Source organism: Malaclemys terrapin, chromosome 8 (assembly GCF_027887155.1).
Source record: "Malaclemys terrapin pileata isolate rMalTer1 chromosome 8, rMalTer1.hap1, whole genome shotgun sequence".
Lineage (NCBI taxonomy): Eukaryota > Metazoa > Chordata > Testudines > Emydidae > Malaclemys > Malaclemys terrapin.
The window spans coordinates 14,463,477-14,751,834 of NC_071512.1; the positions used below are offsets into that span (position 1 = coordinate 14,463,477).

Sequence of the window (288,358 nt, forward strand, 5' to 3'; positions counted from 1 at the left end):
GCTTAAGTGCTTTATTAGATCAGGGGCTTCCTGTAGCAAAAAGGCACAGTACTATGCAATGGAAATGTCTACTTTCAGGATGAAAAAGTCACAAAAATTCAAAGGCTTCACACAAAAATAATGAAAATGTTTAAAATCATAACTAGAGACTGTCATCAATCTACCTATGTATTTTTCAAAGATTTTAGGTCTCCCATATACAATTATTTCCTAAAGATAATGGAAGCATAGGAGTTTATTGTGTTGTACGGTTTTTTGTATTTCTTATTTTAAAAATGAAAGTGACAAGTCTATGTTAACTGGAGTAAGCTCGGGCCCAAATCCGGAGGTTCTTACTCAAGCAACGCATCCACTGATGTCAATTCAGACAAAGGCAAAATCCAGGCCAAGCCACACCATGATAAGCATATTGTAAGATTTCAATACAGCTACGCCAATTGACACAATGGGCTCAGTCTGGTTTCACTAGGAGGTGTGGGGGCTCAGCACCTTGTGTGATCGAGCTCTGAAGTTCTAGTCCAAATCTGATCATAAACATTTCTAAATGAAACAAATGGCCCAGACTCACAGATAAGCTATGATACAGCATTAGACACGAGCTCACAGTAGAGGACATTTTTTTTTTTTTTTTTTTTTTTTGAAACAGCATTTATTTGTTAAAACTTGCAATCCATAGAAATACAATAAATTTAACATGTACACAAAACTTTGGTTCAATGAAATATTTAACATCTAAAACATCTGAGGAATGAAAGGCACAAGACCAGGCGCTCAAATGCAGTGAATCACCAAAAGTGCTGTTTGCACTGCTATGACAGAAGAAAGAAACTGGGAGGGTGTGGTGAGAAGGTGAAACTGGGGGAGGGATGGGGAAAATAACAGTTACCAAGTACTGCCAAGTCATTAGAGCCTTTTGCTTCTTTCACTTATAGATGTGACATTCTTTTTAAAAAGTGCCAGAGCTCTTTCATAATAGAAGATGGATCATTTCTTAGAAATGAACTGAAAGAGAAAGAGAAGGAAAGGGACAAAAGGAAGAGCTGGTAGCAGGCTGGATTTCAGTCAACCTCTGTTGATCCACAAGGTCTTAAGAACTCATTCCCTCTTTCGTGGAACCATTTGTTTGAAACTGTGGAACAAAGAGATAAATTAGTTAGAACTGTACATGGAGCCTGCATGTAACCTTCAAAGTTTGGTTTCTAGGGATGAAATTTTGTTTGGATTAACAAAATAAGGTGGTTGAACTGGATGGTTGTGTTCCTCCTTCTCCCACACAAGAGCTAAAGAGACTCAGGGGAAGGGGTGCAAGGTACCTTTCCAATTCCGGGGCCAGTCTTAACTTACAGCAATGGTGGCAACATTCCCCTTTGCATTATTCTGCCAATTTGGGATCACCCCGCAGTGTGGGGTGCTCTGGTAATTCTCCCTCTGCAATGCCCTTTATGCTGGAGTGGGAGAATGGGTGGTGTAGACCTCTGTGCAGCCTGGTATATTCCCATAAATATTCTCAGCTAATGAATCCACCTTCTATATTCTAGAACAAAGCAGCCGGATAGAGGATTGAGGATGTGGACTTTTGTTCACAGGCTGTGGAGGTGAACATCTGAGGCCCAAAGGTAGAATTCACTTTCCATTGGCCTGACAATGTTAGAATCTATTTACTTCCAGAACCTGTTGTAAAACTGTCTATTTTGAATAGGTGATGATGAAAAAGATATTCCAGTGCAAGGTTAGAATTAGCTGGGGGACACACACATGCCAACTGCTTTACTTAGGGTGATCTGAAAGTAACCAGTTCCTAAGTACACTGCAGAAAAAGCTCTTCTCTTTGGGTTCCATTTGATCTTCTCTTAATTGCGTTATTTCTCGTAAGTGCTCTGGAAGTGTCAGTGCAGTAGAAGTTGTTCAGACATTATTTAGTCAAAACTACATTGTCACTTTCCAGACCACCAGTTCAGCTAATGAGTCCACCTTCTATATTCCAGGCAGAGTATGTCACCTGGGGATATGACCACAAAGGGACCTCTGTAATTACTTAGGTCCCTATCCTGCAAACGCTTATACATGTGTTTAACTTTTAAGCAGGTAAGTAGTCACACCGACCTCAGTGGGACTACTTGCACATTTAAAGTTAAGTCCATCTATATGTTTTCGTAGGATCAGTGCCTTGAACCCCAATCATCCTTGATTTTCACGACATCTGTATCTAGAGATGTACCATATTGAATCAGCAGCCTTATAAGTGTTTTCAACATGAAAAAAAAAGGACATTCACAACATTGACCAGAGAATGCAATAACTGGGTGTCATGTGTGATTTTTATTTGATGCAACACTGGTGGAGTGATGTATATTTATGACTCAAAATGGCAAAAGTGAAAATGGCAATGCCAAAACTACAGAATCCTTTTTGAAGGAAGTTCAGATAATATTCTCTTTTCACTGAAAGGGGAATTTATTAGTCAGCTTGCAATTTTTGTTACTAAAGGCAAGTAGAGGACAATGACTTACCCCATTTGCACCCTACTAATACTGGGCAAGCTGCATGCCTTGTTCGATAATCACCCTCGCCACTTCTGAAAAGATTGTACCAAAACACTGCTGTCCCCTGAAAACGGAAGTCTGGATTAAACAAAGTTCAACGCAACTATTCAGAATGTGTATATGTGAGAGTGGGTATGAGAGAAAGAGAAAGTAAAAACACCAAGTACCTGGCTCTTAGTAACTTCACGCTTGTGGCTCACTGCTGACAGTATATCAAAATTAAATAATTTAAACTCCAAGCATTCATTTATCTCACCTTTCTCTTTGCTCTTTTGAGCTTCACATCTGTTAAATAAAAAGCCTCCCATTCCATCCCTGCCATAGTGCACTCTGGGTTTATGGGACTGTCTATATCTTTATTTAAATTGATCCAAGGTTTCCCTGGTTTATTCCTATGACAGGATGTCAGGAGCTACAACTCTGCATAGGAGAGCCACAGCTGCTGTGCTAATTCACTTGGGCAGCTCAAGTCTTAGCTCAAACGCATGCATATAAATTGTTTGGGACTCTTTTTCAGTAGGAGGGACAGGGACCAGGGAGTCCTGAAAGGAGAAAACCTAAGTACTGCCACGCAAAAGGGGAAGCTCAAGATGACGTTGCTTTTTCTTCTTATTTAAGATAACAAAGGAAAACCCTAAGGAACGGGCAGATGATGTGTTTAATATCTAGTATGGGTGTACTGTGTCTGGAGCAGGGAGTAATCTTACCTCCATGCAATTCCTTTCCTATTAAAAGCTGCCCTTTGTAGAAATTGTTCAGATTGTGGACAGATTGACATTCTACAGCCACCCAGAACCAGGTTTCATTGCTTTCTGTAATGGCAATATGTAGGCCCATAATCTAGTGCAGCCCTAAGTAAGTCACTACTATCACTCGTACCATATAAGTGTATGAAAGCAACAATGTTTTCACTAACTTTTGTGTGCATGTGGGGAAAGGGGAGAGGGAGTATACACAAATAAAGCAATTGTTACCTTTTGGGGCCAAATTGCAGCCCCAAAATCAGGGAAAACTGTAGCACCTCCAGCTTCTACATCACTCATCTGGGAAAATAAGTTAACGAAGTCACCATAACACAAACATTTTATGATGCAATGTCAGAGCATGCAAATCACAACCACTGAACCGTTATAAAAGTCCCCAAAGCACCAGTGGTAACACAGAGTTATAACTCATATACTGTATAAACAGACAATTAATGACATGGAGGATGCTGAATTTGAAGTGTGAACAGAACACACAAAACTTGTGTGACAATCAGGGTCCAGACCCCCAAAGGGAGAAGAGGGGGTCTGAACCCCAAAGAATGAGCAGTTGTTGTATACGTTATTGTGTATAAAAATATGCCAATTAAGGTTGATGGGCATTATGAGATATGTATACAGGCTATGGTTATGAATCTACGTATTCATGTATGTACAATAACATGCTCCTGACTATGGATATGATTTTGTTACGGTAAAATTAAGCAAAATTCATAGAACAGTCTTGGTAGAAAGGACAAAGTCAGCGTATGGTCACGGCAGAGCTGAAGCCAAAGTCTGGGGCTGACAGCCTGAGCCCCACCATCCGGGGCTGAAGCTGAAGCCGAAGCTGAAGCCAAAAGTCATGGAGATGTGTTAAAATCACGGAATCAGTGACCTCCCTGACCAAATCATATCATTGCTCATGACTAGTACTACAATTTCATGTATACCTTCCAAGCTAGTTGTTTACACAAAACTAACTTCAAGTACCCATCCATTGTCCAGCCAGGCAAAGATAAGTTAATGGGAAAACACTGAAACAACTTGAAATTGAAAAGAAAACCCCCTGTCTTGCCAAACTGAAAAAGGAGGGAATTTCCCTCACCATAAATGAACACAGTCTGAGGACAGCTCTACACTTAAAACGCTACAGCTTGTGCCACTGTAGCATTTTAATGAAGATACTCTATCCCAATGGGAGAGAGCTCTCCTCTCGGCATAGTTAATCCACCTCCCCGAGAAGCGGTAGCTATGTTGGTGGGAGAGGTTCTCCAACATGGTGCCATCTACACAGGGGTTAGGTCGATATAACTACGTTGCTCAGGACTGTGGCTTTTCATATCCCTGAGCAATGTAGTTCTCCCGGTCCCGGTATAGGTCTGTAGAGTAGACCAGATCTGAGAGAAAGAACCCCTACCCCAGCAAACCGTTAAAAGGAAAAGGGTTTGAAGTGAAAGGATCCAGAACTGAGGGACAGTCTTGAAGTCATGGGGCTGTTTGTGAACACTGGATTCCCCCCTTAGAGGTAGGGGGCATGCTAGGAAACTGAGCAAAGACAATAGGCAGTTGTATTAGAAAAGGGATTTTTATCTGATGTATAAATGTAAAGACCTGAGGCTGGGTCTTTATGTTTATTTTCTGTGTAACTTGTACGTGTTTGTCTTCCTTACTATTTCATCTTTGAATCTGTGGTTTTTCTATTAAATAAACCTTTTATTTTTACCCCCAAACAAGTTGTGCAAACTGTGTGGAGTGTGTCCCACAAAGTTAGCTGATAACGGGGGAACAGGTTTCACTCCTTCAGGGGTGACGAACCACAGGGGAAGAGTCTTAGCCCTGGTCTATACTGGGGGGAGCAGGGGTCGACCTAAGATACGCAACTTCAGCTACGCGAATAGCTATTCGCGTAGCTGAAGTTGCGTATCTTAGGTCGACCTACCTGGCCGTGAGGACGGCAGCGAGTCGACCACTGCCGCTCCCCCGTCGACTCCGCTTCCACCTCTCGCGAGCTGGAGTTCCAGAGTTGACAGGGAGTGCGTTCGGGGATCGATTTATCCGCATCTAGACAAGACGCGATAAATCTATCCCTGATAGAGCGATCTCTACCCGCCAATCCAGTGAGTAGTGAAGACCTGCCCTTAGTGTCTGGTAGTTAAGAACTTGGAGTGGATGGATTTGGGGACTCAGAATGGGAAGGGTTGCTGAGAGTAAGTAGGCTGGTGGTAGGCAGGGTGAGACCTTTAAGCATGCTGTTGGTGTCAGGGCTTTGAGCTACAGCAGCATAGCAGTAAGGCACCTGAAGTTATAAGGCAGGAAAGTGAGAGAACACCTTACTGGTCTGGGAGATCCTCAGAACGTCTCAGCTTGGTCCATTCTTTAAGGCTCTCAAAGCAGCCAAAGATTTTTGTTCACTTCACATGCATATGTTATATAGAGAGATAAGGTGGGTGAGGTAGTATCTTTTATTGGACCAACTGCTGTTGGTGAGAGAGACAAGTTTTCGAGCCACACAGAGCTCTTCCTCAGGTCTGGGAAAGGTACTGTGAGCATCACAGTTAAACCCAAGGTGGAATAGACAGTTTAGCATAAGTTGAACAGCACAAGAGTGGCCTGTTAACACCTCTGCAATCATAGGACAAAAAGAGGGCATTAGTGCGTTTCAGGTTGTTGTAATAAGCCATAAACTCAGTGTCTCTGTTCAGTCCATCTGTTCAGGCTCATCTTTTGAAAGGTTGTGCAGGTTTCCTTTGTGGACGAAGACTGATAGGTCAGAAATGTCTCTATGTATTTCCACTGATTTCAATGGGCTTTAGATCAGGCCCCCGGTGAAGAGGTATAAAACCGGGTTTGACTTCAAAGAGAGCAGAATCAACAGCCAAACCACTACTGCCATCAATGGGAGCAGGATTGGATCTTGTGTTTTGTAAATATTACCGCCCCAAATACCATCACACTTTCTCATTTTGATTTGATCATTATGATACTTTGGTGTCCAGCTTGGTACCTACAATAAAAGGGCACAGGATGCCATGGCATTAGGGGCCAATTCCCTCTCTCCCCAATCTAGAAAGCATAGTGCATGCAGCTTGGCCAATTAAAAACCTACATTTCAGCAACAAAACAATCTTTTATAATAGGCACCTTGGACATACTGACATGCTGTAGACGTCATATACTAAGGGAAATTTGCTGTTGTACATGTAGAACTGACAATGTATTTCATTATTATTATTTTTAATCTCAATCAAGGCTGTTCAGAAAATGTGAAAAGCCCAATATGAGCTACGGCCACTGAAATTTCATCCTAACTAACAGACCCATTTGGGACCACGGTTTCAGACAACTGTTTCATTGTTTCAGTCAAGTTGTTTCTGGTTGTTTTTACAAGCTGCACTAGACATTTGAAATGCCAACTCATTCAAAACATTTTGCAAATGGGGTGACACCTGCCCTGCATCACCCACAAACTATATTATGTAACAGGACTGAAGACCCAAACTATTGAGATAGTTATCAGATAACCTCTATGTCACTGTCAGAATAAAACAGCCACGCAAACATAGCCAGGGTAATATACAGCTTGGAATCTGCTTGCAGAACGCTCATTAATTTCAGTGGGGATGATTCAGGGAAATCTAGCGTATATGGCCCTTAGGTTCCATGCTGGAAATGCCCCATGCTAACATTACTTTATTTTCAGTACTTGCATTTGTAGCAGAGTTTCTTAACTGAAGTAGCGTTTTGTTAGTCATGTCTCCATTTGCAAAGGTAATAACTACACTACAGTATACTAGCTTTGAGCGGAGAGTTACAAAGAGGAAACTGCCAGAAAATCCACAACATCAAGTGCTATCAGACACCGGTGAAAAAGATGGAAGTCTCCTTGACAAACATCTGATGGCTAGGATGCTGAGTGAAAGGTTATGCTTGAAATCACTCAGCCTCTTTCAAAGTTTCACTTTGAAACTTCTGAGTCAAATTCTCCTCTCACACCCGTGCAAATCCAGTGAAGTCAATGGATTTGTTCCAGTGTAAACAAGAGAAACATTTAGTCTCTATTCAAATTATGTTTTCCACATTGGGGTTAAACAATACTGAACAGTGATAGCAACAGATGGCGTGAGAACAAGGAAATACTCATTTTCAGATGCTATAGCTTTTTAGTGAGTCTGTACTACAGCTTGTGCAACTGGTTATTTGTAAAAGTGATGCTTCGGAAAGCATCACTCGACACGTACAGGATTATCATACTTACATAGTTTAAAAAAGTGGCCACACGATTTCCAGTCCCTAAACGCTTGAAAGCATCAGGTTCATCTTTCTATAAAATTAAATGAGAATCAACTGCAAACTTCAGGAGCACAAACAACAAGGACGCAGAGGTACTTACATAGTTAAGAAACGTTGCTAGCCTATTTCCTTCCGTTTTGAGTGTGCTGTCAAAGGGTCGCTGTAATAGATAACAACTTTAACCCAAGTTCCAAACAGGCTCACACTAATGTTACATGCGTGTAACTCTCTGCAGAAACAATTCCAGTAGTTTGACACAAAATGTGGACACTTTATATGGAGTCGCATATAAAGGCATTACGCCTTGCAGCCAAACTACGTTTTGAAAAAGCATGCAATGTGCACGTTGAGAAAGTATACGTAGAATTGAATCAATGCAGTTCTTCAGCAATCAGAAGCGTCTGAATGGAAATATTAGGGCATAGAGCGCAAACATTCTGCAAATAAATATTATAACCCTTATGAAATTTTCAGTGTGAATGGCAGCTGTATTGGTTTTACTGGGCCTGATCCAAAGCCTACTGAAGTCAATGGAAAGATCCCCATTCACTTCGGCAGGCTTTGTATCAGACCCCTGGTTCTCCTAAATGTCTGATACAGCAGCAACAGTACAGGTCTAACCAACTGTTCCCATATATAAGATACTCTGCTCCGGGAAAAGGAGCAGAGTATTTTTAACTAACTGTGACAGGTTGTAATAGCAATAATGACACCAGCCAGACACTGCCAACTGTCTGGGATTAATGAATGGAACAAGAATCCCAATTTATCATTAATCCCCAGAAAATGCTTGGAGGCCTCACTCATTATTGTTTAGGATCACATACTGAAGTCAGTTTAGGAGTGGCATCCATCACCTCCCATCGCACGATGCAAGTGACAATTTATTTGAACGTCTCAAGTGCCAAAAGCAATAAGGAACTTCAGCCAGGAGATGTTAAGATGCATTGTTACGAAGGAACAACAAGAAAGTCCTGAAGATTAGACAGGTAATGGAGGAAATCAGGATTAAAAAAAAAAAAGCCACTCAAAAATATAAATTATTTCAAATCAATTTTGGATGCAAGAACACATGTCTGTCCTGAAATGGGTTCACAAAAGGCACTGTGATTTAAAACATACATAACCAAATTGAAACCAACAATGTTTAAAATTTGGACCATCACAGGCTTCCAGCATTTCTGCCAAATGCAGCCTATGTGAAGATTTTGGAGTTTTGGTTCCTAAAAACAGGTCTGAAAGTTTTGAGTGATTGACATTAGTGTTCAAAGTGGGACATACTTTTATATTAAAAAATAATAAAAATCACTGTACAAAGTTCTGTGAGGAAACAAAGAGCTGCAAACTTGCGTGGAGATTGCAAAATATGGAAATCTGCAATGCACGTAGGGTGGAGATTCATAGATTATAGGACTGGAAGGGACCTCGAGAGGTCATCGAGTCCAGTCCCCTGCCCGCATGGCAGGACCAAATACTGCCTAGACCATCCCTAATAGACATTTATCTAACCTACTCTTAAATATCTCCAGAGACGGAGATTCCACAACCTCCCTAGGCAATTTGTTCCAGTGTTTAACCACCCTGACAGTTAGGAACTTTTTCCTAATGTCCAACCTAGACCTCCCTTGCTGCAGTTTAAAACCATTGTTTCTGGTTCTATCCTTAGAGGCTAAGGTGAACAAGTTCTCTCCCTCCTCCTTATGACACCCTTTTAGATACCTGAAAAAGAGGACCAGTCCAAACCCATACTGAGTCTAATTGTTGCCTTGCCTTAACTTTGGCAGCAATTACTAGCTAAATTCCAAGTGCAGCTCCTTCCTAAGTGCCTAATCCAAGAGTAAAGATTATACTGGCCAATTTGATGGATAATTTGCGTTCTTTATTGAGATTCTATCAACTTCCTTTAGTTCAAAGTCTTTAAAGAGAATATAAATGTATTTATTTGCATCAAGAGATTACACAGACTCCAAGTTAACAGGAAAGTGATGTTCAGTAAAGCTAACAAGCCAAAACTTGTTTATGAGCAGTAAAAGTTTGGTAATGAACATGAGCCGTCAGTGTTAAAGTTTTGTTTTAATGCTGACGAAGGCCCCGATCCTGTATTCAGAAACATTACTGTGGAACTATGTGCTCATAAAATCAGTGGGATTCGATGGGTGCAGGGAGTCCATGCTAGTGGGTCCAAATACAGGACCAAAATCTGAATTCGGATTTAACCGTAACACACTAACAAAACATTGGTTTAAACCAAGCAGTTATAAATGGAATACATCCAAAAAGGACAGCGATCCATAGCTCCCCAGTAGGGTTGGCATGGTCATTGACTGTGTTTAGGTGGCACTCGTGGACTCCTACTGTCTCTTTCTGCCTGGTACTCAGAGACCCAATCCTGCAAGTTTCCAAATACCTCCTGCAAGCTGTTAAATACCCAAGCGAACAGGAGCAGAGGTCACTGGCCACCTTGCATGGTCAGGCCCTAGGTTAATATTAAAATCATTTTTCATGAAAACAAACATTATAACATCTCTCAAAATGAACCTTATTTTAAAGTACTATTTGCATTTAGCATTAATGTAGAATGAATTTGACACTGTGATCTTACCCTTGAGAAATCAAAATGTGGTTCATACTGTCCTCCCATTCCATAATTAGCAACCTAGGTTGTGGGGGGAAACAAACACATTTAATTGCAAATTAGATAGTTGGGAGGACAAATATTTTCTTCTTGAAGGCAAAGATCCAAACCATATCCACATGTAGAGGACGTGGCTCTTGACAGGACTGCATTGCACTCTGATGTTGTCACATGTTATGTTTAATCCACCCTTTTTCTATCCCAAAATAAACACATGAATACATAAATAAATACAAAGTGTAAGAGGGAAAAATGTTTATTACATTGAAGGGATATCTAATTAATTGAATGTGGTCACTATAACCGTCTTCTCTTGCTGGATAATTCAGAAACTATTTTAAAATATTAAGCAGAAACTATTTAAAAAAATAATAATAAAGCTGGAAGTGCTGGTCCTGTGGCAATGTTCTGTTAGAATGTTTGACTATTATAGCAAGAGGCTAACGAATGAAAGAATAGAAACAATGATTTTTCACATGTTTGTCCACCACCTCTTTCCACTTCAATATAACACATATACTGGCCAGGGTGTATTACGTGCTCCTCTATGTGCCTGATCCACAGAGGTTGTGAGTCTGTTAAAGCTCCATCTAGAGAGCCTGGCTTTAGAAGGTGCATGGCCAGTTTCATTCATGGACCTGTAGAGGGACAGGGAATACCAAAGGTGGATTTAAACCGCCCTTTGCCTCCTGACATGATTTAGTGCAGCCTCAGGGCTGTTCTATACTCTACCCAGCTGCCACAGCCGCTAAGCGGCTATCTGGCACCTGAGAATAGCCAGAGAGCAGCAGTGCTCCAGCCATGTTCTGACACTCCTCCAAAACTGCAGTCTACAAGAGGGAGGTAGAGCTGTTCTAGCACCTCTGTGCCACTTATGGAACCCCTTACTGCAGGGCCATTCCCTAGGCACAAGATGCAGACAATTCACATTCCCTCTGTATCATCAGAATAGTACAAAAGGGCTGGAGCAGGGCTCACAGTCTTCATAGCCTTCTCTAGAGGGTCCTAAAGGCAACAGCAATAAGGACGTTATTTTCCTCCCAACCAGGAATCTTCACTTAAAGACTTTTTATTTTGGCCAAATCTTGGATCCCTGCCCAAAGCCCAAGTACAGAGAACTCTTTAAATCAGTGGTTCCCAAACTAGGGGAGCAGCTTGTTCAGGGTAAGCCCCTGGCAGGCCGTGCCAGTTTGTTTACCTGCCGCATCCGCAGGTTCGGCTGATCGCAGCTCCCAGTGGCTGCGGTTTGCCGTTCTCGGCCAGTGGGAGCTGCAGGAAGCGGTGCGGGCCGAGGCGGGTCTGGAGCGGCGAACCGCGGCCACTGGGAGCTGCGATCGGCCGAACCTGCGGACGCGGCAGGTAAACAAACCGGCCCGGCCTGCCAGGGAACCATTGCTTTCAATGGATCTACATCGCTGCTGAACTAAGAAAAAGAATCCTCCCCTTGGGGTGGGGCTGCTGCACCTCCCTCTAAATGGCAGTACTGGCTAATGGATTGCCAGTGATGAAGATTCTCTGGCTCCATGTCTTATTCCTTGGCTGCCCTCTGTCCTTCCACGTTTGCTATCCACAGGGAGAACAAACTGCCCCATTGCACGGCTCTGTAGCAGGAAGTGGAATGCCTACACTGACACTCTCATGGGGTCCCTGCCCACCCACACCATGGGAATGTGCTCTGAGTTGCTTAGGCCTTCTGATAGCTGTTGAGTGAGATGGTTGGGAAAATATCCCCTTCCTATACTCACTTCCATGTAAGGCCAAATCCTGACCCACCCGACTGGCTGGCGCGCGTGGAAGCTGCTTACAGAACATTGCGATGTTAACCCAGGTAAGAAATATCAGAACCAACCTGCAATAGTTCAGCTGTTTTTACTGTTAATCCCGTGATATGCTGCATTCGGTGATTCACTCTGGCAACAACAGGGTCATCGTGTTCCTCCAACCATGAACTGGGTACAGAGGCGAGGGGAAAAGAGCAAAAAATAAATGAGAAATCCAATGTTAGACTCACAACAGCCCTACTTCATTATTTTACCTCACCCACCTTGTCTTTCTAATATCCTGGGACCAACGCGGCTCCCACTACACTGCATACTCCTTCACTCTGCCAGACACAGCTTTACCACATGTGACTGTATACCAGAACCTTTGGTGGTTTCTGCAAGGTTTTGCCACCTGCGAAGTACTTCAAATTTAGTTTCGTTCACAGACAGCAAAAGCAGGTGTGAAAGCTTTGGTTTTGGTTTTTGCACAGATATAGTAAAACTTTTATTAAAACTAATAAAAACTGCAAAAAGTGGGTGCTCTTTCTCGAAACTAGAAGGTGAGAATACAGTAAAGAGCTTCCAGGCCTAACAAAGGGCCATCAACATTCTTATTCACACACGTAAGCCAAAACTTTCTCATTTTCTCTGAGTTTAGTTCCCCAATTTGAGACATTTTAGGCTTCATTGTCTGAGGTGCTGGCCACTTGCTGACACTATTTATTTGTTGAAAAGTGTGACAGAGCATATATGCAAAGAACAGTCAAAGGCAGTAACTTCTGAAAAGCTGGAGCAACGCCAGCTTATGTGGCTTAAGCAAATCAGCGGCAAAAGTGCTCCCTTATATAAAAGCTTGATAGGTGAAAAAGCTGAGCGATTTGCAGGTTTTCAAGAGCTAGAGTGATTTCAAAGATTCTGATAGGTTTTTATGGTGCATCCAGAACCACCGTGGCAGTTATGGAGTTAGCTGTAATGAGGAACCAGCTACAGATCTTGTGATCATCTAAAAAAAACAACAACCCACAAACTTGGGAGAATGCAGTTTTGCAGGCTTGTGATGCTGACGAAGTTGGTTTGTTTTGAAAAATGTTACTCTCATATACACTGAAGAGACTGCAACCACGGGGTACAGACGGTAAAGACAAGCACATGTATTTTTTGGGCCAGTGCAACCCATCACCATCAGCTGAAGCTGTACTGACCTGGCTGCTATGCAAACCTTTGTTGTGTTAAGCACATAAACATGTCTGCTGTTCCTGAAATGTGCAGTTATTCTGCCAACTGCTAGATAACAGGAACCCATTCTACTCACTAGTTTTAAAAAAAAAAAAATGTGCCGTCCGTTAAAACCTGTCCTGCAACCACAGACTGCCCTGTCCATCAGATATCCCTGCCCAAGATAACACAAGATGGAGACATCACCGTGATTCCCTCCTCCCCTTATCAAATCACTATAGTCTGTTTTTAGCACGACTCAGTTTGTGATCTCGGCCTTTAAGCAAAACTTCCAGAGAACATTTCCACCTTGAGATTTAGCATTGGAAATCTAGGTGCATGTTTCTGGTTGTCTAGGTGCAAAATCTGATTGATTTTTGGATTTCAAAAAAGACTTTCCCTCAGAAGATGCTGTGTGACAGTGTTGCAGGATGCTGGATACTCTCTATACAGGTCTGATTTTCCTGAACAAGAAAAATGAAAACACAGCCAGCAAAGGAGGTGGAAAACATCATGCAAGGAAGTAGGGTAGAGGTAATAATCAGAAGACTAGGAGGTTGAAAATGTGCATGCTGCAGTTGAAACGTAGCACAACCAGCCTTTAAGCCTGAGGAAACCCACAGTCCTGGCCCTCCTGATATTGGGGGAAGGGAACGGGAAGTAACAAACGTCCTTTTCCTTGAGAAGATGAACTTAACATGTGAACTGATGCAATAGAGAGAAGCAACTGGACTCGTTGGACCTGACATAAAGCCCACTGAAGTCAATGGAAATCTTGCCTTGAAATGCTGGAAGATTTTCCTGCCCTTCCCCATCACGTTTACAATCTACTGGCTTACTCCGGCAGCAACCAGCCTTAGTGTAGCACAGATTAGTGCCTAATACTCATCCAGAAACTGAGCAAATGCTCTGCAGGAACTTGACGAGGGAGGAACAGGACTGATTAACCTTAAAAAGGAAATATAATATGCATAGGTGTGCACACAGGGTGTGCCCAGGCCGGAGCGCCGGGCCGAGCACAGCAAGTTGTCGGCCTCTCCCGCTCCCCTGGAGCCATGCCGCCGCGCGCGCAGCACTCTAGGTGCTGGGGCTGCGTGCTCCCGCGGGGCAGTGTTTGGCTCTGCGCGGAGGCAGATACGCTCCCCACTCATCTGGAGCCATGCCGCCACGCGTGCAGCATTCTGAGGGGCGGGGCAGCCCACTCCCACTGGGCAGCATGTCTGGCTCTGCGCAGAGCCAAACATGTTGCTAGAAGCCTCATGTTAAGGGGGCTGAGGGGGGAGGGGTTGAATAAGGGGTGGGGGCAGTCAGGGAACAGGGAGGATTGGATAGGGGGGGTGGGATCCCGGGGGGGGGGGGTTAAGGATGGGGGGGTCTCTGGAGGGGGCAGTCAGGGAGCAGGGGGGGTTGGATGGGGCATGGGAGTCCTGGGGTCTGTCAGGGGGCAGGGGGTGGATAGGGGTCAGGGCAGTCAGGGGACAGGGAGCAAGGAGGGTCCTGGGGGAGCAGCTAGGGTGGGGGGGTCTCTGGAGGGGGTGGTCAGGGGACAAGGAGCTGGGGGGCAGGGTTGGATGAGTCAGGAGTTCTGGGCGGGGGGGCCTGTCAGGAGGCACGGGTGTGGAGAGGGGGCCCAAAAATCGTGACTGTCCCTATAAAATAAGGACATTTGGTCACCCTAAGTGTAGACCCTCAAACTTGATACAGGAGAGTGAAGGCAATGGAGGGATTTAAAAGGGTGTTGACGTGGTTACATTGTATAGTCTCCAAACCTCTCTATTCACCATTAGAAGTTTTTCTAAAAAGATATGCTCTCGTTCAGGGGTTCTCAAACTTCATTGCACCGCGACCCCCTTCTGACAATAAAAATTACTACACGACCCCAGAAGTGGGGACCGAAGCCTGAGCCTGCCCAAGCCCCTCTGCCCTAGGTGGGGGACAAAGCCAAAGCCCCAGTGCCTTTGGCGGGAAGGGGGGTTAAAGCCCAAGCGCTTCAGCCCCAGGCAGGGGACCTATAAGTTGAGCCCTGCCATCCACGTTTGAAGTCCTTGGGCTTTGGCTTCAGCCCTGGGCGGTGGAGCTCGGGCTTTGCCTTCGGCTTCGGCCCTGGGCCCCAGTCTAAGCCAGCCCTGGTGACCCCATTAAAATGGGGTCACCATCCACAGTTTGAGAACCGCTGCTCTAGTTCAACTACAGGTATTGGACTTAAAGAAGTAATTAATTCAGGGAAGTTCTATAGCCTGGCTTATGCAAAAGATCAGATGAGATGACCACATGGACCCTTTTGATCTTAAAAATATATTAATCTATGAAAGTTTAACCTTTCTAGAGGCATAACTGTTATAACAATTTTCAATGTCAGCAAGGTGTTGTGAGACTTTATGTGCAAAGTATTATAATACAGCTCGATATTCCAAACTGTATATTTTGAGTTTTGTTTGAAAACCATTTGGTACAGGTCTTCTTGTCGCCAAAAGGAAAGGGACAAAAATATTTGTGTTTTTAGATCAGTAAAGCTGGACAGATGCTCCACACACAAAAATCCTGCATATTAAATTTCTATTATATTATTCTAAATTGTACATTAACATAAGGATTCATAAATCCTTAAGTTCAGAATTAAAGTAAAGTATCTTTAGAGTTAATATTAGTGTTATTGCTATTTAAAGTAATAGAGACTCTTGTCTATATGAGTCTCGTAAAGCACCAGAATTTGCACACATTCAACCTCCAGAATACAAAAACAAAAAGCATTAATTAAAGGCCATAAAACTCACTGCCTAATCTTAGATGTAGTATAAAACACAGTACATGCAATTAAAGCGATCTAATCAGATAGATAGCATTCTTCATTCTACATTGTCAATTAAAGCAGGCAGACAAGGGAAGAATGTTAAGAAGAGCATATGGACTAGTGACAGCTACAGTACTGCCTTCAGGGTGAGTGGAGTTCGAAGACAAAACAGTAGGATGCAAGCTCTCTCACAGTCATCTTACCTTTTTGATACCCTGTAGTTGGCCACTGTGAGGACACCTGTTTTGGGGTCACGTACTGTGGCTCGTGCCAACTGTGTCAAAAGAAATGCCAGGGACAAAATTATCAAAGAATAAATAGTTAAAAAAAAAAAACCTGTTTCAAAATTCTACCAATTGTCTATTTCCCTCCCCAACTGCCAGACTCCGAATTCCTGGATTAGATATATTTCTGGGTGAAATTCTTAGCTCCAATCTGGAGCTTATTCTGATTTCACACTAGAACAGTCTATGATGCAAAGTGTATGGGATAGAGCGGTCATCCTCCTGATTAGAATCTGGCTAAGGGGCTGCATAAACCATGGTATCCGTTAAAGCTATAATTTGACGTTGCTTGACGAATAGGTTTGGAAAGTCCTGTTGTCTGGAGTATGGCTTGGGTCAGTATCAGCAAGAAGAAAGAACAGAAAATTAATGACCCATGAAGTTTGCATCCTTACTGACAGAGAAGAAAGAAAGTTAACTCTTGGATAGTCTATGGATTCAGCCGGACTACTGGAAAGGTGGGCTGGGATAGATCACAAGAATTGCATTCAGTATTCTCAAGGAGCAGGTGAGAAAAACAATGACTTTGTTATGAAGTAGGTTAGGCATTACAGTGCAGGCAGCTGAGGAATTCACAGGATCCGGCTCACTGACATCACAAGGGAGCATGCTCATCAGAGCAAGAAAGTCCTCAACCTGTGTACTTGATGGATATTACCTCGCTGGAAGTGCACAGGCTCATTTCCAGCTCTTATTTCTCTTAGTGTTGGGTTTACTAGGCACAAGTGCTGGGAACAAGTGTATTGGGCTGGGGCTGTATCTGCTGTTGGATCAGGTGAGAATGTTCCGCACTGTGGCCTAGCAGAATGAACACTGAACTCCTGAGTTCTAATCACAGCTCTAACATGGTCTTATTGTGTGACCTTGGGCAAGTCACTTCACTGTGCCTCAGTTTCTCCATCTGTAAGATGCATCATTTTTGCCTACACTACAGGGATGCTGTTGGGATGAACAAGTTACATCACTTTGAAGGTGAAGAGTGCCAAACCCACTTACTTACATGTCACCCTCCCATTCAATCACAATCTTTCTACACGTTTGTATCTTTTTCCAATCCATAATCACATTTTCCTTCATATTTCCCCAAATGCGTCATTCTCCTGTTTCCCTTCCAATCTGCTTGTTAGGTTTCTTGTCTCTACCCGCAGCTCTTGGCACAATTTTCCCCATAATTCTGACTAATTTGGTATTTTGTTCCAGAATCCTGCTCCATAATTCACAGCAGGGAAGTCAGGCTGACAATGTTTTTCTTTATTTGGACAATGAAGTGTTGCTTTCTGTAATATAATTTAGCTTGCCAAACTCCTCATTACCCTCCATTTCCTTTGGGTTCCCCATATGGTTTCTTTCTATGGTCACCAGTTGACCTGAACAAGAAGAGAAGCTAAAATATGCCTGGCTACAAACTTATTAATTGGCATCTCATTTGTGTGGTGCTAGAATACTCCATTTCTCTGTAAAAGCTTGTCTTCTTGACTTTAAACTGTTTATTCAGCTCACAGTAGACCTGACAACAACATATAATTAATAATAGCGGATTAAAAACAAAACAAAAACACCCCAGATTTCATTCCTAAACCAATACACAAACAATGTGTGCAATATATGGTTTCTGGGCTTTATAGCATCTTTATTAAAATTCTGCTCTACTATAAATTTCATTCTTTCCTACTTAACAGCACAACAGCTTTTCTTTTCACGCAGAAGTCTCAGTTCACTTTCAGTTTTCTCTCTCTCCAGCCCCACCGCAGGCTGCTTCTTCAGTATTTCAACGGCACAGCTTTTCCTAGAACCCAGCCTGACTGTGCATTATAAATCTGAGTTCAGTAAGGCTCTATACATTCCTCTCTATGATGCACCTTTGTCTAATCTGGTACATCTGTATTATGAAGAAGCCATTATGAAAATTTAAGATTACATTCTATATGCTTCCATGCTACACCTGTCCCAGTGCAATCCTGGCCTGTACAATTAACAGTTTTATTGATGCTTCCAGTGGTTCACAGCTGATCGTTAGGAACAGATTCATTTAGTTTAGAAGGCAATTTTAACATTTGACTAAAAAATGACTGTATTTTGCAAATTGAGCGTGAAAAACACCTCGTCACTCTGAACAGCTATCCTGTCTCAAACACGCATGTTGCTTTTCTTCAAAGACAAAGTCTTGGAACATTTAAACCTGCAGATGATGTTTGGAACTGGGAGGAGAGATTTCTTGAGGAGATATTCTAGAATATTAGGGATAACATGGGAGCTCCCAACCTTTCCAAATCCAAGACAGTAACACACTACCTCACAGAGCTCTGCCTGTAAAACTTTAATGATTACTGAATAAAGTTTCCTGGCTGAAATTACAATAATTTTATTTAGGAATTATCCCATCATAATGTTATATTTTCCACCCTTCTGGGCATAACACCATGGGTTTCAAAGTAAGTCCAGCAGTTAGGTTTGAGACAGATGCTGAAAAATTAAGTTTGTGAATAACTATGCGGGAATATTTATAAACTCATCTAATATGATTACATTTACGTACACACACTGGGCCTGATCCTGATCTCACATATACTGGTGAGGAATGGGGAGTAGTTTCACTGAAGTTAATGGAGCTACACTGATGTAAAATTGGTGAGAGAGACCTAGAAGTGATTTCATAAATGAAATCCTGAACAGCGCAAACACTAAATTAAGTCAATTGTTAATTATTGTCTTATTATATTTATAGCCCATTTGCTTTGCCAGACTAGAAAAAACTTCCAGTGGTAGAGGCTAGTTTGAATTTTTGTTTTATCTGAAGCTTTTGAAGTCTCAAGGACAGTTTTACAGCATGTCGTCATGGTGAAGCATCAGGAAAAAGATTTAAGTTAATGGAGGTGCGAGTCTTCAAAGAGAAATAACATTTTCTGCCACGGCACTTGGCTGATACACACAGAAATCTAGCTTCAGAAACTTACTAAATATAATTCATGTTCCTAAAAGGTATCGATTTCTCACTCCATTTCCAATTATATCTTAAAATATTTCATTCAGAAATACACGCAGAAAGGTTATCCTGACTGGTATTTTAATTGCATAGTTTACAGCAATAGCTAGAAGAAACGATTAACATGAATAATTCATTATATAACAATCAATATAAATGCTTTTTAGTGTCTTGCCAGACTTTGCAAAGCAGAATGAATCAAGCTTAACATCTATAATTGGTCTTGAACTGCCATTATTTTCCCTTTTGCAGTTTAGCAAGTAAAGGAAGACAATTGCAGCACCGGAAGGCTAAAGAAACGTTAGGTTCATATTAGCTGTACAACACAGTATATCATCGTTTATGATATATGGTGTCACTACAACTTAAAAGTGTCTGGGTAAAAAGGCACCACACCAAGACTTGAGCCCATAATCAACGCTGGCACTGCATTTGATATGCACCTAAGGGCAGAGAAGGGGGTGCTGAAGAACCAAGCCCTCTTCTTCCCAGCTGTCCAGGTAGAAGTTAGAGATCCTAAAGCACCTTTGGAAATGAAGGAGGTCAAGCCCTCACCTTGACCAATACTCCTCTTTCATAACAGGTTCCAGCATTCAGGACTGTAAGCTGTTGTTGGGCACACAAAAGCATGCTCTATTTGTTATATTTTATGCAATGCAATAATTCTGTACCAATAACTTCAGAAGAACACTGCAGCTCCATTCATCAATGGAAACAGCCTAGATCAGACTGAGATCCTGGTTAACATACTTTGTTTTAGGGTGGAAAACATTGCTTTTACAACCAAAAAAACAAACAAACCATCAAATAAACCCAATAAAAATATACCTCCAAAGAAACAAAAGAGGAAGCGTTTAACAACCGAAGCAACGTTATCATATATGTTTGATATGCCCTAGAGTAAAATCTTCAAAAGCATCATATTCAAAAAGTGATTTAGGAGCCTAAGTCTCCATTGAAAATTAATGGGACTTAAGGCTCTTTATGAGTCCCTTTTGAAAACGAAACTTAGGCCCCCGCAACACTGAGCAAAGCAACGCCTAAAAACCTTTACAAATCTGGGCCTTGGGCTCCTAAATCACTTAGGTTGCTTTTGAAAGTTTTACCCTTAAGTTCATCGCACATAGTTTAGCTGCACTGTATAGTCCAGGATGTGAAATTAGACATTTTGAATCCACTTGCTCAGTTTTCCTTGTTAGAGATAAAGGGCTGAAACAGCAAGCACTGGTGAGATGGAAACAGTAGAAGAGGGGACACCTACTTTTGGTTTAGCCAGCTCCTTAATTTTCTCTATTTCTTCATCAGACATGACATCATAGTATCGGACAATATGGGGGCTGTCCCATTCATCTTCTTCCTTAAAGGGAGCTATGAGCAGATGGGGATTTCTGTTTCCATTGTGGTACCTGCAGAACAGCCTCTTCTGTCGCCGAGGTGTCTGAAATATAAGTCCCCAAACACACACACACATATTTGTTTTCTTTAAATGTTTAAGACCAAAACCAAAGTGCCCTCTATACTGTGTAACCGAAGATATTGGGAAACTGAAGGTCCACACTATCTGGCTTAGAAAATGTAAAGGCCCAGATTGTTATTTTACAATCTTCTGTGAGTAAAGAGTAGCGAATAGTCTTTTCTCCCCTATGTTACCAAGTAACAGCTGTGACATTCTACCCTCTATAAATCATAATAAATTACTGGTTATGGAAACCAAATGACAAAGCAAGTAGCCAACTGGCTAGAATTCTGTATTTTATATGTAAGGCTTTGCAGCAAGACTGCTGAAACAAAGAAAAGAAAGGTTTCAGAGTAGCAGCCGTGTTAGTCTGTATCCGCAAAAAGAACAGGAGTACTTGTGGCACCTTAGAGACTAACACATATATTTGAGCATAAGCTTTCGTGGGCTACAGCCCACTTCATTGGATGCATAGAATGGAACATACAGTAGGAGATATATATACATACAGAGAAGATGAAAAGGTGGGAGTTACCTTACCAAATCTAAGAGGCTAATTAAATAAGATGAGTTGTTATCAGCAGGAGAAAAAAAACTTTTGTAGTGATAATCAAGATAGCCCATTTCAGACTGTTTGACAAGAAGGTGGGAGGATACTTAACTTGGGAAAACAGATTCAATGTGTGTAATGGCTCAGCCATTCCCAGTCTCTATTTAAGCCTAAGTTGATGGTATCTAGTTTGCATATTAATTCAAGTTCAGCAGTTTCCCGTTGAAGTCTGTTTTTGAAGCTTTTCTGTTGCAAAATTGCCACCTTTAAGTCTGTTACTGAGTGACCAGAGAGGTTGAAGTGTTCTCCTACTGGTCTTTGAATGTTATGATTCCGGATGTCAGATTTGTGTCCATTAATTCTTTTGCGTAGAGACTGTCCGGTTTGGCCAATGTACATGGCAGAGGGGCATTGCTGGCACATGATGGCATATATCACATTGGTAGATGTGTGGGTGAATGAACCCCTGATGGCGTGGCTGATGTGATTAGGTCCTATGATGGTGTCACTTGAATAGATATGTGGATAGAATTGGCATCGGGCTTTGTTGCAAGGATAGGTTCCTGGGTTTGTGTTTTTGTTCTGTGGTGTGTGGTTGCTGGTGAGTATTTGCTTCAGGTTGGGGGGTTGTCTGTAAGCAAGGACAGGTCTGTTTCCCAAGGTTTGTGAGAGTGAGGGATCATCTTTCAGGATAGGTTGTAGATCTTTGATGATGCGCTGGAGAGATTTAGTTGGGGGCTGAAGGTGACAGCTAGTGGTGTTCTGTTATTAACCTCTCCAGCGCATCATCAAAAGCCCACGAAAGCTTATGCTCAAATAAATTTGTTAGTCTCTAAGGTGCCACAAGTACTCCTGTTCTTTTTAAAGAAAAGAAAAGTCTAGAAGACCCCAAAGCAGTGTCCAACCTAGGAATTACAGCCACGTTGGAAGACAGGTATCCGAGACTACTCCTCTTCTGCCCTCTATAATGGCGATTAAAATGCTTGCCCCATAGAAACAACTGATTTCAACAATAGTTAAAGCATGATAGACCCTTGATAGAAAAAAAGCTTCTAGCACACCCAGCTACAATGAGTGTTCAGAATGGCTGACCGGACACACTGGAAGGACAATCGTTTGCAACACCCTGTGAATGAGCAGTGGAGAGCACTTTTTTCTATGTAGGTTTATATTATGACTTCTGAACGCTTAGTTGTTAAACAGCTGGAAGTTCCAGTGTGGACTTAATTAAGAAACACGCTCTCAACTCTTCCAAGTGCAATATCTAAATGACTCCGCATTAGGAAGAACCTAAGCCCTGCATCAGTGAGCCTACTTATACATACAGAAACCCAGCTCAGTCAGAAAGGGCTGTCACTACCTAAGGGGGACAAGAAACCACAGCCTACAGGCTTCCTATGTACAGCAGAAGCAGAGTCATCAAAACTATGTTCCTTTCACCATCTACCGGCAGAGAAAAGTAAACATCTGGGCTAGTCTATGGGAGAATGATGGGGATAGGGAAAGAGGAGAATTTTTTAAAAATTGATACTATGCAGATTGCTTAAATAATAGTAATTTAAAAAAGAATAATGACTTCCATTTACTCAGGGGCCGACACGAGATGGAACAGCTAGTAAGTTAATAGATTCTGTTTCTATATAAAGGCCACCATTAACAGGTCAACATTCACCAGCAGATACCACTTAGGGATAATCACAGAGTTCCCACTATTCTGAATCCCAAATGCAGAGTTAGAGAAACTCCAATAATATCATGGTAAAGAGATTCCAGTGAGTCACCTAAATTCTACCACAACCACTATGGGTGATTCAATTTACCGACTGCATCTTTCCCCTCCCAGGCAGACATTTTCTATTCCTTTATTAATTTTCCCCCAGAATATTTCTGAATAGAAAGGGATGATTTTTGAAAACAGACCCTTTGCTGATGGCACAGTTACATACTTGCTGGGGCAGTGGCATCTGGCAGGGAGCATGTGTCCTGAAAAGTAGCTTTGGAAGGGAACACTACAAATCAAACTGCAAACTTTATTATAAGCCATAGGAACTACCAGAACACAGCCCTTGGCGGTCTATACAGCAACATGTACTGTAGGAAGAACGTCCCAAGTCAGCACTTTGTACTTCTCTCACCATTTTCACACCTTCGCCTCTGCAGAGAGCCTCATAGGTATCACGCTCTGGCAGGTAGTCAGCAGGTCTCTCATAAACCCCACCTTGTATTGCCGATTCTTTTATAGTTGATGTCTTATTTAATAGCTTTGCCACTCTCTCTTTCTCCAGCAACTTCTCAAAATATCGCAGGTTGCTGCCTGCCCTCTCGTGAGCAGAATCTTGGTTGGGGGGAATGAAAAGAAAAAAAAAATGGAATTCATTCATCCTAACTCAGTAACCTAGTCAGAGAAAGCCTTGAGCCCATCAACACTGCACCAGCAATCCTGCCTGTGCTAGCCTCCCCCAGATATAGATTGGTTTAGACCAGAGGCACAAACATACGCAATGGGTTCCCCTCTCTGAAATCCATGAGAACTGAAAGCCAGATCGGCTGCATAAATCGGAGGGAGAGCTCAAGGTGTTTCTTCACCTCTTTTGTCCTCTTGCAGAGGTGGCTGTAATCCTTTTAATTTTATTTGTATGTTTTCATATAAAATATAAACACAACAAAAACAAAATATATGTAAGTATACGGACAAGATGGAAGTAGCATATAAATAAAAGAATTCATCGTTCTTGACTTGCAGAACCTGAAGAACCACCCCCCTGCAAAACCCTGAACCCATAAGAAGTCATTCCAGGCATCAACTAAACTGCAAAAGGATGCAAAAGTTTCACGTGTGACAAAGCCACCTCATATTTTTTTCCCAACCATTTCTATTAAACAGACTAATTTTTTCCATTAATGCAATAGTAGGGAGCTCACTAAGCCAGTCTGTGTATGGGGGAGGAACTGCAGATTACCATTTTCTTAAAATCACTCTTTTGCCCATTAGTTACTGTAATCCATTTCTTAATGTTAACTGGCAATACCAACTCATCCAGCACCCCTAAAATGCACAAGCTTGGAGCAGGAAAGATAGTGACATGAAAGTTTTTGAGAGAGCACTGAACGTGGTGTTGCAGACCACATGCATTGTTTGACAGGTATAGGATATAGTTGGCATGCGGCTGTTTGAATCTCCAATATGTGCTGTACATTGCAATCCAGCTTTAAACTAACGTTCTGGAGTCCAGTTGTACCTGTTTAATATCTTGTTCTGGACGAATCATAAGGAAGAAGAACCTGAAGTATCTTTCACGTTAAGCCAGATATCCTCCTAGGTTTCTGTTGAAATGGTAAGGCTAAATTCTTTTTCCCATTTCAATTTGAGACTGAGATTAAGAAGGTACTGCAAAGTATTAAGCCACCTAAAAGTGATTCCTACAAAGTGACTTTTGCTTACATATTTCTGAACATGTTCTTCTCGAGGTGAGAGAGTTGAAACAGACTAATTGTCCCCTATCCTGACGTGAATCCTTGCGCACAGCCACTGAAAGAAGGAACTGTGAGAATTGGCTGTTATCCTGTTGGAGAACACGGTCCCCACCAGCACCCACACAGGCACTGCAAGTTTCAAAGGGTACGTCTACACTTACCGGAGGGTCCGGCAGCAGGCAATCGATGTTCTGGGATCGATTTATCGCGTCTGGTTAAGACGCGATAAATCGATCCCGGTTCGATCCCGGAAGTGCTCGCCGTCGACGCCGGTACTCCAGCTCGGCGAGAGGAGTACGCGGCATCGACGGGGGAGCCTCCCTGCCGCGTCTGGACCCGCGGTAAGTTCGGACTAAGGTACTTCGAATTCAGCTACGTTATTAACATAGCTGAATTTGCGTACCTTAGTCCGAAGTGGGGGCTTAGTGGGGACCAGGCCAAAGAGAATGGGAATGTCTGGGGTAAGGTCCAAGCCCTGACCTTCACTCCCACTTTGCTCCAGCCAGGCCAAGTTGGCAATATGCTGCATCCTCTCCACAGACAACACCTCTGAGGTGGCTGCATGCTGAAGGTACGAGGAGGAGATCTGGCTGAGTTAGTCCAGTTACTGCACAGCCCCTTTCCCCCGCCCCTCCCATGCTCCATGTGCAAGGCACAATCTTGCCTTGAGTGAAGGCTAAAGATGGATCAGAGCTGCAAAGTTCAAATCTGGACAAGAATATCTCCAGAAGTTTGCGGATGGTCAACAATGGGGTTTTGGTAAGAGACAATCTCTAGCAAAAATTTCAGGACTGTGCCATGTAGTAGGTTTATTAAAGGAGTTATCTTGCACTACTAACAGCATTAGACCTCTTCCATCTTGTGAGGATTTAGGTTAAATCAATTTTGATGCGTCTACAGGCATCATCAATAGATTTTAACTGTCCGAACCAAGAAAGAAATAATTCCCTGGTCCTCATTAATAGCTTAAGGCAGTTTTGAGACAGACACGAAGAACAATTCCCCCTCTGCCCAGTTTTTATTTTATAATGTAAATAATTCTGAGCTTTCCTGGGAGCACTTATTTATAGAGTTCTGCTTGGATACAAACATGGTCTGCAGATGCGGATATCCACGGTTGCAGATATTCGTGGATATCAAGCGGATATCCAAAATTTGCAGGGCTCTAGATATAAAATTTGGATCTGCATCTGCAGATATCCGTACATTTGTAGGGCTCTACTTATTTAACCACACTGGATAGCATCAAAGAGTGCAAGTAAGTATTGGCCAAGCCTCCTTATACTGATAACACCACTGAGCCTCTCTGAGCAGCCACTGCCAAATCTGTCCCATTGTGTGATGGGGATAAGGATGATTTATTTGTGCTTTGCAGAAGTTGCCCAAGCCCTGGCACAGAAAATGGTATTTATATTTAACAGTAATACACATTCACATTTATATAGGGATTTTGATCCCCAAGATCTTTCCAAAGTTAAGCTGGGGATTGGGGGGGGGTGTAAGTAAAGATCACTTTACCCCTATTGTGGTGCAGCCAACATTGGGGTAAAAGACAGCAACTGTTTACCAGTGTATAGCCACATAACACAGCTGATTAGGGCAGGACCTGGAGAAGAATATATACCTTGCAATTCAGATTGACTAGGTCACACAACCAGGTACAATCATTCCTTCCCATATGACTTAACCTGTAGCTCACTCTCTTACTAAGAAGGAAGAAATGAAAGTTGATCTGCTATGAGCTAAAGACAGTGGTTTTTAAAAGCCTAATTAACCAAGTTCATTTAAGAATTTGAAAAATCCAGTCCCTTGAAAACCTGTGGGCAAAAGCCTTTTCTTTTGGCATAAAGAAGCATTAAAAACAATGAAGGAACCTCGTAACGAAGCAGAGAATTTGGTAAGATTTAGTAGAGAAAACAGCATCCTGAGAGAGTCAGTTGAATATGGAGAGAAAGGCCTCAGACAATACAAACTTCCACCACTAACAACAAAAAGCCTCTTTCCATGAGGGTCAGTACACACAATTGATGCTGCACCACGTCAGACGTGTGTTTGCTTTTGGGGTCAGCTTAGAGTGAACTGAAGAGGGCTTTCTATACAAACAGGCTGTAGTACCCAATATTAATGTTATTGTGTGTCACAGGGTAGGACATTTCTCCGTAAATCTTATTGTGCTGACTGGAGCATGGGTGTTCTTGGCACTGCCACCTACGGTACATCCCATTCCTCCCTGGCTTTAGAAAAATGAATCATTTGTACTTCTCACCGAGAGAAATCAGGCGCCTGGTGAGCTCCACGGCCCTGTGTAAGTCACCGAGCTGGAAGACAGCATAGCTGAGATAGTCCAGGATCTCCACTTTGGTGATGGTTGCATCTTCCCCTTCATCGTGCTGCTTCAATGTCTGCTGCATCCACAGCACCGTATGATAGTAATCTCCTTCATTGTAAGCAGTCTTCCCCATGCCAAAGCAGTCGTCCACTGTCAAAGACGACCTGTATTTTGTTCCTAAATGTATCAATAAAACAAACTATAAGTGCTCTTTGCAAATCATGAGTGAAAATATTTTTGGCTGGGCGATATTTATAAATACTGATCTCGTTTGAAAAGGTTTTTAAAAGGGGGACACTCTGCCAAGATTTCAGATCCTCTACCACTCTCCAAAATCCATTTACCTTCAAGAGTTAAGAGCCATATCCTGACATAGCTCCATGTGATTATTTCCTGTGGAAGTCAATGGGAGTTTTGCATAAAAATAGAATTGTGAGCTCTAGCCTACATTCCATCTATGATACTTACCTGACTCCCAAATAGCATATCTGAGCACCTCATAATCATTAATGTGTTTCTCCTCACCACACCCATGTAAGGTAGGGAAGTGCTATTATTCCCATTTCACAGATGGGGAACTGCAGCACAGAGAGACTATGAGCTTGTCTACACTTACCTGGGGTTCAACACGCAGCGATCGATGCATCAGTGGTCGATTTAGCAGGTCTAGTGAAGACCCGCTAAATCAACCGCCGTTTGCTCTCCCATCGACTCCTGTACTCCACCTGAACAAGAAACGAAAGGGGAGTCGATGGGAGAGTGTCTCCAGTTGACATTGCGTACTGTGGACCCCGCGGTACGTAGATCCAAGAACGTCGACTTCAGCTACGTTATTCACGTAGCTGAAGTTGCATAACTTAGATCGATCTCCTCCCCTCCCCCCCGTAGCGTAGACAAGACCTAAGGGTACTACTACACAGCAAGCAGCAGTGAGACTCAGAGCTGAGAGACTTGGGTTGGTCTAAAAAGCACTAAAAACAGCTGTGTAGATGTTTGGGCCTAGGCTGGAGCTTGGGCTCTGAACCCCAGGATGAAGGGTGGGCTTCAGGGTCTGCGCTCCAGCCCCAGTTGCAATGTCTACACGTTTATTTTTAGCACCACAGCACAAGCCTGCAGACCTGGGCTCTGAGACTTGCTGTCGTGGGTTTTAAAACACAGTGTAGACATACCCTAGGTCAGTGGTTCTCAAACTAGGGCCACCACTTGTTCAGGGAAAGTCCTTGGCAGGCCAGGCCTGTTTGTTTAACTGCCACGTCCACAGGGTCAGCCGACCGCAGCTCCCACTGGGTGCGGTTCGCCGCTCCAGGCCAATGGGGGCTGCAGGAAGGGAGGCCAGCACATCCCCTGGCCCGGCGCACCACGGGCTTTCCCTGAACAAGCGGCGGTCCTACTTTGAGAACCACTGCCCTAGGTGACCTGCTCGTTGTCATACAGAAAGTCTGTAGCAGAGCACGGAATTTAACCCAGGTTTCCCAAGTCCCAGCCTAACACCCTGCCCACCAAGCCATCCTTCCTCTCACTGTGAGCTCTCCGGGGTATGGGCTATCTCTGTGTATTTGCTTGCACAGCGACTACAATATCAATGAGAACCTAACCCCTGTTTCTGGTCCTTACCTACTACAATAATAATTATGGCATGATGGGGCTCTAATTACTGTAATTAGCATTTTCTTTTGAAAGTAAAGCAAGAGTTTGTTCCCGCACAAATCTATTTCTACTAGTCACTGAAGACATTAGTTAAAAGACATAACACACAAGCCATCTTGTCTGACCTACGTATGCACAAATCTGACACCACAAGAAGGGTCGTTCACATTCTCAGCCCCACATGTGTGTAGTCAGCACAAGAAGGCATATTTATGCTACTGCTGTAATATACTATGCTCTCAAAATAAGCTGGAAAAGATTACTTTGTTTTGGTGGAGATGCCTGCTCTGGGAATGCATACAGAAACTAGGGACAGTAGCTACACTTGCACTCCTAGGCTTAGTGAAAATAATTTCTTTGCAAAATGTTATGGATGTGACTGGATGGCGGCCTGACGCCTTCATGGCAACAAAATTCACGACCTTCCACCAGGATTTCTCAATCACTTTCACAGTATAGATCTTATCTTAATTGTGGGAGTGTCATCTCCTCCCACTGTCAAGCACATAACATCCCTATGGCAGTAGCTGCTTACAGGGAAAGGTAATATTAGGAAATTATATAGGATAATTTTAGCTGCTCTTAATTTGATTTAGCAGCTGGATGCAAGAAGGAGCAAGTGCTCAGACATTTAGGAAACCTCCATTTTGAACTGTGTGATGGCCTTAAAGGCCCTCTCCGTTTCTCTCTCAGCAAGCCCTTTAAGTTCCACCCGTCCAGCTTCAGCAGGGCTGACCATAGAAGTCTTTCAAAAAACAGAGCTCTCAAACAAAAGAGCCTTGACAGCAAAAGTCCTTCCACCCTGTGTCTCCTGGGTGGTGGGGTTCCATTCCCCTTGCACTGCCTGGAAAGGAGATGCTGGGTCATCCCTTGTCCTCCTGGGACTCAACAGTGCACTGGCAAACAGACTGCCTCTATTTCTTCCCTCTGCCCAGGGACCCTTTTGTTTCTGCCCAGGGTGTCAGGTTGCCAGTTTGGTGACCGACTGAGGGGACGAGGGGGGAGCCTACGCTCACCGTATACCACAAGGCTCCCAGTCCTGGGTCTATAAAGAAACGGTAACCTAGTTTTGCCCCAGATACTAACTACTCCTTCTCAGGGCCATTTCCTGTCTCCCAATACCTGTTCTCTACCATTTCCAGGCTCTTGTTTGCTTCAGAATTCCTGGAATGGGGTAGCCCGGTCTTAAAGGGCTAGTACTCACAAACTTGTCTTTTTTTTTTTTTTTTTTTAATAGAATATCAGGGTTGGAGGGGACCTCAGAAGGTCATCTAGTCCAACCCCCTGCTCAAAGCAGGCTCAATCCCCAGACAGATTTTTGCCCCAATCCCTAAGTGACCCCCTCAAGGATTGAACTCACAACCCTGGGTTTAGCAGGCCAATGCTCAAACCACTGAGCTATCCCTCCCCCAAATGCACGTGTCTGTGTTCACAGATGTTAAGGCCAGCTACATATTAAGGTCTGCAGCGGATTAGACCCAATTTCAACTTGCAACCAGTAGTACACAATGCACGACACTTTCCATTGCTCTTCTAAGCTTCTGTGTATAATTTTCACTTCTGTCTCCAGGGTCCCCAGAAAACTTAAACTTGGGACATCTGACACTGTGCAGAAGGAGACATACCTTAAAACACTCTGCTAACTATCTGATGTGTTAATATAGAAATTATATTAGATGAAAGGAGGGATTATCAATAGTGCTCAGAATTGGCCAGACTGTGCTCCCACTGCAGTCAACAGCAAAAGTCACAGCACAGCAGAGCTAGGCTAATGCTGAGCACAACTGAAAAAGGTTAGAATTAATAACTAAAGATCTTTAAAAAGTGGAAAGGCAGTAAGAAGCCCTGATTCCCAAAGTTTTCATTTTATTCTCAGAGCCTGACACTCAATGACTGACTGATAATAATAAGAACTATAAACAGAAGCGATAGGAGACTGTTTAACCATTTTCTGGAGGGATTCCTGTCATGTCTGCTGATGAGCTGCTCAATGAAAACTCCATTTAAACCACTTTATTATTTGTTTAGTTTGTTCAGAATGTGCTAACTGGTGCAGAATTTTATTCCATTGGAGACAAATACAACACAAAGTTTCATAACACTACCCATCCTTTTCTGAATAGGGGACAAGCTAATGAGGAAAATTTTCAAGAGCAGTAAATAACTTAAGAGCCTAAATCCCACTGACTTTCAATGAGATTCAGGCTTGCAAGTGCTTCTAAGGGATGTTTGAAAAAGGACTTCTCAGTTGCTTTTGAAATTTTTGCCCAGTCTCCTGGAACGCTGCCATCATGAACATGTCAATAAAATCACTTCTTTAATACAAGCTGAATCTTCAAGCAGAGGAGACTGCTGTACCATTACCTGGTAGTTTTCCCTTAGACATGGTCTCAGGGTCCAGTCTGTATGTGTCCTGTAGACGCATTAGAGCCTTAGCAGCGCCTGTCTCATCTTCCTCAGTTGGGAAGAACTGGCGTTGAACTGTGAGGTTTGCGATAAAACCTTTAAAAGAAGTTAAAATAGAAACAGTTAATATGACTCCACAACTCAGTTGCATATAATCAATACCAGGCTGGTCCAGGATTGGGAACATGTGTTTTGTTTTGCAACACATCCTCAATGGGAATCAAACAGTGGAGATTTAAACATAAACAACCCTCTTGTCAGACTCTTCAGTTATATGCATATCTTGGTTTAAAAGTAAAGCTTATGAGCTCAAATCAGAGGCATTAACAGAAGATGCTCAGTTCTTGTGTGATCCGCCATTAACCAAGTAGGGCGATGGATATTATAGCCTCAACCTAATAATTTTCATTTTCCTTTAATGCCTTTTCCTAACTTCCCTCCCGCTCCCACAATATCCTCCCTCATGTCTTCTTTGGCAACACTCCACCAAGGCAGACGTAGGATCTCAACATTCTCTGCTGAACCTTTGCAGGCCTCCAAACTTTGTGAACTTCAAGCATGTGCCAATCCATAGGAGCTCTGTGAGATGTGAAGACCTCAGATGACCCAAGAGAGGCTCCCAGACCTTCCCAGATCCCATTGATGACATTTCAAAGGGGCTGTTTGGGGAGAGACTGAGTACTTATCTCACTTTAGTTTGGTACGTGGGCTGAGGTTCAGGCCTGATTATGTATTTTCAAACTGCTTCAACCCATCTCTAACAAAGAGTGAAAATGTCAGAAAGTAAAGAAACTTAGGTCAAGTTAAGTGTTCATTTGGGGTCATCTTAATAGCAAAAAATGAAACAGAGAAGGCTGGACCAACATTATACAAGGTGATAAGAGAAGAGCCACAGTGCATTCATTTTAAAGGGATACTCTCAATAGTCTTTCTGTTCTTCTTTCAACACAGTAACTAACAAAACAGGTTGCATAAAGGAAGAACTTCAAGTGCATTATGCAAAATAATTTAAGTGTTGAGCTATCCAAAATTATATGAAAGGTTGTAAAATAAATAAATAAATAAATACATAAAAAATAACGGAAGAAAACGAAAGTTCTGACTTCTATTTTAAGTGTTATGTCAATCACAATAGTATTGGTTTTACAAAATATTAGAGAGAAATCTTCCAGAGCAAAATTAAAGACAGGGGTAAGTGCTCAGTGGAATCAGTGATCTAGTCGTTAGAAAAGTTCACAATTTTATTTCTTCCAGGACAGCTATAAAACTCTTGGCTGAACAGACAGACTTCAAAGCATCTAAACTTTTAGTATAAGCAGAATGGAAAGAGAAAACATGCAGTGGAGTTCAAAGAAAAATATTTCCTCTTTTTCTTCTTTCACTTTCAGAAAGTTCAATAAAAATAAACTGACATTAAAAATGTTTAAGTTTAAGGAAGCAAGATTAAGACAGGCTCTCTGTGAAGAATATGCAGTAAGAGACAGGGTTAGCTAAGGAACAGTTTTAGAAGGATAAACTCATGAATAATAGAGGAATATATAGACATTAACTCTATAATGTTTGCCAGCTGTTTATGTTGGAGCAGATCAGAAGCCCCTGGAGATCCAGCCTGGGCAGCAGAGTTTGACTCTTAAGTCTTTCTATCTTCTGATCCAAAGGCCAAGACAGGCCAAAGACTAGAGGCACTATTGCTAGGGAGGGAAAGAAGAATAAAAACAGATTGGGAAGACTGAGTGGAATAAGATCTCTCTTATAAAGCCAAAGTCTCAAGACAAAAAACACTTTAAATAAAAATTGTCCTAATAGTTGGACCTTTTGGTATATCATATTCTTCTTCCCTCTGCTTGATGTTCTAAAACAGCATGAAGGGCTTCTGCCATAATCAAACTAATGGCACTGCTTCTGGGACAGATCAGGGTATTGCCCAAAGGAAAATGTCTAATGGTGGCTGGGGAGTGGTGAATGGTAGCCAGTAAACAAGAAGTTATTTCTTAGTTTATAAGTTTCACACAACTCAGGCAACAGTATTTGAAATCACAACAATTAAGTTTGCAGATTTCCAGTATATGAGCAAGGGAAGGAAAAAGCAGACTTGCAGCAAAGTTACAGAAACTATTTTCTTCCCTTTAACACCTTACCACTTGTTGAGTCCTGAAGAACTAGATTCTCTAATTCCAGCCAATCAGTATTTAAACGCTTCACCAATTTATATGCATTTACTGGGTGTGCAAGATAACCTTCTGGGTCGGAAGCTGATTTCATGGTCAGTGCATCCATTTTTTCAGCCCAGCTGGAAAAAGAATAGCATGTCTCAATCCGAGATCATTTTATGAATGCATGTCTTCCTTATTATCATCACATCTAAAAACAAATTGCTCCTTCTGCTATATATAGCCAGCCACTTACTTTTAACTCTATAAGGGTGAATCATGGCACAATTGATTTTTTTAACTGAAATAAAATATAAATATTTCCTACCTTTAAGGCCACTGGGCACAAATCTTATTTGCATTAATGTCTCAGCCAACAATTTATATCATGTTGAATTTTGAAAAAGATACATAGTGCAAGATGAACTACACTGTAATTCTTAAAAGGTCGCTCTCATTTACATCTCACTAACACCACAAAATCTGTTTGCTTTTCCAAAAGCTGTTTAGGCTCTTATGGGAGTCGTCCGTGCACACCGATGGGAAGACAGACCACTTAATTTTTCAAGTTATTAGGATTCTTTTCTTCTAATAGGTTAATGACCATAGTTCCATCATACGCTCATGCAGAAGTAAGTTGGCAAATTCAAAAATGATAGTGATGAGTCCTAATATTCTTTTGAGTGTCATAGATGGGACTAAAATAAGAGTTCACTTATGGTACTTCACTAATGATACAGTCGTGCCCTCATCCCTCTCTTTATTTGATCTCTTAGCTGAACCATTGCACATGTACCAGAGCTTCACATTTCTCTCTCCAATATGCAGTGGGAATTGAGCAGGCTATCGAGGCAAAACTAACAAGTGGACAATAAAAGAGCTTTGCTCAAAGCAAGATCCTTGAGCACAGTCCATAAGCTTCCACTTGCAAGCTTGCAGTTTCATAATCACTGGGTCATGAATGTAATAATGGTTCCAACTGAAGTAGGGATAATTGAGTATAAACTTTTGCAATTATCCCCAAGTTGCTCATGTATTTTCTGTGTCTTATAATGTTCCAGCTCAAAATGGAATCCAAAGCTACTAATTCTTCAGAGATACTTTAAAGAGATCCTGTCAGATTAAAACCCACGTACTCGTCAAAGCAGATTACTTTACCCCGGCTCCTAGTAACATTCTTTAGATTTTTCATATTCTTTCAATTTTAGTAATTTAATTTTCTCTATTTACGTTGTTTGGGGTTTTTTTGCTGTACAAAAAAAGGTTGGCCAAATTTTCATACTCTTAATCACGTTGAGTAGTATCTTACTTCATAAACAGCCCCAGTGAAACCAATGAGACCAACCGAATAGTAAAGTAACACTTTAAGTGAGTAAAGGCGGCAGAATCTGGCCCTTATTTTATCACAATATGGCAGTTTCATTTTTGCCTATAATTCGTATCTAATGAGCTCTGGTTTCTTGTTCTCGTATATTAGTAGAATGCTGCAACATTTAGGGTGCAAACACTGTGGGTTTTTTTTTTTTTTTTTAAATTCACTATTTCTATTGAAATTAAATTTCAGCTGAAATTTTAAAACATACACAAAAGACATTTCTGCTGACATTCATGCAAAAGCTGTTGTAACAAAAACCTACATCTGAAATCTAAACGGACCTGCCCATCTCCCTTTAAAGGAAAATATATTGACTGGATTTCAAAACGGGTAAGGGATGTAGATTACTTTTCCCCTAATGGCCAGATTTTCAAGAGAGCTCAATAGCCATTGGAGCACTTAAATGAAGTGGCAAGATTTTCATAAATTCTCAGCACCCAGAAGTTCCCATTGAGAATAAGCTCCGAGCACTTTAGAAAATCTGGCCCCAATTATAGGTGAATAGCACTTCTAAAATCTAGCCCTGAAAAAATGGCTTTAAATCTTGTACAGAACTATCTGAGTGTTGTTCCTCTATCTGTGATGCTGTAATCCCTATTCACAAAACACATGCCAACACTCAGTGCTCTGGGTGAACTTAACTTTTTTCTTTTTTAAATAGATGAATAGTAACAAATTCATACAATCTGCTTTCAGGGACATTTAAACAGGGATGATCGGCAGGAACATCTCAGCTGTCATGTACAAGGAGACAAGTGGCTTCTGAGGCAGCCAGGGCCCAGAATATATAAGAATTTATAGATCAGAAGCTACCTTGATCTGCATTGGAAGTAAATATAAGGTCAGTGCAGCATGGAACACATGGGGTGCAAAGTGCTCATTGTGGGCCTGCTAAACAGCAGCCTGCCATGTTCTGCCTTAAGGTTACTGCTTCTGAGTGGTCTACAAGGGTAGCTCAACCATAACATGTTGACACAGTCCAGCTGAGAGGGGCATAGATAACTAGGGCAAAGTCTTCTTGGGCCTGGTCCCCACTCAGTCCCCACTTCGGACTAAGGTACGCAAATTCAGCTACGTTAATAACGTAGCTGAATTCGAAGTACCTTAGTCCGAACTTACCGCGGGTCCAGACGCGGCAGGGAGGCTCCCCCGTCGATGCCGCGTACTCCTCTCGCCGAGCTGGAGTACCAGCGTCGACGGCGAGCACTTCCGGGATCGATCCGGGATCGATTTATTGCGTCTTAACCAGAGGCGATAAATCGATCCCAGAACATCGATTGCCTGCCGCCGGACCCTCCGGTAAGTGAAGACATACCCTTGCAAGAGGAAAAGTTCCAACATCTCAACTCATGGCAAATGCACTCCTGGCCATTGCCAGTACTTGAGAGTATAACAAAGGTCCAAAAGAACACCTAAAGCGGGGAGCTCTCTCACCCCTGCTTTTGCTGGAATAAGCCTCAGCCTGCTCGCTCTTATTTATCCCTCTGCCTTGGTCAGGCACTGGGGAAAGCAGGGGCAGTACTATCCAGGCCAGCAAAAGAGAGATGGAGAAAAGACGATATTGTACAGTCAACGTATAAAATATGGAGAAGTGCAGATTTGTTATGCAATCCTTCCCCTTACCTTTTAATCTTAGAGAGTTTAGATTCTTCTGCTTGAATATATTCCTTTAAAGACTGCACCAGATCTTTCTCTGCATAAATCAGGTCTGTCATCTGACCTACAATGGAAGGAGAAACTTTATTACACAAGTAAAACAAGGGACTACTCTTTCCCACGGGCACAGAGGGGAAACATCCCAGACACTCTACAGCTAGTAGAACTGCTTGAAGAATCAACATATTGCAGGCTCAAGCAATTTACTACCTTGAGGCTAAAACGAGAAAAGCCTAGAGACTGGGACACAGAACTCCTGTTAAAACCAGGTGTCCAAATCCTCTAGGTGGCTTTGAAACTGTCAGCCTTAGTGTCTTCTGGAGGAACTTTGCTGTGACCCCTTCATTGCCTTTGAATGATTTTAATATTAGTTACTTGCACCTGTGTGCAGTCAAAAGAGATTTGGCATAATTACAGCTAGAAGCAACACAGTTAGTGGTCAAAATAATTGCCATGGCATCTGCTCTGCATGTGGACACAGATTAGGTCCTAGTGCGAGTTTATTAGTCAATGCCACATGCACTCGTTAGAACTGCAGTTCCTTGGTATGTGGCTTGCCAATGGTAACTGTGGAAACAACAAATGTAAAAGACTTACCGTCTGACGCTCTCAGTCTAACCGACGTGCAGACAGTCTCCTAATGGAGATTGCTAGTATACAAATCTTACTTCATTTTGCGTTTTACACATGAGAAGCCCTTGATTCTTTGGCAACCAAAGCTGAACACACACATAGATGATTTGATTGGACTGACAAACATAGCAGCAGATTTCTTTTCAGCATTACTAAGTAATTATGACTGATGCATAATTAAGCAGCAGTCCTAGGTAAAATCCAGAAATGAGTTCTGTTCAGCCTGGGTCAGACTGGCAAAGGGGGAAATATAAGGCAAGGAGAAGGTCGTTCACAACAACTGCATATCAAAAGTTAGCTTTAACTGCCAAGAAAAAAAAAAAGACTACCAAACAATCAGTTTCTATCTATTTTCATCACAGATATTTAAATGCAGCTTAGAGCAATCTGTTTTGTATGAGACTCAATAGGTTTTCTTCTGAGGAATTTTACAAAATAAAGCAGAAGTCTAATCAAGGCATGACGTCCATCCAGTGTAACTCCAGTGATTTAAATGGGGCATAAATCTTTCTGAAGCCATTAAAATCACAATTGAATATTGAGCACTATTCACAGTACAGCATTATAGATACAGAAGCATAAGTCCCACTGAAAGTTAATAGGACCTTGTCCTTCTCAATCTCTGAGGTGCTTTTGAACAATCTACCTGCATAAGCAACAGTGTTCTGAGGTCTGTATACTGAGACAGTGCTATTAAACAGAAGAAACTAATGAAGCCTGGGCTAGAATCATTAGTCTGATTGTTTTCAAAGTTTCCAGCTATTCTATGTGACATTTTTGATTAATTTACTGTACAATTTATAGGAGGACTTGAAAAGACTTGTTTTAAAGTAGGGGGTGGGGGTGGGGGGGAAACCACATGATTTTATTTTTGCCCTCTTTTTGCACCCAGCATGTGCAGTAACTGACATCTGTTGCAAAACAGCTTAAAGTAATTCTCACTGCAGAATGTTGTTTGTTTGTTTTTTAAAATCGGTCACACTGAAGAGAGGGAAGCAGAAACAATTCAGCCATAGTATACAAATTCCACTTTAATCATACAAGTAAAATACATTCTGTAACTTTTCATCTGTGTGCAGTTCAAATGAGGGAATACAGATTTACTAGAAGCAATTATCAATCCTGTCTGTGGTTCATCTTCATCTGTCCATAAATGGAACTTTTCAAAAACTATCTATTTAAGTTGGGCAATGTGTAAGCCTAGTCATTGTGTCCAAGGTCAGAGAGAAACAGTCATAATGATATTGGCAAGAAATGCTAGTGAATTTACCCTGAAGCTTTGTTACATGTTGTTAAATTTCATGTGAAGTAGTGTGAAAAGGATACAAGTCATCACTCTTTGTGTATTCAAAACTACCATATTAGGCTCCCAAATTCTAAGAAGTTCTTACACGTAAAAAGATTTTTTTTTTTTTTATTAAAAAGGTTTCCTAGCTACTCAGTGATTTAGCATTAAACCTTCCGGGGTAAGGTTTAAGTGCCATCTTCAAGCCAGAATAGGTACGCAATGCCAATTAACAGCAAAGAATGAGTCATCTTTTCCCTTTGCATGGTTTATTCAAAACTGAGGCCCTGTCTGTAGGAGAGAAATCTGCACCAGTTTGCTCATCACTGGTGAGGCTTAAAGGGAGTAAGTGGCCCCGGCACAAAACCTGCTCTACACTATTGCATTAGGCTTGCAATGGTGTAACATTCTCTAACGTAAACCCTGTCTGATGCGGTTACAGTTTGAGGCTTACCAAAAGAGAACCTTCTTTGTGTGCACTAACGAATTTTATACACTGTGCTCCAACATCAGGTTATTTTGTAGCGACTCTTTCCTTACCGATAGAGGTGAAAAATTCAGCTTGCGTGTGCCATGTGCAGCTAATGCAGGTCAAGAGCAGTGATAGTACCCAGGACTTCATCTTCAATCAGGCTGGGATCTGCAGGATATTAGGAGAGGGAAAAAATCAATACCCTGTGTACAAATAACTCTCAGATACCCTAATGAGGATGAGTCAAAAATCCCGAATTATAACAGAAACAGGATCTAGGTGAGTGGTGGGCAACCTGCGGCCTGTCAGGGAAATCCACTGGTGGGCCGTGAGAACATATTTACATTGACTGTCCACAGGCACAGCCGCCCGCAGCTCCCAATGGCTGTGGTTCACCGTTCCCAGGCAATGGGAGCTGCGGGAAGTGGTGGCCAGCACATCTCTGAGGCCCGCGCCGCTTCCCACAGCTCCCATTCCTTAAAAATCCCTTCCTCAAATGTAGAGGCTCTGTTATTCAAAAATACAGCCAACAGGATGATAGCTGGCACCCCCCTCATGATCACTGTTGGAAACTCTACAGTAGCACTGTTCTGCACTGCCCCATGCAAGGCCTGGTTTGGTCTATATAGTGACAGAGATAAGGCAGGACACAGAAGAGATGCACCTGTCTGAAGGGAAATGAGATCAAGTGTCACACAGATTCCAGACCTGGAGGAAGTTTTTATTTTTTTAAACAAGAACAGGATTAAAAGGGTGGGGGGTTAGCAATAGGAGAGGTGCATTTCAAGAAGAATGGTATCCTGGGAAGAAGTGTCGCTCTCACCCCTATTCCAGTGCACGGGGACTCAAGACCGCAAAAGCATCATTAAAAAAAAAAAAAGTACTAGTGAAGTATTTAAAATCAGAATGTTTTATTTTTATGCACCTGAAGCTAATTTTAGCTCTGATGAAAGCAAAAGCAAATTTTTTGACTTCAGTGATGCAGTCTAATGGCCTCTGCATGAGATTAAGGATCTGATATTTCTCCCACTAAAGTAAATGGTAAAACTCCCTTTGATTTCAGTGTATGATTTTGAGCATTGGCTTTGCCTTTGATTCACTGGTGAACTTCTTAACCTCTGCATGTCTGTTTTTCCCACTCACGTAAAGCATGCACCTCTCAGGCTTGTGGAGAGAATTAGCTCTGCCCCTCTTCACCTATCCCTCTACTATGAGCCTGTCTTCTTGCTCCAGCCGCATGGCCGCTTTCCAGCCTCTCCCCACCCAACAATCAGGAGCTCGCTCCCATGCAGAGTTGGGCTGAGGGCTAGTAGGGGGGTAAGGCTGGCTGCATAGGGTGTGCCACCACTTAACGTTGGAAAACAGGGCAGAACTCACTGCAGGCAAAAGCCCAACCTTCCCTTACGCTCTTCCAGAGAGTGCATGACAGAGGATATGGGAGGGAACCAGGACGCAACCAAAGCAGGCTGAAAGGCCAATGGCAGCGGGCAAGTGAGTTAGGAGGACCAAGTACCCTGCAGGAGGGCACTCTAGGAGCTGCAGTTAAATTGGTGTTGAATCCCGGCCACTGAACACGGTGGAAGTCTGTACTATATGTGCTAGGGTTACCATACGTCCTCTTTTTCCCGGACATGTCCGGCTTTTCGGCAGTCAAACCCCCGTCCGGGGGGAACTGCCAAAAAGCCGAACATGTCCGGGAAAATGGCGGCTCTGCTCCTCCCCGACTCTTCGGCTCTGTTTAAGAGCCGGGCTGCCCAAGCGCTACTGGCTTCGGGCAGCCCCGTGCCTCCAGACCCTGTGCTGCCGGAGCCCGGGAGGGGAAGTGCCCGGCTGGGGGCGCAGGGTCCGGAGGCATAGGGGCTGCCCAAAGCCCGAGCGCTACCGGCTTCACGGTTTGCTGGGCTCCAGCTGCGCTGGGGAAGCGCCGGCTGGGGGCGCAGGGTCTGGGGCTGCCCGGCAAACCCTGAAGCCAGTAGCACTGGGGCAGCCCTTTCCCCCTGGCTGGGAGTGGAAGGGAGGGGAGGGCGGAGTTAGGGTGGGGAAGGGGCGGAGTTGGGGCGGGGCTAGGGTGGGGAAATGGGCGGGGCCAGGGCCCGTGGAGGGTCCTTTTTTTTTATTTATGAGATATGGTAACCCTAATATGTGCAAGCTGGAGGTCATCCTGCAGGAAGGTCTTTCTGGGAACTGACTGTTGTCAGAGTGTTGCTGATGCCTATCCCAGACAGCATGCTCATTGCAAAGACTCTGAGGCTCAACAAACCTCAACATTACCTTAAAAAAGGGGGTTACTTTAGACTCATCATAAGCTATGGACTATCCTGTTTGCGACTGTTCCTTTTTGTGCCCCATCTGATATGAAATAATTTGCAAATACAACCTGCTTTGAAAATACAATACCCCTTCAACGATATAGAAAAACAATGACTAAGACAAAGAGTCACTTAAGTTTGCACGCTTACTGCAAAAACCCAGGACAAAGTGCCACTGCACTGCTCTCAGGCTAAGAAACGAGCAAACAGCAAAGTACGATGATTCAATGCCAAATGGTTGAGTTAATACCACAGTAATACCATGCAGAGAACCAATTAAATGCCAGCTCCGTTTTCTGCTGTTTATATTATTATATTCATAAACTATTGTTCAGTTTTTAAAACAAACCTCCCCCCATCCCCTTTGCAAATCCATTGGAAGAATCTGAAATATTTACTGCAATATGTATATCGGGTGCATACATGTGCAAGTGTGAGAACATCGTCTCAATTGCGTCATATTGAATATTTTTTCAATGCCATGTGTTTTAGAGCTGTTATGTTTCAGACGCATGTTTTACTGCAAAGCTATTACACAGGTAATCTGAGCACTAAGCAAAGCTGAATGAATAGTGCCATGAAGAGGTCTGCCAATACTAAGGCCACAGTAAGTGAAATAGCAGAACAGAAGAGTGAGTCAAGAGCACTCAGAAGATACATGCACTTGGATATATTAAACCCTGGCTGTCCAGCTGCATAGCTTGTTCTTGTTTCCCAGAGCGTTTTTCTGGATTCATCACACACAGTTTGGCCAAGTGACTATGAACGAATTTTCCACTTAAAACAGCATAACCCTCCATTCCCTACTCCCAACATTCTCTTGTTGTTCAGGACATCTGCCAAGAACAATAAAATTTACCAAATCTAGCAGCTTTGCCATCACAGGCAGAGAAAGAATCAGTAAACAGGAACACTCAATAAACACAGAAATCAATTCTTGCTTGAACAAGAGGAAGATACCTGTCTGTAGGGGGTTAAATATTGTTTACAGGCATTCTTTGCACAGCTGCTACATCTCAAACACCAGAGCCAACACCTCCTCACTGCAGCCTGAAAACAATTCTTGCAAATATGTTTTTGGAGAGAAGACTGTACACCCACACACATGACAGCTCAAACATCTTAGGGATTCAGAAACCCTGTAACCGAGACCAAGACACTTGGAAATAAAACTAACCTGTGCGTTCAAGCCGAGAGAGAAACGCAAAACTATGGTTTTCAATAAATGCTTCGAATTCAGCAATAAGAAGAAAGCTATTTAGGGCAACTATTTCCCATATACACCCTTTCTCTTAGGCTGGCTTTGTATCAAAATTATCTTTGAAAGCGGAAAATGTCATAGAATCATAGAATATCAGAGTTGGAAGGGACCTCAAGAGGTCATCTAGTCCAACCCCCTGCTCAAAGCATGTCACATTCGTTGAGGCAACATTTAGGATTTCCTTTTATTTGCTTAAACCTTCTCACCTTCATCTGTAACAGACTTGGGAAAGACTTCAAAAGCATGCTCTTATTGGCCCCAGTTCATCCATAGGCCTGTGCAAAGCCCAGTGCAATAAGAAGAGGAGAGGCATCTTGTATCGCCTCTGTGCTGGGGCTACTGAATGACAGTTTGATCCTGGGTGCGGTTTAGGGCAATTGTACCCAAGCTGCCATGGGTCTTGTGGCAGCTGGGAAAATGGCCAAGCTGTCATGGCAAGTGTTGCTGGCAGAGGGACTCTGGGAGGCATGTTCACCCAACAACTGATGCCTATTCCCCTACCTCATTTGAGGTACGGTTCTTATTTCACACTGGTGAGAATCAGAAGTAACTCCATTGAAGTCAATGGAGCTGCACCACCGTAACACCAGTGTATGGGCAATCAGAGTCAGGCCTTAGTATCTTGAATTTTTCCTTCCACCCCAAACACCCCTGGATAACTGCACTCAACAGTCAAACCTAAAGGATGTTGCGCAAACACTTGGCTTCTCTGTAACTGCTAAATCTCAGTGAATCACTGCTCCTGCTGAGAAGAATGCTCTGTTGTACTTCTGAAACTGCTGGCAGAAAGAAAGAGGCTTTCATATACAGTCAGGATAGGAAGGCCACAGAGGAGGCAGGAATAGAATTCTCTACCCAAGTTACAGAATTGAATTCTCCCCATAATGTTACTTTGAAATGCTACTGAAATTAGGGATGTAAATATCATTTAAAAAGTTAACCATTTAAATGATTAAAATTATATCGTTTAACCGATTAGCTGATTAAAGGGAGAGGGGCTAGCACTACTCCAGCCGGCGTGACCCGGGGCTGCTCCAACCAGCGCAGCGGGGGCTGGGGTTGACTGGCCCGGGGCAGCTGGGGGTTAGCGGTTAGGGTGGGTTAATGGTAAGACTAATGCTTACCAGTTAACCGGTTAACTGTTTAATATTTTACATCCCTAATTGAAATGTGGATCTGACCTGCAAAGGGCACGTCACTTTCGTGTCCAGGAGGGCTATGCACACTGAATTCTTCCTGACTTTCAGGGTCAATAACCACAAGCGGCTCAATCCAACTCCCATTCATCCTAATGGAAGGACTCCCATTGCTCAGCTGGGCTCAAGAAAATCACATGGCTGCTAAGTATTCTGCTCCTTTGGGTCCTGTGCCTGCCTGCAACTCAAACGTACTCTCCCCCCTTCTCAGGCAGTAGAACCAGACAGGGAAGCCACAACTCAATCACCAGAGACCCTCGCCCTCGTAAGGAAGCAGCAGCTCAGAGCACAAATATCCCTCGCTCTTCCTTGGAGCACTGCAACACTTTCAGCTCCCGAGTTAAAACAGTTTAAGTAGCTTTAGGATGAATTTCACAAGTGCATTTGAAGTAAGACACACAGGAGAAAGTTGTTAAAAAAAATGATTTTTTCCCCTTGATACATCAGCAATCTTTCATTTCGTTGTTACAATGATTCATCTTCAGATGGTTTGCATTATACTCTGTATTTACTTTACTTTTTGAAACCGCATTATAAAACAAGCTGCAACGGGATCCTTATGGTGCCGCTAGTATCCTGGACTTTCAAATTAATTATCTTTTGGCTGATGATTCAGGCTCCTTGGTGTCAATTTTCTCTTTCCAGTCAGAGAGAATGTCGTGCACAGATGAACAAGATGTAAGTCGGAGAAAATCTCCCCCTTCCCTGAGAAGTTAGCATCATCTTAGTGCTTAGCCAAATGTTAATTCCTTCAACCAGCCTCAGAATTTACGTGGCTTTCACATGGAGGCCAACCAATTTATCAGATTACATGAAGATATATTGAAATTGGGTCATAATGAGGTCAGTTTATGTAAAATTTAAAATCACAATCTCACTTCATGCCACAAACCAAAAGGTAACACCAGAATAACAACTTCTGCGGTTTGAAATGCTCCCCATAATCACACAGGCCAGAAGATTCTTTGATTCTTAATGTGAGCAGAGAGTAGAAAGTAATTCACCCGGCATATATCAAGTGTTGCTCCCTGACTCTGTTCATGAGCAAGACTCTTTAAAAAGACCATACATTTTCTCATCTTATCTGCTGAAACCTATAGAAACACAGATGTCCACATGCACTCCGTATATGTCCTCCCTTTATATATATATATTTAAAACACATTTGGTTTTACCTGTGGCTCAATTTTCAGCACCAATTTTGGGCACCCAGAACTGCACCACCTGAAATTATTGGGAGTAGGTGTGTGAAGCCATTCTGAAAACCAGGCCCCAGAACTTTATTCCTTCGTGGCAGAAAACTTTTTTCAGTTACCTCCTTTGTCTCAGGAACATGACTGTCCTACTTAAATCATGGCACAAGAATCGGGAGGTGGGCCTTCGAGAATTCAAAAGCCGGCTACCAACAGATTTGGGAGGCCAGGGTTCAATTCCCTGCTCCACCATAGACTTCCTGTGTGACTTTGGGCAAGTCACTTAATCTCTGTGCCTCAGTTTGCCATCTGTGAAATAGAGATAATAGCACTTCCCTCCCTCACAGAGAGTTGGGAAGATACATACCGAAGATTGTGAGGCTCTCAGATAGTATGGCAATGGAGGCGGTCTAAGTACCTAAAATAGATAGAAGAGCCAGACAGATGTGGGCAAGAGAGTACTACATATGTAACAAATCTATGGCCAATAAGGAACTTTACAACTGTCAGGAACTGTGCATCAACACCACTCATCAGGAATAGAACTCAGATTCTCCTGCTTCAAAAAGCACAGATGTCTAGAAGAGAATCTGTGTTAGCTCTTAGCAGTACAGGGCCTAAGTCACAGAGTTGAGTAGTTCCAATTGTATCCAGCAGAGGGCTACAGTGCATATACATCCCAACTAAGTAACGGCACATACTTGGTTAAAGTAGTTTTCATAATAAAATCACGTCACGTACACAACATATGATCTATTCATTTCTTCCACATTTATTTTAGAGCACAGATTTTTTCTGTAATGATATAAAATTAACTATGCTACAAAAGAGACTGCAGTTCTCTTGCTATTAGTTAGGTCCCAATCTTGCACTCCCAGCATACGCAATGTACAAAGGTAGAGGGCACTGCAAGATAGATTGTTTCTTGTTATATGGTATCCTAAGCATGGCTTTGGAGCTGTGCTCTGGCTCCGATCCAGCTCCAGGCAAAAACCAGCAGCTCCACTGCTCTGGAGCGCCGTGCTCTGCTCCAAAGCCCTGATCCTAAGTCCCATTAATACCCCGGATCAGCAGGCAGCGATCGATCTATCGGGGATCGATTTATCGCATGTAGTGTAGACGTGATAAATCGATCCCCGATCGCTCTCCCGTCGACTGCTGAACTCCACGGGGGAGCCATGGCCATCGATCCAGTGCCGCGAGGACACGAAGTAAGTAATTTTAATTTGATCTAAGATACGTCGACTTCAGCTACGCTATTCTCGTAGCTGAAGTTGCGTATCTTAGATCGATCCCGATCCCTCCCCCTCCCCGCCCCCAAGTGTAGACCAGGCCTTACTTTACTCACCCAACTGCAGTAAGCCAGCACTGAACAGCAAGTAAAGGTTGAAGTTTGGGCTCTATTCTGTACTTACTCAACAGACTTGAAATTTACCTCAAAACCAAAGCCAAAATAAATGTTACTTCCAACGTGTATCTAAATTTAAACTATCATGGTGCACTCTAACCAGCCTGACAAACAAAGAACTAACTGTTTCAAAGGCATACATGGCTACAGACTGCCTGCTGGTATTTACTTCAGAGGCGTGGCCCAAATACAAAGCCATGAAGAGAGGTCAACACTTGTACAAATAGCAATTTAAGGTTGAACTGTTGTCTGAGCCAACTCTGCACACTTTCCCCACATGCCATTTCTGCATCCGATGCATCAGCATTCTCGCTTACAGGAGCAGAAAGGACAAACAGTGAAGTACTAAATTAGGGTCACCATCCATCCGTATTTCCCCAGACACGTCCGGCTTTTGAGTCTCTAAATAGCTGTCTGGGAGGAACTGGTAACAAGGTTAAAACATCCGGGTTTTTTTTCTCCCTCGCCTCCCTCCCTCCCTCCCATGCAGAGTGCGGCTGCTGATTGGGCAGCTGGGCCGATTAAGTCGCTCCCATTGGCCTCCAGCAGCCAGTGCCCTACCCTGCTCCCCCCTCCCTCTGTCTGCAGCCCTGTGTAACACACAAACCGACCCACCGGGCAGCGTGTTTTGCCTACACGTGGAGCCAGAATGGTAAGGGGAGTCCGGGGCAGTAAGGGAGCGAGGGAGTGTTGGATGGGTCCCCGGCCTCCACCTGCCACCCCCCCTCCATGCGTTCCCCCCCCCCACATGGACCTCCCCCCCTTCCTGCCTCTCCCTTGCCTGCTTGTACTGCCAGAGCCAGCAGCAACTGCTTTCTCCTGCCCCCGGGTCCTAGTGTTCCCCATCCACTAATGGGAAGACAGGCTGCCCTTACCCCGCCCTTCCACCCTAGCCCCAAGCCTCTCCAACGCCCCAAACCCCTCAGCCCGAGCCCTCATCCCCCCACACCCTAATCCTCTGCTCCATCCCTGAGCCTCCTCCTGCATCATGAACCCCTCATCCCCAGCCCCAGCCAGAGCCCTCATCCCCCCACACCCTAATCCTCTGCTCCATCCCTGAGCCCTCTCCTGCATCATGAACCCCTCATCCTCAGACCCACAGCCCTCACCCCTGCATCCCCTCCTGCCCTCAAACTCCCTCCCAAAGCCTGCACCCCCTCCCTTTGCACCGCCTCCCACCCCCAAACTCCATCCCAGAGCCTGCACCCCTCACGCCCTCCTGCACACCCACCCCTTGCCCCAGCCCGGAGCCTGCACCCAGCACCCAAACTCTATCCCAGAGCCTGCACCCTGCACCCCTCCTGCACCCTAATCCCCAGCCCAGACCCTGCACCCCAGACCTTCTCCCCCCACCTAACCCCCCTCCCAGAGCCTTAGGCGGGGGGGGGTGTTCTGGGCACCACCAAAATTTCTACAACCCTGCCACCCATGCGAGTGGATAAGGGTCGGGGCAGTCAGGGGACAAGAAGCAGGGGGGGTTGGGAAGTGGGAGGGAGTGGATGGGGGTGGGGCGGGGCTAGGGCGGGACTTCCTCCCCCCAGTGTCCTCTTTTTTGATTGTGGAAATATTGTAACCCTAACTAAACCCACCATGTAATTTCATTTTTCCTCCATCAACAGACAATAGACTTTCTCTGCTTCGAAAGCAGATGCCATCAAATGCCAACCTGCTGTCAATCTGGGTGGATTCCGCTACAAGACTAATGATTTTTAAACGGATAATACAGACAAAATATAAATGTCCCGCACACAGCCAAATGCCAAGGGCTGTGCTGAATCGTAGTTAGGATTTTAGGATGTTGGGAGGTGAGTATACTATGCTTAGAAAGCTCAAAAAGCAAAGCCATCACAAAATACTCCACTTAGCAGGATTTTAATGAGGTCAGCTGAAAAGCATTTGCAAACTAGAGCAAATCATATTAAGCATCTTCTTTAAGTTACAACTTTGCTATCATATGCACTAATTGCCAATAGATTAGATAGCACAGAAGCCCTCATTATTATTATGATCTCTATCCAGGGGGTGGTCCCTAAGGCTATAAGGTGAGCCTAGGACAAATTCATTACTGCTGTAATTCAGATGTACTCATGAGACCTACACTTGCCTGGGCCAACTGTAAATTTGCCCACAGCAATGGAAACGGAGTCTGGATTTATCACACCGCAGTGCAGAACTCTAGCCACCAGACTGTACTTTAGAACCCTCTATTGAGGCAGTTCATAGCATGAGATCATCCAGCTGCATGCAGGCAGCTCTCGTTAACAAAAATGGGGTCTTGTTGGCTCTTGATGTCATCTGCCTCTGCACCGATGAGCCTTCCCCCACCCAACCCCTAGATAACCATTTTCTGGCTGACACGTCCTTTGCATCCAAGGCATCACACTCGTCTCCACATGCCTGCATCACCAGCTTCCTTGCCAAAGCCTCTAATGTGCATCTGCAAATAATTAAAAACTACATGCCCAACAACCAATAAAGTAACTTGTTTGCCTTTGTTTTTCAAAACAGACCGAAGAAAAATGCTGTTTGTTTGCATGCACTGATATTGACAGTGTCTTTATTCAAATTTGCATGGGCTTCCTTCAGTGTAAAACAGATCTTGTGATATCCCTAGTTATGTAACCTTAAGAAATAGCAACATCTGGATTAACTTCTGATCGCTCCTTTAAATCATAGGTGAAAAAATATTTAATTCTTGGCAGTAAAAAAAAAAAGAGAGAGAGAGAAGTCACACCAATCTTAGGAGCAGGAGTCCTGCCCATCATTTCCCCTTTGATAACAGCAAGCTCATCTCATATTCAACACAATCATCTGTAGAGTGTTAAATGCCCCCAAACAAGCTGTACCATAAGCGGAGAGGTTGTTGACCAAACTACATGTTGTTAACCCCTGTTGCAGCTTGCCAAGTCTTTTCAATCCTGAAGTGCAACTGAGTTCCTGCACATAGCCCATAATTTTAATGGATCAAAATCTCTCAGATAAACTTACAAATTCTCTGGGAACGTTCAAAATAAAAGCTCATTTGAAAATGCATTAAGTGTTCAGTAAAGGTTAATTTAAAACATATCAGGAAGCATTTATTTTTCTTTCTACGTTATCAGGAGGACAAAGCAAAATAAAGAAACAGACACCTTTAGGACAGCACAGAGTCTGAGTCTATTCCGGCATGGCAGCATCCTACTTCCCCACAAATATAAAATCCTATACACAGAACCAGTCACAGAAAATAAAACCTATCTACATGTTTATATTTTACTCCTTAGAAATCTGCCATCACGAACAGTGTGGCAAATATAAATGTACCAGTTGTCTTATGTAAACAAGTCTAGAAATGGAAAATTCTTTGGACTAATAGCCCATATATTACCCTTGACTATTAACTCCTTTAATATTTGTGGGAAATAAAGGCCCAAATATTCAATGATGCATGAATTTGAGTCAGGGCTGCAGCAAAATAAAGTTAAAGAAGTTAAGAAGTAAGCAAAAGGCCAGACCTTCATCCATTAAACTTCAGTGCTATGCTGATTTACAGCAGTCCAGGACTTCTGCCTGTCAAGTACTAGCTATGGCCAGCAGTCACCGTGTACACAAGAGGGATTGTTTCCTGGGTTGCACAATGTCACACAGCTGCAGGAATTGGTGCCTGTGGGGTCCTTTTCAGCTTACTTCTATCCTCCCAGTGCATCTATAAAGTGAAGCTATCAGGAGTTTTATTATGGGAAACGCTTTGTGTCAAAGTCTATTTGGAGTACTGAACCTTCAGGTCTGATAATGTGGGGGATTAACTGGCAACGATATGAAACCCAAGTAAAAGGTGTCCTGAACTGACAGACTCGCCACTGCATACAGAAATCCAAATATTCAGGCTATCTGATTTGCCTCTTACTGATACCATTGCTCATAGCAGCAGCTGGGGGAGCACATCATTGTTTCTAGGCCTGGACGGCAGACAGCTCTTCGTCTTCCACTGCTCAAACATTTTCTACACACTATTCCAAACAGAAGATAGCCTACTACTGCAACCAGAGTTAGCAGAGTTACTCCTTTAACTCACGTTGCAGAGATCTTTGCCGTGGTTCAGTGTTCAGAATGGGTGTGATACTCCTCTCTTCCCTCCCCCCTTTGGAATGTGGGGGTATTTGGGTGGACAGTTCCCCCTATGGCCAGATGCTGAGCTGGCAACTAACTTCCATTTGGAGGGTGACACCTTCCATTTGGAGGGTGCACTCTAAAAAAATCTCAGCACCCGCAGTTATACAATTTAGGTGTAGACCCTCCTAGCACATTTCAATAATACAGGACTACAAGTAAACTATTCCAGGGGCTCCCTCCACCCAATTACTAACATATATAATAAACATTTTTCAGCTGCTGGGTTATCTTTATCAACTCCTACCAGAGTGCTCTCAAACGCTCTCAGGCCTGGGAAACGAATGGGCCTCACAACCCTGGAGGTTGATAAAGGAGGACCGTTTCAGAGCAGGTTCCAAAACTGAGGGGCCCTCACAGAGAAGGCTCTGCCAACTGCCCCTGCTTTCTTACACAGACAAGAGAGTGAGCTGGACCCTTGGGCTGGCTTCCAAACCAGGCAGAAAGAGAAGTGAAGAAGAAACTAATGGCAGATGTCACAAACAGGAGGGCTCAGAAGGGATAGAAAAGGAGAGTGAAAGAGAGAGAGAACAGAGCAGGGAGAGGTAAGGAGAAGAGAATAAAACCATTGAAGGCAAAAATAAATAGGGAGAGGACAAATCTGATGTCTTGTCTACACACACAATTTGAACCAGTTTAACTTAAACAGATTTAGTTAAAGCAAGTGCAAACCCCTGTATGGACACTTATTTTTGTTCAAGCCAGATTTATTTCTATTTAACTTATAACTAGGAACTGGTTTAGGCTAAACCAAAATAAGAGTGCCCACACAGGGGCTTGCACCAGTTTAACTAAGCTAGTGCACGCTTGTATGTGGACATAACCTAAGAAAGAAAGGACGTCTCGGATTGACACTGCCTGCCACTTTGTGTCAATGATACTTGTGCAAAGTGCTACTCTTCTGACCTGGAAATGTCTCCCACTGTTTTTGCACAGGTGTAAGCGGTGACACAGAGTGCCAACCATGGGAGAATCAGGCCCCGCACTTTATGGTGGTGGGGGTGTTTTACAGGACATTTGTTTTGAATGACATTTTGAATCTGTGATTTAACAGTAGTTTGTCTGTTTCTAGCTAACCTGAAAATCATCCTGCTTAGGGCATACGGGGGTGACAGACTTTAAAGACCAGAAGGTACTATTATGACCATCCTATATAACACTGCTCAGACATTAACCCACCAGTTCCTTAGTGAGACGAACAGCTGGTAGATGAACTAGAGTATACCTTTCAGAAAGACAGGCAGTCATGATTTAAAGACTCCAAGTGATGGAGAATTTACCACATCCTTTATGAAGCTGTTTCAATGATTAATAACTCACTGGAAAAATATGTAATTTTTTAAAATTCCAGACATTGCTTCATGCTATCCCTTCATGTTATCCCCTTCGCTAGACTGAATGTCAGACAACAGGACTCTTCAACACACTGAGGGATTTACAGGTCACCCTAATTTTTTTTTTTTTTTTTTTTTTTTTTTTTTTTTTACAGAAAGTTGGCAGCAATGCAGCTGGCTCCCCATCTTTTTTCTTTGGACACCTGTTTCTACCCCATCCATAAGAAATCCTTCAAGGAAGCAACTGCAGGCCACTGCCCCCTGGGCCCAGACATGAGACTGGCTCCAAACTGCCTGTTGTAGGACAGGCTCTGGAAAATTCCATCCATCAACCCCAGAGAAAACTCCTAAGGCATAAGGACGGGGATGGAGAATAATACACAAATGTGATCACAGAATCATAGAACTGGAAAGGACTTCAAGAGGTCATCCAGTCCAGTCCCCTGCACTTGTAGCAGTATTATCTTGACCATTCCTAGATCATGCCATTATGAAATGTATATATACAAAGTGCAACCTCATCTGGAATATGGCATGCAGTAGTGGGCACCCCATCTCAAAAAAGGTATTACAGAGAGAAAGGATGCAAGTAAAAGCAATAATAACTCTTCTATGAAGAGAAATTGAAGAGATTTGGATGGTTACCTTTTAGAAAGACAATAGATAAGAGGGGACATGATCTAAGTATACAAAATAATGAATGGTCTAGAGAAGGGAGATTGGGACCTCTTGTTCATCTAGCTGCTACCTCACAAGAGCCAGGGGACTGCCAATGAAATTAAAAGGTATCAATTTGGAATTTGCTAAGAGGAAATACTTCTTCACTTAACCCATAATTATACTGTGGAATTCACTGCCACAGGACGTCACCGAAGCCATGAACTTACTAACAATCAAAGAGAGCCTGGACAGCTACAAGGATAACAAGAATAGCCAGAAATACACAAAATTTAGGAAGGAATACAAAACTGCAGGCTTCAAGGCTTAACCTCAATCTCTAATTATTAGGGGCTACTTCTTTTGAAGCATCTGGTTCTGGCCACTGTCAGAGGCAGGATAGTGGACTAGACAGACCCTGGTCTAAGCCGGTGTGATAATTCCTATGTCCCAACATGCCTCAAGCGCAGTGCAGACGTGCTGACTGCTCGCTGGTGTGTCAGTCCCATCCACAGGAGCTGGCACAAGTCTCCTTTCCTGAATTTTCCCTAGGAGGAGGAAAGGAACCAGGCCTAATTGGGGAAGGCGGGGGGGGGGGGGGGTTTCAGACTGGGGATTACAAGGATACAAGGAGACACTTCTCGTCTACCCTCCTCACCCTGACACCTCCATGGGGCAGGTACCCTGAGAGGGGTCTCTGGTTTTCATCTCCCACCCCAGCCTGCCCCTGGGGGTCCTGCCCAGGGAGTTCCACTCTTCCCACTCCGCCCCGTAACACTCCCCCCCCCCACACACACACATCCCCCTTCCTGGGCAAGGGTCAACACCCAGCGAGCTGGGCGACAGGGCCAGGGGTCTCCACCCTTCAAGTCCTCCACCCCTCTTGGTCTCCCCCACTCCACCCCACGGGGCGAACGGATTTACCTGCTGGAGGCTGCTAGCGGGGGTGTCTCCTCTCGGGTCACTGCGCGGCCAATGCCCCTACAAACACAAAGCAGAGAGGAGTTTGCACGGGGCAGCCCCGTCCCCGTGCGAGGCCGGATTGTCCCCCCCACCGGCTCCCTAGGGGCTCCCCCCCCTTGCGCCGCTTTCCCACCGGATCTCGCCGGTGGCTCCACGTTCCTCCTGCTACGCCGGGAGGGCGCCCCGCAGCGCAGCGGCCCCGCACCCCGAAAGTTAGCAACAGCCCCGGCCTCCCCTTCTGCCTGGAGCCCGGTGCCCAGCGCCCCCGGCTCACCAGCCACACGCCGCCCGCGCCCTGCCTTCCAGAACAGCCGCGGCACCTCCGGAGGCAGCCCCCGCTCCGCCTCCTGCCCAGACACTGGCTGCTCCCCTCAGCTCCCTGCACAGCCTCCAGACGGGACCGTAATGCTTGGAATAGCTGCAGCCCCGCAACCGCGAGGAGACGCGAGCCGGCTGGTGGGGGCCGGCGGGGGAGGAGTTCTTGTCCTACTTTCAGGGGACATGGCGAACAATTGCTCACCATGGTCTTAGTAACACCCTTTAACATATTTGAAGGCTATTATCAGGTCCCCCTTCCTTTTTCTTTTCACAAAACTGGGTTTTCTCTTCCAAACTTCAAGTATCAGAGGGGTAGCCGTGTTAGTCTGAATCTGAAAAAAGCAACAGAGGGTCCTGTGGCACCTTTAAGACTAACAGAAGTATTGGGAGCATAAGCTTTCGTGAGTAATAGGGTTACCATACGTCCGGATTTTCCCAGACATGTCCGGCTTTTGGGGGTTCAAATCCCCGTCCGGGGGGAAATCCCCAAAAGCCGGGCATGTCCGGGAAAATCGGGAGGGAGGGATGGAGGGCTCGGGCGGGGCCTCTTTGGCCGGGCCGGTGCGGGGCTGGGCCGGGGTCGCGGGGCCGGGGGCATGGTGCCGGGCCAGGCGCGGGGCCGGGCGGGGAGCCGGGGGCGCGGTGCCGGGCCGGGAGCCGGGCGGTGCGCCGGGCCGCGGGCCGGGGTAGCGGGGGGGGTGCGCGGGGCCGCGAGCCGGGCCGGGGTAGCGGGGGGGTGCGCGGGGCCGCGAGCCGGGCCGGGGTAGCGGGGGGGGGTGCGCCGGGCCACGGGGCCGGGCGGGGAGCCGGTCCGGGGTAGCGGGGGGGTGCGCCTGGCCGCGGGGCCGGGCGGGGAGCCGGTCCAGGGTAGCGGGGGGGTGCGCCGGGCCGCGGGCCGGTCCGGGGTAGCGGGGGGGGTGCGTGGGGCCGCGAGCCGGTCCGGGGTAGCGGGGGGGGTGCGCCAGGCCGCGGGGCCGGGCGGGGAGCCGGTCCGGGGTAGCGGGGGGGGTGCGCCGGGCCGCGGGGCCGGGCGGGGAGCCGGTCCGGGGTAGCGGGGGGGTGCGCCTGGCTGCGGGGCCGGGCGGGGAGCCGGTCCGGGGTAGCGGGGGGGTGCGCCGGGCCGCGGGCCGGTCCGGGGTAGCGGGGGGGGGTGCGCCGGGCCGCGGGGCCGGGCGGGGAGCCGGTCCGGGGTAGCGGGGGGGGTGCGCCGGGCCGCGGGGCCGGGCGGGGAGCCGGTCCGGGGTAGCGGGGGGGTGCGCCGGGCCGCGGGGCCGGGCGGGGAGCCGGTCCGGGGTAGCGGGGGGGTGCGCCTGGCCGCGGGGCCGGGCGGGGAGCCGGTCCGGGGTAGCGGGGGGCTGCGCCGGGCCGCGGGGCTGGGCGGGGAGCCGGGGGTGCGCGGGGCCGCGGGCCGGTCCGGGGTTGCGGGGCCGGGCCGCCGGGGGGTGCGCTGGGCCGCGGGGCCGGGAGCCGGTCCGGGATAGCGGGGGGGGGGTGCGCTGGGCCGCCGGGGGCTGGCAGTGCTGGGCGGGCTGGGGGTGGTCGGCCGGGGCTGGCACCCCAGGGCCCGAGCCGACCCAGGCTGGCGCCGCCGGGGGGCCAGCCTGGGCCGCGCCTGCTCCCCCCACACCCCCCCTTACCAGCTTCAGGCTTCCCGCGAATTTAATATTCGCGGGAAGCAGGGGAGGGGGCGGAGACTTTGGGGAGGGGGCGGAGTTGGGGAGGGGGCGTGGGCGGGGCTGGGGGCGGGGCCGGGGCCCCGTGGAGTGTCCTCCATTTGGAGGCACAAAATATGGTAACCCTAGTGAGTAAGCACCTCACTTCTTGCATCTGAAGAAGTGAGGTGCTTACCCACGAAAGCTTATGCTCCCAATACTTCTGTTAGTCTTAAAGGTGTCACAGGCCCCTCTGCTCCTCTTTCAAACTTGGTTTGGTTTTTTTAACCTTTCCTCATAGATCATATTTTCTGATCAGTTTATCTTTTTTGTTGCTCTGCTTTGGTCTTTCTCCAATTTGTCCACATCTGAGTTGTTATCTTGGCCTTATTGTGACAGACATTGCAACCCCATGCACTATCTTTGAGGACCATTATATTAAAATTTATGAATGATTTATCATAGACTTTAAGGTCAGAAGGGACCATTATGATCATCTAGTCTGACCTCCTGCACAATGCAGGCCACAGAATCTCACCCACCCACACCTGTAACAAACCTATGTCTGAGCCATTGAAGTCCTCAAATCATGGTTTAAAGACTTCAAGATGCAGAGAATCTTCTAGCTAATGACCCATGTGCCCAGGGCCGGCTTTAGGCCGATTCCCCCGATTCCCTGGAATCGGGCCCCACGGGTAAGAGGGCCCCGCGCCTTAGGCTCACCTGGTGGCGGTCTGCTCCGGTGGCATTTCGGCTGCGGGGGGGGGGGGGCGCTCCAGGGTCTTCGGCAGCATTTTGGCGGGGGGGCCGCACTGGGGTCTTCGGCGGCATTACGGCGGCAGGGAGTCCTTCAGTGCCGCGGAAGATGCGGAGCGGACCCCCTGCCGCCAAAGTGCCACCAAATACCCGGACCGCAGAATCGGGCCCCGCAGGTCCTAAAGCCGGCCCTGCATGCCCCACGCTGCAGAGGAAGGCGAAAAACCCCCAGGGCCTCTGCCAATCTGCCGTGGAGGAAAATTCCTTCCCGACCCCAAATATGGCGATCAGCTAAACCCTGAGCATGTGGGCAAGACTCACCAGCCAGCACCCAGGAAAGAATTCTCTGTAGTAACTCAGGTCCCACCCCACCTAACATCCCATCACAAGCCATTGGGCATATTTACCGCTAATAGTCAAAGATCAATTAATTGCCAAAATTAGGCTATCCCATTATACCACCCCTCCATAAACTTATCAAGCTTAGTCTTGAAGCCAGATATGTCTTTTGCCCCCACTGCTCCCCTTGGAAGGCTGTTCCAGAACTTCACTCCTCTGATGGTTAGAAACCTTCGTCTAATTTCAAGTCTAAACTTCTTGATGGACAGTTTATATCCATTTGTTCTTGTGTCCACATTGGTACTGAGCTTAAATAATTCCTCTCCCTCCCTGGTATTTATCCCTCTGATATATTTATAGAGGGCAATCGTATCTCCCCTCAGCCTTCTTTTGGTTAGGCTAAACAAGCCAAGCTCTTTGAGTCTCCTTTCATAAGACAGGTTTTCCATTCCTCAGATCATCCTAGTAGCCCTTCTCTGAATGTATGTATGTATGATTGTGTTCTGCTTCTGGGGAAGAGTGACTACAGCTGTTCCAGGAATTAAAAACTGTGTGTGTAGGGGATGATTAAGGCAAGTCAAAGAAACTGTAAATCACCCTGAAGAGGTACCACTACTTGGGGTGGTTCACATAGACTGGTTCAAACTAGGTGTTACAGAGACCAACAGACAAAAACAGGGATTTTGGTATGAAATACTGAGTTTAAGCAGACTGATGGTGGTTTTCCTTTTGATTCAGCAAACTGGCAGAACTGCAGATCTGAGGAGGATCCCAACTCTTGCTGAAGAGCTGGAAAGACCGACACCTACCAGAGCCCTATGTTGGTGTTAGAAGTGACCTCTGGTAAGCTTTTAGCAAGCATGAGGGAACTTTTTTTTAAAATGTTTTCTCTATAATGCCTTTGCCCTATGAATAAGTGTGCTTCGAAATAGCTGTGTGGTAATGTGTAACTGCTGATAATATACTGTTCATAGTCTTCAGAGAGAAAGCAATGCACAGGAGCTGACCTATAACTGGCTTGCAGGGGATATTCCATTGTAAGGCAAGGGGCTATGCAGCCTTAAAACACCCAATCAGAAAGAAGTGGGGCAAGGGTCCCTACCCAGAGACAAGTCTCGCAAGACCTGACTGAGCACTCTGGGAGTAGACTTCAGAGGGGAAATACAAGTGCAGTTCCCCTGAAAGCGTGACAATGATATTTTATTTCATTTTTTCTAAAGGCCCTAATTCAGCAGAGTATTAAACATGTGCTTAACTCCAAGCACTTGAGCAGTTACATTGATTTCAATGGGACTACTCACATGCTTATAATTAAGCATATGGTTAAGAGTTTGATGGATTGGGGCCTTAATGTCTGAATATATTATAATAATAATTAAGAACTGGAGAGTCACACTATTAAACTTTGTAATGTTAATAGAAAAAAAATGGGTCAGGTGTGAAGCTTTGATCCAAGTTCCTGAACTTCAGATCCAAACCCAAGCCCTCTTCACAAGAGTATTGGGATTCGGAGTTCCAAACTGGCCCATCATAAAAGTAAATCTGAGCAGTGAAGTTGAAATCTGGACCTAGATCTCATCTTCCTCATGTTTGTGAGTGGTTTGGATTCTGTGTCCTAGTTTTGGATCAACCTCTAGTTAAAAGTGAACTGTAAAGAGAAAATGGAATTGTAGGCAAGCATGAGATTTCTGGTACTTGTGATGCCCAGGAGAGCCAATGTCTCCGTGTAAACCCAGAAGAGAGAGCAGATTCAAATGGAGAAGGGAAAATAATTTTATAAGGTAAATTAGATCTGATTCCTGACATAATTATTGGGTGCTGCTATTATCACAAAAGCTCTAAAAGATCATATCAAAGGATTTGGCTTGCAAATATCTCTGTTCTTCAAATTGATCTAATACACCAGTACAATCCAGAGCTTCCCTAGCAAGACTGCTGCCAGGGGTATAATTGCTGTGGTGGTTTTTGTTGTAGGAACAATGTCCAGTGGGAACTAGACTGAACTCATCAGTACATTTCAGAATGCTCACTACATAGCTGGGTAGGTGGTCTCCAGCCACCTACACCCCACTCAGCCTAGACCCAGCACGACCACAACCTTCAAATGTGTTTACCCAGAGCCAGTTTGGCCCTCTTTAGTTTGGGGTTTCCCCTCGCTCATGCCCCCTGCATCCTCACAGTCTATTCACTTTGGACGTAAAGCCATTGTTAGCCAGCATTTAAGCCATTACTTTCTCTAAGAGCTGAGCTGTCCATCAAAACACATCACAGAGATAACTCTGTTGCTAACTCCACAGACAGAAGTATTTTTGGGTCGCCTCTGTTAAGCTTTTGCCTGGAAGCTTAACAGAAGAAATATTAAAACCATCCAATAATACATAATATTATCCTAATATCATTATCATGGTATTTATCATAAAACAATACCATAGGTGACTGAAAGCTAAAGAGATGGGGGAATGCTGGTCCCATCCAAGTCAATAGCAAAACTCCTACTGATTTCAATGGAACCAGGATTACACCAGTTTATAATTTACATCCATAAAGTGTCTCCTGTGCAAAATGTATTTCTGTGTTTAACTGCATGTCTATGGCTCTTCTCTTGTTTCTTGTGAATGGAAGGGGGGAAAAAAAAATCACACACACACACATCTGAGAAGATCATCAGAAACTGAAGCCAAAAAGCAAAGCATGCCCAACATAATCTTTGTGCAGTTCAGAGGCTCAGACAAAAACCTGGCCAGATTCTTTACAACAAATACTGTAGCTAAAAGATTGTACTGTACTGCACTGCATCTGGGAAGACGATGTCTGTTGAGGTGACGTCTAATTAATATTAATCCTTTAGGATCTTGTAGGTGGATTTACAAGGGGGAGATTTGGCCATGCTACAGGGAATATGATTCATTTCTCGATGAATGGAATAACTGGGAAATTTCCAGAGGTGAGGGTGGGTGCTGATGGAGCATTAAAAGTTAATCTCCTGCTCTAAGCACACAACCAGCCTGGATGCTCTGGCTGTAGCTTTGTACGCAGCCACTGGTGTTTTTCAGAAGCCCGACATCACTGGAGGCTATGGCACCCAGCGGCTATTGTAGCCCCTTCTTGCCAAATGCCAGCATCCCTCTGCTGCTCCGATCCTTGAGTGCTCCTCAGGAAGCCGTGCAGAGTCTATCTGATGACCACTGAGCAATAGGAAGAACTCACAGACACCCAGGAAACATAAGACATCAAATGAAAAGTGTTCTTGGCTGGGTAAGGCCAAACCTTCATTTCATCCTCATTCCAGCTGTGGTGAGGCACAAGAGGAAATGTTTTCACCCCTCAGTTCACAGAGAGCCGAGAAGTGATGCACCCTGGATAACAACCTACTGCAGCATACACACACCCTTACATGAAATATTACCTATAAAACCAGAAGGGCCCATCAGGAAAGTTCATTTTCCTGGGGCAGACCTGAGGACTGAAAACCACTCTAGCCCAGGGAATACGGTAATCCCCAGTACAGGAGGTTCAGCTCTGTGATCTGTAAATGGGGGAACACAGAGGATGCTGTCTGTGTCACAGGCAGCGGGTGAGAACACTCCGCTCTAGTTACAGAGGCACAGGAAAGCACCACAACGAGCAGGGAGGCCACCTGCAGGGAGCTCTGCTCAACACTCCCACTACAACTGCAAATACCATTGTAGGGTCAATGCACATCATGTCTATGCAGTCTGTGCTTCCTATTTCTGTCAGCTCCAGGAGCCCTCAGAGTCATATGTATCCCATTAGGTATTCCTGTCATGGAAGGGAAGTGCTTTCCTTGAGGTCCTACATTATTGCTAACAGCTTGTTTCAGTCCATGTCCAGAGAGATATATTGAGCCCTCTCTGCTGTGCTGAGGAAGCCCTCAAGGCAATAGGAGGCAGTAGATTGGCTTATTCAAATGCCGTCCCCTTTGGTCCTCTGAAAGGACACAGCGGCTAAATAACCATGGCAGTAGGGACTCTGTCTGACACAATTCCTGTCGGACAGGTCCCTCTTCAGCTCCTCACAGAGATGAGTGATGGATTCCAGGCCAAGTCTCTGCCTTCGGATTTCCTGTACCTCTGTGAGATCAAGGAAGTTCCTGCTTGGTTCCTAGATCCTGTTTGGATGGCGTGTCTTCTCCATCTCTGAACAAGGGCCAGACTTTCTCTCTGGCTCCTCTGATGCCTCATTGTATACCACTCTATGGTCTGATATTGTGCTGCAGCAAGTGGCTGCATAGCTCCTCTATGAATTGCCAAACCCAAGATGCATCCTACTCCCCCCAACCCTCCCACCTACACTTATCCCAGGACCTCCTTTGGCTGTGCCCTGTCTCACAAGCCTCTTAACAACTACTTGATCTTTGCTACATCTCCTGGGTGTTTGCATTATTAGTAAATTAATCCAGAGTCATGTTCTCAGATGTGGTGTGCAGCACAACCATTGATTGGCTAATGCCTGAATGGCTTAATTTGTGCCTCCTTAATTGGTCATGTATCTGCTATGACCACAATATGTTAAGCCAGGAGCAGCTGGCTGAGCAGGGGGTGGGGGTGGGGAGGAAGAATCTCTGAGTGTTTTTGAAAACAATGATTGATCATATATCCCACTAATCACATCAGGGCTCTGCCCTCTTGGAGCATCTGGGCTACTCTGAGAACTTGGCTCGAAGTAAACAGGTGCTCTGAAAATCACTCGGCCATGCACGGAGCCCATGTGGGAGCAGGCAAGAAGCCGCTTGGGCCTACACAGGCTTTGGAAAATTTTGGCTTCAGGGCCCAATCCTGCAAGGTGCTGAGCCAATCGGTGTTGAAGGTGCTGAGTCCCTCACAGGAGGTGTTCAGCATCTCACAAGATTGGGCCCTCTGAAGACACTAAAAAAAGCCAAGTGCAATAAAGTACAATGGAAGGAGGGATTGCATTAGTTAAATTCTGAAGCTGACTAGTGGAATAAGAAGGTAGCTGACAATGATCAGATGGGAAAGGTCTAGTAACTTCTGCTGCCTCTGGGACAGGTTTAAGAAATTAAATATGGGATTAATAGGAAAAACAGTAAAACAAGCCAAGAGAAAAATTTTGATGGCTCATATTCCTATTTACTGTAATTATGGTACAAGGAGGTTCCTGCAGCTCTCTGAACCGTGCCCAACTGCACGTTTACAAGGCCAGCTAAACTCCTGGAAATGTAGAAACCTCCAGAAATTGCCAGTGTAGTTTATTTAAAGTGTCTAAAATGCACCCTTCCAGACACAGGGCTGTCTGCCTGCCCTATATGAGAGGAAAGAGCTATTCTTTCTCCATGCTTATAAGTTATTTAAAGGATTATTTCATGTATTTTAAATATGGTTTTGAAATCTGATAACTCCTACAGGCTGATCTTTTCTAAAGCAGAGCTTTACAGGATCCTTTTGTAAATGTTATGGCCTGTTGTGACCCAGTAAATAGGAAACAAAAATGACCCAGAGTTACACAGGCTGTGCGATAGCACCTCCCCGCCCAGGATCACAAACAGTGTATTTAGACCCACAATATCTCTGTAAGGTAGGAGAGTAGTGTAACCCCCATTTTATAGATGGGGAAACTGAGGCACAGAGCCGTGAAGTGATTTTTGACAGGCCACATGGGAAATCTGTGGCAGAGCCAAGAACAGAACACAGCGTTCTTAACTCCCATCACTGTGTCACAGACCATCCTTCCTCACTGTTTGAACCATATCTCAACACAGATCTCATGCATGACTGTGCAGTTAATATAAGACATGCCCTATGTGTCATTCGTCACAGACTCCAAAATAAATCAACTCCAGAAATAGGTAAGACCTGTGAGTCTGATTATTCCTTTTAGGTGCAGGGAATGATATAGTTAAGAGATGTGACTAGATGGCATTACGAGAGCCTTTTAAAAAACTGTGTTTTATTTACATTGCCAACTGATGAAGGAAAAGAAACCCCAAGCCTTGGCAGATACATTTTGAACCAGACTTGTCTCAGGAGATAAATGGGGAACTCTTCTCTCCAACATGAAGGGAAATGTGCAATCATTGGTACTGTATATGGACAACATTCTTTAAGGCTGGAATCCAGAGGCACTTTTGTATTCAAGGGACTGTACTGTAGGTTTTTTTCATACTAATGGGACTATCACAATTAAGCAACACTGCTGGGATCTGTTATGTTACTGCTGACTAGCCACAACTCTGACTATTAAGTCTACATTCCTATTCATAACGCATCATCCTAAACTGCTCTGCCAAGTCCATTTTTTGTGTGTAAGATATTTCACAGCAGCCTCAAATGGAAAACCAGCCAAACAGAAATGTGCTCAGTTTAAAGGCTCCAATTCCTGATTCTGAGCCCTTCCTAAATCCAGCAGATTGTGGATAGCACATCTGTACTGACAGAGAAAGGTTCACACTATCACCTCTGGACCAGCCCTGGATGAATGAAGAAAGCTACAGTGACAGTTTGCTCATGGAAGTTTGCTTTCTCCATCAACACAGTATTTAACCCTTCAGCTTTTTCTTGAGCACGCCTATGTCTTTTCATTTTTGCTTCAGCTCATTTACAATCCTTGAGCAGAATTCCAGCCAGCGATACCCTAGACTAACTTTCGCTTTTAATATTCCACCCCCCAAATCAGTACCTGCCACTGGTAGATATCTTTTCAGCATCCCCATTTCAGTATTTTGGATACAAAACCAGGGATCATTCTTCGAAAGCAATCCAAGTTTTAAAGTGTGAGCCTTGATCCACCACCTGACCAGTTCTACCGGCAGCACAGAAAAATGAGGAAGCAGATTCCTTTGGAGACTTATTAACTTTTAGAATTCCAAGAGCACTTTCTGGTTTGTCACTGGATTTAAAGAATATTTGTCTGAGTTAGACAGTAGTTTTTAATTCTTTACTGGGTAGTAGAAGACTGTGTGCACTGTATACTCAGCATAAATAAACAGTGAATGGCTGGGCGAATTTATACAGGGATCTATTAAGTAAGGTAGTGAATGCATTTCAGTTGAGCTGCTAGAAGGGGACATATTTTGTATGGCCATATCTGAATTTCATATCTAAATTTATACTTGCCTTTACACTATGTACTTGTTGGGATTATTTCCAGGGAAATATTTTTTCTTGGTCTGCCTGTCATAGGATATACGAGCCAAATTCATTCCTGGTGTAATAAAGTGGAAGTAACAGCTTCCAAGTCTAAGTCTGTCCCATCTTATAATAACTGGTTATGCAAGATGTGGTGAAAACAAATCAATCAACTTCTCCTTTTCAAAGCAAACTGAAAAAATTTAAAGCGGAGTGGAGGTGGATTCCATTCCTTAATTACGCAGCAGAACATCCTCAAGAAGAGAGAGAGAAAGAGACAGGCACACTTTTTAATCTGAAATGGCAAGAAGTTTTGTTCAATATTTTGAAAAGAGTAAAGAATTTATTAGTTTTATATGACACAGGAACAGAGGATTATTGATCAGTTCTATGGTTGTTTCCTAACATACATGCTGGGGATTATGATATGGGATATGCTATTTCATTTCTCAGGCTCCGGGCTTTGTTAAATGATGTTCTGAGTTTTATTTCAGCTCTTTTTGGAAGATATAGAGCTGATGCATTATGACAAAAGAAAAACTAAACATTCACAATTAATGCACTTAAGGAATATGTGTGTTAGTAGCGCTGCACAACATTTTTCTGATTTTTGATAAAATTTCGGAGTAAAAACAAATTGAGAAAAACAGGGACAACATTTATGTAAAAATTGCCCCATTTTTGACCACCAAAAGAGCTGGTTGAAATAAATAAGGAAATAAATCACTTTTTAATACTTCACATTTTTAAAAACCTTCAAAAGTTGTGAAGATTTCCCCCTTCCCCCTCCCCAATCAGTTCAGTCTGGTTTGTATTAGATGTATGGCTAGGACTTCAGTAAAACTACATTATGGAAAAGCTGGGGCAAACTGTCATAACCTTATTGACATCAATGAAGCTATACTGAATTACACCAGCAGAGGATCTTGATTATACATTTAGCTGTACAGTAAGTGTCCCCGTTGAGTTCAGTGTGCTTGGCTCAGACGCTAATACTTTGGTCTGGCATGTTAGCCTTATAAAAGTGTTGAGGATCCATGAATTCAATTAATTGTTCTGGACAAAGCCAATGTTCACTTTCAGCTTCTTTGTGAATGTAGCAAGTGGTGCAGTATTAGTAACAGTGCTAGAGTTTTTCCCTTTATTGCTCAGGTTGCCAAAGAATGCCGAGATCCAAAGGTAGCCTGTGGAATACGGCCATGGCTGCTTAGTTCAAGACAGAAAACTTCATGTTGGGACCTGTAGCGTCTACAGCTGCACCTCCATGCTGCTGTTGAGGTGGTTGCAACAGCACTCTCCTCCATTTTAGGAAAATTAGATGCAGCCTGGCAAGTTCCCAAGGTGGCATTTGCCTGGGCAAAGTTTGGCTGCTCCTCTGTTATCATGACAATGCTGCCTGTTTATTATATAGTATCAAAAATTCCTTGGCATGGAGGCCCCTCAAGGTAGGCTTTGCCTGTCCTGTTCTGAATCAAGGTCAGCACAAATGGGACCCAATGCTGTGAGCTGGCTCTCCACATGACCACTGGGCACTCAATGTCACCAGCCTCAGAAAGGCATCTAGCTGCATTTCCTTCCATGCAGCATACAAGCAGTACAAGCGACACAGCGTTGTGCCTATACTTTCCCCACACTCTCTGCCCTGGCTTCTGGTCAGCACAACCAACCAACCCACCCTTCCTCTGTCCTCATGAGAGTAGCCTCCCCTCTTTTTAAGGTGTAGAATTAAATAGGTTTCATAATTAGCTCCTCATTGGTATTGGCTCCCTGAACTGCCTCTGAACCCCAACTGTGAATGAACCCCTAAGTCTCCAGGCTGCTGGCTGGCTCAGCAGTGCCTCCTTCTTGTGGAAGGGATTCAGGATGCTCCTCCAGTGGATATATACCAAATACCCCCATCCACCCTGTCCGTGCACTTTGACTGGAAGAAAACTGCATATTAGTCTTTTCCAGCCCCCACGAACCATTCCCCCCACTCCTCTCACCAAACAATGGGGGCAAGCCCTGTAATTAATTTTTAAAACAGAGGTCATAATTAAAGTGCTCTTTCTTCTGATACCAATAATGGTCTTTGCGTAACATTAATATAGCATTTTGTATCTCAGATTGCTGCTTCTCAGCCTGAGCTGTAAAGTTTAGGTCCAGATCCAAAATATCCTAAAGTTCAAGGTGTGTTTGGCTCCAGGGTTTTGGCGTGGCCCTTTTTAGAAAGAGGGGTCAGGGTCAGGTCAGACATGTCACCTAGTCTGGTGTGATTGGAGAAAGGTTTAGAGTAAGGTCCATCACCGCTTTATTCCTCCCGCCATCTTCAGAGGTGATGAATGGTAGTTAGATATACAGCACAATGGGGATGGGAAAAGTAAATTCTGGCCAGAACAGTGTAAACTCCTACTTTTAATAGGAATGCTATGTAATGGTTACTGTCCATGCTGAGCAGACAGGTCTTTGCTTGTTAAGGTCCCATACAAAAGACACTCTTCTCCTCGCAATAAATTGCATTCATCTTAGTTTATCTGACACAGAAGATGTTAGATCTTAATATTCTAGTATTGCCAGCTGGGTGTTTAAACCCCTATGCCATCCTCTCCACTAGAGAGGCTTAAGCCAGCTCCCATAGAAATCCCATGCAAAATTGGGATGTAATAGTTTGCATCATAGCCACAAGAGGGTGTACTGAGATCATCTAATGTTTGGTGTGATGACAAGTTCATCCTTAATAGGCCATTTAAAGTACTCACTTCTGTTCATTGGAGAAGAGGAGCACAAGTAGGGTGACCAGATGTCCCAATTTTATAGGGACAGTCCCTATTTTTTGGGTCTTTTTCTTATATAGGCTCCTATTACCCCCTATCCCCTGTACCAATTTTTCACATTTGCTGTCTGGTCACCTTAAGCACAAGAGATGTTGTCTTATGATTACATAGCAATGAATGATGGTGCAGTACCCGCTGTTGAAAATGATCTCACAAATCAGCTGTAACAGGCATGTCACAAGCTCCACTGAAAGCCCGCATCTCTTTCAAAATATAGACACACTTTCAGCGAGGCCCTGTGCAAGTGAAAATGCTGTATGCTGCTAAATACACATTGGTAGCATGCTCTCTCTTTTTAAATGTTTATTAGAACTCTCTCTCTGTCAGACAGTGCTTGGAGTTGAGATTTCACAAAACTTCATGCAGGAAATCCCAACTTCAGTACTATAAAGGGGGATGGTTTTGGTTTACTGGCCCGCTGACTGCACAAACATCGTATTTGTTCAGTTTACAGATAAAAAGATGGCTTTTCTAAATGTCAACAGTGCACACTCTGTCTAGGATCTGAAAATCAATTTGGATTTTTATTTTATTTTTTTGTCTCGGGCATTACTTCCAGTAAAAAAAAAAGACAAACTAGAACTTAGTTAACAGTTCTATTCAGAACACAGGAGCTGGAAATGAATCTATCTTCCTCTCCAATAGCTGTGTTGGCTCAGCACAACTAGTTGGGGTGAAATTATTATTGTCAGTATAGAGAAGAGACAGGGAGCAGAACTATTGAGTAAAAAGGTGCCATTATTAGGTTGCATTAAATCTAAAACATAATTCAGATTTATTTGTATTTTGCTCACACTGTGTGTCACCATAGCTATGTAGTATATTTCACAGAGGATAATATTAACATGGTACCAGACTATTCATGAAAATTAGCATTTAAGAACTTTTTATTTAGCTACAGTATATTACCACTAATACTAGAATCAGAGTAATAATGGATTGCTGATAAGGCATCCAGGATGGAAAAAATGCATGACAGTTAAAAGGTAGACTTAATGGCTCCTATGGAGCCATTATGGCTAATCTCATAAATAATGTTCATTCCTAAAATTAGTATGAATACTCAAATCCGTATTTATCTTGTGAATCATAAAAGTCATGAACATTTACAGTTTAAACTTAAGTCGATTTTTTAAAATATAAAATGTGCCAAAACACAGGTTGCTGACTGGCTCAGAATACAAAGTTAGTGGGACAAATTATGCTCTCGATTACTCCAGTGTAGGTAAGTCCAGGGTAACTCTACTGAGCTCAGTGTAATTATCTTGGATTTATACCAGGTAACAAAGGGAAATCTGTCCCTTTTACTTCTAGATTGTCAGTTCAAACACAGCTCAGGTTGGCTGCAAATGAAAGTTAGAATCTGATGGCCTCTGAAATGTTGGTGATTAGAAGCGAAATGTCTCCATTACAAGAACCACCACCAAAGTTAGTGCTAAATGGAGCCTTTGTTACAATCCTAGCAGAAAGGCCACAAAATGAATGGGTAGGAAGAATGAGCTACCCCTTTGCACTTCGGCCCGGACCTCACGCAGAAATGGCACTGATTTAACTACATCAGTTTCTAAACTGATGTACTTAAATTGATACATCCACTGTATGTAGGCACTCGGAATCAGCAATTTAGTTTTAACACCGAATTAAACTAAATTGATATTATCCACTCCTAATCCAATATATATATACCCCCCGCCCCCCAATTTAACGACATTGATTTAAACACTGATTTAATTATATCAGTGCCATTTCTGTGTGTAGACTGGGCCCTAAAGGAGCTCCCTCAAGGGAAGTGTGGAGGTGCATTGACCATGAAGATTGGCTATTACAGCCTTTGCTGAACTGTGAGCACTTTGAACTGTGAAAGGATACATCTGCTCTATGGCCAGATCCTGGCCCCTGTTGTGTCTTTTGCTCAGCCTCAATAATACGAAGAAACTACATGGGCCCAGTTGGTTTTCACAAAAGCCGGTGTGCAGTTAGTAAACACAGTATCTCCATAACCAGCTCCCGCTGATTTCGAAACGCAGAACACACTAAGCACCACTAGAGGGCTCACAATCCCCATACAAAACTAATGTATGGGGTTCTGAGGGGAGGTGAGAAAGAGATAAGCAAGAGCTGAGGTGATGGAATCATCTTCAAAAACCCAGGGTGGGGAGGAGTTAAGCACCTGTGCAGTCTAGGCACAGCCGCAATTCCACACATACACAGGGTGAATTCACATAGCTCACTGACCCACCGGTCAAGGCCGCCCCACCAGCGGTCCCACAGAGAGAACCATCATCAGGTAAGTCCCCTATGTGGTCTCTTTGCACAGTGGGAATGCAACACTTTTTCTTTCCACTGCATTTTGAGCTTTTCACAACTTGGCAGGAGGCCACAGGATCTGATCCTAAAGTCATTCCCCTTATTTAAAAAAATTAGCAGAGTCCAGACGACCTGAAAGATGCACAGTTTACAGAAACAATTAACATGTTTTAAAATGGCCCTACAGTGTATGGATTTTGCCAGTCCTCAATATGCATTCACACCAGCCAATCCGTTTTCTTCCCTAAACACAGTACGTTTGATAAACTCTCCAAAAAAAAAAAAAAAATAGGGGGAGGGGGAAAGGGACATTTTTAAAGCTGTTGTACAACTCAGCCCAAAGCTGTGACATGAACTAACAAAGCCAGGTCATTTAGAGGTGGATCTGATAGCCCACCTGCAACCCACGCCATTGTGCCTCTCCTTCCTTTTGTACAGCCCCCTCAGATATAGATTGAGTCACATTTTTGAATTCTTGCACAGGGCTGCAGTCAGGAAACTCTCTTTAAAGTCAGTGGGAGTCAGGGAGCTACAGCCCCACCCAAGGCTGTGAAAATTATTTCTCAACGTCAGCCTGAGCTTTTCATTCCTTCCCTGCCCTTGATAAGACGTTGGGCTGAGAGTTTCAAAGCTTCCTAAGGGATCTAGATATCCATTTCCCGTAGGAGTCCAAATCCCCTAGGCAGCTTTGAAAATCCTAAACTCTGAATATTCATCATGGGCCCAATCCTCAGGTCTCCCTGTGGCATCATTTACACCTGTGAAAAGAGCGTGAAAAAGCACTACCAAACAAGAATGGTGAGCTCCTAGACTCACCTTATCTTTTCTTTGCATGGGTGGATATGACCCAACAGGCAAGTGATGGAGATTTAGCCCCTCCCTCTTTACTCAGTCCAAATCCCGTATAAGTCCCATTTAGCACATTGATTTCGATCACCCTTAGTTCAGTTATACACCAGTGTAAATTAACACCTAATAGAAACTGGTGTGAGAGGAGGGGCAGGACTGTTGGAACTGAGCAAATTGGGAGTAAGGACTTCAGGATGTGACTCTATAGCCATAATTTAGATGGAGCAAGCCTAATTCTGACCTCACATCTACCAGTATAAATCACAAGTAACCCCTTTAAGTCAATGGATTGGGATGGCCCTGAACCTGCACTCCTTTCCCATGCGGGACTCCAAAGGAAGGCATTAGAACATAGGAACTGCCAGACTGGAGCAGACCCATGATCCTCAAGTCCACTATCCTGTCTCCCACAGTGGCCAGCACCAGATTCTTTGGAGGAAGGTATAAGAAATTCTAGCAGGCAGATGGGGGAAATCCAACTCTTATGAAAGCTTCACCCTAATCCCTAATAGTTAAGAGATTTGCCCAAGCCCAGAAACATGAGTTTTTAATCTCTCTTCCAATACTTGGTTAGCATTAACTTTAATAACTGGATATTCTGGTTGGCCATTTAAATGTTCAGCCCTTTTTGCTAAATTCTAGGTTTATTACAAAGTCTGAAAGGAGAAAACTGCTCTTCTGCCATTATATTAGCAATGGGAGTTATGTATGTAGACTGAAGGAGAATAGAATCCTTGTAGTTTTAAGACCAAAGGACTGTTAGCAATTTTTTTTTGGTGAAATGTTTTACTTATAACAACTAACTTGACAAATGGAGAAAAGGAGAGAAGATAACAGCGACACATCATCCAATTTATTAATGTATGAAGCTGCATACACAATACAAGGCCACATTACGCAAGATGATCGTGAGAAGGACAATTTATATTCAAAGGTCAGAAAGAACTACCAGACAAACCTCCAACTCAGCACAGCCATTTACCATTCAGATTTAATTCCTTACTTGTGCCATTGCTCAAGAACAAAACCCAGTATGTGTCCTCCATGAGATGCCAACCTTCCTCAATGTGACTGAGTATTTTTGGTGTGAACTATAGTTCCTATGGAAACAAAACTTAGCAGCATTATTGGTATTTTCCATATGATCATGCAATCTCCACTCTGCTCAGGAATAGAAACCCATGTGATCTCTGAGCAAATCCAAGCATGCGGGCAGGGAAACATTTCCAGTTGTGCGATCCACGGGTGGAGCAAATAGAGTAACAAATTAGAGGCTCAATTTTAGAAAATCCAGAATGATGATGATGATGAGCCAGATACTGAGTTGGTGTAAATTGGTAGAGCTCATAGAGTTCCATCAATTTACACCATTTGAAAATCTGGCCCGAAAACTCTAACGCTAAAATCCAACCTGGATTCCTTGGGCCTGATCCTATTCTTACTTACACCAGCATAAATTAATAGCAACAGCACTGAAGTCAATGGAGTTAATTCAGTGTTAAAGTGGTGTAAATGATCAGGGCCCTGCTTGAATTTTACAACTCTGTTCTACCCCAGGTCAGGAGCAGAATCAGAGATTCTCCAAATGCACAGGGACTCATTAGAATTAGCTCTCCGATCCAATTTCAACGGCTCGGAGTGCTAATTCTAATGAGTTCCTGTGCAATGAATGAAAACTCCCCTTGACAAACTTTGGGAATAGATTTTTACACAACACGCAACATGAATGCCCTAAAAGAGGCTCTAAAGATTCAATGTATTCACAGGGACAGTCTGATCAGGGCCTGATCCAAAGTCTTGGAATGGAGTAAATTGGAGTCATTGTCTTTCTCCTGATTTCACTGGGCTTTGGCAGGAGGCAGAGTTGAATGTCATTGAAGGAACACACATTTGGGATGGTAAACACTAATTTTTGCTTATTAAAAAAAAGAAAGAAAGAAAAAAAAACTATAAAAAAATTTAAATAAATCCCAGATATAATAACTACCATCCACAAATAAGGGTGAGACAGCGAAAAGCGCCATAAATACTCAATTCTCAAAAGACTTGTCAGCAAATCTTAAACAGATTCCAAATATTGATAAATGCAGGAGAAGCTGCTATTCCAGTGTCAAAGGGGGGGAGGTTTGAGCTCAGTGGTTTGAGCATTGGCCTGCTAAACCCAGGGTTGTGAGTTCAATCCTTGAGGGGGCCACTTAGGGATCTGGGGCAAAATCAGTACTTAGTCCTGTAGTGAAGGCAGGGGACTGGATTCGATGACCTTTCAAGGTCCCTTCCAGTTCTAGGAGATAGGCTATCTCCATAAAAAATAAAGCAAAAACAGAAGCACTGCTACCTAGGGCAGGGGCACTACAGGGTGCAGAGGGTCTGTTTCCCTCTCTTTCACAAGGGACAGTGCTAATGCTGTTCCCTGGGTGCCTGGAGTACAATGAAGGAGATGGATGAAGCTGCAGGACTTGAAGAGGTAGGCCTGTCCTGCCTTCACACAGCTGAGCCACTGGTGCCTGGAGGCCAGTAGAGGGTATGTGACACTTCCCAAAGGTGTGACAAGCTGCTTTGGACATTTACTGCATTATACTGCCAGCCTCCATTGTCCTATATATCTCCTATCCCCCAGAACACCTATTTCTCTGTCCATACGTTTAGCTAAAGTCAGCCACTGTAGTGCAGTATTAAAGTACAAAGCAGTCAGCTGAGAAGGGATTAGGTGACACAAATAAAGCTGGTGATCTAACACCTATTTTAATCAGAAAGGATGTATGTTGGGTTTTTTGTTATTTTTTGCCGGGGATTTCAGACTGGATGAGTCATTCTTCCTTTAAACCTCAGTACCGCTAATACATGTATCTATATATCTATCATTTTGGTTACAGCTGGGGGTAATTCAGAGGTCAACGGATAATGTAGTAGAGAGATTTTTATGGAAATCACTTCTGGAGCCAGGAAATGAAAAAAAAAAAAATCACAGAAAATATATCAAATTGCATGCTTGTCTAATTAGGACATTATTGTGAAAAAATGCCCGGCGTTGGTTTTTTTTTTCTTTTCTCCCCTTTCTAAATAACTGTGGAATAGAATTTGCAGGGTGAACATTTTTCCAAGCTGCCCTAACTATGTGCCAAATAGTTTAGAGCAGCTGAAGCCATATTTTGTCAACCTATTAAATAAACTAAAAGCCAAAACAGCTAGCGATAAACAAGCACAGGATTTTATGGTTGTTTTGACGTCATAATCAGATTTGATTCCATGCTGATATGTTTTCATTGGTTTGAAAGCATTTGTTGGGATGATCTGGCATGGTGAACGGTTTGGCTTATGCCCAAATCTGGCACTGGTAAGTGAATGAAAAACATGATAATGGTGTGATCAGAAGAGGTGACAGCCTCTGGCACATCTGGTACCCACCTTGGAGACCAGTGAAGTATCTGCACTGTTCCCAGTCTTCTATGGCATCTGCACGTAGGGTGAAGGCTTCTTCCTTTGCTAATAAAATCAGAATATTTACAAACAGCCCTTCTGAAAAGAAGCGCCTAACTGCTCCTTTGGGCATCAGCAGGGAAAACCAGCCCTCATGGAGCATCTAAGAACTCCCCTGTCACAGATTTATTGGGGGGATGTAGAGCTGGGACACTAACCTGCTTCACCCATCCACATAGGGTATGGAGGGGCATGTATGGGGCAGATGGAGGGTGCATTGTGCACAGTAATCTGCCTGATTCATAGCTAGCACAGCAGTCCCTGTGCAGCCCCACTACAGTTGGCATAATTTAAGAGCAGCCTTTGAGCTGCTGTAAGTTATGTTGGAGACCATTTTGGCCCGAGGTCAGCCCAAGATTGGCTTAGAGCCACCTTCGGCTCCCCAACTTCTCAGCTTCATCAAGTATAAATTCTGCACAGTTGAGGATTGAGCCCTGTATCTTCGTGTCACAATGCCAACATGACAGTCCTGATCTGGACCCATACCTGCTTAATCAATCACTGAGCCAGCCCTTCTGCTATAGTGGTGGGGGTAGGTCCTTCTATTGGAGAGTTACTATGTTAAAATATTCTCTCTCTCCATGCTGTTGAATAGAAAAGCCACCATCAACATTTTGCTAATGGCTTGTCTGGTGCAATTTCACTGCTCCAATACTAGTGCTAACCAGATAGCCACGGGTCTTACTAGACTTTTAAAGTGACAGTGGCCTATGTTGTAGTTTTTCATGTGGACACATGCATTTACATGTGGCCTATATACAAAATTTCTAAGGTGCTGTCTTCATTCCTAAGTACTCCTAAATCACCAGGAGTGTGAGGCCAGAATATTCACTGCTTCCCCTCTATGTTTTGTAGATGAAAATGGGTGTTTGTTTTCTTTACATTCAAAAACACACACACACACACACACAGAGGGAAGAACCTGTTCCCCAGCTGTTGTAAATCAAAATAGCTAATTGAATTCAAAAGAGCTGTACTGATTTGGATCTGGACCCCATCCTATCCTTTTTAGAAATACCAGGCAGATAAAGGCACAGGCCAAGCCTGACATGGCAATCAATGGTAATCTCAGAGAGAGATGAGCGTGAAATTGGACATTAGGAAGTTTAGACTTGAAATTAGACGAAGGTTTCTAACCATCAGAGGAGTGAAGTTCTGGAACAGCCTTTCAAGGGGAGTAGTGGGGGCAAAAGACATATCTGGCTTCAAGACTAAGCTTGATAAATTTATGGAGGGGATGGTATGATGGGATAGCCTAATTTTGGCAATTAATTGATCTTTGATTATTAGCAGGTAAATATGCCCAGTGGTCTGTGATGGGATGCTAGATGGGGTGGGATCTGAGTTACTACAGAGAATTCTTTCCTGGGTGCTGGCTGGTGAGTCTTGCCCACATGCTCAGGGTTTAACTGATCGCCATATTTGGGATCGGGAAGGAATTTTCCTCCAGGGCAGATTGGCAGAGGCCCTGGAGGTTTTTCGCCTTCCTCTGCAGCGTGGGGCACGGGTCACTTGCTGGAGGATTCTCTGCACCTGGAGATCTTTAAACCACAATTTGAGGACTTCAGTAGCTCAGACATAGGTTAGGGGTTTGTTACAGGAGTGGGTGGGTGAGATTCTGTGGCCTGCGTTGTGCAGGACGTCAGACTAGATGATCGTAATGGTCCCTTCTGACCTTAAAGTCTATGAGTCTCTTAATTGGCCTCTCAGAGTTGGTAAGACAACTCCCACCTGTTTATGCTCTCTGTATGTGTGTATATATATCTCCTCAATATTTATTCCACTCTGTATGCATCCGAAGAAGTGGGCTGTAGTCCACGAAAGCTTATGCTCTAATAAATTTGTTAGTCTCTAAGGTGCCACAAGTACTCCTGTTCTTTTTATGAGTCTCTGAGGTTTGTTATACTTCGAAGACATACTCACCCTTCTCTTATGTCTCAGTCCATATTAAACTTGGGACAATTGTTGGTAAACCAGCCTATTAAGTCTGAAAGTCAGTGTAAATAAGAGATGTGTTGACAGGATGATCAGTTGCAAACACGTTCCAGCTGTTTTAAAGACTAAGGAACCACTTTATAAGCAACCTGATTTTCCTGGTAAGAAGTACAGTGGATTTTACTCTGTTTTCATGCATAAGCAGAACTCCCAGGCATTCTAATAGGAGTTACATACACATACATCAAGAGAGAATAACCTTTGGTCAGCAATGAGGACAGTTCAAACCTGTGGTACAGAACTTTTACTCGCAGTGCACCGTCAGACTTCTATTGTGGTTCCTTATTTGTGCACCCTATTCCAGATACATCTCTATTGTCCTCCTTTATCTAGCATTTCCTTACTTAGGTCTTCTTAGTAATACAAAACTTGTCCTAAGATGACTTACAGGTGCATTTCACATGCGATAAATTTTCTGTAAATAGAGACTCAGGGAGCAAATAATTATGTAAACAAAGTTGGAAGAGTTTCTGATAAAACTCTGTTTATTAAATGTGAGCCAATCCTCAGAGGTGCTTAGTACCTGAATCTCTCTTTCAAGTAGGTTTCAGAGTAGCAGCCATGTTAGTCTGTATCCGCAAAAAGAACAGGAGTACTTCTAGCACCTTAGAGACTAACAAATTTATTTGAGCATAAGCTTTCGTGGGCTACATGCATCCGAAGAAGTGGGCTGTAGCCCACGAAAGCTTATGCTCAAAGAAATTTGTTAGTCTCTAAGGTGCCACAAGTACTCCTGTTCTTTTTTCCTTCAAGTAGGGTGACCAGACAGCAAGTGTGAAAAATTGGGATGGGGGTAGGGGGTAATAGGAGCCTATATAAGAAAAAGACCCCAAAATCTGGACTGTCCCTATAAAATCGGGACATCTGGTCCACCCTACCGTGGAGTCAGTGGGAGTTCTGGGTGTTCAGCCTCTCTCAGGATTTGGCCCTGTAGATTTGACCATCATTGTTGATCATTTGCAGCATATCCAAACACTAATGGAATAGGCATGGGGAGGACACTGCACGTGTCTAAAGGGGGCAGGGGAAAATGAAGCAGGGGTGGAAAGTTCAAACAGGTTCATGGAACAAATACTTAGGAAGTTTTGAGGGGAAGTCAGGGATACAAATGAAAATTCCTGGGGAAGCTTTAACTGGTAGGAATGGGGCTTATGTGGCAGTTACACTAGTCACATAATGATTCTAGTTCCTTACACTGTGACCACAGCTTGACTGCTGGTGTGCTGAAACCACTCCCTATCATGCTGGCCAATAATGTCTCATTGTTTCCTTGTACTCCCCTATCTGACTGTCTTTATTAATCTATTGTCTCTTGTCTTATAGGTAGATTGTAAGCTCCTTGAGGCAGAGACGTCTCTTTTTTCTGTGTTTATACAGCACCTAGCACAATGTGGTTCTGGGTCATGACTGGGGCTCCTAGCCAGTGGCGTAGCCAGGTGGAGGGACAAGGGGGAGCAATAAAAGAAAAAAAGGCACCACCCGCTGCGGCGCTTTTACTCACCCGGCAGCGCTCCGGGTCTTTGGCAGCAGGCCCTTCACTCGCTCCGAGTTTCTTCAGCGGCACTGAAGGTCCCGCCACCGAAGACCCGGAGGGTCTGGGAGGCAGGAGCTGTGGGGGGCACTTTTGGGGGCCCGCAGGCCCAGAATGGCCCAGGGGATTAGCGGGAGACGTGGAGCAGCTTGCTCAGCTTCCAAGGCCGGCTCCAGGCACCAGCGAAGCAAGCTCGTGCTTGGGGCGGCAGATTCTAAGGGGTGGCATTCCGTCCAATCCTAGGGCAGCACGGCTGCCCTATTTTTTTTTTTTTTTTGCTTTGCCTCCGGGTCCGGCCATCCTGCACCCTGGGGTTTATTATTAATTATTATTATTATTATTTTTTTTTTGCTTTGCCTCCGGGTCCGGCCATCCTGCACCCTGGGGTTTATTATTATTATTATTATTATTTTGCTTTGCCTCTGGGTCCGGCCGCCCTGTGCCCTGGGGTTTATTATTATTATTTTTTTTTTTGGCTTTGCCTCTGGGTCCGGCCGCCTTCTGCCCTGGGGTTTTTTTGTTTTTTTGTTTTGGCTTGGGGCAGCAAAAAAGTCAGAGTCGGCCCTGTCCGCTTCCCTTGCCCCAGCCCCAGTCGTGTCGCTCAGGGGAGGGGGCTTGCGGGAAGGAATTCCCTGCCCTGCACTCACTGGCAGCGGCAGAAGCGGAGCAGCCTGGCCCCAGCCAGCTCTACTCCGCCAGCTCTCAGCCGCGGCCCTCTGCTTCCCACTACCGGTGAGTGCAGGGGAGGGGGGACCTTTCCCCCCAAGCAACACAGCTGGGGTATGGGTAGGGGCAAGGGAAGCGGAGCGGACTGGGGCCGCGTCGCTCTGCTTCCCGCCGCCGGTGAGTGCAGGGTGGCATCCTTTCCCCAACCTCCCCGCACTCACTGGCGGCGGGAAGCGGAGCGACGCGGCTGGGAGCTGGCAGAGTGGAGCGAGCTGGGGCCACATTGCTCCACTTCCCACGCTGCTGCCAGTGAGTGCCCCAGCCCCAGCCATCTTTCCGGGCTCCGCCACGCCCGGCAGCTTCACCCCCTTCCCGGTCACCGCACTCGTGATCCTGCCCTGCTCTCCACGTGGCTCCGGCCCTGCGCTGACCTTGCCCCGCTCTTGCCACCGGCCGCTAGGATCTACAATCCAAACCGCCCACCGCCAGGCACCATGGGAACACTCCCTCCCATCTGGTTTAAAGGGACAAGCGCGCCTACTGCGCCATGAACAAGGAGGCACTTCCAGAACACAAGGTCTCAGCCCACAACGTCGTCCCCGCGTGAGTGTAAAAATTAAAAAGGCGATACTTTTGGGGAATGTGCTCCCCCTGCTCCATCCCTAGCTACGCTACTGCTCCTAGCTGCTATTACAATACAAATAATAATAATAGTGCTGCAAGAGGCTCTCTCCTCAGACTTGCATCTCTTTTTACTAAATCTACCTTTTCCTAAATAAACATGTTTTGTGCTTAGTGGAAGGGAAGTTCCACTCTCTACTTGTGTCCGAGTTCCATTATTTCTCACCAACAATGATGGTGTAGAGTCTAGAGTTCCATGAGAGGTCTTGTTTGTACAGTTCCTTTTCAGGACTCCACAGCCAAAAAAATCTAGTTAAAACTTTTCACCTGTAGTTCTTTCCTTTAATAAATGGGAGTGGGGCCTGAACATACTGCTGGTGTCATTAAGGGCATATAGGAGGTGAGCAATTGAGCTATGAATCAACATTGGCTTGTAGAATGGTCAGAAATGCATTATAGTGCCCAATACAGAAACTGCAGGAAACAGGAGCCCAGTGGTGACTGGCTGGGTGAGCATCCTACCCTCAGGGAATCCAAATGAGAGAGTCTATTGTGTAAGCTTAAAGAGCTTCAAGAGATCCACATAGTCCACCAAAGCAATAATGAAGCCCAGAGCACACCCCTCCTGAGGCCTACCCTGCCTGAAATTTTGTATACATGGATCAAAATATTTTAATAAATGCATTGCCACATAGCAACATCACAGCTGTAATCTGCACACCAGGACCATTCAGAACTTTGTGGCCACAAACAGGATACAGTTCAGTACCTCCTGCTACAAAAATACAGGCCTCTACCACTTGAGCTGAAGGAGACTCTATCAGCTGCTGGCAATGTAGGGTCTAAAACCATAATTGTCCAACTCCAATTACATCCAGTTCAAGGCAATGGGCCTCATTCCACTAGCCAGCTAATAAATAACAAAGAAAAATACTTAGCTGTCATACAGCACAGTTCCTCATTAGATCTCAACATGCTCTAAAAGGATGTCAGTCTCATTATTCCCATTTTACAGAAGGCAAAACTGATGCACAGGAAAGTGCCTGAGGTTATCCAGCAGACCAGGGCAGAGCTTGGAACAGAAGCCAAGTCTCCTGACTCCTTTGCCAGTGCTCTAATAACCACTAGGTAACAGTGCATCCCATGGCAGAAGTTGCTACAGCTTAAACTGAAGAGGTACGCTCTCAACAGATGTCGACAAGAAGATTAACTTAATGCTGTGACTGGCACATAAGTGCTTGTATAAGAACAAGTATCTTGGTCAGCACTGGAGATTGAACCTGGAACCTCCACAACTTAAAGCATAAGTCTGCACAGCTTGAGCCGAAGGACTGAGCTGATTATAGAATATAATATTCTGTTTCATAGGAAGTCTGAGGAACCTATTTTTTCTCTATCAAATGAGCATTCTGTTTAGCAATGAGTATTTGCCAGCTACTGTTCCATATGCCGATGCCAGGTTCCCAGGTAAAATGGCCATCATGCCTCAGAAATCTAGATTCCTGTACTGTTTTTCACAAGTTAGGTCCACATTTAGAAATAAGCCAGTTAGGACTAACAAATAGATGATCAATACTGCACAACAATTAGTACACAGGGCCAGAAATTCAGCTGGGTAAATTGGCGCAGCTCCAGTTAGGTCAATAGAGCTATATAGTAGACCAGTTTACACCAGCAGAGGGTCTGACACATAGTGAATAGGGAACTGAATGCTATTTACTTTTACAGTAGATGAGGCAGTGACTAATTTGGATGACAGCTTCCAAATGCAGCAAGAAGCATTTAAGAGGCTATTCCTGGCCCTAATCCTTGTGGGGACTGGGCACATCTTTGGATAACAGTTGAAAAGGACCAAAGCCAGATCTCACAGCTGCAGCGACCGTGACAGCACATACTGGAACTCCAGATTTTCCATTTGAAAGGCCTACTCTTATTTAGTTCTGCGGCAGAGCTAAATTAACCTGGAAGCCAAGACAGCAGGCCAGAAGGACTGAACAGCTGGAGAAGAACTAGAGCGTAGCAGCTGAAAATAAACTGTGTGAATATAGCTTAATAACAATGAAGTGATGTTTTCCTGAAGCATATCTTCAGTGATGAATACAATTTGATATAAACAACTCTGATAGCAACTCTATGCCATATTTTGCTATAAAAATCAGACACTAACTCACAAAAAGAGGCTATCCAAGATCTGTAATGGCTTTCTTAGCCACATGGACATAGACAAATGGTGGAAAACTGCAAGTTGTGCTTGAATAGTAAATAAATAATAATAATAAATAAAAAGAAGAACAGGAGTACTTGTGGCACCTTAGAGACTAACAAATTTATTAGAGCATAAGCTTTCGTGGACTACAGCCCAGTCCACGAAAGCTTATGCTCTAATAAATTTGTTAGTCTCTAAGGTGCCACAAGTACTCCTGTTCTTTTTGCGGATACAGACTAACACGGCTGCTACTCTGAAACCAATAATAAATAAGGGTCCTGAAAAATCTCAAGATGTAAAAACAAAGACAAAGCTTACCTAGTAACCTACGCTACCAGATAGAGTTTCTAAATGAGCTAGTAATTCTGAATATCACTGATATTTTGGGTGAAGAAATTCAGAAAGCAAGCAGTATCTCAGAGAGTGTGTTTATGCCACCAGGCAATAATGTTATATAGTGTTTTACACTAGTAGATCTGCAAGCACTTTACAGAGGAAGTAAGTATCATTATCCCCATTTTACAGCTGTGGAAACTGAGAAGCAGGGAGATGAAATTACTTAAAATCATAGAATATCAGGGTTGGAAGGGACCTCAGGAGGTCATCTAGTCCAACCCCCTACTCAAAGCAGGACCGATCCCCAAACAGATTTTTGCCCCAGATCCCTAAATGGCCCCCTCAAAGATTGAACTCAAAACCCTGGGGTTAGCAGGCTAATGCTCAAGTCACTAAGCTATCCCTCCCTCACAAGCAGGCCACTGACAAAGCCAGGAATGGAATCCAAGTCCCACACCAGTGCTCTATCCACTGGGAAACACTGCCTCCCATACCACAATCTACCTAGATACTGGAAGATTGATTCAGAACTTTGAGTTTCCGTAGTTTTAGTACTTCAAGGACTGAGAGTTTCCTATGTTATTCAGGGATAGGGGAATTTGATTTTTTCCCCACATTGGCAATGGATCAGTTCCAAATACAGTATATAGGAAATTTGCATTTATTAGAAATCCCTAATCCCTGGTTTTGACCTCTGGACTGCATTCATTAGAAAGGCTTTGTAACGGATTGCAGTGGAATCATCCAAAGCAATCTCACACTCATTAGAAATAACCCCTTGGAATTAATTGCTAAAATATGTTGGATTTCAACAGATTTTTCTTCAGCTACATTGAAAATTGACAAGCATTGTATTGCAGAGGAGTTGTAATACACGGAGAGGTCATCACCATTCATTTTAATGAAGCATTTGTTGGAATCTGGATTCATTAGAAATGCAGATTCTGCAAAGCATTACTAACAAACCTAGGTCTCAATGAGCAAAGCACTTTGTTTCAGTGTTTCCAATGAATCCAAGTGTCAGGTCCATTGACTTCCCACTAAACCTGGTCTACACTAGGCGTTTATGTCGAAGTTAGCGCCGTTACATCGAATTAACCCTGCACCCGTCCACACCGCAAAGGTATTTAGTTCGACATAGAGGTCTCTTTAATTCGACTTCTGTACTCCTCCCCGACGAGGGGAGTAGCGCTAAATTCGACATGGCCATGTCGAATTACGCTAGGTGTGGATGGAAATCGACGCTAATAGCTCCGGGAGCTATCCCACAGTGCACCACTCTGTTGACGCTCTGGACAGCAGTACGAGCTCGGATGCTCTGAACTGCCACACAGGAAAAGCCCCGGGAAAATTTGAATTTGAATTCCTTTTCCTGTCTGGCCAGTTTGAATCTCATTTCCTGTCTGGACATCGTGGCGAGCTCAGCAGCACTGGCAACGATGCAGAGCTCTCCAGCAGTGATGGCCGTGCAATCTCAGAATAGAAAGAGGGCCCCAGCATGGACTGATCGGGAAGTCTTGGATCTCATCGCTGTGTGGGGCGATGAGTCCGTGCTTTCCGAGCTGCGATCCAAAAGACGGAATGCAAAGATCTACGAGAAGATCTCTAAAGACATGGCAGAGAGAGGATACAGCCGGGATGTAACGCAGTGCCGCGTGAAAATCAAGGAGCTGAGACAAGGCTACCAGAAGACCAAAGAGGCAAACGGACGCTCCAGATCCCATCCCCAGACATCCCGTTTCTACGAGGCACTGCATTCCATCCTCGGTGCGGCCGCCACCACTACCCCACCAGTGACCGTGGACTCTGAGGATGGGATAGTGTCCACGGCTGGATCCTCGGACATGTTAGCGGACGGGGAAGATGAGGAAGGAGATGAGGAGGACGAGGCAGTCGACAGCGCTCACAACGCTGATTTCCCCGACAGCCAGGATCTCTTCATCACCCTTACAGAGATCCCCTACCAACCCTCCCCAGCCGTTACCCCGGACACAGAATCTGGGGAAGGATCAGCCAGTAAGTGTTGTAAAAATCTAAACATTTATTTGTAACAGAACAGGAATATTAACAATTTAAAAAATGGGTTTCTCATGATTAGTTTGATTAGCTTAACGGTTCAGTCATGGGCAGTGCAACTATTGAAAAAAAATCTAGCAATGTCCGGTTTTGCATGATTGTCCTGCCCAAGCCGCTCTACTGGTTAGTCACTGCTACAGCAGCTACAGTAAAATGCGGTCTATATGTCCGGGGATGGAGCAGAAATCCTCCTGTGACATCTCGAGGAAGCTCTCCTGGAGGTAATTGGAAATCCGCTGCATTAGGTTCTTGGGGAGAGCGGCCTTATTGGGTCCTCCGTAGTAGGACACGTTGCCACGCCACGAGACTATCAAGTACTCTGGAATCATTGCTCTGCACAGCATGGCGGCATACGGCCCTGGTCTTTGCAGGCTTTCCCGGAGCATTCTCTCTTTCTCGCTGTCAGAGATCCTCATGAGGGTGATGTCGCTCATGATGACCTGCTTTGAATGAGGTAGGGGAATGTTAGTGTTGGGACTGCTTTGCCGTTCCTTTACAGAACTGTAACCGCTGGTTTGCAGCCACGCGGTGGAGGCGGGAGAGGGGCAGCCGAAAGGGATCGTTCCCGGGGACAGCCGCGAGGGTGTGGGACAGGAGCAGACTTCCTGCTTGCCGAATTGCTGGCAGCAGGGACTGACATTGATTTCAATGTGAAATGAGGCCATTGCTAATATTAAAGTTTTAAGCTGCCACAAGTCTACGGCTTACCATGTCTGCCTGCAACAGAAATTCCGTTGTCCTGACACGGTTCTCAAATGTGCTGTGCAAGACCCCAGGCACTGAATGCGAAGGCCGAGAATTCGACCTTGTGCTGAGTGCGCATGTGAGAGGTGCTGTGCATGGTCTTGTTAACAGAGAAAGACTATGTTCTTTGTTCACAACTACATTTATCTTTCTGAGGAATTCACTCCCTTTTTCCCATTCCCACAGCCCCATCTGCGACTGTCTCACAACCTAGCCTGTCATCACACTCCCAGAGGCTAGCGCGGATTAGGCATAAGAAGAAGAGGACACGGGAGGACATGTTCTCGGAGCTTATAGCCTGCTCCAGAGCCCAGGCAGCACAGCAGACCCAGTGGCGGGAGAACTTGACCCGAATGCACCAAGCCAACATGGATCGGGAGGAGAGGTGGCGTCAGGAAGACCAGCAGGCGACTCAAACCCTGCTTGGACTAATGAGGGAGCAAACGGACACGCTCCGGCGCCTTGTGGATGTTCTGCAGGAACGGAGGCAGGAGGACAGAGCCCCGCTGCAGTCCATCTCTAACCGCCCTCCCCCACCACCAAGTCCCATACTCCCCTCACCCAAAGTGCACAGAAGGAGAGGCGGCAGAGTCCCTGCTAACTCTCACTCCACCCCTGCAGAGAGCTCGAGCAGCAGAAGGCTCTCATTCCCCAAAATTTGACAAGTTCTTTCCTTCCCGCCTGACACAAGCCCCCGTCCAAGTTTCACTTTCCCAGTTCCATGTTTGGTTGATAATAAAAAATACGTTTCTGTTAACTACTGTTTCCATCATGTTCTTTTGCAGGAGGGGGGGATAGGGGGTTGGTAATTCGACAGGACAGTCACCTTTGGCAGGGTATATAGTCGGGGGCAGGCACAGCAGCAGGGCACATACATAGTGCAGTGATGCAGTGACTAGTTACCCTGGTTAGTCTGGGAGGTTGTTTTCATGTTATGTGGTGGGGGGTGGGTTGCTCTGTGACTTTGTGGCAGGGGAGGGCAGTTACAGATCTTAAGCGGCGGTCCTTAGGCAGGATCACAGAGCCACACAGCAGGGGATCTGTAACCGTCCTCCCCCTGCCACAAAGTCACATAGACCCCCCCATACACACAGTCCCTATCAGGAGGGGTGACAGGCTCCGTTGAAACAACCATCCCACCGCAGCGGAGCCTGTCAATCCTTGAGTTTAGAAGCTGCATTCGCGCCACTACAGTACACCCGCTCCGCACCACAGTCTGCGTCCCAGTTTTAAAAAATTCCCGCGAATACAGTATTAAAGAAAACGGTGTGCTTTAACAAAGTAGAACTATTTTTATTTTGAAATGTGTGTTGGAAGTGGGGTGAAGGGGGTATGTAACTGGATAGGATAGTCAACATTAACTGGGCAAAGAAATGGGGGCAGGTTTAGCTTCTCAATACACAAACTTTAAAGTCACAGGTTACCCTGCTCACTCAGGAACTTTGCTTTCAAAGCCTCCCGGATGCACAGCGCTTCCCGCTGGTCTCTTCTAATCGCCCGGCTGTCTGGCTGTGAGTAATCAGCAGCCAGGCTATTTTCCTCAACCTCCCACCCCGCCATAAAGGTCTCCCCCTTGCTCTCACAGAGATTGTGGAGCACACAGCAAGCTGCAATAACAATGGGGATATTGGTTTCGCTGAGATCACAGCGAGTCAGTAAGCTTCTCCATCTCCCCTTGAGACGGCCAAAAGCACACTCCACCACCATTCTGCACTTGCTCAGCCGGTAGTTGAAGAGTTCTTTTTCAGTGTCCAGGGCGCCAGTATAGGGCTTCATGAGCCAGGGCATTAGCGGGTAGGCTGGGTCCCCGAGGATGACTATAGGCATCTCCACATCCCCAAGAGTTATTTTGTGGTCCGGGAAGTAAATACCTTGCTGCAGCCGTCTAAACAGACCAGAGTTCCTGAAAACACGAGCGTCATGAACCTTGCCCGGCCATCCCACGTAGATGTTGGTAAAACGTCCCCTGTGGTCCACCAGTGCTTGCAGCACCATGGAAAAGTAGCCCTTTCTGTTAATGTACTGGCTGGCCTGGTGTTCCGGTGCCAGGATAGGGATGTGAGTTCCATCTATGGCCCCACCGCAGTTTGGGAATCCCATCGCTGCGAAGCCATCTATGATCGCCTCCACGTTTCCCAGGGTCACTACCTTTGGCAGCAGTACATCAACGATTGCCTTGGCTACTTGCATCACAACAACCCCCACGGTAGATTTGCCCACCCCAAACTGGTTCGCGACTGACCGGTAGCTGTCTGGCGTTGCAAGCTTCCACAGGGCTATGGCCACTCGCTTCTGGACAGTCAGGGCTGCTCGCATCCGGGTGTCATTGCGCTTCAGGGCAGGGGACAGCAACTCACAAAGTTCCAGGAAAGTTCCCTTCCGCATGCGAAAGTTTCGCAGCCACTGGGATTCATCCCAGACCTGCAGCACTATGCGGTCCCACCACTCAGTGCTTGTTTCCCGTGCCCAGAATCTCCTTTCCACGGCATCAACATGACCCATTGCCACCGTGATGTTCTCGGCGCTGGGTCCCCTGCTTTCTGAGAGGTCTGTGCTACTCTCAGACTTCAGGCCATCACCGCGTTGACGTAGCCTCCTCGCCTGACTTTTCTGCATCTGCCTCAGGGAAAGGTGTATGATAAGTTGCGAGGCGTTGAGAGCGGCCACAACTGCAGTGATGGTTGCAGCAGGCTCCATGCTCGCAGTGCTGTGGCGTCCGCGCTGTCACTGACTAGAAAAGTGCGCGAACTGATTTCCCGCCGGCGCTTTCAGGGAGGGAGGGCGGGAGTGATGGACGGATGACGACAGTTACCCAAAAGCACCCTGGACACCTTTTTTTTACCCAGAAGGCATTTGCGGCTCCACCCAGAATTCCAATGGGCAGCGGGGACTCCGGGAACTGTGGGATAGCTGACCACAGTGCACCACTTCCAATGTCGACGCTTTCCCCGTTAGTGTGGACTCACAAAGTCGAATTACTGTCCTTAGTGTGGACACACACGTTCGACTTTGCAATATCGATTCCAAAAATTCGATTTAAGTAAAATCGAACTACTCTCGTAGTGTAGACAAGGCCTCAGATATATTAAAAGCTGTAGAACTTTATTAACTGTTAAAGGAATCAAATTCTTCTTTCAAGTACAACTGTATAAATTTTAGGATTACTCTGGATTTACACTAGTGTAACTGTGGACAGACTTTGACTATATATATCTTTTGAAACACTGGTTTCCCTTATGTGAACATACATTTGTTCAAATATTAACATGTACCAGGTCATGTTAAGGACTAGCCTTCAGAATATGGGGCCAGGTCCTAAACTGGTATAAAATGAACATAGCTGCAGTGACTTAATTGAAGTGCTGTGATTTACACCAGCTGAGTAGCTGGCCCTGAAGCTATGATGGTCCTCTGTATATTTCTTTCTTAGATCTAGCAACAGGAGGAACACATGTTTTCCTTCACATTTTAGAAAAAAACAGGATCCTCAAATTTCATCCTGAAGTGAACTCTGAAATTCATACAGGGCCCAATCAAGCTATATTGAAGTTATTGGGCATCTTTTCACTGACTTCAGTGGGAGTCGGATCAGGTCCTTACATGGGGCTTGCAAACATAATATTGGCACATCGTTATCTACTGCATTCTAAGCATCCCAGGTTATTGTACTGAAATCTTGATGGAATATATTTTTCCTTAAATGCAACACAAATATAGAGCCACACATTTTTTTATACCCCAGAAAGTGAAGCGAGTGTTACTAACATGACTTCCACGGGACAAAAGGAAACACAGACTCAGCACCCTACCCTAGCTCTGACAAGTAGGCATCAAGTGGAAAGGATTCAATAGCAGAACGCTTGAGTCTCCAAGTATATTTTAAATAAACTATAGAGAACCCATCATTGCCAAAAAGATACATACATAATTAAAGTCCTTCCTGAGAACAGCTTATGCTACTCTGTCTTCTGCTATTTTCCTACAGACATTCTTTGGAGATCTTTCAAAAAGAGCATCAAATTCCCTAATGATTGGAACAGAGCTTAATATTATTTTAGGGAGGACACAGAAAGGATTGTTTCATAGTTCAGTCACAGGATTGGAATTCAGAACTCCCTGTTCTGCAGTGACCTTGGTCAAATCACTTGAATGTCTCTGTACCTGTAAAAAGGGGTTTGTATTTACTTATTTCACAGTGCTCCAAGGATAAATTTTTTAGCATTTGTGAAGCACTTTCAGATCATCAGACGGACAGTGTTATAGAAGTGTGATTAATTGCCATGAAATATTTCTTTACACCAGAAGGCGGCCAAACCACATTATTGTATAGACATCCACTTTTATGTGGTAACATCATATTTTGCCCACAGGGTTTTGAAGGAAGTATTAAATTCTCTAACAACAACAACAAAAATCTACCTTGTAATGCTTTTGGCATATGTTTAAACCTGGCAATGTTAAATGTATTATTGCTCTAATCTCACTTCAAGGTGAGGAACTGATGAGATCTGTCTGAAAAAATATTAAACAAACAAACACAGGAGAGTCCAAAGGAAGCCTGTGACATAACAGTGAAGTTCTAATGAGAGTGATGTGATACTGTGATACTACATTTTAGGAAGTCCAGGCTACATTTACACACTGGAGAAAGTTCCAGGGTGAGCGTGTGTAAAAGTACTGCACACCACCCACAGGGTAACACACTGCTATAATATAAACCATTCCAGATGCCCAGTGAACCCAGGATGTGTGAATAAGGAGGGCTGAATTCCTTGTTCATATCTGCCCTACGGTGGTCTAATAAGAGAATTTTTTTTAAAGGCAAGGGACAACAAGGAGGTGGCTTTTATAAGTCATGTTATGGATTATTATTAAATCCACGTACCTTTTACTAGCAAAACAAAAACATTTACATTCATTTTCACTATATTTAAAAACCTTCAATAGGGACCCAGCTATTTTTTCACTGCAGTGTTTGCAATGTAAGTATCTAGGACATAACATAGTCTCACTTTCTGTGAGCCTGACCCAAAACCCTCCAAGTGGGAAGACACATATTGACTTCAATGGGCTTTGGATGGGCCCTGTGGGTAACGGTCTCACAAGCTCCTAAGGCTACATTGACACAGGGATAAAAGATCCACACCACAGCCACGGCTGGCCTGGTTTAGCTGACTTGGGCTCAGGCTCTGGGGCTAAAAATTGGGGTAGACGTTTGGGCTCAGGCTGGATCCCCAGCTCTGGGACCCTCCCAGGAGCGCCACAGAGGCGGCGGAAGGTCCCGCCGCCGAAATACCGCTGCAGTCACCACCCCCCAAATTGTAGTGCCCTAGGCGACCGCTTTTAGGTCGCCTAATGGGTTGCGCCGGCACTGGACCCTCCACCCTTGCAGGGTTCCACAGCTCAGGCTCCAGCCTAAGGTCTAGTCTGCACAGAGATCTTTCAGCCCCATAACTCGAGCCCTGTGAGCTGGAGTCAGCTGACTCAGTCCAGCTGCAGGTTTTTATTCCTGTGTAGACATAACATAAGTGACTTAGGATACTAAACAGATTCAAGATACTAGAGGAAGTAAATGGGAAGAATAATTGCGTAGACCCAGATTTCTTTGCAAGCCTCACAAGTAACAAGTTCGTGTACAGGGGAGGGTTCACTTTAGTTTACTACATAAAAACGTTCAGGGTATGTAATGGGGTGTCCCCTCCACTCCTGTCTTCCTCTATGCACAAGACTGGTTAGAGACTCTCTGCCTGTAAACATCCTGGGTGGTTTTTTTACGGCGTCCAGCACGGCGTGGCATCTGAGCTACAACAACATATTATTCTTCAGCCCGTTAGGTCTGACTCTCAAAGCCAGCCAGTCTGCCTGCCTGCTTCTACTCCCTGAGTTAACAGGCTAATTAGTGCTTTAACTCTCCCCAGCCCATTCTAATCCATCAATTAGGCAGTTTTGAACCCTGAGTTTACTCCAGGGTGATGTAATCGATAGAGTGATCAGAGTGCTGGTAGAGCACTCTGTCACAGGATAATGTCCCTTTGCTCCTTTCTGAGAGAAAAACCAGGAGGGAAACTAGTAGGTGTTTAAAAATTGTACTGCAGAGTATATTTATAACCGATTTAACTAACAGAACATATTTCTTTAGGGCCAAATCCTGGGAGCAGCACAGGCTGTGCGCTGGTTAGCTCCAGAGAAGAGGAGTTAGGGTGACCAGACAGCAAATGTGAAAAATCAGACGGGGGTGGGGGGTAATAGGAACCAATACAAGAAAAAGACCCAAAAATCAGGACTGTCCCTATAAAATCAGGACATCTGGTCACCCTAAGAGGAGTGTGGTTAGTGAGGGAAGATTGCTCCTCCACACTGACTCCCTCTACACTCTGCAGTTAGTTTTACTTCTTACCCTGCCTGCTGAGATTGTCCCCAAGAGTGTCAATTCCAGTGATGTGATGTGGTCCTGTAAGAAATGAGAACACCACCTCATTTAACCTAGATCAAAGATAATAGTACAACCTCTGCTCCTATATAGCACTTTTCACCAGTAGATTTCAAAGCACTTTACACAGAAGTCAGTGTCACCATCCCCACTTTACAGTGGGGGAAACTGAGGTACTGGGAGAGGAACAGACTTGCCCAAAGTCATCCAATAGGCCAGTGGCAGAGGTAGGAGTAGAATCCAGCCTCCCAAGTCTGAAGCCAGTGCTCTATCCACTGGGCATCTCTGTCTCCCATACCCAGTACCGGCTTTACCATGGAGCCACTGGCTCCGTGGAGCCGGGCCCACACTCCAGGGGGGTCCCGACCAGGCCCACTCTTCTCCGCCCTCCGCTCTCTCCTGTGGGGGCAGAAACTTGGTGCTCCTGGCACTGAGGCTCCTGCTGCAGTAGGGCAGCCAAGCTCCCCCTCCCCTGCCTCTTCTCACAGCTTGCTCCCTTCCCGCCCTCCCCCTCCCTGCCACCGATCAGCTGTTTGCTGGCAGGAGGGTGGGGGAGGAGCACAGCCACAGCATGCTCACCTGGGGAGAGGAGGCAGAGAAGAGGTGGGGTGAGGTGTTGGGGAGGGGTATGGAACGGGCATACCTACTCTGACTGCAGAGCTGCACAGCCAGGCTGAAAAAAGAAGGTGCTGTTCAGCTCCCCAGATGTTGCAGCTGGACACCACCTTCCGGGTCCTAGTGCTGGTTGAGCTCCCTTCTGTGTTATAATGTTATAACCCCTAAGGATAGTTAAAGTAGAAGAAAAATGTCATTTTGCTAGGAGTAGAATAAGATTCCCCCTCCCCATACTCCCTTAATCAATTGGCATGTTGAATGAATGAGGTGTGAATGACCAAGGCGTGGAAGGCAAGCACCTCCAGACAGCTAGTTGGAGAGGGGATGGAAGCCAGACCCAAGGACAATCAAACTTGTCAAGTGGGCTCACTAAAGAAGAGCAGATATATTGAGGCCTCAGGGGGTGGTGGTGGTGGTTTAGAATCAAGCACCTTCTTTCGGAAACACCCTCTTTGAACAGTATTGGGACAACACCCAGAAGAAAGCAGCACAAAGGACCAATGGACACAGATTTTGAATCTGGTATAGATTTGCATGAGAGGGAAGCTGCTATAAATGTGAGGTGTCTTGCAGAGGACCCTGGGTCTTGTCAACATCGGAGCATTGATCCAGATCGGCAGAAGCCTGGCTCCACCCCTCCCCTATCTAACTCACCTGGCCAGTGAAGTTAAGGGGAGCAACTAGTTGGTAACAACAAGACGGAGTGTGTTTATGTCTATGTATGTGAGTGCATGAGTGTAATATAGATCATATGCATATGATACAGTGTTGATTGATGCATGTATTACCAATGAATGTGGCGTTTGCCTTATTCCCCCTTAAAAGATCCTGTAACCCCACCTCCCCTGCACCCAGACTCCTCCCCCACCCCATGAGCTCCAACCACTTTCGCTTGGTCCCCCCTGCAGACTCCCATTGCCCCTGCACCTGGCACCTCCCTGTGCATCCAGATTCCTCACTGAGCTGCCTGCACCCAGACTGCCCCACACAGAACTCTCTTCCCCCCATCTGGCCCCCCCACGCTAAGTCCCTCTGCACTTGGATCCTGCTGCCGGGCTGAGCCTCCCTGCCCACATGTGGTGAGCCTGGCCCAAAAGGGGCAGGGCCCCAGGGTGTTTCTGTGACAGGCATGGCCCTTGTGCTGTGTCAGGGTCAGGTTCAGTCTCACTGCCAAGTCCGTGTCCCAGGGGGCTGGGGAAGGATGCAGGGTGATCTACCCCCTCCATGTAGCCAGTGGCCTGTGCTCCCCACTGCCATAGTGGAGCTTCCACATTTATTTATTTATTATAAAAAAAAAATCAGAATTTTAAAATATTATGCACAGAATTTGATGCAGAATTCCCTCCGGAATATGGGGCGCTGTACAGCTGTGATGGTGGGAGTGTGAAGGGGGTGCTGGACAGTAGGGGATCTGTGGGTGGGGGAGCTGGGCAGGGGGTATGGTGTGCAGGGTGCTGAGTAGTTGTGGTGGGATGTCAGCGGGAGGGGTCTCTAGGCGAGGGGGCGTTGGGCATAGGGATCTGTGGGGGAAGTCTCTGGGTGAGGGGCATTGGCATAAGGGCAGGGCACTGGGCAGGGGGCAGTGTGGAAGGGGTATGCTGGCAGCGCAGGGCTGGGCGGGCCACTCTGGGTCTAGCAGTTTGGGGTTTGTAAACAGTGCCCTTGTGCTGGGCTGAGTGGGGCCACTCCTGCTGCGCTGCGTCTCATTGCCCCTCGCTCTGCGGACTGCCCCCCATCACCTGCCCTATTTCCCCAATGGGGGCCCACAAATATGTTTGGCGCTGGGCCCACAAAAAGTTAATTCGGCCCTGCCCATACCACAAGATACCTAAATGCTGGAACGTTGATCCAGAACTTTATTTTTCCATAGTTTTAATAGTTCAAGGAGTGTGAATTTCCTTTGTTATTCAAGAGCCTTTAGATGGGAGTGACTTTCCAGTTACCGCTGACCTCGACCAGAGTTAAACTGGCCACAGTCTCTGTATCCCACTGCCAAAACCCCAAGCCATCCAGTCCTCTAAGGCATGCGTGTGTCTCTGAAATCAAAGCACTTCTTTATCATCTTAAGAATTTCACAACTTTGCTTTCAGAAAGGGAGTGAACGTCGGCATTAAAACAAAAATGTTTCAAGTTTTCCTAGTACAACATTAAAAACATTTGGGGCCAGATTCTCAGCTGGCATAAACCAGCCCAGCTCTACAGATGTCAGACGTCTACATTGACTTACACCAGCTGAGGATCTCGCCCTTTGATTATTCTCCCAGCAGGAAGGTTACATAAAAAGCTTTTAAAACTCACAACAACAAAAAACCCCTCCCCCCACACACACAATAAGCTCACCGCTTGGGGGTAATTTTTGGTTTAAAATGGATTTTGTTACTTGTTTAAATCATCTTAAATATTTTGTCTCCACTGAAGCAGCCAAAAAGTAATGCAATATTCAGCCTGACAGAAAATAACTCCATAAATGGAGATAAATTAACCAGGGTTCAATATAGACCAGAATCAGGCTTTGACAGTTCGTCCGGGCTTCTGTGTCCGGACTGCTGCAGAGCTTGGGTGTGATTCAGCAGCAGAACGCCTCGCTCCACAACGCTCCTTGGGACTTGTGCTCAGACCTTTGGCATCCCCCCTCCAATAGCGCTGCGCACGCAGTCGTGTCTTTTTCATGCCAAATTAGGGATGGCGACTCATTCTGATGAGCTAGAGAGAAACCTGGACAGTTGTGTTAATTGGCTAATACCATCCTATGCATGATTGTCCTTACAAAAACCTATGTCTCCCTGAATGTATTGTAAATATTCACTTGGAAGCAGGCCATAAGTTCTGATCGCTCCTTAGGTCTATATTCATACAGTCATAGAAAAGACTGAAGTCACCGAGCCCAATCCACCATCAATGAAGGATTTCCCCCTATATTATATTCTCCAGTTCTTTGCCCACATCAGTTTTGTATGGTTAAGCAGTGGGGCTTCTATCACTTCCCTTGTAAATTTACTTCACAGTACCATAGACCATGAGATTTTTTCCCCCTGATACTATTCCGTTTTATCTACTGTTGGCCGATTGTCTTTGTGCTGTAGGGCGAAGGATGAACTTAGCACGTATATTGATTGTGTGTAAAGAGGCTAGCAGCCTAGGGGTCCAGGCAGCTTTGGGACACCAGTAGCAGCTGTGTTCTCTGTGCCTCTCAGGCGTGAGATATTAGGTAAGATCACCGCAGCCTGTGGAAAATAGTGCCAATACTCAGTGCCATTGCCCTGCCCTCTCACCCATGGAATAGGGACTGAAATGTTAGAGCTTAATGCAATATAAAATCCTTCCCCCCTTGTCCCTGGCGGGCCATTCTCACCACGGCTGAGGCCAGAGAGCAACGCTGTGCTGAGGCACTCCACAGGTGAAGTGTCAATAAGCATGTTGTATTGAAAGTGTTTATGGGAATAATGGAAAGGAATTTTGATACTTATCTTTCCCTTGTGACTGTAAGTCCAAGGGCACATCTGTCTGTTTTTAATCAGCATCTTCTGGAGCGGCAGCCTTGAGGGATCCCCCCTCCATACTACTCGAACACCTGACCCTAACGAGGAGGAGAAAGAAGAGGAGGAGGTAAGATGTGTTCAGTGGTGAGTAGAATTCATTTCTTACCGGTACGCTGTACTGATGGGAGACACAAATGGGTGGCACCAGCTAAAGTGGGGGGGGGGGCACGTGACCTCCTCACATGACTCTTCCCCACCCCGCTCCCAGCCCGGGGCCCCCACGCTCTCTCCATTGTCCCACGACAGTTCAGGAACCCCATTGCTGCAAATCTATCCACTATGTCCTACACATTGCTGAGATTCACAGTCCTGTGTAGAAGGAGACAATTAATGGCCTTACACACTTGCATCACAATGCCCCCCCTCTTTCCCCCCCCCTGTGGATTTTCTAACTCCAAAATGATTTCCCACTGACTGGTAGCCATCCAGCATTGCAAGCTTCCAGAGTGTGATCCCTGCAGCTCTCCTTCTGGTGTCCCTGTGTTGGAGTGCGTTCAGCACATGGATCCGAGAATGTGGCCTTTTACAACCAAAAGTTCTGCAGCCGCTGCTCATCCTCCCCAAACCTGCATTAGGATGTGACCCCCCCCCCCAAGTCAGTGCACTTTTCTCATACCCAAAAGCAGAGTTCCACCCCTTGCAGCTACTCTGTGAACACCACAAACAACCTTTGTTTTTTGCTATGTCCCTCACCAAACTGTCCTCAAAGAAATCCTCATGTTCCCCATTGTTGCGGAACTTCCGGCAGGTCTGCAAATACAGGAGAATCATGCATCCTAAATTTGCAACATTCCTGAGAATAATGCAGAGCTCTGAGCCTCCATGCTTCCATCAGAGAGGGCAGAGACCTAAAGTGCTGGAAAGTTTTAAGGGAATTTTTTTTAAAAAAAGCACAAAAATTATGGGATATGGATTGCATTATGGGATGGAGAAAGTCACATGCTGGGGATTTGACTCTTAGCTTCCGGAGATCCCTGGGTGACTCATTTCTATCTCAAACCACATGGTGAAAATTTCCCCAAAGGCATTGCCCAGACACCAGAGACCCATCCGTGGCGCACTGCACTTAATGTTGACACAAGTACTCCTTGGTGAGTATGCACAGTGCTGATGCAAGCAGCCAAGTATGCATGTACCTGAGCGATATACAGACTTTGATGGCGTACAGAGACTTAACTTGTATCACCCACAGTTTGTAGTGTAGACATGGCCTATGTTGTCATCAGAGAGGCACAGAGTCCCTTAAACCCACAGTGCTTGGAGAGCACTGGCTCTGCTCCATGTTCCCCTGCCCCTTAAGCCTGTCTTGACTAGGATTTAAAGGTGTTGTTAGCCTGTTCGATAACATGTTCTAAAAGTCTAGTGTAGACAAGGCAGTATAGATCTAGCACATGGCAGCAAGGGAGACTAGACTTGAACTCCACCAGCTGAGTATGTGCTAGGTCTATACTGCTTGTCTACACTAGACTTTTAGAATGTATTAGCAAACACATGTTAATACCAACCATGGGTGGCTGGTATCATAGGCTGGGGGAGGCTGTGCCTCCCCAAACAGGCTGGTGTGGCCCCACACATGATAGACTCCCAGGCCCCCTCCTGCAGTTCCCGGCGCTCTGCCCTGGCCCAGGCTGGCTGGGGCTGGCTTGCCTGCCTCCTGCAGGGACTGGCTGGCACTGGGGCTGAGGGCTCTGCCGCCCATGGCACCAGGGCTGGAGGCCATGGTGGGGGAGCTCTGGGCTCCCCTGGGGGAGGGAGGGCAGATGGGGAGGTGGAGGGGCGGAGACTCGGGCACAGGGGGAGGGGTCGGAGGCTAGCCTCTCCCAATGACCGGGTCATCAGCGCCCATGATACCAACCCTTTAAATCCTAGTCTAGACAAGCCTCAAAGTCCAGGCTGTAGAGGGAAGAGGAGTGGCAGAAGAGAGTAGCCACTCACAGACATGGGTGAATCTCTAAGCATAAATCCACCAGGAGGTTATTGCAAGTCCTCACTTGCTACGTGGCTGAAAATCCACGCTCGGGAGGGGGATTTGGTGTACCTGCCAGTGGGGGACTGTATAGTGTGGAGTTGATGAGGCCTCCATATGGAACTTCTCTCCCTTGAGAGTGCCCCAGAGTCACATGGAACAGTGGGTTTAGGGGCCAAACTATGCCTCCCTACAGGACGATTGGGGAAGAACTCTGCAGCAGAGTTTAAGCTCTTATGCTGAAAAACCCAAGTAGGGCTGGCATGTGAGCTTTATACTACCCTTGATTCACATGCATAACTCCCATCGATTCATATTCTTTGCAAATTACAATCTAAAAGATATATACGGTATCGATTATTTTTTCCATTTCTTTTAAAGCAACACTATTATTTCTATTTATGACGTTCTATAAAAGCTTAGAAACGTATCTTGGGATCAATAAACTGAAAAGCTTCCTTGAACATGCATGTTTAAGCTATTAATTCTTCTCCTGAGACATTCTGAAGAGGCACAATCTCCTGCAAGTCATTAAAGCAAAGAAGTAAACGTGAACCCATGCTAAATATTTGCATTCTCTTTCTGTGCAGCAACACCGATTACTATGAAAACAGTCATGAAACTAAAGCTGCTGAGAGAAATAAAGGTAGTTTACTGGGGTGACAAAAAAAAAAAAAAAACGCAAGCAGATTTCTGGGCCTCCAGAAAAATAGGAAATTGCAAAGCAATTTGATGCTGCAATGCAACACAGGCACTAAAGTAATATTTTAGGGTCAATTAACCCGAGCAACACTTCCATGACAATAATCAGAGAAGCCAGTGATACGCTGACATGAATGTTCTTGAGACTCTTTAGAACAACGTTAATATTTAAAGCCAAGCCGAAACGTTAAATCTTCAAAGCATCAGATAGGAATTAAAAATCGGAATAACTCATTCTTGCTTGGCGTTTTATGAGATCAATTTACTATTATTTCTTGATCTTTTAACACTTTACCTTGCATTCCTAAACCACCATAAAAACCACCATATTCCTTGGCAATCAAATGCTACCATATCATATTTTAGAAATATGAAATGCATTTGTTTCAGTGAAATCCCTTTAGTGTCTTTTCCAAGTTAGTGTCATCAAGTACAGTATTTTCCTAGTACAATGCTTTCTATTTTAAACTAGTGTTAAGAAGTGTTCTATACATTTCTATGAGTAATGGAAAATCTTTAAGCACATTTAAACTTTTTGTTTCGGGTTCAATTTTTCAAGTCTTAACAACTATACATTTGGAACCAGAGAAAGAGAGAACAGACTTCATATTTGTGCTGAACACGTTCATTCAAGGGGTATGTTATATTGGGCATTGTAGAGCAATGAAACAGAGCAAGACAGGAGGGCCAAATGCTGTGCACTGACAAAGTCTGTAGATTATATTATTATTGTAGGCAATAAGAACTGGATGGTGTTCTAGGAATGAATACGGATGCATATGAACTAATCGGAATAGGAATGTAGTTCATATTTCTATAGCTTCATAAATGTGCCTAGCACTTTACAACAGGGCGGGGAAGGCAGTATGCAGTCCAAACAGGAAGATACTGTAAAGGATCAGGTGCTAGAGGGGAAGCATTCAATGCTAGAATGGAAACCAATAACTAAATGCAGAGACCATCAATGGAGTGTTGTAGCAACAATCTCCACAAAGACAGAAAAGGAAACAAAAGAAACAGGACATGTCTGTTTAAGGAAGTTGATCTATTAAATTCCAGCAAGCCTTTATGAAATTATGCTCATATGTTGCTTGGGAGAGTATTAAGTATGAGCATAGCTAATGGCTTTATAATGCTGTGATCAACAAAAAATACTGCTTATATTTTAGGGTTCCTGGATTTACAGTGTTGTTCTAAAAACGTTAAATTTGGTGTTCCAGTTCTAGAAAACCTGCATTCACAAACACAAAATAGAAAATGTTTAAAAAATTAGGACTTGTATAGAACACCAGGGAATACAACTACAGCTGAATAAACGCAAGCTTTTCCTCTGTTGCCTCCAATGAGAAATTATATAAACATCTTAGACAACTCTCCAAAGCTTAGGTTGCCCATTTGGAGTTATATGGAGAGAACTCTATGTTCTAACATGCCTACAAATTTGAACAATTCTCACCTTGCCTAGGTTAACCACATTGTTGTTTTCGGGATCCATTTGTGCCTTATGAGATTTCTTCAGGTTCAAAATTAAGTCAGGGAAGACTAACAGAGATATATGCCAGGAAGTTAAACCATGGATATATTAATACACTACATTAAAGATAATTGCTTTGCTTTCATGCCAACCTGAAAAATTACATTGCTGTGATTTGGCTGCCCAAGAGACAACTCCTCTATTTATGCACAGAACCAATACAAGCTGGGTACCAAGCGTGTCTCAGCTCTGAATTGGGACTATCAATGAGCGGATAGTTTGATCTCCCTGACCAAGTCACCTTTCTGAGACATTTCACCTATGTTGATGTAAATGGCTGGCCTGTCTACCCGAGCCCAAGAAGGATTAATGCTACATCCAGATCTCTTTCTAATCCTTCCCTTAGACTACGATTTAATTCAAACACAAAACTCACCCAAAAAACCACCACCAACAACTTCTTCCACCCCAAACCAAAAGAGAATGCACAGGAGAACACACCACCTACTTCCCACAGCTCCTCCCCTGAGGCCTTCAAGGCCTTTATAGGGATCACCTGACCCCTTCCCAGCTGGGTCTGATGTTCAAACAAGGTTGTCTGGCTCCAGGCTTCCTGACCCTTAAAGAGACAAGCAACCCTGTTACAATGGGTTTATCCCGTTTAATACATGTAGTCCTTCCCTCCCGTAGAACCAGATCTATTGACTATCAGATATTTTTAAAATCTGCCACTTGAAAATCCAGGTATCTATGTCTACATCAGCATTTTTGCCCCATTAACTACTTCTGTATATTTCAGCTACTGTGTGCAGGGGTTCTCAAACTTTTGTACTGGTGACCCCTTTCACATAGCAAGCCTCTGAGTGCGACCCTCCTTATACATTAAAAACACATTTTTATATGTTTAACACCATTATAAATGCTGGAGGCAAAGCGGGGCTTGGGGTGGAGGCTGACAGCTCACGATCCCCAGGTAATAACCTCACGACTCCCTGAGGGGTCCTAACCCCCACTTTGAGAACCCCTGGTGTACAGAGAGCCTGTTCATTTGGTCATAAAAGGTTACAAGTTCTGACTGGGAATTGACATTTGATGTGGTGTTCAACAATGCAGAGACCTGAGCACAGGGAGCGCTGGAACTGCTTGGCTTTATGGAACAGAATTGTGTACAAGTATAATACTGATGTCTTCTAGAGCTGCAAAAGCAGGACAAAGCTACTGGACTTGATCCTGTGCTCTGTTGACATGGGAATATTGTAACAAGGGAGTATCCTGCAGAAGAACTCAAATATAAATACAGAGTGGGGACTACTGGAGCAAAAAGACCTGAATGACTTACGGTATATTGAAGGAAATCCTGTGTGTACCTGATATATCAGAAAGATTTTTCAAGCACAGTTCATCCTTTCATATGCACAAAATACCTGTGGCTGGCAAGTTCGGAGAGACTTTGTTACCGAAGATTGAAGCCACAAAAATTAAAGCTGTGCTCAGGCAGTTTTATACCGTGTACTTAGCTTTGTAAATATGTTGCAAGTCTGGAACTCAGATCCCGGACAGGGCTGGCAGTTACAAAAGCCATCTCTTTAACTTTAAAGGGAGTAGATTTGATATAGAAATCATTAAACATGCGGTCATTTTTCAGATGAAAAAGGACCCTCTGTTTCATTTTTCAGAGTACATCCAATAGTAGATAGGACACCGGTTTGAAGGGGACTGGCCCTGCTTTGCTTACTTAGCTAAAACTCCTATTCCTTTCCATGGGAGCTTTGCCTCTGCAAGGATGGCAAAACCAAGTTATACATCCTTTTATTGTATCTGGAATCAAATAGGCAATGGTTTGAAAACTTTTTCTTTGTCTGAGCCTTGATTCTTTCTTCTTACCAATCATCAGCTAAGTTTATATTTTATAATCCACAGTTACTCACTCTTAATGGCTATACCATTAATAAAAATACTACTCACTCTACAATAGTAAACATAAGCCTTTCATAGTATTTTACACTGATGAAGCTCTCATAAGAGATTTTTTTAAATTCTCATAGAACCTATACATTTTCACTAGGGCTCAAAAATTCTGTTTGACAAAGTGTGATAGAAGGAGTATTGCAGAAAGGGATCTGGGGGCCATAGTGGATCACAAGCTAAATATGAATGAATAGTATAACACTATTTGCGAAAAAGCAAACATCATTCTGGAATGTATTAGCAGGAGTGTGGTAAGCAAGACAACAGAAGTAATTCTTCCGCTCTACTCTGTGCTGATTAGGCCTCAGTTGGAGTATTGTGTCCAGTTCTGAGTATTTCAGGAAAGATGTGGACAAATTGGAGAAAGTCCAGAGAAGAGCAACAAAAATGATTAAAGGTCTAGAAAATATGACCTATGAGGGAAGATTGAAAAAAAATGGGTTTGTTTAGTCTGGAGAGGAGAAGACTGAGAGGGGACATGATCACAGTTTTCAAGTACACAAAAGATTGTTACAAGGGAGGGAGAAAAATTATTCTCCTTAACCTCTGAGGACAGGACGAGAAGCAATGGGCTTAAATTGCAGCCAGGGCGGTTTAGGTTAGACATTAGGAAAAAATTTCCTAACTGTCAGGCTGGTTAAGCCCTGGAATAAATTGCCCAGGAAAGTTGTGGAATCTCCATCATTAAAGACTTTTAAGAGCAGGTTAAACAAACACCTGAGGGGGACGGTCTAGATAATATTTAGTCCTGCCATGAGTCCAGGGGACTGGACTAGATGACCTCTCAAAGTCCTTTCCAGTCCTAAGATTCTATGATTTTACCGGGCTTAGCCCTACCCCCCAGGGGTGGCTCCAGGCACCAGCGCACCAAGCGTTGCTGTGGGGGCGGCAGTGAGGCAGCTTTCGGCGGCATGCCTGTGGGAGGTCTGCTGGTCCCGTGGTTTCGGCGGCAATTTGGCAGCAGGTACGCCGAAGCCACGGGACCGGCGGACCTCCCGCAGGCAAGCCGCTGAATCCACATTACCAGCCAGACCTCCCGCAGGCGTGCCGCTGAAAGTCGCCTGACTGCCGTGCTTGGGGCAGCAAAATACATAGAGCCGCCCCTGCCACCCCCATCACTTGCAAGGCTAGCAAATGCACACAATTAGTCGTGCTTTGCACCTGAGGAGGTGAGCACCTGGGAATTGGCTCCGGGCTTCAAGGGTGAAAGCTAGGCCATAATAAGTAGACTGAAGAAGTTGGGGAGTGAGACTGTAGAGAAGATGGAATATACTGACAACAGCCATGGATCTCAAAAGGAAAAAATATCAGCAAACAAGACCAGAGTTTAATAATTCAGTAGTCTACAAACAAATGACTCATATCAGGCAGAGGGGTGAGGAGGTAGGGACATTACTTTGTTCTCCCTGTTGCTGCTTTTGACAGGAAACTGAACATTTAAATCCCATAATGAGAACAACTAGCATTACAGGAAAAAACAGATCATTGGTATAATCACATCTTCTGCTTTCAGTATTGTGCCAATATTCTCCTTGGTATTTTCCAGCAATGGTTCATCAATCACACAGGCAGCTGTAACAGTGCATTCCAAGAAAATTATTTTTTCTATAAAAAATGCTAATTTTAGTGTTGCTCTTCACACCATAACCATTCAAATTGCTTTTAGTACAAAGTCATCAATCACCGGATACAATGGGCCCAGTCCTTGCATCTGGCCAAGCTACGTTGGACACAGAACCTGGTGGGGCAGGTCAAAGGTGACAAGGCCACCTGCTTGTTTGCACTAGCTGGTCGGTGATGTAGGGTTGGCGATGGTGGCTCTAAAGTAGCTGGAGAATCTCCTTCACCAAGGAAATCCCAAGCTGGCCACTTTGGCTAGCTTTCTGGCTACTTGTGCCAGATTCTTGGACTCCCATTATGCCTGTTTGTGCTGCTTCGGTGCCATTTGGCTCATTTACCATTTGGCCCTCCTCCCTTTATTCTAGAAGTTTTAGCTCTCCTTCTCTCTCGTGACACTATATACAGAGAGGGCTGCTAAGGACTATTACAGCAGCAAAGGATTGCTCAAGAACAGAAACCCTATGGCTGTTCTCCTTTTTCCCTGGCCACACCATCTGTAATGGTGGGGTAGTGAAGGAGCTGGTATGCAGGATGCACACTTTGGAAGATCCCTCTCCTGCTGGGATGGAGCTCTTGTGATGGGTTATGCTGGCTGTTGGCCTGCTTTGCACCAGTGGTGAATACAAAGTAGCCCACATCGTAACCCAGGATCTGGACTATTGGCTTCAATACATGTTCTACCCCGATTCCTTTAAAGTCACTGGAAGTTTTGCTATGGAATAAAACAAGAGCAGGATCTGATCCATTCATTCATCTTTCATTCATCTGAGTAAGGAAAGTAGGTTTTATCCCATGTAGTAGAATTTGGCTAATAATCTATATCAGCTAATCCACATGCTGTATAATTCGAGATGGGTGGGATAGAGAAATGGGGAGAATGTGGCTGCATCTCACACGTCAGCAAAGATTGAATAGTAGAGGGCTGAAAGGAGGCTTCAAAATTTAAAAAAAACTACTTATTTTTACAAAAAAGACTACAGTACATTTTCTGGGACATTATAAAAAGTTAAAACAGAATTTATAATAGTCAAAATGAACAAAGTTCATCTTGTTCTGTACTAAGCCTTGTTCTGGTCACGTATTGACAACATTCACAATGCACAATGAGTTTCCTAGTCATTAGTGTGAATTATCTGGTTTCTGCAACATTGTCTATATCGGAATCTAAGCTAAAGCTGAACACAAGCTTTCACTAATATAATAATTATACTACAAAGTCTCCCTTGGCACTCAAATTTAGTAACCAGTTTGACCACCTGTAGATGACTGTTTACAGTGCAAGAAATGCTAATTGGCCAGCTAGCACTTTTTGATTGATTTAATGTTTTGTACTGTAGCTTGGCTTTTGCTGTGTGATGCTTGAATGCCTTATGATAAGCATTTCATACACTACTTAGACAAAGAAATGAATTAAATAAAATTTACAGTGATGACTTCCAACAGGGGGGGATGTTCCAAAGACCTTTCAAAAGCCAAAATAACTCAGGACCTAGGCACTGCAAAACCTATACATTATGTAAACTTTTTCAAATCTGTAGTTAAATCTGCCACAGGGTTCAGATATGCCTGGACTTAATCAAAATAATGAGACTAAAAACTGAACCTACGATTTTTTAAATACACTATTAGTTAAAGAATTAAAGTCAGGTCATTGTAACAAAGCATGGGAAAGATCCCAGTGGGATTAGGGAGCTACCAAGAGTGGCTGGTGTGGTCAGTGGAAGCAGAAACAAAATTGAAACTGTCAAGGAGTTATGATTAATCTAAGAAAGGAGCAGAGGCTATCCTCTGAGAACTCTGACTACTGGAAGGGCAAGGACAACGTAAATGTTAGCACTACAGCTGTACAAATGTCTCCAAAAAGGTCCTGTGAACATCTCAAACAGAAAATTTGAATTCACTTCCATCTCTTCAATATTTACTTTCTGTGAAAATTTTCAATCAAACGTTAATGGAAACAACCAATTATAAACAGTTATCAAAGAACATTAATTGAAAATGAATTTCAAACTGAGACTGGTTTCAAACCTATTTCTAAGAGTTGTATTCATTCTATTAGGTAGGATAAATAATACCTTATCTATGCAGCTGATTAAAACTAGCCAACACATTTTGAATATCAATGTGCACAATAAGCTATTCACATATGGTCTGTAGATGATCATTCACCAAAATTATGTGGTGAATTTCCATTAAAAAATTATTAAGCTTTTCATAGATAATTTGTGACTAGCTAAAAAGGCAACATTAATCAAATAAACTCTTTGATGTGAGTTATTTACTCCACTTTAGTCAGTAAACTGACACTAAATAATGGACAAAGAAGAAAAACAAAACCATCTCAGTACTTATACCTGGCTGGAGGGCTGAGCTACAAGAAACCATTTTACTTATGTCCAATTTTAAAAGAATTGCAGCCTTTTAGTTGATGATCTCCCAGGCTTGAAATATCATCAGAAGTACAAAAAGCAAAAGATGAGTACAAGCAACATACAGTATGTCCAATCGTGGCTAAAAAATGCCAAGGAATTGTAACAGAAATCTGTTTCAAATGTAACAAAGGAACATCAGCTCTGAAGTCAACAGTATTCAATAATATAAACAGAGCTGTACAAAACAGAAGTTTTGTTTCACACACCCAGAGTTTCATTTGGCAATTCAGGTAGCTGTATTAGACTCCAGACTCCTAAAGGTGAAACATTTACATTTTTGAGAGCTGGTCCTATGTTAAACACCATGTCTTTTTTGCACAATAACTTAAAATGCATCAAGAAACTCTTGCCCTGGAAGAGAATAATCACATACTTACACCAAGGATCAGGAGTAAGTAGGGGGCTGTACAAATAATTTCCTCCTGTGATGCATGACCAGAAAGGGTTAAGCATCCTGAAGGATAAATGACTCAAATTCAACCCTTAAAAACATATGGGTAGATAATGTTTGTGTTTTTGTGTATTTACATATATATTGGTAGTGGTCTACAATGTAATCAAACAATCCCTGTCTATGCTATATTCTGTTAATTCAGAGATCAAAAGGACATTTAAATTACTGTAAACATAGGATGACTTAACATTTAAATGAACTGTAAACATAGGATATCGCTGTATTCATCTCTCTGAAATGTATAGCAAATCATCTGCGAATGGTGGAAAAACAGGCAATTGCCTTATGTGGATCTGTATGAATAATTATTGGCGACGCTTAGGAAATGAGTGTCTAATGTTCACTGAGAGACTCTGAGCTATCACAAGAGAGCCTGAAACTGAATTAAAAATGGCTTGGGTCCTGATCCTGTCATCTCAGATCTGTTTGAGGCTTCATCCAGGGGAAGCCTAAGCCACAAGGACTGAGATCCCAGTTCTGACTGGACTGCCCTGAATACAAACATTCAACTATAACCTATGGACCATCTCTGAAAGAACACTTTGCATCTACAAAGCTCACCATCTCTGCTGTGAATCTGAAGTTCAAGATTGTATCTATGTCTGTATGCATACTGATCTTTTAACCTATACTCCCCTTCTTTTCTTTTTAAATAAATTTTAGTTTAGGTAATAAGAATTGCCTGTAAGCATGTATTTGGGTAAGATCTGAAATATTCATTAACCTGGGAGGTAATGTGTCTGATCCTTTGGGATTAGTAGAACTTTTTTATATGATGAAAATGATTTTCGGTAATCCTCATCGTATTTGACTTGGATGTCTATCTAGGTGGAGGCCTGAGGCTGGGTTACTTTAAGGGAACTGTGTTGATGACTTCTGAGTAACCAGTGAGGTATAATAGAAGCTGTTTTGTGCAGGCTTGGTAAAGCTAAGTATTGGAATATCCACCAGCTTTGGGGATTGCCTGCCCCATTCTTTGCAGTTCACCCTAATTGAGTGACCTCGGTTGGCTCCCACTGGGACTCCAGTCACACCTCCCAACTAGTTAATGATAAGAATGTTTTAACTCTCAAGTGATAAAATGAAATGGAGTTTAGTGTTTCTTGTTTACTACATTAGATATAAGGGCAATAAAAACTCTTTCAGAGATACCATTCATCTGGAACATTTGGGTAAAGTAAGTAACTATAAGTGACAATGGGACTTTTCATCGTATAGGATTTTTCTACTTATGTGGGAAAATAGAGACCCTTTCATTTTCTAGCCTGCAATTATTAAAAAGATAACATGACACACCGGGGTGAAAGTGAGGTGGTATGGGCCGGTACGGCGTACCAGTAAGACGCCAGTACCAGCCTGTATTCAGCCCATGTTAAAGTGCCATTTAAAATCACCGCCTGGCAGTGCGGATGGGCTGGCTAACCCCCCAGCCCCACCCCTTCCACCTAAGGCCCCGCCCCTTCCAGGGGCCAGAGCTGGCCCTCATTCCAGTAAGAATTTATTATTACTTTCACCCCTGATGACACAGAACAGATTTCAGGCCCAGTTGTTTTTTTCTTGCATACCCTTTGCAACTTGTCTCATTGTTCAGAAATAAAACAGCCTGATTCTGATGTCACCTGCTTTACCCTAGTGTAACTCCCTTGACTTCAGTGGAGCTACTCCTGACTTATATTGGTGTAAGATCTAGGTCAGGGCCAAAGGATTTGTAAATTTCCAACAGAAACATTACCTGACCCAAACTTCGGTCTTTATAAGATGTTACCTTTGAGACAACTTAGTATACTGAAAGTGTAGTGTACTTTATTATAAAAATTATCTGTTCCAGGAATATTCTCTTAAAGAGATGATGATCATTTATCCCGATAAAAGAAATGCCTCTTTACATAGGGTTACCATATTTCAGCAAGCAAAAAAGAGGACGGGAGGAGCCCGCCCTAGCCCCGCCCCCGTCCTGCCCTAGCCCCGCCCCCATCCTGCCCTAGCCCCACCCCTGCCCCTCCCACTCCCCCCCTCAGAACCCCCAACCCTCCCCCTGCTCCTTCTCCCCTGACTGCCCCCTCCTGGGACCCCTGCCCCTAACTGCCCCCCAGGACTCCACCCCCTACCTAAGCCTCCCTGCCTCTTGTCCCCTGACTGCCCCCTCCTGAGACCCTCCTCCCATCCTAACTGGCCTCCTAGGACCCTACCCCCTACCTGTACCCTGACTGCGCCAACCCTTATCCACACCCCCACCCCCAGACAGACCCCTGGGACTCCCACGCCCCATCCAACCACTCTCCACCCCGACAGCTCCCCCAGAACTCCCGACCCATCGAACCCCCCCTGCTCCCTGTCCCCTGACTGCTCCGATCCCTCTCCCCACTCCTGTCCCCTGACAGCCCCCCCCCAGAACTCCCAACCCCGCCCCCGCTCCTTGTCCCCTGACTGCCCCCTCCTGGGACCCCTACTCCTAACTGCCCTCCAGGACCCCACCCCCTACCTAAGCCTCCCTGTTCCTTGTCCCCTAACTGCCCCCTCCTAAGACCCCCCCAACTACCCCCAGGACCCTACCCCCTACCTGTACCCTGACTGCCCAAAACCTTATCCACACCCCCTCCAAAAAGCCCCCCCCCAAGCTCCCAACCCCCCCCGTCTCTTGACTGCCCCCTCCAAAACCTCCCTGCCCCTTCTCCGACCTCCTGGCCCCCTTGTTGTTGGCCTTCGCCTAATGTCTCTGTGAGCTTGCTCAGGAACCGCCGGAGCCATTTGTCCCGGCACGCTGGGCAGCAGTGGAGGAGGAGCGGGGGAGGAGCTCCAGACTGCCGGAAGCAATCTGTGAATGCAGGGAGGGAAGGAAGGAGGGAGTGATCTCTGCTGCAGGGGAGAGGAGGAGGGGCTCTCTCTGGCTGTTGGAGCCCCATGTAAGTGGCACCATCCGGCCGGCTGCCCTGTTAGCCGCGCTCGCTCTGCATGGGGGGAGGGTGGAAGTCCGGACATTTACAAATTCCCCCTGGATGCTATTTTTAGCTCAAAAAGCCGGACATGTCCGGGGGAATCCGGACGAATGGTAACCCTACTTTACATTACAAATATAAACAAGCCATACGCTACACTCATGTCATACAGAGCTCCCATTGAAAACATTGAGGAGTTCTGCCACAGATCAAGGGTATATGACCCTATATAATGCACAAAGTAAAACCAGATTCATTATTTAGGTAACTGTTCTGTCACTTTCCATAAAGTGGTGTTAAGATCTAGCTTGCTGTTTTACATTTCAATTAACTAGCTGCCAGGTGGGACTTTCAAAAGCACCTAAGTGGCTTAGGAGCACAGATACCCTTGAAATTCACCCATGTTACATGTTCACAGTTATTTACACCTCTGACATAAAAATATCTGCCAGATCATACTGCCTATGCAAAAACCCTTGGGTGGGGGCTGAGAGGGAGGAAATCATGACAAGGACTGCCTTTCTGAGATCCCACCACATCATTCCATTGGAGGGTTGTAATGCACGAGGCCAGATGATGTGCATTCCCCTTTCCCTCCATCCCATCCATTCCTCATCTTATTCCCACTCCAGACAGCACAAAGACTCCCCACCGCAGTGTAGAGAGGGAGGGAGAAATGATACCAGAAAGATGGCCAAACTCCTGTTCTATGAGTAACTTGGAGAGGTCCATGCATAGATCCCTTGTGCAAATCTAGGGAGCACAATTTGGCTCACCCACGTCACCAAAGGTGCACATATTGGAAGAAAGAATAGAAAATGGCACTAGGTATGCTTATATTCCCTCTTGCAAAGCTGTGTTTTCAAACACGTCCTCTCTACCTGCTATATAAATACTATTACAGGAATGTTTGCAGTAAATAGAAATCACAATCCTCACTTCTTCCAAAAGGTGCATGGTTTTAGTGGAGCAATGCATAGAGTAATTTACACAAAGCATATCATTCAGGTAAGCCTTTCTTCACTGGACATATAGCCCCTCTGCACAGACAGCAAGCCATTTGATGAATCCTTTCCCAAAACTCCTTGCAGCTTATCAACATGGTTACCAGAGAATCTGGTAGTACCAAAAAAATAGCTTCCTGTGTTTCAACTGCCCTGCTTTTTAAAGTTAAGCTCACTCTTTAATTAACCAGAAAGGTCTGATAGGTAGCTTCAGCTTCCTTAGATGCTGCTCCATCAGTGCACTGCATAGGCATTTTGAGACATGCTGTCTCCGGAAGGCAAATGAAGAATGGTTGGCAGATGAGAGAGGATTCTAAAGCAGCCTTAGTATATTCCCAGTTAAAAGTGACATGCTCCTGTTGGGTAATTAGTTGTGCTGTGAAGCGAACACTAGCCTGACCAAGGATAAGCAGGCAGTGAAGAATCCAAACTTTTTTCATGCACTGTATAGCTGCAAAATTACTCTTCATGTTTAGCAAATGTCTGAGGCCCACAGAGCAAATATCAACCTACTGAGTGGCCTAATTCTATCTTAGTCTCTGAAACACAAACAAACTTTAACTAAGTAAACCTTTGGAGATTTCTCTGGTGTAATAAAAATGATTTGTTACAGTTAGGGCTTTTTGGCTATTTTTTCATTACTCCAGTAATAAAATCCAGTATATAGAAGAGGAAAAAATATGGTCAACAATCAAAATTTCTACTATAATATTAGGAAGAAACACCATGAAGTTTAAATAGTCTAGAACAGCTACCACATGATGTATCAAGTGACACCAATACAGCCACCCTCAAATGTTACAAAAATCAGGAAGTCTTACTTTATCTTCCTCTGAGCTAGGGTTACCATATTTAAAAAATAAAAAAAGAGGACACTCCATGGGCCCTGGCCCCACCCCTTTCCCACCCCCAGCCCCAACTCCGCCCCTTCCCCGCCCCTTCCCCAAAGTCCCCGCCCTAACTCCCCCTCCTCTCTCCCAGCCATGCGAAAAGGGCTGCCCGAGTGCTACTGGCTTCACGGTTTGCCGGGCAGCCTCCAGACCCTGGGCGCTTCCCCAGCGCAGCTGGAGCCCGGGAGGGGAAGCGCCCAGCTGGGGGCGCAGGGTCTGGAGGCTGCCCGGCAAACCATGAAGCCGGTAGCACTCGGGCTTCGGGCAGCCCCTATGCCTCCGGACCCTGCGCCCCTGGCCGGGCACTTCCCCTCCCGGGCTCCAGCTGCTCTGCTCCTCCCCTGACTCAGACTTCTGCTCTGTTTAAGAGCCTAGCTGCTCGAGCCAGCGCTACCGGCTTAGGGCAGCCCCCTTGCCTCCAGACCCTGCGCCGCCGGAGCAGAGCAGCTGGAGCCCAGGAAGGGAAGAGCCTGGCCAGCGGCACAGGGTTCGGAGGCATGGGGGCTGCCCGAAGCCAGTAGCGCTGGCTCAGGCAGCTTGGCTCTTAAACAGAGCCGAAGTCTGAGTCAGGGGAGGAGCAGAGCAGCTGGAGCCAGGGAGGAGAAGTGCCCAGCCGGCGGCTGGGGTCCGGAGGCAAGGGGGCAGCCCGAAGCCGGTAGTGCTGGCTCGGGCAGCTTGGCTCTTAAACAGAGCCGAAGTCTGAGTCAGGGGAGGAGCAGAGCAGCCGCGGGAGACGAAGTGCCCGTCTGGTATTTTTCCCGGACATGTTCGGGCTTTTTGGCAATTCCCCCTGGACGGGGGTTTGATTGCCGAAAAGCCGGATATGTCCGGGAAAAACCGGACGTATGGTAACCCTATCTGAGCCCACTCAGTTGCTACAAGCTTCATGGCTAACTTCCAAACCTGCTGAGATAACCCTGATGAAGAAACAATGTCAGTCCACAGGAAGGTCATTTGTTGAGCAGTGAATTCCCCCTATTTTGATAACGGCTGTCAACTCTGGCTGCTATCCTAAAACATTCTCAACGAGACAACTGGTTGAAAATGCTGGTGAAGAACCATTCTTGAGCTTCACATCTGCGAACAAGAAAACATCTACCTCAGCATGTGGGTGGCAAATGGAAAACAGTTATCCTGAATGCTTGTTAAAAATAGAACATAAAGCTGGGTATCCTATATTTCAACCATGAGACCTTTGCCAACATAGATAGGAAAAAACGAGCATAACCGGTGAATAATGAAAGGCAAAATGGAATATTCAAATAAAGCATTATATAGGTGATAATACTTTGGCAAGGGGGGGAGGAGGACGAGAAAGAAAAACTGAACAAAATATTAGAAAAAGGAAAGTAAAATAGACGGAGTGAGGAGATATTAGTTAGAATTGCTAGGATATATTCTGGTGTTGCTTTCTATAGAAAATCATGGGCATGAGCATTCATAGAGCTTGCTGTGCAGTCTACCACACACATTACACAACAGGAAGAATAAAAAATGTTCAGGAATACTAACTTAACATTAATGCACACTTAAACTGTTTGCCCCTACATCTGAGGGAGTTCATTAAGCTGCAGCAGATGTATATTTAATCCTCTGTTGATTGCTACTCAAGAAGTGGAAAGAGACCCAGTCATCTTTTAAAAAGGATTTAATTCTTCATTAGATTAGATTCTAAACTTTTAGGGGCAGAAACTGTCGTTTCATTGTGTATTGTTGTGACGAACTGGGACTGTTCTTGCTGGGGTGTGTGAATGCTGACAGGGGAGTGTGACTAGGATGGTCTGCATCGGAGGATGGGATCTGCCTGAGGGAACATACCTGAGCTTGTAACATGAGAACCCAGGAAGGGGTTGGAGGCCAGGTGACTCCGGGCCCGGGAAACTGAACAAAGGCTGTGGGAGGGGTCGCTGAAGGAGAGTGCTGGAAGCAGGCTGGAGAGATGGCTGGGAGGCAGAGATGGCTCTGACCCCCCAAAGGGGGGTGGGCTGGGATGTCCTGGGACCCCAAGCTGGACCTAACTGAGGGGGGCCCTGTTGTCGGTGCCTGCAAGACCTGTCTTGGACTGTATTCCTGTCATCCAAATAAACCTTCTGCTTTACTGGCTGGCTGAGAGTCATGGTGAATCGCAGGAAGCCGGGGGTGCAGGGCCCTGAGTTCCCCAATACTCCGTGACAACTGGTGGCAGCGGCGGGATCTACTGCACCCCGTGGACGGCGCTTCCTGCAGTAAGTGACTGGGGAGCAGTAAAACGAAGGGGGATTGACGGGGACCAGGCGTGCTGAAGAGTGAGAGAGAGACAGTTATTACCCCTGGGAGTGTGTGACCAGCGAGAAGGACTTTTGCAGTAACAGGGTCCCCCGGGGGGATCGCAGCGAGTGGTCCCAGGGACGGAGGAGTCTGCAGTTCGACCCTGGCAGAGAGGCGGTGACCTCGAGAAGGGCTGGCACACTAGGGGTCTCCCTGGGAACTGTGGGGAGCTGTGAGCACACAGGCCGGTGAGTGGCCAGCAGGAAGATGTATGCCAAGCAGCTTAAGAGCGACCTGGTGAAGCTGTGCAAGCAGAGGGGGCTGTGCATTGGGAGGCTCACCAAAGAACAGCTCATTGCCTGGCTGGAGGCGGAAGATCGCGCGAATGAACTGATCCCTGTGTCTCAGGGAAGCAGCCTGGCAAATGCAGCGCAGGCACCAGTGTCTGTCCCAGCTGGGAGTGGTCAGCCGGCTGCTGAGGGCTTCCCGAGACCCCTCCTTCCTATGCCTAGGGGAAGGGTGGGGAGGAGCCCAGCAAATACCGAAGGCGCCGTGGCCCCCCCGGCCAGCAGGGGACCCTCCCAGCGAAGCTCACCGGCCAGCAGAGGATCCTCCCGGCGACGTTCGGCATCCGGGGAGCGGAATTGGCTGGAATGGGAGAAAGAGCTAAAACTGAGAGAGCTGGAGGATCGTGAACAACAGAGACAGCATGAAGAGAGACAGCATCAGCGTGAAGAGAGACAGCGTCAGCATGAACGGGAGGAGAAAGAGAGACAGCATCAGCGTGAACGGGAGGAGAATGAGAGACAGAGACAGGAGAATGAGAGACAGCGTCAGCATGAACTGGAACTGGCGAGATTGAAGGGCAGCGAACCCCCGGCTGCGGTGAGTGAGGGGGGACCCAGGACTGCACGGAGCTTTGATAAGTGCATCCTGGCCCCACACCAGGAGGGGGAGGACATGGATGACTTCCTGGAGGCCTTTGAGATGGCCTGCGAGCTGCACCGGGTTGATCCCGCGGACAGACTCCGGGTCCTTACCCCCTTACTGGACCCCAAAGCCGTGGCATTGTACCGCCAACTGGGAGAGGCAGAGAAAGGGGACTACGAACTATTCAAAAAGGCCCTGCTACGTGAGTTTGGGCTGACTCCTGAGATGTACCGGGAAAGGTTCCGGAGTCAAGATAAAACCCCTGAGATCTCATATCTGCAACTAGCCGTCCGCATGGAAAGATACGCCAGCAAGTGGGCTGGTGGGGCCCAGACGAAGGAGGACCTGATTAAACTGCTGGTACTGGAGCAACTGTATGAGCGGTGCCCATCCGACCTGAGGCTGTGGTTGGTGGACAGAAAGCCAGAGAACCCGCGACACGCAGGGCAGCTGGCTGATGAGTTTGTAAAGAGCCGGTCAGGGGGTGGCAGGGAGGAGCCCCAAAGGAACAGGCCTGCCGCGATGCAGAGAGAGAGTCACCCTGGGACCTCCCAAAGGGGGAATATGGGGAATCCCCTCCCACGGGGAATGCCCAGCATCAGGGACAACCGACCGGCTCGAGGGGACCCACGGGACATGAGCTGCTATTACTGCAGCCGAAGAGGCCACGTTCGGGCCCAGTGCCCCAAGCTCAAAGACAGACTGAGCAGACCGAACCCGCACCGGGTTAACTTGGTAGAGGCCCAGACGGACGAGGGGCAGGCTTTTCACGCAAGAGGGGCTGGCAGCTTATCAACTGCTCAAGAGAGAGAAGGGCCCCAGGCCAGCTCCTCTAGGGGGCTGGATGCCCCAGACTCAGGGTTTTTGGTTTATACGGTGGGCGTGGGGCTGTCCCTCCGGAGAGAGTACCTTGTTCCCCTGGAGGTGGATGGGAGGAAGGTCAATGGATACTGGGATACGGGCGCAGAGGTGACGCTGGCCCGGCCCGAGGTGGTGCCCCCAGATCAGGTGGTGCCCAACACCTACCTGACCCTGACGGGGGTGGGCGGAACACCAGTCAAAGTGCCCATGGCAAGGGTACACCTGAAGTGGGGGGCCAAGGAGGGCCCCAAGGATGTGGGGGTACACCCGTATTTGCCCACTGAGGTATTGATGGGGGGGACCTGGAGAACTGGCCAGGCAACCCCCAAAAGGCACTGGTTGTGACCCGCAGTCAGAGCCGGCGAGGGGCACTGCGCCCTGGCCTTGGGGGGGGTGCCTTGCCTGAGGCGCAGGACCCTAACCTGGTGGGGAGGGAGCGCCCAGGGACACGGCTCAGGGAGGCTGCAGCTTCAGACCCAGCGAGCGAGAAAGAGCAGGTGGCCATCCCTGTCCCAGCTGCTGAGTTCCAGGCCGAGTTGCAGAGAGATCCCTCCTTGCGGAAGATAAGGGACCTGGCCGACCTCAATGCGGTACAGACCATGGGACGAGGTGGCCGGAAAAGGTTCCTGTGGGAGAAGGGGTTCCTGTACCGAGAATGGGCTCCCCCAGGGAAAATGGAGTCAGGGGGGATCAGGAGGCAGCTGGTGGTACCCCAGAAGTATCGCCGCCAGCTGCTGTGCCGGGCCCATGACATTCCCCTCTCAGGGCACCAGGGAACCTGGCGTACCCAGCAGAGGCTGCTACGGAGCTTTTACTGGCCTGGGGTCTTTGTTACTGTCCGACAGTACTGCCGATCCTGTGACCCCTGTCAGAGGGGGAGGAAGGCCTGGGACAAGGGGAAAACAGCTTTAGGACCCTTGCCCAGCATAAAGGATCCTTTCCGGAGGGTGGCCAAGGTTAAAAGGGCGGCTCTAAACCAAGAGAGCCCAAAGCACAGACCTCCAGACTGGAGCGCTGGGAGAACCACAGCCCAGTTGGAACCCCAGAGGTATGGGGGTGGGAAAAGGGCACAGGCCGCATAAACCTTCCCACATGCGAACTGCGAGGGCCATCAAGCACCCCCGACCTAAGGGGGGGCGTGAAACTGGAGGGGCCTGGTGTAATTCCCACCAAGGAATGGGAGGGATGCGGGGGCATCCATGGGAACGGGGGTAGGTTCGAACTTCCCCGGGTCACTGGCTAAAGTGACCCTGCTCAGTTCGGTCTCGAAGGGGGGAGAGATGTGACGAACTGGGACTGTTCTTGCTGGGGTGTGTGAATGCTGACAGGGGAGTGTGACTAGGATGGTCTGCATCGGAGGATGGGATCTGCCTGAGGGAACATACCTGAGCTTGTAACATGAGAACCCAGGAAGGGGTTGGAGGCCAGGTGACTCCGGGCCCGGGAAACTGAACAAAGGCTGTGGGAGGGGTCGCTGAAGGAGAGTGCTGGAAGCAGGCTGGAGAGATGGCTGGGAGGCAGAGATGGCTCTGACCCCCCAAAAGGGGGTGGGCTGGGATGCCCTGGGACCCCAAGCTGGACCTAACTGAGGGGGGCCCTGTTGTCGGTGCCTGCAAGACCTGTCTTGGACTGTATTCCTGTCATCCAAATAAACCTTCTGCTTTACTGGCTGGCTGAGAGTCATGGTGAATCGCAGGAAGCCGGGGGTGCAGGGCCCTGAGTTACCCAATACTCCGTGACAATTGTACATTGCTGTCCTGGTCCATGAATGGCCGCTACAGTAATAATACAAATTTATTTTTAACATCTTTCTACGCACACTGATAACCTGAATTTAAGAGGGATTTAATCTCTGTACCAAAATTTTCCTTGAGCCTCATGCTGACACTTTACCAGTATTGAAGATAGAATACTTCTCAGTCCAGACAAGTAGACTTGCACATGTATTCGGGTTTCCATACTCAGTTACTTTATTTACGCCAAGAGTTGCACATTCTGCAAGTGCTGTTCTGGGTGTTGTCTGATTATCCTTGCTAGGAATATGACATGCCAAGTCACACTGTAGACAAATCAAAAACAGTAGCCATCCACCCTTGTAGTTTCAAAATCCACTGCTAAAAGAGCATTTCAGCTTATCCAGTTTTCATTTCACCAAGCTTCTGGAGCTTTCTGATCTCCTTTAAACAGCACTCCGGTGTCTAGATTTTGACTTCTCATTGCCTACATTTTGATCTCTAGGTTTTTATTTCTTAACAGCTTTTGGTTAGGCTACTGGTGTGCCGAGATCACTAGCTATCATGCTGACCAATATTGTTTCCTTGTATTCCCCCATCAGTTTTTCTGTATGTTATCCGTTGTCTTCTGTCTTGTACACTCCCTGGGGCAGACACTCTTTTTGTTCTGGATTTGTACAGCACCTAGCACAAAGGGGTCCTAGTCAATGACCACTATGGTAACACAAATTACTACTACTAATAATCTATTTTCACATCTTTCTCAAGGTACACATTTTGGAGGGTGGGTGGGAGGAGGAAGACCAGCGACTTGATTCTTGCCCTCATTGAAACCAGTGAGTTCACTCCTATTAACTTCAACAGGAGCAAGATCAGGCCCTCTTCTAGCTACAAAATCTTAGTGCTGGTCTACTCTAGGATATTACATTGATATAGCTACATCTTTCAGGGTGTGAAAAATCTACATACTTGAGAGATGTAGCTATACTGACCAAACCCTGACAGCGCTAGGTTGATGGAAAAATTCTTCCATTGACCTAGTTACCGCCTCTTAGAGAGGTGGATTACCTATGCTGATGGAACAACCCTTTCCATCGACTTACGTAGTGTTTACACTGAAGCATTCCAGCAGTGCAGCTCAGTGGTGCAGCCAGGGCCGGCGCTTCCATTTAGGCAACCTAGGTGGTCACCTAGGGCACCAGGATTTGGGGGGGGAGGGCGGCAATTCAGCGGCGGGGGGTCCTTCCGCACTCCGGGTCTTCAGCAATTCTGCGGTGGGCCCTTCACTCGCTCCGGGACTCGCCGCCGAAGTGCCCCGAAGACCGGGAGCGCGGAAGGACCCCCCCGGCCGCAGAATTGACGACGACGACCGAGAGCGCGGAAGGACCCCCCACCTAGGGCGCCAAAAACCCTGGCGCCGCTCCTGGATGCAGCTATGCTGTTGTAGTATTTTAAGTGTAGATGAGCCCTTAGCCTATATGCCAGTCGTTTTCAATCTTTTTTTCATTTGCGGACCCCTAAAAAATTTCAAATGGAGGAGCAGACCCCTTTGGAAATCTTAGACATCGTCTGCGGACATCCAGGTTGTTAACTATTGCTCTATGTTCAGATAAAGCATATATGTGAAAAGGTGCATATGTGTTTGAGACAGAGAGAATGCCAGTGAGCTTTGGGACCTTCAGCTAACACCTTCCTTCCTGAAACGCTGAAAAAGATACCTAGCAAGGTCATTGGCATTTTTGTTTAACCATCTATTTCCTACCTCACTTAATTATTCTGAAATTTCTGACAGTATGTTACACTGCAGTGCCCTCCCCTCCTAGAGTGCTTTGTGGTTTAGAGGCCACCACAGCAATGAAGCCATGATGAATGCCAGTGGAAAATCCCTAGCATAAGAAAACTGCCAAGTCTACACTTTGTTTAGCTATTTCCCACCAAATCTAAAGTTTCTTTTACAAAACATGTTTATCTCTTTGCAGTTGAGAGGGGGGAGAACCCAGGACAAAGTGCTGCACTCTACCCTTGTTAACTCAACCTTCCCAAAAACTGTTTCTAGCCACACAAACAGCAAGAGCAGGAAAGGTCTGAATTAAACTGTTTCCCTACCTCACCGAGGGTTGAACATCAAAGCCCAGCTGGGGGGCCATTTACCTGCTAACATCAAGCCCAGAAATTTAAGTTCCTGTCTAAATGAGGAAAAGCTACTGTGTTGTGGGAACATAGGCCAAAATTTTCAAGTGTGGGTGCCTAAAGTTAGGCTCCTGAATTCATATTTGAATTCACTTTGCCAGAAGCTAGGAATGGGCAACAGGGGATGGATTACTTCATTACCCATTCTGTTCATTCCCTCTGGGGCACCTGGCATTGGCCACAGTCGGAAGACAAGATACTGGGCTAGATAGACCTTTGGTCTGACCCAATATGGCTGTTCTTATGTTCTCATATTTAGGTTCTCAAATATGAGGGCTGTAGTATAATTGGGCAACACAGTTAAAACATGACTCCTTCTATACCACAAGACTGAAGGCTTTGAGATACTGTGGTGATGAGAATGGGACAGACAGAAAGAACAACCTATATGAGTATGTTGTAACATGATCCCAGAACAAAACATGTGTAGTGTAGCATAGTCCTAGGGAGAGACAAGAAGTCACTTTTGAAAGAAGTGTGTTCTGCTTTTCCTCACACTTTTTAAACAATGGGCCCTTTGTTTAGTCTCTCTTAGAAGTGGGACTTTCCTGTCCTTGCATTAACTGGAAAGAGTGCAGGATGTTCCAAGAGCTGTCATTTTTTAGAACTTTTTTTCTCCCAGTTTTCAGTGGAGGCACGTAACTCTTTTCAGCTGTATCTTCAAGCTGCTGTACTATAGATTTTATCTACTAAGGGAGTCCTGTGAGGTCATAGATTAATGCCCTGTACTTTACTCCTGCGGACTCAGCTGCTGTCTCTACAATGCTTTGTTTCCTAGGCCCTAGACCAGGGGTCTCAAACTCAAATGACCACGAGGGCCACAGGAGGACTAGTACATTGGCCCGAGGGCCGCATTACTGACACCTCCCCCCGCTGCCCTCGGCCCCACCCCCACTCCACCCCTTCCATGAGGCCCCGCCCCCATTCCAACCCCTTCCCCGAAATCCCCACCCCAACTCTGCCCCCTTCCTGTTCCCAGGGGGTGCAGGAGGGGTATGGAGTGTGGCGGGGATTCAGGGCAGGGGGTTCGGCTGCAGGAGAGGTTCGGGGGGCGGACTCCAGCCCGACGCGCACCGGGGGCAGGGCAGGCTCCCTGCCTGCCTGTCCCCATACCGCTGTAGAAAGTGGCCGGAACCTGGGGGAGGAGGGGCACAAGGGTCTGTGTGTTGCTGTTGCTTCAGCACCGTCCCCAGCAGCTCCCATTGGCCGGGATTGGGGAACACTGCCTCCCAGACCCATGTGGAGTCACGGTTGATGTAGTTAGGTTGACGTAGTGTCAGTATAGACACTGCGTTGCTTCTGTCGACTGTTGCTGGTTTTCAGGAGCTGTCCCACAATGCCCCACACTGACAATACAATCGATACAAGCACTCCTGGTGAGGACGTGCAACGCCGACACAAGGAGCCAAACGTACATACTCTCAGGCGATTTAATAACTGCGGTGCCTGTAGGCCCATGTAAGTTAGGGCAACATGATTTTGTACGGTAGAGGTAGCACAAGTGTTGCAGCAGGAGCGCCGCCAGCTTTTCTGCCGCCCTAGGCGGCGGAAGGTCCCGCCCCAAAATGCCGCCCCCGACAGAGGTGGCAAAAGGGGGGAGGAGGAGGACCCTTAGGGGTTTGGCAGGGAAGAGGAGGGGGCACCCTTAGGGGTGTAGCAGAGGAAGAGGAGAGGGGGCCCCCTTAAGGGTTTAGCAGGGGCGACCCTCAGGGGTTTAGCAGGAGAAGGGGAGCACCCTTAGGGGTTTAGCAGAGGGAGAGAAGGGGGCCCCCTTAGGGGTTTAGCAGAGGGAGAGGAGAGGGAGCACCCTTAGGGGTTTAGCAGAGGAAGGGGAGCACCCTTAGGGGTTTAGCAGAGGAAGGGGAGCACCCTTAGGGGTTTAGCAGGGGAAGAGGAGAGGGGGCCCCCTTAGGGGTTTAGCAGAGGAAGAGGAGAGGGGGCCCCCTTAGGGGTTTAGCAGAGGAAGGGGAGAGGGGGCCCCCTTAGGGGTTTAGCAGAGGAAGGGGAGCACCCTCAGGGGTTTAGCAGGGGAAGAGGAGAGGGAACACCCTTAGGGGTTTAGCAGGGGAAGGGGAGCACCCTTAGGGGTTTAGCAGGGGAAAAGGAGAGGGAGCACCCTTAGGGGTTTAGCAGGGGAAGGGGAGCACCCTTAGGGGTTTAGCTGGGGAAAAGGAGAGGGAGCACCCTTAGGGGTTTAGCAGGGGAAGGGGAGCACCCTTAGGGGTTTAGCAGGGGAAAAGGAGAGGGAGCACCCTTAGGGGTTTAGCAGGGGAAGAGGAGAGGGGGCCCCCTTAGGGGTTTAGCAGGGGAAGGGGAGCACCCTTAGGGGTTTAGCAGGGGAAAAGGAGAGGGAGCACCCTTAGGGGTTTAGCAGAGGGAGAGGAGAGGGGGCCCCCTTAGGGGTTTAGCAGGGGAAGGGGAGCACCCTTAGGGGTTTAGCAGGGGAAAAGGAGAGGGAGCACCCTTAGGGGTTTAGCAGGGGAAAAGGAGAGGGAGCACCCTTAGGGGTTTAGCAGGGGAAGAGGAGAGGGGGCCCCCTTAGGGGTTTAGCAGGGGAAAAGGAGAGGGAGCACCCTTAGGGGTTTAGCAGAGGGAGAGGAGAGGGGGCCCCCTTAGGGGTTTAGCAGAGGGAGAGAAGGGAGCACCCTTAGGGGTTTAGCAGGGGAAGGGGAGCACCCTTAGGGGTTTAGCAGGCGAGCTCCCCTAGGAGCGTAGCCGGGGGAGAGGCGCGCGCTCTCTCCCACTCTCCTGGTCTTTCACCGCTGCTCCCTGGCCCGCTCCCCGCAGAGGCGGGGTTCTGGCTCTCGGGGAAGCGGGCGGCCCCGTGCCCGGCCTGCGGCTCTGTCACCCAGGCCCCGGGCAGGGACCCGCCCCCGGGCGGGGAGGGGGAGCGGGAGCGGAGACGTCAGGCGGGCCGGGGCTTGGCCGGCGCAGTGGCTGAGGCGAAGGGCCAGAGCGTTCTTGCCGCGTGCGCTCCCGGTCGCAGCGCGCCCCAGCCCGCCCAGCATGTCCCAGACAGTGGCTCTGACCGGCCCCTCGCCCTGGGGCTTCCGGCTGGTGGGGGGCAAGGACTTCAGCACCCCGCTGACCATCTCCAGGGTAAGCCCCGGCGCCCCCCGCAGCTGCGAAGCGGGGCGCTCCGTTGCCCGGGGGGAGCAGCTCTCCGCGGGCAGCCGGGGCTCGTTTGCACAGCTGCCGAGATGCCCCCCGCCGAGCTGTTGGGTTGTTTTTTTAGGGGGGGGGTGTATGCAAAGGAAAGGGGGGGCTGATGGGGAGCCGCAGCTCCGCACGCTGGGAATTGGGCAGCGGAGCTCAGCCGGGAAGCGCAGGACTCTTGGAAAGGAGCGGGTAGCAGCTGCAGGGGCACCGGCAGAGACGGGGCTGCAGTGCTGGGTCCCCGCTGCACCGCCCCGGGCACGCACCCTCTCCCTGCACGTGCTGGGGCTGGAGGGCACTGGCTGACTCGGGGCTCGCGGGCACGGTGGCTGCTGCAGAAGCAGGTGGAAGAAGGCTGTGGGGAGTGGGCTGGATGCGTAGCTGATCCCACCGACTGGCGGATTCATTCACTGGCGTTATAGGGGGGTTGTTTTGCATGGGTAGTCAGACCTTGGAGCGCTGAGGGTTGTTCAGCAAAAAAAAGGAGCTGGGTCATACTCCTCCCTAGTGTAACTCCACCGAAGTAGATGAAATTACACCCGCTTGGAAACTTTCTGGAGGCTTTGTCTGCAGCGGGATTTGGAAAAAATCAGTGCGATGCAATTGGGCCTAAATTACAATTGAGTTAACAGCCTGAACAGTTGCATACCCCAACCTCATGCTTTGGAGCTCCCATCTAAGAAAGAAGAGTCAGGGGAGAGAAGTTGGTTTTGAGCATAGTTGATAAAAAGCTTACTTTTCATGGTGCAAACTTATACATTTTCTTGTATTCCTGATATGCCTTTGTTCTGTTTTACGATGAACAAAAATCTGCATTTTTGTGAAAGGCAACCAAGTACAGTGTCAGTCACTAGGATCTTCTTTGCATAAGGTGGCTGTGGTCTAGGGTAACCAGATAGCAAGTGTGAAAAATCAGGACGGGGCTGGGGGGTAATAGGAGCCCGTATTAAAAAAAAAAAAAAAAAAAAGCCCCAAATATCAGGACTCTCCCTATAAAATGCGGACATCTGGTCACCCTACTGTGGTCATACGATGGTTTAAAGCTTAGCTCAAAGCCTCTTAAAAAAGTAAAGAGAGAGCCACCTTCTAAATTATTAATTCTTTGTTCACTCTCTGAGAAAGTAAAACAGTGCAGTATTTTCATGCGATAAGAGAACAATTGCCATGGCATTCCTTGTTCACCTGGAAGCACAAAGAAAGTGACATGTGACAGGTTGGCTGGGTAAGCTAATATGTTGGGCCAAATTTGGCCTTCAGTTTCACTTCTAAAATCCCATTTATTCAAGTGGGATTTCAGGGGCATAGGTCAGGACAGAATTTGGCATTTTATGTCTTACAGGATTGCAAATATAATGACTAACTTAACTCACAGTAATTTACCATGCCAGTTAGTTGCTAGTTATCAAAAAGTAGTGTTTAATTTTCTTTAGTAACCCTTTTTGGGTTAAATTCATTTGGGATGAGCATTTATATAGTATAATTTTAGTAAATATGATGAAGCAGAATATTTTTGCAGTGTAAGCAGTTTGAAGTTTGTTGCTCCTTTCACAGTAGCGCTGTAAACTTATTTTTCCCTTCTGTACTTAGTATTGCATAAATCTGTCCTTGAATTGGTGCAGCTGGATATTAACTAATTTATTCTATTCTCCATTTTCCTATAGACTGATTAATTCCAGCTATTTTAATAGATTGGTCAAAAACACTATGTATTGCATCTTTCATGTAAAAATATAAAATATAACTGTCACTGGAAATATCAAGGTGCAGTTGGAGGAGAATAGACTCATGGAAATAAATAAACATCTTTGAGTCTTCTATGGCATCTTTTAAATGAATATTTAAGATGAATTCTTAAAGTATTAAAATGCAGCCTGGGTATAAATCAAAGCATAACTGTCCGATCACTGCGTATTCTTTTCTAATATCTTAAAGGCTAAAACCTTGTTTTCCAAAGTTGTCATATTTGATTTGTGTCAAATGCATTAAAAGTATCAATTGATGATAATTAACATCGCTTCAGTTCTTTTCAGTAAATAACATGTATTTTCCAGTTACTCTGTCCAGTTTTTATATGTAAAGAAACATCCTGTCCTATACAGTAGAGAGATTAGTCCAGGGGATAGGTCCAACCCTGCAGTTTTTGTTTAGGTAGATATGACTGAAGTTAATGGGATCTGTACTTAAGTAAAGACTGCAGGACTGGGTCCAACACCCAATCCTGTGTTGCATAGTAACTATTGCGGTATCAAGTACTTATGTATAATACCATAGGGGTATGTTATGGAAGTTTCTTTGTTTAAAGACTACTGCTGGCTTGAAACAACTTGTGCACATTTTTTAAAATCCTTAATAGGAATGTGTGCAGGTAAGTGATGTATGATGGCCTGAATTAACAAGTGTGGTGCTCTGCTGAAGCATCTGAGTATCCTGTGCAGGGCTGTACTCTGCGAAGTGCAGCGTGCTCTCAACTACCCAAACTGAACTCAATGGCAGGTGGAGTTGCTGGGAAGCTCTGAGGAAGCATTCAGCACCCCACAGGATTGAGCACATACTTTTTGTGTTGGAGTTGAATAGTAAGTTTCAGGATATCAGTCATGTGGTCATTTTACTTTTGGAATGAGTGAATAAATGCTGCACAGAATATTGATCGGCATTGCAAGGAGAAACAGCTGTTAGAATGCTTCCCCCCACATGCAGAAATTGTTCACCATCTTGCCAGTAGGAGTCACTGCACAAAATGGAAGTGAGTAAATAGGGTTTAAGGAAAGCTGTATGTGATTATAGAAACAAGCCATGTTTTTTAAACTGCTCAGTTTATAATCTTGAAGTTGCACACACTGCAAAGCTTTGCATGTTTGCTTTCATTTGGGGGTGTTTCTTATCACACATTACTAGGATCTTTTGGTTTTATTTATTCATTTTTTTAAAAAAAACGAAGGAAAAATGTAGCATGTTGAATAGCAACAGACAGTATTTGAGCAAAATATGTCTGTTAAACAAACATATGCTAGATGTGCCCCGAGGGGAAGTAATTGGCCTGCAGGCGTCAACACATGTTTTCATTAATTTTAGGAAGTCTGCTAATTTTCTCCCCCATTTTGATGAAATTTATCACAATTAAATACCTACCTGTCTCTTAGAGATCATAAAATATTTCTCTTGTGAAGATTAAAATAACTAGTGTAGGTCAGAAAGCTTGTTTTATTGTTACTTTGATGGAAATATTTTGTTTTACCATTACATTAGAAAAACCATAGAGTCTGGCTTTGCAGCAGACAAGTAGCTTGCCAAATTCCTGATCTGATTCAGCAAATTTAGGAGCTAGAAATATAACTTTTTATTTCAGTGAACGGCGATATTTTACTTTAGTCTTAAGAGGTGTAACATATGTGATTAGCAATTGTATAGTATTTCATGTTATGTTATTCATTACATTTTATGTGTGGTTCTTTTAAAAACCAGCCAGACTTCAAGGGCTTGATCTTGCTCTGATTGAAATCAATGGCAAAACTTCCATTGACCTCAATGATGCAGGCTCAGTCCCTAAGTACTCAAGCTTGCAAGGTGATGAGCAGTGCACCCTCAAAGCTAATCTGAGTCTAGGGTGCTCAGCACCTTTCGAGATTGGGCACTAAAATGTCAGCACTGAGAGAAGCGTTATTGGTTTTGGGACTAATATCTGAAAATGGTAAAAATCAGGGAAGACGCTCAGACGCTTGGTAAAACCATCAGTGTTTTATTTTGGGGGTTGGACAAAAGGCTAAGCTTTGTAGCAGATTGCACTGTGATGCAGATGCTAAGTGTGAATTGCTGCACTCCTCTGTTAATACAGCTGTTATTGTTCTTAAACAGTTGTTTTACATAGATTAAAAGGACATTTTCAGGTCAAATTGAGTCCCACTTTTAAGGATGACTGAAAATAAGCTTTTACAAAAGCATGGGACAGTGAAAATGTTTTGTTGTTATTAGCAAAAAGAACAGGAGTACTTGTGGCACCTTAGAGACCAACGAATTTATAGTACTCCTGTTCTTTTTGCGGATACAGACTAACATGGCTGCTACTCTGAAACTTGTTGTTATTAATATTTATTTAAGTGGAAAGTTGTGATTTCTTTTCCCCAACTCAGATATTGTAACATTCTGCTAAGGCAAGATAATAGGAAATTAAATATGAATTGACTGTGAAGAAAAATTATTATTTTCCTTGTCCCCTTGTTGGTGCAAATACTAAAAAACAGCATAAGTAGTGAAAACAAATCAGATTTCAAAAATACTTCTATTTTCAGTAATCTAAGGTGTTATCTGTAACACAGAGAAATTTGTTTGTAAATATGGGGCCAAATCTTGGGTGCCCTTATGCAGTGAACTCTAACTGACTTTGGGTCAGAAAATCCTCCGTGGCAAAATGCACAGGAGGGGACTGTAGGAAAGAAAATCTCCACAAGAATCTCCTCCTAGTGTTCCTCCCACATTGCCCCATCTTTGTGTGTGTGTGTGTGATGACTGGAAATGTAAAGCCAGCAATTTAGTGGGTAAAAACCACAAATGCAATAGGAGTCTCCGGGCTGCTAACTAGTTGGGCCAACTGAGTTTTGTCACTCCGTGTTGCCAACTCTCTCAATTTCATTGCAAGTCCTATGTCATTGGTGTGTTTTTTAAAACCCCAGCTCATAGAGACATGTGATTAGGCAAGAACCTAAACTTCATTTAAAACAAACAGGTTTCTAACATTCCTGATTACAGAGGAAGCTTGACACTATGACCTAAATGTTTTCTAAGGGTAGGTCTAATGTACCTCCGGGTCCGGCGGTAAGCAATCGATCTTCTGGGATCGATCCAGGAAGTGCTCGCCGTCGACGCCGGTACTCCAGCTCGGCGAGAGGAGTACGCGGCATCGACAGGGGAGCCTGCCTGCCGCGTCTGGACCCACGGTAAGTTCGAACTAAGGTACTTCGAATTCAGCTACGTTAATAACTGGAGGCTCTACGTTAATAACGTAGCTGAATTTGCGTACCTTAGTTCGAAGTGGGGGGTTAGTGTGGACCAGGCCTAAGAGTTCAGAAACCAGGAGGCAAGTAAAAAGAACCTACGTTATTGTCTCATGATTCTTTTTTCGGGGTATTGACTTGTGATGTTGACCACATACTTAGGACTGACAATACTGTTTTTATATGTGCCCTTTGATATCAATACACTTTCCATCCTAACCATTCTTCTGATCTGCTGGCCACAACCTACTACCCAATCACCAAGGACCCCACTTATTCACCTTCCCTTTCAAGCTTCCAGTATTTTACTATTTTTAATCTGACTAAGATGTCTCTAACAGCTAAAGACTTGATAATTTCATCCAGATTCCTCCTTCAGGATGAGACCCTCCATTGTTTATAACACACAAGTGTATTTGTGTCTGGTTTGTTTTATAAATCATTCAGCAAATAAGTGTTTGGCTTTCTATGACTGCTAGACTACTAGGGAAAAGAATAATCTCCCTCTAGACTAGACAATTCACTTATTTTAATGGAATGCAAAAATACTGTTGCTGCTGTGCAGGGCCGGCTCCAGGGTTTTGGCCGCCCCAAGCAGCCAAAAAAAAGCCGCGATCGTGATCTGCGGCGGCAATTTGGCGGGAGGTCCTTCACTCTGAGCGGGAGCGAGAGACCGTCCGCTGAATTGCCGTCGAATAGCTGGACGTGCCGCCCCCCCTCCGGAGTGGCCGCCCCAAGCACCTGCTTGCCAGGCTGGTGCCTGGAGCCGGCCCTGCTGTTGTGAGAGCATACAGCAAGCAAATATAAGACAACATTTTACACTTAGTTACCTAGGTGAGAACCCTTTAAGATTGCAGTTTATTTTTCAAAGTCCATCTTGCCAAACTGGATTTCACCAGTACAAATGAAGACAGAACTTGGCCTTTATATTCCAGTTCCACTAACGTAACATTTAAAAACATGGGTGGAAACAAATGAAACTATTTGTGTGAATAAAGACTGAAGAATCAGACCCTAAAATACCTGTATTTATAGCATGGCCATGCAACATTTAAGGAGGAGACATTTTAACAGTGTACAAGTAGTTGAAGGTTGTAAACCCCAAGGAGGGAGAGGAGTTACTTAGGATATTATAGAGAAGAAACTGAAGATGGTCCCTCAAGGAAAGCTCTGGAAATGACTTCACATCATGTATTTAAAGCTGGTCTGGATTAGCACTAAAAATATTAAATAATATTGTAGTGAACAGTCCTGCCCTGGCAGGGAGATGGATTGTATGACCTACTAGGTCTGTCTTCTATCTCTAACTTCCATGATAAATTATTACAGTTGCACAGATGATGCCGCTGAGGCTAGAGTTTAGTCCATTGTTTTCCAATAACTAGGTTTAGTTTGCTGGACATTCGAAGAAGGCTTGTGTAATCAATAACCACATATATTTCTTAAAGTTCATTTGTTTTTCTTGAAAATAGTTTTTCTATTTGATAAACCTCAGGTCCACAAATATAATTACATAGAGTGGCCTGATCCTTCACGTCAGCAGCAGCGGTTGCTCAGCACCTTGTAGAATTGGACCCTGTACCAGGAGGGTTTTAGTGAGGATCTCCATGAGATCAGAGCTACTCCTGTCATTATCCTGCCTAAAATCATTTGGAGCCTTAGCTATGGTGCTGGTTAATAGATTGCTTTAGAGAAGTCAGAACTCTAGCCTTCACGTTCAATTAATGTTGGGACTTTTTAAAAAATTTATTCTTTACATTTAATTTTTAAAATATAATATTTTAAAAGGAGGAGATCTTTAGGAAGGTCAGACTTGGGTATGTGTGATGGGGGGAGGGGGAGACGTTCCTCTCTCCCATACTCATCTAGCAGCAAGAACTAATTCAGTTCACGTTTTCTCCTGTATGTCATCTGTGAAGCCGAAATTGGCAAGACTGAGTTTAGCAACTTCAAACATATATTGTACTGAAATGTGCCCCCAGGTTAAGTGCATCAGATTAATGTTTTTTGCCACCCAAAGCACGGCAGTCAGGCGGCCTTTGGCGGCATGCCTGCGGACAGTCTGCAGTCACGCGGATTCGGCGGCATTTCTGCGGGTAATCTGACGGTCCTACGGCTTCAGTGTACCCGCCGCCGAATTGCTGCCGAAACTGCGGGACCGGCGGACCTCCCGCAGGGGTGCCGCTGAAGGTGCCGCTTGCTGCGCTGGTGCCTGGAGCCGCCCGTGCTGGGAACAGCATTTTTAGTGCAAGGCTGCTTGCACATCATCAGCTTTGTGATGCTTCACACTGCGGCATATGGGCAAGTACAACTGAGAGCGTGGAGTTGAGGGTAAAAAGAACAGGAGTACTTGTGGCACCTTAGAGACTAACAAATTTATTAGAGCATAAGCTTTCGTGGACTACAGCCCACTTCTTCCACGAAAGCTTATGCTCTAATAAATTTGTTAGTCTCTAAGGTGCCACAAGTACTCCTGTTCTTTTTGCGGATACAGACTAACACGGCTGCTACTCTGAGAGCTGAGGGTAGAGCGCTGTGTACTATCTCCACCTTTGTGGAATTTACAGAGGCAACGGCTGTTTGAAGCTGGCTGAATGATTTGACAGATATTGTGCTAGAAATGAGACTTAAGATTTAATTAAGTAAGGATCTGGTTACTGTCAACTTCGCTTTCTTGGCTAATTCTAAGAATTGCAATTCAAACATGTTGAACTTTATGGAAATCAGTGTACTTCATCTTTTAGTTTCGATTGCTAGGATGCTTCCTCTTTTTCATCCGCTGTGGTTTAATAACAGAAATAGAACCCTTCATTCAGCACCCTGCTTCCAGATTCTTGAAAGCACTTAACAGACATAAAGCCTCTCAACGCTCTTAGGTGTAATAATACGCAAACTTGTATAGAAGTTCAGAGGTTTGGTCCCACTGCAACTCCGTGGCAGAGCTGAGGTTATCTTATGTTTTTGTATAGTACCTATCACTGTGGTATTTAAGAGCTGAATAACAACCAGGACTCATGGCTCTCTGATTTCCAGTCTAACCACTAGATACACACCCTGCCTGTAATTAAAATGATCATCTTATAAGTACAGTAGGCATATTTAAAATGCATTTGGATCATTTATGGCCCAGCCCTGTCCAACTCCTATGTCTATGGTATGTTTCTACTGAGTTCAGTCAGAGATGCCCCAAGCCTTTATGTTTGGAGCAAATGCAGATTTACTCCAACAAACAAATTACTCATACTTGTCCTGGGGAGCTTTAGTATATTAGTTCCCCTGTTGATTTCTGGGAGTGCAGCAGAAAACACATTTTCAGTATTGGCCCATAATTATACAAAACAAATGAATGTATGAAAAAGAACATATTTACAATCTATTGTTGAATGATATAGCACTTACATGTTTGAATGCTGAGATCATGCAGTCTTTAAAGAAAGGTTTTATTTTACATTCAGGAGAATATTTGTTCCGGTAAAGGATTGGGAGGTTGTAAAAGTTTCTGACAGAGCAGTTATTAAAAAAAAAATAATAATAAGTTGTTCTGGTCTATATGAATTTTGCTGTAGGGCTGCCTGATAATCTCTCTGGATATTATTACAATCCTGAGCCTTTTAAACACATTACTTACAATGTATATGCCATTCATTATTGTGATGTAGCCTAATAACCACTGTTGAGAGACCTAGGACCACCACAAATACTTGTTTTCCCCTGAAGCCCTTCAAGTTAAGCCATTGTTTAGTTCCTTGGTTTTGTTTCAGATCTCTGCAACTCTGTTTGTATTGGATTATGCTTGTTTAATGTAGCTGGTAGTATTTAATCTATTGCTGTAATCAGTTTTTGATTAGAACTTCCAATTAGATTGAATTAACTGCTGTATGTGCATCAGTCCTAAAACTAGTATTGCAAAGATAGCCTTTGCCAGATATATATCTCCTCTATGACAGAACTAAGAGTTGGTAGCTGTTTCTTTTATTCAAAGTATATTTATATACACTAGATTTATAACAAGCTAAAATGTAACTTAGAGTAAGTTGATCCTTTTGGCTATAAGGAAATCACTGTGTGTGTGTCAGGTGTTCTCCTATGTCTGCCCTAATGAGAACTAATTGCAAGATCTGTCGAGAGCGAGAAACGTGGGCCATTGCAATTACATTTGTAATGACACTTAAAATTAATTTAAACTAAAGGTAAGAGCTAGTGGAATTAGATTTAATATATTTTTATTGCTTCCTAAATGTTCTGCCTTCAGATTTTATTAAATAGCTATGAGAGGAGAATAAAAATCTCTTGCTGTTCAGCCTTGGAGTTTGTTTAGAAGAAAATACTAGAGAGAAAGCCTACTGCTAATTACTCTAATCAAGCACACTGATAATCCAGGGTAGGAAACTAGGTGGAAGGAATGATTCATGTAGTTCCAGTCATACAAGGTCTGACCTTGGCTTGTGTTTAGCAAAATAAACCGAATGCACCCTAAAATACTGTAGGTCTTTGCCAGACTTAACAAAACAGAAAATGTTCTACACGTTCGGGGGATTTACAGGATTTTTAAAATGTTAGTATAATGACAACATTAGCTTTAAAATAAAATTTGAACTATTGCTCTGTTAAGACAGGTGTTGAGAGTTCTTGTGAAAAGACCTGTAGCCAAAAAGTTAGATACTTTGGAGCTATTTTTTATTAATCCAGTTTCTCCCTCTAACCAGTATCAAGATGGTTAAAATGACTTTCCCAATACTAAAAACAAGTACAATGATATTTTTCTCTTTGTCATGTAGAGCATGATAGGCCCCAGTCCTGGTCCTATTGCAATCAGTACATTTGCAGGCTTATGCAAAGTATTTTAGAATTTCATCTCCCAGTGTGCTGGCTGTTACGTTGCTAGTTGCGCAAAATTTCATAGCGAGCCAAGGTTTGAGCACTGTGTTATTCAGTAGTGGTCCTTACACCCTCTAGAGAGAGAAATCTATCACTTTTGTGCATATATAAAAACAATATTTTTATTATTTATATTTTGGTGGGGAACAACACCACTAGGGTACCTACCCTTCCCTCCAAGAGCATTACTACCAATATAATATCTAAGCATCACAAAGTCCCTTTCAAAGTCCACGCCATTACTGATCCTTTCGCATGGAATGCACCAGAAGGAGCTATGCTGGCTCGTCCATGTTTCAAATTCATGTCTATCAGAGCTTCAAAGGCATTTCACAAAAAAATATCTTGTGGAAGAATTTAGTGTCATTTGTGTGGAATCCACAGTAAGATTTCCAAACTTTAAAAATACAGTAAAATCAACCTACATCTTGCTCCAGAACAGAAGGATTCAGAAACATTTGTTAGCCCAAATACTGCATATATTGCACAAGGACAGCGCCTCCACCCCTGCAGTCAATGGGAGTTCTAACTTTGCCTTCAGTGAGGAGTCTAGGCATCACATGATCAGTTTTCCCACTAGGGAAAGTGCAGTGGTAGCTTGAAGGTAAATTGCAAATGTACCCATTCCTTGAACTTTCATAATCAATTGCACCATAAAGGAATGAATAAATCATGATTTTTTTTGTTTCTGCATCTACCTACCCTGATAAAGATCACTATTATTTGTTATTACTATCAAAAGATTACTAGACTTACCCCTCTGGTTGGGAAACCCAGTACTCTTCAGATAAAAAGCCATAAGCCGCTTCTGTTTGTCTCCTGTAAAGCACACAGGAGATTGATCTGGGTTTAGGACAGTTTTGGAGCACTTACATTCCAGGAAGTGACTGGTGGGATGGAGGTCTCCAGTCAGAGCTGCAGGGGTCATACAGCTGCAGTCTGGTCCTGCTGCTGCGGGTAATGAGTAGGAATGGCTCTGCTTGTTGTCGACTAGCAAAGGGGATTGATAAGGGAAAGCAAACTGTATCCTATACCTTTCAGGGTACCCTTGTTTGAAGCATTGTGGTGTCCAATTCGGAGGGGGCCATGTTTTGAAAAGTATTTAGTTACCTAAAGATGCCGCTAGGTGCCTTGTGGGATTTTCAGAAATGCCTACGTGCCTGTCTGCATCTTTAGGGGCCCAAATACCTTTTAAAATGTGGCTCTGGGTGAACTTACTTGAAGAAGTAGCTCTTAAACTAAAGTCTAAATGCAGACTTATTGCTTGCCTCCTATTGCTCAGTCACTGGCATTCTTAATTCTCTAACCTGATCAATTTATATAATAGATAGGTTTGTGTAATTTATAGGTTTCAGTGGTTCTCGGCCTTTTCCATCTTTGACCAAGGTGAGCCTCAAAGATCTGGACTGGGATTCAAACTGCAAGGAAGCCTGGATCTAGGTTTTGATTTGGATCCATCTGTATTTTGAATATAAAACTATTTTCAAACATCTTGCAATCTCTCCATCCTGAATCTCTTAACCTACTTACTAATATGTCTTTGTTCTTACCAAATTTCTTTGTTGTGGGAAAAATGCAGGTGGATTGAAATGAAACATCTTTACTCTCTCCCATGAGCTATGCTAAAACTAAAAGCGTAATAAAATAAACAGGAAAATATTAAATGTGGTGGTGGTGGTAGTGACGGGAATTGAACTTCATTGGTAGATAGCTTAACTTTTGATTCTTCCTATTTAAAAATCTTGCTATAAAAATACTGCAGTGGTACATGGCCTGCTGTCTGAGGATAGAGCAAGTTCATTTGTTCTCTCTGATAGCTGTGAATTTTGTCACCGTTTTATTAGCTCGTCAGATGTGGTCTTTCTAAGGCTTTGATCTGGGCCTTTTGATCATGCTTATGGAATTGTATGTTCCCCTAACTTGCCTATAACCAAGTCCCACTGATAGAGAGCAAAAAAGCAGTGTTGGAGAGCTGGGAAGACTGACTCTGTATCATTTACTGGTGGCCCATGGGAACTCTTCTGAAAAGGTAATATAGCCCTGGGCTACAATGGAGCATCACTCCCAGGGACCTGGGACCATGGAGCAGTCCTAGAAGGAAAGAACATCTACACAGATGGTCCAAGCCTGTAGCAGCTCTTGGGGTATCCACAGAATTTGGGTTGCAGGCCCCCTGCTTGGGGGAAATATGCCTTGCTCTTTGTGAAAGAATTTGGAGGACACTCTGGAAAGGGGAACCTTACAGAGTTTTCCTCCCCCTTGGCCCCATTGCCATGGGTTTCACCATAGGTGGGGCACAATGGGACTCTCAGGCTTTGGCCCCCTATGGTTGGTTCCTTAGTGTGCTGGGGAGTGTTGAGTTTGAGCTCCTTGAGGGAAAGCATAAACTGTGTGTGTGTGTGTGTGTTTCAAGTGTAAACAGTGTTGCTTAGGAAATCAAGTTGCATATCTCCAAACTTCAACTAGCTCATTACAGTATAAGCAATAGTTGTTGGAGTGTTTTCTTTTACTGGCTTGATGTCAGACATGAGCACTTATAAAGCATACGCAAACTCCAGTGGTCAGATAAGATAGTAAGTGGTATTTTTGTTAAATCTCTTCCATAAGATCTAATTATCCACTCAGCTGTGTGTTTTCTCTTAACTAATGGGGTAATGTAGCTTGGCCTAGTGACACCACCCACAGCCAGGGTCATAAAATTTGAAAGCAAACTCTCCACATTAGTCTCTGGGGAAGCAGACTTCACATCATGACGGAAATGTGTCAGTCTCCAGGGGAGAGAGCCGACCACTCCACACATCAGCAGCTGCAGGCAGCATCACAAAGAGACTCCTTGATGCTGCTGCTCCCCCTGCTCTTGGAGGGAAGGAAGGTGGTGGGTGGGTGGCAGTTCTGAGAGAGAGGATGGGGATGTGTGTGAAAATCCTCTTAAACCCAGCGACAGCTCAGCCTTTAGCTGAGCAAACATAACTTGTTCGTAATTGTAACCGTATACCCCCTCTCCTGCCTCCCCATACCCCAAATTAGCACCTCCTCTGTGTTTCTCAGCATTTCTTGTTTTATCCATGAACATCTTAGCTCTGAGTTACGGACTGGCTTTTCTGGGGTCTTGTACAGCGCAGAACATGTTTAATAATTCATCACTCAGGAGCTCTTTCTCCCCCCCCCCTTTTTTTTTTGGTCCCTGTGCTTGGTGCAGGAGCAAAGAAATGTGCCTCGGTGGATTTATATTGGCTTTGCACAGACTCCTGGGTTTTTCAGCCCTTTTGGGGGAATGCCTGCTTCCTGGTATAAATTAGAGCTTCAGGGATGCTCTCTCAATTGCCTGTGGCCTTCTAGGGCCATCCAGCAGATTCATAGATTCTAGGACTGGAAGGGACCTCGAGAGGTCATCGAGTCCAGTCCCCTGCCCGCATGGCAGATGAGACCAGCTGGAGCACAGTGTTTTGTGGCACCTCCTGTCCTGGGTGCTGAGAGGAGGAGGGGTATTGTAGAGCAAAGGGATGCTTACTGGGGCTGTTCTGCCCATAATTTTAATTCTAGTTTTGGAGGGCATTACACATGACAGATGTTTCCAGTGTAGTTCATAAGGCAGACAACTCTGCTGTGTGATCACCTCAATAGTGAAACACATGGGAGTTCTTGTGTTTTCATAGCTTTATTTATTTATTTTAAATCTCCATACATTTGCACAGAAAACATTACTGGGCCAATGCAAATTAATAATACTTTACACCCTTTTAGTACCTTCCAACTGAAAATTCAGAAGTACTTTGCAAATATTATTGATCTGACGCCAGTCCTATATTAAAAAGTTAGGTCAACCGAGCTGCATCGCTCAGGGTGTGAAAATCCACACCCCTGAGTGACACAGTTGAGCCCTAAGCCTGGATCAGGCATGGCTGATCACATATCTGCACTATGAATCAAACTAATTCCAATGGGCTAGATAGGAATGCTGCCATATGAATTTATATTGGCTGAAAGGACTGTAAATGCATGGCAGTGATAAATAGCAACGTATCCAATTGGGGAGGGTATCTAATGGGGGTAGTTCAGAGATTTTGAGTCAGGGCCAATGCCCTTTAAGATCTTTGTTAATGGCGTTGCAGGGAGAGTGAATGGAATGTTAATGACACTTTCAGTTGACACTAAATACTGGTTGATTGTAGTGTTGTAGTGTTGGTTCCAGGATATTAGAGAGACAAGGAGGGTGAGGTAATCTCTTTTACTGGATCAACTTCTGTTGGTGAAAGAGATAAGCTTTTGAGCTTACACACAGCTCTTCCTCAGGTCTCTCTGTACCTTTTCCAGACTGTCGCTGGGGCAGCGGGTGGTGTTTTTTCACACCCCTGAGCAACCTAAATTTTGCCAACATAAATGGTAGAGAAGACATGGCCTATGCTTGAAAGCTTCTCTCTCACCCACAGAAGTTGGTCCAGTAAAAGAGATTACCTCACCCACCTTGTTTCACTAAATATTGGTTAATTTAAAGGCCTCAACTCAAATTATTTAAAGATTTCTTCAAGCCCATAGTGTTTACAATGTATTTGGCCTGAAGTCACTGTAAATTCTTTACTGCTATGAATGGATACTGAGCTAAACATTAGCATCTGTGTACTAATGTTCTTGAGTCTGCTAGACAGCTTAGCACTGAATGCTGTGAAAAAATAGTGTCTTCCTGTGATCTGTGAATTACGTGTAAGTATTATATGACACATCCGACCTGAACTGTTTCCATGTAAAATACAAAATACATCATGAGTGTTGACCAGCTGAAGAAGACAGGGTTCCTAAATCAAAGAATGTTAGTCACTGTTTTCAACTGGTTGTAAAAGACCGAGAGTCTGATCCTCTTTTTGCTTACAGAGCTATAAAACAGGAGCAGTAGCACTGAAGTCTTTCAGTTTACACCAGTATAAAGGAGAATCAGGCTGAGAAATTTTGAGTTCCCCCAGTTTCTTCTAAATATCCAGATGTCAGAAGAGGGAGGTGACAACTGTCCAGGGGCTTTTGAGCAGGATCAGCTGCAAAGAATTTTAAATATATAAAATTAAAGGAGATTCTCTTCCACATATACTGTGGGACCAGCTGGAAATGCTGATTGTACACAAGTGATTATTGCACAGTATTTGCTCCCTCTCCTGCAATATGATCAGCTAGTACAGACCCTTGTGCCCCTATGCCAGGGGGTCTCAGACTTTTGTACTGGTAACCCCTTTCACACAGAAAGCCTCCGAGTGTGACCCCCCCACACACATTAAAAACACTTTTGTATCTATTTAACACCATTATAAATGCTGGAGGCAAAGCGGGGCTTGGGAAGGATGCTGACAGCTCGCGACCCCCCCCCATGTAATAACCTTGTGACCCCTGAGGGGTCCCAACCCCCAGTTTGAGAACCCCTGCCCTATGCAGTCCCACTGACTTCACTGGGATACAAGGGTCTGTGCAAAACACAACATACAGACAGCCCACATACTGAAGAGTTTACAATATAGACAAAACCAGCACAGAATAGACAAAATGTACTGGGAATCCCAGAGGGGGAATCCCATATTGACTCACTTCTTTTGGCCATAATGGAAGAATTGAGTCTTCACTTAATAGTCTCCAGGGAAGGTATCCCAAAGTGTATGCCAAAATGTTTGCTTCCTCAAATAGCTTGAAGTGATAACAGGTGGCTCTGCTCAGTAACAATTGCAGATGTTGATAGTGAGTGTCTTTATTTTTAACTGTTTCCATTGGAATTAAAAAAAAAAAAATCTTCATGGAAACATGGAGATTATGGGGCAGATCACTGTCTGGTGTAAATTGTCATAACTCCACTGCAAACAGCTTACGCCAGCTGAGGATCTGTCTCCATGGATCATGGATATTGTCTTAGATTTTGTAATAGTTTGTGTTTTACGTAACTACGGAACTGTTGTGTTTAACTACGGAACAGTTTTGTTTTGACACTTGTCCCTTGTAATAAAGGTTTGTTTTCAACAATGATAATTTCCAGCATCCTTATTGTCACAAAGCCTCAATAGATTATTCACAGATCATTGTTTTGTCTTAAAAACACCCCATTCTAGTTCATTACATTCAGCAGCATGCACAAATAAAGTTCCTTTGAAAATTGTCCAGAGCTCTGGTTAGAAAGTGACTTTAGAGTGATCTAGAAGCAATTAATAAAATGGGCTGGCACAGAGTTTTAGTAGTGTTTTAATTCCCTAATCTGTGCATGCTCACTCTCAGACCCTGCTGGCATATACTTCATTCATGTCACATGTACTTTGGTTATTGATCAAAGCAGATTCTCGGTCTAGCTGACTGGAGGCATGGATCGATCTGCCAAAAGCCCCGTGATAAAAAATCTCATTTGATTTATGCCACTTTAACTCCATTGATTTTCAGAACATGCCATTTAGTCAATTCACGTCAGCCTGAAACACAAAATTACTGCAAAAAAAATCATTAATACAGTTAAGGGTGTCCTGGGGATAGCTTTTACCCTTCCAGAACATGTTGTTCAGCAGAAACTAAGGGATACAGAGTTAAGGCAAATGCCCAAGGTAGGTTTCAGACTTCAAAGTTGCAGGCCCAGTGAGGCATTAAGTGGCCCATTCATCTCAATGAGATGTTCTCAGAGGAAAGAGAATACTCCATGTTGACGAACATAGCTTGAAACAATAGCTCTGAGATGGGTGAACTGCACCATTCATGTCAGTGGGTGCTCCCTTCCTGCCAGCAGTCCAGGAGAGTTTCTGATGTGTGTTAAGCATACTGGTTCTTAACCTCTCACCCCAGTGTTTTCGGTCATTGCTCTGAGCATGCCTGTTCTAAGCGCCCCTTCCAGAGGGGCAGGGCTTCCCCAAATCCCAGCTTACATGGGGGTTAGGGAGAAGGGCTCGGATACCGCAGAAGGGCAAGCCCCCACCCCAGAATTTGGCTCACATAAGTGAGAGGGAGGGGGGTCAGACTGTGAGATGGGCAGGGAACCCCAGATCCCAGCTTACATAGGATGGTAGAGAGAGGGATGCCCATGTCCCAACTGTCCCCTAGTTCCCTGCTATTCAACCCATGTTCCCTTCCCAGTGCCCTTCACCTGAGACCCCTGCCTCTCTCCCCTCCCCTACCTCCCATCACCGTTTGTCTCTTTCTCTTTGATGCAGCCCCAAACCTCTCTCACCCCTATTCCTCTCACTCCTCCCCCTAAAAGGCCCCTCCCCTTCCAGTAAAAACATTTGCATATCTAATTACAATTTTTTTTATTACATTCCCCAAAATAACCTCCTCACGTGCCCCTCCTCCCCCAACAGAGACAGATTTTACAGATATGCCTCCCAGCCCTTTTCAGATTTCTGCCCAAGGAGGGTCAGGTTCAGAGGCCTACTGCTTATCCCTTTGAGCTCTCCAGCTGGTGTGAAACTTCCAAGGCTAACAATCCTATTAATTCGTCTCTCTCCATACTCGGGATAATCAATTTGGCACGAAAATCAGGCTTGTGGGTCAGGTTTGTGACAAGCCAAACTGAAGAAGCAAAATATTTTCGAAGTAACCTTTTAATTTTGATTTCCCCAAAGAGCTGGTGGGTTCCATGTCTGTACTCTTTTGGGGTAACTTACAAGTATTGGACACCCAGGTGCAATGAACTGAGCCCTGGTTTGATGTCTGTGTGACCAAAAATGAGTTGCCGGAATCTCTCAATTTATAAGAAAAGCTGTTTTGTTTCTCCTTGGAGTTATATCTTGGGAACCCCTGGTTCAAATGGCCCAAATTTGGATCAATGTCAGAACCAGAGGGCACTGTTAAGTATACCAAATTTCAAGGCTAACCATGATTTTAGAGCAGTTAGAGTCAAGCTTTAAACACAAATCTGGTCTTAACTACAGTAAGGTTGTTACCCTGCTATAAAAGATCCCTTATCCAATTAGTGTGGCAACAACCAGACATAACTTCACATTTTCATGCCTATAAAGGCCCTGATCCTGCCCTAGGATTCTTCTGTGGGTCCTTGTATTCATGCAGAGTCCCATTGAAGCCAGTGTGATTCTGCACTGAAGCCAACGTGAGTCTGCCCTAGAACATAGATTCTCAACCTTTTTCTTTCTAACCCCCCCCCCCCCCCCAACATGCTATAAAAACTCCACAGCCCACCTGTGCCACAACAACTGGTTTTCTGCATATAAAAGCCAGGGCTGGTGTTAGACGGGTAGCAAGGAGGGCAGTTGCCTGGGGCCCCATGCTCAAGGGTCACCTATGAAGCTACATTGTCAGGCTTTGGCTTCAGCCCTGGGTGGCAGGGTTCAGGGGACGAGCTTAAGACCCATATGGTGGGGCTTCGGCTTTCTGCCCTGGGCTCCAGTGAGTCTAACACTGGCCTTTCTGAACGACCCCCTGAAACCTGCTCGAGGTCCCCCAGGGGGGCCTTGGCCCCTGGTTGAGAAACACTGCCCTAGAAGATTCAAATGCAGTTGGGGCCGAAGCCAGGACATTAGAGGCCCTCATTAATATCCACTTCTTGGTGGCTTGAATTTGGCTCAGAATGTCACTGCTGTAAATCTGGAGAACTTGGCCTGTAGTGCTTTAAAGACAATTCAGCAACCAATACAAATGTTGGGCCTGACACACATTACTACCTCCCAGCTAACTAAAGGACCAGTGTTTATATACCAAACTAATGAGACCTTGAAAGGCATTTCCATGAATAGCGTAAAATAATTCCAATATGAAAAAGTTGCCAAAGTAATTTTAAATAAATTGCAAACTAAAAATAGGAAACCACAAAGAACTCTGTTTATGAATGGCTTATTCTCCAAGTAAGCTCTGATTTAGTTAAGCTGAATGGAGGGGGAAAGCCCTATCATGAATCTAGATTTTACTTGTACATTATAGAAAATGGACACTTTCATCACAGTGCAGCCTAAAAATGAAGGAGGTGGAAAGCCCAATGGTTTGTACAGTTACAGAACAAAATAAGCCATCTGAAAACATTGAAAAGTAAATAAGAAATGCTGATTCATCATGGCAAAAGCATCAAAGGACCTAGTGCAGGTTGCTTGTTCTGATTAGACATGAAAAGAGGTTCTTATCTTCCCATAAGCTCTTAGAGTTCATGCCCCACTGGTACTCTGTACCCATAATCATGAAGGGGGTATTCTGTGACAAGTGGCTTGGTCAGTATGTTTTAAACTGGATGCTCCCTGCCCTGTTCACTCAATGTCGTTTCCACATTATTCCTGCCAGGGGAACAATTTGTGCCCGCAGAGGGCTCTGTGTGGTGCTGAGGCCGGATCAGAACATGAGTTCATATGATACTTCTCGCCAATACAAAACAGGCCTCAAAATCAAAATGTCTACCTGAGCCTCTCTATTAGCCAGGTGATATTGCTATTGCCCTGGTCTCCCTCTCACCCCTTGTCTATCTCACTACATCTGTCATATTTAAACTTAGACTGCTCTCTTTAAGGCAAGAATCATGTTTGTGCTTGTTTATAAAGGTCCCTATTGTATCTCTGGAGGCTCAGAATAAATAACACACTGCAGTGTGCATGCCTGGTGGCACCCAGAAATCAACCAGGGCCTGAATTGGGTCCCAAGTATTTGATACAATTGATATATGTAGTTTGTTAGCCAGTTTGTTCCTTGCATCCATCCAAACAATGCATACAAGGGAGACAGTACGGAGCTGAGTAGCGATCCTGGTTTTTGAGTCACATGTTGAATATAGCATAGGAAATTTACTTTCTAGGGATGTAAATTGTGGGGATTTTTTGTTTGTTTAAAAACATTTTCCCCTTAGAGGCCCCTTGAAGTGACCAAGTCACAATATTGGAGAATTTCCCTTTCACTTTATTCTCAAACCAAACAGTCATGTTTGGAGGTTTCTTTATGTCGCTAATACTGTCATTCTATAGCAGCAGGCCGGTCACCGGCAATCCATATAAAAAAGCATAGTTCCATTTAAGAGTAAGATGCAACAGAGATCACGGGTTGTGTGTAATAGGAAAAAATCAAAGCCAAAGAGTTTTCCATGAGAAAGTGAAGTTGCCAAGAGACAGTTGTTAGAGGCTGTAATTCCATGACTAATTTGTAGTTTATACTTGGATGGGGAGGTGGAATCTCTAGTCGATCCTAAATTAGACTACTTTTGAATCCTAATCTATCTGTCAGAGATGTGCCCCGGTAATTCTGCAAAATAATATGTTGAAGCAGTCACGCATCTCTTGAGACACAGGATTATTCTAGTATAAATAAAGACTGACGTTAAATGGTATCCAAAAGACATCCCATTTAAAATGCAATGAGAGATGAATAAGTACAATATCTAACAGATTGCACTTTCTCACTAGATAAACCATGCTGGTGACTCTCAAGTGTGTGTAAGCATAAACAGATGCTATGAATGACTGAGGAGGAAATTTGAGGACAAACATTTAGCTATCAACAGTTTACACAGTTAGACACGCACTTATTGGCAACTGTACTGCCTACATATTACATAATTTTATTTTATTTTTGCAAAAATTAGAAATATACTGGGCCAGATACAGACAAAACACCCACTGCTTTGAATAACTATGGTACCTGGACATGTCATTAGTTTCCCCAGAAAGGAATTCTAAGTTTAGTGAGATTTTGGCATTAATACAAAAACAGTAGGGGAAAAGTGATGGAGATTTAATAAGCATAATGATATTTCATGCAAGACTGGAAAGAGACACGTAATTTGAGCAGCAGTTGGGGAAAGTTGATGTAGAATATCACACCTTTGAAGGAAGCTGTTAGCATAACTGCTATAATGCGTCTCTTTGTTTTTGCCAAAAAAAAAAAAAACCCCCACCAACTTTCATTTTTTCAGCACTCTTCAGAAGTTGGTTCTCAAGCATGTGATGGAGCCTGTGAATAGAGGCTGGGATTTTCAAAGGATCCCAAGGGATTTTAGGTGCCCAGCTCCCTTTGAGTGAAGGGCTACATTACATTATTGTATGTAAAAAAGCAAGTTTGCAAAGAGAACGGTATCAAGTGCTCATGGAAGTCAATGGGAATCTTTTAATTTACTTCAAAGAGCTTTGAATCAGACCCATATCTAGAATCATCCAGTGTGTCTACAGAACACAGTCTTCGGGGGAGAAAATAGGGCAGCCCAAAATTGAAGCTACTTCTGAAAACACACCCAAACTGGTAAATATCTCCATCCCAGACAAAGCACAATGGCCCTTTCCATTGAAAACTATTCACTCACAACTGCTTTGGTAACAGGAAGTTTGCTACATTCCCTTCCTTTCCAAAGAACCAGTCCTCTTTCTTTAACTGTTATGTGTTCTCATACAATGCATCCTTTTTAGAAGCACTTTTTTTTTTCTTTCCTTGTGTAGATTAATCCTGGGAGTAAGGCAGCCATGGCTAACCTGTGCCCCGGAGATATTATTCTGGCAATTAATGGAGAGAGCACAGAAAATATGACTCATCTAGAAGCACAAAACAAGATCAAAGCATGTATGGACCAGCTGATGCTATCTGTGAACAGGTAGGTGTCTGCACTTTCCCTTCAAACACTTACACCTCTACATAGTAACTGTGTCCATATTTGTAACTAAATGTCCCTTTCCTTGAGGTGCTCTTCTGCAACCACATGGCAACCATGAGCACCTTCCTGTTTTCCTCTGAATCTCTGAGCTGTAGCCTCTTTCCTAGCTAGGGAGGACTAGAAGGCAGTTCGTGTTGGAGCAGATCTGATGTGACATCTTAATGCCCTGAAACAATCACATCTGAGGCCTTGGCTACACTCGTGAAGCGCGAGTGTAGTCGCGCCGCCAGTGCTGTGATAGAGCTCTCGCAGCGCTGTATGTACTCCACCTCTCCGAGGGGAGTAGCTTGCAGCGCTGCGAGCGAGCGTGCAGCACTGCAGGCACTGATTACACTGGCGCTTTACAGCGCCGCACTCGCTGCTCTGGGGGGGCGTTTTCACACCCCTGAGCGCAGCAAGTTGCAGCGCCGTACAGCACCAGTGTAGCCAAGGCCTGAGTGACCCTAAGGGCTTGTCTACATGGGGACGCTCAGTGAAGTTAAAAGTGAATCTACTAAAGGTGTGAAGTCAACATACATAAATTAAAGGGCATTTCATTCAGGAATAAAGTGGCCGTAGTACGTAGTTCACTGTAATTTAATCCTCGTCCAAGGATTCCAGGGAGGATTAAGGGCTTGTCAAAGCACATTAACTGTTAATGTTCATCAGTAGGTCCACACGGACAGATAATCTAAGGCAGGCTAGTGCGGGGTAAATTCACACCCCAGTTTGCGGCGAACTAAATGTTCCCATGGACAAGCCCTTAATCCACCCTGGAATCCTCAAACGAGGATTAAATTACAGCAAATTATGGCCACTTTACTCCTGAATGGAACACCCTTTAATTTATGCATATTGACTTCATACCTTTTAGCTGATTCACTTTAACTCTCCTGAGTGTTCCTGTACAAAGGTGGTCTAAGGGCTAGTCTATACTAGCTTCATTGCTGGGTAAAAAATCCACAACCCTGACTGATGTAGTTAAACTGACTTCATTCCTGGTGTAGACAGTGCTAGGTCAGTGGAAGAATTCTTCTGTCGACCTAGCTACCGCTTCTCAGGGAGGTGGATTGCCTATGTCAGTGGGAGAATGCCTGCTGTCTGTGTAGGTAGTGTCTACACTGCAATGCTACAGCGGCGCAGCTGTGTCACTGTAGCATTTCAAGTGTAGACAAGCCCCAAGTATTCCTTCCTCTCCCACCAAAAGGCTAAGCATGCTGCCTCTGCAACAGTTCCTGCCTCTGTTTGTCCAGGGAGCAGGCCACTGGAACCAGAGCTTCATTTATACATTTTATTATTTTTTAACCGTTCTTTCCTATTTGCATCAGCCAGTTTGTCCCAGGATATCATGCAAAGTTGGTACATCTGCAAAAGACTGGTGACTGGTCTCAGCATAAAGAATGACACCGTAGTGTATCAATAGGTTTGTTTCTTAATGTGCCCCAGTGGTTTGTGTATCTGCTTCAGGTAAACAAATGCTTTTAAAATGACGTTATAGAAAAGGTAGATATGGCAATATATATTCCAGGTCATTTGTATTTGAATTTGCATGAGCACACTGTCGGGCTTTTGGCAGAAGCAGATTTACATGTCTAAACGTCCAGGCCTGTTCCCACTGAAAAACTCCTGTTGATTTCAACGGGAGGCACTCTTGGGACTGAAATCTGGGCTTGGAGAGGCACCACGTACATAGCACCTATTACCTTAATCTCTTTCGTCTACGTGCCTTAGCACACTTCCCAAGCTCTGCTGAGTGTTTAAACTTTTAGGAATGATTTAAAGCAAAACAAAAGTTCATGTAAATGGATTTTGTTTTTCTTTCCACCGGAATTCATTCCCTGGCCAAATGTTTCTAATTAAATCACAAATTTACTATAATTGTCCAGCCAAAATGAGTGAATTTTATGAGGCACATTAGTCATTAATGTGATCTGTGATAGATATAAGTACATTTATAAGATTTTCCACTTCATGTTGAAAAGGCATTTCCTTATGTAAAGAGCTACCATTCACTGTTTATACTTCCTTTTAAAAATTGTTTAGATTTTTGGACCTTAAAACCTGGTCTGAAATCTAAGTAACTAGTTATTGGTGTTTCACAAAGCCATAGCCTTATTCCTATGTGTACAGTTTGGTCATTTATAAACAGCTATCATAAATAAAGTAGAACTCTCTTTCAACATTAATATTTTAGTAGTACCCAGAGACCCTGATCAAGTTTGGACCCCATTGTGCGAGGTCCTGGAGGAACAGAGTATGTGTGTATGTGTGTGTGTATATATATGTATATATATGTATATATATATATATATATATATATAGTCCTTGCCTCAAAGAGATTAAGTGGTTTGTTTCACAGAAAGCTTCATCAAGAGCAGAGTTTCATATAACATGAGAGGATCTATCAGGTCTGCCACATCTCTCTGCTTCCCACAGGGAGTGGCTTTAGTAAGAGTGGCCTGTCTCGTCACAAAGTGGGGCTGTAGTGAGACTGGGAAACAGGGATTTCTCTTTACTCCTCTCCACACAAGGTGGTAACACTTCTGTGCTCCTTCTCCCTCTCCTTCTCTGCTTTACCATTTCCCCTTGGAACTACAATGTTTCAAGGGGCTAACTAAAATTATTAAGGGTTTGGAACGGGTCCCATATGAGGAGAGATTGAAGAGGCTAGGACTTTTCAGCTTGGAAAAGAGGAGACTAAGGGGGGATATGATAGAGGTATATAAAATCATGAGTGGTGAGGAGAAAGTGAATAAGGAAAAGTTATTTACTTGTTCCCATAATATAAGAACTAGGGGCCACCAAATGAAATTAATGGGCAGCAGGTTTAAAACAAATAAAAGGAAGTTCTTCTTCGCACAGCGCACAGTCAACCTGTGGAACTCCTTGCCTGAGGAGGTTGTGAAGGCTAGGACTATAACAGGGTTTAAAAGAGAATTAGATAAATTCATGGTGGTTAAGTCCATTAATGGCTATTAGCCAGGATGGGTAAGGAATAGTGTCCCTAGCTTCTGTTTGTCAGAGGGTGGAGATGGATGACAGGAGAGAGATCACTTGATCATTATTTGTTAGGTTCACTCCCTCTGGGGCACCTGGCATTGGCCACCGTCGGCAAACAGGGTGCTGGGGTGGATGGCCCTTTGGTCTGACCCGGTACGGCCGTTCTTATGTTCTTCAAGGGGACTAGCACAGTGGAACCTTCTTATGCTGGAGTAAAGCTTCACTGTAGGTGACCCTCCACTGAAATGCATTGAAATGAAGCTCTCAGTCCACTAAAATGGAGTATCATCCTATGTGAATTCACGAAGGGCACAAACAAACCCCCTACTGATGTCAGTCAGAGTCTTTCTATTAACTTTAATGGGAACTGGATCAGGCCATTGTTATGATCAGATTCCAGTGTATACAGAGTAACCAATATATTACGTTTGAAGACCCGGGATGCTGGCACCAGAACACTATAACAATCTTTATGATACAGGGTCCTCAGGTTCTCAGGCAGAGGATCTTACAGCCAGTCAAGCTGCTTTATGGAAGCTCAGTCTATTTAGTTTTTCAAAGAGAAGGCTAAGAGATTACTTGATCACGGTCTGTAGGTTGCTATGGAAGATTTCTGATTGTAGATGACTCTTTAGTTTAGCAGACAAAGGCATGACAAGATCCAATGGCCAGAAGCTGAAACCAGGTAAATTTAGACTAGAAATAAAGTGGACACACATTTTTAACAGTCAGGGTAATTAAGTTCTTTGCAACAACTTACCAAGAGATGTAGCAGATTCTATCGTTTGGGATTAGATTTTTAAAGATATTTAAGTATTACTATGCTCAGTATTGTAACATATAACTGATTTAGGAGTCTAAATCTCATTTTCAAAAGAGATTTAGGCACTTATGAGGCTCATAAGTGCCTAAATCTCTTTTAAAAATAAGATTTAGGTTCTGAAAGCAGTCAGGGGTCGTAATGCTGAGTGCAGCTACACCTAAATACCTTTAAAAATTGCGGCCCTGAAGTCTTTATATGGGATTTGACGTCTTTCTAAATGAGATGCTCAAACTCAACCACAAGTTAACACCTTGATGCAGCAATGGATGGGTGAAATTCTTCAGCCTCTATTACACAGGACGGCAAACTGTATAAGCACCTGATAACATGTGGCCAGTTATTGGGGAGATAAAAGGACCCGGGCATCCATACACAATTTCCATTGACTTCCACAAGAGTAATACTGATGTACCCGAGGACAGAGTTGGATCCAAAGTCACCATTTTCTATGTGCTTTAACTTAGGCCTGGTCTACACTGGGGGGGGGGGCGGGGGGGGGATCGATCTAAGTTACGCAACTTCAGCTTTGTGAATAATGTAGCTGAAGTCGACGTACTTAGATCGACTTACCGTGGTGTCTTCACCACGGTGAGTCGACTGCTGCCGCTCCCCCATCGACTCTGCCTGCGCCTCTCGCCGAGCTGGAGTGCAGGAGTTGACGGGAGAGTGCTCGGGGATCGATTTATCGTGTCTAGACTAGATGCGATAAATCGATCCCCACTGGATTGATAGCTGCCCGCCGATCCGGCCGGTAGTGAAGACATACCCTTAGACTGGATCGTGCAGTTCTTTCATATATGAATACGTAGTTCTTTATAAAGAAAATATACCCTTGAGGCTATTGTGCCAATATAAGTTAATTAGTGTAATATTTAAATAAGGCCTTTCTCCTGATAGGAAAAATTGAATAGTTTATTTTGTACAGTAAGGCAAGCAACTACAGTAACACTTCATTAGCTCTATTTTTAGCTTGGCCCAAACTGAGTGTTTGGTGACATGGTTGTTGGATTTCTCTGCTCAGTCCTGAATGATCTGTTGAGTTCCAGATAATCTTGCCCAATAGTTAGTCATTGCTGAAGTCTGATCCAGGTCTATGTCATCAGTGAAAATGAATCACCATTCAAGAGCTGCCTTTCTAAGAAAGAAGTGAGATCATTTGAGTGAGGGAACTACCTCTGGGGATAACAAGGATTTTTTTTTAATTGTCTAGTGTTACTATCCTCACAGTAGTGAAAATCTGCAAGTTTCCCATGCATTAGAAGTCAGTTAGCTGACTCGGTGCAGGCTGACATTCACTTTCATCTGTCTATGAAAAACCAGAGGCAGTAGATTTGCATATGGGACACTGGTGCCCTTGCACTGTGCTCTCAGCCTCCAGGTCTGCATTAGGATAGGTTGCATAGGTAGCTGGTTAGGTGCCAGTTTTTGTAGGGTGCCTCTGGCCAGGCCCCCCCAACTCTGCACCACTTGGAAGCTGCACAAGTATGGCTGTAACTCTGGCTCCCACCACAGTAGCAGTGGTAGAGAGCTGGCACACACCAACCTGGCCACCTCTGCAGAGGAGTTCTACCTCTCTAAAGGTGCTGCCACCGCTCCCCATTCCACACCACCACCAGCAACTGGGGCTGAGAGCTGCCACCTCCACAGGTCTGACTCACCGATCCCCAGCATGGCTTCTGGGAGGGAGTCTTCCCCTTTAAGGGCTCCCTTTCGCTAATGAGGCTCCAGCCCAGCCACCGCATGTCCAGAAAGCTGGTTGGGGGATGCCTAGGGCAAAATAATGCCCAACAGCACTGTCTCTGTCAACTGTAGGCCATTCCTGAGCCAAAACACTCTTACAGTTACTTACTTAATTTTCTCTCCGGCTTTGGGTTAAGAGGATAGACCTTTCCATAGCAGCCAATGCAGTCAGCTGACACGCGTTAACTTCATGATTGGTAAACCATCAAAGGTTTGGATATGGTCCAGACAAGCATAAAGAACAACTTGAGTCTGTCCAATTCGTCTGGAGTTTTTCCAGGGTCAAGTTTTCCATGAGATTTGAGCCACTTCCATTTCTGATCAGGGCTGGAGGTACAAAAGGCCAGCCTCTTTTGTGGTATTTTTCATTGGCTTTGCACTGCACCAGCTGAGAATCTAGCTCTTTAAGGGTTTGCTTTGAACTGAGTTCTAAAAGGACACCAAGATGCAGGGTGTTGACGACTTCTTACTCCTGTGCAAGTACTGCACGTATTTCTGAGATGCGGAATTCTTACCCTGACGCCCTCCTATCTCAGTGATTATGTGAACGTTTTCCAAGTTGTGTCCTTGACGTCTTTCACTTCTTTGTTTTCTTCTAGCTAAAAAGTAATTTGCAGGTCAGCAAAAATCTTTTTTTTTTTATTTGCTTATTTTTTAGCTCACAAATTAAAACAAAAGTGGGGGATGTGTGAGTGAAACATGTTTGAGATAGCAGGGTTATGTATTTTTTTGTTACTCTTTTGTATCTGCTGAGTGAGTACTTATGGAATTTGGTGCTGCAAATATTTTGCCAAATAAGGCATCACCCAAATCCAGTGTGACTATTCATCATGTAAAGAGAGTAGAGGACCTCTCAATGAACATCTTTCATCCTTTTGTTTCTTTTGGGGCTTTCCATCCAGTACCCTTTTCTCACTGAACTCTCGACATTATGCGCTATTCAGATATGTAACAAGATTGTTTTTGTTTCCAAATTGTGTTCATCAAATACCCTTTGACTCCCACTGAAAAGTTCAGCAGGAAAATCTGGATGAATAATTTATAAAAAAGAAAGAAATCTGATCTTTTGAAAGAAAACAGATTAACAGCCCTGGACACACTGACACCAACACTAACGGCCTGTGTTTTAGAGGTGCTGATCAACCACATCCCTCGTTGACTTTGGGAGTTGGGGGTTGCACAGCCCGTCGGTAAAACTGGGTCATATAAGGCACTCAGATACTGTGCTGGTGTGCATGGTATAAAAACCCAGAGTGACTGAAAATGTATTCAGCACAGAGTTGGTGCAGCATAGGCAGTGAAAACTTTCCTGTGCTGCCCAGCCTGTGCACCTGAACAATATTTTGGAGGGAGCAACTCAAGCAGTAGGTCTTTCACCATCATGTGAGATCTGTTGATAAGGGGCAGAGATGACTTCATGGATCGATTGCAAATAGTTCTCTGTGTAGTTGACAGAAGAGCAGTGTTGGTTATGATGGGTCAGATAAGCTGTAATTTATTTTTTCTATTCCCTGATTGGATAGCTGCATAAACACTCCCAGCACAAATACAAACACACGTGCAATTTTGAAATTCACAGGTATGAACATCCATGCCAGTTACACTGGCTCACAGGACCATTGGTGATGAGTGATCACAAAGGGAACATGACAATAGCCAAGGTGAAATCACATAGGAATTTGAGTAAATATTCATGGAATCTTTTTTTGCAATATCTACCCAGCTTGACTGTTCAGTAGAAGAGCAGCACAAAAAATACCAATAATTAAAATATGCTCATATGAGTAATGTCTGCTGGCTAAACCTCAAGAAGTCAAAGCAGAGTTTCTCTTCAGATTATTAGCAAATTCTTATTTTACAGTATTTGTGCTACATATAAAAATCTTCATAGCAAATGCTAACATACAGCGCATGCTGTATTATTTATACTGGATGATGAGTACTATAACTGACTTGTTTACCTTTTGTGTTCAGTTTTGTTTTTAAATGAAAACACAAAGTAAAGCCCAACCTGGAGCTAGCTAGCTTGCTTTCTTTCTTTCTTTGCCTAGCAAAAGATAAGATTACATAATATGGAAACTATATGATATTGCCTTCCTACACTGGGTACTATTCACTAAAAATGCTGTAGTGATTACAGCAGGGGCTGGAGTGCCAAGACATTTAAGCTGAGATAGTCAGAGCTGCCGAGGGGATTTTGACAACTAAGTATCATTGATTTTAACTGAGAATTAGGCATCCAGATCCCTTAACATTAGGTTCTATTCCTAGCTTTGACACATACTCCTTGTCATCCAAGTGTGCCGTCTGGTAGCCCTTCAAACCAAAGAACAACCCAACAATTGGGGAAGAGGTGACACATTTCCCCCATTATCTGCCAACTGTAGAAACCTTCAGCATTGGACTTTGGAGGCAGCTGGCAATTAGCGAAATCCCGGGCAGCAGGACACCTGGAGGAGCTGTGCTGTCAAGCAGCCAAAAAGAACTGAGGTGCAAGGGGAACAGCAGCATAGACAAAAGTGACTGCTGCATCTCAGAGTATCAGGGATGAAAACCCTGGTTGAAATTGTAAAAGGAGGACTGTAAGGAAGTTCTCGTAACCTAAGTCCCCCTTGGGCACACCTGATATTTTATATGACTGGGCATGAGTTAACTTTACTGTCTTAATGCATGTGCCATGTGAAAACTGGCATTTCTACCTTCGAAGAATACAAGGATTGTCAGATCTGTGTCCCAGGAATGAGAACTGGGTCGCTTAAAGCAGGACTGGTGGTGATACAGCCTCCTGGTCACCAAAAAGCAGTGCTTGCATCCCCAGGGTTGGCCACCTAATTATGTGTCTTTATTGTCAGAGGTGTTGAGTGGTTTTCAGAGGTTCTCAAATAGAACAGAACGGCAGGTGTGCAGAAAATCAGACCAGTTTGTGAGGTGGGTTAATGTTTAAGGTGCCTTCCTACAGGGTGCCAAGCACCCTCAGTTGATTTTGGCAGGAGTGGAGGGTGTTCAGCAATGTGCAGACCCACTTCAGGTGCCTAACTTTGAGGACCCAAGTTTGAAAGTACTGATTCTGGCTTGATTTCCGTAGTTTTGTAAAATGGTGTTGAGTTTGGACCTGATAGAGTATAGATAAGAGGTGGTGGTTGTTGGTTATTTTAGTGCTGGGAGGGGGGGTATGAATCAGCATTCACATTGCACTCCCCATCAGTACCACCCCAGGGAAGCTAACGATCCATCCAGCTGACCAAATTCGGTGATGAATCCTGGTCACATGCCACCTGAGGCTTGTTGCGCTAAGCATGCTAAGAAGCAGTGGCTAGAAGGTACTGTTAGCTAAATGTCCAGGCTACTTATAGATTTCAAAGCCAGAAGAAGGCAGAGCACTGGAAATTTCATTTTTCCAAATGGCATCCGCTCTCTTTACAGTTGCCTAAGATTTGTGGCATTCTTTCAGTAGGAGACAAGTGATACCAGTGGATACATAATTGCATTGGAATTGAAGATTGAGGGCCTGATCTGCTCCCATTGCCCTCAATAGACATAACTAGGAAGCTCTTGACAAGTTTGTGCCCAGTCTGCAAGGAAGGAGAGAGGGTGCAAGGAGATTCCTTTGGTACCTGTGCTATCCCATCCACAAGGACTATGTGTTGCTTTCCTTCCAGAGAGCGTGAGGTAATGCCCTAACTCCCCTGGGCTGGCCACGTGCATTGAGGAATAGATGTTTCAGCCTTTTCAATGATGCTGTAGAACAGTGTTTCTCAACAACCAGTCTGTGGACCAGCACCGGTACCTTAGATCTCCCGGACACAATTGAGGAAGGCAGCAAGCCAGTCTCTGGTATCAAAAAGGTTGAGAAACACTGCTATAGAGGCTTTGTGGAGCTCCAGGAGCCAATGTTGACTCCGGCACAACGTCTCTTCTAGCTCCAGCTGGAGCTGTCTGCCTCCATACTGACTCCAGTGCAAGGCTGTATGGTATGTGTTTAATCTCTGATCTGTCCTCTGTTAGAGGACTATACCATGCTTTTATAAGAGGCTGCTTTCTATCTAACTATGCTGAGGGGGCCCGATTCCGTTCCCATTGAAGTCAATGGCAAAACTCTTACTGGCTTCAGCAAGAGCAAGATTTTGCCTTTGGTGTGTGAGGCCATTCAAGGACACCCATGCTGGGGCAAACAAAGTAATACAGTAGCCCATTTGTTCAGAAATGAAGCAGAGGAAAATATTCCTCAGCCCCTGAATGAAGCCAGCTTGTATAACTGATTCACATATGGTTACTGATGTAATGTATGAGAAATTACCTAGGCATTCCTATGAAAGGGGGCAGACATTAGGGTCATGGTTAATGGCTTTCAGATCCAAGGGCAAGAGTTCAAGTGGGCTTAGTAGGCTACTAATGGCACATGTCTTCTGGTTTATGTGGGAGAAAGTAAGTGAGGGTGTAAATGAAGATTTAGCAGAACAATTTAGGATGACATCTTATAACTCAGCTGGCATGCTTCTATGTCATCTTTTCCTCCTCCTGTTAAATTTGGAGCCAAGGTAGCGTAATATATGGCTCATTCATCATCCTGAAATTGCCAAAGAAGAGTAAAATGGTAGGTTTACGGCTGCTGTTTAAAGAAGAGGTTATTTTTATTAATCAGCACTGCGTGCAGAGTTCTTTCTCGCAGAAACGCTCCATGGACATTCTGATATTTAATCATCAAACCTTTGCATTTGACTGGAGGCCAGAGATTTCAATTTTAAAAAAAAAAAGTAAATTGATGATAAAATCATTGTATGGTAAATCTTGCCTAGATTCATTTATTTGTAATAGAAGGTGTTTTTGAGTTATATAAATAACGAAAAGAAGCTTGAACTAGGAAGGCACTCTCTGTCTCCTATATATATACACACCCCTATAATAGACAAAGATGTGGAAAAATTTGGTTTTGAAGTATAGTAAAAATAACTATACTCCCACACCCTCGCGCTCCTTTCCCTTTATAGCCTGTTAATACTAGAGTTCTGCTGTTGCCAGGGTTGATTGAATAAATCACATGATCCTACAATGTACTGAGCACTCATAACTCCCATTGAAGACTATGAGTTGAAGGCACAAGCCCTAAAAATTCTGTGAACCAGACCACAAAACACATTATATAGCACACACAAATAGCCAACAGTCCACTGTTTGCAAGTCTGACAAGTACAAGGATTCATGACAAAGAATACATTTTGCTGTAAATATGAACTCTTGAAAATAGGTATCTTGCCTAAAAAATATTCTTAAATTTTGCTGTAAAAGGCAGACCTTGGTTAATCATATTATGTAGATTTCAAGTTGCCTTTCAACTTCCTATATTTCTACTTTTTGTCAGCTTGAAAGAGCACAATGGATTTTTTTTATCCTAAACTATTTCCAAATTGTGACTTCTATGAGACCCAACGTTGGGGTACTTTCAGTGTAAAATAGTTGGGAATGGTTACTTTGCAGTGTAATCACACATACAGACGGTTACCTCAAGTATCCATTTTTCCTGAAATCGTGGGTCTCCTGAGACCCAGAGGTGGAACAGGTGCACAAATATACCACATGCATCTTTAATTGATTTTTCTGTACTCTCCTGAACTGAATTGCATTAATCTGAAAAGTAACTATGTTAAAACGCCACTTACCAAAACCTCTCATTCTAATAGGCCTACTTCAGAGTCAAACATAAATGTTTACTGCTTTTTGCCCTTCTTTGCCCTCCAAAACCAACAGCTATAGGAGAGTAAACGAAGTTCCATTCTGCCCCTTACATCATCAGCAGAATAGCTAACTGAGCTTCCGATGCAGAATGATTGCACCTTGAATTACAGAGCCAGGATGAGTTTACAGGCGTTAGGAATTCCAACTTGCACTCAGATCAGACTTGATATGATATACTAGGGAGAGAATATACGTGGAACCCATTTTTACAGTCCCTTTTAGATGTGTAACCAAAAGTTAGAGTTGGGGTTAAAAATCATAAAGAGCCAAATTCTGCCCTGCCGTTGAATTCCCATTGATGTCATCTGGAGCCTTGTGCAAAGATTAAGAGCCAGATCGTGCTTGCCTTACTCATGCATGTAGTCCTACGAAAGGATATAATTCACTCCAGTGCAAAGGGCCAGCATGAGGCCTATGCACCATTTAAGTTCCTCTTAAGGCAGGTTTGAGAGGCCTTGCTGGTTCTCTGCGTGAGATGAATTTTACCTCAAATGGACAGGCATTGTGTGCTCACAAAAGGTGGCCTGGTAATGGCCCTTCTGGAAATTTACCCCTAAAACTCTCCAGAACTTTGCATGGTCAATTTCCTTTTGCATTCTGACTGTTTCCAGTACTATACAAGTTTAATAAGGCTCCCTGGAGGGTAATGTCTTGGGTACAGTTGCTGGAAATCATGCAGTAATATTGCTGGGATATGGGAAATATTACTATATGTGACGGTCCCAAGTTTCCAGTAAATGTACCACTGAAAAAAAGTGAATCACAGCTTCCCCTTTGGAACTCCTCAGGGTTTGATCCAGCAAAAAAATATCCTGGCTGTGCAAAGCCCAGAAGACAATGTACCAGTTTAGCTGGGGGAAGGAAGGGAGGAGGAAGTGAAACTCTCCAGTTCCACAAAAAGTTATTGAAGTGCTCTGTAAAAGGCAAGGTGGGTGAATGAGCCCAAGAGTTCTGTACTTCCCAAGTCCCAGGAACTTCCTTGTGAATCTCTGAAGCTCCAGGGCTGGATTAGCTACTCTCAGGGCTGGTCTACACTGGGGGGGATCGATCTAAGATACGCAACTTCAGTTACGCTATTCGCGTAGCTGAAGTTGAAGTATCTTAGTTCGACTTACCTGGCCGTCCTCATGGCGGCAAGTCAACCGCCGCAGCTCCCCCGTCGACTCCGCTTACTCCTCCTGCCGAGGTGGAGTACGGGCGTCGATTCAGGGATCGATTTATCGCTTCTAGATGAGATGTGATAAATCGATCCCCGATAGATTGATTACTACCCGCCGGATCGGGTAGTATCTATCTACATCAATCTACATCAATAGTGTAGACGTGGCCTCAGTGAGCCCTGGAAAAGAGACAGGACTATGTGCTTTACTTTAAGTGTGCACTTAAGTGCTTTGATAAGTAGGGGAGAATTTAAACATGTGGATAACCTTTAAGCAGATGCTTAGAGTTATGCATATGCTTAAGTGCTTTGCTGAACTGGACTCCATAAAATTAACTCACCTCAGGGAAGGAATCATCTAACTTCTGAGCAGCCCAGGATTCCTAGAGAATATTCCATACATTTTCTTTCCTACCCACTCCTTCCAGTTCCCATCCATGTTTATCTGGTTGTGTGACGTTTTAACACTATTGCTGAGGTAGAGGATAGTCTTATGTGGCTTTGTAGTAATTGAACCAACATTCTGTAGTTATCTAGGGGAAATTACCCCTTGGGATTATGAGCAGTAGCCGTAGCAGCTGGTGTTTTCAGTCCAGTTCCTAGTGGACCAGTGTCCATACCCTAAAACCCACATTCTCTGTTTACTTGTCGTGTAATCAGAGATGCAAATGTCTTGATGAGCGTGGACACTGAACTAATCCCTCCCCCCTAAAGGTGACCCCGGCAGGCCAGGGATGGGGCACAATGGTATGATTGTGTTGGGAAGCTTGCACAGCTGCTGTGCATGGTCGCACCTGTTCTGTTGTTAAACAAAGGACTGCAGCGTCCAAGGCTGTCCTTGGCCTTTTTCCCAAATATTAAGATTTCGTTTGCAAGCGGGTGGAGGAATTAGAAATACAGTAAGATCCAAGCATTCCCATGACTTTAAAGCAATTCTGCAAATGAAGAGAACAAGACTTCCAGATTGTTACCAGGTGAAAAAGCTTTTGGTAAATATGTGACTGTATGCAAGCAATTTTTCTAAAATGACAGTGAGTCAACTAGACAAAAAACTAATAATGCAGGATAAAGGGTGACTACAGTTTCTTCTGGCTTTTTAATAATGTCTTGTCAATGGCTCTGTTCCCACAGAACTATATATTGATGGCATGGCAGAATGCAGGTAGAATTATTTTCTTAGTATAGTTGTAGAAGATATTCAATTAAAGTAGAGCATTGTTGATACAAGGTATTGACTTCCGCATACCTGACTTTAATTCCTTTCGATATAATACAGCACGTCTGAAAACACTTTGCCCGCTCTGAGCTGTGAATTAAGCAGCCTACTAGAAACAGACAAACGAGAGGCCTAATATATCCCCTACTACATTAGAAAAGTCTGATTTTTGTTACATACAGCAAGGGCTCAATTGTGCTTTAAGGCACAGCCCTGCTTTGGGGGTGGCATGGAGCTGCCCTGACCCTAAGATTCCTTCCTGAGCTCCCCACTGCTCTGGGGGAATAGGGGGAATAGGGCTGCTACTACTACCTCTTTATGGAGTGCGGCTTACTCCCCTCTGCATGCTGCGGGCCTCATTCAGTGGGCAGGTGCAGAGTGGCATTGGAGCTAAGGACCTCTCCTTGATGGGGCTCTGTGAGCCCCCATGTAGGCTCAGTGAGAGCAGCCCTTCAACTTTGGCCTGGCCCTTATGCAGATTATGCAAAGGAATAAAGGCTGCTTGCTTCCCTTCCCCAATCACAGAATATCTGCAGACAGGCCAAGCACACGCAGGCCCCAGAGTAGAATGGAAGTAGCCTGGAATTGGGCATTTCTGTGGGGATTCGGGTGTGTCTGAGGGTGACTTATTGTCTGGACAGGTCAACATTTTCCACATTTCAAACTTTTATTTGCTGGGTTTTTTTCAATTAGTTCTGCTCTACAGCACCTCCTTATAGACATTGGGCCACACTGGTATAAATGCAGAGTAACTCTCTTGGTAAGTGTCACTGAGATCAGAATTTGGCCCGGTGCTGCCCCTTCTAGATAGTTATTTGGTAGAAGTGATAAAACCAAAATCATCTTCCATTTGGGCCAAACCCTGATGCAGCTGAAATCAGAAATCCATTTTTCTTGTGGGCCAGACATGTTGATATGGAGAAAAAGTCTCAAGTTTGATTTTTTTTTTTTTTTAAAAAAAGCTCCAGCCACAGATAGGATTTCATGCGTGAACCTGGGGACTAAATTCCAACCCTATCTTTCGTGATACATCTAAAAAGAAACCTTGAATACAAACAACAGGATCTCTTTGTTTCTGAGGCCTTGGCTACACTTGCGAGTTACAGCGCTGTAACTCACTGACCGGCTACACTGGCAAGGCACGTACAGCGCTGTATCTCCCTGGGTACGCCGCTGCAGGTACTCCACCTCCCCGAGAAGCATAAGAGATACAGCGGAGTGGCTACGACTCTCCCCGTGAGTGTGTACCAGGAATCAACCTGCAGCGCTGTACTGGTCACCTTGTCAAGTGACCAGTCCTCTCCATTGTTGTGACCGGCTGCAGGAATGCGGAAGTGCTTGTTTCAAAGCTCGTACCACAGAGAAAAAGCAAACAGTTTGCTGTTTGCTTTGAGTGAGTGAATGAATGAATGAATGAATGAGCAGGGGGCCGGGAGTTTGGAACTTGCAAAATAGAGTGCTGACACGCTCCAAAAAGCACACTCTCTCCCCCCACACTCCCTGTCACACTCCCGCCCCTTCCCCCCCCCCCATAATGCACCGCTCCCACCACAGATGCAAATGTTGCAAGTGTGGCCACGCCACTGTGCTGGCAGCTGTCAGGGTGCTGCAGTGCTTTCCCTACTCAGCTGTGTGAAGACAGGTTTACCTCACAGCGCTGTACAGCTGCAAGTGTAGCCAAGGCCTGAGTCGGGGAGAACTGAGAAATCACAGTTCGGCAGTTAGAGATGACTATGTCCCTTAGGCAGCTTAAGGCACAGAGAACATGCTATTGCTTATCACTTTATCTTTCAGAACTGAAATCACTTTATGAATCCTTCCTCTTTTATTTGCTGGATTTGTTGCAATCTTAGGGCTTCTTCTTAAATTGCATTTGGTCTCCAAAGCAGATCAGAGCAGGAAGTTCATAACTGTCTGATTCCCATCTGAACAAATATCAAACTAATTTAATGCAGGGGGAAAAATTGAAATTATGATGGTCCTTTCCCCCCACCACACCCTCGAACAAAGTACCTAGATATTTTCCTGTTCTGCCACCTCAAAATGAAATACTCAAAGTAGGAGCAGCAAACACACAGCAGTAGATTATGGTAACGATCAAGCTTAGGAGGGTTAGGAATGCTAATTCCTGGGAGGATCAGCCACCCCTAGGACAAGGGATGCTGAACAGTAAAACATTTCTAGGGACAGACTTGAGTTACAAGGGGGGTTCCTCTCCCCAGCATCTAGTCATTAGAATACAGATGCTCCCCGGGTTACACAAGACCCGACTTATGCAAATTCACACTTACGGAAAAAGTTCCATAAGCCAGAAATAGGATTTTCGAGTTGTGGAAATTTTTGCATAACATGCGGGTATAGGTGTCCAACTTACGCAACATTCGAGTTACGCAAGGCTTTCTGGAACGGAACGATTGCGTACGTTGGGGGGCATCTGTACAGGTAGTTTTGTTAGAGTAAAATATCCAGCTATGAAAAATAACAAATGTCCCTGTGTTGCAAAAACTAGACTCAGAGGCAGCAAACAATGTGGAAAAATAAAAGCATGGAGCTTTTGGGTGTGTTCGAAGCCTGTTGAAGTCCATGGGAGTCTTTGCATTGACTTCTGTGAGCTTTGGATCAGGCCCTGGCTCTAGAAAAAGACAGGAAGTAGGGAAGAATTCAAGTCAAAAATTCCTGGGATAAAACTGTGCATTTCTTGTTTTCCAAACTGAGATGCTGCAGATAATTAAATGAAATTCAGCTGTGGTGTGTGGCAAATTGGGGGTAGAGTCCAGTGAAGGGATTCTTGGCTGCAGCAAATAAGCTACACCTATTAGTTTAAACAAACTTGTCACATTTTCCAAAAATTATCTGCATGTGGCTCCTGAGGTTAAACAAAAAGTTCTGTGTTGCATGAATAAAGCACACAATGAAGATGAGAGAGAGAGAGGCAGACCCAGGCAACAGATTCCTTCAAGTTAAAATGACTGGGGCAGAATGAAATCTTTGGACCCTATCATCCCCTCCCAAGGAAATTCCCTCAGAAAGAGCTAAGTTGTTCAGAAACCTTTGAAGACCAGGTACATGGCCCCATAGGCATGAACTCCATGGGTGCACCGGAGCTCAAGCAGCCATGGAAAAAAAGTAGTGGGTGCTCAGCACCCACCAGCCACAGCTGTTCCGGGGAGCCACCGATCAGCTGTTTGGCAGCTAGGGGTAGGTGATTGGGGGAGGGCAGTGAGCAGTGGGCAGGTCAGAGGTCTTGGGGGAGGGGCGGGAAGAGGCGGAGTAAGGGTGGGGACTCTGGGGAAGGGGCGGAGTGGACTGGAGCTTTGGGGTGGATCGTTGTGCTCTGGTGATTCCCCAGCTGCGTAATGGCCCCTGAGGGAGGAGTCTTGTTACCAGCCAGTGTAAGTTAACCTTTGTCAAGCTCTTGGTGACTCCAGGACTAAGGGAATACAAAGCTCTAAGAAACTGTCCCTCTGACTTTGATGGGCCTCAACTTGTCTGGCTATTAGCACATTTTGATATTCTTGGAGGAAAGGTGTGATATAAGTGCAGAAGATTACTGTTATATTAGTTATTGACAAACTAATGCAGTTTTTTAAAAATTGGAATAATGTTTTTCCAGCGTTATGTGTTCACAAGAGCTATATTGATCTGATCGTGTTATTAACAAATAGTCTACACTGCTCTGAACGACATGTTAGAAACAGCTACTGTAGGCTCCTTTGGATCCACGGGTTCAGCAGTGAGGAAGAATGACCTTGTAGTTAAGGCATTAGCCTTGTACCTGGGATATTAAGGTTCAGTTCCTAGTTTTGCCATAGACGTCCTATGGGACGGCAAATCACTGGATCTCCCTGAGCCTCAGTTCCCCATTTGTAAAATGGGGATAATATTATCCTACCTCAGGAGTGTTGCGAGGATAAATATTTGGGAGGCACTTAGACATTTCAGTGATTCAGGGGTGGGGCGTGTCATGTAAATACCTCAGTAAATACAACGTTCTTTTTTTAAAAAAACTGAATCAAATAGAAGATCCTAGTATTCAATCCTGAGAAATTGAAATGGCATGAGAAGACCAGGGCCAAGAATTTCAAAAGCTGCTAAGTCCCATTTTCAAAAGTGACATAGGCACTTAGGCTCTTAAATATCACTGAAAGTCAAAGGATTCATTCCTTCCTCTCTTTTGAAAATGGGACTTCGGCGCTTTTGAAAATCCTGTCCCTGTTCATCTCATGCCATTTCAGTTTCTGAGGTGCCTTTGAAAATTTTCAGCCCCCTTAAGAGGCTCTCTTTGGCCTCAGAAATGCCAGTGAAACATATCAGTACATATGCTAGACCCTGTGCATGCCCATTCAATTCTCTGCTGTAGAGAGGAGAACAAGGGGCTTTTCCAACAAATGCAGCAGACACAGAAAGCAGGTTCTACGTGCTCAGTACATTGAACTGAACAGAAATATGTCAGTGAGCTAATCCCTACAGTACATTGGGACACCTCTGTGGAAAAAGTGTTCAGGCCCATGGAAAATCTTTGAACAGTGACATTTTCCTGCTGCAGCACTCTCGCTTTGTATGGCTGAAGACACATTTGTGCACAGAAACTGAAGCACTATGTCATCTTTATCAGGCACATGATGTGGAAAGGTTCAAGAGTAACTTAGGCAGCAAATGGTACAAACCTCTTGCTGAGTGATGTTCATGTAAACTCTGCTGAGCTTCAGAATAGCATTCGATTACCTCCAGTGAAAGCATTTCTTCATTAAACTTCTCTGTTTAATTTTCTTGTTTAATTCCCTATTGCAGGGCTGAAGGCAAGACTTGGCCTCCTAATATTCTAGAAGATGGAAAAGCACAAGCTTACCGGATCAACATAGAGTCAGAATCACAGGTATGGGAGCAATAATTTACTATCTTCTAGCCTGGTGAAAAACACTCATGCTCTCATGTCCCCAAAGAATGCCCCTTGCCATTTAATAGTAACATATTTTATTGTCTGCCAGCTTTCTATACAACATGTTTTTCTAACTTATTTCATATCTTCTTGCCTTTCTGGGATTGACTCCACTTTGTTTTCTGGTCTGTCGTATCATAGACTGTGGTGCATCTTGTCCTGTGTCAGTGTCTTTGTCCTCTTTTTCTTTTCTCTATTTCCCTTCTTCTCTGTCTTGCTTTTTCTATTTTGTATTTTGTCTCTTTCCCCTTACTTTTCAGTCTCTTCTTCCTCTGGTCCAGAATCTGCCTCCCACTACTACATTTCTCTAGTCTAACTTCTCATCAGTCTCCTTCTTCCCCTCCCCGTCTGCCCACTCACCCACACAGCAAAGCACCCACATCCCCTTACACCAAGATAGCTAATAGCTAGGGAACAAAACCCACAACTAAAGATCAGTGTGAAGGACCTACTATATTGAGCAGTAGCAGAAGAGGCACTGGAGCTGTCTGCCTGCAGACTTAGGAAGACAACACTGTGTGGGGTCACATTAGATTACCATTTGGAAGGTTATGTTTGCTGCAACGAGGTAGACTGCTATATGCTGCAGAAGCTGATGGCACACTCGCCCATGAAAATTTCTACTTGCTATATTCATGCTGGTTCATGCTGTTATTCTGTTAAGGTGATTGCTGTAACAATTTTGTTTTAGAAATTTCTTGAAGACCTTTTACCTTTCTTCAATATTTATAAAGAATCCAAAGACCAGCACCATGTGTCCATGCCACTGGCATATCTCTGGCAACACATTTTCAATAATAGCTGCAAGCATCTGATCATGGCCCCATATGAAATCCAGTCCAAGATGGATGTCAGAATTAAAAAGATGTGGGGAACAGTTATCATAAAAACATGAGAAACAGCAGACTTTTCTTCAGGGAAGAATGAGGAAGTGGCATTAAGATTGACAGCAGAAAGGTCAACAAATGGTGAACTCAGCTAACAAGAGACTCGAATAGGATTTTAGGAAAACATTGGCTAGCTCTAAAGAAACAGTGTGTAAATTTCTACGGTGGAGGTTGTCACGTTGACACCATTTATTCTATAGTTATTGAAGACATAGGGTGATCTATACACTTTGGCTTTGTATTCTGTCTTTGCTGGCTTAATTAATCAATTAGGGCAATATATTCCGACAGATATTTTGGATAGACTTCGATATGACCAAAACTTTGCATACAGTGTTAAATTAAGAACAAATGTTCTGCATTTTGACTGCCAGATACAACATTTCTGAGGTTTAAAGCAGATTGGATTTGATCTTCCTATTAATGTACATTACATATGGTACTTCTTTAAAAAAAGACAAAGTTACATAAAATATAGTTAGTGGGGCTTTTAATCTATTATAGAACCATGTTTTTCTGAACCAAAATGTACCCCAAATATATCTAAACTAGAAATCTCTAAAGTAGTCAGAAAGTACATAGACACATTTACAGCAGGGTAACATGTAGAAATATCTGATGAAGGCAGATGACTTCTCACTCCGACCCTCCCTTTCCAATATGTCCTTGGACTAAATTCTCCCCATTTCAAGACAGTAGGCCATTTCTCATGCTTTAACTGGCCCACAGAATTAATATTTGACTTTATCGCCATAGTCTCTGGACACACTTAGTACCACCCAGGGGTTGTGTGTAGTATCAGGAACTCATTGTGGTAGGAACTGTACAAATGTGTTGATTGACACTGTCCCAATCCCAAAGAGCCTACTGTCTCAGAACTGCACTGACTTCTTATGTGCCAAGAAATGTAGGCAGGCACTCACTCACTGTCAGGTGGGGCAGGCTATGCCTTTTGTCCTGTGTTTGTACAGTGCCTGGCAGAGTGGGATTTTGGCCCATAAATGGGATTTCTAGGCACTACAGTACAACTAATAATGATAGTAAATTGGAACGGAACCCTTAGCGGATGCAAGTGGTTGTCTTAATCTTCAGACTTCCTATGATGTACTGTTCTACTGCTAGCATGTCAGGAGTGGCCATGGATACCTATGGACACTACAGCTGCAGGAGGCCCCCAGTTCCCACCGGATCTGGGATTAATATTGATTGCAGGAGTACTTTGATGTTCACTTGGGAAGGGGCCCATGTGCCAGAAGGCTATCCCTGTGTAATGTTAAACCAAACCCTTTAGCGAAGGCTCTTTATTGAAGTGCAAAAAGAAAAGACCCATTGTAAAGTAATAGTTAGCCTCAAAATGAGTAACCTCATGTGCACCTGGGGAAAAGCAATCTGCCTTTAAACCCAAGAATAAATAGATCTTCATGCAAGCTAGCTCATGAATCACAAAAATAGATTGGGGACTATCCTTGAAAAGATCTTGGGGGTTTGTGCTTTCCAGTAATGTGGAGCACATGTATTTCCTTCCTCCAAGGTTTTACTCTCTTCGCTTTTAGATTGTCCTGTTAGAACAAAGATACCTTGGAAGTCTTTGACTGTTCACTGTTTTAATGATTGCCAAACGAAGAAGGATTTAAAGAATAAAATGGAAATTAAAAAAAAAAAAAAGGAATTTTCTGTAAGGACTTTTTATCTATCATGGTGTTTTTAATGCACCTTCTCCCATGATGTCTAAACATAACCAAAATGATAAAAGCAGGCTGTCTACCTGATTTCTCCCCTTTGCCCTGTGACATGCAAAGAAGTGTGTGTTTGTTTATTATTATGCCAAGGTCACTTTGTCTGGAAGGCGGTAAGATTCAACATCATTCTAATCTCTTGCAGGCGGGAGTTCAAAAACTGTGGGCCAGCCAATGAGACAGCTCTCATAAGTCTCGTTCTTGTAGTTGATAATTCTATCATTTCACAATAGGTCCATTGCCAAGGAAGTTCCTGGTCACAAAGAGAGAGAGATGGTCCCTGATATAACCAGGACTCCTCCATTGGCAGCTTTGGGGACTAATCCCAGAACCTTTAATTTGATATAGTAGTCGCTGGGAAAATAGTGCTGTCAGAATTGTAGAACTCAGAATTTGAAATGGCTCATTGGATCATCTTGTCAATGAAGGACTCTTGCCTACAGTCTATTTGCTAGTGCACTGTGAAGTCTGGTTGCAGTTATCTCAAGCCATAGAGTTTCAGTTCTGCAGCCTATATCATCATTAGGAACTTTTCCTGATATCCCACTAAAACATACCTTTAACAAATAATAATTAGTGTTTACAAACGCTGAGAACACAGATAAAACTAAAACCATGAGATTCAACACCCAACAAAAAACACCAGTAATACTTTCTGGGACTGGCGTATAAGAGATCTGATACTGCAGATATCTGGGCAGCATTGTAAGTACGACAGGTGGAACAGAAGAAGACATTAAAGCCGGAATAGCAAAAGCCAGACATCGCTTTGTAATTCTAAAGCTGATCTGGAGAATCAGAAATCTTGCCCTCCCAACTAAAGTTGAATATTTAACACCATTGCTGAGTCAGTCTTACTGTATGGAGCTGAAACTTGAAGACTTCTTATGACCTTACTATCTAACCTGTTTTCATGAACAGCTGCCTTAGACAAATCCTCAGTATCAGATGGCCAGAAAAAAATCACAAACAAAGAACTCTGGGAGAGGACCAAACAGAAACCAGTAGGACAGGGTGTTACAGAATAAAAATGGAGCTTGCTAGACATGCATGGAGGAAATGCCAGAATAACATAACAAAACGAGCATTGGAATGGAACCCCTAGGATAACATGGAAATGCACAATAGAAGCAGAATTGAAAGCTATCAAAATGCCAGGGGAGGAACCTAAGACTGCAGCAGGAGATTGGCAAAGATGGAATGCAGTGGTGAAGGCTCTATGTCAGGGGAGGGCAAACTTTTTGGCCTGAGGGCCACATCAAGTTTCCAAAATTGTATGGAGGGCTGGTTAGCGGAGGCTGTGCCTCCCCAAACAGCCAGGCGTGGCCCGGCCCCCGCCCCCTATTCGACCCCCCCCAGGACTCCTGCCCCATCCAACCCCCCCGCTCGCTGTCTCCTGATGGCCCCCCCGGGACCCCTGCTTCATCCATCCCTCCCTGTCCCGTGACCGCCCCCGGACCCTCTGCCCCTGACTGTCCCTGCTGCTCCATCCAACCCCCCCTCCTTCCTGACTGCCCCCCCAGACCCCTGCCCATCCAACCACCCCTTTTCCCTGACTGCCCCCGGAACCCCTACCCCAATTGCTCCCCGCCGCCCCATCCAACCCCCCCTCCTTCCTGACTGCCCCCCCAGGACCTCTGCCCCATCCAACCACCCCTTCTCCCTGACTGCCCCCGGAACCCCTGCCCCTGACTGCCCCACGCCACCCCATCCAATCTCCCCTTTCCTTCCTGACTGCCTCCCTGGGACCGCTGCCCCCATTCAACCCCCCTGTTCCCCGCCCTTTGACCGCCCCAATCCACACCCCCACTCCCTGACCACCACCCCGAACTCCCCTGCCCGCTATCCAATCCTTCCTGCTCCCTGCCCCCTTATTGCGCTGCCTGGAGCACTGGTGGCACTACAGCTGCGCCGCCCAGAGCACCACGACAGACAGCCGCGCCACCCGGCTGGAGCCAGCCATGCCGCCGCGCAGCACAGAGCACTGGGTCGGGCAGCCTGGCAAGAGCTCGCAGCCCCGCCACCCAGAACATTGCGCCGGCGGCACAGTGAGCTGAGGCTGCGGGGGAGGGAGAGCAGCGGGGGAGGGGATGGGGGCTAGCCTTCCAGGGCAGGAGCTCGGGGGCCAGGCAGGAGGGTCCCGTGGCCTGGATGTGGCCAATGGGCCGTAGTTTGCCCACCTCTGCTCTATGTTCTGCATGGAATAGAGAGGTCTGAGAGAGAGAGAATGTTTACAAAGAAGGGTTCAGATTATAACCACAGATCCAGATTTTAATGATGTTCATATCTGGATCTGAATTGGGTGGCTGGCTCCATCACTATGGTGTACCAAGAAAAAACATCCTCAAACTTGGGGAAAGTTCAGAGCCAAATCCAAACCTCAGGCCCTTATTATTTGTTTTGTGCTAACTCCAGAGGGCCCCAACACCATTGTTGTCTTAAAATCAAGACTGGATGCCTTTCAGGAAGATATGCTGTGGTCAGACACAAGTTATTGGGCTCAATACAGGGATAACTGGTTGAAATGTAATGGCCTGTGACATGCAGGAGGTCAGGTTCACTGGATAGTCCCTTCTTTCCTATTCACTAAACTCTGTGAATTGTGCTAGATAGTGTACAAACGTATAGCAAAGAGATGGGACTGACCCTGAAGAAGTTCCAATCATACAATGCTTATGCTATCCAAATACTAGTAGTATTGTTATTTGAAGTATTTTCTGAAAGAAGCCTTCACTATTTAAATCTTGAATCTCTTGGTTTGTTCTGCAATGTCACTGTCTGTTCTATTCAGCCCCCTTTTAATGTAACTATACATGTAACCGCTGTCTTATTCTCTAGCAGACAATGAAAGTAGGGAATGCCAGTGAGCTACCATGGAGGGAAGAGATTAGTCTCTGAAAATTCCACTGAGCTTAGTTTCTTTAGCATTGACTCTCTAGTCAAAATACAGCCATATGGTGCTAATAAAAGAATGGGATGTTTATTTTCTTGACCACTCACATGCTGCCAAAACTGTCAGCTTAGTGGCATGATGAAGATTGGAAACTCATGTCTCAGACTGTGAGGTCAAACTCCCAGTCTCACTAACTGACAGTTAGTTCAGATGGCTGGTCAGTAGTATGACTGCAGCAAAAATTCATTTGGCAGTGGAACTGTACATACAGCAGAAACTGGAACAGAGAATTAGGAGGCTAATGAAACAGAGCCTTTCATATCCAGCTCAGTATGGCACTGACCAAAAGTTATTGCCCTCTGACAACTCTTAGGTGCTCCTCAGGAAATAAGATGGTGAATTAGTTCCCAGTTGACAGAGGTCCTCATCATAAAACCACCATTGGAACTGGTACTAGCTTATCTGATATCACTCATGTCAGGTTTATCAGAAAGGCTAAGGGCTGAATAGACACTGAGACTGAAGGAGGCTCTTGTCCCTTGAAATGGTGGGCATGACTTTCAATCACCCTGCACTTATGACATTGCAAAGTGCATGTAAAATGCTACCACTCTGATTTGGTATGAATGACTATATAAGCTATATGGCAAAGACCTGGTCTTTTATAACATGGACAATGGGGTGGGGGGAGGGGGGGGCTTTGCTGTTCCTGTTCAGTGGATAAGCAGAAGCAATTAGATACCATGGTGATGGGCTGATTAGAAATGTCTGAATCAATACAAGACATGAATCTCCATGACTATCTGACCAACGCTGGGCTCTCTAAAAATGTAGTAACAACCAACCAAACAAACAAACTTGGCATCAGTGACTGACTCTTCAACTCTTCCTTGGCTGTCAGCATTGGATTGTTCTTCATGAAACTGAATGTATCTGAAGACGCACCTGTTCTGTGAAGTGTTCATGTTGTAAGGCCACTCTTCAGTCCTGTTTTCTATTGTATCAGCTCGTGCCTTTAAACTAAGCTCTTTGGGGCATGGACTCTGTTAGTAGTTTAGCTCATTTTCCCAGCTCTACAGCTTTATGTACTTTTATGATCCTAGAGAAGGGATTAAAACAACCCTTGAATATGTCCCTGTGATTTATGATAGTATTGGGCCAGGTCGCCATCTTTCAGTACAACTACTAGAAGGGAGGAAAGGCAGAAGAAAACTCCAGGAGGCTGCCTCTCTAGAGTTCCTCTCCCCAAATCATTCCATTAGAGTGACAGTCCTCACCCCCTTGGCACCTGCTCCCAATACCCCATGGGTCCCCTGGGATCTTTGTGGACCTTGAGGGACCAGGTGGAAGCCAGAGCCATCTGTGTGAGGAACCCATACCTCTGTGCTGGCTCTGTGCTCCCAGTGCCTCCTTCCCCACCCTGCTCCCTGATACCCTGGTTCCAGTGGAGACTGAGGGAGCCACACTTCAGTGAAGAGTGCCTGACTTCTCCAGGATTTTTCCTGAAGACTCCCAGTAGCACATGATGTAACAGCTCCTCAGGCTGATGTGGAAGGGGCCTGGCTATAGTCCCCATTCCCACCTCACCCATTTCTCTTTAGGGGGTATATTCCACAGCCATGTTCTGCATTGTTCCTTGTACCCTCTGCCACCTGTTATGTACCTGCCGCACAGGGCCAGCCACAGTCTGTCCCTAAATGTATATTTCATGTTCGTTTTATCTTCTTAGTGTGGGAGAATTGGATGGTAAAACTAAGAAGTGAGTTTCGAGCTTCTTCATTAGCCCTTTTTCCATTTCTCTGATAGCACCAGGAATATCCTACTCCTCTAACCTCCCACATTGCAGAGTTTTTCCCCTGCAGGACAGAACTTCTTTATTGAGAGGCCAAGGATTTTTGAGTTAAAATTAAATAGTAACTATTCTGTGTGTGAGCATGGGCTTTTGGCTTCTCAAAACACAGGAGTCTGCTGTTCAGTGCTGGGCTAACAAAATTATACCAGATTTTCAATGTTAATTTTTACTGGAATGGATGATATTCACAAAGTAAACATTTGTAACTGAGCTATGACGGTTTAAAGTTGAATGGCAGGTTTGGAGAAGATTATTAAATATCTACTAAACCATTTAGGAATTAGACTTTTAGATCACTCAGGAAAAGAGAGTTTAACTGTACTTGTGTTTCAACTTTGAAATCATAGGAAACAAGTGTAGCAAGAAGAGGAGAATCAGAGATAGCTGCTATAATATTTTTAGCAGCCATCTTTGATTCTCCTCTTCTTGCTACACTTGTTTCCTATGCTTTCAAAGTTCTTTATGAAACTTTATTTCCCATATGCAAACTTTTAAAAATGTTCATGTAATGGCAATGGGACTCACTAGAAATGCCTGGATCAATAGATTAGTCTCCTATGTCAGTTATTTCCATATGAAGTCAGTGGAGTTTTGCCTGATAAAGACCTGATTGGGTTAGTTCCAGATTTGTTAGATGTGAAGGAAAATATGCATCTATGTAGATAATCTAATTGGGACCTACAGCTGACTATATCTTTGAGGCTTAGAGATCTGATATCTGTATCATGTGTGCTAATGCTTTGCAATCTGCTTTTACAGGAGGATAATAGAAATGCTGAATCAATGAGGCAGTTTAGTTCACAAATGAAAATCTTTTTCTTTAGTCAACACTTTTCTGTTTCACGTGATGAACATTCCTGGTTTTATTGATCGTTTTGCTTCTGTAATGTGAAATATCATGTGAACAGAGCTATATCAAATTATTCCTGTAGTTCTTCTACAGTAAAAAGAAGAACAGGAGTACTTGTGGCACCTTAGAGACTAACAAATTTATTAGAGCATAAGCTTTCGTGGACTACAGCCCACTTCTTCGGATGCATATATATGCATCCGAAGAAGTGGGCTGTAGTCCACGAAAGCTTATGCTCTAATAAATTTGTTAGTCTCTAAGGTGCCACAAGTACTCCTGTTCTTCTTTTTGCGGATACAGACTAACACGGCTGTTACTCTGAAACTTCTTCTACAGTGTAATTGTATAGGCAGTGTATAACTGTACTATAGAATATTGGTGCGGTTTGAAAAATATTTGAATGTACATGCACAGTAGCTTCTATGAATTTTCAAAGGATTTGATCTGACCAAAACTTTAGTAAATTTCTAACATTAGACTTTTTACTACTAAGTTAATTTATCAAATAGGGTGTCCCTTTCCAACTTTAAAGGGCTAATCTTTTAAAGCCAGTTTTCCAAGTTCATAGACCTTTTGACAGCATGGGCCAAACTTATCCTTGATGCAACACTCTATTAACTTCAGTTAAGTAACATCAGGGATGAGTTTTGACCTCATGGTATTAAATAGCAGCAGTAAACCCTATCTACTGGGCAGACAGAATTTCCTGACTTTGGTTGCTATATAGAAGAGGCAGGATTTGGATGAGGTCTGCTTAGAAAAAGTCTTCATTGCTACTGCAGGCTACCAAACAAAACAAACATTTGATGCATGAGAGCTCCAGGATAATTTAGTGCATTGTTTGGCAAAAGGGGAAAAACCTCTGTTTTGCACTTTGGGGAAAACAAAGGGTGAGATAATGCTCTGGCACAACATTAGATTCCCAATCACATTGGAACTCTCTAGCTTATTGTTTTAGGACTGATTCAATCATAGAAACACACAGAAGCCTTCAAGGCAGCTGTAAATTGGAAGTATTTATGCAGGGTTTCAAGTTCAGATATCACTATTTAGGACATTAACAGTTTTGCATGTCCAATTTATTGAGCAACGTGGTTATATACAAACCGGTGTAGATTTTCAAACTGGTGCAGATTTTGTAACTGATAACAATGTTAATCAGGTTGAAAGCAAAGGAATTGTTACAGTAACGTAATGTGGCAAACTGCATTTGATGTGGCCATTAACCTAAAAGTACAAAAAGAGCCTAATGTGGGGGGAAAAAAAGGTTTCTGAATGCTCTCTTTATTTAGGGCTTGTCTACACTGGCACCAGGGCCGGTTCCAGGCACCAGCTTACCAAGCAGGTGCTTGGGGCGTCCGCTTTGGAGAGAGGCGGCACGTCCAGCTGTTCAGCGGCAATTCGGCGGACAGTCCCTCACTCCTGCTTGGAGTGAAGGACCTCCCGCCAAATTGCCGCCGCAGATCGCGATCGTGGTTTTGGGAGTTTTTTTGTTTTGTTTGGCTGCTTGGGACGGCCAAAACCCAGGAGCCGGCCCTGACTGGCACTTTACAGCGCTGCAACTTTCTCGCTCAGGGGTGTGAAACCAGTGTAGACTAGCCCTTAGTAAAGTGTTCATACACTGTTAGCTGGAAGCAAAGCCTACTGAAGTCAGTGGAAACCTTCAGATTGACTTCAGTGGGTTTTGGACCAGGCCCTATATTGTAAGCCTTTACTAGTATTTGAAGACCCAGTTCTACAATCAGTACTCATATGAGTAGCACCTTACTCCATGAGTAGTTCCATTGAAAGCAGTTGGCTCAATCGGCGAGGAAATTACTTCTCAGTATGAGTATGTGGGTAAGTTGACTTCAGTGGGAGTTCCATTTGAGGAGTGCGTGCAAGATACAGGGTCCTTGTGCAGTAACCAGTTTAGATTTATTTGCGGCCCAGTCAGTTACTAGTTAACTGTTGAAAGACCTAAATACCTGAATTTCCGAATAATCCTCATGTGCTTAAGAAAAAAAGCACTTAAGAAATAAAGGGGAAATTTTGTAGTTAAAGCTTTTCAATCAGGTATTTTCCTCAGTCAGTTTCTGTAATCTAAATAGTTTATTTGCCATTTTTCTTTGTTCCCACCACAGGTGATTATAGGCTATATTAATGGTAATAATGTGGGTCGACTGGAAAAAGGAAAATACCATTTGACAGATATATACTGGTCTATATCACAGTGACTTTGTCTACTTTAAAATAATACAGTATATTTTAGTGTAATTACCGCAAAGTTTATTGGTAACAGGTGAGAAAACTTTAGATTAGCAACCTAAATATTGTGTCTGGTGGGAGACAGTATTTTTTTGTTTCAAATCCTTGTTCATTTTCAAAACTGCAAAGCACATTTGCTAGTTTTACTTTCTGTTCTTCATAGTGTTTCTGTTACTGTTCTTAAAACCCAGGAGGCGGCATAATGTTGGTTCCATTTCATTTTTCGTAGTCATTCACTTCAAATGTAGTCTTCACTCTGTAGTCATTTGTTACAGTTCTAACATATCTGTGTGTGTTACTAGGCAACCAATATGTTAGATAAATATTCTAAACACAGTTCTATTTTCTGGTTCCTCCGAAGGGAAAATATTTGTGTGAAGTGTAATGAGCATCATCAACTGCTTCTTGTGTAATGTTGAATCATCTGGAAGCCTTTGTTTGAACAGAAGCTTGCCTATTAATACAACAGAAGGCTAGTTTATTTGTCCAGACTCCCAGATGAGAAAAGTGATGACCTTGGGATGTGTATGTGAAAGATAAAGCTCTTACAGAGATGATCACATCTGAATAATAGTTCAGTCTAACCCGAAATGTTCTTATGTGGTCTCCAAACCTTCTTGCAAGAAACAGATTGGCACTGACTTCTGACAGTAAGAGCAGAACTGAATACTTGGAAGGGGGGGAAAACAACAGCTGTGCCCCAGTCCTGGTTGATAAGTTGGAAAGAGGATAAGGTGGGACCATTCTGGATGACTAATATGGGAATAGTTATAGAAATTCCTTGTCGGTCTTCTGGAAATTTGTTCTCCTGCAGTGGTTGAGCTGGTTGTTTGCTATAGGTATTGCCAGGACTTGTAATTAACAGGAAGGCCTGAGATATTTATTTGACTAGAAGCTTCCTTTTTTCTTCACTACTGAAAAATAGGCTGGTCAATTTCAAAATAGGAAACAATTTTCTCCGTCATTTTCATGTGATTTTTTTTTCATGTAATGTAGGATGAGGGAGGACTTCATGCCCAGAAAAATTTAATTTTAAGCTCGGGATGTAAATATCGGTTTTAAAAGTTAACCGGTTAAACGATTAAATTATATCATTTAACCATTAACAAAGGGCACTCTGGTGGGCCAGCATGGGGCGGCAGGGGCTGGGGTCCCTCCTACCAGCTGGCCACCAAGGTTAACGGTTAAGGTCTGATTAATGGTAAGCCTAATGCTTACTGGTTAATCATTTAACTGTTTACATCCCTATCTTAAGCATATGAGGATATCTCAGCAATATGAGCTTCTTGGATTTAATACTTGTGCTCTCGAACCTTCTTCTCCACTAGTATGCAGAGGGAAGGGGAGAGGGCATAATACAGTAATACTTCCTGGGAAGAAAGAAATTCCCATGACCAGTATTAGAGGAGAATTAAAATAAAAAAAAAAACAAAAAACAAAACCTATGTCCACTAAATGGTCTGTAACTTCACCCTCCAAGTGTCCAATGGTTCATGAGTTAGGCTTGTTCTTTTGGTTTCATTTCACTAGCTGGAAATTACTTTTCTTATTAAGTGATGGCAGAATTACTATATTATGAGCGTGGTGGATACCAGTAAGAAGTTAGACATGGTGCAGGATAGATGGGTGAGGTTTAAAGGTGAGTAAAATTTAAGTCATAGGATAATGATTACGCGCACAGTTCTTTACTTAATAGAATTAATTATTTATTTATTATCACAGTAGTGCCTAGGACCTCCAGCCATGGACCCGGACCCCATTGCGCTAGGTGCTGTACAAATACTGAATGAAAAGACAGTCCCTCCCTTAGGGGAGCCTACAGTCTAAGTATAAGACAAGACAACATATATGTACACACACAGACTGATGGGGGAGCACAAGGAAACGAGACCATATTGGTCAGCATGATAGGTAGTGATCTCGGCATGCCAGTAGCGTAACCAAAACATTGTCAAGGAATTAAAACCTAGAGATCAAAATGTAGGCAATGAGAAGTCAAAATCTAAACAACGCAGTCCTGCTTAAAAGAGATCAGGCAGCTCTACCAGCCTGATGGCATGAAAACTGGATATGCTGAAAGGCTCTTTTAGAAATGGATTTCGAAAGTACAAGGGTGGATGGTTACTGTTTTTGATTTGTCTACAGTGTGAGTTGACATGTCATATATTCCTAGCAAGGATTATCAGACAACACCCAGAACAGCACTAGCATAATGGGCAACTCTTGGCGTAAGTAACTGAGTTTGGAAACCCACACACAAATGTAAGTCTACTTGTCTGGATTGAGAAATCTTCTCTCTTCAGTACTGGAAAAGTGAGAACATGAGGCTCAATGAAAAATTTGGTACAGAGATTAAATCCCTTTTAAGGTTCAGATTATCAGTGTGGTTAGAAAATGCTATTATTCCTTTGGCTGGACCGTGGGCCAGATCCTCAGTTGGGGTAAATCTGCAAAGCTCCATTGTGGTCATGGAGCCAGGTCAATTTACAGCAGTGAAGAATCTGGCTCCATACATTGGATCCTTCCGGTGGAAATGATGTTATTATCAAAGGCTATTAGCTATTTGGTTGTGTTTGGGTGACGTATAGTTTTGTATTTTGGATTCTATCACACTCTTTATAGTACATAGGAGGATTCGCCACCATCATTACCCAAGGTACTTCATTGCAAAAGTACTTGACATTTAATTGGCTTTTATTTTCCAATATGGATTGTTTTGTTTTCTCTCACAGGTGAAAATTGACAATTACCTCATCTTTGGGAGTGAAGTAATGATACTCAGCATTTCTGTTACTATTATGTTATTTCCACTGAGTCTCAAGCATATATCATGCAATCGGTTCCTTTTATAATCTTCTTAATAAAAAGAAGAAAATGGTTTTCATTCTGTCTGAAAATTCCTTTGGCTCCTCATAAATATGAGTACCTTTTACATATTAAATTACCTGGGGCCTGGAGTTGTCTTAAGAATTTGAACACTAGAAGACACAGTGTTTAACACAGAGCTCATTGTTTAACCACAGCACAGTGGCTGTTCTTATGTTAGGCTCCAAATGTTCTTTCACTGTAAACGCGGGAGAGATTTGTCTAAACAAAGAACCAAGATCAGGGCAGGGAACGCATTTGAAGATGCTTGGTTTATTAGAAGTGATGCAAGACAAATGTTGGCAGCATGTCAAAAAAAAGAAAAAAGGAGTAAGTGTATTCTATACGTTCCACTTCAGCAGAAGGAAAAGAGTATATAATCCATGCCTTTAACTAGTTAACTTGTTTAGTTAAAAGTGTTAATAAAACTGACACAACGTTAGCGCAAAAATCTCCCCTCCTTTGGCTGTTCACTATACACATCCGTGTATTGTTGGCATTGAAAATCCTGACCCCTGGCAAGATAAATGGAAACACATTTTAATCATTCTTGTCTTGCATGGGTAACTTATTCCATCGCTATGGATTTCTGAGAGACAGTTAGAGAGCCAGGTGGCTTAAAGGATAAAGCTGCAGCACCACAATTCAAGTCCATCTTGAGCTTTCAAGCGAAACAAGTTCTGTGGCCTCTACCAAGGCGCTGATTGTGTATGCTCCTCTCTGGATGAAGCAGGTGGGAGGTGTCAGAGTTTTGCCCCTGGATGGACTGAGCTTCTCAGGCCTGACCTTATGCCCATTGAAGTCAATGGCAAAACCTCCTCTGATTTCAAGGGTACAGATCAGGCCCCTGGTTACCAGCAGACTGACCTGCTCCACTGACAATCTCACTTTATTTTGTGTTTGTAATTTTGTCCTTTTTAATTAAAAATTTGCTGAAATCCCATGATAGGGAGCCAGGACTCACCCAATCTGAAGACTACATAAGGTGATCCTTTCAGATAAGAATGAAAGGCACTGAAAATACAGTAGAGAAGCTCAAATTACAAGCTACTTGCCTTTCTCTAGCCTGGGAGAAATAGCAGACTTCAACTGAATTTAGTGCTGCTGTTTTTTCCTTCACAGAACATGCACTCACCAGAGAAGCAGAGAGGAAAAGATATCAATAAAAATGTAACTGTGAGGAAGTGGAAAGATTATAGGGCCAGAACCTCAACTGGTGTAAATTGGCGTAACGGCATTGAATCGATGTAATAATGTCAGTTTATACCAGTTGAGGGTCTGGTCCCATCACTGGACAAAGAGGCGTAAAAATCTACATACACGTAAACAGTCTAGTGGCATGACGTTCCTTTGGGGAGACCCAAGCGAGATCATGCGTAGCTTCACTTGGCTTCAGTATTCAAGTTATATCTTCTTTCCAAGCCCATCCTTCGGAAAACAAATTTTAAATCATACAATTGTCACTTACACAGACACGCACAGAGAACTTTATAGATTTAAAATGTACAAACCGACAGTCACTCAGAAATTTTTCTGTCATAACCGAGTCTAACTAATACCAGCCAAAACAGGGAAATCCCCAAATCAAGCCTTCTATTGAGGTCTTTAACTCATACTCTTTATACCCTTATTAGAAGCGACGAACCTAGTTATTATATCTGGCTTTTTAGCTCATGTGAGCAATGTTTTGTAGATGATGGAGGTTGAAATGTATGTTTGGATGTTTGTAGCCAAACCATTTCCATTTGTATACTTGTAAATGAAGGCAGGGTATTTTTTATTGTTTCGGAAATTATATTATTAGAGGCCAGGGATTTGGGGCAGAGAAATGAGATACCAAGATTGAATAGTAGAGCAAGACACGGGAGTACAGGGCTGTCTCAGCTCTTATAAAAGTCTAGAGCAACTCTTTGTTATACCGAACCTTCTGGGTGGAACAGTTCTTTTTATGGAACCTGAGGATTTATGTACACTGATTTTGTGTGCAAGCTCTGTGGGTTCACCTGTCTCCTTGTCTGCCCTTTACTTTCTGGTGTTAGGATCAAATACAAGTTACTTTAATTTGGGGCATTTTTTCCTCCTGAATGCCTGAGCAGAGTCAGTGAGATTTTAATCTCCTGGCTGTGGTGGTGCAAAGGAGCATGTATATAATTGGATATTTTTCTCGCATCTATGTAATTTTCTTCTTCGGTTTTTGTTTCTTGTGGGGATTTACACCCCCACAACATAAATAAACAAAACCAATTCCCTCTTTGGAGAGTTAAATTGCAACTCTCTGGGTGGTTTGGGACTTTTGTGTGGAGAGAAACTTTCAAACACAAATACTACAGGCTCACGAAGCAGTTGGCAAAGCAAAATACAAAATGTGCTATTTAAAAAGTCTCGTGAGTTTTGATCACCCTCAGTCATACAGTGGGTTAATGATGAGCCTGGAATAGAGCCCAAGGCGAGATCCTCCCCCACACTCTGTGCCCTTTATGTTGGGTAAAGGAGTCCATAAATGCTGTTTTGAGAAAGACAGGATTCTCCCAGCTCAGGTATTATTAGGGTTACCATATTTCAGCGAGCAAAAAAGAGGATGGGAGAAGCCCCGCCCTAGCCCCGCCCCTGCCCCTCCCACTTCCCGTCCCCCCTGACCTCCCAACCCTCCCCCCGTTCCTTGTCCCCTGACTACCCCCTCCTGGGACCCCTGCCCCTAACTGCCCCCCAGGACTATCTAAGCCTCCCTGCCTCTTGTCCCCTGACTGCCCCAACCTTTATCCACACCCCCACCCCCAGACAGACCCCTGGGACTCCCACGCCCCATCCAACCACTCCGCACCCCCTGACAGCCCCCCCCAGAACTCCCAACCCATCTAAACCCCTCTGCTCCCTGTCCCCTGACTGCTCCGATCCCTCTCCGCACTCCTGCCCCCTGACAGCCCCCCCCCAGAACTCCCAACCCATCTAAACCCCTCTGCTCCCTGTCCCCTGACTGCTCCGATCCCTCTCCCCACTCCTGCCCCCTGACAGCTCCCCCCCAGAACTCCCAGCCCCCTACCCCCCCACTCCTTGTCCCCTGACTGCCCCCTCCTGGGACCCCTGCTTCTAACTTCCCTCCAGAACCCCACCCCCTACCTAAGACTCCCTGTTCCTTGTCCCCTAACTGCCCCCTCCTAAGACCCCCCCCCAACTGCCCACCAGGACCCTACCCCCTACCTGTACCCTGACTGCCCAAAACTTTCTCCACTCCCCCCAAAAAGCCCCCCCCTGTTTCTTGATTGCCCCCTCCAGAACCTCCCTGCCCCTTCTCCTGCCCCCCTTACCCTGCTGCTCAGAACAGGGTGTTGGGCTCTGTGCGAGCCGGACACGTGGCTAAGCTCCCCAGCACAACAAAACCCGGTCCCTGGCCCTGCACAACAAAACCCGGTCCCTGGCCCGGACCGGGTTGCAGGGGAGAGCTGCCCTTGTATCAGCACAAAGTGCTCTCGCTCCCGTTTTGCTACCCTGCATGGCAGAAACCGCTCCCAGTTGCAAAAGGGGAGGGCTGCACTTTGTGCTGAGACACTTGCTCAGAATGCAGGGCGGAGCTCCTCTCCAGCTGCTCCGGAGTCCAGCCCGGGACTTTCCTGCAGCCCTCCCAGCCGCTCCGGGGGAGGGGGGAAATCCCGGACATTGTGAGTGCTTTACAAATTCCCCCCGGACGCTATTTTTAGCACAAAAAGGAGGACATGTCCGGGTAAATCCGGACGAATGGTAACCCTAGGTATTATGAAAGGCAGCCACAAGTCTACCTCCCATGGACCGGTTTGCAAATGTAGGAGACGTCCTGGGGGCAGAAGGGATATGGTGGGGTGGGGGTGTGGTGGAGGAGCAGGGCTGCAGCACTCAACGTGGTTGAGATTCTGGACATTGTTGCAACCTGGGAAGGCTGCTGCAATTTATACAGCACTCCAGGGCTGTCTAAGTTACACCGGTGTTCTCTCCAGCAGATACGGCCACCGTAGCTGCCATGCCCCTGTGCCTGCGAGGTCTCTTCAAGACACAGCACAGAATCTCACCCCAGGTCTCCAGAGACCCAGGCCAGTGCCCTATCCACAGAACCAGGCTCCCTCTTTAAACAGTTCTTCTCCGCCTGATGCATTTGTCAGCTGTTTGTCTCATGTAGAATTCCGAAGCGGGAGCTATTAATTTGGGAGCAGAGTCTACAGCCCTCCAAATCGTCTCCCACTGAAGTCAGTGAGACTTGTCCAGAGCGAAGTGCAACTCAGTGTAAGTAAGGGTAGCTGAATCATGCGCTTCCTAGTATTGCCAAGAAACTTTTATTTTTCTCAGTGATACTGAGTGGAAAGCAAACGAAATAGCAACACCAGATTCTTTGTGAATAGGTCAGAGGGTTTAATTGAAGGCTGTGGAAGAGGCTGCAGGACTCTTCACATAAGACCAGTTAGCATGAGTTGTCTGTACCTGTAACTTTAACCACTCCTATTATGTATGTTTAGCCTTTTCTAAATAGTGCACTGAGTGCTTGGGAAAGATGCTGGATTTCCCACTTGGGGGACTGAAGCCTTCTATTATCATCAGAAGAGTTAAAGTCCAGGCAGCGGCAGCAGCGCGGGCTTCCCCCTTGCTGCCCACGTTATGCTTCACTTCATGGATGTGTTTACGCACGAGAGCACTGAGGAGCATCTTCACTCCCTAAAGAAAGAAAAATCCAAATAAAAAAGGTGGAACTACCAAGATGTCTTTTAAACTTCACTGCTAAGCTCCTAGGGTGACCAGATGTCCCGATTTTATAGGGACAGCCCCGATTTTGGGGTCTTTTTCTTATATAGGCTTCTATTACTCCCGACCCCCTGTCCCGATTTTTCACACTTGCTGTCTGGTCACCCTATAAGCTCCAGTGTTTTGATCATCTCCCAATCCTTATCCTCCCTGGGTCATTTTGTGTGGTGTGTGTGTGTCTCCACTGTAAGCTCTTTAAGCAGGTATCTTGTCTTCATGTCTGTTTTTAAAGTGTCTGGCACAGTTTTGGCACTGCAGAAATGATCAACAATAATTATTAATAATATTCCTTAGACCTTCTCTGGAAAGTCCACTCCCTAAGGGCAAGAGAAAAGAGTCCCTGTGCTGTTCCAATGAGGAAGTGGCTACTCCGCGTCTCCCAGGGAGTCACTCAGGTACAGAGATGCTGTGACTCAGGCAGGTATGCCAGGACAGGCACTCTCTCCCAGCCCTCTGCTGGTTTTCACTGTGGCACATGGCTGTGGAGTACTGACCTCCTGGGAGGTCCCGTCCCCTCCCCATTTGGATTTGAGCACACTCCACACAGGTGCAGAGCCAGGTCCCAGGGAGTTTGTTCTAATATAATTAATGTGATCATATGGCTAGGATTGCAGGGGGTTAATTGCACAGTAATTGGATCATGCGAGGAAATGCACATTCTCCATTTTTATTATTTTCTTCAAAATGGATGGTGATTAAAATAATTCATTTAGCAGCTGCAAATGCTGCGAAGAAACTATTTCTAATAACAGAAGGCAAGGCTTGTAAAGCTGCTGTTGTTTTGTATTCCAGAAGTGCATATGTTTACAGAGTGGATAATGTTAAAAAGCACTGGCAAGCTCTGGCTGTCCATGAAATGTTGGTGGTTATAGTCCCCAGTTTGTGGTTTTCAGACAACTACAAAAGCACATTTTATGGAGGACTTTTTAACATCAGTGTGTTAGGGAAAGGGTCTTGATAACATATTTATTGGCTGGAAATAGGATTTTATGGTGGTAAAATCCAAAACTGATAGTAAGGTCACAAGGCTGGCCATAGGGTTGCCATCAAAAATAATAATAAAAAAGAAAATCTTTACATGATGTTTTTCTTGTGGCTGATGAGAGCTTTCTGGGATATTGCAGACTGTACAATGCAAACAATCATTTAAAAAACCGTTCATCAGTTTGGAGAGTACTATCCCAGATAATAGAGATGTGAAGCTGAAAGAACCTTTTTAAATACTTGGCATGCAGATAATGTATTTTTCCCCTTGCAGTTGTTATACAGCTAAATTAATGTTTTCTTGGACGTGCAGTGGAGTACTTAAGCACATAGCTCTGTGACTTTTCTTATCCCCAGATCTCATCTGTTTCCTATTAACAGCAGAGCTTTTTCAGGATGAATTCCACCAAACCTTATTAGAGGCGGACGCAAACCTATTACTTATGACAGGCTCCAAATGGGGTCACATTTCAGATGAATATTTTCTGCTTCTTTGTTAACTAAAGGGAGTGTAGAAAGACCATCCGACTTTAACATGTATAAAAGGGAAGATTGGACAAACCCTTTTGGCAATCATCAGATGAATGTGTAAGTTGTATAGGCAGGTTAGATGTTTTCCTTCTTCTTAGGTGTTGGATATGTTGTTTGAAATAGTTACTTCTCAGCAGAATACTTGACATATTTTTAAAAAAACCAAACACTCAGTTCAGCCAGCTGAATCAATCCTCTTTCTCTCTTATCTATTAATCTTCAACACTGAACGAAATTCCAGGGTTGTTTTTACAAGGACGGTATAAAATTAGCCTGAAGTCGGCTTATCCACAAAGCTGACTCTTGAATCTCCACGGTCAATCCAAAGCTTACTCAGAAAGAAAAGTTTGACAGTCAAATGAAAATAATCTCAATTTTAATGTGTGTAGCTCTTTCAATATAATCATAGGTTCTTCTTCGAGTGCTTGCTCATATCAATTCCAATTAGGTGTGTGCGCGCTGCGTGCACGATCGTCGGAGAATTTTCTACCCTAGCAACACCCGGTGGGTCGGCTGTTGAGCCCCCTGGAGTGGCGCCTTCATGGCGCTGGATATATACCCCAGCCGACCCAGCACCCCCTCCGTTCCTTCTTACCGCCCGTGACGGTCGTTGGAACTGTGGAGCGCGGCATAGCTGTTCTCCACTCTCCCTAGCTTTACTCGTTAGTTGTTGGTTATATACTTTAGATTAGTAGTTTGTTATTAATAGTTATAAATAGTTAGCGGGGGTTAAGGGGGCTATTATTCCCCCTTTTTCCCCCCCGGCGCATAGCCGGGCTCATGCCCAAGGCTCCTGGCTTTAAGCCGTGCGCGACCTGTGCTAAGCCTATGCCAACGGGAGACCCCCACGACTCTTGTCTGAAGTGCTTAGGGGAGTCTCACCAGACAGACAAGTGTAAGATCTACAAGGCTTTCAGACCAAGGACCAAAAAGGAGCGGGACTTTAGGCTTAAGCAGCTCCTCATGGAGGCGGCACTTAGCCCAGATCCTCCTTCAGCGCGTCAAGTTCCGGCACCAAGCGCCTCGGTGCGCAGCGCCCCAGTGGCACCCTCCGGTACCGCGCCACGAGCAGACGCGGATAAGGCCCCATGGCACCGTCCTCCCTCGGCACCGCATCCGCCGCAAGCCCCTCGGCGCCGGTCCCTGTCTCCGGGACATAAAAGGCTCCGCAAGACCCAGGACACTGCCGTCCAACAGGCACCGGCTCCCCCCGCACCAGTGGTAGAGCTGCATCCGGCTTCGGAGCGCCAGAGGGTGCAAGTGTCATCAGCACCGTTGACTCCGGCACCGGGTGTACGGCCGTTGAGTCCGGTGCAGACTGGCTCACCGCCTCGTCCGGTGGTGAAGCCCTGTCTCCCTTCTACACCGGAGACGTTTGCCACGGCAAAAGACCTCATCGCCCTCACGGAGCTGGCGCCGTCTCAACCCGTGGCACCGCATGCCTTCGTACGGTGCAATCCAGGGGCAAGCCTACCCTGATACGCCCGCCATCTCCAAGCGTGGACTCGCAGCACCACTCCCGGTCTCGGAGCAGGTCCCGACGCCGCTTGCAGTCCCAGCACCGATCTTCATCTCGACGCCGGTCGTACTTGCGGCCCAGATCTTCCTCCCGGCACCGGTCTACTTCTCGGCACCGACCTGAGCATCGGTACTGGTCGGAGTCCAGACGCAGTTCTCGGCACCGGTATGAGCACCGCTCCCGTTCGCAAGGCCACTCCCGGCACCGAGTCTACAGACGGTCTTCGTCTTCCCGATCCAGATCCGGATCCCGGTACCGACATGGCCATCGGCACCGTTCTCGATCCCGGTACCATTCACCGGCACCGCGCAGAGACCGTTTGCCGGTGGACCGGCACCGCTCGGCACCGTACCAGGACGAGTCCCTGCAACCACACTCAGCACCTTGAGATCGGCGTCTCGCTCGTCTGAAGGGGCTTCCCGTTCAGCATACCCTGCTCAGGGTCAGGCTGCAGACTACTTGGGTCATTGGCAGGAGGGGGCAGAGGACCTTAGACAGGACCCTGCACATTGGTCTTTCTGGACCCCATGGGCGTATCACCAAGCTCAAGGGGCTCCACCAGCGGCCTCTCGCTCGACACACTCTGAGCCCAGGGTTCCTGAGGCCACCGTCTCCCGTCCTTCCCCAGGAGGCATGGAGGCTCCGGCGCCGACACCCACGCAGGCACCAGACCCCGGTGCAGGGGATCCTGCACATCAGGGTCCCTTGGAGATGGACTTGCACATGGATCCTTTACACCCTGAGGTGTCCTCCTCATCTTCCCCAGATGAGGCAGTGGCGGGTACAACAGCCTCAGGCCCACCTCCAATAGACCTCCGTGCCCACCAAGACTTGTTGCGTAGGGTGGCGTGAAATATGGACCTACAGGCTGAGGAGATAGTGGAGGTGGAGGACCCGGTGGTGAGCATCCTTTCAGCTGATGCCCCATCCCGGGTGGCATTGCCCATTATCCGTATGATCCAGGCTAACGCTAATGCCATATGGCAAACCCCGGCCGCCATCCCTCCCACTGCCAGAGGTGTAGAGAGGAAGTACTTTGTCCCCTCTAAAGACCATGAGTACCTCTATACACACCCTCCGCCGTGCTCACTGGTAGTCTCCTCAGTGAACGCCAGAGAGCACCATGGCCAGCAGGCGGCAGCGCCCAAATCGAAGGACGCTAAACGCTTCGATTTGTTTGGACACAAGGTTTACTTAGCAGGGGTTTTGCAGCTCAGGGCCGCAAACCAACAGGCGCTCCTGAGTCGGTACAATTATAACTCATGGAATTCCATGGGTAAATTTAAGGAGTTGGTCCCCCAGGACTCGAGGGAGGAGTTCGGGGCCCTTGTGGAGGAAGGGAAAAACGTGGCTAGGACCTCCTTACAGGCCTCCTTGGACATTGCGGACTCGGTCACCAGGACACTAGGGTCTGGGATAGCCATGCGACGCGTCTCCTGGCTCCAGGTTTCGGGGTTACTGCCAGGACTGCAGCAGACCCTGCAAGATCTGCCGTTCGAGGGCCAAGGGTTGTTCTCGGACAAGACGGACTCTCGGTTGCAGAGCCTCAAGGACTCGAGAACCATCATGCGCTCCCTGGGGATGCATGTCCCAAGACCCCAGCGCAGGCCCTTTAGGCCCAGCCACAAAGGTTCTACCCTCCTCCTCCTCGTCCGCGTCAGGACTTCCCCAGAAGGCGGGGACGAGGTGGTAGACAGAGGTTGACTGGCCTCCAACCCGGTCAGAACCAGGGCCCTCCTAGGCCACCTTCAGGACCTAGGCAAAACTTTTGAAGGTGCGCCCGAGGACGGCGCACCAGCCACTACCCAGGATCCATTTCCTTTATTTCGGGATCACCTCTCCTGTTTCCACCATGCTTGGTCCCTTATAACTTCGGACTGGTGGGTCCTTCGCACAGTGGAGAGGGGATACGCTCTCCAGTTTTCTTCGCCCCCCTCTCGCCCCCATCCATCTTCAGGGACCCTTCTCACGAGCATCTCCTTACACAGGAGGTTTTTGGGCTCCTCTCTATGGGGACCATAGAGGAGGTTCCCCCAGAGTTAAGGGGCAGGGGGTTTTACTCCCGCTACTTCCTGATCCCCAAAGCAAAAGGGGGTCTGCGACCCATTTTAGATCTACGCGGACTCAACAAATTTATAGTAAAGTTGAAGTTCCGCATGGTCTCCTTGGGGACTATCATCCCTTCCCTGGATCCTGGGGACTGGTACGCTGCCCTCGACATGAAGGACGCTTATTTTCATATAGCAATCTACCCCCCGCACAGGCGCTTCCTGCGGTTTGTAGTAAACAAGGTGCACTACCAATTTGCCGTCCTTCCCTTCGGATTGTCTGCGGCTCCAAGAGTGTTCACCAAATTTATGGCTGTCGTGGCAGCATACATTCGTCGACAAAGGATACAGGTGTTCCTGTATCTAGACGACTGGCTGGTGTGCGGCCGAACTAGGGAGCAAGTTCAGGCGCACGTCCAGATAATACTACAAATATTCCACGAGTTAGGCATTCTACTCAACAAAGAAAAGTCCACTCGGGAGCCAATCCAGAGGATAAAGTTTATCGGGGCAGTTCTAGACTCCAGACTCGCACAGGCTCTTCTGCCAGTCACTCGGTTTCACATCATCGCAAACATCATCCACGGACTCCAGATCTTCCTGATTACCACAGTAAGGACATGCCTCGGCCTGTTGGGTCACATGGCCTCTTGCACTTACGTAACCAGGCATGCCAGACTTCGGCTTCGCCCACTTCAGGCCTGGGTATTGGCGGTGTACCGTCCTTATCGGGACAACCTGAACATGGTGGTCACGGTTCTGAACTCGGTCTTGACCTCCCTCACCTGATGGCTGGATCACAAGGCGGTTTGCTCTGGAGTGCCATTTCATGCCCCACAACCCTCCCTGCACCTGGTCACAGACACTTCATCTCTAGGGTGGGGCGCTCACCTCGCGGACCTGTGGACCGCATCCCAACTAGCTCTGCACATCAATGTTCGAGAGCTGATGGCGGTGCGCCTAGCGTGTCAGGCATTTCTCGGTCTCCTACATGGCCGTTGCGTGTCAGTCCTCACAGACAACACCACGGCCATGTTCTACATTAACAAGCGAGGAGGAGCCCAGTCGTCTTTCCTATGCCAAGAGGCCATTCGCCTGTGGGAGTTCTGCATTGCCCACTCGATACATCTCATGGCACCGTTCCTCCCTGGAGTCCAGAACTCTCTAGCGGACCGTCTCAGCAGATCCTTCCAGATGCACGAGTGGTCGATCCCACCTCTGGAAGATGGAATGGATGATATCCGGGAGGAATTTCCCCAGGTCGATCTGTTCGCCTCACGAGCCAACAGGAAGTGCCACGTGTTCTACTCCCTCCAAGGACGATCTCCGGGCACCCTGTCGGACGTTTTCCTCCTATCATGGAGAGATCAGCTGTTCTACGCTTTCCCTCCTTTCCCACTGGTCCACAGGGTGCTGCTCAAACCATGCAGAGACAAGGCACGTATGATTCTAGTCGCTCCAGCTTGGCCAAGACAGCACTGGTACACCACGCTTCTGGAGCTATCGGTGCAAACGCCGATCATGCTTCCCTTGTCCCCAGACTTGATCTCTCAGGATCACGGCCAACTCTGTCACCCCGACCTGCAATTGCTCCACCTTACAGCGTGGATGCTCCATGGCTGAATCAGACAGAGCTACGATGCTCATATCCCGTGCAACAGATCCTGCTGGGAAGTAGAAAGCCCTCTACACGGACCGCTTACTTAGCCAAGTGGAAACGGTTCTCCTGTTGGTGCGAGCAGCGGGCCACGCCCCCCTTGCAGGCGTCTATTCCTCTTATTCTCGAATATCTCCTATCCCTGAAACAGCAGGGCTTGGCGATATCTTCAGTCAGGGTTCACCTGGCTGCTATATCAGCGTTCCACCCAGGAGAACACGCTTCCTCGGTCTTCTCTAACCCGATGGTCGTCAGATTCCTCAAGGGCTTAGACCGGCTATACCCACAGCAACGCCAACCCGTTCTGGCGTGGGATCTTAACCTGGTTCTCTCCAAGCTCACAGGGGCCCCATTCGAGCCGTTGGCTACCTGCTCACTCCTTTACCTATCTTGGAAGACAGCCTTCCTGGTAGCCATCACTTTAGCAAGGCGTGTTTCTGAACTCAGGGCGCTCACGTCTGAGCCTCCGTACACAGTCTTCCACAAAGACAAGGTACAGCTTCACCCCCACCCTGCCTTCCTTCCCAAGGTAGTATCAGCTTTTCATGTGAACCAGGATATATTTCTCCCGGTCTTCCATCCTAAGCCGCACGCCACCCGTCAAGACCAACGTATGCACTCCTTGGACGTACGCAGGGCCCTGGCTTTCTATATTCAGCGTACAAAGCCGTTTAGAAAGACGACACAACTCTTTGTTGCAGTGGCCGACCGGATGAAAGGCTCACCGGTCTCCTCGCAACGTCTCTCCTCTTGGATCACGTCCTGCATTCGTGCTTGCTACGACCTGGCCGGAGCCCCGACGCCTCGCCTCACCGCCCACTCCACGCGGGCCCAAGCCTCCTCGACTGCCTTCCTGGCTCAAGTCCCGATCCAGGACATTTGTAGAGTTGCAGTTTGGTCATCGGTCCACACCTTCGCCGCTCACTATGCGCTTGTACAGCAGTCCAGAGATGATGCTGCATTCGGGTCAGCGGTTTTGCACACGGCAATGTCTCACTCCGACCCAACCGCCCAGGTAAGGCTTGGTAGTCACCTAATTGGAATCGATATGAGCAAGCACTCGAAGAAAAAACGGTTACTCACCTTTGTAACTGTTGTTCTTCGAGATGTGTTGCTCATATCCATTCCAAACCTGCCCCCCTTCCCCACTGTCGGAGTAGCCGGCAAGAAGGAACTGAGGGGGCGCTGGGTCGGCTGGTGTATGTATCCAGTGCCATGAAGGCGCCACTCCAGGGGGCTCCACAGCCGACCCACCGGGTGTTGCTAGGATAGAAAATTCTCCGACAATCGTGCACGTGGCGCGCGCACACCTAATTGGAATGAATATGAGCAACACATCTCGAAGAACAACAGTTACAAAGGTGAGTAACTGTTTTTTTACATTCTTGTCTCCACACAATTCAGAGTGCAGCCCTTGAAATAAAGATCTTGCACAGCATCTCTTCAGAGTGCTTTGGAATGAGTTGGTGGCATCAGTCCATTTACTAATGGAGAGATGATCACATCACACAAATGACCATGGCACCGATGTTCACTTTAAAATGGTACCAACACTACCCAGGCTGTCCCATCTCTGTTGTCAAATAATGGACTTCAGTCTCCAAACCAGCATCTTTTATGATTAAACTAACAAATATGAAGGTGTGTGTCTGCGGAGGGGAATCATTATATAACAACGTCCCTGCCTCCTTTTTAGCTGCCCATGTGAGCGGCTCGCAGAACTGCCCATAAAAGGATGCTGCGACTAAGTTTGGTTTTAGGTTTGGCAGGATATGAAAATGAATTCTTTTTAATAAAGTTCCAGGGCCTGATTCTGATCTCACAGCATAAAACAGAAATCAATGGAGTAACACCACTGTAAAACAAGTACCAAGTCAGAATGAGGTCTTCAGGGTTTGAGTTTGCCCTCTGGAGCAGGATAGAGGCCTGGCATATGAAGAGATCACACCTTATATTTTAAAAACATTTTGGCCAGGTCTGTCTTGTTCTGCCAACTCTGACCTGTTGTATTCTGTTCCCCCGTTTCAGAGCCATAGGTAGCCAGCTGTGCAAAATCCTATAAGAGAAACTTGAGCCTCTAGCCATACTGTCTATAAATATTTTCGTTGTTGGATGACAGGCACAATCAATTTGGATTTCAAAATACTGTCCAACCCTCTCTGGAATTTCTGCCCTAAATACTTACTGCTAAATTTAAAACAATGCAGCCAGATTCCCTGATGCGGTATGGCTGAATTGAGCCAGGCTGCTGGCGTAGACTGGCCCTAAAGATGGCGTAGCTACCCTTGCGAGGATCACTCCAAGGGGGATATTCCGCTGGTCTAGAGTTGACCTGAAGGCTCCAATACCATCGTTCATCTGTGAACAATGTGCTACTGGGATAGAGGGGGTAGCCAGAATTCCCCCTACATTGCAGGGATCTCCAGTTGCAGCTTCACCCCAGGGGGCAATTAGCAGCCACTCTGAATTAGATTACCACTCAGGCAGCTCTCGCACCAGGAGACTAGCTCCCATACATGGCAACCCCAGCATCAAGGAAGTTCAAAGCTGAGCTTTCTACTACCTTTGCACATGTCTGTTCCTGGCCTGTGCTGCAGCTCACCACTTCCCCCAGGATAACTGTATTTAAGGGATTGTTTTTATTTCAGTTGATTCATTTTGCTTTTCTCTATAGCGTATAGGGCAAAGTTACTCTATGCCTTAGAACAAGCGTAGGTGGCTACAATTAACTGCTTTGCAGTTGTACATAATCCAAACCACTCGAAAACATAGTGCTGTACTACAACAAGTTTCAGAGTAACAGCCGTGTTAGTCTGTATCCGCAAAAAGAAGAACAGGAGTACTTGTGGCACCTTAGAGACTAACAAATTTATTAGAGCATAAGCTTTCGTGGACTACAGCCCACTTCTTCGGCATCCGAAGAAGTGGGCTGTAGTCCACGAAAGCTTATGCTCTAATAAATTTGTTAGTCTCTAAGGTGCCACAAGTACTCCTGTACTACAACAAGGGTTTAATGGCTTTTCTGTTGTTGTGATTAGTTCAAAGGGAATGATAAAGCTTAAACTACAGTGTTAATGCATGGGGTCTGGGATAATTTTAGCAGCTCAGTATTGTAACCTTTGCATATTTCATTTTCTCTTTTATTTAACTTTCCTCCAAAGAACAATAAAAGGGCTAAAATGCTTTGGCTCCTCACAAAAATGTGTCTGATGGGACCAGAATTAGTACAGATTCTGAAGCAAGCTTAATTTTTTTTTTTTTTTTTTTTTTTTTTTTTTTTTTACATTTGAGCTGATTGTTGTAGCTATCCTCCATAAATTAAGCAAGAACATGAGACAGGATTCAGCTTGTGCCTTTGATTAAAAATGTCTCCTTTTACAGTTGATACACGTAACATTCTTCTGCTCTGATTAGGCCTAAACTCGAGTATTGTGTCCAGTTCTGGGCGCCGCATTTCAGGAATGATGTGGACAAACTGGAGTGAGTCCAGAGATGATTGACAAAAATGATTAAAGGTCTAGAAAACATGACCTATGAGGGAAGATTGGGTTTGTTTAGTCTGGAAAAGAGAAGACTGAGAGGGGACATGATAACAGTTTTCAAGTATGTAAAAGGTTGTTACAAGGAGGAGGAAAAAAAATTGTTTTTCTTAACCTCCGAGGCTAGGACAAGAAGCAATGGGCTTAAATTGCAGCAACGGAGGTTTAAGTTAGACATTAGGAAAAACTTCCTAATTGTCAGGGTAGTTAAGCACTGGAATAAATTGCCGAGGGAGGTTGTGGAATCTCCATCATTGGAGATTTTAAAGAGCAGGTTAGACAAACACCTGTCAGGGATGGTCTAGATAGTTAGTCCTGCCATGAGTGCAGGGGACTGGACTAGATGACCTCTCAAGGTCCCTTCCAGTTCTATGATTTACCCACAGACACAGTGGTGGGCACTTTTTTAGAACAAACATTAGGCAGACTCCACTCAGGTATTTTTTGTTTGTTTGTTTTGCCCTCTTCTTCTGTCTACCGTAATCATTTGAGTAGCCCTTGCCAAGGACACATTGTTTAGCCATATATTGCAGATCCTGGGTTTGAGAAATGCTTATCATCTTTTTATGGAATACATCTGAACTCGGATACAAAAGGCCAGAGGAGAGACCTGCTAGTTAGGGGCTGGAGCGTTCACAGGCTGCTTCACCAGCTACAAACGCAAAAACATTTCCCCAAGGGATACTTTTGTAAATTGACTCTAACACCAGATGACATTTTCAACTCATGTTTTACACCTATCAAGCCTCATATCTTTATTTCAGTAAACATTTAGCTTAAACTGTAAGTGCCCAAGGTAATTAACTGAGCACTGCAAAATGATAGTGTGTTTTTGACCACAGCAGATCTGAAGTACATCAAACTGAAAATTGCACTTCTCATCACTTAGTCTCAACCTGTGTGCCCTCTTCCACACAGGCAGCTTGATTTACGTCAGCTGCATTGCATGTGTAGAACTGACAGGAGAAGCTGGGCCCTGTGATTTAGAAAAATAAACCTTGTAGGTAGATTTTTCAAACGCACTAAAGGCAGTTAGGTGCCTAACACAATGGGAATTAGGTACCTGACTGCCATGTGTTCCTATCAGAACTGCCCCTTACATCTGGTCAAGGGCAATGTGATCTTTAAGGGCTGGTCTACACTGGGGGGGGGGGAGAGAGAGAAATCGATCTAAGATACGCAACTTCAGCTACGAGAATAGCGTAGCTGAAGTCGACGTATCTTAGATCGACTTACCTCCCCTTCTCACGGCGCGGGATCGATGGCTGTGGCTCCCCCGTCGACTCCACTTCCGCCTCTCGCTCTGGTGGAGTTCCGGAGTCGATGGGGAGTGCGTTCGGGGATCCATTTATCGCGTCTAGACGAGACGCGATAAATAGATCCCCGATAGATCGATTGCTACCCGCCGATCCGGCGGGTAGTGAAGACGTACCCAAAGGCTAGCACAGGATTAGGGAGTTACTAGGTTCTAAACCCAGAGCTATGGGTTCTAAACCTCTGTGACCATGGGGAATTCACTTAAAACAGCATTTTCATACTTGGGTGCCTTTGGTTGGTTCTTGAAAGTTGCAGCTGCTCAGAATCTTTCAAAATTACCACTTATTTAGGTATCCTCTTTAGGTACACGGGTTGGAAATCTTTGGCCTTAACCTCTCTGCCTCAGTGTAAAATGGGGTTAATAACACTTACCTATCTCACAAGGTGTGAGTGTTTGAATAACAAGGGATTACTAGTTTTTTAATATTTGTACTTTCAACCTTTACGAGCCTGAGCCAAAACCCAGTGAAGTAAATGAACGTTGGAGTTGGAACCGACCTTTAAGTTTAAGAGTTAAGTATTATACAACTGTCTCTAAATATTCTGCCTTATAATAGGGAATCCTGCCCACTACTGAAGCTCTCTAGCTGAACAAAGACAGAAAGACAAATAAAGCATTTTGCAGAATCCCTTACAAAGAGAATAAAATAAAAAAATCCTAATACTATCTGAGTCAACCGTATTTGAGGCAGCAAAGCTGGGAAGCATTCAGAAGGCAGTAAGCCAAATCAGAGTGTATGTATCTTGCCAAGTTAGGTATCAAAATTCAGAATGAGAGAGCTAAAGTTCCCAAACTTTCAGAAACCATGTGCCTAGCATAGAATATCTCCCTCTGAGTGAGGAGGGCATAGAGCAGTCAGCTCAGGAAGTTTGACAATATCTAAAACAGAGAATAAATGAGCTCTTGATACCACCAGCATCTTAGCCTTCATTATGGAGTGAGGATGGAGTGCCTCCACTTGCCAAGGAAAGGGCTTAGATGCAAATCCTTGCTGGAAGATCTTGTGAAATTTTGAATCCCACCATTATTCCCATTAAGCAGGCAGTCTAAAGCTCTCCTTGTCACATTTTGAAAAGTGTCTTTATGTTTTTTGTTGACTGTACAAAAAGGCATTTACAAAATATGATAAACATTGTCTTCCATAGTGAGAGAGAGAGAGAGACTAATTTTCTAATTCTTTCCAAAATTCCTGGCTGATTGCATATTTTCCCGGTTAGGGGAACATTTATATTAGAAATGTTTAGCTGAATAGATGTGCTCAGCTTCCGAGGCTTGTGTTACAAGCTAATTTAAAAAGCTTGAGGATTGTTAACCTGTACGTTCCTGACGCCTCTCCCCTGACATACAGTACCATCGGGTTTGATACTGCCACCCATAATCTTGGTCTAAGATAGATGGACTATATATTTTTAAAAAAAATGTGGACACGTCCCCCTTCCTTAATATACACCTAGGGCACAAAATAATTAAAACCACATTGTGCCACCTTTCCTCACGTTGGGCCAGATCCTCAGCTCTTTCCCCTACACTAATTTCCACCAGCTCTGGATCTGGCCCATTGAGTGCTACCATTGATTAGAATGGGACTACTTCGTGTAGTAAGTTACAACTCAAGATGAATACGTTGTTTAGAGTCTGGCCCTTAGTGAATTAATAATGGAGAAAAGCATTTGTGCGAGGGCAACAAACCTACATGCAAAATCATAGCACCCTATTGATGAGTATGGAGATCAAATTTCGGTGATGATGAAACTCAGTTTAGGCCTGGTCTGTACTCAGGGTTTTTTTTTCTACCGGTGCAACTATGTTGGTTAGAAGTGTGCCTCTCTCCCCCTGCCCCATCATGGTTATACCAGTCCCACCCTTAGGCCTGGTCCCCACTAAGTCCCCACTTCGGACTAAGGTACGCAAATTCAGCTACGTTAATAACATAGCTGAATTCGAAGTACCTTAGTCCGAACTTCCCGCGGGTCCAGATGCGGCAGGAAGGCTCCCCCGTCGATGCCGCGTACTCCTCTCGGCGAGCTGGAGTACCGGCGCCGACTGCGAGCACTTCCGGGATCGATCCGGGATCGATTTATCGCGTCTTAACCAGACGCGACAAGTCGATCCCAGAACATCGATTGCCTGCCGCCGGACCCTCCGGTAAGTGAAGACAAGGCCTTATTGTGAACACAGCTATACCTGTATAACTCATGCTTAAACCAGGATAGCTTATTTCCCTTCCTGTACATTAATAGCAAAATAAGAACAGTTGTACTGATGTAACTGTGTCTAGACTAGGGGATTGTACCACTTTTACTGATATACTTTACTGATCTAGTGGCCCAAGGCTCATCTACATGGCAGGTTAGTGTGTGGCAGGCCAGGCTGTGACTCTACAGTGCACCAGCTTGCTGTGCAGTAACACCCCATGTGGACCCTGCTACAATGCAATGTGTGGTAAGCCAGGGTGTAAATCAGAGGTGGGCAAACTACGGCCCACGGGCCACATCCAGCCTGCAGGACCCTCCTGCCCGGCCCCTGAGCTTCTGGCTGGGGAGGCTAGTCCCCGTCCCCTCCCCTGCTGTTCCCCTTCCCCCGCAGCCTCAACTCACTACGCAGCCTGCAGAGCCATGACCTGACCCGGTGCTCTGTGCTGCGCGGTGGCATGGCTGGCTTTGGCCGGTCAGCGCGGCTGCCTGTCCTGGTGCTCTGGGCGGCGCGGCTGTAGCGCTGCCAGCCACCGGTGCTCCAGGCAGTGAGGTAAGGGGGCAGGGAGTGTGTGGGGGGGAGACTGGATAGAGGGCAGGGGAGTTTGGGGTGGTGGTCAGGGGGTGGGGGTGTGGATAGGGGTCGGGGCGGTTGGGGGGATTGAATGGGGGTGGGGATCCTAAGGGAGCAGTCAGGAAGGAGATGGGAGGTTGGATGGGGCAGTGTGGGGCAGTCAGGGGCAGGGGTTCTGGGAGCGGTCAGGGAGAAGGGGTGTTTGGATGGGGTAGGGGTCCTGAGGGGGGGGGGGGGGGAGGGCCATCAGGAATGACAGGCGGGGTTGGATGGGGTGGCAGGGGGCGGTCAGGGGACAGGGAGAGGAGGATGGGGCAGGGGGTCCCGGGGGGGGGTGCCAGGGAAAAGGGGGCATTGGATGGGGCAGGAATCCTGGGGGGGGGTCGTCAGGGGGTGAGAAGCGTGTGTGGGGGGGTCGGATAGGGGGCGGGGACGAGGGCCAGGCCACTCCTTGCTGTTTGGGGAGGCACAGCCTCCCCTAATTGGCCGTCCATACAATTTCAGAAACCCGATGTGGCCCTCAGGCCAAGAAGTTTGCCCGCCCCTGGTGTAAATCTACAGCACACTAGTTTGCCGAGCACTAACTTGCTGTGTGGACCCTGCTACAGTGCAGTGCAGTGAAGGTCCCAGAGGAGCAGTATGCTAAGCTTCACTCCAGGACCACTGGAGCAGGTTCCACACAAGGCAAGTTACTGTGCAGCAAGGTGTGGTGTGCTGTAGTCTGGCTTGCCAGGCACTAGCTTGCTTTGTAGACAAGCCATTAGTCATAGTATTTCTACTGAAACCTCCATCCTACTTTTTATCCTCTCCTTTGTGTCTCTGAGACTGGAGGAGACCAGGCATTTTCAAAAACATTTGATCCTTGGAACTTCACTGGCTGTGTCTTGGCGTGAATGGAGTAATAGGTGAGAAACTGTAGCTGCACTGAGCTAGTGGGGAAAAAAGATTCACCAGTGACTTGGATAGGATTCTAAAGTGACTTTCCAGAGATGGAAAGAAGTATAGAAACAGCCTCCCGTGAAGGTGGATCTCACATTTTTGAATCACTCATTGCTGACTCTTTGTTCAGGTCGAAAGCAGAGCAGGGGATAGTTTTACAAATCCAAACAACTTGTTGTCTTTCAACTGTAGGAAATTTTCCCTTTCTTAAAAATGAGGAGATCCCCAATACTGAGAATATCACTTTCCTTCAATTGCATAATTTCCATTTTAAGAAAATTGTTGGATTGTTTAGAGAGGCACTATGTGTTAAAGTATTCAGGTTGTCAGACAGCCATGCCGAGAAGTGTTCACTATGTGTCAATAGCATTAGCAGTTGGACAGCTGAGCCAAAGTTTGAGGTTTTTTCCCCTTTGATGATCTGTCAGAACAGACTATTTAAGATGATGTTGTCATGATGGCTTTTCAATAGGCTTTGTGCTTTATATTCTAAACATGTTGATAAAGAAGGTTTGTGTCCTTTCAATTAAAGCTTAATAACATGCTTATTTAAAAAAAAACACACATCAATCAAACACTTTGTCAATGTACGCTTTGTTCCAAATACCAGCTTGAACGTCTCTATTGTTTCCCTTGTATATATTGCAGATACCATTGTGATGAGAGCAATGTAGAAACTTACATATTTGTATTAAGAGTTTTTAAGTGGATGCAGAATAAAGTAGTTTGTGTTTTAACATCAGTACAGAGAGCGTCAGTGCATTGTGGGACAAGAGAAAGAGAGTTGTACAGAGTACTCTTTGATGTCCGGTACTGGTGGCTTTCGGGCTATTTTCTTGCTGCATCTTATTGCTTTTTGAGGTTTCATAGGATATGCTGCATATGAAAGAAGCCTTGCAAAACCAGATTCTGTTCCATCCTTTATAAAGAAAGGTCAGGAGTGAACTTGTTTAACTATAAATAGCTAATTATCCTCCCAAACAAAAAACCTTTCATGTGTGCTGGACTCTGTAACCAGCATTCCAGAGCCAGCAGCCTTTTTCTTGTCCTTGCATTTAGTTACACGGGTTTGTTTGAACTAGATACTTGAGATAAACAAGTATCTATTTTTCTGTTGCCACCTTACAGCCAGCAGTGTACACCTGAAAGAGCCCGTGGTGCAAAGGGTCACTGGTATAAACACGGTCCACCTCAGTCCCGAAAACTGTTACAAAATATAAAAGGTTTTCATATAAAGAGTTAAATTAGAGAAGTGTTTGTGTTTCAAGAAAAAGCCAAACTCAGAAAATAAATCTAATTGTGGGGCAGGGGACCCCCATTTCTTTTCCAGATTTTCTAGTGTAACTCTTGTGAACTTGATTGTTTTCTTCAGAAAACAGTTCACTTGGTATTTTCCATTTTGAGATGTTTGGTAACAATAAAGGGCACCGGTTAGTGATAGACAGCACAACTGAGTTTCGCCCTTCTCTTCCTGTGATAAGTATAGGAGTACTTGTGGCACCTTAGAGACTAACAAATTTGTTAGTCTCTAAGGTGCCACAAGTACTCCTGTTCTTTTTGCGGATACAGACTAACACGGCTGCTACTCTGAAACCTGTGCTAAGTATATTCTTTAGTGCCATTGCTTAAGATTCTTTGTGGAGTGAGGCACTACTCAGTGCATGCAAGACTGACAGAATGTGGCTTTTAGTGAATGAGGATTTATTGGGAAAAAATCCAGTAGCTCCAAGTACAATAGCCAATTTAATGTACCTCATCAGAGTATGCACTTAATGCATGTAATCATGGCTTGCTGCCAATGCTACTATTACCATAAATGTATATGTATAATTTCCTTTCACTTCCTCTATGCCATGCCAAAAGAAACACTCCGAGCCATATTGTGTTGCATTTTCCTTTTTCTGGAAATAGTTTGTCGGGATAGATGGACTGCATCCATAAGGCCATACATATCAGTAGCCCTTAATGTATAGGCAGTGCCGAGGGATGTAAATTATTAATAAATGGGTGATGTATATATTTAAGAGGAAAACATTAAGTTGAACTAAATGTTCCTAGGAAATACACAGAGAAAAACAGTGACTTCACATGTTTGTTCTTGGGAGTGTTAGCTTGATCAAGCTGATTTGGGGGATCTGGGACCCACTGATGTTATGAAGAATGCTGTCAGGAGTAAGAGCTTGCAGCTAGCCTGCTTACCTGCTAGCTAGCTTAACCCCCCAGCAGTCCAAAGCATGCAGCTGGACCCCAGTTGCACTGCCTGATTGGCTAAACCACCCAATTAGCAGAGGGCATCAGCAGACCTGCCCTTAAAACCAGGTGATATATGACTCAGGCTTGACCATTGACTCTGGCATCTGGCCACTGACTCTGGTCCGGACCTTCAATTCAGTTTTCCTCTCTGGATGCCTATTCTGCCCTGTAGGCCTGACTCCTGCTCCAACTACTAGGCAAGAGAGTCCATGTCCCAGTTCCTAACAAATGTACCCCCCCACCAATCCTTTCCTCACCATGGCCCCAAGCTCTCCTCCTCCTTTACTCTATCATCTTTCCTCTATGTATTCTCTCCCACATTGGGTCAGGAAGGGAGTTAGAGACCTCTATCCATATAATAGTCAGGAAGAAGTAGAAAGCCTGGCCCAGAGCTGGCCAGTGGAGAGACTACCATACAGCTAGCACAGCACCAATTAATGCATTCAGACAGCAATAGATCACATTATTGTAATTTTGTACTGGAGTAGGACCCAAAGGATCAGGTCCCCATTGTGCTAGGGCTTCTAAAAACACTGCCCCTGCTCTGAAAGTCTCAATACCTGATATCACCTCAGCAGCAGCAGATCCACATAGCTATGATGTAGCTGTGGTGGTGCCTAGAATGGACTTCCACCTTGAACAGCCCCTTGCAAGTCTCCTTCCTTTGGCAAGAATCGATATGGGAGGGTTTAGGCTTCTTAAATCCCTCAAAATTCCAACTTCCAATTTCATTTGTGGGTGGCCCTGTGCTCTGCTTCCTTTGGCCTCAGCCATATAACCTTCTGTAGAAGTGTGCCTTCTGCACATTGGACATGACCTCAACATTGCCGTCCTCTTGTTCTCAACTGGTGCAAAGCAGCAGCTTGCCAGGATTCTCTAAGTATCTTTTGTAACAAAATCAAACCAACAGATGTTGAGATCTCACCTCAGCACCTCATGTTAAATTAATTTGTGACTCAAACACAAATCATGAGGGAGAAGCCCCACAAGCCAGTTTCCATTGAATCCCAAAAGCCAGCTACAAACTCCATTAGATTTTGTTGTGGTTTATAATTGATCTTGGAAGGCTAGCATGAGAAAATAGATGTTAATGCTTCTTTCTTGAAGACCAAAAGAATTCCCTTTGATAAAACTAGTTCTTAGCAGCGAAACTCCATAAGAATTTTTTTTAAAAACTCCTCTAACTAGGATATGTTCTATAGAACAGAAAAAAGCTGGCAGAGTAAAGAAAATTAGCCACCAAATTGGAGACATTTTTGTAATCTTAAACGTTGAACTGGAAAGAAATCTGGATCTAGATTTCTAAGGGTTAAGGCATGACTGTTTTGTACTATGTAAAATCTTGCATGGCCTTCATTGAAAACTCTGAGACAGGTACTGAGAAAGGAGTCTGAAACCAATCCAGGCAACCGAAGGAGTACAACCAAGAAAGACCAAGACAAGTGACCTCCCAGAAGACTGAATATTCTCCATGTTTTTCCTCTTAAGCCACAGCCTGAATCCGCAGCGTGGTCCAAGAAAATAAACCCATCAAAGACTGCAACTACTCAAAGAACTTATTGCACCCATTCCAGTGCGGGGAGAGAAAATGCCAGATGCGCTTGTGCATTTTGGCCCAATCCCGTTTAAGCCAATTGAAATCTTCCAGTAGGACTTGGAATCAGTCCTTTGATCTTCAAGGTCTGGAGACACCATCAGGTCAGCTTCTAGGCTCTGAGGAAGGGTTTGAGAACTGACAGTGAAGGGAAGCGGGTCACAGTGAGAGCATGTACCGGGGCAGGAGAATGATCCTGAGTGGAAAGGGAGTATGCAGTGTAGTTGTAGCCATGTCAGTCCCAGAATATTAGAGAAACAAGGTGTGGCTTGAAAGCTTCTCTCTCTCACCAACAGAAGTTGGCCCAAAAAAAAAAAAAAAAAAGATAATACCTACCTTGTCCCTGGAAAGGGAGTATAAAGCGTGGTTGCTCCTAACAATACTAGTCTTCTGCACCTCCCAGTAGCCAGTAATTCCTTCACTTCACCCTGGCACAACACTTGGCAGTTACCCACAGGTGAAATTCTAGAAAACTGGCCAAGGTTTTAAGTAGATAGGAAATAACCATTGTGCTATCAGTTAAAAGTCAGTCTGAATGGCAGAGCCTTGAAAACAGCAGAGAGGGCAGGTGCTTATGAACAATTCATACCATGTATGGTTATAATGACTACAGATCAATTAGTAGTGACTAAAATTAAATGAATCCCAGCCCTCACATCACCAGGGCTACATGTGGTACAAAAGGCTCATTGTTTGTGACTGCAGGGAAGTGACATGGCAGACTGAAAACAAAGAAGTTGGACTCAGCTTTGCAGTGAATATGCAATCAAGAAGTTCAATCCCCTTTGAGAAGACAGGAATCTGGAGAGAGCATTACAGTAGAAGGGCCCCATGAGCTACTGGGGTGAGTCAGCAGGAAATGAGATAACAGCAGTCTTGCAAGGGTTTTTCCGAATCTTTGTAACTAGGAATGCAAACAAAGCAAAGGCATCTGGAGAAAAACAAAAATCCTTCTCAGCGTGGAATTCAAGGAGACCTCAGCACCTGGGCACAGAGCCCTGCCTTCTCACAGGCATTCCCTTAGCCAGCCTCTTATAGCCCCTCTCCTGAACCCCTCAGGACAGATTTTCCAAAGGGGTCAGTTCCTATTCTGTCAACAGAATAAGTGGCCAGATATTCAAGAGCTCAGCACGTCGGTGCTCAACCACAAAACCACAGCAAGGGACATCATTGCTTGTCAAATGGCCTCACAGCCATTTGTGCTTATCACCAAACTGAGACCACTCCACATAGAAATGTTTCCAAGACTGCACTGCCTAACCGGGCGTAGTTGGGGAGGCCCCCACAAGACTGAATAAATCTGTGTCCAACACTGAATTTCTGTGCGCTTTGGAGAGTGTCAAAGCAATATTTTTTAGCTTTTTAAGACACATTTGCTGTTGATTTACACATCATTTTGTTCAACAGAAACGAATGCCTGACAGTTTACAAACTGCCTCAGATTAAAGGAGCCCCAGGAGATCATGCTTTCTAGGCCCACTTTAAAGTGCATTTTATTCCAGAAATGGATTACGATCCCATGTTACCTTAATGGTAAAGGCCCCAATCATCCCTTATATGGAAAAAAGGACAAGATGGGGGGAGGGAAACAAATGTTAGAAACCCCGTGGAGTCAACCCAGGAAAGTCTTTCCTTTGTTTCTTCCAACCAAGAAGGAGAGGGATCCCATACCTGCACAAAAGGTAACAAGGATTCTTCTCCAGCTCCTCTCTATGGTTGCTTGGATGCCATCAGGAGCTGTGCCACTGAAGATCCCCTCCCTCTGTGCCCGCATGCAAGGGAGAAGGGTTAAGATGGTTGGGAGAAGATGATATTGCTTGAACAAGAATTAATCCCCAGGCAGATTTACTCTTGAGAACCCTTAAAGTTAGATGAGTTTGCAGTCTAGCCTGGTTTCACTGCCTCCAGCACACCCCATCACGGCAGAGCGCTAACTACTCACTGTGTACCTATAATGGGGCGGAGATGGAGTGAGAGCATGCACTGGGTCAATGGCATAATGCTCTCAGATAACTTGCACTCTTCTTCAAAACAGATACATTCTACTCCGTAGTAGAGAGAAACATGCAGCCCAAATAATTTAAATCCAAATTCTCCCATGGACACACATGTTGTATTTGTGTTGGCTTCTCTGGGAGCTGCACATGCATCTGTCAGGGGACAGTTTGGCCCATAGTTCTGAGTGGCTCATCCATGTAAAACAGAAGCGTCAAACCTTAGACATGACCCAGACTAGCCTCTGTCTGTTGCTCTGTGGTTTCTTCATCTGACTCAGGAAAGGGTAGCATTCAATTTCCTTGGGGTGAAATGCAATTTCAGACCTATTTGACATAGACATTTACAGGATTGGCTTCCAAAGAACCAATGGTTTTTTACTAAAAACGATTTACCATCTGGCCAATTTACACTATTGCTTTCCCTCAAACATGTATGGCCTTCCTTGTCCCCTCTGGGGCATGGTAGAAAGTATTTGCTTTATTTCCCTTAAAATAATACTGTAAATCTGGGAATTGGAAACTGTGGCCTGATGGTTTTTTTTTTTTTTTTTAAAGAATCATTCGGGTAAAAAAACAGAAATATTATTCCCAGCAGATGAATTATTTTTAACAGATAATTTGATCTCATACGTTGGAAGCAATTATTTCCCCCTATGTCTCCGAAATAGCATTACAAAGAATGCCCTAGTTTTGCGACTACTTAAGCACATGAGTAACTTCATGCATACATACAGTCTCACTGAATCCAATGGGACTGTTCACATACATAGTTACTCACGTGCTTAGGTGGTTGCAGGATCAGGCCATATATCCCCAATCTTACTGTCCTTACTCAGGCAAAAATCCCACTGATATTGTTAAGAGTTTTGCCTGAGGAAGAATTTCAGGATTGGATGCTAAAAACCTTGCCTCTAGCTGGGTCTGTTTTTATTTTTCTTACCAATTAATTTTTACTATACTTGGACATAAAATTATTTCATTCTATATGCCAGTGATAAACTTTTGTTTCTAATTAGCATTTATTGGATGATTTCAGTTAAAAGTAAACCTGGTAATAGAACCCAAACTGTGCACTCCATTACTTGGTCACAATGTGGTTTTTCTCCTTAGCTTTTCACGAGCCTTAAATATACAAGAATGTTGAAAACTGAGGGCCAGATCCTCAGCTGGTATAAATCAACGTAGCTCCTGGAGCCCAGCCCAGAATACATTACAATTAAAATGTCTCTCTTGTAAATGTCTATTCTTCCATCAATACAGACATGAACCTGACTAGCACAAATGGAACTAACAAGCACAGGGCAAGTGGAAGAGTACTGCCCTTTGGTTTTCAGCTGCTTTACCCTGGTTTTGATAATTGGATATGAAATAACCTGTCTTTCCTTGTCAATATACCACGGTTCTTCTTTCTACTGATAGCTCACAAAGCAGGATATTAAAGAGGAGATAAAACATGGGTACAGCTTGCTTGGCAGGGAGCACCTCTAGCAGTAAATGTTACTTCTGATGTGTTTTGTAGCTTCTGGTGTGCGCAGGATCAAATATTTGTCTGTAGTTTTTACAGCCTTTGTTAATATTTCGTATAGCTGAAATAACATGAAAACTAGTCTTTTTACAATGCTTCAGTGCCTGTTTGGTGGAAATACCACAAAGAGACCAGATCCTCCATCGGTTTGGCCTTGCAAAATGTTAATTTTCACTCAGGCACTAAAAAGCCAGCAAAAAAATGTAAATATAGATACCAAATGATTAGCTTGAGATAAATTCTGATCACCTTAGTCACTTCAAGTAACACCTGACTTCAAGAGTAGCACCATTGAAATGAATTAAATTATTTGTGGAGTAAGGTGTTATTCAAGGTGAGAAAGGGTGTCAGGATCTGGCCCTTTATTTGGGCTCTTGTGTAACCTGAATACATAGCCCAGGGGTCTGATTCTGATCTTGCTTGCACCAGTGTGAATCAGGAGTAAATCGGAACAGTGCACAACTATACTGTGAAATGGTATAACTGAAATGTGAGTCATGCCCCTTTTTCTTCCTTCACAGGACAGATAAATCTGGATCATATGGGGGAAATGAAGAAATGCGAAATAATTAACAATGGCTGAATATTGAGAAACAGTCAAGCTTATTTAATTACAGACCAATGAAAGCTGTACAGGTTCAGCAAGATCTAATTATGGGTCAAAAGTGAATTTCCTTTTTCCTGGTGAATTTCTTTCTCTTCCGCTGCTTATTTACAACAACAAATGAAATGCTGTTCTAGGCTGCGAAGAATAGCCGGAGTGGCTGTTTAGTACTGGGGCCATATACCTCACCGTTTTCTGTTTCTTCTCTCTTTTAGGATAATGGGCCCACTCAGAGCCGAAGACCAGTGCCCTATGCTCCCGGAGGGAGCCCCACTGACAACAAACAGATGTTGAACTTACAGTACAATAATCCAACGCGACTCTATCCAAATAACAATGTGGAATCCAGTTTGCCAGCACAGATGAGTGGTCTCCATATTGCTTCGCCACACAGGTGTGAGAAAAACTCTGATCGTAGGATTATGTTGCTAACAGTTAATGATGGAATTTGACATTGTTAAATAGCAATTTATATAAAGTGTTATGCTTTGGGGGGTGGGGGGGAAGGGTTTACATAACAGGTCCCCACTCCGTGCCGTGTCCGTAAAGGATAGACGTCTGGTACAGCATGGATAGGGCGTACTGGCTGTTGAGCGCAAGCCGCAGAGCTTTTAGCTCTGGAGGTTCCTGGTCTAATTTTGAATGTGCCAGTGAAGATGGCAGCCATCCCACATTCTTGGGGAACCTGGGTTCTTGGAGCTGAAGGTTCAAGTTTCTAATCAAAATGTCATATGGGAGCAGCAGTCAGTGTTTGTTTATTTTATGTAGGTATATGCCGTGTGCGGCTGGTGTTTGTTTGCCCCTTATTGCACTCAGTACAATACATAAGCATGTTATACCAAGGTAGCTGGATATTTATTATTATTTGAATTATCATAGTGCCTAGGAGCCCCATTGTGGACCAGAACCCCATTATACTAACCACAGCTAAACGGCTTTGCTACAGCAAAAGTTCTCTTCATGCAGTTTAGCTTATGTTGGCCTAACATATTAGTATTTTGGAAAAATGACTGATTGGCGCCATCACATAACTGAACTACAACACAACCAGTGATGGTCTATAAGCAAGGATGACTGGGTACTTGCATCTTTCTCTGTAGTCAGTAAAACTGGTCAATAATCTGTACGTTTGAACAGTCTGACTGGCCATTTTCTTAAAAGGAAGTTTCCTACTTGGAAAATGGTGTACCTATTATGCTTCCAAGTAACACCTAAATTAACTATAACCGACAGATATTGGCAGTAAAAATGATTTTCTCTATTTTTTAAGTTTATTTTGTACATTTGACAACATGCTGTTTACAATCACTCTCAAAGTTTCCTCCAAATAGTCAGTTACTCAGTTTTTCCTTCGATGAAAAAAACCCTTATGTACATGAACCAAGATAAATATTTTCAAAGGCATCTTTTTTAAAAAAAAAATCAGAACATGCTATTTAACGGTGTTCTGTCAGCAACTAGTTTTTTTAAGTATTCAATTAAAAAAAAAAATCTAAGTTGACAGTTGCCCTTCAAGTGTGGATTTCAAATGGGTCAGAGACTCTGGATTTTTGTAACCACCTCTGTGAACTTCTGCAGACTCTCCAAAGGTGGAGGCAGGCATGTTCCTCTGTGCTCATTAGAAAGGGTCAAGGCAAGTTTCAGCAAAATGCTTCTTCGAGCAATCAATGGTAACACCCATGAGAGTCTGTGGGCCAAATTCAGTGGTGCCAATTACACAAATTGTAATTTACACATGTTGTAATGTCAGTGGCCAAATGGCATAAATTTCACCAATTAGGCATTTCGTAGATGCGCAAATAACATGTAACTGAGTGTTTGGGGGACAGAAGGGATTTGTGTAGGAGGACAAACAGTTAACAGGAAGCTGTGAAATAAAAGCAAGATCTCCCCCACTGTACCTATCCCCACACAATTCCCAATTTACCTGTAGGATGCCAAGCTGGTGTGGATATCACGTTGGCTGAAGTTGTTTTCATAGAATATCAGGGTTGGAAGGGACCTCAGGAGGTCATCTAGTCCAACCCCCTGTTTTGCCTGTCCACTTAATGCCAAACTAGTACATTTTACTCTAGTTCATCAATTACAGCCAGGCATTACAGCCAGCCTGATTGACACCCATTGTATAACTTACCCCATCATTTATATCACTACTGAATTTGGAACCTACCTGATTCAGATCCTTTTACTGCTAATGGAACTGGATAGGGTAGCAGTCACCAGATGAGATCCCAATGTGGGATGATGCTAATGGTCCTGAGTTAGTCATAAACTTCAGTATCTTGTTTTAAGGAAGTGTTTGTCCACCAGACACTTATCAAAGGTTTTTGCCCCGTAGAAGCTATGATTGCTGTTGTACAGTGACTGGTCTTCCAAGTGAAGCCTTGGAGCAGATTTTGGGATTATGGTTTTCATACAAAACTAAGTCCAATAAATTGGGACAACTATAAATCTAGGTCAATGCAGCTGTTTGGCAGGCTGTGGTATATTAGTGCTTATAGAAAATCAAACACTTTTCTAGCCACACACAGCTCAGATGAATAGCTGAAACTTTGATGCAGCCCAGCTTGCGGACTGGAGTATCTTCGTTTGAGGCTGTTGGTTATTTATGTCATACATTAGTTCTGAACTAGGAAAAATGCCCATATTAATTCCCAGTGGTGAAGAAGCTTTTTTCAGATTGTTGAGTACTGTGTGTCTGCACGAATTCACACCTGGGGGACTTGATGGGCCAAATTCTGCCCTCTGTTACACTTGTACAGCCTCATTGACCTTAATGATGCTGAAGTTGTTGAGATGGCACAGGAATCACTGAGAGAAGACTGTGGCTTTGTATACCTTGGCTAAAAACAGGGGGATTAGCTTTAGTGATGAGTCAATGCATTTGTGCTTGATTTTGAACGCATTCATAGGTTCAGAATTGGGTCATGAACTCAGTCTTTTCCAAGTATGTGATTTGCCTGGATTTGATAAAACACAAGTTTACTCCCTAGTTGAAAATGCATGACTTGACAGATGACAGCACTATAACAAGGTAATTAGGGAACTTCAGACATGCGGAAAGGACACCAGAGCAACTGGCACAGAATCTGTAGAGTCCGGTTCAAGTCACTGGTGGTAGATGCTGCAACAACTTGCAGTCCCATGTGCACTCAACGATTCTCAGCAGCAACAGCTCAGCTCGCTGTCTCAAGATTTCACGGGCATCACAACCTTCAGAGAATTATGCATAGATTGCTTTGTGGCTTACATTTTTCCCCTAGAACAGGCTTCCCTATAGGCAAAAAAACATTGCGGGAGGAAAGGGAGTTTAATTGAATCTCTGTGAAAATAAACTAGAATGTAATGCATGGATGAAAAGGTTTAATCAAATGCAGACTTGTTTGGTGACACACAGAACACCCGGGGCAGCTTGCAAAACCTTAAACCCCAGGAAGTACGTGGTACACCCTTCCTTAATTAGTTGTGGATCTTGTTCCTCTACTGTATATAATGGCATCTCCATCTTTGGTGACCAATCCAGTCCTGCCACTGCTGACTTGATGAAGAGATCACTAACTGCCCATTAGAATGTTAGAAAATCAAGTCCTGCTTGTCTGATCTTGCAGGTTTAGCTTTGAGTCCCTAAGTTGCCCACCAACAAGTGCACATTCCAAACAGAAGTTGGGCACAGCACATAGGCGCCAACTTTCTCTGGCGCCGGTGGGGCTCACGCCCCCCCCCCCCCCCCGCACTCCTGGCCCCACCCTGATTCCACCCTTTCCCCACCCCTGGCCCCACCCCGACTCCACCTTTTTCCCGCTCCTGGCCCTGCCCTCATTCCAACCCTTTCCCCAAAGTCCCCGCCCAAACTCCGCCCCCTCCCTGCCCCTATTGGATCCCTTCCCCAAATCCCTGCCCCGGCCCCGCCTCTTCCCCCAGCACACCACGTTCCCCCTCCCTCCCTGCCCCACGAAACAGCTGTTTCGCGGCCCAAGCGCTGGGAGGGAGGAGAAGCAGGACACAGCGGCGCGCTCACGGAGGAAGTAGAGGTGAGCTGGAGCAGGGGGAGCTGGGAGCTGCCGGTGGGTGCTCAGCACCCACCAATTTTTCTCCATGGGTGCTCCAGCCCCGGAGTACCCACGGAGTTGGTGCCTATGGCACAGCAGGAGTCTGAGATCCAGATTACTTCCAGAAAATGCATTGTTGAAAGTGAATTTTGTTTGCATTCATGCCAGTACATAAATCAATGCTGGTGGAGACAGTGATTCAGATGATGAGTAAGATGTGTTCGGCTGTCTGACGGGGATTAAGAGCTCTGGCTATTTTTATTGTTTTTATAAAGACATTGACGTGCATGGTACTTTACAGACAAACTCCTTGCCCCCAGGTGCTATATTATGCTATTAGGCCCCAGTTCAACAAAAGCATTTAAACATATGCTTAAGACCTTCTCTGTTCAACAACATGCGTAAGCATTTGCTAAAGTCTCTTTGAAGTGAATGGAACATAAGTATGTCTTTTTAGAGCTTTGCTGTATTAGGATGGATTGTTGAATCAGGGCCTTCATTACTATATATTGCTTGTTTCAATTGCACCCAGTATTGTGCTAGGTGCTTTGAACACAGACAGACAATCCCCTGCCCCCAAAGAATTTACAATCTAAACAGACAATGTGGGATCAAAGAACATGGGGGAGAATGTGATAAAATAGGAAGTTTGGAGGGTGTTTTATCAATTTGTTCAGTGGTCATTTTTGTGGTATTTTTATTATTTTTTTAACACTTGGACTTTCTGGGACAAATACCATTTCAATGCAGAATTATCCAGAAGGAAACTGGATTAGAAAGATGCTTTCACTGGAGATAACATCATATCCACAGGGGCTGTGGCTGGCAACAACAAAACAATACCCCAGATGTCGGGTCATTTAACGATGGATGGGTGGCTTCCATAGCACTGAGTCATTAATTTAATGAATTTTTTCAGTACATTCCATGTGTGGCACAGTAATTTACGAAGCTTTTTAGCAACTGCCCTTTTTCTAAGACTCTTGGTAACCGGTCAAGTCTTAGTTATATTGCACAATAGAAGAGCAAGCCACATACTAGTTTATCTTTCATGGTTTGCATGTTTGTTTCCCTAGAGCAAGCTTTGCTATAGGCAGAAAACATGGGAATGGGGGATTTAATTAAATTGCTGTGAAAATAAACGTGGATATAATTTATGGGTGAAAAAGCTTAATGAAATGCAGACTTGTTTGGTGAAGCACAGAACATTTGGGGCTGCTTATAAAACTTCCAACCCGATGGAGTTCACCCATCCCTAATTAACTGGAAATCTTGTTCCTCCCCTGAATGCAATGGCTGCTTACCATCTGACATTGCTTTGCTTTTAAATAGTGCCGACCCTTTAAAACCTCTCCCGAGAAGCAGAAATGGGATTGACATGGAGTCAGATGTGTACAAGATGCTCCAGGATTATGAAAAGCCAGCTTCGGAGCCTAAGCAGTCTGGATCGTTCCGGTATTTGCAGGGCATGTTAGAAGCCGGAGAGAATGGTAAGGAAGACAGCATCTCAGATTGTTAATACATATGGAGTTTTCCAAAGGGTCCCCCAAGCCTCCTAATTCTTATTGTCTTCTAAATCAGTTTCTAACCTGTGAATATAATATGCCCTACAAGAGGGAAAACCTACATGTTTCAACGCCTTCTCTTTTTCTCATGATAGAGTCAATGGGTCAGATGCTCTTCACAGCTATGCTGGAGCAATCCTGTTGACTTCAGTGAGGTTGTGCTGGTGTCACAGGAAGAATGATTTGTTTTTATGATCCAAAGATACAAGTTAAAAGCCCTTCCAAGCTTGGAACATCAGTCCTTTTGATACTAAGGTGACTGCGCCCCACAGAGTTAGCTGTATGGTGCTCACTCATCAGAGCAGGCCAGATCCTGGCTTTACAACACTGAGCAGATTGTGGTACAGTGCAACAGGAATGGCTGGGAGAATTTCTGCTGACTTTGCCAGAATTATGCTGGGGAGCATACAATGAAGAAGAAGCAATGCCAATCTTTGAACCTCAGCAGAGTGTAGTCACACATCCCCCTGCAACTGTACCCAGCTACTCTGATGAGTGGGAACAGGATATGAGGCCATGACACTCTTTGCCCATCTACCGCAAGAGTTGGCTCCACTGCTCGCTGCCTGTTACTGTAGTATCTGCACATCTCACAATCTTTAGTGTATTTGTCCTCATAACACCCCTTTGATACAGAGAAATGCTGTTATTCCCATTTTACAGATGGGGAACTGAGGCTCAGAGAGGTTAAGTGACTTGCCTTTGGTCACACAGGGATTTGAACCCTGCTCTGCCAAGTCATGGGCCAGAGCCTTAACCACTGAACCTCTCTTTCTTCATCCTTTCTAGCTATGTCAGGGGGCTAACCCCACCAGACAGCACCCACCCAAGTTGTGGCAGAGGCGCAAGTGAGGAAGGTCTCTTTGCATTGTCTCCTTTAAGTTGCACACATGGGCTGGGACAGCTGAAATCTGCCCTCAATTGATATGATGTAGTGACACTGATCTTAAGTATGTGGAAAGAAATGTATTGAACTTGAGAACAAAACCACAGCCTTGCTTTCATCCAGCCCAGTTTGGTGTGTCTGGACCACTTGAAAGAGATTAGTGCTTGACGCAGAGCTGTAGACTTCCACATAAAGCATGTGGTGTGTGACTGGGTTCAGTACTGGGATACTTCAAAGACTGGATTTTGACTCTCCCACTTCCACAAGCTCTCAAACAGGATTAGCAACCTCCTCTGCACTTCCATTGTAGAGAGCTTGTTCACACATGCTCCTGGCACTCCGGTTCCACCGGCCACAACCACTTCAGCAACTAACCCGGCCAGCAACCTTCATCTGCTTTCATTGTTTATGTGGATGCTGGGAAATGAGATTGTGACAGTGTGCAAAGGCATTACCTGGTCACTGGCAAACCTCTGCTCAGATTTTCCATGTTATTGCACAGGTGCGCATACATTGGCTTCTTGCCTGTGGAAGGATTAGACTCCACACTCTGGGCTGAGCCACATCATCCCTTGAGAAAAAGACCTGGCTGACTGCCCCTGTGTAATTCTCTACTGAATCATTCCACAGGCCTGGAAAGCACTTTGAAAGGAAACTCGGAAACTGACGGTTCTGGTTCCTGTTTTTTCAATCTCACCTCCTTTGTGCTGAGACTTGGAATGACTGGACATGCGAACACGTCTCCAGCAATAAATGCCCCAATGGCGGTTTCAAACCTGGGTACTTGAACACACAGCCCAGATTAGCAGCTGTGTGCTTACTGCATCCAAACTCAGACGTTGGGCATCCTGTGGAAGGTGTCCAGGTTTGCAGATTGGATGCACACTGCGGCTGTTTTCCTAGAAGTATCCATACAGATGTAATATTTTAGAAATGATTGGGGGCGTAATTAATAGAATATCAGTCGCCTATTTAAATAAATGTACGCAGTGTTGTTGTAGCTATGTTGGTCCCAGGATATTAGAGAAACAGGGTGGGTGAAGTAATATCTTTTAGTGGACCAACTTCTGCTGGTGAGACAGATAAGCTTTCGAACTTATGCAGAACTTTTCTTCAGGTGCTGAAGACCTGAAGAATTGTGCTGTGTAAGCTCAAAAGCTTGTTTTTCTCATCCACAGAAGGTCCAATAAAAGATATGACCTCACCTACCTTTTCTATTTAAATAAAAGGCATTTACATGAACAAACATAATCATGGGAGTCAGCGGTCTCAGTTATACTCACAGTCCTGCAGCCAGCTTCCTATAGAACGTAACAAAGCCCATATTTTAGCTGAACGTTGTCCACTCGTCTCCAACCATACAAAAATCATGAGCCAGACTGGAAAAATTATGAGATTGTCTTAAAAAGCCACGAGATTTTAAACAATAAATGCTTTGTTCACTTTGTGAGTTTTGGGCCTTTAGGGTTTAAATTTTCAAGCTTTTCTCTGCAAAAAGACTGATATTCCCACATGACTCAAGGAGCTGGGACTTTAAGGAAAAACAACTATTGCAAGGCTTGGGATAAAATTGCCAGAGTTGGTAACACAGCTTTGTTGTGCCTCAGTTTCCCTGTGAGTAAAATTACTTAGAATATTTTCCTACCCCACTAGGCTAGTGCGAGACTTAATTCATGACAAGCAATATCTTGTACCCACTGAAATCAGTAACACAACTTCCAGTGGTGAGCAGGATTGGGCCCAAATGTTTGCAAAGCCATTTGAGAGTTGAAGAAAAGAGGTGCTACAGAGTGGCCCAATGTTATTTGGTGTTTGGGCTGGCAGTCTCTCCGCCCACCACATTGTGGCCATAGTTGGCTGGAGCAGAACAGTTTTCTGCACCCCGCCATCCCAAAGCACTGCCCACTGTGTCCGTATCACTGAGCCCAGGTCTGGCAGGCAGATAATTCTGGGTTCCGTCGAATATCACCGCCTTGCTTTACAATCATTGGGTTACTGCCAGTCCCCTGCTGTAGGCAAGTGGCTCTGAGGGAGCTTGTGGGATCCCTAAAAACATCATCCGTGCACTCTAGGTGGCACTGCTCACCCACACCCACAGTGTGACCTGATGTCCTCCAAGACATGGAAGAATGTGTGGCCATGAGTGTTACAGATCCCAAAGGCCAGGCCTGGGTGCGTGCGGGAGGCCTGAGAAAAAGCTATGATCTTTGGGAAAATCACTTTTCAACCCTAGCAGCCGTTTACATTTCTTAGGCTATGTTGGCAAGGAGAAGGGCCAATAACTTACTTTTGGAAAAGCGCGAAATATGAGATTAGCCATGGGACTCCTAGGCATAGACGCTCTATTCCATTCTAGGCTGGCAGGGCAAATGCATGATTAGCTGGCAGTAACAGCAGGATTCGATTGTGCCTTTGGGTCTTTTGACAGTGCACAACTGTACGTACCCAAGAACCTCATTATTAGGAAGAAGCGAGTAGAAAGTGCTGGAGTTGAAGCTCGTAAATGACTGTTGTCTCCTCCCCTTCTTTCATCCTCTCATGATGAGACGTAACTAGAACAGTGGAGCCTTGCTTTTACAAGATTTTAAAAGGGCAACACTATTTAAAAAGATTTTTTGAAGAACTGCCCCGTGCCCTCCCACATGGAGTTTATTATAATGCCAACCTCTGGTAACATGGCAGCACAGTGTTGTCAGAGTCTGGAATTACAAAACTGATGAAAGATACCAACCAAAAGGTCAGCAAGCTGGAGAATTCAGATCTTGATTCTAGGCCAACGCCATCCTTTTTTCTCTCCTACTTTACACCTGGTTCTGTTCTCCTAGTGATTTTTACATGAGGCTGGTGAATCCCTGACAAGTTTTGCAGCCACAGAATCAGGCCAGGAGCATTGATTGTTAAGTTACTGAGGTTCATTTTGTAAAGGATTAAAAATGAAATACTCTCTTCTGTCAGCATAAAACGCATAGGTAATTAAAAATTAAACATTTTAAAATCTGAATGTATTTTTCTTAGTTTAAGCGTCTTTTGCATTTCACTCAGCTTGGATGATGGAAATAGACTAATCTCTTTCACTTTGGGGTAAATTATTTCACTTCTGGGTTCTGGTGCACTAGGGAAATGTTATTGTATTGGGGAGTCTCAGTACTAGAGATTCCGTTTAAGAGGTTTAGTTTTATTGTTGTTTTTTAAATGATGCAAATTTTTAAAATTCGTATCAGGGTTCTTCAAATCTTCCTTTCCCCCCTTTTTAAAAATAAATACAAAAAAGAAGAAATATACATTTCGGGTTCAAGACTAGTGTACACGATCTTTAAAGGCAGGATCTTCATAGTCTTCGAGAACCTGGTAGTTCACATGAAGGACTGGAGATATGGCAAATTTTCCTGCCAGAAGCAGTATTTTTTCTTTATGATGATTGGCCTCACACTGTGCCTCTAATAAGAAGTGTTTCCTGCTGGGAATCTGACAGGATTTGTAAAGAAACATAACAGTTGCCTCAATGGGTGCCCCTCAACCATGAAAGATGAGCCCTAACCACAAAGCATAGACAAGAATGTTTAGTTAAAGTTAGTAGCTGCCTCGCTGAGGAACATAAATTATTGTGGGGCTCTGTGCCTGCAGAAACAGAGGGAAAGGACCTAGCATTCTGGTGAGAGTTTCGAAGATCCTGCCTTGTTTTAAAATCTCTCTCTCTATCCCCACTCTGTCAAAGTTATCCCAGTTCCCTAGCTTAGGAACAGGAGCAGCTTCAGGCGTAGGGTGATATTTTAAAAGCTGGCAAATGAATATATGAATAGCTCAAATACAGCGTCTCTCAGTGCTGTGAGGTCTGACCTTGTGCGCGATTGTGTCAGTCCATGCTCAACAGAAAATCTCAGCAAACGAGTTCTGCTTGAGTCCGGCCAAGTGCACTGGAGGCCTCTTGGGTTTAACAGTCTCAGTGGGTTGCTTGGGCAGTCAGTCACGCGTAGACCGAGGGACTGTCTTGTTCCAAGTTTTCTGAAAACATTAACACTGTGTTTTACTCGTGGGGGGCTGGGAGGGTCTTTGGTTTTCATGATCTTAGGTGATGGTAAAATCATGCTTTGGCTCAGTGTCAATGGCTAAGATTCTGTCACTGTGCAAAGACAGAGAAATGATTAAAAGACCCTCCCCAAAAAAACAACCTGACTTTGGGAGGGAGACAGTTTTTTGCGCCCTTTGCTCACCTTTTAATTCTATAACTGAATAGCCTCCTCTACATTAACTGCAAACGGTTTCTATAAGGATGAAAGTACAGTCATGCTGGTAATTGCTGGAGCTGAAATGCACTGATCTGTCTTTCTGTGTTGAAAGCAAAGCAAGTTGTCCTACCTGTTACGTCCTTATTCTAAAAGGGAAGAGGAGGTGCTTCTCTCATCCCCAAATCATTTGGGAAAATGAATTCTAAGCAAAAAGAAAGGGACGCACCACTGAGTAATGCAAGTCAGAAATATACTTTGTGAATCTGTTTGTAACAATAGGGACAAGTTCAATAAACAGCCTGGAAGAATGATACCCTGGTTGATTTAAAATGCTAAGAATTAACTTTTATATACACAGAATTTTTTTAAGCTGTAGTAGGCACTTTAGGGCAGAATCAAAGCTATTAACGCTCCAAAGTAGCTGTGTGGTGAGTACTTACTCCTGTTCAGCACAGCTCGTAAGCACGTGCTAAAGTCCCATGGAGATCAGTGAAATTTAAGCATGTGCCTAAAATTAAGCATATGCTTAAAGTTCTTTGCTGAATGGGGGCTTGGATGAGCATATTCAAAATTGCAGCTGTGATCTGGTGGGCGACAGGGGATTCTGGAAAACCTCGCAGTTAGTCGTGTACGTTGTTAAGTTTTATAGTTTTTGGCAATATGTACATGTATCTGTGTGAGTGAGTGTATACATTATATATAAACACTCATTATATGTATACTCTCTCTCTCTGTCTCTCTCTCTGTGTGTATATATGTATTCACACACACACTCATATGCTCATATATGAGAGAGAGTGCCAGTCACTATGCATAAAGCTTTCATTGCTTCCTTTTAGTTTGGCTGGTCTCTGATGTAAAACAAAACTTAATGCCAAGAAAAAAGTCGGCTTCTAACATGCTGTTTTACTTTTGTTTTAGGCTCACGAAAGTCTTCCTGACTCACGACAGATGTAATAAAACAAATAAATCTCCTAAGAAGAAAAATGCACTTAACTGTGTTATTGTTTGGTTTCTTTCTTTTTTTAGTTTGCCCTGTGCTCCAAAAGGTTTTAATCTTCTTCTCTTTGACTGGTCATAGATATAAAAAACAATACATCTAATCTTACTCAGATAGAACGCACTCCCTCTGTTCTGTTCTCTTATGATTTCACCAGTTTGCTTTTCTCTCCCCATCTCTGCCTCTTAGCTCCCAAAAAAGTCTGTCAAACAAATTCAGCCCTGGTCTGTTTAGATTGATGGGGTCTGTTTAGATCATTGAGAATGTACGAGTAGATGGTGATGTGGTAATCAATGGTTATATTACAGCCATTTCATTGCTACCATTCTGAGCAGTTAGTTACTAACCCTGCTGGCTTCATTATGATGCACAATGGATTTATGTGAGACCTATCAGTGTTCTGTGAACTTAAATGCTGAACTTGCTAAAGTCTGATTGGTCCCACCATTTTCTTTTACGCAAATTGCGAGAAGAGTTTTCTGTTGCAATATATATATCATGTTTTCTCAGGCAGAATCATCACATCAGTCCTCTAAAATAGAGGTCAACTTTTAATCTGTGGCTTTTCAAAACTCTTGGCAGGTGAAAAACTTGACCGACTCGCTGGCCCAAGAAACATCAAATCTCCAGTATCAAAACTTGGTGGTGCCATGTCTGGATTGCAGATGCTTCCTGAGTGCACCAGATGTGGAAATGGGATCGTGTAAGTACATAATCTCTCCACAGCATTAGAGGTCAATAACACCATGCAATGGAACAAGACAATTAACTATTCACAAGACCTCTATTGTGGTATTCATCTAATAGAAGTGGCTCTATTAATATTTACAGCAGAGTCCTCCAAGTCTTCATATTTTTTGCCAGCCAGACCTGTACACAGGATATAAAATTGGAATAAGGTGACATTCCCCAGTACAGTTTGGGTTGCCTTTTCAAGATGCAAAGAAATATGACCAGTACAGTGATGTGTCAATGATTTCTAATGAAGCATATGATTTTACCATGCTTATTGTAATAAACTGGCCTAATGCATGTGAATGGCCCCAGACATTATTACAGCCCTTTATTATCCCACAGCAAACCAAGTTCTCATTTGGCTCAAGTGGAAGAGGCCAGTGTTTTTCATGCTGAAGTTGCTCTGTTCAGTCCTAGTAGATGACTGCAGAGTCTGTAGGGCTTTGTCTGCTTGACTAGCCTGCGTGGTAGGGGGCTTGGGGGGAGGAGGGGGGTTGAGAAAGCTCCCACTGTTGCAATGTTGTATGCAGAATACGTCATTTAGAGCGAGTCCAAGTGGGGCTTTCTGACAACATGGTAAAAGTTCCTGTGCACTGTCCATGTTCATGTTTCCATCCTTGCTATAACGGGGGGAGCACAGTGGTGGGAGATCTCCCACAGATGGCTCGTGTAGACATTCGCATGTGAAAGGGCTAATGCTTTAGCCTAAGGGGATGGCTCCCTGCTCTCACAGACAGGTCTCCTTGCCATCATCCTGGCTGAATGTAGATACTCCAGAACAGTGGTTCTCAACCTGCAGCCCATGGGCTTGCAGCCCACAATGGTAAACAGGTTGAGAACCGTTGCTCCAGACCCAGCGTCATGCCAAGGCATGGGATAAGGAATTCAGGCTGTTAGGCAACAACCCACAAGAGTAGGAAAGGGCTTACCATGTACATCCCCTTCAAGGTCCAATCCTGGAAGGTGCCAAGTGTCTCTGGGGAAGTGCTGGGTGTACAGAACACGAGGGAGACATGAACCCTAAACAGACAGACAAAAGTCAACAAGGCGGGGGAGGCAATATCTTTATTACAGAAGCTTACTAACATAAGTTGGTCCAGTAAAAGATATTACTTCACCCACCTGGGCCCTTGAGGGGCGGAGGTGGAGGGACAGCCTTATGCTGATAGGCTTTGAGAAAGAAATACGTTTTAAGGAAGAATGTAAAGAAGTAGCGGATGCAGAAGTGCCACACTGGGATGGGAAGAGTGTCCCAGGCAAAAGTGACCGTGTGGGAGGTGCTGTAGATACAGGCATGGGAGAAGGAAGCAAAGAGGACCACCAGGTTGAGAGGTGTGGGTGGGGCAAAAAAGGAGCTAGGGGGAACATGATGGAGAGGAGAGTTGAGCAGCACCTTGAAGCTGAGGAGAACTCGATGCAGAAGGCAGTGAGGAGCCAGTCCAGGGCTTCAGGCACTGACATTAACAGGAATTTTCCTACTGATATCAGTGGGAGCAGGCCCTTGAAGGAGAGATTGAGATGATAGGAGCAATTGCTGAGGGAGAGAATTTTCACCGTGGGATTTTAGATGGCCAGCAGGGGGAGCAAAGGGGGTGTTAGAGACCGAGGCAGAAGAGGTTGCAGGGGTCAAATGATATCTACTAAATGCCATTTACGTTCATGTTTCTTTGCTATGCTGGGCAGTGGAACAAACTGCTCCAGAGTGCGCTCGCTGTTGCTTTTGACATCAGCTTGGTGTGTAATCTGTCTTCTCTCCTACGCTCAACAGAGGGACCATTGTCAAAGCTCGGGACAAGCTCTACCACCCAGAATGTTTCATGTGCAATGACTGTGGCCTAAACCTGAAGCAGAGGGGATATTTCTTCATCGAGGAGCAGCTGTACTGCGAAACGCATGCAAAGGAAAGGGTTAAGCCCCCCGAAGGATATGATGTTGTTGCTGTTTATCCAAACGCAAAAGTCGAACTTGTCTAAGTGCATACTCTATTCCTGGAGAGGTCAAAAGGCAACTCGCCCACCCACACGCACGCCGCTAGTTTTAAAATATGTCTGTAATCAACTCCGATTACTAGCGTCTCAGTAAAATGCCTGTTCAGAGATAAAGCGGTTTACCCTAGGGATCTCCAGGGGATGGTGTTGAAAGCATATGAACAGATTTTTTCCTTCCTTTTGACGCTCTGCTTTTGGGTTGTTGTGCTGGGGGGGTTTAAATAAGTTCTGCCATGGCCTTGTCCAAGTTCTGTGTAAATACTGATTAATGTTCTACTATGTTTCATATAAAACCAGTATTCTTTTTTTTCTTTTCATTTTAAAATGTAAGGAAAACATTTTAAAAGCTCAAAGGAAATAAGGCACTTTAACAAGAGAAACTAACTTTTATTGCATTGCTTTAGATCCATACCTTTCAGTAACACATTGAGACCATGTGGAAGCTATGTTCCTGCAATGCAGCACGGTGGTGGGGTGGAGAGAGTTTCAGACAAGATCTGATATTAAGCAGAGATGACTGTCCTGGGCAAAAATGATCTTTTTAAAAAGCAGCCACAGTGAAATTCACTAGTTACATGACATGGCATTGACCTGATCTACAGACCTGATCCAGGTTTCAATCAAAAAGGATTGTGCACCTACATTCTGCTATAACAGCGGTTCTCAAACTTTTGTACTGGTGACCCCTTTCACATAGCAAGCCTCTGAGTGCGACCCTCCTTATAAATTAAAAACACTTTTTAATCTATTTAACACCATTATAAATACTGGAGGCAAAGCGGGGCTTAGGGTGGAGGCTGACAGCTTTCAACCCCCCATGTAATAACCTCATGACCTCCGAGGGGTCCCGACCCCCAGTTTGAGAACCCCTGTGCTATAAGGTTTGCTTTTGTGTTTCCTTATAGTTCCTGGAATTCTCTAGTTATCTAATGCTTAGGACCCCGAAATAGTACTGGGGCTGCCTCGGTGATTCCTGAACTGGTCTTCAGCTCCTAAGTTTGACTGCCTTGTTCTTCCCCCAGCAAAAGGTATCTTTGTTTCTGTTCATCATAGGTCTGATCCAACTTTTGCTGTTTTCAGTGGCCCCTAGAATTGTACAGCAGCTCTTAAAACTACCTGCCATCCTGGCTCTCTGTAATTTCACAGCTGTGGAACTAATAGCAAAATCCATCAAGAACTTAGCAAGTTACATCAGAACTGGTAAATGCAGCTACTCTTCCTGGTCTAGAGTGAGTGGGATCAGATTCAGGCCCACTGCTGCTCAGCGCAAACCTGAGCCGTTAACAAGGTTTGGTTTCCCTTTTGTTTGGGGGAAATGTTTGGTTTTGTCGGCAGAGATGTTTTGTTCTGGTGTTTGGAGGATTTTCTTTTCCTTGGGCATCCTGCTGGAACGGCATCTGATATCCAGTATTGGCTGAACGTTGGGCCGTTTTGTAAGCTGTGAGCTGAGATTTGGCTGCTTGATTGCCACTCCTGCTAATGGAAGCCATGTGGCCAATTTCCCCCATGCACAGCTTTGGAAACCTTACCCCTGCATTACCAGCACATTAAAAATCAGAAGCCTGGAAACATTTTTCTTTTAGAAAGGTCATGTGTGCTGCTGCTGATCTCTCCCATTGGAAGAGGCAGTAGGATGCAGTTGCCACAATAACCACCATACACTAGGCAGCTCATGAGATTAGTCCACCCTTCTGAATTGAATTTGCACTTCAGAGAGCAGTAGAATGCATTCCACTGAAAACTGGTGGACTGTAGTTCCCCCAACTCCCTTTGGGATCAGTGGGGGTTGGAGACACTCAGCTTGCTGGAATATCTGACCTTTGAACCATAGACGTGGTTTAAGAACAGAACGGAAAACAAATCACCTTTTTTCTGTGTCAGAAAGCCGAACGTTGAACTGCGTGTTGCCAGGGTTACCGTATCCTGGTTATAGTTCTGGTCTTTTTCTTAGCAGTTAAAGAGCATCAACAGTAACTCTTGAGAAACACAAGACCTCCCCACGGCATTCCACGCGGCTCCTAGTAAAACATTCAGTGCAAACGTTCAGTTCCGTTCCGGGCAGATCATAGGTTTTGATCACTCCCCAGAAAAGAATGTGTTGTGGTTTGAATTGGACAGTCCAGGACAGCATTATTGATCAATATCAAAAAGAGTTACTATCTGATGGGGGAGTGCTATTTCTGCCTCGGAGCAGTAGTCCCTTTCCCCTACTCCAGCCCCTTAGTGCCAGGGTCAGCTTCAGCTTTTTTGCCGCCCCAAGCGGCGAAGTGAAGAAAAAAAAAAAAAAAAGATCAAGCCGATTGGCGGCATTTCGGCGGCAGCTCAAAGAGGAAGAGAGGGACTTCACGCCGAAGATCCGGGCTTGTCGCCCCTTTCCATTGGCCACCCCAAGCACCTGCTGCCGTCGCTGGTGCCTGGAGCCGGCCATGCTTAGTGCGGAGAATTGTGAGGAAAGCAAAACGTGGCACTCTGATACACAGCTGCCTCTTCTGGGCAGGCACAAAAGAGTATAGATGGGGCAACTGGCCTGCCCCTCTTTCTCCTGTTGGTTTTCCCTAAAAGGGGTCTGAGAAATGGGGTCTCAGAAGAAGGTCAGAAAAAAAGATCTGTTGGCTAGTGCTAGGCATAGAAATCACCTGTAGAAATCATCCTTCCTATGGCTGTTACATCACACGGTGACACAGAGAGGTTGTGAGGGTTTGAGGGTCTTTATTCTGTTTGAAGCTATGATGGATCACAGGAGGGAGGTAGAAATGGGACACATGGTTAACCGTGTATTGGTGAAACCGGTTGCTGGCATAGCGCTGGTATTCAAGGTTTCCTAGTGCTGAATGTGCTGGAGTATTGGCAGGCTGCATGAGAAGCCAGGGTCAGGAAATCCTGAGTCCAGGTGCCACTGAACAGCAGCGCAGACAAGTCTGGCTATTACTGTTCATGTATGTCTAACTCATTTGCAGGAATTCTTCTGGTGGCAGGGTGAGGGCATTTCTCTGTGTGAGAGAGTGAGGGTCATTCCAGCTGACAGCAGCATGTCCATTCTCGCTTTTGTTTCATGCACTCGGGGATCAGTGATTTACAGCGGTGCTAGAGGAAATGAGACCCTAATAGCATGGCTTCAAGCTTGACATTTTGGTAAATAAGGGCTGGCTCTTTTTTTTTTTTCCCCTTCTTCAGAGTTATGCAGTTTAATCCTGAGCAACAATGCACCTTCCATGCCCGGCCTGAACTTCCCCCAAACAAAAGTCACCCATCCCGCAGAATGGAGCAGTAGTTTTATAATGTGGTTTAGACAGTAGCTTGTTTTCACTTGTGATCTGTTCAGGATTTGAACCCAGTGTTCGTCCCAAGAGACCAAAGGCCATGGCACTGATGCACTGTGTTTCTCCTGGTAATGGAAAATACCCTTCCCCCTTTACTATCCTGTGCTCACCATCAAAACCTACATCAGGTCTGTAAATCCATCCACATCCTGGTTTGCAACTCCCTTCAGTGAGGAGCGGGTTTAATGATTACGGTCCAGGTAACATAAGGGGGTTCTGTCGCATAGATAGCTAAGTATGGGTCTCCTCTTACATATGCTTAGTCTTTCTTAAGAGATGGGACCATATGAACATTAATACTTTGGACAACTGTAAATGATTAGCTGTACTGCTAAACTCCTAATCAAGTATAAAATACTATTGCACTGTGTTTGCCCGCCACTACCGGAAGTGTATCACGTTGCAATTGTCATTCACATTCATTTGTACTTAGTTTATTAACCTCGGCCCGGCTTACTGGGCCCGGCGTAATTGGTTATAATAGGTTTTGTGAAGTGGGCGCCTGCCTTACCTGGTTTTGGGGTTGTGTTCGGGTATTTATGTGCTGATGTATCATCGCTGACAATTGGTCTCTTTGCACTTCCTCTATAAATGCTGCTTGTGGCTTATTTCCTCTAGCTTTATTGCTCCACTTAAAAGTTTAAATCTGTGAGTCTTTAAGGTGCCACCAGACTCCTTGTTGTTTTTGTAGATACAGACTAACACGGCTACCCGCTGATACTCAAAAGTTCATGTTCATTTTCTCATGTGCCCTTTAGCTAATTGTCTGCTTAATGAGAAATCATGGTAATCCGGGACTAGGAGTCAAGAGATATGGGGTGTGCTGCCAGTCGTGCCTGGGGCAAGTCACTTAACCCTGCTCTCTGCCTCGGTTTCCCTATGTGTAAAATGAGTGTAAGACTTCTTCATATGGTTGTTGTGAAGCTGAGTTCATGTTGTCAAGCACCTTGACATACTCAGATGGAAGGTATCTTTTTAATCATGAAATATCTTTTTAATCAAACACCAAGATTTACGATTGTAAAGTCATTTTCCCCTATTGTAAGTGCCCTCTCTCAGAAAGCCATTGCGTAATATGAGGTACGGGACACAAGCATGTGTGCCCATTGGATTTGCTTGACTCGAAACAGATACTTTACATCCTTCTGGTTCCCACAGAGAAATAAATAGTCAAACATCCTCTTCAGGCCTTTACCCATTTTCTCATTATTCAAATATTTGTGGCAACAAAGAATGATAGTTAATGCCTGATAGGCACGTGTAATAATAATCATATGGGGACCTGGCAATAAGTCGGAAGCATAGTGACATAGAGCAGAACATGGAAGTTTCTGAACAAACAGGATTGAGTGCAGAGTTGATTGGGCAGGAGGAAGTGTACTATGAGACTGGCCTACCCAGCTTTCCAAATGTATTGTTGTGAGAACGACGTATTTGTCAGGTTGGGCCATCTCCCACTTTCCAGCACCTCTGTCTCCTGTTCAGCTCCATTTCTAAGGCGGTTTTTCACACTGCAGGTGTCCAGCATACTCTTCAGATGTGTTGTAACACTAACATGAGGCACCACCTTAGACATTCATAAATTGCTTCATTACCCTTGCGTTTGAATGTATAAATCAAGCAAACCATTCACTTAGGCATACTCAGTGGTCTTGTTTAGCTGTTATATAAATAACTGCTGGCAAGTTCTGACCTTAGGGATTCAAACTTACCTCTCTTTTCATTTGCAAATAAGTTCCCACAAATCAAAATTTCCATACACTTGTCTCATGGCCACTCTTTCTTATGAGTAATCAACTCATTTGCTCCCCTGAGTAGCTTAAAAATGGAGCCACCTCACACGATAATATCCTGTGGTAAATTAGTTCCTGGACTGATTCCATTTCGCTTACATTATTTGCCTCGTAACAAATGACTAAAACCAGACTGCTGTTCTACCTGCCGTACCAGGCTAGTGACAAGAATGAACCTTGTAAATACCGTAAGTGTCTGTTAACTCTATTATTTAACTCTGTAAAGCATTTGGGGGAGAGCGTTTGTATGAAATACAAAATAAAGTTGTACTGTCAGTTTCCTGTCTCACATTCTTTATAGTTGGGTTGATGGTTTATCGAGCAATGAAGCTCCCTGTTGTCCCATTAGGGCATGCAACACGTGTGCATATTGTTCCCACAGTGTCCAAACGCAGGTGGATACAGGGTATGCCATTATATAAACAGAAGGTACATGTTCTCGGTGCAGATTTCCTTTGGGAAATGCTATTGATTTATTGTGTTTGCAGTCTTGTTGTAGTCGTGTTGCTCCCACGATATTAGAGAGACAAGGGGGGCGAGGTAATATCTTTTACTGGACCAGCTGCTGTTGGTGAAAGTTTCAAGCTCCACAGAGCTCTTCTTCAGGCCAGACTTAAAGAAGAGCTCTGTGTAGCTTGAAAGCTTGTATCTTCCACCAACAGAAGTTGGTCCAGTAAAAGATATTACCTCATCGACCTTGTCTTGGTTATTGATTTATGGCCATATTATTTCCTAAAGGTTACAGTATTTTTGTGGTATGGGAGCAAAGAGCCTCACGTACGCAGTGGGATTAATGCTGTTTGAATTTGTATGCACATAGTTTTTATTCTTTATGCAGAAGAGCGATCATTGCTTTATGCTTGCACGTCCATCATCTCTGCAAAAGGAATGGACAGTGTGTAGTTGGATTAACAATGCTGATTGTGCCTCTATTGCTAACTCATTCTTGTGTTGAAGAGGACTATGCACCTGAGTCTGTATATAAGCATCTAAGTAACTTTACTCCCAGGTTTACTCTCATTGCATTTAATGGGATTAATTGACTGAGTGAAGTTACTCATAGAATCATAGAAGTGTAGAACTGGAAGGGGCCTCATTAGCTCATCTAGTCCAGTCCCCTGCCCTGAAGGCAGGACTATGTAGCAACTAAACCATTCCTCACAGGTGTTTGTCTAACCTGTTTTTAAAAACCTCCAATGACGGAGATTCCACAACCTCCCTAGGCAATTTGTTCCAGTGCTTCACTACCCTGACAGTCAGTTTTTTCCTAATGTCCAACCTAAACCTCCCTTGCTGCAATTTAAGCCCTTTGCCTCTTGTCCTATCCTCAGAGGTTAACAAGAACAATTTTTCACCCTCCTCCTTGTAACAACCTTTTATGTACTTCAAAACTCTTATCAAGTCCCCCCCTCGGTCCTCTCTTTTCCAAACTAAACAAACCCAGTTTTTTCAATCTTTCCTTTATAGGTCATGTTTTCTAGACCTTTAATCATGTTTGTTGCTCTGGACTTTCTCCAGTTTGACCACATCTTTCCTGAAATGTGGCGTCCAGAACTGGACTCATGTAAGCATTGGCAGGATCCACCCCAAGAGAAGCGTCCTGCAATGCCAAATGGAACAGATCAGAATTGCAATGAAGTTTTCGCTTACTTAACTGTTAACTCTGTGAGATCCCCTTCCCCAGCTCTAACATAGGCTGGCTGCCCACAGCCCAACGTGGCCATAGGGGCATCCCAGCCATTCCCCCCTTATCCCAAAAAGAATCATGCATGGGGGTCTCAGAGAGGAGCGGTGCAGGAGATATTCTAGTGGAGCCAGGAATCCTCAGAGAGCCAGGTTTACTGCCTAAAGAGCTGCTTTTTGCTGCCAGAGCAACTCGGAGCCGTCAGAGTCAGGTCCAGGATATAACTCTAGATTACTGCTGGCAGAGCGGTGCTGGGGCAGGCGTCACTACTAAAGAATTTGGTCAAAGATCCTTTTCTTCAAGAGATGGTGGCTCTGTTATTTTGACCATTGAGTTTCTCATCTGTAAAAACACCCTGGATGGATATGAAGAGAGTTGCCCACAATGAGGTTTAATGTGCACAATACCAAACCCCTTTCACTGAGGCCAGAACACGAACTCAGAAGGTTTTGTAAGGTCCTGTCTCATCTCCCTGTGATTCAGCCTCGCTCAAAAGTCTGTTTGTTTTGTTTACAGCTGTAGATATTTTAGTACAGGATCCGGATGGAGGGTTTCATTTGTGAGGACACAATATGAAGTAAGAAATGTGCAGATGCTGCCTGGGTTATGGCTGATCGTAGCATTCTCTGCCCTTTACTACTGGGTTTTGAAAAGGGCAAATCTGTTTAAATGTAAAGATAAATCAATCCAAAAGATTTTATCCCCAATTCCAGGTGCACTCACAAGAGTCTTGGTATCAAGGTTCACCTTCCCAGGCTCTGAAGTGCAGTAGGATATACACGTACAAGTAGAGAATGAATGCCAGGAGTATCCGATACTCCATCCTCCAGTGCCTGGATGAGGCCCATCACCGTAGTCATTGCTGGAATGGATACTGAGTCTCTCAGTAGCTCTGATAATCTGGAGGTGGACAAAGAAATAGCTGAGAACTACCATGTATCATTGTGGACCCAAAATCCTTCTCCGAATGATCTGGTATGAGGGCTACTTTGCTCTAACCTGCAAAATCACTACAGATTGAGACTGAGCAGTGACTGTCCCAAGATGGCTCCTCTCTTATGCAGACACATGCGGGTTTGAGGTATATGTTGATTCTTTGCTTTCGCCTTTTCTCCAGCCTCCATTACAATTTTGATCCAATGCCCCGGGCCTTTTGGTACAAAACTATAATTTTTCCTTTGGCCGGAGCTCATGTCTTGCCTTTGCCCATATTAACTCCTACAAAAGGCGAATGGAAGCAGTCAACAGCTGCAGCCAAGCAGAGGGACAGATGTGAACATGTTCTGGTCCTCACAGGCTGAGTACAGAGGGTCACTTTGGCTGCGGCTATCTACTATAAATGTGTTTTCTCCTTTCAGTCTACAAGCTGGTCTTAAGACCCAGCAAAGTGATCGACTGACAGCTGTTAGGAGCCCAGTGCAGAATGTATTAGTGGTCTCATCCCAGATCCCATAAAACCACTGCTAAAGTTGGCACCATGTAAGTCTTAGCAAGGAGGCCAAGAACTGAATGGGCATAAAGACCAAACGGTCCTCAGCGCTGCACGTACTTGCTCCAGAACAAAGTTGAGGCACACGAGCAGGGCGGGGTGGATGGCAGCGTTCCATATATCTATTAAATGAACAATCAGGAAAAAGGAATTATTTGTGGATGAAATAGAAAGCACTGGATTCCATCTTATATTTGACAGTAAATAGGATGAGCAGAGGAAAAGCATCAAGCAGAAATATAGGGACCTCCAGACATTGGCGCACGTTCAATCTCGAGTTCAAATCCAGTGGCAGGCAGGCTTAACTAACAAGGGCACAGATCCAGATACTTTATCACCTGCTCAAAACAGTGCAAATCATAAGATTAAGGAAGATTTGGCATGCTCGGTAGCTAACATAGCGAAGGACATTTTCTGGAAAATCTTGCTTGGGAAGAATTTCTGAATGTACGTGTAAGACAAAGGAGAAAAAAAAAACCCAAACTATGAGTCAATATAAAAGTGAAGCAATATTTTACAAATGTCCTTTTATTCTTCACTCCTAGTTCACTAGCTTCAATCCTGCCCAGATCGTTAGTTACGGAAAGTTGTTACTTGTTTCTGACTTGGGTGACTAATGTGAAATTAATTTGGTCACAGTTCAGCTCCTGCTGGACAGATGTCTTCAGCATAAAAGCCACTACCACCAACGGTATCAGTTGTAATTGGGAGCCTGAGCAGCAGAGCCTAAGGACCGAATGGGCCATAAATTGAAATAACCTCTCGTAGTTGGAAGTTGTACCTCCCTTTCCTTAGTGAGGTGCATTGACAAACCAATGTGGGGGAACCTCCAGCAGCTCCCCCTGTCCTGTATCTGCCCTGTGGATAGTGGGGTTTGATCTTCATGGCTATCAAACTAGTGCCTTGTAGGAGCACTCAACTCACAGGAAACCCTTTTTGTTTACAAAAAAACTACATAAGAAAAAAGTGGAGGCCACGAAACATCTGCCACTGAATAATCATCGGGCACAAAATAAGTGCAGAGGGACTAGGAAGAAACCTCCAAACATTTCCAACTGTGACCTAAATGAAACCTGTAAACTGCTCCAAGCTTCTAGGTTTAGGCTGTGACTTGTACTGGATTTATCAGTTGGTTTCAAAAGCTCAAAGGAAACACACACCCACTAATTCTCCAAAAGCTTAGGACCAAGAACTCCCTTTCTGAACACAGACCATTAAACGTTACTAAGCAGCCAGATGCAAAATGGCAGAACATAGGTGGGTTTGCCAGCTTCCGCCTCCCCCATCCCCAAACAAAATGTAGGTGGGGAAGCAGAACCCTTTCCTAATCCAATCACTGATGGGAAATACAAACAAATGTTACCTTTACATATTTTTAAACTTGTTTGGACCTAAAGAGCTGCTTGACGATAATGAGTCCACATCCCATCCCAGCCGGTAATTGTTATCTGGGCTTTATCATCTCATTACAATCCAAGTTGAGTCTGTATGATTGGCCTGTTGCTGCTTTTCACCATACCATAATTTATTGCCTAGGCCTGCTACGAGCTGGAGATCTTAGCCCACAGAGGGGTTCAGCTTGCCTTTTACTAGCACACTGGGAACTGACATGCTATTGTTTTGCTTCGTTATAATTTTAAAAAAGAAACTGGTGCATCTAATGTGTTTTTGAAGGGGATCAGATGCACTTGGCAAACTGTTGCTACTGCTGCAACTTCCACAGCAGTTTCTTTGCCTGTGAGACTCTCTCCAGTCTTCCCAGAACTCCAAGGTAAGTTACATAATGCTGCTTTTCCTCCTCTTCCCTCCCTCCCCCAGCTAGACCCTAATACAAGATTAAATTATTGCAGCAGGTTTTCCCTGATAGGAGGAGCTTTTCATAAAAGGGACTGACTTTCTCAGAAGTCCCTTACTGTTTTAAGCTTGACCCTAGTGCAGTGTCAGCTTCTCTCCCAGCCAAGTCCTGTTTGCTGTTTACTTCTGGGATCATTTCTGTCTTGGGGGAAATGGGCTGATTTCCTAGGCAGGGCAAGGACACTGAAGGGAAACAACATGTTCAAGGCCAGATTCTGTGCTGTGTTTTCAGAGAGAAGCCATGCAGAGCCCTCGGCACAGAGAGACGGGGGACAAAGACCGCTTTATGCTACCCAGTTTCTGGATGGCTTCGGGGGCAAAACGTCCCTGCTGCATGGTACAGCAGCTCCAGGGTCTGCAAGGCAGACCCTGACATTCAAAAGTCAGGAAAATTAACAGCTAAGGATCCTTGCCTCATTCTTCAGTCCCTCGCCTCGCAGCCAGGGCCGGTGCAAGGAAGTTTTGCGCCCTAGGCGAAACTTCCACCTTGCGCCCCTCCAACCAGCCCTGTGGCAGCTCCCCGCGCCCCCCCCCCACCGTGAGGTGCTCCCCCCCCCCAGCAGCTCTCCCCCTGTGGCAGCTCACCCCCCCCCTCCAGGGAGCCATGTGGGAGCTCCCCACCCCAGCTCACCTCTGCTTTGCCTCCTCCCCGAGCACGCCGCCCCGGTCTAATTCTCCTCCCCTCCCAGGCTTGCGGTGCCAAACAGCTGATTGGCGCTGCAAGCCTGGGAGGCGGGAGAAGTGGAGCAGCTGCTATACTGGGAGATGCAGTCTGAGCCGCACGTGTCAGCGCGCCACCAGCAGCCCAGCCCAGGAACCCTGTTTTAAAAAAAAAAAAAAAAAAATTGGGGGCACCTCTTTTTGGCGCCCCCAAATCTTGGCGCCCTAGGCAACCACCTAGTTTACCTTAATGGTAGCACCGGCCCTGCTCGCAGCTGGGTGGCGCAGACCTGTTAGAGCCACAAATCCTGGGTACAAGCAGATGTGAGAGCCTGATTTTCAGAAGTGTTGCGCACCTGCTGCTCTAATCAAATTTCGTAAGAGCTCCTGGTGCTCTGCACATCTGAAAAATCAAGTTCCATTGGTTCTCCTCTCCTGTGTAACTTCTTGGGCCTGATTCCTGTTCCTGCTCTGGTTTCTTTGTGCACCCCTACACAGTCATGGAGTAGGATGGGGAATGGCTAGTGTATTTTGAGCCCTGGCAATTCTAGGCTGCAGAGCAACCCTTGGGCTGCTCTAATTTACACGGCTGGCCCCTGAAGCGGCCTAGATTCTCAAGGCACTTCCCTCCCATGTCTGGATTTCATCTCTGCTTTGTCTCCTGAGAGGCACAGAACCAAATGGGTCCCATCGACTTCCATAGATCTAGCAGCACAAGAAAATAGAGAATCGAGCCCCGAGTGTTGGATTCCACATCTAATTTCTGTGCTCCGGCTGAAGTAGAAACTGGGTAGTTGCGCATGGTAGTAAAGGTTTTCTTTGCTTTTTCATGGTGGTAAAGAGCAAACGATTTTAGTGAAAACGCCAAGTGCTGTTGACTGGCTTCTATTTGGTCTCAATATTTCTCATCCCAGAGCATGAGCAAAACAAGCATCTGCGCCTACAAAAACAATCTGCAAGATGGGTGGCCTGCGAACTAACCTAGCATCCGTCGCTGCAAACGGAGGCATGTTTGCTCTCTCCTTCCTGTCTCCGTCTGTTCCTTTTTTAATATTTTACAGAGGGCCCTTATTTATTAGGCCCTAGTCCTGCCGACACTTGAACAACATTACAGATGTGAATAGGCCTGTTGAGTGTGTGGGTTGGGGTTGTTGTTGTTTTTTTGGGGGGGTTTTTTGCATCACTTTGCAATTCTGCTATTTCACAGACGTGGCCAGCACAGTGGGGGTGGTTCCACTTTGCTCCAAACAAAATCTGCCGGCACATTGTGTAAGGGCAAACTCACTCCCTTCTTGGGGCCAGGATTTATTAACAAGACGACTAATAATAACCCTCTGAATTCCCATCTTGGCTATTATTAGGATTCCTCTTGTGGGACCTCTCGGACCCAGACTTTTGTCCCCCTGCCCATCTCTCTATGTCTAGGAGCAACGGATGAGTTATATCTGCCACGGTGTATCAGAAAGAATCATTTCCCAGGCTTCTGATGTCAGACAGGATGGGCCACTACAGCCCTGCCATCTTGTGCCAGGACCCAATCCTGTTCCCAGTGAAGTTCACATTAAAACTCCCAGTGACTTCCTGTGATTTAGTTTAGGTCCCTCTATTTGCATTCTGTTGCTTTGACATACATTTAGGCTGAGGTTTTTCAAAGCAGCCTAGAGGATTTACACGCACCGCTGACAATTGTGCCACTAAATCACCCAGACAGGGTTGAAAATCTCAGCCTCTATTGCCGTTTTTTTTTTCTTTTTTTTCTTCTGCTTCTTGTTATGCCATGAATATTTTTTGTGGTATCCCAGGTTGACTCTGTTTGCTGCTAAATTTCAACGGCTCCTTTAGCTGTGTACTGGACACACTAAATCTCAAGGTTCCTGATCTCCAGAGAATGCCAATAAAATCAGAGAATTGATTTTTTTTTTCCCAGTAAACAGCTTTTACATTTACCTGTTTCACTCCATTACCCAGAAAGAGGATGGAATGGTCCATCTGAACTGGTTAGTTTGCTCTGTTGAGTTACAGTACATAGAAGCTCTGATTACTGTGACATAATCGGCATACGATCTGCAGATGTTGCTGGTTTTCCTGGAGAATATTTTCCTTAAACCACATCTGTAAAAATGCTTCTCATAAAGCATGAAGTCACTCTTTTTTTCAGTCACTGGAACACATCATATATCCCAAACTGAACTGCTATGATCACATGTTCTAAATTTAAGCCTGGAAAGCCAGTGCTACACAAAGAGGATTTTACTACTCTGTTCGGTACTTCCCAATCTGCCAGTGCCCATTCTGGAAGCCATCATAGAAATAGAAGACCACAGGGCTGAAAAAGGAACTGCAGGAAGTAGAGTATTTAAAATTAATAGTTGAGGGGTTTTGGAGATTATGCCCCTTCCACCTGTTGCACAAAAGCGGGAAAGGGTCACTGTCCCCATTTCCACTGGGTTGTTTTGTTTTTTAAGGCCAGAAGGGATAACATGCCGGTTTGTAATGTGGGCTGTAGACTTTCACCACCGACCCTGGAGTTTCAGAATTGTACAGATGGGCAAATTGAGGCACAGAGTAGTTAAGGCAAAATGTCAAACTTGCCTCAATTGAGAGGTGCCCTCTTTGAGACACCTGGTTTAGTGGATATGCTGAGCACCCACATCTTCAACTGAAATCAGTGGGCCAGGCGGGTGCTCAGCAACTGTGAAAGTCAGGGCCTGGGTGTTTCAGGCCTGGTCTACACTAGGGGGGGGATTGATCTAAGATACGCAACTTCCGCTACGAGAATAGCGTAGCTGAAGTCGACGTATCTTAGATTGAATTAAAATTACTTACTTTGCGTCCGCGCGGCGCGGCTCTCCCATCAACTTTGCTTCCACCTCTCGCCGAGCTGAAGTTCAGCAGTCGACGGGAGAGTGATCGGGGATTGATTTATCACGTCTACGCTACACGTGATAAATCGATCCCCGATAGATAGATCGCTACCCGCCGATCCGGCGGGTAGTGTAGACGTATCCTCAGGCTGGGCCCTCTAAAACGGAGGCAGCTAAAATTAAGGGGTACTCTTAAAAATGTTGGTGTCAGTATCTTGCCACAAAGCAAGGCAGAGGCAGGAACAGAACCCAGTTCTCCTGACCTTCGTGTCCAACTGCCATTACTGGGCCATGAAGTATATGTAACTTACAAACACCCAGATGTGGATACTGACTAAGAAATATGTGTACCTAGGCTAGTTTTTGTTTTACCCATCACATTACCATTTTAGGGCCAGAATCTCTAACTGGATCCTCCTGGTGTCCAGAGACTTTCATCCACATCGAGCCCTGCTGACCTAGCCCTGTCCAGCTATAGTGCTGCAAAATGCCTCATTGCAGACAAGCCTTGAGCAAATCTCTAGGTTGCAGCTGTGACTGTCTGCAGTTTGCTTTGCTTGAAGCCTTTTGCTGAAGGAAAAAGAAAAATCCGGACTTCAGCAGATATTCCCCTACAACAGTTCCTGCTTTCAAGTAGTTCTCTAGTGCAGTGGGAGGGGTTGCATGGGCTTATGGCTGGCATTGACAGGGATAACAATTACCTATTGTGTGGAATGCATTACACCTAATAATGGAAGTTCTTACCACTTAAAGGCTTGCCGGATTGTTCCCATGAGATTATTGCTTGGAATAATTGTCCCTTTTCTCAAATACAGTTCAGTGCTCAACTAACATGCAGGGGCAAATTCTATCCTCAGTTCTGCCTGTACTGCCCCAGCAAAGTCAATAGCTTTTCCGGGGCATAAAAGAGCACAATTTGCCCCTTGGAGTTTAGGAATGTGGTGGTCATTCTGCAATGTAAGGTGACTAGTGGTGGTCTCCAGAGCACACAGAAAAGAGGAAAGAATGGCCTCAGATTGCATAAACCCAGGAGGAGGAACCTTAAGGCCTTGATTCTCCACTAAGCCTGAGCACAAGGATGCTTCAGGGAAGCGGTTGTGCTCCCTGATCCTTGGTCACATGGCTCCCGCTGATGTTAGAGCAGCAGAGGGGCTGTTCTAACTACCACTGGCATAAGGGCCGTATGCTAGCAGTGGATCAGGCATAGAGGGGTTGCACTTCACCATGTCTGCTCCCACCCCTCCCAGAATGCCCCTAATCTGCTCCCTTACGGGGAGGGGGCGGGGGGAAACGGCTGGTGTAGAAGATGGCTGTGTTGCCTCTGCTAGCTTCCCCCCTCCCAGTGACCAATTCCCCTCCCAAGCAAAATTCCCTACCAGCTTTGTACTGTGCCTTGGTTAACCAGAGAAGCCGACCCTGAGACTTCGCCACACTATTAGTTGTAGTGTGAAAGCCGCCGAGAGCCCCAGTCCTGGATCAGGGTGCCATTGTGCTAGGCGTTCTACAGACGAGAGGACGGCCCCTGCTCCAGATTGCTTACGTTCTAAGGATAAGACCACAGATGGCAGGTGCTTTTAGAAAGCCGACTTCAGACTCCAAGTGGTTGGATGTGCTGTCTCCCAATAGATAATGGCTTTTGCTGTATTTCATGTGTGGGGAAATTGTTCCCCGCCCTCCATTTTCTTATCTTGGACTCAAACAATAGCACGAAGAGTGACAGAAATGTCTGCCTCTCCCTTTCAGCAGACCTCCTGTTTTGTAAGATGAACGTCAACGCCGCCTTCTAATTGCTTACATGCCGACACTTGAAAATCAGCTTGTCCAAAACACAGCCCCTCCCTCCCCCAGCTTCAATCACTCACCTTTGCTTTCATCAGCGCTTCAGGATTGGGTCCTTAGCATCAACTTCCAATAGCAGTGGGTCTGGCACCCACTGGCTCTGATGGGGGTGAGGCCGCTCCATCCCTGTATGCCCACGGGTATAAGAAAAAGTACATTTAAAAGGAAACCATGTAAAAAGCTACCTGCTGGTTTCTCTGACTGGTAAACTCCAGATGGTTCAGCCCAGATATAAACAGGTTCTTTATGGGATATTATTTAACCCTTTGGCTTCTGGGTTCAGCTGAATCCTTAGCATTAAAGAGGACTGTGGAACGTTGTTTGAAGTGCTCCCTACCGGTACATTGGCACTTCTGTAAGGAGATACCAGATACACTGGGCAGTGCTAGAAATAGACTTCACTTAGGCATGGGCTAATGATATAACGTTCATATCAGACTTGGCTTAGAGGTGTAATCAAGCTGAAATCTCATGAGGGGTTAAGGGCAGAAATGTCACAAACCCAGCCGTTCTCATGGGCTTTTTGGTGTATTTTCCCCTTTCAGTTTAGATCCTACCCAGGTCTAAAACTGTAGTGGTGGATTCAAATCTGCTGAGATTGTACAGGGGTTTGGATGTGATATTCCTGTTATGATACATTGGCTAACCCTGGCTATGAATCTTAAGCAGCAGTGGAGTAGGAAATGTTTGACCCCTCTAGGTTTAGGGGAAATCCCTTGCAGCTTTTGCCTGTCTGTTGATTTGTTGCTGCTATTAGTCATGTTTACAGTGGATATTGCTTCCACTAACACTTAATAAATGATTATTTCTATTACAACAGCACCAAGAGGCCCCAGCCTAGCTGGTGCTGTATGTGCCCATAACAGAGAGTTCATGTCCCAAAGCTTGCAATCTAACTAGACAAAACTTGGGAGAAAGGAGAGAGCATTATTATTATTATTCCATTTTACAGATGAGGCGCTGAAGCCCAGAGAGATTCTGAAGGTCTCCCAGGCTGTGTGTGTCAGCACCAGGCATCGAGCCCAGATCTGCTTAGTCCCAGTTCAGTACCGTGATCACAAGGGCATCCTTCCCCCCTGAGGAATTATCCATAAATTGTCTCTTTAAATGACCCTGCTTGAATTTTCCAATGATAAAAATACAAGCGGGGTGTCTGCCAAGTCGGGTTAAAAAGCATGAGGAATCTCTCACCCCTACAGCAAGCCCCAGGCATTGGGTAAAGTCACCACAACTTTTGCTTGTCCCTGGTCCTTCATTCTGTGACTTTCTATTCCAATTTAAAAGGCTCACATTGAAAGCTGACAGACGCCCTTCTGGTACGAAGGAGAATTTTATGTTGGTGATGTTCGATAGTGCTGATTATTTTTGCATTAGCTAATGCTTTGAAGACTCCTTCGAGCTTCAGAGTTCAACTCGGTCAGGACTGGAAACGGCTGTTTGCAATTATTGCATTGATTTTAACGGGAGCCAGTTCCTTGTCACAGCCCTAGATCTGCTTGGAAGCAAGATGTGAAAAATTAAGAGCTTTGCAGCTGTATACTTTGGATGCAGGGAGCTCATGCAAAGGGATGTCAGGAGCACTAAATTGTAAAGTCAAATTTACCCATGTACGATTTGTCCTTTGCAGTCACCTAGTTCTAATTGATGTCAGATTCCATTTCATCAGCAGGCCAACACTGCTTCTGCTGAGCTGTGAAAGTCATTGCATGAGCAGTGAATGCAGACTGCTGGATACGTGTACCTTTTCTGGAAAGGACTGTTTTATGGCAATTAGCCTGCAATTATCATTTCCTCTCCATTGCGATTTTCTTGCGTTACGTAGGTCAGGAGTGGCTCCAGAGCCGCATGCGGCTCTTCAGAGGTTAATATGTGGCTCCTTGCATAGGCGCTGACTCCGAGGCTGGAGCTACAGATGCTAACTTTCCAATGTGCTGTGGGGTGCTCACTGCTCAACCCCCTGCTCTGCCCCAGGTCCTGCCACCACTCCACCCCTTCCCCTGAGCCTGCCATGCCCTCGCTCCTCCCCACCAGAGCCTCCTGCGCATTGCAAAACAGCTGATTGCGGTGGGTAGGAGGCGTGGAGAGGGAGGGGGCGGGGCTGCCGATGGGCGGGAGGCGCTGGGGACTGGAGGGGTAGCAGATGTGGGGCTGCTGACCAGGGCCGGCTCCAGGCACCAGGCATCTAAGCACATGCTTGGGGCGGCACCTGGTAAGGGGCAGCGGGGGGAGCATGGCGCGGCATTCTACGGGGGGGGCCGCTCCAGTGGCGCGGCGCTGGGGGGGCGGGCTCTGGTTGCGCGGGGCTTGGCGAGGGGGTGGCGCGGCGCTGGAAGGGGGTTCCAGCGGCACTCAGCGGGGGGCAGGGGCGGGCTCCGGCGGTGCGGCGCTCGGCGGGGGGGGGCAGCGCAGGGCTCGGCGCTCGGGGGGGGTGCGGCATGGGCGCGGCGCTGGAGGAGGGTTCCGGCGGCGCTTGGCAGGGGGCGGGGGCGGGCTCCGGCGGCAGGGGGTGTCATGGGGCTTGGCGCGCGGGGGGGGGGGCTCCGGCGCTCGACGGGGGGGGCGGCGCTCTGGGGGGGTTCCGGCAGCGCTCGGCGGGGGGGGGGGGCGGCGCGGCCCGGCACTTGGCGGGTGGCCTGGGAGGGCGGTGCTTTTTTTTGCTGCTTGGGGCAGTAAAAAAGCTAGAGCCGGCCCTGCTGCTGACATATTACTGTGGCTCTTTGGCAATGTTCATTGGTAAATTCTGGCTCCTTCTAAGGTTCAGGCTGGCCACCCCGATGTAGGTGATTGTCCGGCAGACTTTTCAGTGCTGTTGCTCGTGTGAGGGAAATGGACTGTGTAATACATGTTTCAGTCCTTTAGGAATCACTCTGTCATGAGGGGTATTTGGAAGGACACTTAACTGCACCTTGCCAAAAACCTTTTCAGTTTCTTGTGCCGGCAGTTTACTCTGCATGTTTTATGTGAGTAACTAAACTCACTGTGATTCTTGACAGTCATTCACGTTCCTGAAACCCGTACACTAAGAGAATGACAATGAGGAAAGGAGGGGGAGGAGAAAGAGAGAGAGTGTACATTTAAAACCCACAGTCCTTTATCAGCTTTTCAAATGTGACTGCAGTTGTCACTGTCAGTCATGACTCTCTTAGTCCTTTGTCCATACACAATTTTACCCTTATAAAAGGAAGCAACAGTTTAGTTGTTTTCAATAAACTCCATCAGTGGATAGTGCGTTACGCAGCAGGAGACTTCCCCCCCCCCCGACACACCTTCTCGCATACTAGTGGCACTTTACCATGAGCTTACGGTGGCTAAAGAAGAGCATATGTACAGTAAATCCATGCTAAACCAGCTACTGGTTACAGGCCTGCCTGTTTACAGTCACAACTATCAGGGGGTAGCCGTGTTAGTCTGTATCTACAAAAACAACAAGGAGTCTGGTGGCACCTTAAAGACTAACAGATTTATTTGGGCATAAGCTTTCGTGAGTAAAAACCTCACTTCTTCGGATGCATAGAGTGAAAGTTACAGATGCAGGCATTATATACAGACACATGGAGAGCAGGGAGTTACTTCACAAGTGGAGAACCAGTGTAGACAGGGACAATTCAATCAGGGTGGATGTAGTCCACTCCCAATAATAGATGAGGAGGTGTCAATTCCAGGAGAGGAAAAGCTGCTTCTGTAGTGAGCCAGCCACTCCCAGTCCCTATTCAAGCCCAGATTAATGGTGTTGAATTTGCAAATGAATTTTAGTTCTGCTGTTTCTCTTTGAAGTCTGTTTCTGAAGTTTTTTTGTTCAATGATAGTGACTTTTAAATCTGTAATAGAATGACCAGGGAGATTGAAGTGTTCACTTACTGGCTTATGTATGTTACCATTCCTGATGTCCGATTTGTGTCCATTTATTCTTTTGCGGAGGGACTGTCCCGTTTGGCCAATGTACATGGCAGAGGGGCATTGCTGGCACATGATGGCATATATGACATTAGAGGATGTGCCGGTCCTCGCTTACAGACAACCCCCCAACCTGAAGCAAATACTCACCAGCAACTACACACCACACCACAGAAACACCAACCCAGGAACCTATCCCTGTAGCAAACCTCGTTGCCTACTCTGTCCCCATATCTACTCTGGCAACAGCATCAGAGGACCCAACCACATCAGCCACACCATCAGGGGCTCATTCACCTGCACATCCTCTAATGTCATATATGCCATCATGTGCCAGCAATGCCCCTCTGCCATGTACATTGGCCAAACGGGACAGTCCCTCCGCAAAAGAATAAATGGACACAAATCGGACATCAGGAATGGTAACATACATAAGCCAGTAAGTGAACACTTCAATCTCCCTGGTCATTCTATTACAGATTTAAAAGTCACTATCATTGAACAAAAAAACTTCAGAAACAGACTTCAAAGAGAAACAGCAGAACTAAAATTCATTTGCAAATTCAACACCATTAATCTGGGCTTGAATAGGGACTGGGAGTGGCTGGCTCACTACAGAAGCAGCTTTTCCTCTCCTGGAATTGACACCTCCTCATCTATTATTGGGAGTGGACTACATCCACCCTGATTGAATTGGCCCTGTCAACACTGGTTCTCCACTTGTGAAGTAACTCCCTGCTCTCCATGTGTCTGTATATAATGCCTGCATCTGTAACTTTCACTCTATGCATCCGAAGAAGTGAGGTTTTTACTCACGAAAGCTTATGCCCAAATAAATCTGTTAGTCTTTAAGGTGCCACCAGTCACAACTATGGCAGTTTTCCCTTTGCTCCCTTGGTTATAGGTCAAGTTTAATGTCATGTACACTTTGAGCACTTCCAAACTGACTTGGAATATCTCCTTAGCGGGGACATATTCCTGCAGTTCTGATTACTTCAGGATCGTTTTTGAAAATTGTGTTTCACCTGTGCTACTGGAATAAAAGCTGTGGCCAGGTTAGCGCAGGGGAGGGTAGTAGAGGTGACTGAAAGATAAATGTCAGTGTGGGAATAATCAAAATATTGCTTTTAAAAATCTGTGGGGGCGGACTTATTACTTCTCAAATACCCACTTGTAATGGACTGGTAAAGGCAGCAGGACTCTCGGTTCCCAATAAAAGCTCACATCTAAGTACAAAGGAGCTATTTTGATAAAGCCTCTTTCTTTTCTCCTTTGCTGTTTCTCCTACCCCCTTTCTTTTTCCTTTGAGGTTGGAGAATGTTTGAACTTAAAAGGGAAAACACTATGCTCTCATCTGTCCAAATTTCAAAATCGCCCTGTGGCAGAACCTTTCCCCCAATCTGCCCTACAAACATAGTCTATATAAAATCCAAACTCCTACCTTTCCTAGGATTTGGCTTTATTAGCAGAGAAAACAACACAATAGCATAAAAGTTAGCTCAAGTCTTTTCCTGACGCTTGGCTGCTCCTATAGATCCTCCTTCAGGACTAGTCAGCCCACACCCTAGATCCTCTGTTCTCAGAGTGACTCTTAGGTCAGCTGCCTTGGCTAATAACAGAACCCTTTCCCAACAGGGTCAGCATTTGCTTACTCAAGCAAATACTACCAGCCTGTTACAGCTCCAATAGCTGAAGTTTCTTCAACACGTGTTAACATATCTAGACTGGAAGGAGATAGAGTAGATAGGATAAAGAGGACCTGGTAAGATTGAGTCAGAGCTCTTTTGCAAAATCAAAAATAAATAAATGCAACTACTGAGCTTGCAACAATTTCTCACTCAGAATCTGCTTCTGATAATAGGGGTCATTCATTTACCACTGGAGGAATGTATAGAGCATTGAAGCTACGTTTATTTAAAAATTACACCACCAACAGAGAGTGGTTAATGGAAAAAACATTCCCAGACACCTTTCTGTCAAAAGGTCTGGGAGATTTGTATAGGGTTTCTTGCTAAATTTCTAAGAAACTGAACAGTACCGGTAATTACTAATTATTTTAAATTGTCTCATAAGTGCATTTAGCTCTTACTGTATGTACACATAACTAAAACTTTAATAGGGTTTTTATAGCCTTTCAAATGAATACCAAGAGACTGAGAACACATTTACCATGGTTTAACCATTCTGTAATACATGCGTGTCTGATTCTGTAGTTAAAACTTGGTAGTCTGTTTTTAATAATTGATTGGTATACAATTAGCAGACTTAATAAATCTAAATTAAATACCCATTGGAAGCATCTAATTTAAATTCCAGGGTTTTTTTAATAACTGGGCAAGTTGTAGTCCAGGGGAATTAATATTTCTGTGTGCATGCAAATATTTTACAAAGCAAAATATACTGTGAGCAATATCAGATTAACTGTTCAAGCCTCGAGTCTCATACAGTTTGGGCAAGCAATTGTATGTCTAATTAGCGCATGCATTGAAATTGTGAACGTGCATGTGCAAATATACCTAATTAGCAGTTTGCACTCACCGTTACAAGCATTCATGCACAAACATGAAAGATAGGCCCATAAATTCCATGTATGAAAATCAGGTTCTCATCGTTCATCTCAGCAACATCTTTTCCTCTGCTTCGTGAGGACTTTATTTGTAAGGCTGAATGTTCACATTAGAAGTCGTCAGTAGAAGTAGTTAATATTGCCTAGGGAGGTTGTGGAATCTCCATCTTGCCTAGGGAGGTTGTGGAATCTCCATCTCTGGAGATATTTAAGAGTAGGTTAGATAAATGTCTATCAGGGATGCAGGGCCGGCTTTAGGCCAATTCCACCAATTTCCCCAAATCGGGCCCCGCACTTATGAGGGGCCCGCAGCCAGTGGCAGGGCTGCCCAGAGTGGGGAGCAAGTGGCAGAGAATCCCTTCCCTGGCTAGAGGCACCTTTTTAATTTTTACTCACCCAGTGGCGCTCCAGGTCTTTGGCGGCGGGTCCTTCACTCGCTCCGGGTCTTTGGCGGCGGGTCCTTCAGTGCCGCCGAAGACCCGGAGCGAGTGAAGGACCCGCCGCCAAAGACTAGGAGCGCGGCCCGGTGAGTACAAGCCCCACGTGGTTTTTTTTTTAGTCATCCCTGTCGGGGCCCCGTCGAAACTGTTCGAATCGGGCCCTGCACTTCCTAAAGCCGGCCCTGCGGATGGTCTAGACAGTATTTGGTCCTGCCATGCGGGCAAGGGACTGGACTCGATGACCTCTCGAGGTCCCTTCCAGTCCTAGAATCTATGAATCTATATATGTACATAGCTGACTTATAAAAATGCACCCTTTGTGTTTCAGGGCACATGGATGAAATGTTAGAACTACAACCATAAGGGGCAGATCCAGAGCGGGTGTAAATTCACAACAGTGGAGGATTTGGCCAAAAATATTGTAACACAGATCGGCTGTGTACCATCTCTTAAGCTCGAGCTCGGGCTGTGCCAGACCAAGGGTGGGAACAAAATGCAAGAGCTGAGAACGTTCTGCTGAAAATGCCCATTCACCAGCTTGTGTCGGTTCTCTTGAGTGCCACGGTGGAGCTCGGCTGTCTTGCCGAAACACGATGAAGCAGGCAGTCTCTTGGGTAGCTGGGGCCCAGGCTACTCTTTGTAGATCAATATATTCATAGATTCCAAGGCCAGAAGCTACCATTGTGATCATCTTGTCTGACCTTCTGTACAGCACGGACCATGGAACCTCCCCCAAAGGAATTCCTAGAGCATATATTTTAGAAAAACATCCAAACATGATTGAAGAATTGCCAGTGATGGAGAATCCACCATGACACTTGGTAAATTGTTCCAGTGGTTAATTGCTCCCACGGTTACACCTTATTTTCAGGAATGAGAATATCTTGAATTGACGTCAGGAGCAAATGGGAACCCACTGCAGTTTGTGGAGCAATACTTTCCTTGGCTAACGCTGCCAAGCAAACGGACTGCTGCATTTTACACCAGCTACAGCTTCTGAGGGGACTTCAGTAGACAACAGAGACTGAGAGAACATCTTAGCCTTCCCTATGAGCTCTTTTGTGCTCCTCGTTGTTGGGGACGTGGATCCCCACATGTGCACATGGATGGAATGGACGCAGTGCTGGGAGCTAGGCAGGCTTGGTTTCTGGTCCTGGCTCTGCTACTGACTCTCTCTTTGATTTTGGACGAAGTCACTTTGCTTCTCTGCCTCACTCTCTCCATCTGTAAAATGGGAGTATGATACAGTACATGGGTGTTGTGAGGATTAGCTAATGTTTACACAGGGCTTTGAACAGATGAAACACTGTCTCAGTAACCATAGGCGCCAACTTCATGGGTGCTCTGGGACTGGAACACCCACAGGGAAAAATTAGTGGGTGCTCTGCACCCACCGGCAGCCAAGCTCCCCTCCCCCTCCTGCCCCACCTCCTTCCCCCCCCCCAAGCGCGCTGCATCCCCGCTCCTCCACCTACCTCCCAGCACTTCCTGCCCAGCCACCGCCAAACAGTTGTTTGGCAGCGTTAGCACACTCCGGGAGGGAGGGGAGGAAAAGGAACATGGCACCCCCAGGGAAGGAGGCGGGGAAGAGGTGGGGCCAGGGTGGGGATTTGGGGAAGGAGTTGGAAAGGGCGGGGACTCATGGAAGGGGTCGAGTGGGGGTGGGGCCGGGGGCAGAGTGGGGGGTTGAGCACCCACGGAAAAGAGGGGAAGTCGGCGCCTATGTCAATAACTACTCATCTTTGTCCATCTCTGAGTACCAAGTAGATACTTAACTACTGATTTAGCTTTCTGTACTGAGAAAGTAGAACTCTAAGAACAGACCTCTTCAAAATATCCTCAAGATGCTCCTAAACCCATAATTTATACAGGTTTTTATTCTACTCCATGCTGAAAATCTCCACGCCTCTTGTAACTCGCTTTGTGGGCCAGAGAGTCTATCTGGAGGAGATATCATAAGGAAGGGCGTATCCATGATGCTATTATCCCAAGATGTGTTTGTGTAAATATTCTGCAGTTATGCTTTGGTGGTCTTTATTGTAGATTATAGGTGAGTTCCATGCTTAAAATAGCTCTAAGACCAACTCACCCAAGACCAATCATCTGTTGCTAAACACCAAAAGGGTAAAATGAGTAGTGCCTGGGCCCTACAGGAAGGGAGGGGTAGTCAGTGTGGTAAGCAAAGAATAGAATCCCTCCATATTAAAGAATGGCCCAAACCAGAAATCCAGCTGTGAAAACTCTCCAGTTCTGAAGAAGCTGGACTCCATCACAATAAGGGTTTGAGCCAAAATTTCAATTCTAGATCTAATTTCCCAGATTTCTTTCATAAAAAGGGATTAAAAGTTTTATAATGGGTTGCAAGGGGCTAACTCTCTCATATATAATGTGTGTTCATATAGAGAAAAAGGCAAGGGTGTGTGTGTGTGTGTGTGAGGTAATATCTTTCTGGACCAGCTTCTGTTGGTGAAAGAGAGAAGCTTTCGAGCTTACACAGGCATTCTGACTTTTCAGTTATTTCCCTGACACCAAGCTTTGCCTGCTGCACGTTTGTGAGCCAGCAAATTACCTGCTCACCTGGTGGGTTTCTCGCTAGGGCTCTCCTAGCTTTAGCTCTACAAACCCAAATGCCTTACTCCAACCCCCCCTCCCAGGAGCAAAGTGTTTCTGATTTGATTCTAAGGACCGAGATGACATAAGGGGACTGGACAGCATTCAAGGACTTCCACTGTTAAATTATTGCATGAAGCTAACAGCATAATCTGTGCCTTGAGCACAGTTACAAAAGCTTCCCCCCCCCAGTCCTGGAATACGAGCAATACTAGTTCTTAAACAGAAGCATTCTGGAAGCCTGCAATATACAGCATGTACTGTAGAACCTCATCAGGGCCGGTCATTATTTTGGAAAAGTATCATTTTCAAGATCAGACATGATGTGGAGGCTTTTTATTAATTAAACGGAAGGGAGGCTGGGAGCCAACTTGATTTGGGGTGTAATTGCTTAACTTTTCCATGAATCATTATTACATTTTCCTACTTAGCAGGCATTAAATATTATTTCAACCCAGCCTACCTCCTTCCACCCCATCCCCCCTCTTTTTTTTCCAGGTTTCTTTTGTTTAGTATTGTTTAACTTTATCTAGTTATTGGATGGCTGCCCTAGGGGCCTTACAGAAATCTTGGCTGTTTCATTCCTAGCCAGATAAAAATGCTGGTGCTATCCTGAATCAACAGACAGCAGGGACGTTAATGGAGGGAGGGGCTCTCGTCCCGAGTAAAGTGAAGAGGTTCCTTTGTTCTTTTTTTTTATGGGTGGGTGGGTTTTTTTAGTGTAAGTATTTTTCTAAAGAAAATAGTGCCCATGACTAAAATAGAAATGAGACAATAGCTCCAGATTGCAAGGGCAGCTTATTTGCGAAGTTATTTCTTTTCTTTGAGGAAAAACAAAGACAGCGCGGACCGATAAGATTATTTTTACAGTGCCACAAAACCAACAATGGACAAGCTTCCCTATTATTACTTTCAATATCACAAAGGTGGTTCCATCAGGCTGAAAGAACAGACAGGGACAGATGATGGAGGGGCCTTGCACAGGGCTGGTATCTGCGGCCAGCACCTTGACATGGCAGGCGAGTTGTATAAACACCATCTGTCTGAGTGAAGCCTCCAAGCCTAGGAACTAATTGGCTTTTTTTTTTAAATCAGTGAAGTTTCATTGTGTAACAGTCCCCTTTATTCTTGATTCCCAATGAAAAATCAGACTTTTAATCAACAACCAAGCTGCATAGAGGGGGGGGCGCAGATGTGGTTTACCCTTGGAATAGATCCAGCAGGGACAGTGACAATACAAGCTTCACCCAGACTGCCCCACCATCAAGCACAGGATGTACCTTGCCCAGCCAGGCAAAAAAAATACAAGCCATTTAGCAAAGGGTCTCTCCTGTTTCTGTCCAAAAGGTTGTGTCTACTTGCTGACAGCAGAGACAATGGGAAGGGAGGAGCCTCATACAGACCCAGCTGGGATCCCACCAGCGGCAGAGACGTAAGCTCTAGGGCTAGGTGCCTGCGATGATAGGTGGGCGCTTGGGCAGTGCCCTGCCCTGTAGAAGAGGGTGGTTGAAAGTGGGAGGAAGAAGAGTCTGGACTGCAGAGGAGTGTGGTTGTGGCTCTGGAGAGATCAAAGCAGCCTGCACTTGTGTGGGGAGGCACGTGCCTGAGCTGTAGCCTGTCTAGTCTGGCCCTGACCAACACCAATGTACCCCTTCCCGCCCTGCAGGGACCACCCCTAGAGGGCTATTTAACCCTTGTCTTTCTGAGAAAACTGTCAACCTCTGGAACACTCTACTGGTGGGTTAGGAACTATGGGCAGGGGACTAAGCTGAGACTACCCAGCCCCTTTCACATAGGCAGTGGATCTCTGCTAGTGGTCAGACCCTCTGCTGTTTCATTCCCCCCTCTCCTCCCCTCCCAGTTCAGTTCCCATTACATCATAAAATGATCTGCTGAAGGCTAAAAGCAGGCGGCATTTCCCCTGAGAGTCCGTGGGGAAGGGGCTAACCTCCCTAGGAAAGATTGGAAACTGGTGCTGAAATGTCCCATTTGGATTCACAAAGTGGTTTTGATTTTGCAACCTCTGGCCTAATAAAGAATAAATAAAACAAGCCCTTGCAATGCCAACCCTCCTTTTTCTTTTCTTCTGGGCCTCTCTCTCTCTCACATTCACACACATGCTGGAACAGAGAATGGATGCAATCTCAGGGCAGAATTTTCAGTTAAATTAATCATGGTAACTCCTCCTTCCACACATAGAAACATTTGCTTTGAATGGAAAGCCCCAGGCATAGCGGGTTTCATATTTTCACAAGTTGTGGGAACCTAACTACAAAGCCCATTTCAGTGTTAATTTCATGCTCCTGGGACAATTTTTCTTCTTTGCAGGGGGGGAAACCGCACCAAACAAACAAACAAACAAAAAAAAACCCAGCCTCTCCATTGCCCTCTGAAATGTGACTTGTCAGTTATTCTGCAGCACAAAGCCTGGAAGGCACAGTTATTTATAATCAATATTAACAGACACATTAGAGGAAGTTGAATAAGTCTGGGTTGAATAGGGAAAGTCTGATTCCAAGACCTGTTCTGAGCTTGAAGTGAAAACAAGATAAAGACCAATTGCTTCCTAATCCCATTGTGCTATCACATCCCAAGGCAACAGAGGTTTAAGTGAGCAGACATTCGGTTCCGCTAAGGGACGAGAGGCCAGTCTCACCTGAACAGCTGTGTAAAGCGAGTTGATCTTGATTTGAAAGGGTTTGTGTGACTCTCCTTGTGGTGTTTTGGGTCACGTGTAGTCACACCCCCACTCACTTAAATCAGTGCAGGTTCATTGAATGCGCATCATGAGCCTGACAAACAAACATTAGGGAAATTGTGAAGGGCCAATCACATTCAGAGCCAACTGCATTCTAACTTAGCAGCCCTGAAACTCAGCCTAGTCTTGTTTGAAGCTCCTTCTAAGCAGGGAAGCCTCAGTGACCTGGTGTCAGGATCTCAGCAGGCTCTGGGTGCATTCACCTAGTAACCCAATCAGCTCTCACTAAGTGACTGTGCTTCCTGATTGGACAGAAGAGCCAGCAAAAGCAGTGCAGGGCTGCTCAATGTATTTTATGCCTGTAGTTTCATCAGAGCTGCTTCCTGGCCTGGTCCTTGCTTCTGCTTGCCCCTGTCCTAGTCTCTACCTTCCTCTGGAACTCTAGTTTTTCTTCCAGTTCTGTTCTGATTGCTAGTTCTGCTGCCTGTTCTGACCACTAGGTTGCAGTGCCTAGACTACGGTGCGTGACATTTAACTCATTACTAACCAGAAACTCGAGACCTCAGACTGGGTGCTTAGTTCTGGATTTAGTTCAAGATGCATGTTTAATCTGAACTTCTGGAGTTTGGAAGTTTAGACATAGAAGTACAGAGATTCTTATTTATGTATTAAGAAATGATTGGGCAAACTTTGTTAAGCCTCATAACATTTCCTGCAGGTCGGGCCAAAAGCTCTGTGGAGCTCTAGGGACTCTTTTTCTTGTGTTTGTACAGTGCCTAGCACAGGGATGGTCAACCCGAGCCTGAGAAGGAGCCAGAATTTACTAATGTACATTGCTAAAGAGCCACAGTAATACATCAGCAGGTCTTTCATCAGTTCCCCCCGCTCCCAGCACCTCCCGTCTACCAGCAGCCCCACCAATCAGTGCCTCCCCACACCTGCTGACCAGCTGTTCTGTGGCATGCAGGAAGCTCTGGAGGGAGGGGATGGCAGGCTCAGAGGAGGGGGCGGGAAGGGGTGGAGTGGGGGCAGTGAGCAGTTGAGCAGTGAGCACCCCCTGGCACATTGGAAAGTTGGCGCCTGTAGCTCCAGCCCCGGAGTCGGTGCCTATACAAGGAGCCGCATATTAACTTCTGGAGAGCTGCATGTGGCTCCGGAGCCACAGGTTGGCCACCCCTGGCCTAGAACAATGGAGTGCTGGGCATGACTTGGGTTCCTGGGCACTATTGAAATACAAACAAATCATCGTAATAAGATCAGGCTGATTCTGATTTTTACTGAAGGACAAACTGGAGAGTGTGGGAAGAATGTTGTCTCAGATGACACTAAAAGTCTACAGGGGCACTTCCCCTTTTTTCTCTCCTAATAGTTATTTAAAAAAACATCTCTAGCACAGATTTAAGCAGCTGCAGTTCCTCTCCAGGGCCAGCTAGTGACTGAGTTCTAGACTCCATGCTGACATTGAAGGGTCAGGAAAGTATGCATCAGTTTTAGTGCAAGATGGAAGAAAGGTACAAACTCACCAATTGTATCCTCTTTATTTTTGTTCACAAAACTCTTTCAGGTGAGGTCCCCTGCCTGATAGGCTACCGTGGAACTGGGCACTTGTTAGTCACTTACGTAGCTAACTTTAACTCTCTTTGGAAAAATAAGTGGCCAAATACAACTACAGGGCAGTGAATGAGGTGGAAGCTCTGGAATTCCAACTCCTAAGTGCTCACTCCAGCACAGCAGGGATGAGCAAACAGAGAACCCCTTCCTCTCACACACACTGCCCAGGGAGAGACTCTCTCTTCTCTCTCCTGCAAGCCCAGAGTGCCTCCTCATTTTGGGTGCTGCCGTGTCTGGATGTCAACTTCAGTCACATGGGGCCTGATTTTCAGAAGTGCTGCGCACCCACAACTCCCCATTATCTCACTTGAAGTGGAGCAGTGGGTGCTTGCAAGGGTGGATGTCTCAGTTGCCCCACCCAGTCAGTGAGACATCCCAAGTTAATGGAGACTTCTGAAAATGTGATTATTAGTGAGCTGCCTGAGCAGAGGTGCCGACTTTCTGATTTCCCAGGGGTGCTCAACTCCCACTCTGCCCCGGGCTCTGTCCCTGCCTCTTCCCACCCCATTGCACCCCCTCCCCCAAGCGTGCCCCACCCTCGTTCTGCCTCTTCCTGCCCTTGCTGCTCCCCCTCCCCACGGTGCCTCCTGCATGCTGCTGAACAGCTGATCACTGGTGGGTGGGAGATGCTGGGGAAGGGGGAGCTGATTGGCGGGGCCCACCAGCGGGCAGGAGGTGCTGGGGAAGGGGGAGGAGCTGATTGGCAGGGCCCTTCTGGCCTTAAAGTGGATGAGAACTGTACAAGGCCATGGTGAATCATGGCCACTGACAGTAAGACAAGGCCTCCTGTAGGTCATTGCAGTGGGGACTCGGAAGTGAGTCTAGCTGATGGGAGAACGGATCACTGGTTCCCCAGTCCCCACCGGTTTAAACAAACTTGATTTGCATTTCAGCTGTGGGGAGCAGGAGCTCGTGTTCATGAATGCATCAAACCTCTGGCTCAGTTTAAGTGGGTCTGAGCCTTGAGTATTTCACATAACCAGAATGCAGCCCCAAGAACAACACATGGGACTTGTGCACTGCTGAGCTCTTGAGTGTCTCTTGGAAATGAATGCTTAGGGGTCACTTCTGACCTGGCTTTGAGCCATTTCCCTCAGCTCTTAACTCAGTAGCCCTGTTTAATGAATTCCCTCCTAAGAGAGACTTCAGCTGAAGAACCAGTGGGCCAAGAGTGACATCTGATGGGCAAAGAGAGCAAATGACAATTCCTTTGTCTCACTGCCTCAAATGTACGTTCTCTATATTCCTCCTAAGCAATTCCCCCAGTTCTGGAGTGACTAGTTACTTCTCTTTTCCATGTCCATTTTATATTGTCCCTTTACTGATCATTCAAATGTAGGATTTTTTCCTGCTCCATTTCTTTCGCATAGCATTTGTCCAGCTAGGCTGGTGTACAGTGGTAATTCTGACCAGGAATTAAGGGCTAAGTGTTGTCTTGTGACACGTGTGCACTGGGATGGGAATGCGACACAAGGACTTCTACCTTCCTAATGTTCCCATGCAGCAACGGGGCAATATCCTGCTCCAGTGCTCTCTTGTATACTCTTCTAAGCCGGGACTAGACAGCGTGTGCCTGCTGATGTGCCACCGCTCTAGCTGGGTCAGTCTGCTGGCTTGGAGGGGTGGTGAGGGCTCACAGTCCCCTTTCACCTGACGGTATATTGCAGTCAGCAGTAAGGGCTAGTAATGGGCACATGTTCCACCTTTAGGGGGCAGAAAGAAGGTGAAAGTGAACCCAACTCCATCCCTCTGCCTACCTGGAGTTGCAGCATCCGCTGCTCCCTCTGAATAGCTGCTATGAATATGGAGATTTCACCCTAAATGTGCATGTGGAGGCAACTCCCTCCCCAATGTGAAATCAACTGCCAGGGAAGCAGAGAAGAAGGCCGCAGCTCTGCTGTGGCAGCGTATTCAAAAGGCAGATGGATGCACTCCTGTTCAGATGCATTTCAGAGAAGCTGAACTGCCAAGGGCAAATTCTGTGTCCCTAGCACGTTAATTTTTCTTCTTGTCTAAACGTATCATTCAACACCAGTCCAACCCTGCATGCCTTCCTCTGCCAAAACTCCCATTGACGTCACTGCCGAATCAGGCCCCTGAGAGAAGAATTTGCCACAGCAACATTGTGTGTGAGGTTAGTGTCAGTGCTGAACAGGACTGCAGAAAAGAACGAGGAGGTGACCTGAATCCTATGATGGCGTGTTTGTGGCTGGCAACAGGGAGCTCGGGAAGCAGACCCAAAGCATCCTGTTCCTGAATTAATTTGCACAAGCTTCCTCTAGGCTCAGGTAGATCCCTGCGTCCTGTGATCTAATCACATCAGAATAGGACAAAGGATGAGATGCAGTTTGGACAGGATCCATCTCTTTGGTGTAAGGGGATCTCAAACCTTGCCAGTTGAATTGTAATAAAACAAAAGGAACGTTGTTACACGACCATTTAAAAATGTGACATTGGCTGCTGAGAGAACAGGCTTGTTATCCTATCAACTCCCCTCCTTTGTTCTATCACACTCTTCTATTGACATTCCCACACCTCCAACTGGGAATGGTGCCATCTGGTGGCTCCCTGGCTTTACTACACCTAAATATCACCACTATTCCCCTTCTGTGACAGAGGAGGGAGAGAGACAGCCTTGTGCTATGTTTAGTGGTTGCCAGGGCCAACGAGAGGTGAGGGGGGGAAGCCGGTACATATTACCAGGGCCCAGCGGTCCAGAAGGGGGCCCGGCTTCCCCGGCTTCCCCCCGCCCTCGTCGGCCCTATTTAGCCGGTCCGCCCTTGCTGGAGAGCCCGAAATTTTTTTTTCACCTGGGCCCGAACCCTAGGGTTACCATATTTTGTGCCTCCTAATGGAGGACACTCCCGGGGGGCCCGGCCCCGCCCCCAGCCCCGCCCACGCCCCCGCCCCAACTCCGCCCCCTCCCAAAGTCTCCGCCCCCTCCCCTGCTTGAAGCCTGAAGCAGGTAAGGGAAGGGAAGGGAAGGGAAGGGGGGGGGAGGGAGAAGGAGGCGCGGCGCGGCCCAGGCTGGCCCCCGGCGGCTCCAGCCTGGGTCGGCTCGGGCCCTGGCCGACCACCCCCGGCGCACCCCCCGGCTCCCAGCCCCGGCCCGGCTCCCGGCTCCCCGACCCCGGCCCGGCTCCCGGCTCCCCGACCCCGGCCCGGCTCCCAGCCCCGCGGCCCGGCTCCCGGCTCCCCGACCCCGGCCCGGCTCCCGGCTCCCAGCCCCGCGGGCCCGGCTCGGCTCCCAGCCCCGCGGGCCCAGCTCGGCTCCCAGCCCCGCGGGCCCGGCCCGGCTCCCAGCCCCGCGGGCCCGGCCCCGTGGGCCCGGACCGGACCGGCACTGCGACCCTGGCCCGGCCTGGCCCCTGGCCCGGCTCCCGGCCGGGCACCATGCCCCCGGCCCCGCACAAAGAGGCCCCGGCCGAGCCTCCCGATTTTCCCGGACATGCCCGGCTTTGGGGGATTTCCCCCCGGACGGGGATTTGAGCCCCCAAAAGCCGGACATGTCCGGGAAAATCCGGACGTATGGTAACCCTACCGAACCCGCTCTCGGCGGCCCTGGTGGTTGCAATATACCAGCAGCTCTATGACATTCTCTGTGTGCAGTGACAATATGTAGGTTCTCCTCACAGGATAGATACTGTGTTTGACTGGAGAGCTGCTGCAGAGGGAGCTGTGAAGCTATTCAAACCTAGGACCCAATCTCCTATGATATGCTAAGTGCTTCATGGAAGGTCCTGAGTTCCCCTCAACCCTACTGACTCCCTGTGAAGTCAGTGGGGATTAAGGGTGTTTGCAGGAATAGGCCCAAATTAAGGAGGGATTAGATGACACAGGAATCACATTGAGTGTAGTTTGAGTGACACGTGTACTCGTTGGAGCGTGGCAATGAATAGTCTAGAACGGCCATTTCGTTATGGTGTATGTTATATACTGAACATAAGGGACAAGATTATTCCATACACTCAAGCAGGCAGAAGAATATTTTGTGTATCTAGGCAAGATCTGATTTTTCAGATAATTATTGTTCTAGAAAAAGGGGGTGGGGAAGTGACCTGGCCTCAGTCACTATTCATAGCTCAGCACTTTGAGTTTCAACAGCCAAGATTGCATTTCAAAGGTGCCTTTCTGTCTGATCGCTGTGGGCTGTGTATTTCATATCTGTTCCTTTTCCTGTTTCTCTCCCCACACCCTTTTCTTTAATTAGATCCCCTTGCCCTCTGATTGTGTTTAGTTGTCTGAGTTTGAGGAGATATTTAGTATCTTTGATGACATTTAAAATATTTTTAAATACAATTTTTTCCAGAGCCTTAGTTGGGGGAAACAGCCTCTATTATGTTCAAGGCAGAAAAGTCTAGATGCTGGGGGAGAAATGTTACTGAAAGGAGTAGCTGGGCTGATCAGAGAACAAGGGCCCAAAGGAGTGGGGAAGGCCAGAGATAGGAAAGCAACACAAAATAACAATTCCAAGGGAAGGTGCAAAATAGAACCCTCCCTAATCTAGCTAATATTCTTAAAGGAGCATGATTCTATTCTATTGTATTATATTCTCTATAGGTTCTTATTCCACCCTCATTGTCATAATATCTGAGCAACGTCCAGTAGTGCATTTAGTGAAGTGAATGTTTGGCATATGTGGCGCCTTCTCTTCAATCTCTCTTCTTCTCCCTCTCCCCCCCCCATGGGAAAATTGTGTTTACAGTGGAATATTTTGTGTTGCTTGGGTGTTTTTTATTAAATGTACACACCATGCTGTGATCATATTAGAACAGGCATGTCATAGAAGGGCCCCTTGCCCTTGGAGCGGAAGGTGGTAAGGTTTGTGATGGTCTCATAACACGTGTGGACATCCCTTAACCACAATACAAAACAAAGCGAAGTGACAGCTTGGCTTTGTAAGGTTTGTACTCTGAAGATGGTTTCAAAACAGAATCTGCTTCGCTCTTTGAGCTGTATTTTATTTACCTGAGAAACAACCTGAAGTGCTGTGAATTTCTAACAAGCAATTAGCCCAAGGAAAACGCATAATGGGTCTATGAAAAGATTGGACAGTAGCAAGTGTTAGGGTGACAGGGAGATGACATCTGAAAGATTTGCGATACAAATTCTCTTGTCATCAGCATACCCCCCATGTTATTCAAACACTTAATTCTACAGATGATGCGGTCACTAATGTGGTGCACTTCTCAGGAGCTCTGAGGAAGGTTCCCAGCACAGAGCTGACTCTCAGTTCTGTTACTATGAATAACTGGACAATAAAGTACAACCATGTATTGGGGATCACACCTGAAATGTAGGATTTTGACATGTTCAGAGGCTGTCTCTTTGGTGGCAGTGGGGGGGGGGGCTGTCTTTTTGCTTTCTTTCCATTTTGGTTAATGGAAAAAAGTATCTTTTTACTGATCAAAATGGCTACAGTAAAAATGGTGAAATTTAGTATGAATTTAATGTAAGTTGCAGCACACTTTGCGAATTACTGTGACAGTCTATGCTGGTTAGAGTCTGTCCTAGCTCAGGCAGCCATTCCATAAGCATCCCCTGCCAATGCACCTCATTTCTGACAGACTGTACATCTCCCTGCTATTTCACGGCTGTGCCTTTGCTTAGGAGAGGCTGATCATTATGAGGAATTCATAAGGATCTGTGATTTGCTAGGGATGGGTCAGAGACACCAGACATCTCATTTCTATTTGTGTCACAGATCTCTAGAGGTAAAGACTAGAGCATTTACCAGTAGTATCATATAAGAATGGTCAAACTGTATCAAACCAATGATCCATCTAGTCCAGTATCCTGTCTTCTGACAGTGACCGGTGCCAAATGCTTCAGAGGGAGTGAACAGAATGGGGAAATTTACCAAGTCATCCACCCCCTGTCATCCAGTCCCAGCTTCTGGCAGTCAGAGGTTTAGGGACACCCAGAGCATGGGGTTGCATCCCTGATTGTCTTGCTAATAGCCATTGTTGGATCTATTCCTCATAAACTTATCTAATTCTTTTTTGAGCCCAGTTATACTTTTGGTCTTCACAATATCCTCTGGCAATGAGTTCCACAGGTTGACTGTGCATTGTGTGAAGAAGTACTTCCTTATGTTTGTTTTAAACCTGCTGCCTATTAATTTAATTGGGTGACCCCTGGTTCTTGTGTTATGTGACGGTAAATAACACTTTCTGATTCACTTTCTCCACACCATTCATGATTTTATAGACCTCTATCCTATCTCCCCGGAGTCTCTTTTCCAAGATAAACAGCTCCAGCCTTAACTAGCTCTTTATTAGATCCCTTAACTAGATGCTGCTTCCCTTGGTATAACATCCTCCTATGTATCTATCTATAACCTATTGTTGTAGCTTATCCTTTTCTCTATCCATTGTGATAAGACAAATAATAATTCGATATCAATGCCCATGTGATTTTGCTAGATGCTAAGCCCATCAGAGCTTCATTAACTCAATGGACTGCAGTCTGAACAAGCTTCTATATATTTATGTCACCAGCCCTCCTTTCTGAGATGGAAGGAATGGTTTGTTCTTTCTCCAATATTTCAGTAGCTATAGATTATATTTATGACCAGACAATTGGCTGGTGTAAATTGAAGTCCATGGAGCTTGCTGATTTACAACATCTGAGGCTTTGGTCCTATATTTGTGAATGTTTTTGCAGCCAAACACAGCTGCTGAGGGTCTCCTCTATAACTTATGTTTCCTGGTATACAAACAGAGAAGTGAGATTAGAAACATAAATACTCTTGCTGGAAGATTACACTAATTTATTTCTTAGAATTTAGAATGATAACATACAAGAACCACAAAACAGAGAGAGAGAGACAAAGCAGGCTGCTCCCTAAAATAGAGGCACATCTTACCCCACCTTACTTTAGGAGTCACTTTGCAAATTAACTGCTGCTAGTTACATGCTTTGCTGCAGAGACCCTTAGCCTGCAAGGAGGACCAGGAAGTGTTCCCCATTCTTAAAGTGATAGCTTGCAATTCTAACACAGTCCTCAACACACCCAACACCGCAATGCTGATCAGTTGATTTTATGATGCATGACCCAGGTGTAGCTCCTAGCAAATACAATTTTTGGTGTCCTAACCCTTGTGGTGTTCTCTGATATCTGTCAGGACTTTGACACCTAGGGGCATGGCTACACTAGAGCGCTTACAGCACCAATGCAGCTGTAGAGTAGCCGTTTTAAACTGATGGGAGATATGTGAGGAATTTACAAGGGCCACCTCTTATTAATGTTAATAGCAGTTGCATGCTAATGAACTGGGCATTTAAGAGAAAACAGGCTTTGTATTTGGGAGGCCCTGGAGTTTTTCTTTGAGCTGACAGCTCTCAAGCTGGCTTCTAATCCAACAGCCCTTGCAAGATACTTTACAACTGTATTGTGACCCTGTTAATTAATGTACTACTATCTCTAGATCTCGATCTAGGGAGGCAATTATAGCATTTTCTCAAGACTTGGTTCTATTTGGCATTTGGGATCTGATCAACTCCATATCACTTTTTATTGTTCTACGCATGAGGCCATATAGAAGGCTAGATTTCTTCCTGACTTTCTATAACCTTGTGAACCGCCTTTATAAACCAGGACATGATTTACAGACCTCTAGCTGGAACTAGCTCTACAAGAATTACACAACTGTAACCATGCCTTAGTGGGTCGCAAGTGAGAATGCCAAATTCAGGACAAACTGCTGAGAAATAGGGCAAACACAACCCAAAACTGGTAGTTATTCTTTTATAAGATATACCAAACCAGCCACAAAAATAAACTCCTGTTTCACCACACTGGCTAACAAGAAAACATAAAGCCAGTTTCCTCAGGCATTTCAGTTCTTATATTACTACCAAAAACACTGGATTCAGAGATAAGTGGTTCTTTACAACTGGTCTCGTCAAATAATAGGTTCTTCTGATCCCAAAGGACCATCCATACACCAGGTCAATATATAACTTAGATTTTACCCAAAAATCATGGTGCTGCCAATCCTTTAGTATCTAAAATTTAAAGGTTTATTTATAAAAAGAAAGAAAAAGAAAGAAAGGTGACAGTTAAAATTGGTTAAAGGAATCGATTACATACAGTAATGGCAAAGGTCTTGGTTCAGGCTTGTAGCAGTGATGGAATAAACCAGGGGTTGGCAACCTGTGGCTCCGGAGCCACATGCGGCTCGTCAGAAGTTATTATGCGGCTGCTTGTATAGGCACCACCTCCGGGGCTGGAGGTACAGGCGCCAACTTTCCAATGTGCGGGGGGTGCTCACTGATCAACCCCTGGCTCTACCACAGACCCTGCTCCCACTCCACCCCTTCCCGCCCCCTCCCCTGAGCTTGCTATGCCCTCGCTCCTCCCCCCCTCCCAGCCCCCACAGCCTCCTGTATGCCAGGAAACAGCTGATTGGGAGGTGTGGGGAGGGAGGGGGAGACGCTGATTGGCGGCGCTGCCAGTGGGTGGGAGGCTCTGGGAGCGGGAGGAGGGGGGTGCTGTTGGGGAGCTGCTGACGTATTACTGTGTCTCTTTGGAAATGTACATTGGTAAATTCTGGCTCCTTCTCAGGCTCAGATTGGCCGCTCCTGGAATAAACTGCTGGCTTAAGTCAAGTCTCTGGAGTACATCCACAGCTTGGATGGGTCATTCAGTCCATTGTTCAGAGCTTCAGTTTGTAGCAAGATTCCTCCAGAGGTAAGAAGCAGGACTGGAGATAAAATGGAGAAGATGCAGCTGTCTTTTATAGTCTTTTGCCATACAGCCTGTGCTTCCTTTGTGTCAAACACAAGCTGCCCAGCACATGGTTTGGTAGCCTTGGAGTTCTGTCCATGGGCAAGTCCCTGCATGCCTTGCTGAGTCATAAGGTGTATCTGCCTTCTCTCAATGGGTCAATTGTATAGCTGATGGTCCTTAATGGGCCATCAAGCAGGCTAGGCAGTGCTGATGCCAAACACTCTGAAACTTGTCTGGGGGTGTCATCCAGAAGCATAGCACAAGTTTGGAATACGTACATACATACATATCTATAACTCACAATACAAAGGTGATACAAACATATAAACAAGATTATCTGTGACCGGTGTCCCAGTGGGGGATAGCGGTGGTCACTCAATTAGGGTGAACTGCAAAGAATGGGGCAGACGATCCCCATAAAGCTGGTGAATATTCCAATACTTATAACTTCACATACAAAAATGATACATGCACACAGACAGCATAATCATAACCAGCAAAACATAACCTTTTCATAGACATCTCACTCGTCAACTTTGTACGAGATTTGCTGCAACTATATAACAGTGGTTGCAACAATGCTCTACCTGGTCATATTGTAATCAAATAACGTCACACCCCCAACACAAAATTGGTGCAGGAAGTAGTGCCTAGACATTACTGAATGCATCACAGGAATTTCCCATTCTTGTTTCTGTATTACTACAGCTTCTAACCCAATATTAGACGTGTCAGTGTATAACCGAAATGGTTTATTAAAATCATGTCTAACAATATTGTTGAATCCGTTTACAAACCCAAGGTGAACCTTGGTTAGACCAATAGTGGATTGGATCTGCTCTTGCAGCATAATTCCTGTATGTTTTATGTGATCTTGCCAAGAGCTATCGAAAATAGCTAATTTATCCATACAAGCTCTGGCAAATGTTTGGAACCCAATTAACATCAAGTCCGTGTAGATATTAAAGTTCTTCATAGAGTAGGAATCTTGGCATTTAGCCATGAAAGCAAATGCAATATGATAGTGTGCCTCAGTTTCCCTTTTCCATTCAGCACATTATGTGTATAATGTCTTTTTTCCTGTGTACAGTTTTAAGATTACTTACAGGCACTATGTTAAAAGACCTTGTGATACTAATATTTCACAAAGTGTGCTTTTCTGTATCACTCTTAACATGTTCAAGGGTTTTTCCAAAAGATTGTACATTTGGTATTAGCAACACATTAGTGACAAGAGTTCACATTAACATTAAACATTAACATTAGATTAATTGTAGGTGTACAATTATAATCATTTTTGTCATGCCATGCCTTTGGCTCAATACCATTTGGGTTTTGGCATTTTAGGGTTAATCTGTGCCTTTTATTAGCATGATAAACTTTTTCCCTTTCTCCCTGTTCCAGAGGGTCAAAATCTGAGCACTTTTGCATAACAGAATCCATTGTCTGGCTGGGTGTGACCTTTTTGCTAACAGCTACAGGCAAGTCTTTCTCCCCCCATCAGTCAGGTAATTTGCATCAACACAGACACTAGCTTGTTTACTAGTTTTCAGATGGTTAATTGTTACCAATTCCAAGGCTGGACTCTGTCTTAAAGAGATACCATTCATTTTCACTAGCATGTTAGACTCAAGGTTCTTCTGCCCTTCGATTACCAACCTCTGCTTCCACATGGAACAGACATTAAGTCCACTAAGAGACTACAAGACATATCCAAAGTGTCTAGAGATGAGAGTTCACCTGCCCTCCCCTGTAGTCTCGAGAGTTTAACTGCACAACTGTCCTCCTGCTCTGCAGATTCAGCTGCCCAGTCTTCCCTCTGAACCTGAGATACAGACTGTTTACTCAAAGAATCAACATGGAGACAGTCCTGTCCCAACAGCATTGTCTCCCCAACAAGCTGGTCAAGCTTATAGGGCTGTTTAAACTCCCTAACAATTTTTATTCCATCTGAAATCTTCTCAAACCTATCCACAATGGATTTTTTCAAAGCAAATTCAGTGGATTCATTTTCATTTGAAAGACTTTGGCCACTAGGCAGCAACATACTTTCCTCAGAAGAGAGACTGTTTGCTATCAACAATGGCCTATTAAGAGTCAATGGAAACAATTCCTTCTCACAGACTTTCAAGACTTCACCAAGAAATTCCTTTCCTTCTACAATATCCTGCACTGCAACAGATTCTTTCTGAGCTTTATTTATGCCCAGAACCAACTTTGGCACAACAGGCAAATCACCAAACTTCTTCTGAGTTTCGCTTACATCCAGAATCACCTCTGGCCTATCAGGAGGGTTTTCACACAACCCCCTTTCAGATAAACTGCTAGACTTCATAGTCAAAAGATTAGAAGCTTTCTCTTCCTTGTTACAAGTTTCCACCCTGTCAGTGGGTAACAGTCAAATTAGCTTTGTGCTTTTCTTGTGCCCTGGCTATGATATCACCCTGATCGGACAAGGTTGTCATATCTTAACCCAGCAACCCGCTAGCAACAGGCAAAATAAAAGCACCAGAATTGTCTGGTCTCTGGAGTCTAGGTATGACACTAACTGGATGCAAGCTAGTCACAATGTCATTCTTCTTAACAGACACAAACTTAGGAACATTCCCTTCCTGGGCTTTAGTTAAATCCAGATCCAACTCTGGGACAACTGATACATTTTTAACCATCATAGGCTGACAGGCTTCTTCTGTCTGCTTTACAGACACAAAAGAGCTGGAGAAACATTCCCCTTTAACAGACAAACAGCTTGGGATATCCTTTCCTTTGTCCCAGCACACATGGCTATTCACAGACAATTGCCTGGAGATTGGGGTAGCTCTCCCCATGGGCAAGTCATTACCCCTAACAGACACAGGAACATTTCCTTCACTGTCACAATTCTCCACACTGATAGGGATACTCATGTTCCACTAACCTTGCCAACAATCCATCACTTGCCAAGACTGTACCCTTTCCTATCTCAGTTAGGACTGATCACCAACCTTAATCTGCTTTAGTAAAAAAAATTTCTGACCCATGAGTTCTTGCTGTACTTTATCTAATTCCATATTCACTTCTGAGATACTAGATAGACATTCAGAAACTTCATTCACAGACAAACAGCTATTTTCCACCTTCCCTGGGTTAGATACACCCTCTCCCTGGTCATAGCAAAATTGGTTAAACACAGACAACTGTTTAGAGTCAAACAACATACCAACATTGTTTATAAACTGGACTTTTAGGATAATACAGTTTCTGCTGTTCTTCCATTGCTTTTTCGATATGGAGCTTAAGTCTGACAACCCTCTCCTCAGCAGCTGTTCCATGTGCCTTGCATGGGCTTCTTTCTCTCTTTCAGCCACAGCTTTCTTTATTTTAGTCATTTTCTGTTCATGTTCAAAACACAGGCTCTCTCTGCAGTTTCATTGCTTCTGCTGATGCCTTCTGGGTCATGGTCAGTAATCTTTAACCTTTCAAACTCTCAATATCAAATTTCAAATTTTAATAGCGTGGGGTTCTGATCCAAAGCTTAATTGACCCGGTTCTGTGGATCCTAGCCAGACTGAGCCACTGTAACCATGCCTTTAATAACTTCACATACAAAAATGATACATCCCATACGGAGTCAACAGGGAGAGGAAGGTTACATTGGGAACTGAGACTGCAGGCAGCAAAGACCTGGTGTGGAGAAGTTACTGTGTCTAAAAGGAGACTGGCTGTAGATCATTAGGCTTCTAACCTGCTGGGGAGATGTCTCCCAACGCTTGGTGGCAGGTTAAGGGAGGGGTTAAGGATGAATGTAGGCAGGGCCTCATTTGATTGACAGAAAGGAGGTGGGTGATACTAGTTGGGTGAATGGGACCCAACACAAAAATTCCTAAAGTCAGTGTGACGTTGTGCAGTCGATATGGTTTTATAAAAATATGATAAGTGAATATAATGTAACTGGAATAAGCTTCATGCAAAAGGTCTCTTGTTAGGTATCATTACAAAGTTTACAATCTACTGAGTGTGATCATGCTATTTGTATAAATGTACCACTCTTGTATCTAAAACTAGAAATATGAAATATAACTTTGAGGGCCTATTGTAATTATGTAAAGTGTGGGCCATTAATGATGGTTTGGAATCTTGATGACTCCCATTAACGAGGACCATTGTCTGCAAATAGCTGTGTTTACCTGTTAGTCTTCCTGTATATGTGTGCTGGCAAGTGAGCAATGAAGTCTTGCAGTGACATGTGATCATGTCACCTGAACTGGAATCCATCTTTAACCTGGTGCTTTTCCAGTGGTGGGGGTGGGTGGGTGGAAACCCAGAGGGACAAAGGGTTCCAGCCTTATGCAAAAGATATATAAAGGCGTGGAAGGGAACACAAAGGGGAGAGGAGCCATCATGAAGAATCCCCTAGCTATCACCTGAGCTGCAACAAGAGCTGTACCAGGGGAAAGACTTGTGCCCAGGCCTGGAAGATGTCCAGTCTGAGAAAAAACTTACTGAAGCATCTCTGAGGGTGAGATTATCTGTATTCAGTTTGATTAGACATAGATTTGCGCATTTTATTTTGCTTGGTGACTTACTTTGTTCTGTCTGTTACTACTTGGAACCACTTAAATCCTATTTTCTGTATTTAATAAAATCACTTTTTATTTAGTAATTTACTCAGAGTATATATTAATACCTGGGGGAGCAAACAACTGTGCATATCTCTCTATCAGTGTTATAAAGGGCGAAAAATTTATGAGTTTACTCTGCATAAGATTTATACAGGATAAAACGGATTTATTTGGGTTTAGACCCCATTGGGAGTTGGGCATCTGAGTGCTAAAGACAAGCAAACTTCTGTCAACTGTTTTCAGGTAAACTTGCAGCTTTGGGGCAAGTGATTCAGACCCTGGGTCTGTGTTGGGGCAGACGGGAGTGTCTGGCTCAGCAAGACAGGGTGCTGGCAGGGAAAACAGGAGCAGAGGTAGTCTTTGCACATTGGGTGGCAGCTCCCAAAGGAGTTTCTGTGATCCAACCCGTCACAGTCAGTATAAACCTACTTTAAAAGACACACAGTCCAGCCCTCGCTGACCAAAGGAAAGAGAAAAAACTAAATCCTTGTGTTCACTTTATAGTTCTGGGAGGTGCTCAGAGACTATGGGGATGGTCTCTGTATTAGGAGAAGGAATGGCAGCAGGTTCACGTGGGTTGTAGTCCCTCATTAAAAAGCACAATGGCTGAATGCACCTTTCCTACATCAGGAGACAATGAGAGGAACTTCTTGCCATGTCCTTTGGGAACAGCATCCTGAGCCAAAACTCGGAAACACCCTCACAGAAGTAAAAAAATAAGACTCCCAGCAAGAGCCAAAAAGCAATTAAACCCAATGATTTCTATTTGTTCACAAGAAAGGCAAGAGGAAGAAAATAATTGGCTCCAACTGAATGTTAATCTCAGTATTATTTGGCCTTTCATTTATGAGACACGCCTTAAAATTTGAAGAGCGGCGCTTCAGGCGTTCCTTGGGAGTTGGAGCAATTACCTCATTTTACAATTACAAGGCTCAGTCTTCCCACAATTGTAAAGGAAATATCCAAGTTGAATTCCTCTTGAAAAGCCATGTTTGGTTGCTGTGGCTAAGTATTAATATCCCCATTTTACAGATGTGGAAACTGAGGCACGGAGGTTTAGGACTAGAGTTTAAATGGAATGAAGAAATGACATCTGTGGACTTACATATGCAGGAGGAGGAAAATAAGGGCTGTGTTGAGAAATCAAGGGGTAACCCAAGAAAGACAAGTATGTTGGGTTATATAGCCTTTGTTCTCCTAAAATATCTAGGATGAAATACTGGTTCCACTGAAGTCAATGGCAAAACTCGCATTGACTTCAATAGGCCAGGATCACCCCTTTAATCAAGCAAGAATCACCCAGTATTCCTGATCCAACGTGTCCAACATGGACGTATCCCATAGACCTGGGTGTCCAGCCTTTGGAACACCCAGGATTGCATTCAAACCCAGCCAGGGCTCGGTTTTGTGGAGAGGGCACTGGAGTGGAAGCCAGAAGGTTGGGTTCTACTCCTGGGTGCACCCACCGACTCACCCGTGACCTTGAGCAGGTCATTTAACCTCTCTGTGTTGCAGTTTCCCCATCAATAATGGTGCTAGTACTAACTACCTGCCTTGGCATAGCACCATGAGTTCTGTGGAGGAAAAGTGTTTTAGAACGACTAGGTATTGTAAAAATTTACATAAAAACAAGTGCACGTACACCAACTCCTAGTGCTCTTTGTCTTTCTTGCACTTGTGTTTATCAGGAATGAAAACCTACCATTGATCAGCTTTCACCTCATACCCTGTAGTTACAGGGAGAAGGATATCATGGGGTGCATTTTAGGGCTCTGTGTGTCACATTTGCAGCAGGACAATAGCCTGCCAAATAAATCAGATCACCACCATGTGGCTATTGAGCTTGTCTCCCAAGAGGTATAAGTAGCCATTCTCTAATGCTATGTTGTACAGTGACATTAATATTGTTTTCTAATGGCTTGTGATGTCTCCAGAGCTGCTTGATGGAATTACTGGCTTACACTACAGCACTGGTTGTACAGCATTCTGTACGTTACCAAAGTGCACGTTATTCGAAGTAGTGTTGGTGTCTCTAATTTCTGAGAGTTGTTGACTATTCTATTGTATAGCTTATCTGATTAGGGTGATAAAGATGCTTTAACACCACTGAGATCGGTGGACAGAACTCCCAAATAATGGTTCCATTTAAATAAGCCTGTGTGGACGCTTTACGAGCTCCCTTATTCCAAATCTTTTCTGTAAGTTATAAGCAGGGACCGTGTCTTTATTTGCTTTGCGAGGTGCCTAGCACATTTCTGAATGCTTGAAAATTAATCATGTCCCGCAAATTGCTTGCCTACCTGCTCCTGGTTACTGGGCATCATTGCTAAGGGGAAAATGGCAACTTGAAGTGTTGGCTCCAACTGCCTTATTGCAATAACAGGGAACGCACCTCACTCAACACTACCACTATCTGAGCAGTCCTGGCAGCTATCTTTCCTGTAAATGAAGATAGAATTTTGTTACCGAATAGATAGCACATGGGACAATCCTTGATACTGATCCATATCAGTAAATGCAGGCATGCTACATCAGACAGTAGAGTAGCTGATGGCTTTCCGCCTCATTCGTTTCAGACTTGCTATTGAAGAGTTGCCAAAGACAAACGCATCCAAGATGCAATCAGGCCAGCGGGAGTGGTCCTAATTGCTATGCTCACAGGCTTCCAGCTACATCAGGGCTGATATAGGAAAGATGGAACTTTTAGAATGAAGAGAGTTAATGGTTTTTGGCAGAGTATGATCATATAATACTTTGAAATGCTGGGGCAAACAATCCAGCTATTGAGACCATATTCCCACTGGAAGCATTATCCAGGGTTGCCAACCTGTTTAAAACAATAGATTTTGCTTTGCTCTGTGATATGTCAAACCCAGGGGCTAGACAAGCTCCCATACAAAGGTTGCTTTTGGAATAATGTGGAATAGAAACTATCTGAATATTACACATTCCCTTTATTTCTAACTCTCCAGATGGCTATTGTGAACATGATAAAGGATAATCCTGCCAAGGTTTAAAATCTCTCTGATCAAAATGCACATAAATTAGATGCACGACTAAAAGCTGCCATGGACTCTAAACATGTAACTTGAATAAAAGATTGAGTGGACAGAAATGTTACTGGAGTGTCAAAATGCGGTAAAGAGATGCAATTTAACGTGGTCCCAGACCCAGTAATCTGAATGGGATGCATAGAAATTATGTGGCTAAATTCCATGCATCACACTGAAAATTAATAGTATAATGCGCAACATGATTGAACCAATACACTAATTTAGCTCCTGATCCTAAGAGATTTTGAGGTGCTGAGTTGTTGCATTGAAATGAAGGGGACTATGCATACAAATGAAGTCACATATGTGCATAACTGCTTGCAGGATCAGGGCCTTGATTCATGCTAAATTTGGTCCACGGGAGCTAGAGTCTCTCTAAAAATATTTAAAATACATGCTGCTATAGGTTGTTTAGGCTTCTGCTCTGTACTGCATTTAAACAGCTGCCTTCCAAAGTCTTTCCTTTCTATAATCAGTGTTGTGTCTGAGTCCCAGTTATAAAATTCAGTTAGAAGTACAATCATCCCCCAAAACAAAGAGTGTAAACACTTACTTTATCCTCCATCTCCAGCAAATCAGCCTCAAACCATGCTTTAGAACCGGGAGACCAATTTCTAAGGGAATCTGACCTGCATGAACAGTCGTAGAAACTAAGATTTAAAAAAAGCAGATTTTTGCATTGTGACCTAAAAGTATCAAGACTGATGCTGTGCCGGTGGCTGGGCGTGAGTTCCAGTCCCAGTCACTGGACTCCTGAAAGCTCAGCCTGGGGATAGAGACAACTGGACTATCCCTGAAAAATTCTAGCTAATTCCGAAGAAGTGGGCTGTAGTCCACGAAAGCTTATGCTCTAATAAATTTGTTAGTCTCTAAGGTGCCACAAGTACTCCTGTTCTTCTTTTTGCATGATATCTGGGAAGCTACTCGAGCAATGTATAAAACATTCAGCTTGCAAATACCTGGAGAATGAAAGGGTGACCACTAGCAGCCAGCATGGATTGACTAAGAACAAATCATGCCGGCACAGACTATCCAACAAATTCTTGGACTGCATTGCAGATAACTTTTTATTTCAGAAGGTTGAAAAAGCTACTAGGGGGGTAAGCTGTTCTAGACTTGATTTTAACAAATAGGGAGGAACTCGTTGAGAATTTGAAAGTAGAAGGCAGCTTGGGTGAAAGTGATCATGAAATCATAGAGTTTGCAATTCTAAGGAAGGGTAGAAGGGAGAACAGGAAGGCGGATTTTGGTAAGCTCAGAGAGCTGATAGGTAAGGTCCCATGGGAATCAAGACTGAGGGGAAAAACAACTGAGGAGAGTTGGCAGTTTTTCAAAGGGACACTATTAAGGGCCCAAAAGCAAGCTATTCTGCTGGTTAGGAAAGATAGAAAATGTGGCAAAAGACCACCTTGGCTTAACCATGAGATCTTGCATGATCTAAAAAATAGAGTCATATAAAAATGGAAACTAGGACAGATTACAAAGGATGAATATAGACAAACAACACAGGAATGCAGGGGCAAGATTAGAAAGGCAAACGCACAAAATGAGTCAAACTAGCTATGGGAATAAAGGGAAACAAGAATACTTTTTATTAATACATTAGAAGCAAGAGGAAGACCAAAGACAGGGTAGGCCCACTGCTCAGTGAAGAGGGAGAAACAGTAACAGGAAACTTGGAAATGGCAGAGATGCTTAATGACTTCTTTGTTTCGGTCTTCACTGAGAAGTCTGAAGGAATGCCTAACATAGTGAATGCTAATGGGAAGGGGGTAGGTTTAGCAGATAAAATAAAAAAAGAACAAGTTAAAAATCACTTAGAAAAGTTAGATGCCTGCAAGTCACCAGGGCCTGATGAAATGCATCCTAGAATACTCAAGGAGCTAATAGAGGAGGTATCTGAGCCTCTAGCTATTATCTTTGGAAAATCATGGGAGACAGGAGAGATTCCAGAAGACTGGAAAAGGGCAAATATAGTGCCCATCTATAAAAAGGGAAATAAAAACAACCCAGGAAACTACAGACCAGTTAGTTTAACTTCTGTGCCAGGGAAGATAATGGAACAAGTAATTAAGGAAATCATCTGCAAACACTTGGAAGGTGGTAAGGTGATAGGGAATAGCCAGCATGGATTTGTAAAGAACAAATCTTGTCAAACCAATCTGATTGCTTTCTTTGATAGGATAACAAGTCTTGTGGATAAGGGAGAAGCTGTGGATGTGGTATACCTAGACTTTAGTAAGGCATTTGATACGGTCTCGCATGATATTCTTATTGATAAACTAGGCAAATACAATTTAGATGGGGCTACTATAAGGTAGGTGCATAACTGGCTGGATAACCGTACTCAGAGAATTGTTATTAATGGTTCCCAATCCTGCTGGAAAGGCATAACAAATGGGGTTCCGCAGGGGTCTGTTTTGGGACCGGCTCTGTTCAATATCTTCATTAACGACTTAGATATTGGCATAGAAAGTATGCTTATTAAGTTTGCAGATGATACCAAACTGGGAGGGATTGCAACTGCTTTGGAGGACAGGGTCATAATTCAAAATGATCTGGACAAATTGGAGAAATGGTCTGAGTTAAACAGGATGAAGTTTAACAAAGACAAATGCAAAGTGCTCCACTTAGGAAGGAAAGATCAGTTTCACACATACAGAATGGGAAGAGACTGTCTAGGAAGGAGTACGGCAGAAAGGGATCTAGGGGTTATAGTGGACCACAAGCTAAATATGAGTCAACAGTGTGATATTGTTGCAAAAAAAGCAAACATGATTCTGGGATGTATTAACAGGTGTGTTGTGAGCAAGACATGAGAAGTCATTCTTCCGCTTTACTCTGCTCTGGTTAGGCCTCAGCTGGAGTATTGTGTCCAGTTCTGGGCACCGCGTTTCAAGAAAGATGTGGAGAAATTGAAGAGGGTCCAGCGAAGAGCAACAAGAATGATTAAAGGTCTTGAGAACATGACCTATGAAGGAAGGCTGAAAGAATTGGGTTTGTTTAGTTTGGAAAAGAGAAGACTAAGAGGGGACATGAAAGCAGTTTTCAGGTATCTAAAAGGGTGTCATAAGGAGGAGGGAGAAAACTTGTTCACCTTAGCCTCTAAGGATAGAACAAGAAGCAATGGGCTTAAACTGCAGCAAGGGAGGTCTAGGTTGGACATTAGGAAGAAGTTCCTAACTGTCAGGGTGGTTAAACACTGGAATAAATTGCCTAGGGAGGTTGTGGAATCTCCATCACTGGAGATATTTAAGAGTAGGTTAGATAAATATCTATCAGGGATGGTCTAGAACAGGGGTCTCAAACTCAGATGACCCCGAGGGCCGCATGAGGACTAGTGCATTGGCCCCAGGGCCGCATCACTGAACCCCCGCCCCGCTGCCTCTGGCCCCGCCCCCACTCCACCCCTTCCAATTAGGCCCCACACCTGCCCCACCTCTTCCCACCCCTTCCCTGCCCCATTCCAATCCCTTCCCTGAAGTCCCCACCCCAACGCTGCCCCCAGGGGGTGCAGAAAGGGTGCAGGGTGCAGCGGGGGCTCAGGGCAGGGAGTTGAGGTGCAGGAGGTGTGCAGGGGGCTCAGGGCAGGGAGTTGGGGGCGCAGGAGGGGTGCAGGATGTGGCAGGGGGCTCAGGGCAGAGAGTTGGGGTGTGGAATGTGGCGGGGCCTCAGGGCAGGGAGTTGGGGGTGCAGGATGTGGCAGGGGGCTCAGGGCAGGGGGTGCAGGAGGGGTGCGGGATGCAGCGGGAGCTCAGGGCAGGGAGTTGGGGGTGCAGAAGGGGTGCAGGATGTGGCAGGGGGCTCAGGGCAGGGAGTTGGGATGTGGGATGTGGCGGGGGGCTCAGGGCAGGGAGTTGGGGGTGCAGGAGGGGTGCGGGATGTGGCAGGGGGCTCAGATCAGGGAGTTGGGGTGTGGGATGTGGCAGGGTGCTCAGGGCAGGGAGTTGGCGGTGCAGGAGGGGTTCAGGATGTGAGCTCCAGCCTGGTGCCGCTTACCTAGAGCGGCTCCGGGGTGGCAACGGCGCTCACTGGGGCCAGCACAGGAGGGGCGCGGGGAGCTTGGCGGGCCACACACAAGAGACAATATTTGGTCCTGCCATGCGGGCAGGGGACTGGAATCGATGACCTCTCGAGGTCCCTTCCAGTCCTAGAATCTATGAATCTATGAATCTATGCCAATGTCTAACCAGCTTGATTTCCTTCTTTGACAAGGTAACAGGTAAGATCAAGTGTAGTACCTGCCCTTTAGCAAGGCTTTTGACACAGTCTCATATGACATTCTCATAAGTAATGTGGGCGAAATGCAGGCTTGGTAGAACTACCATTAAGTGGATACCTAATTGATTAAACAACTATGAACAAAGGGTACTATGAATGGAATGATGTCACATTGGAAGGAGGTCTCAAGTAGGGTTCCACAGGGATTTGTTCTGGGTCCAGTGTTCATTAACATCTTTATTAATCACCTGAATGTAGGACTAGAGAGCATACCGGTAACATTGCAGATGACACAAAGCTGGCAGGGGCGGGTGGCATTTGCAAATACTTTGGAGGATAGAGCTACAATTCAAAAGGATCTTCATAAATGGAGAACTGGGCTATAGGAAACAAAATGAAACTCACCAAGATGAATGTAAGGTGCTACAGTTAGGGAAGAAAAACCAAATGCACAAATACCGAATGGGGGATAATTGGCTTGGTATCAGCACTGCTGAGGAGAATATGGGAGTTGTGGTGGAACACAACCTCAACATGAGTCAGCAATGCGATGATGTTGCAAAAAAAAAGTAAATGCAATTTTGGGTTACATTAACAGAGGCATAGCATGCAAATCATGGGAGGTGATAGTCCAGCTCTAATCAGTGCTGGTTAGGCCTCAGCTGGAGCCCTGTGACCAGTTTTGGTCACGACTGTATAGAAAGGATGTAGAGAAATTGGAAAGGATCCAGAGGTGATCAAAGGGATGGAAGGCAAGCCATATGAGCAAAGGCGGAAGGAACTGGGTATGTTTAGTTTGGAAAAGAGGAAATCAAGAGCGGACATGTTAGCAGTCTTCAAATACTTGAAAGGCTGCCATAAAAAAGATGGAGACAAATTGTTCTCTCTTGCCACAGAGAACAGGACAAGAGGCAATGGGTTCCAACTCCAGCATAGGTGATTAGATTCAATTTTAGGAAAAACCTCCTACCTGTAAGAACAGGAGGACAATGGAACAGACTGCCTTGGGAAGCTGTGGAAGCTCCTTCACTGGAGGTTTTGAAAGGAGGTTGGAGAGCCATCTATCTGTCTTGGATGGTTTAAACGAAACAAACCCTGCATCTTGGCAGTGGATTAGACTAGATGACCCTTGCGGTCTCTTTTCACCCTATGGTTCTATGCTCCTCCCAATTTTCATGCAGCTGTGACACATTTTAATGTCTGACTATTAAATATCCAGGCAAGAAAGAAAAACAACTGCTTCTCCAAATACCATATTATCTGCTGGAGTTAGTCAGTGGAGTTTCAGAGATTTGGTCCCTGAACTTCTTTTTTGTCTTATGGATCAAATTATAACCAAGGGTTTCTTCCAGGGCAAGCTAATGCGTTGTTAGTCTTCGGTCAAACTTCAGTCAAAGCACAGCACATCCTCCTCTGCATAAGCATCACGTGGGGAGTCATGCAGGGTCAAGTGCCTCCCCAGATTTCTGTTTGGCCTGCTGGGGGTGGGGTTAGGGAGAGGGGCTCTGTCCTTCTCCTGCTGCGCCCTGGCTGCTGGGCCAGGCAGGGAGCAGAAGGGGCTGGTCCAGCCACTTCTCACGGCGGCCTCTTCTCCGCTTCCCCCAGCACATTTCTGGCTCACCTAGCCCCAGTCCCTGGCAGTTGGGCCCAGGCAGGGAGCAGGCCACCGCTGCCACTTCTTCAGCCGGGCTCTCTCTCAGGCAGAGCAGTGACCTGGAGTGGACAGCTGCAGCCAGCGTGAGAAGTGGCTCCCTCCCGCTCCCTGCCTGGGCCCACCTGCCGGGGACAGGGGCTGAACATGCCAGGGGAGGAGGTGCAGCGAGAGAAGGATACAGCCACCACGCCCTCCCCACAAGTAACTCTGGTGAGGCGGGGAGGGCGTGGTGGCCCCGGGCTAGGTGCAGCATGGGGGGAGGGGGAGGGGGTGTTGCTGGGCAGAGGTGGGGTGGTCACATGTTCCCCCCTTTCGATTGCCTCTCCCCCCCCCCCCCCCCGCAGTATTGGGTGTTTATGCTCCTCCGTAGTATAATTCATGAACCCAAAGGGATTAGTATTCTAATATCTGGTTGCTACTTGCAGTCTTTCCAGATGAGTGGAGTAGGAAACCATAGTCTTGCATTGGGAGGAGCATAGAACCATAGGGTGAAAAGAGACCGCAAGGGTCATCTAGTCTAATCCACTGCCAAGATGCAGGGTTTGTTTCGTTTAAACCATCCAAGACAGATAGATGGCTCTCCAACCTCCTTTCAAAACCTCCAGTGAAGGAGCTTCCACAGCTTCCCAAGGAAACTTGCATAATTCACAAAGTCTGGATGTGTGTCAGCCATTGCTTTCAGAGATCAAACCTCCCCCTTCCAGCAAATAGCAAATTGTGTGTTTGCTCAACCACTTATCCATGGCTGATGGTGTGGAGTCCAGCCAAAGGGTTATTATGCATTTCCTAGCAAAGTCTGCTGATTTGCTTCTTGGGGAAATTTACCAGTATTCGTACATGAATACCCCAAGGGAAGGGATGGGAAGGATCAGTCAGAATTATTTAACAGAATGTTCTCTATTACTTTTGCTCCAATAGCATCTGCTCTGCTTTTACCTTTCATCTTTTCCCTCCCAAGTAGGAGGGGAAAGTAACTGATGGGCTGAATGAAAAGCTGGAAACACCTGGGGTGGTGAGTGGGTGGGGATACAGGAGATGTGGTGCAAGGGGGGGTTGCCTTAAGTTTTATGTGTCTCTTTCAATCCACATCTACCCATGCAGGTGTGTTTGTGAGAGTAAATGAGTGCATCTGTCTGCGAGGCACTGTACCTCCTCTGACAGCAGACGTTATAGAAGTGCAAAGTATTACTACTGATTTGTGCATACAATGGAGCTGCTTGTAATATGGGTGCTCAGAGTCAGGAGGGAAGATGTAAAGGGTCTCTTCCTTCAGATACACCCGCCTAGGGTCAGGCAAAATCCCAGTTCTGGGATCCTGCATTGTTCAGGGACTCTTTCCCTGTCTATTTTCCTGGAGCACAAATTGCCCTGAAGGTGAGGGGGAAGAGGCAACACACTCCTAAGGGATGGTAGACTGTCCCCTGTGCACAGAGGCACATTTCCTCCCTGACTTCCTCTGGGCTGTGAGCCTCTACATCTTCCCCTGCTCTAGGCTGTGGCTAAACGCCCTATTCTATCCCATAGTATCATCCAATAATATATCACTTTTCCCCAGGTCCATAGATTTCCCCTTGCCTGGGCTTTGAGAACCTGTGATTTTTAAAGGATCTGGGCCCTTTCTAGAATTATCTGTGGCTTTGGGCCATTTACTTTTTTTCAAAATCAGACTGTTAGGACTTGGAGGTTGCCCCAACTTCATCAGCCAAGAGGAATGGGAAGAAAAAAAGAGTCAGGGCAAAGCTCCGGGAGCAAATCAGAATGCTAGTTTTCTTGACACGATATGTTTGGTTGTTGGAGTTACAGACTGACCCAAACACTCAATCAGTGCCTATTATTTTGAGATTGGATTTCTTCACCCTCTGTTATCTGGGTTCTTGGCAACAACTAAGTGGTGACATGCAGTTAAATGTGTGACCTTCATGCCTGCCAAGTAACTACTCTGTAGAAAACTAACTCATGCAAGAGGATCTGAAATCTACTCATTGGAAATGTGGAATCATTCTGGGTCCAAATGTGGATACTTAATACCCAATTCTTGCTATTACAGAGACATGTCTGGGTCACGGAACACATGATGTACATTTCACCTTCCTTCCACAGTTCTACTTTCCTGCAAACTAGCCATACTTATTTATAAGCTTTGTAAACTCTTCCACAGCCTACCAAATGTGCTAGTTAAATGAATAAAACAAAAATATGCTCAGAAGAAAGGAATATACACACATCACATGTTTTCATCAGATTGTTCAAGATGGTTGGAAGGAGGAATCAGAACTGGATGATGTTTCCCAGACAGCTGTTCATACATTGGTTGTTGCAATATCTGAGCTAAAACAGAATTCTTAATCTTTCCCCCCCCCTTCCTGATCACTGTAGATAACACCATCCTGCCTACGAGCTGGGTATCATCTTTGACTCAGAACTCTCTCTATATCCTTACAACTAGACTGTGTCTAAATCTTGCTGATTCTTTCTGCATGACATCTCTACGATATGGCCTTTCCTATCCAGTCACACAGCTAAAACTCTTGTCCAGGATCTCATCATCTCGTGCCTTGATTACTCCTCCTTCTCTCTGGCCTTGACAAATGCAGTCTTGCCTCACTCGTACCCATCCTGAATGCTGCTGCAAAGACCACGTTCTTAGCCTGTTGCTTTGACCATGGTGCCTTTTCATTCCTTCACTAGCTCGTCCTCCTCCTACTGCATCACACATAAGCCATTTGTATTCACTTTCAAGGCCCTTTATGGTCTATCCCCTACTTATCATCTCACATTCGCCATTGAGATGTTGACTGCCACATCTGCTTGGTCAGTCATGCCAGCTTCCATCACCGACATGTTAAATTTTCAAACAAGCACCTTTGTGCTTTCTCCCATGTCGCCCCTCATGGTTGGGAGGAGCTCCCTGTAACCCTCTGCAAAACTATCTCAGTGTCCACCTTCAAATCCCTTCTCACAACTCCCCTTGCCCATGATTTCTACAAAACACTTGACAATGGTTAGTCTAGTAGGGTGCTAATACAACTGCCTATCATGCTGACCAATTTCATCTCATCATTTCCTTGTGCTCCCCTATCTGCTATTCCCAGGTCTTATCTTATACTAAGGCCACACAGGTAGTTATCGATCTATCAGGGATCGATTTATCGCATCTCATCTAGATGCGATAAATCGATCCCCGAATCAACGCCCGTATTCCACCTCAGCAGGAGGAGTAAGCAGTCTCGACGGGGGGAGCCGCGGCGGTCGACTTGCCACCATGAGGACAGCCAGGTAAGTCGAACTAAGATACTAGGAGTTGCGTATCCTAGATCGATCCCCCCTCCTCCCCCCCAGTGTGACCAGCCCTTAGATTGTAACCTCTTTTGGGCAGGGACCATCATTTTGTTCTGTGTTTGCACAGTGCCTAGCACAATGGGGCCCTGGTCCATGCTTGGGGCTCTGAGATGCTTCAATAACACAACTAATAAATACACTGGAGGAAAATGCTAGTGATAGGCCACCAATGAGCAAACTTGTTTTGTTAATCTAAAATGAATGGAAACGACATTTTCTTAGTGATCCTTTTTCAGCAGTCTTTGGTGAGTTTTGCCTGAGTAAAGAGAACTCAGAATGATGGAAATACTATTTATTTATCCTCACATAAATACACATTTTAAAAAAAACAGTATTATGATTGGTTTCAGAGGGGTAGCCATGTTAGTCTGTATCAAAAAGAACAGGAGAACTTGTGGCACCTTAGAGACTAACACATTTATTTGAGCATAAGCTTTCGTGGGCTAAAGCCCACTTCATCAGATGCATGCAGTGGAAAATACAGTAGGAAGATATATATATACACACAGAGAACATGAAAAAAATGGGTGTTGCCATACCAACTCTAATGAGACTAATCGATTAAGGTGGGCTATTATCAGCAGGAGAAAAAAAACTTTTGTAGTGATAATCAGGATGGTCCATTTCAAACAGTTGACAAGAAGGTGTGAGTAACAGAAGGGGGGAAATTAGCATGGGGAAATAGTTTAGTTTGTGTAATGACTCATCCACTCCCAATCTTTATTCAGCCCTAATTTAATGGTGTCCATTTTGCAAATTAATTCCAGTTCTGCAGTTCCTCGTTGGAGTCTGTTTTTGAAGTTTTTTTGTTGAATAATTACAACTTTGAGGTCTGTAATCGAGTGACCAGGGAGGTTGAAGTGTTCTCCGACTGGTTTTTGAATGTTTTAATTCTTGACGTCTGATTTGTGTCCATTTATTCTTTTGCGTAGAGACTGTCCGGTTTGGCCAATGTAATGACTGAGTGTCATTAGTCTTGAGGCTCTGCTGGGCTGTCCCTGCCTTCCTCTGACAGGGACCCAGGAATAGTGGTTTGTGTAAATAAAATATGGCTATGAACTAATAGAGGAGATGGAGCAGGCAAATCCAGTTAGTGGTGGCTGCTGGAATAGGGAGACCATGCCAGAGGCTGATAGAGTGAAAGCCCTAAGGCAATGGCTCTGTTCTCCATCAAGCTTCTTCTAAATTACTTATTAAAATGAGTTTCCTGAGTATTCAGGTCAGTAGGTCAGCACTGCAAAAGGCTGAATTGCCCAAGTGGGGTGTGATGGTCCTCTTGGATAGCTTGGATATTATTGTCCCTCATCTTGCATCATGTGTAGTCATTTACATCAGCTCACAGTAATTGAGCTGTGTGTTAGGAACTCTGGGAGGGCTGGAGTCCTCTTCCTACAAGCTGAAGAGCAGAAGTAGTAGCACTACTGCATGGCTGTTGCTGCAGACTTAGGGCTACAATGATCCCAATAAAGTTTTGGTGGAGAACAGTGAGTGCATCAACATACTGATGGCTCCACTTTACACTTTCCTCCACCATCCTGGCCAATTCTAATTTGCCTTGCACTCTGCATCCCACACCCCAACTCCCTGGCCCAGCCCTGAGTCCCTCCCGTACCCCAAACCCCTCATCCACAGCCCCACCCCAGAGCCTGCACCCCCAGCTGGAGCCTTCACCCCATTCCACACCCCGACCCCCTCATTTCTGGATCCATCCCAGAGCCTCCACCCCCCAGCCCAGAGCCTGTATCCCTTCCAAAACCCCAACCCCAACCTCAGCCCGGAGCTCCTTCCCACACTCCAAACCCCTCGGCCCCACCCCTATGCCCAGCACCCCCCTACCTAGAGACTTTCTCCATGCACCCTCCATAACAACTGCATGGTGCCCTGCATACCACCACCCCCACCCAGTATCCCCCTGCCAACAGATTCCCCCCACTGCCCAATGCCCCGCACAGCCCCACCACCACAACTGCACATAGACCTCCCTCACCGCCCCACTGACCAGCACCCCCCCATCCCTGTGTCCAGTGCCCCAAAACACACAAACTTCTCCCACCCCCACTCCCTCACTGCCCAATGCTTGTCCACACAACCCCCAGAGACCCACTTCCCCACCCCCTGCCCCCCGGCTGCACTCACTGGCCCCGCTGGGAGGTGACTGTCCACCGGGCTAAGCTGGCAGCATGGCTGGGGACAGTCCTGGGGCGGTATTGCTCTGGCCCCTTGGGAACAGCGCCATCAGCCCGGCAGGAGTGGGAGTGGGGCCTGCCCAAGCCAGGCTCCCTCAGGAGCCATTTGCCTGGCGGGGCCCGGCCGAGCTTCCTGTGTTGCCCCTCTCCCCCCCACTGGCCGAGACCAGCCAAGCCTCTGCACCAGTCCCAGGGGGCTCGGCCCTGGGGAGGAAGGCGGGGCCCACAGGTAGTGGGCAGCAGAGACTGCTTGGAGCTATGCTGGGGAGTGGGACAGACGTCTGGGATGCAACCCCCCAAGAGCCCACCCGGCTTGGCTGTACCCCACCAGCAGCAGTGCCCAGCCTGCATGTTGAAGGCTGGCTGTTGGGCAGCGAGCTCCCTGCAGGTGAGCTGGGAGCACTCACAAGGCCTGGGCGCTGGACTGCCCTGGGTGAGGGGTCAGACCTGGCTATGTGGATGGGTTAGACGGGTCCATAATGGGCCCCTTCCCAGTGTGGGCCTGGCACCATGGTGCCATTGTAAACCCTGTACTGCCCTTTAAAACTTAACAGGTAAACCACAAGGAAAGAACTGAAATAACCGGGTAGGACAAAAATAACTGATGTGAGAATGATCTAATGTCATTAATATGTATGTATATGTCATCAATACGTACAAACATATCAGCCTATGGAGTAAGTGTACCCTGACATTTTGTGGGTGAGGACACCAAGTTTGGACATAAAAGGAGGGCCTGAGTGGTCAAGCTCTATAAGAGGGGTGACCCACCATTCCAAGGAAGCGTCTGAGCTTCTAAGTTCCAGTTTTCCTAAGCTTCTGAGTTCCAAAGCTACTACGTTTCTAAGCTTTACGGTTTCTAAGTTTCGAGCTTCAAGTTTCAGGCTTCTTTGTTTATGAGTCTATTATTCTGTTAGTTCTTAACCTCCCACTCAAGAATTGAAGAACCTGGACCTGAACTCTTTTGGCATTCCAGAAGCGCGGCTGGTCCTTTGTCTCTTATCATCGCGTCATCAAGGAAGGGTGTGAGTATATTAATCAAAGCTTTATAGTATATAATATCACACGTATCTTGTCTAGAACAATATTACTGCACTTGTATCTCTAATTATTTTACCATTTGATTACTATTTGATTATAATTGAATTTATCTCAATAAAAGTCTTTAAGGCTATATTTGTCTGATTCTGGGACAAGAACCTTATTATCTTCTGATTAGATGAATTGGCAAGCCTATAACCCATACTATCCAAATTAATAATATTAGCCTCCTAAAATCAGGCAACAACAGAGGCCTGCGATGGGCCCTACTCTGAGCCTGAAGGGGTTGTTGACTAATATATGCTGACTAACATATAAATATATATCATATTAATAATAGGTATTAGCCTCACAATATGTATATTACTGTGCATTAAGAACCAATAACATTAAGCACAAATATTGTAACAGTGATATAGCCTCAACTGGCCTATACCATAATCCTATTCACTTATGCTAAGTATCCCAAGTAACACCTTGCATTTGCTGAAGTGAACATTTGGCATAAACAAATAGGAAACTTGTCAAAATCAAGATATATTTGTTCTCTGTCTTAGTACAAGCCAGGGAAGTATCTTCACGGGTCAGTACCTGGAATGCTGGTATCCAAAACAAAGATAACCAAGGAACAGGACAACAAATTAGAGAATTGGAACAAACTGATCAACTGGATTTTAGTGCCATGTAATGAGATGTGTAATTTGTAAACTCATATAAATACCAACTGAAATGTGTAACTTGGGGAGCACACCTTCTGTGTAAAGTGCATGTAATATGGCTGCGCAGGACTGCTCTTTGGACACTGGTATTGTATAGAACTTTTTTTCCAGTACCCTAATAATAAACCTGACTGACATTGGTAATTTGGTCTCTTGAGTATATTTCATAATGGACCAAAGTGTGGTCAAGCAGTTGGCTATACAATTTATCAGCTGTGTTAGTAAGAGCCTGTGGGCTCAATATACCTGCTACACTTCCAGTATCAGACCTGAAGAGAGGAGTTTAAAGGGCTGAACAGTGGCTTAGTTAGGGCCTGATCAGGAAAGAGAGCAGCTCTCTGGCTCAGGGAGTTGCATAGGACTTCTGGCAGACAGAGCTTCTCAGAAGGAAGGTACATCTGCAACGGGGAGCCCAAGGCAGTTGGGAAAGAAAGCATCAGGCAGTGAGTCAGCCCAGGATTCTGTGCTCTGGTGGGTTTTTTAAAGTTTGTATAGCAGTGGTTCTTAACCAGGGGTATACGGATCCCAGGGTACAGGTCTTCCAGGAGGTACATCAACTCATCTAGATATTTGCCTAGTTTTACAACAGGCTACATAAAAAGCACTAGCGAAGTCAGTATAAACTAAAATTTCATACAGACAATGACTTGTTTATATTGCTCTATATACTATACACTGAAATGTAAGTAGAACATTTACATTCCAATCGATTTATTTTGTAATATGGTAAAAATGAGAAAGTACGCAATATTTCAGTAATAGTGTGCTATGACACTTTCGTATTTCTAGGTCTGATTTTGTAAGCAAGTAGTTTTTAAGTGAGGCAAAACTGGGGGTATGCAAGACAAATCTGTACCTGAAAGGGGTACAGTAGTCTGGAAAGGTTAGAGTCACTGTTGTATGTGGCTAAGGAAGGTTAGTATTGTACATTCTAATGGCAAAGTGCTGCTCTCTGATCTGGATATCCAATCTCCTGACTCCCGTTTCACATCCATGAACAGAATGTGCACAGGCAAGAAGAGCTGAACTCTGCTGTGTGCATCTGAGAGTAGAATTTGGCCCTAAGGATTTTTGTAAATACTCTGAGATTACTTTACTTCTCTCAGACCACTGTCAACTCCAGCTGTTCAGAAAGTGCTGAGAATATATGGTAAAAACAAACACATGGGTGGGGAAAAGGGTACGGGGACTTGGTGCACTCGTATTTCACTGATGTACACCCATTTGTGGTCAATCGCACATCTGCCAAGTGTCCTTAGATCTGTGTTGGAGGGAACTGTGCTATCTCTGAGTCTGTCTTTCAGAGGTGTCACTAACAGATTGTACCATTGCAGCTCCACCTTCTTCTGCTTTCTTCCTATTTCACCAACACTTTCTTGCACTCAGACAGCTCCATAGCTGTTTGAGCGCTTCCTTCCAAGTCTTTTTTTGCTGTTTTTGGCTTGTACCCTTTCATCTGCAGGTCTCAGATGCATCTAGAATGTTTTGTCAATTTATGTAGTGGCTCCTATACAGCATCTCACCTGCTAGTGCAAATGAATCAGGGGGTATCTGAGGCTTTGAAGGCACCAGGCTGCAAACAGCTACACTATTTTGGAGGAAAATGCAGACAACTAGGCAGTAAAATGAAGGAAGAAAACCCAAGTGAAGAAGAGGTGTCCGAAGGGGACCTTGTTTTCCTTGAGTGCTCCTTTAGCACCTCGATTATCCAATGGCCCCACTGACTGTTTGGCAGACTTCCTGCTTCTGATGTACTTAAAAATTTTTTGCTATTAGTTTTGTGTCCTTAGCTAGTTGCTCTTCAAATTCTTTTTTGGCCTACCTTATTATATCTTTACACATGACTTGCCAGAGGTTATGCCCTTTCCCTCACCCCTACTAACTAGGATTTGACTTCCAATTTTTAAAGGATGCCTTTTTGCTTCTGTGACACATGGCTAGAAAGGGTTAAACATCCTGCAAAATAAATTACCCTCAAAAGACATGTGGGGATAGAATGTTTGTTTTTTTGTGTACTTACATATGTCTGAGTAGGGTCCACAATGTAATCAACAGTCCCTGTCTAAGCTGTATTCTGATCATTCAGTGGTCAAAAGAAGATCCTAGCATTTAAATGAATTGTAAACATGGGAAATCTCGGTATTCATCTCTCTGTACTGTACTGTGAATGGTGGAGGAACAAGTGTGACATTCTATACCAGGGGTCGGCAACGTTTGGCACGCGGCTCGCCAGGGTAAGCACCCTAGCGGGCCAGGCCAGTTTATTTACCTGCTGACGTGGCAGGTTCGGCCGATCGCGGCCCCCACTGGCTGCGGTTTGCCGTCCCGGGCCAATGGGGGCGACGGGAAGCTGCGACCAGCACATCCCTCGGCCCGCGCCGCTTCCCGCTGCCCCCATTGGACCGGGACAGCGAACCGCGGCGAGTGGGGGCCGCGATCGGCCGAACCTGCCGCGTCAGCAGGTAAATAAACTGGCCTGGCCTGCTAGGGTGCTTACCCTGGCGAGCCGCGTGCCAAACGTTGCCGACCCCGGTTCTATACCTTGAGGCAGTGTACTGTAACCCCCATATTCCTCATTTTCATATAATCGTGATCTTACATATAAAGCATGCCTTGTAAGGTATCAGGAGAAAGGTTATGATTTGCTGAAAGTCATTTCTCTATCCATATATGTGTATCATTAATGCATATGAAGTTATGAGAATTGTTGTATGGTTGTCACTAAAACATACTGTAATTTGGGGAGTCAGCCAGATATTAGCTCCCCAAAAGCAACAGCAAGGAAAGTAACCAACGCCCGGCCAGGGTGTCAAACAACCAATCAACAGCCATTGTCCAGCAAGGGAGCTTACAGTGCAATGACTCACCTGCATGAGGCCATACCAGGGGAATTGCTCAACCTGGCCTGGAGACACTCAGCAATGCCCCCCAGACATGCCTGGACTTGTGCTCCCCAAGCACATGGACTGAGGGTATAAAACAGACAGAGTGGACACATACTGGGCCTGTCTCCTGCCCCCACCTTCGCTGCAAGCAACTAAGACACTGAAGCCTGGTCTACACTGGGGCGGGGGGCAGTGGGGGAGATCAATCTAATACGCGTATAACGTAGCTGAAGTTGACGTACTTAAACCTACTTACCGCAGTGTCTTCACTGCAGTGAGTCGACTGCTGCCGCTCCCCCGTCGACTCCGCCTGCGCCTCTCGTGGCGGTGGAGTACAGAAGTCGACGGGAGAGCGCTCGGGGATCGATTTATCACGTCTAGACTAGACACAATAAATCGACCCCTGCTGGATCGATCGCTGACCGCCAATCCGGCGGGTAGTGTAGATATACCCTAAGAAGAAGAGAAGACTCCAACAGAGGAGATTGGCCCAGGTTTAAGGAACAAACCTGTATATTAAGGTCTGCAGTATCCAGGGGGGTGAGAAAAACTGCTTAATCTAGATGTTAATTAGTCTCTAATGTTAGTCTCTAATAGGAGACTGCGTGCTTATGTTTTATTTTATTTTATTTTGGTAACCACTCTGACTTTTTGCCTATCACTTAAAAATCTACCTTTTATAATCAATACATTTGTTTAATTGTTTATCTTTACCAGTGAGTTTGTATGAAGTGTGGGACAAATCTGCTCAGGTTGGCAAAGGCTGGTGTATGTCCACTTTCCATGTTGAAGTAGTGAACCAATTAATAAATTTGCACTGCCCATCTTGAGCAGTGCGAGACAGTATATTCCTGGGGTACAGTGCTGGGAACTGGGGGGATTTGGCTGGTGCCTCTCTCTGTGTGATTCATGAGTGGCTCTGGGAGCATTCATGCAATCTAGCTGGGTGTGGGGCTCCACATGCTGTTGTGCTGAGTGATCACAGCTCCTGGAGGGATTGCTGCTGGTCACTAGCAAGGCATGTGAGAAACAGCCCAGGCTGGGGAGAGTTCAGGGGGCACAGTCTCAGGTTGCATTCTGGTCCCAGGCTGCACCCAGGGGGATCCCATCACAAGCAAATTGCTTTATATTAATTCTATAGCTAAGTACAGGTGATGGACCTCCTTCAAATTCATCCTAATTACCTTTTGAAGTCCAGCTTGTCAAAAGACATGAAATTGTATAAAGGATCCTTGGGTTCTGATTCTGTCATCTCAGATCTGCTTAGGCTTCATCAGGGGAAGTTTGAGTCGCAAGACTGAGGGCCCAGTTATGCTGGTCCACCCTGAATATGAGATTTGGACATTGGACTATAACCTATGAACTATTTCTGAAAGAACTCTTTACAACTACAAAGCTCACCATCTCTGCTATGAATCTGAACCTCAATGAATCAAACTCATGTCTGTATATATATTGATCTTTTAACCATACTCTCTCTCTTTTGTTTTTTAATAAAGTTTAGTTTAGTTAATAAGAATTGGCTGTAGCGTGTATTTGGGTAAGATCTGAAACATTCATTAACCTGGGAGGTAATGTGTCTGATCCTTTGGGATTGGTGGAACCTTTTCTTTTGTATAACAGAAATTTTCATATTTGACGTGGGTAGCTGGATAGAGGCCTAAGGCTGGATCACTTTAAGGGAACTATGTTGTTTGCACTTCTGAGTAACCAGTAAGGTAATAAAGAAGCTGTTTTATGTTGGCTTGGTAAATCTAAGTATTGGAATAGCCACCAGCTTTTTGGGGATCGTCTACCACATTCTTTGCAGTTCACCCTAATTGAGTGACCACAGCTGGCTCCCCACTAGGATCCCCGTCACAGCTTCTAACTTTTTTAAAAGTCTCTTTTACTCTGTTTAGCCCTGGTGGCATTTTTGGTCCTCTTAATGTTTTTTTGATTTGATGTATACATTTAGTTTGAGCCTCTATTATGGTGTTTTAAATACTCCCCATGCATTTTGCAGGTATTTCACCTTTGCGACTGTTCTTTTTAATTAGCTTCCTCATTTTAGTGTAGTTCCCTTTTGAAGTTAAATGCTACTGTGGTGGGTTTCTTTGGCATTTTTCCCTCAGAAGAATGTTAAATTTAATTACAATATGGTCGCTTGTACTGTGCAGTTTATCTGTCTTCAGCTCTTGGACCACAGTCTGTGTTCCACCTAGGACTAAATCAGGAATTGCCTCCCCTTATGGGTTTCAGGACAGGCTGCTCCAAGAAGTAGTCATTAATGGTGTTTAGAAATTTTATTTCTGCATCCCATCCTGAGGTGACATGTGTCCAGTCAATATGAGGATAGTTGAAATCCCCCATTATTAAAGTATTTTCTGCCTTTGTTTCCTCTGAACCCCAATGGAGCAAGCTCAAGGAACTCAGTCAGAGCTCAGAGTTCCCATTCTATAGACGGAGAGGCTAACCACCCCAACCTGGATGATGAGATTCTGCCCTTCAGAGAGTATATTACCCCATCTATCCCATAGAGGTGCTGCAGAGGGGCTAGGTCCTTGACAAGGGCAGAAAGGATCTCCTTCTGGTTAAGGCAAAGGAGCAGGAGAGGCAACTGGGCTGAGTTTGTGGCATCTGTAAAGTAGGGATGAGGATAAGGGGATGTAGAGGTGGTTGCAAAGCTAAATTAAAGGGATGTTTGCAGAGAGAGCGGAGATCAGAGGCCTAGGGCTATGTAAGTGAAAAGCACTATAAATAAAAACAGCCACTGACCTTATAAAAATTCAGCACAGATTTTTTTAATCTATTTAAGGGGAAATGAAATCTAAGCTCCCTCTCAAAGCTCTCACAGATCTCCAGTACTGTTTGCGGCTATTGCTACTGCCTGCCAGACCAGCACTTCCAGCTTCACTTTCTCTTCCTGGCCTTATGGGAGGCAGAGAGAAAGAGAGAGTCTCCTATACACCTTTGATATCTTGCTGTGACAATCTGAACGATTTGAGTTTTCATAAACAATTCCAAGGGAGCTTTTAAAGATGTCACTGAATGGCACACGGCAAATCTCCCTACAATGGAGAGGCTTTAAAAACAGCCTTAAAGTGAATCCAAATGGAGGGACCCTGCCTTGTTCTCCAGGAGGCAGCCTTGTGAAACCAGGACAATCTGTGCAGGGGCATCAGCATCGTCTGCAGCTGCAGGAGGGGGTTCAGCCTACTTCTGGCCGAGCTGTAAGGAGGCTCCCACTAAGTCCTGCCTCCCAAAGTACTTCAGAGGAGCAGTTTTGTTGCCTTTGCAATGCAGCAGCTGGAAGACAGCATCAACCCCGTGTCCTGGGGGAAGTGGAAGTACAGATACCATGGGATTCCCTTACTACCCACGGCCCACCCCTTCCCCTACCCTAGTGGTGTCTCCACTTTGCTGCAGCTCCCCTCAGCCTGCCCTAGAGGACTCCCTTCACTCCCACTCCCTGCAGCTCCCACCCTGCCTGCCCTAGAGGCAGGGTTTAATTTCTAATGAAAAAAGTGGGGTAACTCAAGCAACTTTTTTACTGTCCCCATAACCGATGCAGCATGCCCAGAGGTGCTGGGGCTAGGAACTGCCAAGCCTAGAGGTGCTGGGGCTTAGCCCCGGCACAAATTAAGCGCTGTCTAAAGGCCTCCCCCGCTGCCTGCCTTAGAGGGGTCCCCCACCTAGGGTGACCAGACAGCAAGTGTGAAAAATCAGGACAGGGGATGGGGGGGGGGTAATAGGCGCTTATATAAGAAAAAGACCCACCAATCAGGACTGTCCCTATAAAATCAGGACACCTGGTCACCCTACCCCCCACCCCAGCTGCCTCTCCGGCATCTCCAGCGCCCCGTGCTTGGCTTCCCCCCTGTCCCTGCCCTGGGGCCGGGCCGGACGACACAGGTGGAGGAGGAAGCGCCCACGTGGAGAGGCCCAGCCTTGCTGCGCGGGGGTCGGGAGAAGCAGCGGGAGGGCGATGGCTCCGGGCAGAGGGTTATCTAAGCCGAGGCGGTGCCCAAGCCGCGGCCGTACGGGAGAGGAGGAGCCAGCCGGGGAGACCCCACCTCCGCAGAGGTGACAGGCGAAGCCGGGTGCGGAGGGCGCCGCGCCTCATGTCCAGACGGTGCCGTGCGTGCAGTGAGCGGAGCTGCCGGGGGCCGCTCTGCCCGCGCCCGCTGCCGGCATGCGGGATTACGACGAGCTGATCTCCTTCCTGGGCGAGTGGGGCCCCTTCCAGCGCCTCATCTTCTTCCTGCTCAGCGCCAGCATCGTCCCCAATGGCTTCAACGGCATGTCCGCCGTCTTCCTGGCCGGCGCCCCCGAGCACCGCTGCCGGGTGCCCCCCGGCGCCAACCTGAGCCGCGAGTGGCTCAACGCCAGCATCCCCCGCGAGGTGCAGGGCGGCCGGGAGGGGCCCAGCAGGTGCCGCCGCTACCGCCTGGAGTCGCTGGCCAATTTCTCCGCGCTGGGGCTGCAGCCCGGCAGGGATGTGGATCTGAGTCAGTTGGAGCAGGAGAAGTGCCTGGACGGCTGGGAGTACAGCCGGGAGCTCTACCTCTCCACCATCGTCACCGAGGTGCGCCCGGGCGGGGGGCTGGCCAGGCGGGGGTGTGGGTGCTGGAACAGGGGGAGGTGGGCGGGCGGCCCTGTGCCCACCCATGTTGTGTAACGCGCTTGCCTAAGGCAGCTGATGTGCCGCTCCGCATCCGCTCTCCTGCCCCGTAGCCCTGCCTGCCTTTCCGGCCGGGTCTCTCCCAGGCTGGCTTGGCCGGGGTGCGATCTCATCCCTGCGCCTTAGCTCTGCCGAAACGGGTTTCAGCATCCATAGGGTTGCGCCTCGCAGCGCCATTGTTTTTAGCGGTGAGTTTAAAATCTGGTGCAAGCGGTCTCCTGCCCTTCCACGCGGCCTTGGACACGTGCAGACTGTGGGAGTGGGAGGGAGCGCGCGCGCGCACACACACACACACGGCAGCACTACAAAGCAACAGCGACACACACACACACGCGGCAGCACTACAAAGCAACAGCGGTCACGCCAGGGAAGTTGCTAGGGGGCGGCACAGAGATCCGCAGCGTGCAAACTGCTGCCAACTTCCTTCCTTCCCCATCCCCAGGCCGGCACTGTGCTGATTTGTGGTCTGTAGTCACTGACTGATCACTGTTGATTGACATTTTAATGCCTTTTATTTCAATTAAAATGCACGCCCTAGTGTTTTGGTCTACAACAGAAGGAGCGTGAGCCGTGTTGTGTAGCATCCTAGCGTTGCAATAGTTAAAGGTGTCAAGTATCAGAGGGGTAGCCGTGTTAGTCTGGATCTGTAAAAAGCGACAAGGAGTCCTGTGGCACCTTATAGACTAATAGACGTATTGGAGCATAAGCTTTCGTGGGTGAATACCCACTTCGTCAGACGTCTGTTAGACTATAAGGTGCCACAGGACTCCTTGTCGATAGTTAAAGGTGTCATTCAAGGGGTGTTTTCATTTAAAAAAAAAAGTTTTCTTCTTCCTCCCCAGGATTTTATAACTTGGTCCCAAAATATTAGTTTGGAGCTAAAATTGGGTTTTATGAGATTACAATCTAGAGTAAAGCCAGACATAATGGTCTTCAGTTACCCAAACACAGACTGTTTTGAAGATCTCATCAGGACTTGGTTTGGAATAAAACATAATATAATAATCTCGACGCCACAAGCAATTGTTTCTTGGAACAGGCGATTCTGGAGGCTTCTTCTGATTATTCAGTCTTATTATTAGTCCAGAGTGAAATGCTGTGAAAGCATTTTAATTGTCCTCTTTCCGTTCCTCCAGCCACTTTACTCTGGAAGCCTAGCAAGTGTTTTAATTTCTTGATATTATTGGTTGTGTTGTTATTCAGATCACTCCTTTCGCTGCCTTAAACTTCAGAAGATAAAACAGAAATCTAGGGTGAAATCCTGTTCCCGCTGAAGTCAATGATACTTTTGCTAATGGCTTCAGTAGGGCCAGGATTTCATTTCATTGTTTACTGAACACTATGACTCATAAACAAGTCTTATGACATTGGTTCTTGAGAAACCTTATGAAACCCACAGACCAACTGGATATTTTTCCTATGGATTGTCATAAATTGTTTTTTCGTGGAAAACAAAAAGCAGCTAGGAATGGAATATTCAGAGCTTCTAGTGTAGATGAAAGAAGTTTATGTTGGCTCTCATGTTTTAATCCACTTTAGCAGACTATACTTTGGAGCTACCATGATATGAGGATGACACGGAGTGGGCTATGGAGAGTCATGCTGGTAGGTGTTGTAGGTTCTTAAAGAAACCCTATCAACTTGAAAATCACACTTGCCTCAAAAATTTGTACCCATTATGTTTATGAATAAGACCCAGTCTTTGATTTCTATATGGCTTTACATCGGGGCGGGCAAACTTTTTGGCCTGAGGGCCACATCGGGTTTCCGAAATTGTATGGAGGGCTGGTTAGGGGAGGTTGTGCCTCCCCAAACAGCCAGGTGTGGCCCAGCCCCTGCCCCCTATCCATCCCCGGCCTGCTTCTCGCCCCTTGATGCCCCCCCCAGGACCCCAGCCCCATCCACCCCTCCCTGTCCCCTGACCGCCCCCGGATCCCCTGTCCCTGACTGTCCCCCACTGCCCCATCCAACCCCTCCTCTCATTCCTGACGGCCCCTCTGGGACCCCTGCCCCATCCAACCACCCCTTCTCCCTGACCGCCCACAGAACCCCTGCCCCTGACTGCCCCTCGCCACCCCATCCAACCCCCCCTCTCCTTCCTGATTGCCCCCGTGGCATCCCTGCACCCATTCAACCCCCCTGTTCCCTGCCTGGAGCACTGGTGGCTGGCGGCGCTACAGCCGTGCTGCCCGGCTGGAGCCAGCCATGCCACTGTGCAGCACAGAGCACCGGGTCAGGCTGCAGCTCTGCAGCCCCACCGCCCAGAGCATTGTGACGGCGGCGCAGTGAGCTGAGGCTGCGGGGCAGGGGAACAGCAGGGGAGGGGCCGGGGGCTAGCCTCCCGGGCCAGGAGCTCAGGGGCCGGGCAGAAGAGTCCCGCGGGCTGTAGTTTGCCCACCTCTGCTTTACGTGGACACAGAGGATTGCCCATGCACAGTCAGTTGCAGGGTAGAAAATTATTTATTTTCCCCCAATCTGATTACTTGCGCATCTGATAGCACTTTAGCTGGTGTAAATCTGGCTGTGTATAGTCAATGTTGCTGTTTTCCCTCTATATCACATCAGCTTCTGCCTTGCCGTAAAGACTATGAATATCAGCGGGGTAGCAGGAAATCTTTTAAAAGTTTTTTTTTTTTAAAGGATTTTACAAAACAAAAACAAATAACCACAACACCCAAAACCAAGATATACTACTGAAAGAGAACTTTATTAGAAATTGTTTTTTTGTGGGTGGGAAGACTATGATATCCCTTTAAAGTTGTAGCTTCTGGCGTTGCTAAGTTGGTTCGGTGTTTCTAGTCTGTGTGTTGCCTTAGTTTACTTGTCATCTGCCCCTCGCTTCATCCACATATCCATGTTGACATGCTCTCTCGAGGTTCAAAAGGTTTGGCACTGATATAGGAAGGCTTTAAAGAAACTTCTTTATTTGGCATTGGTTTACAGCAATTGCCCGGAAGCCTTTGGCTTTCCTGACCTGATTTGGTGGCCAGTTCTGAGTCTAGCTGACTCGAAGTCAAAATCTTTATTCGGGCACTATATAATGTTACAGTTCATTTCAAAATATTTCCATTATGGGAAACAGACAGCAGAGTATTTTTAAATTGGATCTGCCCCTCCCTTTTGCCTCTTTAAAATGTAAAAAGAGGAACTGAAATAATTTTTTAAAGACTTTTTCGGATTATCTTTTGTGTTTAGAAAGTACAAGAATTTGAAGTTTGGTCCTCATTGCCTTTGCTGGAGGAGGTTTTGGGGGTCTCTGCTGTGACTGTGAGCTCACATGGCTTAAGTGAGAAGGCTCTGTGCCAAATATGTGGCAAAAACTCTTTCTCCATAATGTCTATTAGATGAAATAGGTGTTAACAGATACACTACAGCTAATGGCTTACTGGTTTTACAATAGCACCCAGAAGACCAAAACAGATTGGGCTCCTACTTGGATTGGATAAGTGAACAATGCATAAGTGAACAAGCTGACTAAAACCCCTTCCTCTGTTAAACACTCAGCTTTCGTTCTCTTGGTTGTTGTGATGTTGTAATTTCACTAGTCATCTGGGCTGAGATCATCAGGTATTTAAGCACCTAGCTAGCTCCTATTGAAATCAATGGGAGTTACACAAATACCTTTTGAGCTCGGCCCTAATTGCAATAATCCTTCAGGCTAGATGAGACCTGCATTTCCAGTGTGTGGGTTGTTTTTTAAAGCAAAAAGTTTTTATTTTTGGGGGGAAGGGGAAAAAAAGGACACAAGTCTAATTCTTTTCCTTTGCAGGTCAGTTATGAAAAGGCACTTTCCATCTTGGTAGACCTTCAGACTGACTTAAGTCAATCATTAATTCCCATTCTCAAGTATACAGTATGTGTAGTTATCTTGAAACGTTGTTTATGTAAAAGCTTAGTGCCTGAATGAGCCAAACAGACTTTGGTTGTTCTGGTGTGAGCACTGCCAACTTCTGGAAGGAGAGCCACTTGGTCAGTCCCCCATCCTGCATCATGGGTTAGTCAGTACCGCATAAATCTATCATCTGTCACTTTGTAATGAAAACCTTTTCTGAGTGGAGAACGCTAACAGGCATTGTGGTCACTAGCTTAACACTTCCTGCAAGTATCATGTAGTATGGTTTTACTAGGAAAATCACTTGAAGTGCTGGCAATGCTGAAGCAGTCTTCCTCTTATTTAGGGCAGGAGAAGGAGCACTGTAATGAGAGCCAGTCTCCTTGCAGTGCCAGACAGCTATCCACTTCCCTCAACTTGTTAGTTTTCAACACGCATGTCAACATTGGGTTAGGAAGAACACTGTGAAATATGATGACAGGAAATCTGGCATCAAAGCGTTCTCAGTACTGTCAGTGTCATTACAAAAAAAGTTATTTGTTTATCATCTAGTGGGAGTGCTACTAGTGTCACATAGGCATTTATTTAGGTTTTCCAGGTGTCATGAGACAATGGTAAAGGACAGTCACTCTCTCTAACACTGATCAAGGAACTTTATTAAATGGTAAGGAAACAGATTTCTCCCTAAAGCTACTTTGCGTGTCTCTCAGCTTTTCTCAGCCTCTTTCTTATTAGCTTCCTGTTACCAAGTTAAAGAAACAGTATGCATATCTTCATACCTGCCAGTGGTGGTGGTAAGGTTGGAGTCTTGCTACTCCAAAATGTGATTGACTTCAGCATCAGCAATGGTCCTTTCTGCTAATTGGAGGGATGGAGAGTATTACACTTGCTAATTTGAGCCAATATGCTTTTTCTGTCCAGACTAGTATTAGATGGGGAAAAAACCTCCACCCTTAGAATTTACACTGCAAGATTTGCCCAGTTGATCCTACACTTAGACTTGCTTTGACAAATCAGAGTAGAGTGGGTGCAAGAAAGGTTTTACAAGTTTTCTTTTCAAGTTTTTTTTGACAGTTCAATTTATTTGTGAAAGCCTATTTGTTCCTTTGGCTGCCTTTTAATATTGAAAAGCGTCAGACGTGGTTTACCGTGATCCAGTTTCTGAACTAATGACAAGTTCCAAATCTGCTATTGGAAGTGGAGAACTACAATGCTAGAGTTTGTCTACACTGGCAATTTACAACGCTGCAACTTTCTGGCTCAGGGGTGTGAAAAAACACCCCGCTGAGCGCAGCAAGTTTCAGTGCTGTAAAGCGCTGGTGTGGACAGTACACCAGCTGTGGGAGCTGTGCTCCCAGCACTGGTAGCTACGCCCCTCGTGGCGGTGGTTTTTTTAGAGCACTGGGAGAGCTCTCTTCCGCGCTGTGCCGCGACCACACAAGGCACGTTAAAGCCCTGCTAGTGTAGACTAGCCCTTAGTCTAGCAGGAGAGAAGTTGCAGTACTATCCCTCCGCTAAGTTGTTGCCAGATGACAGTACCATAGGGTCTAATGCAGCATAGTGATTCAGATGATATAGTCGTATAGCAGTTTAGGGGAGAGGGAGGCGGGGGTGCTACAGGGATATAGAGACACAAAAGTAATTCTGTGTGAGATCTGGTAAGTATGCTTCTGAGTTGTATATATTGTACAGTGAAAAATCAATTCCATGAATGTAATGAGAAACACAACATTAATTCAGATAAATAGAGCTGCTGTTAGGCAATGAAATCTAAGCTCCTGTACGTTAATAATAAACACCAGTTCAGTGAGGTTCAGTTAACTGAAGTCACTTTGTAATTTAATTGTATAATATGGATGCTATTAAATTGTTTGGCGTTCAGTTATACATTTTTTTCATGTAAAAGAAAAAAAGGCTCACTAAACCCTGGATATCGGACTAGCCATAACTGAAATTTTAAACTAAAATCTTAATTAATTTTCTTTCCCTGCTAAATCCTCCTTGAAAAGAGAACATCCCACAGATTTCCTGAATCTGCCCAAATCTTTGAGTGACAGCAGATTTCACATGAGATTGTCTGCTTATCATTCACCTTCTTATGTTGCACGTCTTGCAGGGGAAGAATGTTGAGGATCTGTTCTGCTTATGTACCTGGTCAGTGTTCAGCCA

General features: G+C 45.3%; 3 protein-coding genes across 6 annotated transcripts in view; 2 read left to right on the forward strand and 1 right to left on the reverse strand.

Moving 5' to 3' along the window:
• Window positions 1-637: 637 nt before the first annotated feature.
• Window positions 638-53,525, reverse strand: P4HA2 (prolyl 4-hydroxylase subunit alpha 2). 3 transcript variants are annotated; one of them, XM_054037766.1, is made up of 17 exons: window positions 53,428-53,525; window positions 53,115-53,171; window positions 38,752-38,851; window positions 36,261-36,357; window positions 33,251-33,402; window positions 31,071-31,208; window positions 26,997-27,236; window positions 23,392-23,591; window positions 20,512-20,688; window positions 16,187-16,257; window positions 12,064-12,163; window positions 10,182-10,235; window positions 7,680-7,739; window positions 7,545-7,610; window positions 3,518-3,586; window positions 2,511-2,607; window positions 638-1,129 (listed from the first exon to the last, which is right to left on the reverse strand). In XM_054037766.1, exons 3-17 carry the CDS (start codon window positions 38,831-38,833, stop codon window positions 1,059-1,061), a joined length of 1,674 nt encoding a protein of 557 aa, XP_053893741.1. In that variant the 5' UTR covers window positions 38,834-38,851; window positions 53,115-53,171; window positions 53,428-53,525; the 3' UTR covers window positions 638-1,058. The 3 variants fall into 3 exon arrangements, with proteins under 3 accessions (XP_053893741.1, XP_053893739.1, XP_053893740.1); XM_054037764.1 differs by lacking the exon at window positions 7,680-7,739; XM_054037765.1 differs by lacking the exon at window positions 7,545-7,610.
• A 66,328-nt stretch (window positions 53,526-119,853) lies between these two features.
• On the forward strand, window positions 119,854-221,331 carry PDLIM4 (PDZ and LIM domain 4). Its single transcript, XM_054037028.1, has 7 exons — window positions 119,854-120,032; window positions 141,322-141,473; window positions 159,975-160,059; window positions 201,706-201,884; window positions 206,872-207,029; window positions 213,799-213,919; window positions 215,720-221,331. Exons 1-7 carry the CDS (start codon window positions 119,940-119,942, stop codon window positions 215,922-215,924), a joined length of 993 nt encoding a protein of 330 aa, XP_053893003.1. The 5' UTR covers window positions 119,854-119,939; the 3' UTR covers window positions 215,925-221,331.
• A 58,652-nt stretch (window positions 221,332-279,983) lies between these two features.
• Window positions 279,984-288,358, forward strand: part of SLC22A4 (solute carrier family 22 member 4) — a 61,391-nt gene continuing 53,016 nt past the window's right edge. The window contains exons 1-2 of one of the 2 annotated variants that reach the window (XM_054037924.1): window positions 279,984-282,261; window positions 283,897-283,962. In XM_054037924.1, coding sequence (XP_053893899.1) covers window positions 281,869-282,261; window positions 283,897-283,962 — 459 coding nt within the window. In that variant the 5' untranslated portion in view covers window positions 279,984-281,868. The remainder of the gene's footprint in view (window positions 282,262-283,896; window positions 283,963-288,358) is intronic. The other variant, XM_054037925.1, reaches the window with a different exon arrangement.

Bases quoted from the DNA above. Each gene is read 5' to 3' on its own strand.
- P4HA2 (XM_054037766.1), bottom strand. From the start codon at position 38,833: ATGAAGTCCTGGGTACTATCACTGCTCTTGACCTGCATTAGCTGCACA. The intron at 20,689-23,391 runs GTGAGAGAAGTA...CTTATATTTCAG, and splicing joins GAGGCGAAGGTGTGAAAATG to ACACCTCGGCGACAGAAGAG. The intron at 1,130-2,510 runs GTAAGTCATTGT...TTTGTTCCACAG, and splicing joins ATTAGTAGGGTGCAAATGGG to TTTCAAACAAATGGTTCCAC.
- PDLIM4 (XM_054037028.1), top strand. From the start codon at position 119,940: ATGTCCCAGACAGTGGCTCTGACCGGCCCCTCGCCCTGGGGCTTCCGG. The intron at 120,033-141,321 runs GTAAGCCCCGGC...TTCCTTGTGTAG, and splicing joins CCCCGCTGACCATCTCCAGG to ATTAATCCTGGGAGTAAGGC. The intron at 141,474-159,974 runs GTAGGTGTCTGC...TCCCTATTGCAG, and splicing joins CTGATGCTATCTGTGAACAG to GGCTGAAGGCAAGACTTGGC.